We start from the raw sequence: 268,075 nt of genomic DNA, 5'->3' as shown, positions 1-268,075 counted from the left end.
AACTTAACCTCCTGTGTTGTTTCACCAGGGAAGCAATTGGAAGTGGCAGCTTGAGGCCCTCCCTGTGTGTGACCTCTTTGCTGAAACCCAGAGGGTGGTGACCGTAAACTACTATTTACTCTTCAGTTTTTGGAGAAATGCAAAATAAGTTCCAAGGAGTAGCCAGTTTCTCTCCTGAGTGTTTAGTCTCTCTGCACGCTCAGATATGTAGATTTTTGCATATGTATGTATGTCAGCTTGTTTCCCAGGCTCTGGCCACTTTATATTCTTATATGTTTTTCTCAATATTCTTTTTCTTTTAAAAATTAAAAACATTCTTACAATATTTAAAGCTTCTTGTATACTGTAAAATCTCCTAGGTGCTCTGCCAACTGGACAAATTAGGGGAACTCAGCTGTATTAATGCCTTATTTGGAACTTGTAATGGGTAATTTTTTATGTATTGGTTTATGATGATCCAAAGCTCATTAAATTGTGACAAACTAAGGAAAAGCAGATTACCTGCTATTTGTTTAGAGCTTTGCGGTCAGTCATCATTATTTCATTATTCTGTGTGCTCTTTTTAACTGAAGTGAAATTCACATGACATAAAATTCACCATTTTAAAGTGTACAGTCCAGTACACTCACAGTGCTGTGTGGTGATCACCGTTATCTGGTCCAAAACATTTTCATCACCTCCGAGGGAGCCCCCATCCTTACTAAGCAGTCACTCACTCCTCCTTCCAGTCCTCCAGCAACCACTCATCCACTTTCTAGCTCTGTGAATTTACCTATTCTGGACATTTGGTATAAATGGTATTATATAGTATGGGACCTTTTGTGTCTGGCCTCTTTCACTGAGCATATTATTTTTGACGTTAATCCACATTGTAGCATGTATCAGTGCTTCATTCATTTTTAATGGCTGAAAATACTCACTTGCATGGATACCACATTGTGTTTATCCATTTATCTCTTGATGGACATTTGTTTTTTTCCCACTTTTTGGCATTTGGAATAGTGCTGCTGCTAGCTCAGTTGGTAAAGAATCTGCCTGCAGTGCAGGAGACCTGGGTTCGATTCCTGGGTCGGGAAAATCCCCTGGAGAAGGAAATGGCAACCCACTCCAATATTCTTGTCTGGAGAATCCCATGGACAGAGGAGCCTGGCAGGCTACAGTCTGTGAGGTTGCAAGAGTTGGACACGACTTAGCAACTAAATTACTACTACTATGAACATTAATGCATAAGTATTTGTTTAAATACCTACTTTCACTTCTTTTGGGTATGTACCTAGGAACAGAACTGCTGTTTGGTTTTTTTTTTTAATTCGTAGCAATATTTCCCCTTCCCTTTCAGTAGTAGTAGGACAAGAAAAATTGGAAGTATTTTATATTTGAAAGGGGCCTAAATGAATCTGGAGTCCTTAAACTTTGGTTTCCCTTAAACTTTCTGTAAGACTAACCTAAGTGAAATGTTTTGTCATTAATCACAGTAATGTATTCATTTTGTAAGTAATGACTACTACTCAATTTAAAATTAATCTTTCTTTCAGAGTGGCCAGGTTTGCAGTGCCTAGCAAGACACTGTCAGTCAGGGCCATGTGACCTTTGGTAGGTTACTTAATCTTTTTGAGTGTCATTTTCTCTTCAGTTGAGTGGGAGCTACCCACTACATAGGATTACTGTGCATTGCCCTCTCTTTGTTAATATAGAAAGATATTTTACATTGGAGCTAATCTATCATTTAACAGTTTTTTCAAGGGCCATATGATATATTTTGTTTCACAAATTTGGTGTCAGTTTAGAATAATTTGAAAAGTGAATACTTTGAAAAGTCTCTGTAGTTATTAAATGACTTGTAAACTATATTTATATTCATATTTTGCTGTATTTAATCTTCTGGTTTTTTAGACCTCTTGGGAGGTCTCAGACTGCAATGACTAATGCTAGGGTGGCTGTTTGACATCTTTGGGTCAAGCTAATATTTTAATGAAAAGAATACGTGCATTTGTCAAAGAACTGGGGTTGCCACAGAAGTAAATCCCAGTGATCAAGTGTGCAACCTGGCTGTTTAAGGAAATATAATTTGAAACAATTTCTATTTCAATGTTTTGCTTTTTTTTAAACCAGTGAGTGGTTAAGTTAGGTATTCTAGGTGGGTGGTTGAAGAAGAAATCAAGCAGTAGAATGAGTTGTCCCCAGGAACGAGTTGGAGTTGGAACAGATGGATTTCTAACTTTGGTTGTTAGGCCTTTTATTGAAGACAGTCAGCCAAAGAACGATCATCTTAGGCAAAATAAAAGACTGAGTAAATCCACCATTAGAAGAGTGTCTTATTGCAGGGAATGGTGGATAGTTTGAAACTATTACAGCAAAAATAAACCTGGACCTTTTTGCCAGGAGCTTTTCAACGACATTCCTGTCCATTTTTTTCTTATTCTAGTCATTACCAAGACCAAAAAACACTCTTTGCTTCTCAAAATGTTTTTCAGCATTAATATGTAAATTTAAACTGTCAGCATTCCCACAGACCCCCATGAACAAGCTGTAATTGCTTCCAGTCTGTGTGGCCTTGGAATTAAACTGGGGAAGCTAGTATTTAGTATTTTCATTAAGTTGCAAAAAGCAGGTTAGAAATATGGCTCTACTAGGTAGGGCCTTTTGACACACCCTCACTCTCTTTTTGAAAGCCCCTCTCCCTGTTCACACTAACAGCGAAGCGGAGAGACTGAGCTGCTGAAGGGACCTGAAATACAAGGGGTCAGTGGCGTTCTTGAAGAGTTCGCAGTAGAAAGGTCATGCTGTACCAGGCAGGGGGACCACTGGAGGGGTTTGAGGCTGTCAGTTTGTAGCTTCCTAACGCTTGGTTGTTTTCCTCTGAGAACATCAGGTTCCTTACAGCCTCAGACAATGGACTACAATTAAAAATAAACAAGTAAAAATATTTCCCATAAGGGAGGTCAAGGAGAGCCACCGGTTTTCTTTTGAATTAAAAAAGAGGAAGGTAATGCTAGTAAGAGTTCTTATTAAGATTATGCATCAGTCACAGGTCCTCTGCCCCTAATGCTGGCAGCTGTGACTGTGAACTTCTGAAGCCTTCCAAGAAGAACCTCTGATTGTATGCTTCTGTCATAATTTCATTATATGGTTTAAGAGTTTGTAATCTTAATTGTCTGTTTACTCTAAATTGTCTTAGTAGTTCAAGTACTGTTTTTTTGTTACTGGTAAATTGTCATATATATATATACTTGGGACTTTTCTTTCCTATAAGAAAGAGTTCAATGATTTTTTTTTTTTTTTTTCCATTTTTGGCTTGTGTGGAAACTAGATTCTTTAGGCTTGGCCTTATTCCCACAGTATTCATAAACCAGGCCAGGTTGAAAACTGGGGCAGTGACCCTTGATGATAATCAAAGAGATAAGTAATTTAGGTAAAAGCAGATATTTGGCCTGGATTAGACTATATGTGATTGCCTTAATCCTGTGGTTGACCATGTTTTTAGAAAATGTGGTGAGTTTTTTTTTATTATTTCATCCTTTAAAAGGATTTTTTTTTTCTGGCTGCCCCACTCAGCATACAGGCTCTTAGTTCCCCAAACAGGGGTCGAACTCATGCCCCCTTCAGTAGATATGCAGAGTTGTAACCACTGGAGTGCCCAGGAATTCCCTTAATTTTTTTTTTTTAAACTTTGTTAACACCTCAAATTTTACACCAAGTTTATTCTAGGTGTTGGTAAATTATACCTTAGATTTGATTTATAAAGCTCTGAGCTTATAAATCAATTATACTTCAGTAAAAATAAATAAATTTTTTAAAGACAGCAGAACTGTAAGAAGCAGTAAATCTGGCATCCTATGTCAATGCTTGGAAGAGAGCCACCACCAATCAGAAAAGTTCACTTTAAACTCATGGAAGCAAGAAATAAATTTCCATTGTGTTTGAACCACCAAAACAAAAGCCTCTGAGCTTTTTCTTGTTTATTTAAATTTTTTTTTCATAGTTACCCAGGAGATGAGCATTTGTAATTTTGGAGCAAACAGGCAGAATCTCAGCCCCTTAGCCTCAGCCTCGTGGCATTTCTTTTCATCCTGTCTTCCAGAAGTGTGCATTGTTTATTCCTCTGCAAGAGAATATGAGCAAGTAAAAGAGTACATGCAGACAGAACCTAAATCTGCTTTCCACTCTCAGGAAGGAAAACGTAGACTCTTGTCTCTAACCTGTGAGCTTGGGGTGGAGATGAGGGATATGAGTGTGTACTCCTGCGTGTGCCTGCCTCCAGGGAGCCTGACTGCTCCCACAGTGCTGGCTCAGATGACCCCCCACGGTGCTGCTCTTGCCAGAGAGGGTGGTTGATTATGCCAGGTTAATTTTGTTACAAAGTATTGGACAAATTGTGGATACTAGGCCCTTTTGGTTTGAGAAACCCAAAATGTACTGTTTCCTGGTGAGGATTAGGTCTTGAAAGTGAAGAGAATGTGTTTTAGAGAAATCTTAACAATAATTCCTGTGTGGAAGCCAAGATATTCTTCTATCTGCTACCTCTTCTGATTGTGATGTTGTCTATTCTTCATCAGACATTTATTGAGTGCTGATACATGACAGGTATTACCTAGCTCTTTTTTGTTAAGTTTTCTAAAATGCATATTGGATAGAGTCTTTAAAAAAAAAATAAGACTCTTAAGTGTTTATATGGTAACAGAGGTTTAGATGTCAGACTGTATCACCAAGAGATTTATTTTATAATGGTAAAATCATGTTTTAAATAGACCTAAATCCCCACCCAATCTGTTACTCTATCTTAACTTAGATGGGTCCTTAGAATCATTATTTCAGATGTGTATTCACATATTGTAAGGAGGATTACTCTTGGAAATAATTCTGATCTGTAAATTTGAACTAAATGATCTCTTTCATCTATATTTACCTCATTTTAAAATCTATCTTGTAGGGAGTTCAGTGGTTTTCTAGTGACTTTCACTGCTGTGGGCCTGGGTTTAGTCCCTGGTGAGGGAATTAAGATCCTGCAAGCCGCCGCGCAGAGGGGGCAAAAAACTAAAATTATAAAATCAAATCATTAATATAAAGTGCATATTTCACTAAAAGACAATTGACCCTTGAACAATGTGGGGGTTGGGAGTGCCCACCCTCTGCACAGTTAAAAATCCATGTATAACTTGACAGTCAGGCCTTGGTAACCATGGTTCCACATCCATGCATTCAGCCAACCACAGACTGTGTAGTACTGTACTATGTATTTAGTAAAAGAAATCTGGGTATAAGTTGACTCGCACCATGTTGTTCAAAGGTTAAGTTGTTTTGGAGAATATTGAATGGAGAGAAAGTGAGAATACTCCTAAAGGGGAGGAAAAAATATCTTTCTTCTACTTTTTTTGTTTTCTTGACTGGTACCCCTATAACAAAGGCAGGTTAACAGGAGAAAAGCATACAGATTTATTTCCTGTAAGTGAAATGAAGACCCAGAGAAACCATTAAACCTGAGTGTTTTCATGCTAGATTTGATGACGAGTGAAAAGTCTTGGGAAAATGTGATAGAACAAAGGTGAGCTAAGTGTAATAAACTGAGAGAAACAGCCAGATCTGTTTGTTCCAGTTCTTCTGTGTCTCTTGTCTTCGAAGGTAAGGATGCTCCTTCCTTCCAGGTGTTGAGGAGGGTACATCTCATATGAGGGTTTTGTGATCTGCTTCACGGGAAGGTCAAAAGTACTATTCCTGCCATTTCTCAAGTTCCTTCAGCTTAGAATATTCGGTATGCCAAGGTGCCATATCGTAGGATGGTGTGTCCTCTGAACCCTGTCACTGCATTTCTAGTCCTAATTGTGCCACTGTTTCATATTTAACTTTGGCCCAGTTTGTTAGGTTACCTCTACATATTCATGTAGATATTTTGTGAAGGATGGTTATTAAATGTTTACATTGCTTTGAAGCTACAGTATAAGAAACTGTATGAAATTAAATAATGTGACTTGCATTAAAATTATGTAAAATCTTTAAATATACATTTTAAGAATACTAAGTAAAATGGAGTCGTTGTGTTTGCTTTGGGGCTTCCCTGGTGGCTCAGATGGTAAAGAATTTGCTTCTAATGCAGGTGACCAGGGTTTGATCCCTGGGTCGGGAAGATCCCCTGGAGAAGGAAATGGCTATCCACTGCAGTATTCTTGCATGGAGAATCCCATAGACAGAGGAGCCTGGTGGGCTACAGTTCATGTGTGTTTGGTTTGACTGAGGGAAGCTTGTATTTATATCTAGATATTTGAAGTAGTAGGAAGTTAAAATCATAAATTAACTAGGAGTATCTAATGTGGGAAAAGCCTACAGTTCTGTTTCTCCTGTCTTTTGCTTTTCCTGGATGTGAGGTAAATCACCTTTTCTGTTAAATTTCCTTTAATGATATAATTTGTGCTAAAGAGATCTTGTAATAACCCAAGACATCCTAGTGAAAGGATGTTACTGGATTTGCGGGAATTTGTGTGTTAATATGATAGTCTGTCTCAGTAGGGTGTCATTAGCAGCAGAAATGGAAGGCAAATTACAACCAACCCCTTTATCTTTTCCAGGCACTGCAGCCCCTTCAGCATGCTGTTTCTATATATCTTCTTTGAAAAGAAATTAAATAGAAATTGCCTACTCAAAGTTGTTCTAAAAAGTCACGCATGTCACCTGTATGCTAGCTTGAGAATTTTTGCCTCCTCTTCCCTATGAGCATGTCTTCTGCTCTTTTCTAAGAAAGCTTTTTCACTTATTAGTAAAAAATAAGCGTCCTTTTCTATTCTGTCTGTAGTTAGCCACCAGTTAGTAAAGATGAGCAGAAACACTCCCATGCTGAGCACTGTGCTAGGGGCATAGAAGAGGCTGACACCACTTCATGTTGCGAGCTCTGTGAGCGGCTTTTTATATCCCAGGAGGGATCCTCAATAGGTTTGGGCTGCCCCCTGGAGCCTGTAGCTATTTCTGTCTAACTCCTCATTAAAGTCAATCCAAGATACTGCTAAAGCCTTTGGATTCTTTAAGTGAATTGCCTCCACTTGAATTCAGCTAAAAATGCTTCACTTTCACTCCCCAGGGCTGCTTCCAAGCTGCATGAACTCTCCTCTCCTCAGCCTCACACCCCACCAAAAATATTGATGTCCACACAGCAAGACTAGCTTCTTATTAGAGATCCATACTGTTGCTGTGAATGTGTGCCTAACTGTAATAAGGGAAAAAAAGAATGAATCCTAGTTAAAGCTGAGCACAAGAATGTGACATAAATCAGGACTTTGCGAGGGGAAACAGATATGCTTTCCTCTCAAATAATAATTTTTTTTAACAAAGAAAAAATGCAAAAAAAAAAAAAACCCACCCCAAAACAATAAATTAGATCTAAAAATTGATGAGAGTACATAGCACTGTGCCAGACTTTGCCATTGTAAACTGAGTTTCTACTATGCCTTTATAAACTGATGATATTAGATAGTTTTATATTCTATCCTTTTTGCCTTTTCATACTGTCCATGGAGTTCTCCAAGCAAGAATACTGGAGGGATTGCCATTTCCTTTTCCAGTGACCACGTTTTATCAGAACCCTTCACTATGACCCATCCATCTGGAGTGGCCCTGCAAGGCATGGCTTATAGCTTCATTGAGTTATGCAAGCCCCTTCACAAGGTTGTGATCCATGACCATACCTGTCATTCCTAAAGGAAATCAACCCTGAATATTCACTGGAAGGACCAATGCTGGGAAAGATTGAGGGCAGGAGGAGAAAGGGGTGATAGAAGATGAGATGATTGGATGGCATCACCAACTCAATGGACATGAATTTGAGCAGACTTTGGGAGATGGTAGAGGACAGAGGAGGCTGGCGTGCTGCATCTGAGATGGACATGAGTTAGCAACAAACAACAATATATTCTATCCAGTAAAGGCTTTGGCAAAATGAAACCAATTATTTGGGGACTAAGGCAGGGTGGATTAGGATTTGGAAAGCAATAGATTGTACAATTTATTTTCCATTCTTGATGGAATGCTGCTTTGATATATTGGAGTATTACTCGACAAGTATTTATTCAGACCTTTTTCCCTTGAGGTGGCATACACTGCCTTATCCTGCAGTTTTGGGTCTAGCCATTAGACTGAATTTGACAAATGGGATGTTCATGGAGATGTCTTCAGCATGCTTACACAGTTTGGCTTCGGGCCCTTGCTCTTCTACTGTTCATTGTGAGTGGAAAGTGCCCTGTGTGGCCTCTGGTTCAAGGAGAATAAGCAGATATAGAGCAGACTTAATCCCAGTCTGCAGCTAAACCCTGTTGATTTCAGCCTCACCCAGCAGAGTCACAGTGAACCCACAGCCTGAAACACACCCACGCCAGGCAATTTGCTGGCCCCCGAACAAAAGCCACAAATGCTTGCTAAGTCACGGAGTTTCGAGGTGGGTTTTTATGCAGCACTCACTCACTAATATGTCATTCTTATTCCACTTTAGTCCATTCTCCTTGCAGAAACCATAGCTATCTATTTAAATACAAATCAAACCATGTCACATCATTGTTTAAACGTTTGGGAAATGAATTCTAAATGTTTAGCATGACCTATAAATTCCTGCATGACAGGGGCCTGACCTCATTCCCTGTCACTCTGCACTCTAGTCACCAGCCTTCTCTCTCAGTAATTTAATCTCACCACCCTCTCTTTCTTTCTGATGACCTTGTTATGGGCTGGTCCCACTGGGTGCTATCCTTTTACTCTTTGCTTAGTTAACTCCTTATACCTCAAGTGTAAGCTTAAATGTTATTTTCCAAAGGAAGCTCTCCCTGACCCTAATACAAGGTGGTTGTTGTGGTTTAGTGGCTAAGTCATGTCCGACTCTTTGCAACCCCATGGACTGTAGCCCACCAGGCACCTCTGTCCATGGGATTTCCTAGCAAGAATACTGGAAGTGGGTTGCCATTTCCTTCTCCAGGGGATCTTCCTGACGCAGGAATTGAACCCACGTCTCCTGAATTGGCTGGTGGATTCTTTACCCCCGAGCCACCGGTTCCCAATTATATGGCCTCAGAGCCCTTTGAATTTCAGCTTTTAGCACTTAACTATACTTGCAGTGAATTATTGAAGTGTGTAATTCATTGTTGTATGTCTTGCCCATCATGAAGGCAAGGATAACATGTGTCTAATTTACTGCTTTATCCCCTGCTTAGAACAGTGACCTGTAATTGGCTAAAGAGACTAGACTTGAACAAAAGTCAGGGGATACATAATAGCTCACAGGTGAAATGTTGATGAAGTTCTGAAACAGTTCAAATGAAACGTCCTGTGGGAACCTAGTGGAAGGTAATGTGAATATTGGAACAAGGTCAGAAAAAGACACCTTCAAGGAAAACACAGTCTCTCCTTAGTCACAGAGCCAGGTTAGCTACAGTAATAATGAGCATTAGAGCTCTAAATGTTACTGAATTAGAAATAAAAACTCTTGATTTTAAGAGGAAATGTCACTAACTGCCAGGAAATTGACAATTTGGAAAGGCTGCACTGCAGAACTACCAATGAGTTTCAAACAAATGGAGATCACCCAAGAATTTAAAAATAAGATCAAACTGTGCCTTTTAGGGCTCTTAACTTTTTAAAATAGTGTCACAGCTTATATAATAGGAAGAAACTGTTCTAGGTATCCTGATATATCCAAAGAAAAAGTAAAACCTACCAGAAATGACACAATATTTGGGGAAAAAAATTTTTATTTTTTAATTTTTGAGTTGTGCTTGGTGGCATGCAGGATCTTAATTCCCTAACCAGGGATCGAACCCATGCACCCTGCAGTGGAAGCACAGTGTCTTAACCATTGGACCACCAGGAAGGTCCCAACAATGTTTGAAATTTAAAGTGAAAATCTCATGAAGGTTTCAGTACAGAGAAAAGATGGATGGAGCTTCAGCTTTAGACAGTCAGTGTCCTTAGTGTGTATGAGCAAGAAAGATGTATTTCGAGGGGAGACTTGGGACTCACAGCTTCAGGATTCACTAGAACCTGTGAAGACCTGGCTGAGCCTCCTCATGTCACTCGCTGCCTGCGATGCCATCAGAGAGGACAGGCTGTGGCAGCCACTTCATATTCCAGTTTGTCAGCAATGTATACAAGTATAACCTAAGTTGTCTTTTCCTTTTTGTAAGGGAAGAAAGTGGTAGAGGATTTTTAAAGATTTCTTTAGCTATTAAGTATCTTGGTCTATCTCCCTTGGCTCTATAGCCTGTGCTAATTAAAATTATTTCAGCAGAAGCTCCTAGAAGGCAGCTTCCTCCTTTTCCCTTTTGCCGCCTGTGTTGGCTCTCATGTTCTTTGCTTAAATAATTAATAATCATTAGTATCTGTTATGCAGTGTGTGGGAGAAGAGTGGATAATCTTGGATCCCAGGACATTTGCACTCTGCCTGTCCCCTTTGCATAAGCTTTCATGTGAGGCTCTTCATTAGCTGGCACCACCAGGGTGTAGATTTGCTGCCCTCAGCCTTTTAGTGTTTATTAGCTAAAAAAAAAAAAAGCCCCATCCAATTCACCAGCTGGAGGCAAATACTGCTGATGGGAAGTAATTTCCCAGAAGAACAGTTATGAAGAAAGTGAGGGGAGCGGTGTGTGGAGAAAAGAAAACCACAAAGTTCATTTAGATTGAGCAACCTCTGCTGGACCCAAATGCAAAATCTAAGTGTCTGTCACATCACTGCAAATTCTGACCTCAGTCTGACAAATAGCAAATAGCTAAACATATGAGTATGTAACAGGAGGGTTTATACTCTCAGGTAGGTTTGAAAATTTCTACTCTCAGAGCAGTGAAGGGCAAGAGCAGAGCTAACAAATATTTGATAATAACAGGCCCCACTACTTGTTAGCAACAATAAGCTGGTGGTCCAAAGGGTGAGGAAAGAATTGCTTGTCAGGGACGATCTTTTAAGTGACACCTAAATACACTGATAATGTTGCAACATCTAAAACAAAACAAAACAAAACATTGCAACATCTACAGATATGAAATTCACTGATTTGTGCTGGGGGGAAAGATAGCTGTTTTGTCATTTATTCCCAAAGAGTAGAGACTCTTTGATTTTAGGGATGTTAATTTTTTATACTTACTTGGACAGTAACCAGCAAGGGGAATAAAAGGTGATAAATGAACTGGGAGAAGAGTCAATATTCTTGGATCCCAGGATCCAAGGCTAATAGGCTGAATATTTGGATCCAAACTGAGGACTTATGTTGGTTTGTCTTTACTAGATGATTAGAACCTGTGAGGTTACACAGACAAAATACTTTTACAAGACATGTTGGTCTGTCAAAACATTCAGCCAAAGAAATGAATGTAAGGAAATACATTTCTTTACATTGTTCCCAAGCACAGTACAAGCAAGGTCCAGTGATGTGGGAAACCTGTACTGTAGATATCAGATGCTGCAGGAACCAACACTCTGGGGATAGGTTGGCAGTGAGCCAGATGTTCCCAGCTGCACATACCCCACTCATGACACAAAATATGTGTATCCCCTGATATACAAAATGCTTTCATCATGGCCTTTAATAATTCCTTATTATCTGCAAAGTAAAATTAGATGACATGTTACTTGCCAAGGCAAAAAGGAGAGTGATGTGCAGCTGTGGCATGCTTTGTCTGTGCTGTGCGCTTAGCCTTGGTCACTCTCTGTCCGCAGAGAAGTTAGAGTTGTGTTACATGTAAACAGAATGACAAACTTTCTGTATAATTGGAAATTATTAGTGTTTAAAATTTGGTTTTCAAAACACAACGAGTTGGTTCTTATTTTTCCTTTACTAAAAAATCTCTTCTTTATTCAATACAAAGTCTTCTTTTCTCTCAAATTCTTACCTTGTACCTGCTCAACCTGTAGGCAGGAGGCCCCCTTATGAGGTATAATTTGAGGATCACTGTTGCCATAACTACTTCAAAACTGTTTTCTTCCCCTGTATCCTGTTGATGCTCCACTGTTGTTTCCTACTTGGCCTGAAAATTTTACTGTTAGAGTCGCCCCTTTGGCATCGAAGGGGCAACACAAAGCGTGTCGGCTGCCCTGGTGGCTCAGACGGTAAGAACCCACCTGCAATGAAGGAGACCTGGGTTCGATCCAAGGGTTGGGGGAATACCCCCCAGAGGAGGAAATGGCAACCTGCTCCAGGATTCTTCCCTGGATAATTCCATGGACAGAGGAGCCTGGCAGGTTACGGTCCATGAGGTCGCAAAGAGTCAGACATGCCTGAGTGACTGACACTTTGACTTTCATAGAGGACAGACTTTTTCCTCCAGAAAGCAACTGTTTAAAGATACACATAGGACTCCCCTGGTGGTCCAGTGGTTAAGAATCCATCTGCCAATGCAGGGGACATGGATTTGATCCCTGATCCAGAAATACTCCACATGCTGTAGGGCAACTGAGCCCACGCACCACAACTCCTGAGCTCAAGCTCTGGAACCCATGTTCTGAAACAGGAGAAATCACATAAATGAGCCTACGCATCACAACTAGAGAATAGCTCTTGCCCACTGCAGCTAGAGAACGCCCACAAACAGCAACGAAGACCAAGTGCAGCCAAAAACAAATAAATAATTAATTAATATACCATAAAAAGATACATATATGTCGAGGAATGCAGAGAGACTTTCCTGAAAGTTGAAAAAATAAAATATAGACTCATAAATGTACTGAGTGAAGAGTGAGAAGAGGGTTGGGAGCACTGGAGTCTCAGATGGAGATGGGGAAATAGGAGTGGCTGTCAGTGAAGGGAAAGTCCTGGGTGCAGTCTTTACATGTTTATTTACTCATGCAATAATATTTTTTGAGCATCTACACATGCTGTGCTAGGTAAGAGTGATTCACAGTGACTTCCTTATCCTCCTGGAATTTATGGCCCTGTTGGGACTGGGGCTGGCCTAGTATAGGTCAAGAAAAGTTTCCTTTTGTTTGGGATTAGCAGATACAAACTACTATATATGAAATAGATAAACAACAAGGTCCTACTCATAGCACGGGGAACTATATTCAGTATCCTGCAATAAACCATAATGGAAAAGAACATGAAAAATATGTGTTGTTGTTCAGTCGCTAAGTTGTACCTGACTGCAACCCCATGGGTGGCAGTATGCCAGGCTTCTCCTTCACTATCTTCCAGAGTTTCTTCAAATTCACGTCCACTGAGTCAGTGATGCTATCTAACCATTTCATCCTCTGCTGCCCTCTACTCCTTTTGCAGTCACTCTTTCGCAGCATCATTGTCTTTTCCAGTGAGTCAGCTCTTTGCATCAGGTGGCCAAAGTATATCCATATACATATTTTCCCTTTTCTTTTTCAGCAGTAAAAAAAACAGTGTGTGTGTATATATATACACACACATGTATATAAGTGTATCACTGTGCTGTACACTAGAAACTAACATAGCATTGTAAATCAGCTATACTTCAATAGAAAAGGTCTCCTTGAAAATGACCAAAGAAAACCAAATATTTTGTCAGGTGAAGGGGAGAGAAGTGGGGAAAAGCCATTGATGCAAAGGGAGCTGTACACTCAGATGTACCAAAGCAGAAGGAAGTGCTCTGTGATCAAGCAATAGGGAGAAGGCCTGTGTGTGGCAGAAGGCCAGCTGGCAAAGGTGGAACAAGGTCAGGTTGGAGCCAGGTCATGCATGGCCTGGTAGCCATGCTAAAGATTCTGAATTTCATCAGGAAAACAAAGAGAACTCATTGAATAGTGGAGATGTGACAAGATAGTGCATTTTAAGAAGATCCCTCTAGTTGCTGTGTGGGCAATGGATAGAGGATGGTAGGGGAAGTCTGAACTAGCACTTGGAAGTTAGTGCTGGAGTTAGGTGAGAGCTGATGATGGGTTACGCTGGAGCAGAGTAATGGAGATGGTGGGAATTGGGGAGAGTCAAGATGTGATCTGGAGGTGGAAACAACATGGACTGAGTGTGAGGGAAAAGGGAGACTGTGGTGTGGAGGATACACTTAAGTTTCCGGTATAAGCAACTCCAGTGGAGTGGGGCCAGCTATTGATGGGAGGAAAGACCTATTTGGGGACCTCTTAAGTGTGGGATGGTGTGTTCAGAATTGGTACAAGGTCTACTGAAACCATGGAACATACCATGATGGTTTCTCTCCTTTTCACTTTCCTTCCCTCCAAATCTTGGTCCCTTTGTCTGTCCAATTACACTGCCTCATTCTTTCAGAATTTTCCATGAGATGAGCAGATGATGGTGGTAAACATTTTTGAGGTCACATCCTTACAGCTCTTGATCCAATAGGAGAGAAAGAGCTTCCCTTCATTTCTAATTTAAAAAGTTTTAGGGACTTCCCTGGTGGTCCAGTGGTTAAGAGTCTGCACTTCCAATGTAGGGGGCATGGGTTCCATCCTTGGTCAGGAAACTAAGATCCCACATGCTATGTGGCCAAAAAAAAAAAAAAAAAAAAAAACCCCGAGTTTCAGTTGGCTCAGCTCAGGTCATATCCTCTTCTTAGTCAGTGGTCCAGAGAACACAGCACGTGACTGGTCCAGCTTGAGTTCATGTCTCCCTGTTTGTTTTTTTTGTAGAGGGGAAAGGCTAGGATGCTATAAATGGTCATCTCGTCAGCACCTTTGGTGGGTAGAGGGTGGCGAGGAGCAGTTCCCCAAGGGGCAGAGACAGGGCTGGGCTGTCAGGGCTAGCAGATGTTTCCTGCCTCCGAAGCCTTCAGTGTTTCTTTCTAAGACTACAGATGGGGAGAGGCTGAGTTAATCCTGAAGTAATCCTGCTATCTGGAGATGCAGAGTTTTCCAACTCTGAGCTGATGGGATGAATGCCTGACTATGTTGATGAACTTACTGTAATTTTGAACAATAAACACAATATATTTATGAAAATTTTGAAAAAACTTCCATTATTTCACAGTGACACATTTTAAAAATACATTCCTTTCCCACATTTATCCTTAAGCATGTACCTTTTCCTGAAATAGAATTTATACATTGTCTTGAATAACCAAGCAAGTTGTTTACTTTTAATTTGTTTTGTTTAAACATCAATATTTACATGAAAATAATTTGAATGTGTAAATTTGTTATATTGGTATGCTCTGTGAAACTTGAAGGATCAGCTAGTAACTGTATAAAGAAATACTGGTTGAGCTCTTGTTATGGGCATGGTAGTCTGGACGCTGAGGAAGATACAGACACTGTTGACCTATTTCTGGCCTTTAAAAGTTCATAATCTCATTATTTTGATAAAATTAAAATATTCCTCAATTGTAAGTAAAAAAAGTTATTAAATCAAAAGTAATATAGACATTAGAGAATATAACAGAAAAAAAATTATCTTGTATCCTTCTTGCATAGGGAAGGGGAAGAAAAATGAGGGAAGTGGAAGAGGATGGGACAGAAAAGGAGCAGAAAGGCTGGGGAAAGAGGCACAGTAAGGCCTCTAAAACTGTTAGTGTCGCACTATGCAATTGTTAAGTTAAATGTTGAAAGTGAGACCACACTTGAAGACACTCGCCCCTTTAAAAGGGAAGCTGGGTGTTCAGGGCAATTCGCATTTTGCCTAAAGGAGGCTCTTTATACTCTCTAGAGCAGATGAGTCAGACTTTCTATAGCAACATTTTAACCAAGGGCAACCTTCTCTACCCACCCCCTCCCCAAATGCATTCACTATCAATACGTATGATATTCTAAGTTTAACAGACCCACAGAGGCCCCATCCCTGGGCTCTCGGGGTTCGGTGGATCCAGGTTAGACAGGCCCCCAGTTCAAGAGTGGGCCCAACTGCTTCAAAGGTAGCAATATATCCAGTTCCAAGACCCAGGAAGACCACGCCTCTAAATGTTTTGCAACCTTGTCCATTTCAGATTTTTCAGGGGTCCTGAGTAAACGGGTCTTGCTAAGGATTCCGCCTCGTGTGGCCTCTCCCATTTTTAAACTCAGACTCGTGTGTGGGAGAGGCCATTATTTTTACGGGATCACTGTGCTTCTGGAGCAGCTAGGGACATGCAGAGCTGCTTTACCGCAACGCCCGCTCCATCCTTAGCCCGGGCTCCGCCCTTAGGCCACCTCCCCCTCGGAGCCCCCGCCCCTCCTCCCTTACCAACCCCCGACCCGCTCCACCCCTTTGCTCTGAGAGCCTCTAGGCCCTACCCGCAACCGGGTTCCACCCGCCCATCTCGTGGCTCCGCCCCAGGGCCGCTTGCCCCGCCCACTTCCGAAGGGCCCAATGAGCTTGCCCGAGAGCTCCGCAGCACCTACCTTTCAGCTGAGAGCTCCGCCCCATTGGCCCACTTAACCAATGAGAGCCACTGAGAATTCCAGGACACGCCCATTACATCGTCAGACCGCGCCCCTACGCCGGCCTTCTGCCATCCTCCACCCCGGGGCGTTGCCGTGACCGCGCCTCCGTCTCCCGCGCGGAGCCAGATGCCGCCCTCTCCGCCTGTCCCTCCCCCGGCGGCCTGGCGCCTCCTTCCCTCCGCGCCGCGGTGACTCACGGAGAGGGAGGCGGAGGCTGAGGCGGCCGCTCCCGCTGCTGCTGCTGCCGCTGCCGCTGGTGCCGTCGCGGCTGCTCGGGCTGTGCGCGTTCCGGAACAGGCCGCCGCGCGCCGCTCTCGGACCCGCAGCCCCCGCCCGCCTGGCCGGGTCGGGCGGCCCAGGTAAGCGCCGAGGCCGGCCCGCACCCGCAGCGCCCGGGCCCGCGCTGCTCCGCGGCTCTGGGAGCAGCCAGCCCTTTGTCTCCCGGGGAGGGGCCGTGGACTGCGCCCCCGACCCGGCTGGGACCCACCGGCACGGAGCCCTGGCCTGGGCCGGGTTTCCTGCCCCGCCTGGCAGCCGCTGCCTCCTGCCGCTCGCCGCCCCCGCCCCCGATCCCGCGGCAGACCGCCATCCAGCCGTCCTCAACCTCTCCTCCCCCGGGGGTCGCCTCCACAGGTGTCCGAGCCATCCACTCTTGCTCACCCCACCGCGTCGGCGTGGTTGTCGCCGCCTAACAGCCTCAGGTCCCGCGCGTTCTTGTCTCTTTCCTCACCTGCACCTCGCTCTAGCATCCTGACTGACCCTCTGTAAAGAGCCCCCCGGTATTTCCCCAAACTAAATGCTGTCAAGGTCTGGCCCCTGCGTCGCTCTTCCTCACTCTAGTCTGGCTGAACTGTCGTGTGCCCCGTGAATGTTCCTGGAAGGTGCACGTTGTAGGCACATGTCTCGCCTGTATGGCGGGCATGTATCTGTGAACCTGCAAGATTGACCACGGGGAGCCCCAAACAGCACTTCTTGCCTTCTCCTCATCATCCCCACCCCAGCCACCTTCCGGTGCACCAGGTAACCAAGACACCTCGGTCTGGATACCCAGCCTCTTTTAGGCCCCACATGTCTGCCTCTCTGGTGTGCAGAACGTGTCTGAACAGTCCCTGCTGTCAGGTTAGCCCCTGGGAAGGCCCAGGAGGCCTGTGTTGGCTGCAAATCAAGAGTTTTACAAATAACGCGATGTGAGGCTTGCGTCACCTCCTGTCCGAGGATCAAGTATGCTAGCACTGTTAATTACTTTGTCTCCTGTCACTCACACAACTTAGGAAAGTGTGCCTGGCCGACTGCTGGGTAAATTGAGGCATGGGTGTGTGGCTAAGGGACCTGGAGGCAAGTCAGAGTTAGTCCTTAGGTTCTGACTCTTAGCTCCCTGGTGCAACTACTGGACTCTAGTTCCTGGCTTTAGACTCTAAGTAATACTGATCTCTTGGGCTGGTAAAGTGTCCAGAGACCAAGTTTCCCCTGGTTTAAAGCAGGAATTCGAATTATAAAGTGCCAGTGTGTCATTCATGGTTTCCTGATGGAGTGAGTGGTCCTCGCATATACAAGTTGCCTCCCTGGGATGGAGATTAATCTATTCAGTTATGAGAGCTTCCTATGTGGTATTCCAGGCACTGGAGTCTGGAGACATAGCCCCTGCCCTCCTGTAGCTGACATTCTTAAGAGAAAGGGGTAATAAATAGGCGGACAAAGTAAGTTTAGTAGTGTTAAGTGCTGTGAAGGTGGGAAGAACCAGTTTGGTTTTTTTTTCCCCCAAGTGCAGTTAGAAATCATTTGAGGACTTAAGCAGAGAGGTGATAAAATCTAAGTGTTGAAAGATCATGCTGGCCTCCATATGGAGATTGCATTGTAAGGAGCAGGGATGATTGCCATCATCCCCACCCCAGCCACCTTCCTTTTTCTTGCACCTGGTAACCAAGACACTTAAGTCTGGATACCCAGCCTCTTTCAGACCTCACATGTCTGCCTCTCTGGTGTGCCAAACGTGTCTAAGCCGTCCCTGCTGTCAGGTTAGCAGGGACTAACCTGGCAGGTAGAGGCAAGGATGCTAGTTGGGAGACTGGCCATTGCAACTGCTGGGCAAAAGATGACGGTGGCTTGAACCAGGGTAGTGGTAGCAGAAGAAATGAAACCAGTCTGATCCCCCAGGGAGAGACTGAGAGCGAAACTTCAGGGGACACCGACTGAGACTTAGGTGTCTGGCAGAGAATTTCTAGACCTGGCTATGCTCTGGTTTAGCTCAGCAAACCCTACTTAACACCTGTTGTGAGCCAGATGCTGTTCTAGACTCTAGAGATCCTGACATGAACAGGGTGACTAGGTCTCCATGTTCTCACAAGGTGCTCACAGATGGATCACCCCTTTCTGAAGGGAAGAGGGTTTGTGGGCTTAAAAACCATTTTGAGGAGGAGGAGGGCAGCACGCATTGGACTTCATTCCCACATCCGGCTGCATTATTTAAATGAGAGCATGATTGCCCTCCCACTGCTGTACGATGTTCCCAAAGAGGTTGCGACTGATCTCGAGGTGGGTGGGAGAACTGCTCAGTGACCATGAACTTGAACCATTAATCGGAATAAAACTTGGGTCTCCATGCCGCTCCATATCTGTGCTGTCAGAACAGGTTCCGAGCTAGAGGACCATGAGGGTTATATAGGCCAGGCCCCTCTTAAGGTTGGGCACCCCTAGCCCCCAGAGACTGAATGAGTCACTGTTGTTGTTTTTAATATTGATTGTTTAAAATTATTTGTTTAGCTGTGCCAGGTCTTTGTTGTGGCAGTCAGGATCTTGGATCTTCTTTGCTGCACATGGGAATCTTTAGTTGCAGCATGCGAATTCTTAGTTGAAGCATGAGACCTCTTAGTTGCACCATGTGGGAACTAGTTCCTGACCAGGGGTTGAACCCGGACCCTCTGCATTGGGAGCGTGGAGTTTTAGCCTCTGGACCTAGTCCCCTGAGTAACTCTTTTGAAATCCCATACCAGTCTATACATTTGCTAATGGCACCTGTTACTTTCTACCTCTCTTTCAGCTTCATGTGCAGATGCATAACCCTAAGTTTTCTGAGGCCAGGGTTTCTATTGGACTCAGCTTTCCGTCTCTCACAGTGTCTAGATCCTGCCCCCAAAGTATACTCATCAAGTACTGGTTGACCTGCCTAGGTGTTTCACAGCACCTGAAACTAGAGCCCAGGAATGCTGACCTTATCTTTTTTTTTTTTTTAATTTAAAAAGAAAAATGTGTTTATTTATTTATGGCTGTGCTAAGTCTTCGTTGCTTCTCTGGCTTTTTCTCTAGTTGCAGTGAGCGGGGCTGCTGTCTAGCTGTGGTGCTTAGGCTTCTCTTCCAGTGGCTTTTCATGTTGCAGGGCACAGGTCTAGAGCACAGCCTCAATAGTAGGGGCATACGGGCTTTGTTGCTCTGCGGCAGGTGGGACCTTCCTGGATCAGGGATTGAACCTGGGTCTCCTGCATCATCAGGTGGATTCTTTACCACTGAGTCATCAGGGAAGCCCTGTCCATGTCCTTTCATCAGTTTCCTCTTCTTCCAGAGTCTAACACGGGGGTCAGCCCAGCAGTCTCCATGTCACCATGCTCACAGAGCAGGACAGCCCTTCCTTGACGGGTCGGCTCTCACTCCAGCCCTGCCTACAGGGAACAGCTGCTAAGGGTGCTGAGCAACTAGTTATTTGACATCCAGCAAATATGAAGCAGAGCTCTCAATCAGAGCCCGAGGTCTAAACACAAGACTAGTCCAAACACAGGACTAAACCTGGGTTTGAATCTTGGTTCTGCCATCATGAGCTTCATGACCTTCAGCAAGTAACTTAACTGCTCTGTGCCTCAGTTTCCCCATTGACAAAATATTAATACTTCCTTCATGGAGTTGTTGGGAAGATTAAATTAAGTAATACCTATTAGAGCCTTAGAACTACACTGAGCCCGTTGGTAAGGGCTTGGTTGAAGCAGTAGCTGTTATTTCACCATTATTTATTTATCTACTTCTTATCTCCCTTCAGAATTTAAACTCTTTTAGGGCAGAGATTTTTGTCTTTTTTTGGTCTACTGTTAAAGCTTGTAGGCACTCAATAAACATTTCTTAAATTGAATGGCTTATTGAGCATCTACTATGTGCCAGGCACTGTTGTAGATGCTGGGGACTGAGCCAAGAACAAGATCACCAAGATGCATGAAATCCATGTTCTAGTGGGAGAGCCAGATGGTAAACAAGTACACATGTGAATAAAACAGGATGGTGAAAAGAGATGCAGGGTAAAAGAGAGCAGTGAGATGGAGAATGCCTGGGTCATAACTATAGTGAGCTCTGAGGAGGTAACTTTGGTGTTTTTTTTAAAAAATGTGTTTTTATTTATTTATTTGGCTGTACCGCATCTTGGTTGCAGCATGCAGGATCTTTGGTTGTGGCATGCACACTCTTAGTTGTGGCCTGTGGGATCTAGTTCCCTGACCAGCCACCCTGCATTGGAAGCACAGAGTCTTAGCCACTGGATCATCAGGCAAGTCCCTAAGGAGGTAATTTTGAGTGGAGACCTAGCTGATGGGCAGAGGGCAGCAGAAGCAACAAGCACAAGGAAGCTGGAGTGGGCTGAGTGAGGAGCTGGTGGGAGTTAGATCTGTGGCCACGGTGAGGAGTTTGGATTTTACTCTTTAATTCTGAACAGGGGGACATCACTGCATGGGAACTTTTCCTGGGGGTCTATCCCAGGAGAGAGAGCCAGACACTACGAAGAGCAGTGAGCATGCTCTCCTTGCCCTGCTTTTGGAAGGCTTTCAGGTGTCTGTTCTCATCAAGTTTCTCATGTCTCTGGCCTAGATAGCTGGGAGGCGTGGGAGCCATCAGCTAGGTTAACAAAGGTCCAGGTGTGTGTGTCTGTGTGTCCTGCAGATTCCCTCCAGCCATCTTTTCCTTCGGAGTATGTAGGTAATGGGTAAACATTTCTTGAGTTGAGTGAATGAGCATTGCCAACTGTTAGCGTCTTGTCCTGTACAGTGGCATGTCCTATATTTTCTGCTTCTCTCTGCATCAGGAAAAGCTTCTTATGGTGGTTGTGACTCTGGTGTAAACTTGGAGTACTGCTGCTGCTCTTATGTGCATCAGGGACCCACACACACCTATTTGTCACAGTCTTTTTTTTTTCTTTTGTGGCTGTGCCACACAGCTTGTGGGATCTTAGTTCCCTGACCAGGGATTGAACCCAGGCCCTTGGCAGTGAGAATGTAGAGTCCTAACCACTGGACCACCAGGAAATTCCATGTCACAGTCTCTTTGTTGGAAGTGTATCAAGATTGACTGGGCAGCTTTCCTCCCTCACACCATCCCCCACTTCTCTTCCAGTCTCTTGCTGAGTACCACCAGGCCACACTGTCACCTCTGAACACCTCCTGTTTGGTTATTTGATCTACAGTCCTGTACATCACTTGATCCAGGAGTACAGTGGTACCTAGAAAGCAGTCTTCAGCCTGGGCTGAGCAGAATTGAGAAGCTCAGCAGAGCTCTCAGAAATAGTGTTTCAAAGCCAGGAGTTCAGCTCACCAGGAATCCAGAGTTGGCCTCTGGAGACTGGGGGCAGTTGGCCAGCCTTTCAGATCCTTACTCAGGCATCCACTTGTCTGTCAGTGTCCGAGATGCCATCTGCTCTGCTAACCTTGAGAGGCCGACATGAGTCAGAAGGAATCAAATAGGACTTCTGTGTTGCAAGTCCCTCTCAGGGACCTGGTATATTTCATTGGCAGGCTGAGACTTGCCTGTCAGTCACATGTCATCTGTGGCCTTGTAGAAACTAAACCTGGAGTGGGTGCCACCTTTTTCTCATGTAACTGGGTTTGTTTTTTTTTTTAATGAGAGTGATATGTACTCATTTAGAAAATGAGAAAATGAATGATAATGACATTTTATATACGTTTCCTCATTTAGTCCTCACTGTTAATTTCTGAGGTAAGTAGCATTATTACTGTTTTACACATTCAGAAGCTGAGGCCTGGAAAGGTTAGGTAAGTTGTCTTAGGTCATGTGGGTCAGAAAACAGAGTCAAAAAAAAAAAAGATAACAGAGTCAAGACTCAAGCCCAATTGATGGCACTCCTATGTGTGAGCTCTGGGCCTCCTATCAGATGCTATGTTTCAGCAGAAATAACAGAGAAGAAAAAACATCTCCCTTAAGCCCAGCGTGGGTGACATTGTGGGGAGGCCAGAGTTAGCACACTGGAGGCTACTGCAGAGTTTGAATCCTATGCCTTTTTCCCCCATTTCTTCTGACCTTGGGCAAGCTAATTAACCTCCGTTTGCCTTACTTTCCTCCATCATAAATGGAGATAATGATACTCATAGCTCCCAGGGCCATTATGATGTTTGAGCCAAAGTGCTTTTGAACTTCTTTTATGAAAGGGCACAGAGCCCCGACTGCTGTTATACTAGGTTGTTAGAGACTGATTATGCCCTGATCCTCCACAAAGCCTTTTCAGGATGAAGACAACAGTCCCTGGAGGGAAAGGTGTCCTTCCATGGTGGGTCCATGCTGGACCAAACATTGTTTTCCTCCTTCTGAAGTTTCTTGAGGGCTGAAGGTCATGAATGTTTCTCCATTTCTTGCTTTCTTATTTAAAAAAAAAATTTATTTACTTAATTATTTTTGGCTGTGCTGCTGTTTGGGCTTTCTCTAGCTGTAGTAGCCGGGGGCTATTCTTCGCTGTGGTACACGAGCTTTTCATTGTGGTGGTTTCTCTTGTTGCTGAGCTCAGGCTTTAGGATGAGCAGGCTTAGTAGTTGTGGCTCACAGGTTCCAGAGCACGGGCTCAGTAGTTGTAGTACATAGGCTTAGTTGCTCCAAGGCAAGTGGGATATTCCTGGGCCAGGGATTGGACCTGTGTCTTCTGCAGGCAGATTCCTAACCACTGGGCTACTAGGGAAGTCTGTGTTTCTCCATTTCTCATGTCCATGTTGTACTGTAGATGTTTCTGTAAGCAGGTGTGTAAACTGTGACTCATAATAGGATGGAAGACTGCTGATGGCAGAGCAGAGAAGGGGTTTACAGGGCTTGGTTTCTGATCCCCGCTGTGGTGTCTTTGTAATGTCAACCAAGAGCACCAAGAGATACCAAGACGTGATGACTGTCTTCCACTGGTCCTTCTTTTCCTCCTTCTAATGGCTCCTTTTTCAATTAATACATATTCACTAAACTCTTATTATGATCTGGGCCCCCTGGCAGGCACTGGGAGTACTGTGGAGAACAGGGTAAAAATAGTTCTTATCATACAGAGCTTATAGTCTGGGGCCAAGAGGTTTATTATCTAGTTGGAGCCGTGGGAATAAAGCAAGAACGTGTTGGTGAGAGTGTCTTGAACTCTCAGGGGTAGTGGTGGGAGGCAGTCAGGACATAATTTCCAGATGTTTCCATCGGTCCCAAGGGCACCTGCCCTGGGCGGATGTTAAGGTGGAGGTTGTACTTGGCTTCCCAGAAGAGCACGGGAAGAGTTAGGAGATTAGAGCCCTTGCGTGTTGCAGTTGACAAAAGCTGCACTCGTGTGGGCATCTGCAGAAACAATTAACACCTTGGCAGTCATGGTTAGTAAGAACTATGTTTTCTCTTAAAGCCTTAACCCTTTGTCACTTGGGTTCAAGTCAGGAGGAGTGATCATGGTGATGAGCTCTTTCCTGAGTTTTTGTTTTGAAGTGATACCATCAATCTGGTGCCTTTGTTTTCTTTTCTTTTTTTTTTTTTGCTGCACTGGGTCTTCATTGTTGAGTGCGGGCTTAGTTGCTCTGAAGCATGTGGGATCTTAGTTCCCCAACCAGGGATTGAACCCACGTCCCCTACATTGCCAGGCAGAGTCTCAACCACCGGCCAACCAGGGAAGTCCTCAGTGCCTCTTATGAAAAGTCCATCAGACCTTGGCTCTCCAGAATCTCTCCCTGCCTGCCAGGCCTCCCTCTGCCAACTTTGGAACACAAGTTTATGGCAGCAGGCAGACTGTGGGGCTGGCTGCATCGGTGCTCTCGGCATGAAGCCAGGGACACTTGTGTCTCTGCACCTTACTGAGGGCCAGTATATGTAGAGTGGGGTAGAGGAGGGTTGTTCTTCCCCATGTCTGCCCAGCCCCAGACCTCGTGTTTGCTCCAAAGAGCCCAGTCAAGGGAGGCCTGGCAGGTCCTAGAAAAGCACCCCGTGTTCGTCTACTCACCCTCGGGCAGGAGCTGGAGTAGAGAGGACTCAAGGCTGGCAGAGGCGCCTGCACACATTCAGAGAGCGAGGAAGGCGTCAGGATGGGGCTGCGCTCCTGGGCGATATTCATTCCTCCAGCCCCCTCGGTGTCACTGCCCTCCTGGTGCCAACCAGCTGCCCCTTCAGTCTGGAGAGCCTCAGAGCCATCCAGCATCTGAGCAGGAGGAAATGACCAACCTGGCGAGGAGACCAGGCCACTCTGTGGCCCCGGACTTGTTCACCTGTGGTCAGAGCCTACGGTGACGCCAGTTCAGCTGGGAGAATGTGACCCACTTCTATCTCCCCTCCCACATGGAGAGCTGGGTGGGAAGCTTTGGGAAACCAGTTCCAATTAAGGCTTTTTCAGGCCTGAGCATCTCCTGAGTATCCAGCCCACATGTTTCCTGCTGCTGGAATCCTGTGGTTCGTGTCCCTGAACTGAATAACAACTCCCAAACAGATGAAGTTACCGCCTTCGCGTTCTTCAGTTCTGGCTTCTGCAAGCTGGTAGGGGGCTGTGTGTGTGTGTGGGGTGCTTCCTTCAAGGGTCAGGTCCCTTTTGGATTCAGACACCTTTTGTAGTGTGGGCCCCACCCTTTTTCTTCCTGCTAAATCACCGGGGGAACCAGGGGCTCAGTTTCCAAGGAGATGGGTTAGCCTTGACCTCCCTGCCCAGACCAAGGCCTCCCAGCCCCCTGCCGCAGGCAGCCCAGGCTTCTGACAGATCCATCCTGACCCTTGTCCTTGCAGAATGTTCTTCTGCTATAGGAATGTGAACTAAAATGGGTTTTGGACCCTCTAGGTTTCTTCCATTCTCTCCAGGGAGAGGGTATTTGAATGATTTTCCATTTAAAATTCTGTGTTTCTCATGCAGAAGGGAGTAGGGGATGGAGGAATGTGTTTTTTTTTTTTTTTCATTTTTATAAAAATGTGTTTTATTTTAAAACAAGTCTATAAAAGTAGAAATCACATACAAAAATACAGATTACTCTGATGTGTTAGCAAAATAGCTTATGGCTGGACTTGAGTTTGGAAGTACTGTATGTGTGAGGGCATCCGGAAATCAGAGGCCAACCATATCCTCCCTCCAGCCCGTGGCACTAATCTGTAAACAGTAATTGCAAGTAGTATGTAGCACTTTTAAACTACTACAAAACTGAAATCTAATCATTTCCCATGTAACACTACTTTATAAAAATGTTCTTCCTTAGGTTTGAGCAGATAAGGGCACTCATACCATTGTTTCTAACATTTGAAAGATCTGATTTTTTAAAAAAGCAATGTTAATAGAAATGATGAGTTTGGGCTTTTTGCTCCATTTTGAATATATGGGAAGGTCATTGGTTTAAACAAGAAATTAGTGTTTTGTGTTTGTGTGTGTGTGTGTGTTTTAAGTAGAATTTAGTCCTTTTTCTTCTATGTATCATTAAAAAATAACTCACGGATGCTATCAAAAGGTTCAGCACCCAAGTCTTAACTTTTACACATGTGCCGGCTGTGCTTATTGCTCTGAAACTGCACAGAACATACACCTTCTTCTAGGGTATATTCCTAATTGAAAGGAACATGCAGTTCTTAGGGAACTCCAGGTCCAGAACTTTATAAAATGGGTTCTTAGAAACAATCATTGTGGGAGGCCATTAAAATAAAATAAAGACAATTTAAAATACTTGATTCCAGAGTAAAAATAGCTTTGAGAACCTTAGCGAAAAGGAAAATGGCAGGCATCTGCGGTTCAGGACTCCATCCAACATTTCAAGAATCAAAGAATGACTGGTTCCTACCTCTCTAAAACAAAGTAAGTCATTTTAAAAGCTAAAGAACCCATGTTAGCATAATTTGATCATAACGTCAGAAGTCCACAATTCAATTTCCTCTGCTAATTCAGAACACTGCAAACACAGTACATAAAGAAAATAAAAGTATTAGTCGCTCAGTCGTGTCTGACTTTTTGCGACCCCATGGACTGTAACCCACCAGGCTCCTCTGTCCATGGAATTCTCTAGGCAAAAATACTAGAGTGGGTTGCCATTTCCTCCTCCAGAGGAATGTGTTTTAAATACACAGAACCATAGGTTCTGTCAACATGATCCGGAGATTTTAAAGACGAGGTGATAGTTCTGAGCCCCTGATCCAGTCTTACTAAGGAAGGAACAGAAGATGATAGAGAAATCGCCATGCTCAGGCCCACTAGGCTATGATCTCAGACCTGTGGGAGCACCATTCCTGAGCATGTGCTCTATGGCCAATCTCCGAAGTGGCAGGAAGATGGGGTGCTGGTAATTTGTAGGGGCAACAGGGTGGGGCGTACAGGCTAGTAAGCTGGCTTGAGGTGGTGGTGGGGTTTCTCCAGGGCCCTGGCTCTACTTGCCTGAAGATTACAGTGGGACATGGTGGAGCAGAGTCCTTCATCCCTCCCTGGGGGAAGCTGTCCGCCGCCACCTGAGAAATGGTACATGCCCATCCCTTAACCCCTGCTCTGAGTGCTGGCTGGCCACCCTGGCTTCCTGTCTCCAAGGAAGAGAAAGAGGTCTCACAGCCTGTGAGCAGTGGTGGTGGCAGAGCTTAAATGCTCAACATCAGCCATGGCACTGGGCCGCCTGGGGGGAGATCTTTTGTTTATTCTCCTTTTCTGACCCTGTTTCACCTCCTTAAAAAGAACACCTTTTTTTTTTTCTTTTTTTTGAGTAGGTAATATATACATAGTACAGAACTCAAAAGGCTAATTGGTGAAAGAGATGCCTCAAAAAAGATGTCTGTTAGTGGCTGTCTTTTTAATCTTAACAAGAGGCTCCTACATGTACAAGTGCATAAGGTACACATTGGCCGCACACACGCCTGACTTACCCTGTTTTTTTTTTTCCCCACACTGTAATACTCACCTTATCTTTTTCATTTCACACTAAACATTGGAACCCAGCATTCCATTCCACTATCATCACCATTGCTTTCGTCTGGCTAATAACTCTTTACTTCTTGTGTGCTGGGTATTGTTAAAAGTGCTTTACTTATGTTGACACATTTATTTTTCACAACAACTCTATAAACTAAATACTGTTATTTGCCACAGTTTGCAGGTGAGTAAACTGAGGTGTAGAGAGGTTATGTTACTGTCTGAGGTCATTTACAACTACCTCACTCATTTTAATGGTTCCCTGTCATTCTTTTGATTGCTTATATTAATTTTTTTCAATGTCCCCTGTTGCTGAGTATTTAAATTTTCTCTCATTTATTTATTCATTTTGGCTGTACCATGTGGCTTACAGGATCTCAGTTCACAGGTACAATGGGCCACAGCAGTGAAACTGCATAATCTTAACCCCTAGAGCACCACAAAACTCCCTATCTTTTATTACCATTAAAAAAAGAAATACTCTTCTACATATATTTTTGTGCTTTTATATAAGTGTCTCTATAGGATAAATTCCTACAGTCTGTTAGAGCAAAGGGTTGTGTTATTGTTTAGTCGCTAAGTCGTGTCCGACTCTTTTGGGACCCCATGGACTGTAGACCACCAGGCTCCTCTGTCCGTGGGATTGTCCACACAGAATACTGGAGTGGGTAGCCATTCCTTTGTCCAAGGGATCTTCTCAACTCAGGGATGGAACCCATGTCTCCTTCACTGGCAGGCAGATTCTTACTACTGAGCCACATGGGAAGCCCCAGAGCAAAGGGTACATCTGTTTAAATTTTTACTTTGCCAAGTTGGCCTCCATGGTAACATTTTATATGCCCACCAAAATTATGCAGAAATAGCTCTTTCTTCCATGCTTTGTTGCTAATCTGATAGGAAGGAAGTGGTATATCATTATAATTTAAATTTAATTTCTTGATGAAGAAATAGAGTATCATTTCAGATCTTTAAGAGCAATCTGTTATGTTGTTGCCCATTATTTCTTGTCTTGGCAGTCTTTTTCTTATTGATCTGTAGGCGTTCTTTATATATTACAGCAGTTTGTCCTATGGCTGTGACATATGTCACATGTATTTCCACAGTCATTGTGCTTTTGATTATATTGTTTTTTCTATGCAGAGAGTTTTGATTTTTATGTAATCAGATTTTAAAATCTTTAATCTTATAACTTCTAGGTTTCATTTTGTGTTATTTCCTTCTACTGTTTTCTTTTAGTCTACTTACTCTCTCTTTTGTACATTTAAAACTTTGCTCTGTAACAGAGTGATCCACAAATCCGGCATCACCAGACACAGGGCAGATTGGCATTGTGTGCCTCCAGTGGGACGTGGGCAACATCAGCTACAGTTGTTTCTTGCCAAAATGTCTATCTTTACTCCAGTTCTAAGGAAAACTGGACAAAGAGACAATGGTCCTTGATTTTTAAAAATTGTTAACATCATGATAGACAAAGAAAAGCTGGTGAACATTCTAGGCTAAGGGAGAGGAATGAGCGTGGGAACCAAGGGAAGGTGAGATCTTCGATTGGATTCTAGATTAAAAACCGGTCCAGGCCAAAGTGAGGGGTGTGGTTGGGAGAGGTGGATGTGGGCCATACATCAGAGAACACCACTGGGTCAGTAGTAAATTGCTTGAGTAGGGGAAATGGTATTGGAGCAGCGTCAGAGCATGACCTTAGGAGGTGAGTGGTGAGATGTTTAGCAGAGTATCTGATATCTGCAACTTGCTTGCTTTATTTTCTAACTTTATTTATTTAATTTATTTGACTGTACCAGGTCTCAGTGGTAGCACTTGGAGTCTTGGATCTTCCTTGTGGCATGTGGGATCTTTAGCTGTGGCATGTGAACTCTTAGTTGCAACATGTGGGATCTAGTTCCCTGACCAGGGATCAAACCCAGGCCCCCTGCATTGGGAGTGTGGAGTCTTAGCCACTGGATCACCAGGGAAGTTCCTTTCCCCTTCTTTTATGGCATGCACAGTCCTTGATTTCCATTTCTCATAGGAACTTCTTTTGGGGGGTGAATTATTAATTTTGAACTTGGAAATCCTATGAGTTATCTGTCTGGCAGACTCACATGACTTTTCTAGATGCAGAACAAGTGTGCATTGGTGCCTGTAGTTTTTGTTGTTTTTAACATTATGTCATATGCTCCGAGTAAACCTGTGAGGAACTTTAGTTCTCTGAGACTTGAAGTCTTAATCCTCAGGAATACCATCCAACTAACTTGTAGTATAATGAAACTCTCTCTCTCCCTAACCTCCAGAGAAGCTTTTTCTCTCAGTTGAGAGTTTTTGCAAGAGGTCAGGTTCTGCTTGCGTTCTGTGGGCATGGGCTTGTGAAAGGCTCCCAGGTTTCGTTTCATGAAATGTGACAGTCTTGGATGAGTAGCTGGCCTGTAAAACCAGGAGTCTTTTTGCCCGGGGAAACACTCACAGGCCAGTTTTGCTAGAAGCTTCTTCCCCTTCTTTGCAACTTGGTGACTAATGGTTTCATGGCTTTGGGAATGGAAGATGTCATTACAAATGGCTGATGGGGACTTGGCTTCTGAACTGGATTGTCTGGGTGTGCCGAGTGCAGGGGAGCAGAATAAGCCAGCCCTATTACATATAACCACTTTAGCGTATTGATTATTTGGAGTTAAAGTTGCTTGAGAAATAGTCGGTGCAAGAAAGACACCCTGACCCTTCTTTATTCCTGTGAAAGCAGGAAATAAATCTCCCACTTGAAACGTACCTTCTCCATATAGGGAATGGAAGGTGTCCTTATCACCAGAGACAGGGAGTTCAAGGCTGAGAATGCTATTAGTTGTTAATTTTCTCACTTGTTTACTGCTCCAAGCCCAAACCTCTTGGTCTTGTCAATTCTGCACAAATTTATCGTTCCTTTGTCTAAAAGATACAAAAGGTGGCTGCTCTGGTCACTTCTTCAAGCCTTATATTGAGGCTCTCTACATAAGAAATTAAATTTTTTTCCCTTGATGTCTTGCCTGCCTGCTTGCATGTGCTCTGTCGTGTCCCACTCTTTGCGACCCCATGGACTGTAGCCAGGCCCCTTTGTCCATGGAATTTTCCAGGCAAGAATACTGAAGTGGGTTGCCATGCCCTTCTCCAGGGGATCTTCCCAACCTAGGAATCGAACTCACATCTCCTGCATTGCAGGCAGATTCTTTTCTTTTTTCAAATTCTTTCCTGCTGAGCCATCAGGGAAGCCTCTTTAATGTCTTATGTCAATATAATTATTAGGCCAGCCAAAGACTCTAGGAGGGAAGAAGGGAAAAGATTTCCTCCTCTCCTCTGGTCTGGTTGTTTGTGTCCATCCCACTGGGAAAGGGGATAGTTCTGAGCTTTTCTGCAGTGCCCTTGGCTCTGAGCAGGTGATTGTGGGTGGATTCCTGCTCTTTGGGGTGCTGTGTTTTCCCCAATTGTCTCCCTCTCCTCTCCAGCCTCCAGCCTCCCTGCCTCCCGACTGGACAAGTCTTGCTACACATCAGAAGTCCATCTTCACGCTACTTCCTCAGTGACTTAATGGAATAAACGCATGTAGATTCTGGAAGTTGCGTCTGTTTAAAATATTTTTTATTTTGATCAGCAGCTTGTTAAACATTTAGGGAGGAAGGAAACTGAGTCTTCAGCAGCCCCTTAGGGGGAGGTTTCCTCTTTCCTCCGATTAGTTTTTGTTCTGAAGTGGCTGGAGGGAAAGGAGAGGGAAGGTCACGGGCTGTGAAATGGAGCAGAAGCAGTTATCCAAATAAACAGTGCACTTCTGTGACATGAGGGTATGATGAAGGTTTGCAGCGTATTGTGGTAGTGTGGATATGTTTTCCAGGGAGACAAACATAGCTTTATTTTAATGCAAATTAGCACATACCTGTATGCTGAAAGTCTATAGGAAAGAAGAGGCAGTAATCCTAAAACTTCTATTCTAAGAGTCTTTAAGAAGTTTCACACAGGAGGCTGGGCATGGGGCCTCTCAGCTGGGTCCTGAGGACCCCCATTTCCAGAGTCGGACAGTGAGGAGGGGGCTGACCCTGGGCCGTGACAGGGCACCGAGCCCTCACCCTGCAAGCAGCCCAGTTGGTTTAATGACCTAATTCTCACAACAGGAAGCTGGAGGCCTTCCTGGCCCCCTTCTGAGGGGATGCAGTGAGCCTGGCCTGGGAAGCCTATTTATTTGAACCAATTATCGGAGACGTCAGTGGAGGGGAGGGATGGTGGGAGAGTAGGGGCAAAGGCAGAAGCAGCCAGCCTGCTGGCAGGCACTAGAAAAATTGGGCCACCTTGCCTGGGCTTGCCCCTGAGAACAAGGCTCGTTGCTTTCAGCAGGAGGTTGTATGAATGAGTCCATGTGGCTGAGTGAAGGGAATTTACCAGGTCCTGATAAACAGCACTGTGTCAGTTTTCCCCCTTCTTCTTAAGAACAAACAAGCAAGCAACACTGTTCAGTTTCCCAATTTAATTAATGTTTTAAATGGTGACCCTGCGAGAGTTGGCATAGCTGTGGGTAGTGGAGTTGTTGGAGCTTCGTGGGTTGAAATTTCCATTCTGGCTTCTTTCTCTGGAGGTGACCCAAGGTCTGTGAAACCTGGCCAGGCTCCTGCCCTGGGATTATTAGGCTTGGAGCTGGTCCTTCCGGCCCCAAGTTGACTTCAGCCCCATCCCTAAGAAGACTGACCAGCAATGTAAATTGACTTTTCCCTAGGGGGTGGGTAGTGGGTGGTCAGCCCCAAGTTGACTTCAGCCCCACCCCTAAGAAGACTGACCAGCAATGCAAATTGACTTTTCCCTAGGGGGTGGGTAGCAGGTTGTCAGCATGCTGGGATTATCACAGATGTCCGTCACAGGAGAGAAGTGTCCTTCTGCCGCCAACCTGCACAGGTGGGCTTTTGACATTGCCAGGTGCCCAGCCCTCAGTGAAGGTCATGCAGCCTGAGAGGTTCTGCCCAAAAGTGTGGGAGGAGGGGCGTGCACCCACTTGCGAGCTGAGGGTTCCTGCCCTGGCACCCATTCCTAAATAGACAAGGGCTCTGCAGTCTGTATTACCCACCCCCTGGGGACCTGTAAGAGGCCGAAGGTCAGACTGAATCAGGAAGACCTGGAGCTGGATTCCATAGGCACGCTGGTTCCTGACTTCAGGTCTCAGGCTCTGGCCTGGCCAGGTTCCAGGGCTCCAGCTGTTCTCTGGGAAGGAAGAAAGGACCTCTTTTTAAATTGGGTCAGAAGATGCCTCTCTTTCTTCCTGTCCTTGTCCCCCTACTGTGCAGGGATAAAGCCACCACCTGCACGTCCCTCAGTCAGAGCCTGAGGACTTTGCCCAGGATCGGAGTGTCCCAGTGCAGCCGCGGAAGCGTCCCCAGCTCTGAGGTTCCTTCCTGTTTGTGTTGTGCTGGCTGAACTGCAGAGGCTGTCAGAGCAGGCCTGCCAGGTAGCCTTGCTTAGCAGTAAAAAGGACTTGAAGAGACAGTGTGAGCTGGGCACTTTTCTACCAATCAGGCCAACTTTGCAGGAGAGACATTTTTTTTAAACCAGAAGCTTTTGACAGATGCCTTTTACCAATCCAGTCATGACAATTTTAAATAATCTATGCACGCAGTCTTCTTCAGTTCCTTGATGTCTTGTACTCTCTGAGGTGAGGGTTCTCTGGGCTTTGGGGCTTCCTTCCCACATGGTTCCCAAGTGAGTCTGAAATCTGTTCATTCCCTCCACCGTACATGGAGCTCCAGGTGTAACTGGCAGCATTGTTTCATTCACCAGGTCCTGCAGCACAGAGCCTACAGTCTCCAGGGTTTTCAGGGGTCCACAAAAATACTGGAGGCCTGAAAAAGAAAAAGGGTCATCCCCCTCTAAGGAGTTAGACGAGAATTCTGTTCAGTGGGAGATGAGGTTCCATTTTAGTATGTCTGAGAATAGAGGTGCCTGGGTCTCACGCAGGCCTGACCCCCACCCTGTGGCTGCCCTCAGGGAGCTTCCAGAGTGGAGGGTTAACCAGATGCACAGACACCTGGGTGCAGCCAGGGCCGTGCCATGAGTGGAGGAGATTCGGGTCAGTGTGCAAACACAGTCTTCAGAGGGTAATGCTACAACAGTGAGCAGTGAACAGGGAAGAATGTTCTAGGCTGAGGGACCAGCAGATGTGAAGGCCAGAGGTGTGGAAGCAGCCTGGTGCAAGTGGTAACCGAGGCGACCACCCGGCAGAGCTCCTCACCCTTGGCACTGTGGACGTGGTGGCCATCATGTGCATTCTAGGTTGTTCTACCCAGGAGCATCCTCCCGACTGTGATGATCGAAAATCTTCTTTCTCCAGACAGTGCCAGATGCCCCCTACTGAGAGCCAGCACTGGGCGGGGGACGTGGTTGACGGCCGGGGTCTGCCCAAGGGCGGTGGACGGAGCCCTTCCTATCTAGCGAGCAAGGTTGTGCCTGTCCCAGTGTCCTCTGGTGTGTGTGATATGCCACCTGCAAGAGTGGCCTGCAGACTCTCTGAGGGTCAGGCCACAGAAGAAGGGTGCCCGCTGAAGTCCCCTTCCCAGGCTCAATGTGGTTTTCAGTGTTGATGCCTTTGCTGGTGCTGTCTGGACAGCTGGGTAGGGCAGCCACACTAATGACATCATGATAATTTGATCCTGGTGTTTCAAGAAGCTTCCCTGAAGGGCCATCATCAGAGCAGCTCCCACCTGTAATATAAGGTGCCCTGTTGCTGGGGACGGGGCAGGTGGGAGCACTAATGACATCATCATGATTTGATCCTAGTGTTTCAAGAAGCTTCCCCTTCATCAGAGCAGCTCCCACCTGGAACAGAAGGTGCCCTGTTGCTGGGGAAGGGGCAGGTGGGAGCACCGAGGTTCGCGGTGTCAGGAGTCCCAGCCTCTCCAGTGCAGCACACCTGTGTCTGTCGCGGGAGTAGGACCCCATCAGGGTCCGGGTTTCAGAGATGCTTCCCCCATGCGAGGGGCCTCCAGAGTGACTGCAGCCTCTCCTGCTGTGACCCTGCTTCCCAGGGACTTTCTCATGTTTCCTGACGTTTCATTTGGATTTAGAATCTGCAGAAAGTTCTGGATAACGCAGTGAACACCCCCATGCCCTTTACTTGGATTCACCAATGTTAACCTTTGCTCACACACTCTTATCTCTGTTCACACTCACACACATCCCACACATATACACACATGCATATACATGCATGTTTACACACACATACATATACACACTCATACATACACAGTGAAGTGAAGTGAAGGTTGCTCAGTTGTGTCTGACTCTTTGAGACTCCATGGACTATACAGTCCATGAAATTCCCCAGGCCAGAATACTGAAATGGGTAACCTTTCTCTTCTCCAGGGGATCTTCCCAACCCAGGGATCCAACCCAGGTCTCCCTCATTGCAGGCAGATTCTTTTACCCATTGAAGTATCAGGGAAGCCCAAGCTTTGAGGTAAGTCCATAGATACACATTTACACATATATACCCACTCACATATACATATACTCACACACTCATACATTTACATATATAATACACACATATATACACATACACACCCACAGTATACACATACACACATATACATACATATATTCACACATGTACACACATACACAGTCACATATACACACACACTCATACACACACCTTTTCCCTGAAACGGAGAGTAAGTTGCAAGCATTGAGACATTTCACCCTTATACACTTCAGCCTGTATCTCTTAAGAACCAGGATATTTTACAATGTGACTACAATGTATTCATTGCACTCAACACATACAATGTTGATACAATACTAATATCTAATAAATATTCCATATTAACTTTTCTCCAGGCTTGTCATGTATTAATTCTGTAGCCCTGAGCAGGTTCCTTGCCTTCTCTGAGCCTTGGTTGTCTCATCTATAAAAAGGGAATAATTCCTACTATGCAGGCTTGTCCTGAGGACTCAGTGTGGTAAACAGGCTTTGACACTGCGCGGCCCCCGTGAACACTCTAGCAACCAGAGTAATTATCACTGTTGTTCTGCAAGCTTGCCTGGCCTGACACAGCAGGAAGGAGCTTGGGAGCAGGTTGGCATTTGGGTTGGTGACCTCAGGACTAATTCCTCATCCCGATCTCATCTCCTAAGGCTGCTGCTGCGTCCTGCAAACTCCCTGATCTGAGGAGCCATCCTCACCTGTCTTGTGCCTGCCGGTGGAGTGCAGTTCCAGGATGCCAAGCCTGGCTCCGGGTTGAGGAGGCGGAGGTGTGGAATTGATTAATTAAGGCAGCTGCTCACGAGGCCCTCAAGTCCGAGAGGCTGCAGTTTAATTACTGAGAGTGGAGTTTGCGGAAGTTCTCTCTGGTGCCCCAGTTTTAATGTCGCCGAGGGGCCAGAGGTGCCACCCTGACTGGGACTCACAGCCAAGGCTGAGGCCCAGGTCTGCTCCCTCTGCTGGCTCTGAGCGCACCTCTGTCCACTGACTTGTGTGCTGGAAAGCAGTGTAGCAGAGGGGTCGGGGCTTGGTTAGTCTGGGTTTGAATCCCGCCCCACAATAGACTAGGGCCTACTAGCTGGGTGAGGAGAGACTGGTATCCTCATTGATATAATAAAACCTCATAGGGATGTTTGACATGAGGGCTCAGAACAGTGCCCGGCCACAGGGAGTCAGAATGTGTGTCAGCTGTTCCTTTCAAGCAGTGTTCTCACCTGGGGGGTGTTGGTTACCCCTAGGAACACAGGGCAAAGTCTGGAGACACCCTGGGTTGTCACAGCCCAGGGACAGGTGCTTTGGGCGGACAGAGCACAGGATGCTGCTAAATACTCTGCCACGTGCAGGTCAGTCCCCAGAATGAAGAGTTATCCAGTTCAGCGTCTGCAGTGCTGAGGTTGAGAAACCAAGGATTCTGAGCAGCACGTGGAGCGCGGAAGGAGGTCCTATCTCCCCCAACCTCCAGTTTATCCTTCCTGTGATCCAGTCCCCTCCCCCTCCTCCCCGGGCTTTCATCCCTCCTGGACCGAAGGCCTGGTCCAGCTTAGGTCCAGCTTCCCTGAGCTTCCCTCAGCTCACCCCCTCACCCAACCATCCCACACTCCTGTTCCCCTCCTCCAGCTCAGTTTCTTTACGGTAGCACCCATCTCCTTCCTCCACACTAGGTTATTTACCCATTGATTCCTTTCTGTTTTGTTTTGTCTGTTCTTCCCCCTCCCTAGAATGTACATGGGGACTTTTGACTGTGTTTGCACTGCTGTAAGGTGGCTCAGACAGTAAAGAATCTGCCTGCAATGCAGGAGACCTGAGTTCAGTCCCTGGGTTGGGAAGATCCCCTGGAGGAGGACATGGCAACCCACTCCAGTATTCTTGCTTGGAGAATCCCCATGGACAGAGGAGCCTGGTGGGCTACAGTCCGTGGGATCACAAAGAGTCGGACGTGACTGAGTGACTAAGCACAGCACAGGCAACATCTCAGGACCCAGTAAGCGCTCAGTATGTTTGTTGATGATTTGACTGAATGAATGCATTCCCCAAGGCCACTTGACTGGCCAGGATGTCAGTTCTTTGTGGTTACTCGCATCATTCCTTCTTCCCAGAGTGCCGCCCACCCCCTACCCCATCCAGTACAGCGTCTCCCAGCAGTGCCCCAGATGTTTCCCAGATCTGGTCAGCTCCCACATTCTGACGCTCTCCAGAACACCTTGGAGATGTGCATGGTGGTACCAACTTCCTCTGAAGGGTGAGTCTGCTGTGCTTCCAGAATTTCTCCGTGAACCCTGGAGCCCAGCCCTGGCTGCTCAGCCTGTCCTCAGGGCCGTTGACAGCAGACTGGAAGCTGGCACGTCAGGCCTCCCCACATCCCCTCTTGCAGCTGCCCCAGGCTCTGATGCTGACACTGGTCCATAGTTCCACCTACCACAGCGTCCTGGGCCCTCCCATCCTCACACCGCAGCCTGAGGCCCGGCCCTCACCTGGCCCAACAGGGACCCCCCAGCCCCACCCCGTCTTTCCCCCACAGCTCGACCACAGGGGTCTCAGGCTTACCTGCCTCCCCTGCTTGAACCTCGCCTCCGCCCTCAGGTATGGTCCAGCACCCCCAAGCCCCTTCCCTCACCTCCCAGGCCTCAGCCACATCTTCTTCCTCAGCTTTCCCAAAGGCCTAGCCCCTTCCTGTTTTAAGACCTTTACTTGTGTGTGTGTGTGTGGGGTGGGGGGGGTATGACTCAAACACACAAGATAGCACATCTTCTCACCCTCAGTAATAGTTCAGAAGTCACCCGCGAGGGGTGCCTGCCCCCAGGGCAAGGTCAGATACCCAGCTGCATGTCCTTGCACTCCCCACGCCACTCCCCCCTCATTGATCAGAGTGTCTGCGAGCTGTGTTTACCTGGGTGTGACTTGATTCATGCCTATCTCCCCTGCTCACTAGACGCCATCATCACAAACAGACTATCACATGCTCACCTGTGTGTCCTCAATGCCCAACCCAGGGGGCCTGGCATATAATAAACAGATGCTCAATAATTGTTTGTTCAAAGAATGTCAGTTCCCCGTGCCTGCAATGCCCATCCCCATATTCTCTACCAGCAAACTCCTATTCATCCTTCAAGACACAGCTTCAGGGTCATCAGCTGGGAGCTGGTCCCTCCCTTCCTCTGTGTTGTCATTGAGCCTGGCACACCCCTTTGCTCTGCCACTTACTACAGTGGGTTAAGGCCCTGGGTTTTTTCCTCTCGCCTCTGAGCTGCTCAGTGGGAGGTGCTGGGCATGGCACCTTACATGTAGTTGGCACTCTTGGAAGTGTTCTGTTTTAACCTGACCTATCTTTTTGGTTCATTGTTACCTATGATTTGTGTTGTTTTATTTGACTTGTGCAGAGTGGTTTCCTCAGCCATTCAGGTACCTTCTGGAAGGAAGGCTTTAGTGTCCTTTGTATCTCCTGCTCCCTCACCTGACGTGAGGCTGTGGCCACCTAGAGAGGTTTTCCTTTAGTAAATCCTTCTGGAGTCCACATCATGTCTACTTAAGGTTACGGGGCCCTCGGCAGTTTAAGAGCACTTGACATCCTCTCCCTCATTGTGGACCAGCTAGATAGTTTGTGGGGCTTGGTAGAGGGTCCCTTGTTTAGAAAAATATTCAGAATTTCAAGACGGCGACAGGAGAGCATTAAACCAGGAGTGGGGCCCTTGTCAGTGCCCAGCCCTGTGCTGGTGCCGGCCTCTCACTCATGAAGCCTGCCCTAAGCTCCTTGCCTCCACCAAGGGAAGACATGGCAGAGGTCCTGATTTCCTCTTGACCAGTGGCAAAATGCAGGGCCCAGAAGGCAATGACTGACCTCAGGTTGCATGGTTCACCAGGGACAGAACAGAACTGGAAACAGATTCCAGCTCCAGGGCATGCTCACTGTCTCCACTGGCTCTGGGGCCCTGGCAGCCTTAAGCCTCAGTTTCCTCCTCTGTAAACTGGGGACATTGACCTGATCATCAGGTGGCAAATGGGTCAGCCAGGGTGAGTCCCTGCATGGTCCCACCAGGAGCCCCCGCATCCCTCAGATACCGTCTCCTTCAAGTCATGAATCCTAGGTTCCTCTCTGCACTTTAGACAGTCTGACCCTGGTAGACAGTAGGGGGCTAATTGGCTGTTGTGATAGCTGGAGAAATTAAAGCCCCTCAGAAGTGTAAGAAGGTTGTCTCTTTTCATCTTTTGAAAGAATGTGAGGACTTGGGTAGAAATTTCGCCAGGGAGCTTTGGTATTTCGGAACTTTGATGTCTAGAGGAATAAAAGAGCAATTAATTGCTATAAATGTCTTTCCCGAAGGGTAGGCTAAGGGTGGAGAAGGAAATGTCAACCTACTCCAATATTCTTGCCTGGAGAATCCTGTGGACAGAAGAGCCTGGTGGGCTGCCATCTATGGGGTTGCACAGAGTCGGACATGACTGAAGGGACTTGGCATGCATGCATGCATTGAAGAAGGAAGGGGCAACCCACTCCAATATTCTTGCCTGGAGAATCCCAGGGACAGAGGAGCCTGGTGGGCTGTCATCTATGGGGTCACACAGACTCGGACACGACTGAAGTGACTTAGCAGCAGCAGCAGGCTGAGGGTGGAAGAGGTGGCAGTGGCGGGTGACCGCTCTTCCCTCCCAGGGCCCTCTGCACTGGTTGAAGGGCTCTGCAGACCAGAGACCCAGGGTCAAAGCAGCGCCTACCTATAGTGGAGGCTTCTGAAATCTCACTTTCTCTGGAAAAACACGTATTCCTCAGCTTCTCGGGTACGTGAGTAGCTTTCTTTGCAGAGATAGCTGAAGACAGATGGGTTGCAGAGCTCCCCCGGTTTCTTAGAATAGGTTTCTCAATTATCCAGAGACATCTGTCCTTACCATGGGCTGAAAGCCTGAAGTCCAGGTGGAAGCCCACGCGCCACAGTGAAGAGGGGGCAGGCGGGCAAGACTTGGGTGCCCCTGCCAGCTTCACCCTGTGCTTCTGCCCGCCGTCCACAGCCTTGCTCCTGCCTGGTTAACCTGCAAAGGACCCAATCCATGAGGTTGTGTGTGGGAGGCAGAAGAAGAAAAGAAAATGTTCTCTGATTCCTGTTTAGGGCCAGCAGATGTGTGGCCAGGCTAACAGGCTCTAAATTATCTGTAACTGTAGAGTATGCGTGTGCATATCTATGTCTCTGTGTGTGAGAGAAGGAGAGAGAGAACTTATTTTTCCATATACAACTGTAGGTATTCCCCAAGCACAGAAACCCCACGCACATCTGAGCACAAAATGGGTGGGGCGCTGAGGTACCTGAGCCTGGCTGGTTGCATTGTTGGGTGGGTGGGACACCTTCTCGGGCAGGTGCAGGACTTGCCCATCAGCTGGCAGGAGTGATTCACTCAGGTCCCCACCGTCTCCCAGCATGTCTCCCAGTCAGCTGGGTGACTAACCCCAGGGGAGAAGGGTGTGTAGTGACCTGCTTTGGCCGGAAATGACAGGAGCGCATAGCTGCAGTCAGCACCTTATCCCAGAGGTGCTGGTGCAAGTTCCTGGGCTGGCCAGACACACAGGTATTTCTGGACCGCGGCGCAGGGCCCATCACAATGAGCTTCCCGCCAGCCAGTCTGGATCCCTCAGCACGGGGTGTGGACTCCTTCAGCCCCTCCCATGACCCGTTTTCTGTGTTTCCACAGGGCAGCATCTTCCTATTTCTCCCTGGCCACGACCCACCTGTCACAGTTGAGCATCTGTTTGCCTCAAGTTGATTTCCAGAAGCAGGTAAGAACCCCAGGGGCGGGACATCTGGTAACCTGCCCATAGATCAGTGCTGGGGAGGGTCCTGCCTTGGGTACCAGCTCCTGGGCTGACTGTGAAGTAGGCACGTCTCATGTCCTTTCTTCATTGTCCGTAATGATGCTCATGGCTTCAGCTGGGTGCAGTGCTTTTGTTGATGTCTTTTATGTTGTTAAGATGTGTGTAGTCTGAATTAATATTTTATATAAGCTCCATGAAGCACACCATTATATGGTGTTGTATTTTCATGCAACCTAGATACTGTACAGTTGTAAGAATAAATTTTGAAACATGAGCATGTAAAATATAGCAGAATTTTTTTAATGGACAAAACAAAAGGCAAGTGTCAGGATCCATGGGGCAGAGGTAGCTTGTGTATCTACAGGCCCCTACTGCTGTCTGGCCCAGTCTGCAGTTACTCAGTGTTTATAATACAAGCAGGTGCTAGACCACCCTCGGTATAAATGTATATTCCAGTTTATGTAAGTGTGGGTGTTAAACAGCATCAGCTTCAGGTTTATCGGTAAAAATGAGGGCAGGGGACTGTGTTTGTCATGGGGAAGCCACCTTTCGGAGCCATTGATCAATTGGGTCTGACGGCCACACATCCCCTTCCCCAGGTCTTTGCTGCACTGCCTCCTGAGTCTTCCACTCTAAGGGCAATTGCTTCCGAGCTGGGGCTCACGTGCACAGAGTGGGTCCCTCTAATCTCTGGGCAGGAGTGTGGTGTCTCACAGATGACCTCCATGGCTCCGAGAAGCAGCGCCTCCTCCCAGGCCATGAGCCACTTTTGTCGCTTTGTTTGTTGGGGAGGGAGATGTAACTGCTTTACAATGTCATATTAGTTTCTGCTATACAATGAAGTGAATCCTTCCCAGTGGTTGGGAACCCCTTCCTCGCTGTCTTTCACTGACCAGTCTTCCTTCAGCAGAGATGAGGGCTCAGAACCAACAGCAGTGTGCGTATGGCATGTTTTGGGGGCTTGTGGACATGTATGCATGTCTCAGTGAATGTACAGACCTCAGTTTCTCTGAATTGTGTGTGTCCCAAGCAGATGTGATTTTCTGGAACCATGCCCACTTTCCCCATGACCCCTGACATCAGTGGCATGTCATCCACTCAGCCACAACCTCTCCCCTTGCCTCACCTTTTGTTTGGGTACTTGAAAGCTGCCCGTTTCTATCCATTTTCTGTTATTTTGGCTCATGTATGCCTTTCCCTGGTGAACCTCCAGAATATTCTGTCTTCAGAGAGGGAGCAGGTCTCCCTCTCTGGGCAGTTAACACGCAAGGATTTTCTTAGGATGCAGGACAGATGCGCCCCCATGTCAAGCGGTGAAATGTTTCCGGCATCACCCGGAGAACACAATTGAGAAGCGGGTCTCACAGCTGAGGACCGAATAAATGATTAACGTGTCCAAATTCACTGTAGTTTGGGCTTATGTCATTTAAACACGCTTCAATGGAGACCACTTCTTGATCCCTGCAGGGAAAAGTAAGAATTCTCTAGCGAAGTTAATCTGATGTCTGTCAAAATTGTGATGAAAACTTAATAGCATGTTCACTTGGATAGGCACCAAACCCAAACACTCTGTAATGAGCTCATAGCATAGCAGCGGCTGAAAGGTTCGTGTCGTTTGGGTTAATTGTGATTTATTCTCTTCAGTTTTCTCCCACACATTGGTGCCCTGGATGCAGATTCTGTTTAGGATGGGATTGTAAATCAGTCCTGATGTTCTCGTCCGTCAGGATTGGAGTGTGGAGGGCGGGAAGGTGTGCTTATGCAACCATCTGCCCTGATCCAGCCCTGGGTGTTCCCTCTGTCTGGCAGCAGCACAGAGTCAGCTCTAGCTGGAGCTCAAAGAATCCTGGAAGACCAGAATTCTCAGGAATGGCAGGAGTCTTCCCCAAGGAAAGACAGTTTAAGAACCAGTCTCTGCCAGGAAAGCATTATGGGGATGTGACCTGGCCCCAACACCCCAGGCCCAGGGCTGGGTGTGTAAGGCCCCCTGGTAATCACAGCGTGAGTGTGTGGCACTCACTATCCTTGAGGGTAGTGAGTGTAGTGGGTAGTGAGTGTGGGGGTAGTGAGTGTAAGGAGATATTTGGGGGCAGTGAGTACAGAACACCAAGGGTAGGGTTATTGGAAGGAGCAAGATTCTGTGAAATAGACCCAATATAAAATGGTTTTCCAGGTGGCTCAGCACTGAGGAATCTGCCTGCCAATACAGGAGACTCTGGTTTCATTCCTTGGTTGGGGAAGGTCCCCTGGAGAGGGGAATGACAACCCACTCCAGTATTTTTGCCTGGAGAATTCCATGGACAGAGGAACCTGGTGAGCTACAGTCCATGGGATCTCAAGAGCTGGACAGGACTTAGTGACTAAACAGCAATAACAAAATGATTTTTCACACGTTTACACACACACACACACAGTCCTTTTGGTTCCGCGTTCTCACACCTCTGCTGGAGGGAGCCTGGTTGGTCAGGAAAGGACAACGAGGAAGGGACTCTGGACGTTTGTGAAGCCAGCATCCCAAGGTCCTGGGATGCTAAGCAAAACAGAGACGTGTCCTTAGCTGGATGGAGCTGGCCCCTAAACGGGGGGACAGAGCTTGCTCTGGGGGGACTGAGGGTGGTCTGTGACAGCAGGAAGTCACAGAGTTCAAGCCATCACTAGGGTGGCTTGAACCAGAAGGGCCCTTGGGGGCTTGTGTTGGGGATTGGGGGCGGACAGCACTGGAGCTCTGGTTGTGTATGGCGACACCTAGTGGCCATTCCCTTGTCTTCCGCAAGAAGACAGCCAACTGACCATCAACCCTTAGCCACAGGACAGAATCAGAAGGCTTTTATCCCCAGAAGCCCTCACTCCCAGTGCGGAGGCTTCATGGAGCATTTCAGTGTCCTTGGAGAGCACGACAGCCCAAGGCAGACAAGTTACTCGGGAACGAGAGTCTTTGGGAAAGCTGAGTTTGGTTATGGAGACTGGATTAGAGATTTGCATTTGACCCTAGGAAGATTGAAGGCAAAAGGAGAAGGGGTCATCAGAGGATGAGATGGTTGAATGGCATCTCACTAGATGGACATGAATCTGAGCTAACTCCAGGAGACAGTGAAGGACAGGGGAGCCTGATGTACTGCAGTCCATGGGGTCACAAAGAGTCAGACATGACTTAGCGACTGAACAACAAAAACAAATTTGACTCTAAGTGATGTGGATATTGTTGCATGGGGTGGAGGGGGGAGTCAGAGCCCAGACCCCACTGGCTGTCAGAACTGTCCCTTCAGCCACCCGGACTTGGGCTGTGGGAGGAATGGGTAAGTGAAGCACCTGTGGCCCCAGCCCCCCAGCGGGTGCAGAGACACAGTCATCGAGCACCCAGCAGGTGCCCTCAGAAAGTAGGACGAGACGGGGCAGCTGGACAGGAGGGCCTGGGCAGGGGTGCACCACCTGCTTGGATCACAGTCAGGAAAGGCTCCCCAGGAAGACCTCTAAGCGAGGCCTGGAGACCCTCGGGCAGAGGCTGGTGGGGGAAGAACCTTGAGGCAGGTCCTGGACATAGGCGGGGAGGCAGAGGGGAGGGGAGCAGGGGGAAGAGTGGGGGCAAGGAGGCAGGACTAGCCTGCGGGGTCCCAGCAAGGACATGAAATGTATCCTGGGGTAGGCTGAAGTGAGGAGAAATTTCATCTGTTCTGGTTTGTTAAAATGATCATTCTGGCTACTTGTGTGGGGTGGAGGAGTGGAAGGATGCACGAACGGGTCAGCAGGTAGAGGAGCCAAGCCCTCCCGCTCAGCTGTGCTGGGAAGTTAGGACTGTCCCTGCACTGTGCGCCTGGCCCCAGGGACGCCCTGGTGGAGGCCAGCTACCTCTCAGTCAAGGTCTTTCTGGAGGCCGCTCACCCCTCCTTCCCCATTATCAGTTGTGAATTGGGCCCTTTTCTGAGCCCGGAGGTGGCAGGGGGGCACACAATGGAAGAGAAGCGTGGGTTCTGGTGGTGGAAGGAAGGCCCTGTAAGGCACTGCATCGAGTGCAAGGCTGCCGCGAACACATTTTGCATTTTGCCCTGTTGTACGGGCTTCAGGGCAGGAGCCCCTGTTAGCTTTGACAGGCGCCTCCAGGGAGGCTGCTGCCCAGGGCTCTGGTGCATTTCTGAGCCCGCCTCTCATCCGGGAGAGCCGGCCTTTCCTGGGTTTGCTGGCCCCTGAGGGATGGACCGTGTGAGGAGTGTCCTTGGCCCCAACCCGGTCCTGCGAGCGCAGCTCCTTGGCACCAGGGCCGCGGAGGCTCCACCCCCACCAGCTGCTGCGTTATTTCTGACTCATCCAGGAGTTACAAGTGTGTAACCCAAACCCCTCCACGCCCGGCTTCCTCCCCACTGGCTCCTCCTGGAGGGAGGAAACCCCGGGACGTCTCTCCCGGGACCTCGCCGCTGCAGGTCGGGTCCCCACCGCACCTGGACACACTGCCGCTCACAGGAGCCACCCTGTGACAGGTGGGTGGGCTGGTGAGGGTGGCAACCGCGAGCCCAGGCGGGTGTCTGTGCCCGCAGCCCCGGGCTCGCCGTCCCCATCGAGGGATTCCTTGGAGCCCGGCCCGGGAGCCGGCCTCTCGAACGTCAGGGACTTGTGCAGAGGGAGCTGTCTTGGTGTCTGGGGGCTGGGTACTGATCCCACGGCTTCTCCAGCTACAGGCCCCAGTCAGCTGCCTCGATCGCGTCACGTTGCTCCTCATGGAAGCTGCCTGCTTTGAGAGCCGGGGATACTTGGGGTTTTGTGCAGCACATCCCCTAGGCTCGTCGTAGCAGGAGCCTAGCTGAGGGGGTGACTGGAAGGTGACGCTGGCCAGGAGTCTGGGTCAGCTCAGCCCCCGGGGGCCCAGCAGCTCCACGCACAGAAGGGACTGGCCACCAGCGCCTGCTGCGAGGAGTGGGGGGTGGGTAGCTGCTCGGGCTGCTTGTTGGGCCAGCAGGGGTGAGGGGGGGACCGGCAGCTCGCCTCCACGCCGGGCTCTCGGAAACGAGCCCCTAAGGCATGGTGGGCTGCCTGACACCTGCCCACGTGCGGTCTGTGTTGTCCTGACACTGTCCCCCGCCCCATGCTTCTCCTCACTCTGCAGCAGTCCCCAGAGCTGGCCAGGGGATGAACCGCGAGGGGGCCTCCGGGAAGAGTCCGGAGGAGATGTACATTCAGCAGAAGGTCCGAGTGCTGCTCATGCTGAGGAAGATGGGCTCCAACGTGAGTGCCTGCGGGGTGTCAGGCAGCAGGGCCCCCGGGGAGGGCGCCTGACGAAGGCAGCCGGAGGGCCACAGCCGCCCTCTGCAGCCATGGTCTGGGGAGGGGCTTGCGGGGGCTCTGGTTAGGCTGTGGCCGATTCAGGCTCCCGGACACAGACGCCAGCAAGTCCAGTCCTGCCGGCCCTGCAGGGCAGTCTTCCCACCCCCTGTGCTAAGCTTGGGCCAGGCGGGTGAGGATTTCTAAAGGCCCTGACCTTCCCTCCTTCCCCTCTCCCAAGAGCCTTCTTTTCCAGGGGGGCTCTCCGAGCCTGGCCTGCCCTACGCTGCAATCCCTGTGCCAGATCTAATCCACAGTGGCAAGCCCTGTGGCCCCCATGGGCCAAGCTTCAGGGGTGGGAGCAGAGGGGTCAGAGTCTCACCCTGGGATGGAAAGGTCACATCTCAAGAATGGAGGCCTGGGGAGCGGAGAAGGAGGCACCCTTTGGGGATGAAGCCGCTCTGAGCAGGTGCCTCCGGGGCGGGTGCGAGCCACCCCTCACCCAGCTCTCTCGTCCTTGCAGCTGACGGCCAGCGAGGAGGAGTTCCTTCGCACCTACGCGGGGGTGGTCAACAGCCAGCTCAGCCAGCTGCCCCAGCACTCCATCGACCAGGGTGAGTCCATCGACCAGGGTGCGTGCCAGCCACACCCTTCCCAGGGGCAGCAAGCGGTGGTTCCTTTAGAACGCATAGCTCCAGCCCTTGCAGACGGGCCATCCCCAAGAGAGAGGGAGCAATTTGAGGCAGACAAGGAGGGGCTGCAGCTCCGCCCACCCACACAGCTAACCCTGGGTGGCGGCAGCCTCTAAGCGTGGAGTCTGGGGTGCCTCCACGGCCTCCAGGCTGGTCCTTTCTTCCCCAGACGGGAGCCAAGGAGCCAATCAGGTAATGGGGGGGAAATCCCTTTTGGGCCTGGTGGAGGAAGCAGTGGCGGTGTCTGGGGGCCCTGTAACTGCAGAGGCTCTTGTTGCATGTCTTTAGCCCTTGCCTGACCCCTGTCCACCCTGTTCAGGACAAGAAAACCACCCTTGTGTGCAGGGGCCTGGCCTGGTCGCAGACTTTACAGTGGCTGCTGTGTTCCTGGCTGTGCCCCGGGGGGTGGCCGCAGCGGCCCTGCAGGTCTCTGTGTGCCCGAGGTAGTTACTTCTCTCTTGAGCGCCCTCAGCCAGTAAGGATAGTAGTGGGTAACACTGAGTGATTATTGTGTAGCAGGCTCAGGCTGAGTGCTTGATACACATCATTACATTTAACCTAGAGAGCTACCAGCTGTGTTACTTCTACTTAGCAGGCAAGGAAACTGGGGTTCAGAAGCAGTAAGCCACTGCAGCCAGTTCATGCTGCCAGTTACTGGGCAGGGGGTGGGGGGCAGAATGCAAACCTGCCGCTGGACTGCAGGGCTGGGTTCCACTCTTTTTGTCTTCTCTGGAGCCCAGAACCCTGCCCATCATCTTCATTCAGTCCTTTCCTTTTGTTCTCATTACACTGGCTTGGAATTATTGGCTATTAAATCGTGCAGCCAGGAGCCTGTCTGGTGTGAGCAGGCTCCCAGGAACTGGGCCCTGGTGGATGTGTTTGCTGACCCCCAAGGCCAGGGAGGAGAGCCACTCTGGCACACAGGCCAGCTTTTCTTGAGGCTGCCCTTGTTCTCCTGGATGTCACAGGCAGGGCTCTGCCCTGGCATGGGGCCCGGTTCCCGAGCTCTGACGCTGGGTGTGACCCGGCCTGTGCACCCAGCTCAGCAGAAATGTACAGGGTGTTCCGGCGGCTCCAACAGCTCCTGGGTCGGCCGCTCGCCCTGGCCACACTCATGCCACAGCCTGTTCCACACCAGCTGCGCTGTCAGCCACCGCTGGGAGAGGAGGAGATGAGGGGTGTGTCCCTGCCCCTGTCCTGGGATATCTCTTGTGGGAGAGGCCTTTTCTTTTCCAGGACTGATCTGGGTTTTAGTGTGAGTCCCTCTTCTCTGCTCCTGAAACCCTCCTGCTTTCTGAGTTCCTGGGGCATCACATTTTCTGCCAGCCTGGTCTTGGGTCACTGGGCTAACCTGATTTTGAGTTAAGACTACTACTAGAAGACTACTAAGACTACTTCTAGAAGAATGCTCTTAATGGGAAAAATCAAAAGAAGCTATAAAACTGTATGTCAGTGTAGAAAATGCTACCACATGTACTACCCTGCCCCCGCCCATATCCACATACTCATGCATAGAACAGAAAAAGCGGAAAGAATATTTAGCAGGTTGTTTATAGAAAATTTTGATAGAGGGTGGGACCATATAAGGCACCTTGAGTTTCTAAGTCACACACTTTTCTGCTAAAACTAATTTTTTAACATTGCACATACATTTTTTTTTTTTTTTGGACAATAAGGGGAAATTTTTTTTTTTTAGTCTGTGAACTTTTATTTTTGGTTTTCTAGTTTTCTTTCTTTTCTATCTTTCTTTTTCTTTTAAAAATTGAAGTATAGTTGATTTACAATGTTGAATTATTTCCTCCTATATAGCAAAGTGATTCAGTTATGCACATATATGCATTCTTTTTTTAATATACTTTTCCATTATGGTTTATCATAGGATACTGAATATAGCGCTCTGTGCTAAAGATTAGGACCTTGTTGTTTAAAAGGGAAGTTTTAAAAAGTACTTTTTATCTTGCTTGGCTAAACCAACAATTGAAAACAAACTCTGTTGAGTTATTTAAGGCAGTCATGGTGACCTCACCTGGCCTGAAACTGCTGAGCAGTCAGGAGTGAGCTGTGGGCGTGTGGCTGTGAATTTGTGGTGTTGGAATCTGGACCCTCCCTGGTTTGGGGCATCCACAGACAGCCAGGCTGGCCTTGGGTACTTCTCTCTCTTGGGAACAGACTCCTGGGACTAAACCTGGAGCCGGGGGGTGGGGGGGGGAATATCTGGGGAGACGGTTCTCTGCTGCTGGGGTGTCCTTCAGTCTGCCTCTCCTCCCACGGTCACCTCTGACCTGAACCACTGAGAAAACAGGCTTCAGAAAGGCCTGAAGGAGAATTCCCTGGGGTGTGAGTTGGAAGGGGGGAGGGGTCAGCAGTGCCTGAAAGAGCTTCCGGAGCACACTGTATTTCCTTTATCTCTTGCACTGTGGAGGTTCAAGCCTGAGAGCAGGACCCTACATTTCTGACCATGCCGTTGGGCCACGTGGGGCTCGAATAACATTCTAGCCTCTCCACTTTCTTCATCGGCAGAGCCGCCCGCAGCTGATGCCATAGAGCCTGTTGCTCTCAGAGGCTCAGGCACAGCCCAGGTGGCAAAAGCTCAAGATCGTTGCTTTCATTGCTCAGGACGCCAGCATGAAAAGCCCAGAAAGGCCTAGGAGCATTTGGGGTGGTGGGCAGGGCGGTCCCAGAGAAGCCTGGTGTGGGCGCCTCCTGCCACTAGGTGGCACTGTCTCTCAGCAGATGCCCTTGCTCTGCTCCTGGGAGCCCTTGCAGCTCTTACCTCTGCTGTACCAGCTGCCCTCGGTAGGGGGCCTGGGCCGCCCCTTCACCCGTCAGGGTGTGGCAGTCGGTCCTAGGGTCCTGCCCACCACCTTAGACCTGTCCATGCTTCTCCTCTGAGGCTGGAGGGGTCTGGTTCCAGGAGCACTGCTTGCCCTCCCCAGACCCAGGGAGGAGAGCAGGCTGTGCATTGCTTACCTGGGCATTGCTCCCCCCACCCCCACATCCCATCCTTCCCCCTCTGAACGTGTCTTCAGTACCTGCTGGCTGCAGACAGCTGCTGGAGACCCTAGTGCACAAGCCTGCACCTTACGGCCTCACTGACTGGTTCCAGCAGAGGGTGTCGGTTGCCCCCACTACCCTGTACTGAAGCCAGGATGTACTGAAGCCTGCCTGGCCTCTGTTAATCCAAGACCACACTCGAAGTCTCTCAGTGACTTCCTACTGCCTTGAGGATACAGTCCGAACCCCTTAGCCATGATATGTGGGACCCCCCGCCCCCACTACTCTCCCGCCCTCAGCTCGCCCCCCCCCCACAACTACCTCCCCCACCTCTGCCCCAGACACCAGGACCTCATACTCCATAAACAGCCACAGTGAGTGGCTTTCTGCTCCCATCTCAAGCCTTGTGTATTCATGCCTTCCTGTCCCCGCATTTGCCTCTCAACGACCAGGAGCCCAGCACTGATGCGCCCCCTCCCCTGCCTCCCGCAGGCTGGGCCAGGCCCTCCTCTCGTCTCCACCACACACGTGCACCTCAGCTGTGCTGCTCCGCATGCTGTTTCCTGGTCCATCTCTGGACCAACTCTGAGCTCCTGTGGCTTCCCTCTTCACATTTGTGGGGCTTGGCCCCCCAGGCCCCCAGCATGTTCTTGGGTGAATAAATAGACTGGGCTCTGGGTCTGGAAGCTCAGAGTCCCCAGAAAGGCAGGAACGTGAAGCGCTGTCTCTTGGTCCCCATGGTGGCCGAGCAGACCCAACAGCTGAGTTTGAACCAAAGGCAGCCAGTGCTTCTCTGGGAAGATCACTTTGCTGAGAAGGCCTAGCTGTAGGCTCGGGGACAGAGAGCTGTAGCTTCCAGAATCAGGTTCAACAGAATGCTGAGTTCGTTCCTTTCTTGTCAGTGCTGTTCAATCTGTACCATATATTGATAATTTTTCCTGGCTATGAAAGAATGCATAATCATCATTGAAAGTGGTTGGGAAAGATAGAAACAGCAGAAGCGCCTAAAGGATTGACTCTGCAAATAGCTGAACCCATTACCTTGCGTTAGTTGCCCAGCAGGCTTTTAAAAAAAAAATGCGTGAATTTCCATTACAAAGTTGTAATGGATTTCCATATAATGTAAATATTATGATATCCATTTTAGCTTCCATTTTTTAGTTAGGATAATTTTGTTTAGTCACTAACATGTTTGACTCTTTTGCAACCCCCTGGACTGTATGTAGCCTGCCAGGCTTCTCTTTCCATGAAATTCTCCAGGCAAGAATACTGGAGTGTGTGGCCATTTCCTTCTCCAGGGCATCTTACTAACCCAGGGATTGAACCCATGGCTCCTGCATGGCAGGCAGATTGTTTACTGCCAAGCCACCCCGGAAGCCCTATGGGAATTTTACCGCGTCCTTGATTTCTGAGAAAGTGATTCAGCAAAATCACAGGATATGAGGCCATGTGGCTGTTGGACGTGTGGTTCTCATCTTTGCTGTTAATTATAATTAATTTAATTTCTTGAGCTCCTACTGTATGTCAGGTTCTGTGTCAAGTAGCACATAAAGTTACCCCAGGGAGTCCTCCCAACAGGGCTGTGAGGCAGAGGTGATCACAGCCCCACCTTCCCAATGAAAAAACAGGCCCTGAGAGGTTGAGTGAGATGCTCAAGGCCATAGGATCAGCTGTGTGGTTCCTGTCATGTGGTTCTAGATATGGCTTACAGGCCATATGTGTTTCCAAGCATAACAGTGTTTTACCTGAGGGGCAGGTGTGATGGAGGCGGTTATCATGGTGTTTCAGGAGGGCATGAAAAAAGTTGAAAGGGTTTCCTGTTGCTGTTTTCTGGACTTTTCACCTCTGGGCCCCTTTAAACATGTTCGCTCTGAGCTCTGTGTCTCTCCCTGACCCAGCGCTGCTTCCAGGATGAACACCTGGCCAGTGCCAGTTCCAGGCCCCCAGTGCACTTGGCAGAATCCCGCTTGTGGCCATTCACCTGCAGACCTGCCGTCCTCCAGCCATGCTCTGTGTGGACCCTCATCTGGCTGTCTTGGAGCTGGAGGGACCCTGTCAAGATGTGGCCCCTTGTGTTAAGGAAGCCCGTGTCCTTTATCTTGCCCTCTTCTTGGCCCTGGAGCTGTTCTTGCCCTCTTCTTGGCCTTGGCATGCTGGCTCCCCCAGCCTGTTCCAGCCTCTGTCTGATCACACTCTTTCTCAAAGAGACTTTCCAGGGAAAGGTCCCCAGCTTGAGCCAGCTGGGCGGTCCTGGGGCGCTGCTGGCTTTTCCCCGCTGAAGCCAAGGCTGCAGGCTCTGAGTCTGCTGCCAGAGAGCCTAAAATAGGTCATTTGGTCTCAGGGTTACACTGAGAGCCTTGTTAAAATAGCTGTGGTTGTGGGCAAGCCAGCGGGGAGCCAGGGCCTCAGGGGAGGGGAGGGGAGGGCAGGGCTCACCCCACCCAGTGCATAACTCCTCCGGGGATCAAGCAGGATCACCCCTCTACACGTCACCCCTCTTGACCCTTTTCAGCAGCACATGGGTAGGGGTTCTAGCTCCATCTGCCTTTCACAGCCAGCGTCCTTCCTGGAATCCTCTCCTTCACCCTCCAGCCTCTGCTCTTGCGCTCCTCTGCTGCCCTGTCTGCCCTTCCGGGGTTGGCCCTGAGTTCCTCCTCTGGCTCCTGAACCACCCGCGCATCTTTGCTTCCACGGAGCCCTTGTCACATCTCATTGGGAGCCCGCGGTCCAGCTCTGGCCGGCAGCGGGCGCTCTCCTGTCCTCATGGAGACAGGCTCCCTCTCTGTGCAGACCAGGCGCCAGGACCCCCCTCTGCCCACATGTGGCTCCCAGGCTTCTCCCAGGGCCTCCAGGTAATAACCAAGTCTGGATGAAATTGCAGGCAGGCCCCAGGAGAATGCCAGTCAGTGGGGTGGGAAGCTAATCTTTTTAAAGTTTAATCAACACTTTCATGAGAATTACTTGTAACCTAATAATGATAAACGTGAACTAAAAAAATCTCATATACATTGAATTCAACTGAAAAAATCAACCAGGAAGACTTGGTAGGAGATAATTTGTATCACAGAAAAAGAAAAAGGCTTAAGACAGGGTGACGATCATGCTGAGGAGCAGGCTGGTTGCTCTGTTCAGCATCTGGCTCTGGCCTGTGAAGGGTTGCCTTGACCTTCCCTCCTTCACTGGCGTGACATCTGCTATTATGTGGAGCTGAGAGCAGGGACCTCCAAGCCCTGTGCACCTCTGTACCTTCCTCCTGACACCCCCGGAAGAGGCAGACCTCTGTCCTGGAGAAGAGCATCAAGGGCCCCTGGGGTCAGCAATGGCTCTTTGCTGCCCACAGTCACCCATTGATCTGGATGCCAGGCAACGGCTCCCAGCCTCAAGCTGCCAGCGCAGCCAGGTAGATGGAAACAGGAGTAAACACATAAAGACCTCGGTGCAGATCCCAGGATGACTGACCCCATCGGCAGGGAACCCACCTAGAAAGCCCCAGAGAAAAGGTGCTGTCTGCCGGGTCTTGAAGGATTCACTGGTGACTCAGATGGTAAAGAGTCTGCCTGCAATGCCAGAGACCTGGGTTTGATCCCTGGGTTGGAAAGATCCCCTGGAGAAGGAAAAGGCTACCTACTGCAGTATTCTTGCCTGTAGAGTTCCATGGACAGAGGAGTCTGTCAGGCTACAGTCCATGGGGTCCCAAAGAGTTGGACACAACTGAGTGACTAATGCTGAAGGGTGTGCAGGAGTGCATGTGGACAGACAAGGAGAAGGATGGCACAGACCGAGGGAGTCCTGGAGCCTGCGCAGCCTGGGGCAAGTGTCCCCCAAGGGGCGAGTGTGGGTGGTAAGTGACTGGAAAGGCAAACAGGCGCGGAACAGGGTAAATTCTGGAGATGAGGCCATGGGGGATACCAGGACCTGAGGGGTGGGATGGCCAGGCCAGTGGCTGTCCATCTAGGGTGAGCGATGGGGAAAGGTCACAGGGCAGATGCTGGGGCAGAGAGACACCCGGAAGGTCACAGCAGTGTCCTGTGAGCAAGTGGGGGCGGGCTTGGAGGCGAGGCTGTGTGGACGGGGCTCCTGGACTGAGCAGCTACAGTGGAGGGGCAGGCAGGGGCCCCCCAAGTGGGCAGTGTGTGGGATCCTCCAGGAGCAGGCAGGGGTTAGGTTAGAACTCAGGTGTAAGGAGGGAGCAGATTTGGGGATTAGGTGTGGGTGAGGCCCCCCAGGGAAAGCAGGCAGAGGGAGGGGATGTGGAACCCTGTGAGCATAGCACCATGGCCAGCAGGGGGCACAGGGGAGCGCAGAAAGGAGGAGAGGATCAGCTGGCTTACCATCAGGGTCCCCAGGGTTCCTAATTAATGTCAGTGGTGACTTTTCCCAAAACAGTATCTGTGGATCCTGGCTGAAGCAGGCAGATTGCTGAGGGCTGGGAGTACATGGCGTGGAAGCAGGACAGAAGGTTGGATGAGAAGGGACAGCAGCTCAGGCGTGGGGACCGTTTGTAGCGTTGAGTTCTCAGAATGTGGGCCACAGACCACTGCACCTGAATCATGGAGGGCACTTACTAAAAAAATGCAGATGCCTGGGCCCCACCCCAGCCCTGCTGGATTAGCGTATCTGCCAGGTGGGCCTGGACATCTGCATTTGAAGCAAGACCCCAGGTGGTTGTGATTCCCTCCAGAATTTGAGAATATGCTGGGACTCTGGGTGAAGACCTGGCCCTTCCCCTGGAGATTCTGTCCCTTCACACAACTCTCTGTAGTCTAGGAGACATTGCATCGTAGGAGCCAAGAGACTTGATAAGGGGCACCTCACCTTGGAAAAAAGACCCTGATGCTGGAAAGATTGAAGGCAGGAGAAGAAGGGGACGACAGAGGGCGAGATGGTTGGATGGCATCACCGACTCAATGGACATGAGTTTGAGTAAACTCTGGGAGTTGGTGATGGACAGGCAAGCCTGGCATGCTGCAGTCCATGGGGTTGCAAAGAGTAGGACACAACTGAGTGACTGAACAACAATACCTTGGAAAACAACCCCCAGAGGCAGGATGTATGTGTTGGGCTCAGTGGAGTGCGGGAGGGGTGGGTGGCCTGGGGTTCCTGGGTCTAGAGCAGAGCAGGTGTAATGGTACCCCCAGAGTGGGACCCCACCAGGTGCTGTTTGGGATGTTTCATGCTGCAGATGTTATCTGGGTCAGTCCAATGGGGGGACAGGATACGTGTGTTTTGCAGATGAGGAAACCGAGGTGGATATGCAGGGACTAGGCAGGGTTCAGACTCTGGCCCAGGTACCCCTATCCACCTGAGGAGCCTACGCCTGGGGAGGCCCGCGTTGGCCTATCGGGAGGCCCAGTGCCTCTTCAGGAGCCCCCTTGCACCTAAGCCCATGTGCCCCGCCTTTTGCAGCCAGGGAACCCAGTGACATGGTTGCCAGCTTAGAGCCCAGAAAGTGTCACCAAGCCTGGAGCCCTCTTGGCTGCTGAGACCGTGGAGGATCTGGGGTGCTATTCCCATGGCAACCAGTGTCGTGCTGTCTCTGGGGAAAAGTCATCCTCTGGGAACTTGGGCAGCAGAGCTGAGAGGCACAGAACCCTGGGCTCCAGGGCTGCAGCTACTCAGAGAAGCACATGACACCCAGCAGGTCTGGGTCTCTGTGCAGGGAAGTCTAGTCCAGGGTGGGGCCCTGCCTCAGCCTGGTGGACACCTTCGCCCTTGGACGAGTGTCTTGGACCTGTTTTTCCATGAGGGAGCCTTGCTGCTTGGCTGATCTCCCCAGAGCAGGTAGCTGAGCCGTGCTGCTTGGGGTAGCCAGGTAGCTGAGTAGCAGATGCTGGTTGCCATGGATGGCAAGATAGTGACCTCAGGGGACCGAGAGGGAATGCCACAACCCAAGTGACGTGGTCAGAGAAGGGGAAAACAGCAGAAACGGGGATCACCCTGGATGCTTTGGAGCCTGTGGCCGTGTGCATGGAAGGATGACCCAGACCTGGCAGTTGTGGTTCCCTGGACAGTTTTGAAGAACTTTTACCAGTTAGCTCCCTCTGCAAAGTTAACTTTGCCCAAGTTAACCTCCAGCTGGACTTGGGAGTCTGTGTATGTGCACTAAGTAGCTTCAGTCATGTCTGACTCTTAGCAGCCCCATGGACTGTAGCCCGCCAGGCTTCTCTGACAATGGCGATTCTCTAGGCAAGAATACTGGAGTGGGTTGCCATTTCCTCCTCCAGGGAGACTCTGGGGGTTGGGGTTTTATTTCTGAGTTTTCCAGGCCCCGGTCCTTTGCCCTCATTAGGAAGAAGTCAGGAGGTCACAAGATCCCCAGCTCAGAAAGAAGTCGTCCTGGGAGATTCCAGCCAGGGGTGGGTGTGCGGTTTCAGAGCAGCTGGGGGACAGACTTGGAGGTGCCCATGACCCTGGATCAGGGGGTGTGGGTGTCCCCACCCATAGCAGATACTGGTGCTGGGCATCCCCCCTTTTCTCTGGTGACATCTGCACAGGGCTCTGTCCTGCACTGGGGGCCCTGGGGCTGGCAGCCTTGGAAGCTAGCCCAGGCTCTTGCACCTTCTGTCAGTTTCTTGGGGAGGGTTTACCCTCAGGGTTCCCACCTCCTGTGAGCGCAGGCTCCTCCTCTGAGCTGGGCTTTAGGGGAGCCACAGCAGAGCAAGCGCTTTGCTGGATGGAGGCTGGAACTGCACGGTTAGCACATCCCAGGAGTCAGGAGGCTCTGTCTATTCCTTCCACCACCTGGTCTCTCTGTCTCCGCAGGATCCCTCTTGGAGAGGGTCAGGGGTGGTATCTGGAGCCGTCCTTGTGGGCCCTGGGACTAGGCCTGCTCCAGTGAGGGTCTGTGCCTCCTGGAAAGGGGTGGGTTTTCCACTAGGATGTCCCCTGCTGGGTCTGAGAAACAGGCCTTCCGTGCCCTTCCGGCATCCGTTGCTTCAGGGCTGCAGTCATCTCCCCTGTTCCTCTTTCCTGCTCTTTTTCACCCCTGGGCCTTTCTCCAGACCCGGCTGCTCCTTGCCGGTCTGCCCCACACCCTGCAGAGAACTGCTCCCCAATGGCAGCATGCTGGTTCCCTTCAGAGAGCCAGGCCGGGCTGGGGCCGCGGGTGGCGCTGGTGTGTGGAGCCTGTACTGGGCTTTTGATTCTGTTGGTGTGAATTCACCCTGAGCTTGCAAACAGACCAGTGACCCCATTGTCTGTCTCCCGCCCCCAGCTGGGGGCCGGCTTCCCTTTTCTAAGCTCCTGAATGTTTGTCATTTTTCTCTCCCCAGTCACTTGACTGGACTCCATTAAAGAGGCAGAGCTGAAGTGGAACATGGGACGGAAAGGCCCACTGGGTGCTCGGCTCTGGTTCAGAGAGCTACGTCCTCCCCAGCGCCTTGGCCCCGCTCTCCACAGCAGGCGAGCCATGGGACTAGGGGGGCATCTGGCAGAGCAGTGGGCCCAGGCAGGGGACAGGGTCTGGCCAGGCGCCTGCTGGGTGGGCCTTCTGGACTCCACGTTCAGTTTACTCTAGGGCATCCACCCCAGGCCTGCTTCTGTGTGCTTTGCGAGTCCTGGGTCTTGCTTCCATTCTTGTGGGGGCAGGTATATGGGTGCACACTCTGCCAGGAGCAGCCTCAGTGCTCAGGGTAACTGGGGCAGGACCGGTTATTTCCTTGTCCTCGTAGAAAACGACAGCACGTGTCGTGCCGCGTGCGTGGTCTTCCGAGTCTGTACCGGGTCTTCACTCTGTCTCTGATTCACCAGGTTGTTTCATCTCTCTGAGCTCCTCACCTCTAACGATTCATCCTGTGTCGCTGTTTTAGACATCGAGGTCAGGGAAAGCCAGGGGAGGTTACTGTGCACCGACTGGCGTGAAGTGTGAGAGCTGTGAGATGGACTTGGGAAGAGCACTGAGGCCAGGGAAGGAGCAGGTGCAAAGGCCTGAGGCTCAGGTTCCTGTGCCTGAAGGACAGGCAGGAGCGCCTGTGGCTGGAACTGGGTGAAGGTGGAGGAGGCGTATGGAAGGAGGGGAGGAGGCAGCCAGAGGCCTGATTGCACTGGATCTTGCAGCTACAGGGTGAGTTTGGAGTTTCCCTTGAGTGTGATGAGAAATCGTACAATAAGCCACCTTTGGAGAGTTTTGAACAGAGGAGCGGCAGGAGCTGACTCCTGGTTTTATCTTCCTTCTGACTGCAGTGTGGAGAATGGATTGTCAGGGGCTAGAGTGGAGAGATCCAGGGAAAGAGGGTGCAGGGGGCTAATGAGAGGGGTAGTGGTGGCCTGGACCAGGGTGGCAGTCGAGGAATGGTGATGAGTTCAGGATGCATTTTAAAAGTAGAGTCAGCAGGACTGGCTGATGTGTTGTATGTGGAGTGTGTGTGAGAGAGAAGGAATCAGGAAGACGCCGGAGTTGGAGGTGCCATCGCCTGAGGTGGCGGAGGCTGCAGGTACGCAGGCTTGGGGGCTGCACCGTTTGACCTTCCACCAGCAGTGTCTAAGGGTGCCAGTTTCTCCTGAATGCTTGCTATCATCTGTCTTTTGATTCCAGCTGGCCAGTGGCTATGAAGCGATATCTCCTGGTGGTTTTTATTTGCATTTCCATAACGAATGATGATATTGGGCATCTTTTCATGCACACGTTGACCATTCACATATCTTCGTTGGAAAAATATCTATTTGAATTCTTTGCCCATTTTAAACATTTGAGTCATTTAACTTTTTATTATTATTGAATTGTGTTATTTTTATATTCTTGATATGAATCCCTTACCAGATTTGCAAATATTTTCTCTCATTATGTAGGTTGTCTTCACTTTTTTTAATAGTATTTTTTGAAGCATAAAAGCTTTTAACCTTGATAAAGCCCAACTTATATATATATATATATTTTTTCCTTTTGTTAATGGTGCCTTGGGTGTCTTATCTAAGAAACCATTTTCTAACCCAAGACTATGAAGATTTACTCCTGTTTTCTTCTAAGAGTTTTATACTTCAGCTCTTAGAATATTTAGGTCACTGCTTCATTTTGAGTTAATTTTTGTGTATGGCACAAAACAAGGGTTCAGCTTCATCTTTTACATGTAAGTATATCCAATTGTCTCAGCACCATTTGTTCAGTTCTTTCAAATTGAACCCTTGGCACCTTTGTCAAAATTTAATTGACCACTAATGGAAGGGTTTATTTCTGGATTCCCAATTCTGTTCCCTTGATCTATGCCAGTTCTACCCAGACTTGTTTACTGTAGCTTTGTAGTAAGTTTTAAAATTCAAAAGTGTGGGTCCAACCTTGTTCTTTTTTTTCAAGATTATTTTGGCTATTCTGGATGCTTTGCATTCCCATATGAATTTTAGGAGTAGGTTGCCAATTTCTGTAAGAAAGGCAGCTGGGGTTTGATAGAAATTGTTGAATTTCGTCCAGCAGTGTTTTGTTGTGTTTTTTTTTTTTTTTAATTTATTTTTGGTTGCACTGGGTCTTGGTTGCTGTGTGCAAGTTTCTCTAGTTCTGATGAGCAGCAGTTTCTCCTGCTGGAGAGCACGAGCTCCAGGCACGCAGCCTTGAGTGGTTGCAGCCCTTGGGCTCAGTAGTCGCAGCTCTCGGGCTCTAGAGCTCGGGCTTGGTGGTTGAGATGCACGGACATATTTGCTGCACAGCATGTGGGATCTTCCCAGACCAGGGCTCGAACCCATGTTCCCGCATTGGCAGGCAGATTCTTATCCACTGTGCCTCCAGAGAAGTCCTTAGTAATGTTTTAGACATTGATGTTTTGTTCTTTTTAGAGTTCAAAGTTTGTACTCCATTTGTTAAATTTATTCCTAGGGATTTTATTATTTTTGCTGCTACTGTAAATGAAATTATTTTCTTAATTTCATTTTCAAACTATTCATTCCTAGTTTATAGAAATACAAATGGTTTTTGGTATATTGACCTTATATCCTGCGACTTTAACTTATTAGTTCTAGTAATCTTTCAGTAGATTCCTTGGATTTCCTATATGTGAGATCCATATCATCTACAAATACAGTTTTACTTCTTTCTTTCCAATTTGAATGGCTTTTATTTCTTTTTTTTGTCAAATTGCCCTGGATAGAACCTTAAACATAGTATTGAATAGAAGTGGTGAGAGTGGATTTTGTCTACTTGTTCCTAATCTTGAAGGGAGAGAGCTTTCAGTCTTTACCATTAAGTATGATAATAGCTGTGATTTTTTAGTAGATGCCCTTTATCTGGTTGAAGAAGTTCCCTTTTATTCCTAGTGTGTTGGGTGTTTTTTATCATGAAGGGGTATTGAATTTTGTCAGATGTGTTTTCTGTGTCTATTCGTATGATTATATAGTTATAGTTTTTGTTCTTTTTTCTATTGATAGGAGTTATTACATTAAGTGATTTTGGGGTATTGAGCCAACCTTGCATTCCTGGGATAATGTCACTTGGTCAGAGTATATAATCCTTTTTATATGTTGCTTGCTAGTATTTTGTGAGTGTTCTTGCATACCATAGATGTTGTGAATATATGTATTCATAAGAGATACTGGTCTGTAGTTCTCATTCCTTGTGATGTCTTCATCTGGTTTTGGCTTTCTTTATCTTTAATGGCTCAGAGAGTGTGGAACAGGAGAGACCGATCAGCTTTTCCCCTCCCATACTCACTGCATCTGGTGGGGAAGGACAAATAGAAGCTTTGAGCCCACGTCCAGACAGGGTCGGCAAAGGTACCAATGAGATATACCAGCCTCGTCTGTAAAATGAGATGGTAAACCTAGCTGATGGCCCAGAGGCGGTGAGCTGGGCCTGCTGGCTTCTCTGTAGTATCTTCTTGTTGTGAGCCCTGCATTTCCAGGACAGAGCCTCTAAGGAAGGCCCCATAGTCTGGCCTCAAAGGAGAAGGAGGGCTTATGAGGGTCAATTTTGGAGATCCCTCCTGGCTCTAAAGCTCGAAGAACTTGAATCATAATAATGAACTAAGCAGCTCACTCTCCACTGGGTGATGGGCCCCAATTCCGTGGAGAAGAGGAAGGGGAAGGGCCACATCCTCGCCTCACAGCCCGCAGGGTCAGGCCCTTGTCGAGTGATGAATGCCAGGCCAACCAGTGTAAGAAAGGTCAGAGGAGGCTCTGGAAGAGCCTGCCCTGCTCTGGGTCCCCAAAGGGAAGCAGGTCCCTGGTGGTGAGCCCTGGAAAACAATGAGTCCTTTAGGAACAGATCAGAGCTGGGGTGGGCAGTGGCCCTCTGGGCCCTTCATGCACCGGCTCCAGCAGCAGGGTGGGAGGCCCTGTAAACAGGAGCCGTGGGTCCCCGGCCCTCTCTGCCCCAGCCAGGGATGGGCCGACCAGCTGGCGGAGCAGCCCTGGCGCAGATGTCTTGTTAGGGAGTTGCTGGAGTCCCTCAATGACCTTGAGGAGGTGACTTCTTTCTCCATCTCTCAGAGTGCAGCCCAGGTACACTCATCCTGCAGCCCCTGCGTCTGGGCTCCTCCAAGGAACTGATGGCCATTCCCTCTGCAGACTCACTCTTCCCTCCTGGGATGGCTGGTGCTATTTTTGTGCCTGCAGCTCAGCACAGAGGCCCAAGGTCCCTGCAAGCAAGCCCACAGGACAGGACAGGAAAGCAGTGAGTGGGCTGCCACTGTGCATTGCCTCTTTTGCTGACAACTCCCCTTTACCAGTCTCCCTCCAGCCCCCTCCTGCTTAGCGAGCTGGAGAGTCGGCACTCGGGAAAAGCCAGCATCTGTTAGGTAACTGGCTCAGCTGCCATGCAGGGTATGATGTAATCTTGGATCCTGTGGTTGCTAGGAAAATTCTGCCCGCAGTGATATTGCGTGGTCCGAGGAGCGAGGCGAGTACAGAATGTTCCCGAGAAGACAGGGGAAGGATTGCTAGGGCTTCCCAAGCACAGGAGCCCAGAGAAGTTGGATGATCCGAGCTCCTTTCTAGAAGCTTGTTCCCCTTGGCGGGAATAGAGGTTGTGCTGGTAGCAGCAGAACATCAAGTCAGGTGGGGTTGTGCGGCACAGTGACTCCCCTTGGCAGCGGCACCTTGGTGCTCTGGTGCCAAACTGCAGACACTTGTCTGTCATGTGACATCCTTCTGGAGGGGCCCTCCTCCTGCAGAACCAGGGTTGGGTGCCTCCTCCTCCGCTCCTCCCGGCAGGACAGTTAAGGAAAGAGGCAGGAGGAAGCTGCCTTGGGAAGTGGCAACTCCCTGCAGCTTGGAAGGAGCTGACCCACGCCATGCCCTGGGGGGTGGATGGTGGTGGAGTCCTGCCCTCTCTCCAGTTTCCCATGCCAGCAGCTCCACCAGGCATCACTCCCCCTGCCCCCCACCGCCCGCTCAGTGGCCCCACACCCCCTGTGTTGCTGTTCCAACCCTCCCCTCCCAGGGAGAATTCCTCCAGCAGAACAGAAGTAGGTTTGAAGGGCTACAGGCAATTGACTGCTCTTTAACGTTCAGGGCATGACCAAGAACCTAGGTTTGGAAAAAAGGGGAGAGACTCCTGCCTGGGCAGGATCCAGGCACAGGAGGCAGAGCGGGACCTGCAGGTGACCTCACCTGCCCCACAGGGCCTGTGCTCAGTCCTTCCTCCCCAGCAGCTTCGGGGGAGGCAGGTCAGCATTCCAGGCTTTCCCCCACCTCCCTCCTGCCTTTTCTGGCTGCAAGTCAGAGCCTGTCTCAGGGAAAACAAGACAAAGGAAGTGGTTTCATGAGACCCTGGACCAGAATCCTCAAATCAACCATGAAAAATAGCAATAGAAAGATTATGGCCATTATTTGTCTCTGTAGGAGCCAGGCTGGAAATGGGCCTGGCTGTGCTGCTCTGAGCAGGTGATGGGGTTTGGACAAAGAGGAATGACTGCTAGAAATCAGGAGGGAGATCCTCCCAAAGGATGGAGGCCAGAGTCTTAAGGAAGAGGGCATTTCCCAAGGGCCCCTGGCTGTGGTGACCCTGGAGCAAGGGTCACCAGCAGAGAGAGCCCTGCTCAGAACAGCAGCCTGGGTTCTTGTCCTGCTCCCCGCTCTTGGAGGTGTAGCCTAGAGTGAGCCTCTAAGCTTCACTCTGACAACCTGCTGCCCAGGCCCTGCAGCTGGGTTGCTGGTGAATCCTGGCCAGGCTGTAGGGGAGGCTCAAGAGGGGCAGTGGGCTTCCCAAGAAGCACTTTGTTCTCAGAAAGCACCCCTCCTGGGAGGACTGACGCCTCATGGGGGCTGCAGCCCAGCACCAGAGGCCCATCCAGCAGCGGTTCTCTCCCCACGGTCTGCAGGTGCGGAGGACGTAGTGATGGCGTTTTCCAGGTCGGAGACGGAGGACCGGAGGCAGTAGCTGCAACCCCGGTGGAACACCCTGGAAGCTGGCCAAGGCCAGGAGATCTGTGTGGACCTCACCGCTGAGTGGCAGAGGGTCATCTCCCCTCCCCTTGGCTCCCCACCCCACCCCACCCTGCCCCACCCCACGGCCACTCAGCATCCTCGGGGGAGACACCAACGGTGTGGTCACGATTGGCTTAAAGGGACGGACTCATGATTGGCTGCAGGAAGAAACCTTTTTATTTTTAAATCTTGACCAATGGAAACCTTTTTATTTTTATTTTCTGACTATTATTTTAAAAAAAGGAAAAAAAATTCGCGCCTCGGGTGTATGGCTTCCCAAGAAGCTCTCCGAGCTCTGGTGCTTTATTTGGGTCACTCTTTAGGAACATGAGGAGGTCCGATTGGCGGCTTAAACTGGAAAAGGATTTGATTGGCTGGCTAATGGGAACCTTTTTTTTTTTTTCTTTTTTGATTGGCTGCAGGTGTTAGGCTGATCACACCAGCTCCTCTCTTTTGAGTGTCGAAAACAGGGTTTGGGACATTGGTTGTTATATTTGACTTGAAAAAAAGAAAGAAAGAAACCAAGTGCGCTTTGCAATATTTATTACACAAAGAGCCTGCTGCTGTTTTCATGTGTTTTGTGTTTGCCTTCTACTGGTTTAGGTGTGTTTCGTTTTCCATTGGCTCACCCATGACTTCTGCCACCATGGGCCACCCACCAGCCCTGTGGTGGGTAGGCCCTCTCCAGTGAGGTGGGGGGGGGAGTCCACCTGGAGAGTGCATTTGCATTAATGACCACACCTGGCTTCATCAGCAAGGGGACCTCCCCCTTCAGGACCCCAAGCAGGATCCACAGCTGGAAAACAGAGCCCCCAAGGTTGTCCTGAATGAGCAGCCCAGAGCCTAAAGGAGACCATTCATCAGGATCACTTCCACGAGTTGGCAACCAGCCAGCCTCCCTCAGTGAGGGTGGAATCGCTCACTTGCACCGTCCGGGCCTCTCCAGCCTGCCCTCATTGAGCAGGGAGCCTCTTTCCCTTCAGTCATCGTTCCCTCTGTAGCCAACTTCCTGAGATCTCATCTGGGCAGGAGCTGCTCTCAGCCCTAAGACCCCAAAACGTAGCAGAGGTCTCTGCCTGGGAGCCCAGAACCCACACCAAGGCCTCAGTTTGGCTTACAAGGCCCAGGAGGCCTTTGGCTTCATCCACCCCGCTCCCCCACCATCGCCCCCAGGCTCCTCCCTCAGTGTGTGCTGCCAGGGCAGTGGGTCCTGACCAGCCCCCAGAGGCCTCTCATCCGCGGCTGTGCCCTTCACTTCGGAAGGCTGTCTCCCCATGGCAGCTTGGAAGGAACAGTGTCATTGTTTATTTATAAAGTGCCCTTTGGGACAGCCGGCTGGGCCTTCACTGAACAAGTCCCACCACGCTGGCCCTCCACTCCGGCCCCCAGAAACACACTATAAAGCACTGAATGGTCTTTGAAGGGCTGCAGGAACCCCAGGTCTTCCCAGCTGCCATCCTTCTCCCCTGAAGGTGGCCGTCCTGCTTCCTGCATCTCTCACTGGAGGGGAGTGTGGGTGAGGAGTTGAGAAGGATGTGGGGCTGGGGAGGGGAAGTCTCCACCCCTACCCCCCACACCCCCACCCTTGGAGGGCAAAGACAGCTGAGTCCTGCTTCTTGCCCCAGGGACCCAGAGCCAGGAGAAGACACTCAGAGCCAGATTTCTCCTTCTCAGGGCTCAGGGCGGTCATGGAGCATGGGAGCCAAACGCCTGTATGTCCAGGGCCTGGGCCTGGGAGCCCCATGTCTATTCATGGTGCACTCTGAGCTTCCTCTGAGCCTCGCCCCAGAGGAAGACTCAAGTGTCACAACCTAGATACCCACGTCCTCCTGCACACACAGGCCCCCGGCACTGGCCAGCTGACCGTTAGCCTGAAAAGTCGATTGATCCCCCAGGGGACAAGGACTGTGGGCACCCTGACCGGGGCCCAAGAACATCTTCTTTCAGGAGGGGCAGTGTGTGGACACACATGTATGTGAATGTACACACACACATTCACACACATACTCTCTCACTCCCAGCTCTGTGGCCTGCAATTCGACTGACCACCTGGGGAAAGGTGAGTTTTTGTTCAGTCACCCCACCACCACCCAGGGTTGTAACATCTGTCATCAGGCATCAGTTCTGATGCTGCTGGCCACCCCCTCTTCTAGTACTTGCGGCTCCCATAAAGGTGTGTTCCTCTCCTTGTCAAGTTCACGGCCTCCCTCTTGTAATGACAGTGGCCCTGACCTATCTCATCTCCTGAAGAAGAGAAGTGAAAATGTTGCTGTGGGTTCATATCTCTACAATATTTCTGCTGGAGAAAACAATTAACAATAAAGATTTTTAATAGTTGGGAGTGTGAACTGATTTCCCCATGTCACATGGACTCTGCCGCTGGGGCCCATCCCCGCCAAGGGAGTGAAAGTACCATGTTTGCTGGTTGAATTGTCTATGGTCTTGAGTAGAGCTCGGGGTTTGAAAGAATTTCCAGATCTCCCCAGCCCAGCTGACACATCTATAGGAGGGTGAGCCCCCTTTCTGACCTGGCGGTTCCAAGTTTTTTCCTGGTTGGGCTGAGGTCACAGCCATCTTCAGACGTGAGCTCCCCATTCAGCAGACACTGAGCACCCCCTCCATTCTAGACACCCCAGCATCCTGTGTAATGGCAGTATTCTTAGAGATACTCGTAACAGGCTTCAGTCCTGGTCCTGGATGATCCCACATGCCTCCGAGCAGCTGAGCCCATGCGCCAACAACTACTGAGTCTGCGCTCTCGAGCCCTTGCTCTGCAGCAAGAGAAGCCACTGCAATGAGAAGCCCGAGCACCGCAACTGGAGAGTGGCCCCTGCTCACCACAACTGGAGAAAGCCTGCATGCAGCAACAAAGACCCAGTGCACACCCAAAAATAAAACAATTTAAGAAAAGAAAAAAGAATGCTTGTAGCATAAGTCCAAACAGATTATCTGTCCCTTCCATTATCCCAGAAACAGAAGATTTGTTGGTATTCAGCTGTATATTCAGCTTTGGAAGCTGAAATCATTTCTGCTTGAGCAATTTTTGCTTTGGAAGCATTTTCTAGGATTTTTCCTTTCCACCCTTCATCGTCCCATTTTAGGTCTTTTTTTTCCCTGCTTACATAGACTCAGTGCTTCTATTTCCTTTTTTCGAAGAGTTTCACTGGGTGATGAATTCTATGAAGTTTACAGAATATGGGGACTGATGGCACAGTCGACATCATTCAATCTTAGGGTTGGAAGAGATGGAGCTTGTTGAGCAGTCAATGTAATAGACAGCTGTGCGGGTTCCTCTGAAACATCTCTGGAAAGGGCTTCTGCGGCCTTTGCTTGAGTATCTGTGAAAGTGAAAGTGCTAATTGCTCAGTGGTGTCCAATTCTGTAACCGCATGGACTGTCGCCCGTCATGCTCCTCTGTCCATGCAATTCTCCAGGCAAGAATACTGGAGTGGGTTGCCATTTCCTCCTCCAGAGGATCTTCCCAACCCAGGGATCAAACCTGGGTCTCTGCATCGCAGGCTTTCCCATCTGATCTACCAGGGAAGCCCAGTCTAGGGCTGTGGAACTCACTGCCTCATAAGATAGCCCTTTCTGCCTTCAGGTAATTTATGCTCAGCCTTGTATTGAGTTGGTCTGCCCTTCTCTGTAACTTCCGTTTCCAGGAAGGAAATTATAGTTACTGAGAGACCAAAAAAAGATAGCTGTGTTAGCTAAAAACGGCAGAGAGACACATACCAAGGGGTTTTTGTCAGGTAAATTATGTACAGAACCTCCCCACCCCCAGCCTGCGTCCTGAGTGGCCCTGTCGGTAATTAACCTTGGACTTAATCGGCTCTTTTAAGCTCGGCCATTGTGCAGAGGGAGGGGTTGGCTGGCCCGGTCCCACCTGCCTGGAGTCTGCTGCTGAAGGTGGGGAGGGAGGAGTGTCTCATAACTGCTCAACAGGTGAAGGGGAAACATGGGCAGGACTGTCTCTCTCGGGGTCGCTCAGCCCCCATAGAAGGCAACCTTCTGGGTTCACCTTCCTCGTTCCAGGGGACTCTAACAGCGGGATTAGGGCTGCTGAGGCCAAGAGAGCTTGGGGCCACCTGAGCCTGAGAGAGGCCGGGTGGTGTGTGGGGGGGTGGCGGGATGGGGTGAGGAGGGAGGGCAGGGCACCTTGCCTTTTGTTGACGTTTCCCAGGACTGGGGAGAGGGTGGTGGAGAATGAATGAAGCCTTCCCCCTGGCCCCACAGTGAATAGCACCTATGAGAGTCCAGGCTGCTCTGGCTTTTGAACAGGCCCTTTGTGGCAGGGAAAATGATCCCTTTGTGACACCTGGTTCAGTGGTGGCGGCTTCCGGAGCAGGGGAACTCTGGGCCCCAGGGGACCACCCATCCATCACCCACCTGCCTGCTCACATGGCCTCCCTCCCTCTCTCTCTGTCTCTTGCTCACTCTCTGGCTCATGGCCACCCACTCCTTTCCTGGAGGATGAACTAGGTCTAGACTAACCTGGGGCCATGTTTGTTTGTTGTTTTTGGCCGTGCTGCACAGCATGTGGGATCTTAGTTCCCAGACCAGAAACGGAACCGTCCTCACCTCTGCAAGTGAGTCTTAGCCACTGGGGAGGTCTCTGAGGCCGTGTTTAGAAAAACACTTCTGGGAGTTCCCTGGAGGCTTACTGGTTAGGATTCTGGGCTTTCAGTGCAGTGGCCCCGGGTTAAATCCCTGGGCAGGGAATAAAACAAACAAAAACACTTCTCCAGCCAATGAAGCAGCTTTCTCTTCTAGGGCAACAGCTGGTGTTCAGTGGACTTGGGGAACCATGACTGCTGGTCCTGATTTAAAGAAAAGTTAAAGTGTTAGTTGCTCAGTCGTGTCCCAATCTTTGTGACCCCATGGACTATAGCCCACCAGGCTCCTCTGTCCATGGAATTCTCCAGACAAGAATACTGAATTGGGTTGCCATTTCCTTCTCCAGGGAATCTTCCTGAGCCAGGGATTGAACCCGGGTCTCCTGGATTGCTGGCAGATTCTTTACCATCTGCGGTACCATCTAGTGATTTAAAGAAAGTCCTCCTCAAAGGACAAGGGCAGAAAATACCCTTTGAATATCACCCAGAGCCTTGCCTAAGCTTGGAACTGGCCCTCGAGTATGGCTTCCGAGGGGTGGGGCCAGAAAGTTAGGAGCCCCACCCTGCTGGCCCTGCCTGGGCCTTCTGGACCCCCAGGGGAGGAGAGTGAGCAACAGGTGGCCACCCTGTTGGCACACCTGTGGGAGCCCCACCCACTTGCACAGTCCCTAAGCCTCTGACAGTTTCCTTCTCCAGGCCTTGACCTTGGCTGTGGAGGGCAGTGAAAGTGAAAATGTTAGTTGCTCAGGCCTGTCTGACTCTTTGCGACCCCATGAACTGTATCCCGCCAGGCTCCCCTGTCCATGGACTTCTCCAGGCAAGAATACTGGAGTGGGTTGCCACTCCTTCTCCAGGGAGTCTTCCTGACCCAGGGGCTGAACCCAGGTCTGCACTGCAGGCAGATTCTTTATCATCTGAGTCACCAGGAAGCCCAGGGCTGGGTTTTTGCAAATATCTTTTATGCAGGTATCTCGGTCTTTTTGTCTTTTTTTTTAATGTCTTGCCCTTGCGGCATATGTGATCCTAGTTTCCCGACCAGGGATTGAACCCTCACCCCCTACATTGGCAGTGTGAAGTCTTAACCACTAGACTGCTAGGGAAGTTCCCAGTTGTCCCAGTCTGAATAACACAGACTGTGTCTTGGGCAGGTGTTACGTGTATAAGGGTGTGTAGCACTTTACATGGAGAAGGCAATGGCACCCCACTCCAGTACTCTTGCCTGGGAAATCCCATGGACGGAGGAGCCTGGTAGGCTGTAGTCCATGGGGTCTCGAAGAGTCGGACATGACTGAGTGACTTCACTTTCACTTTTCACTTTCATGCATTGGAGAAGGAAATGGCAACCCACTCCAGTGTCCTTGCCTGGAGAATCCCAGGGACGGGAGCCTGGTGGGCTGCCGTCTATGGGGTCACACAGAGTCGGACACGACTGACGTGACTTAGCAGCAGCAGCACTTTATATACACCATCTTCAGTCACATGTGAGTTAAGTATGTTATTATCCCCTTTTTACAGATGAGGAAGTAGAGGGTTACTTAGTTTGCTAAAGGTCAGTGTGGTTCAGCCAGAACTTGGACCCAGGTTGTCTGACCCCAGAGCCCAGGCTTATAGTTACTGCTTCCAGCCTTGACAGGAGCGGGCAGATGGTCATAGGGAGTAATCCCTGCAGCCTGGTACCTTCTCCCTGGGCTTCCCCGATGGCTCAGCAGATAGAGAATTTGCCTGCAATGCAGGAGGTGCAGGTTCGATCCCTGGGTCAGGGAGATCCCCCAGAGGAGAAAATGGCAACTCACTCCAGTATACTTGCCTGGAAAATCCCATGGACAGAGGAGCCGGGTGGGCTACAGTCCAGGGGGGTCACAAAGAGTTAGAAACAACTGGGCAACTGAGCGTGAGCACCTTCTCCCTGCCAGCCAGCTCTGTGACCCCAGGGCCAGTCTGGCACTTGCCCTTGTTCTCCAAGTCCGGTTGTATGTGACTTTAGTAGGTTGTCAGGTGGGTTAACCCACTGCTGGGTCCTCCGTCCAGCTCTCCTCCCCAGGAAGAAGCTGCTGTCGCAGTCATCCATCCTGACTCTTGCTCCTCACCTGTCAGGTGCTCTGGGGCCTCTGCATGCAGACCTGGCAGTTCTCCAGGCTAAGCTGGTTTTTCTAGAATAAGTTCCTCTTCCACTTTGCCCTAACTCTTCCTGGTCACAGCACCCTGCCAGCACCTGGCAATCCCACCTTGAAGCCCAAGAGAGGGCAATGAGAGAGCTCTGGGTTTGGGGACAACAGGCCGGGTTTGTGAACTCCGTACATTTGGGCAGGTCTCAGTCTGATTTTTTTCTTACCTATAAAATGGGAAAAATAATAGAAACAATTGAACTTGTGACAAATTCTACATGAAGATGCTTTGAAGAGCTTCCTTGGTGGTTCAGTGGTTAAGAATTTGCCTTGCAATGCAGGCGACGTGGGTTCAGTCCCTTGTAGGGGAACGAAGATCCCACAGGCCTTGGAGCAACTAAGCCCATGTACAATTCCTGAACCCACATGCCACACTAGAGAGTCCATGCGACACAGCGAAAGATCCCGCACAACACAGTGAAGACCCGGAATGCTGCAACCAAGACCCCATGCAGCCAGATAAATAATTTATTAAAAAGAAAAAAAAAAGATAAAGGAAAATTCTTTGAACCCAATAAAGTCCTGGATAAACATTGTTCTCTCCAGACCTCACTTTATGCTGTTTTCTCTCACAGTGTAAATCTTTATGTCTTTGGGGGCTGGGAAGACATTACGGTTCAGAGCAAGAACTCTGAAGGCCACCTGGTGGGACTGAAGTCTGGATCTACCACTCAGCAGCTGTGTGACTTGGGGCAAATTAGCTACCATTGGAAAAATAGAGAAAACTGGAGCATCTATCCTATCATGTTGTTGCTGAGAATTAACGAGATAATGCACATGACAAACTTAGCCTGGTGACCCCCCCACAGTGGGTGGTCACCGCACATGGGCATCATTAAGTCACCATGATGGTGTCCTTCACCCCCACCCCCCACCCCCAAGCAAGGCCTTGTCTGCCTGCAGCTCCTGGAGATCCTGGGGGTGGTGGGGGGGTGAGGGGGAGAACAAGCCTCAGGTCCAATCAGGTGCTTGTTAAACACTGTTTTGATGAAGATGAAAGAGCTGAAAGGCTCCCCTGTTGTGGCCAAGCCTGCCTCCTGCTCCCATCTCCCACCCTAGGACCTCTCCCTCTGCTAAGCAGCTTTGTGGGGAGGAAGATCGGTAACTGGAATGGAAGCCCCCAGCCTTGCAGAGCCTGCCGAGCTGAGAGGCTCTCCCAGATGGACCCTGCCACGTCTGGACAGGCAGGGAGGGGCCTCGAGGAGCCTGCGGGTGGGCGGCTCCGCCAGGGCTCCAAGGACCCTCCTGCTCACTGGCTCGTGCTTCAGCTCCAAATAGAATCAGAGCCAGCCAGGGAAGGGGATAAAATTAAATCCTTGATCATGATCAAGTGGTTAAAAAAAACCCATCACAGCCAGAGGCTCCTTCAAGCTGCAGCCGGCTCTGCCTGGGAGCAAACAGGAGGAGGAGGGGGATGGGGCCGCTGGCTCTGAACGCCAGCACTCTCCCCCTCCATCATCAGAGGCCCCCAGCCCCACCTCCACCCGAGGGCCTGGGCTTGAGGGTTCCCCAACCAGAGCTGTGGAGTGGAACAAAGCCCCTGCCGGTCTCTGGGGGTGGGGGCTGCTGGACCTGGGAGCTGCACAGATCCAGGTTCAAACCAGGCTCTGCCAGTTACCAGCTGTGTAACCCAGGAAGCCACTGGAGGTTTCCAAGCCTCCGTTTTCTCATCTGGACCATGGGATGATACCTGCCCTGTGGGCTGTGGTCTGGAGGCAGTGTGTGGATACCAGCAGTGGCAGGACCAGAGTGGGCTGCCCTTGGGAGCAGCTAGCCTGGGGGTCAGGCAGGGAGTTGGCTGGAGGGAATTTCAAAAACTGTAAAACCGGCTAAAGATCTGGCCTGCTTTTTTTTTTTTTTTTTGGTCTCCATGCACCAGCAACGCAAACCCTGGGGCTATGGGGCCTGCCCCCAAACCTTGATCCCCCTTAGGTGGCTTCTGAGCAGCTCGTGGGTCTGGGTGGGCTGCGAGTCCACCCAGAGGAGCGGAGGAGACTGCAGCCCCCCACTGAGGCGATGGTCCTGCACGCCTGGCTCTGGGGTCATCTGTGCACTTCTCCAGCCTCAAGGCCACCACCTGCAGCCCAGGGACGGCCTCCTGTCCTCCGCCTGCAATCTAGCCTGCTGTGAGCTGGCCAAGGGAGAGGCGATGGCTGAGCCGCCGGCACCTGGCAGCCTTTGTGAGGAGGGAGGTGTGAGGTGTACCTTGGCCGGGAGCTGAGGGAGGAAACAATGAGGCAGTAAAAATAGCCCTTTGTTTACCCAAGGCTGCACATCCTCCTGTGTCCTTGTTCACAAGAGAAACAAGGACCACCCTAGGGAGCTAGACCCAGTGCAGCTCAGGCCCAGGCATGGGGCTGGGAGGAGCCGGCCTGTGAATGGGGAAGAACCCAGATGAGGGGGAGGCTAGACAGGGCCCCGGTGGGGCCAGTCTCACCCTCAGCTGTTTCCACAGACCCACCTAACTCCACACAGCACCCCAAGCTGCCCCCACTGGGTCTCCCTGATCTGGCTTGGCCACTCCTGGCCAGACCTACCATGCAGGCCCTGCTGTGACCCTCAGAGATGCCCTGCCCCCAGACTGCAGCCCACAGGAGGCCTGGGGCTGGTCCAGAGGTGAGGCCTGGCTGTCCCTGCCCACCCACCCCCTTCCCACCAGACTGCCCCTTCCCACTTGCCCCCTTGGAGATTTCTCCTGGCTGTGGTCCAGTATCCCAGAGGAAGGTGATCTCTGGGCTTTCTCTGGCCGAGTCACTCCCCCCCACCATACCGCTCCTGAAACTGCTGGGGCTGCAGAAGGCCGTGCCCGGGGAGGGGCAGCCTGGACTCTGGCCCCTCAAGGTTTCCATCCGGAAGGAACCTTGCTTGGTGCCCTGCACGGGTCCTCCCGGCTCGGGTGGCCGGCTTCAGAGGGGGCACCCTGAGTCCTCTGGCTGGCCCCCAGGACCTCTCCAGATTCTGGCAGAGTTAACCCAGCCCAGCTGCCCCAGCTGGGCCCCTAGAACGCTGAAACTGAGGAGCTCTTGCATGGGAGCTGAAGGCGGCATACAGGGACTCAGCCCAGCAGAGGCCACTGGGGCGACTGGTCTGGAAACAAACTACAGGGCAGTGTCCTGGGGAAAACAGAACCCTACCCTTGTTACAGAGAAGGCGGAAATGGAGCCAGCAGACTCAGGCCTGTCTCCCAGAGCCCAGGCAGCCAGGAGGGTCCCTTGGAGCTCCGGCACCTGCCCACAGGGCTGTCCTTCTCCTTGCCTGTCCTGTGGCACATGGGGGTCAGGGCAGGGCGGTGGCAGAAGCCTGTGAGTCCACCGGGGCTGCTGGTCCCTGGCTCCTCCCCAGCACCCAGACCCAGAGAGGGAGGCCAGAGGAGCCCAGGAAACTGCTTCTGAAGGAGAAAACAGTGACGTGTGGGGTGATGCGTCAGGGCAGGCCTGGGAGTTCAGGCTGGATTCTGGAGCTTTCAGAACAGCCATCTGTGTGGCCTGACCCGCCCGGCCCCGCGGATTCCTGCTGCTGGACTGGCAGCTGCCAGCACGAGCCCGGGCCTGCTCTGGCCACCCCTTCTCCAGGCTGTGTGATCTCTTCAGGGCCCAAACATTTGCCCCAGGAGAGAAGGGCGAGAGGGGGTGTCCTGGGACCCTGTCCCTCCTCTGAGAGGTTGGGAGGATGAACTCATGCTTATAGGTGGAGGGTGCAAGCAGCTTATGAGATAAAGCTCTTACCGGTCATTAGGATGAACCTAGAGCCTATTATACAGAGTGAAGTAAGTCAGAAAGAAAAGCAAATATCGTATATTAGCGCATATATATGAAATCTAGAAAGGTGGTACTGATGAACCTATTTGCAGGGCAGCAATTGGAGACGTAGACACAGAGAACAAACTTGGACATGGGCTGGGGAAGGAAAAAGAGGGTGGGATGCGTGGAGAGAGTAACATAGAAACAGTTACACTACCATGTGTAGAATAGATAACCAATGGAAACTCAAACCAGGACTCTGCGACAACCTAGAGGGGTAGGGAGGGGTGGAAGGTAGGAGGGAGGTTCAGGAGGGAGGGGACATGTGTACACCTATGGCTGATTCATGCTGATGTATGGCAGGAATGAACACAATGTGGTAAAGCAATTATCTTTCAATTAAAAATAAATAAATTTATTTTCAAAAAGGTCATTAGGCAGAAGAGGAGGCTGGGGCAGGGTGGGGAAGGGTGGGGTAGCACAGAGAGAGCACTGGATCACCCCCAGGGTCTGGTTGCCTAGCCTCCTCCGCCACTGACCTTGGGGGATTCCATCCCTTGTGTCTAAGATTCAGTTTCCCACCATGAAGCAGAGGGTTGTGAGAGTTATTGGTGCTGCTCCCCAAACACTCCTGAGCTGTCTCCCTTCCAGGTATACAGAAGGATTGTGTACCCCTTATCCCCTCGTTCTTTCCGGTTAAGCATGGCCCTGACTTGCTTTGGCCAGTGGAACATGGCCAGAAATGCTGGGCTATCTCAGGTAGAGGCTTTCCCCCCACCCCCACCCCGGTTTTAAATATTTATTTATTTAGTTGCAGCATGTGGAATCTTTTAGTTGTGGCACACGGGATCTAGTTCCCCAACCAGGGATGAAACCTAGGCCCCCTGCATTGGGAGCACAGAGTCTTAAGCCACTGGACCTCCAAGGAAGTCCCTCAGATGGAACCTTTAGGAACTGCTTGGGGACTTGCCTTGTGGTACAGTGGATAGGAAACCACCTGCCAATGCAAAGGACATGGGTTTGATTCCTGGTCCAGAAGGATTCCGGGCTTCCCTTGTGGCTCAACTGGTAAAGAATCCACCCTCAGTGCAGGAGACCTGGGTTTGATCCCTGGGTTGGGAAGATCCCCTGGAGAAGGGAAAGGCCAACCCACTTCAGTATTCTGGCCTGGAGAATTTCATCAACTGTATAATCCATGGGGTTGCAAAGAGTCGGACACGACTGAGCAACTTTCACTTCACTTCACTTCACCTCCAGAAGGATTCCACCTGCCTGGGTGTGACTAAGCCCATGAGTCACAGTTACTGAGCCTGACTTCTAGGGTTCATGAACTGCAACTACTGAGCCCCTGTGCCACGACTACTGAAGCCAGTGTGTCTAGAGCCTGTGCTGTGCAAAGAGAAGCCTCCACAATGAGAAGCTGGTGCATCACAACTAGAGAGTAGCCCCCGCTGTCCACAACTTGAGATAGCCCATGGGCAGCAATGAAGGCTGAGCGCAACCAAAAATAATATTAAAAAAAAAAAAGAACTGCTTGGTAATGTTCCAGAGGCATCTGGTCTACCAGCCTGGGTCCTGGCAGCGCCCTTATTAGTCCACCAGTGAGGAAGTGTGTTGTTGTTTTGTGCCCTGAGGGTCTTGGGCCTGTTTGCTTCTGCAGCGTCACCCAACTTCTCTGGATCACTAGATAGCACCAGAGATCTCAAGCCTTTGAGGGCAAGGGGCATTCTGACTCTTGCTTTGTCAGAGAAGGCTCTGCTCCACTCTGTTTCACTTACACTTGGGCTCCCCCGAAAGCTTATGTCTGGAGCCGTTTGCTTTTCTGGGACCTGGGGAAACACATGTTTCCACCCAGGACCCTGCAAGGATGGCTGCCGTTTGCATACAGGATAAAATCTCTGCTCCCTGTCAGGGGCAGCCCAAGAACCTGGTGACCTGGCTCCTGCTAACCTCTGACCCCATCTCCTGCCCCTCTCCCCTGCCCTCTGAAACCAGCCCCTGGCTCAGTTCATCCCTCAGCCAGCCTGAGCCTGCCCCCAGCTCAGAGCTCTTCCTTCTGCCTACAATTCTCTTCCACATGGCTGATCCTCAATTTTCAGATGTCAGCTCAAATGTCACCCCCTGTCTTAGTCTGTTCAGGCTGCTATAACAAAATATCACAGACTGGGTGACTTATAAACAACAGAAATTTATTCCTCACAGTTCTGGAGGCTGGCAGTCCAAGATCAGGGTGCTAGCCTGATCAGGTTCTGGTGACAGCCTTTTCCTAGGGTGCAGACTGCCAGCTTCTTACTGTGCAGTGGAAGGAGCCAGGGAGTTCTATGGGATCTCTTTTATAAGAGCACTAATCCCATTCATAAGGGCTCTACCTTCATGAGCTAATCACCTCCCTAAGGCCCCACCTCCTAACACCTTCATATTGAGGGTTAGGATTGTACCGTATGAATTTGGGAAGGGGGAGGCATAAACATTCAGACCATAACATGGGGTCTTCACTGACTACCTTAAAATTAAGGCATGACATGCTGTATCCCAGGCCTTCCCTAATAGCTCAATTGGTAAAGAATCTACTTGCAATGCAGGAGACCCTGGTTCAATACCTGGGTCAGGAAGATCCTCTGGAGAAGGGATAGGCTACCCACTCCAGTATTCTTGGGCTTCCCTTGTGACTCAGCTGGTAAAGAATCCACCTGCAATGTGGGAGACCTGGGTTTGATCCCTGGGTTGGGAAGATCCCCTGGAGAAGGGAAAGGCTACCCACTCCAGTATTCAGACCTGGAGAATTCCATGGATTGTTATAGACCATGGGGTAGCAAAGAGTCAGACAGGACTGAGTGACTTTCACTTCCACGTTCACATGTTTTATCCCATTTATTTATTTGGCTGTACCAGGTCTTAGTTGTGGCACTCAAATTCCTAGTTGCAGCATGTGGGATCTAGTTCCCTGACCAGGAATGGAACCCAAGCCCCTTGCATTGGGAACATGGAGTCTTAGCTGCTGGACCTTCAGGGAAGTCCCTCTATCCCTTTTTTCTGTTTATTTTCCTTATTTGAAATAACCTTATTTATCATTTCTTCCTTTTTTCAAGCTCTTACTCCTCCCATTAGAAGGTAAGCTTGTGGGAACAAGATCCTCGTCTGGCTTCTGCACAGCTATGTCCCCAGTACCTGACACATTGTGGCTGTCAATAAAGGTTTGTTAAATGAATGAATAACCTTGATCTTGAAATGGCTCCTCTTGCTGAGCCCTCTGTGACCCCCAGCTACAGTGACCCTATTTTCTGAACTAAAATAAGGAAGTGTGGGACCTACAGACAGAAGGGCATTGTCTGTTTCTCTGGCTGAGGCCTCCGGGCACATTTCAGGGAGGCTGGGCCTTGGCACCTGTGTGGCACCCACACTCACAGCCCTGTTGGGCCTGTCTGGGCTGGTAAAACAATTCCAGGCTCAGGGATGTGCAGTGGCCATGACCTTCTGACTTGCAGGCAGCAGAAACCCATCTCTGGCCAGATCTCATCACTGGGGAATCTCTGGGGCAGCTTATAGGCTGAAGGTGATTGCTGTCAGAACCAGGGCCTCAGGGGCTAAAACTGGAGACTTGGTGCTTTTGAGGGGATTCTCCTCTTTTAGGTTCATTTCTTCTGGTTTCTTCTTGACCTTGCCCTTTGATCTCATCATCTCCTTTGAGACTGTCTCCTCTACAATATCCTCAGTGCTCCAAACAATCCCAGGGCAGTCTCTGATTGGCCCTGCTTGGGTCACATGACACCTTTGGACCAATCACAGTTACTAAAGCCTTAGCCACATTCCCTTCCTGTGATCAAGATAGGACAGGCTACTGAGGGCCAACAGAGTGACACGTAGGACAGCTGTGGTACCTAAAGGGAATGATGTTATATGATCGGGAACAAGCCATCCACCCCTGGGCTCTGGTGCTGGCTGAACCCCAGAGGGTGAGAAATCCCATGGTGACATCAACCCTGGGTGCTCAGCCAACCTGCCACGGGGGAAGAAAGGGGACCTGCCCCTTGAGATCAGAGTTTTCTTCTTCCCTGTGGGGACCTGGTTTTGCCATCCTAGAGCAGCACTGTGGTATCACATAGCCCCTACCTAGAATAGCAGGTGTCCCACAAGAGTACAAGACTGGAAAATGTTATGTGCTGTAGGCACTCATTTAGAGAACTGCAGCATGCTAAAGGTCTTGAGAAGTCCTGCAATAAAGACACCCATTTCATTTAGCCTTTCATTTAGATCTTCCCTCACCTATCTAAACACAGAACTCTTTTTTTTTAGATATACAATTTTATTTATTTGTGGCTCTGCTGGGTCTTCATTGCTGTGTGGGCTTTTCTCTAGTTGTGGGGAGCAGAGGCTACTCTCTAGTTGTGGTGCACGGGCTTTTCTTTGTAGAGGCTTCTTGTGGAGCATGGGCTCTACGGCCTCTGGGTTTCAGTAGTTGCAGTTCTTGGACTTTAGAGCACAGGCTCAAAGTTGTGATGCAGGGGCTTAGTTGCTCTGTGGCATGTGGGATCTTCATGGGCCAGGGATCAAACCTGTGTTTCCTGCATTGGCAGGCCAATTCTTTACTACTGAGCCACTAGGAAAGTCGCTGAACACAGAACTCTTAAATTCTGAGCCCTGCTGCTCATGGGTTGTGTGTGACTTCTCCAAGCCTCTGTTTCCCCACCTGTGAAAGTACAAGTGTGAAAGTGTTAGCTGACCAGTTGTGTCCGACTCTTTGCAACTTCATGGACTGAAGCCAACCAGACTCCTCTGTCCATGGAATTCTCCAGGCAAGAATATTGGAGTGGGTTTCCATTCCTTTCTCCAGGAGATTGTCCTGACCCAGGGATGAAACCCCAGTCTCTTGCATTGCAGGCAGATTTTTTACCATCTGACCCACCAGGGAAACCTATGAAATTAGTGATAATACCAACCCCCCCTACGGTGGCTGCAAATATGGAATGGAAGCAGGTTTTTGATAAGTGTCTTGTAAGCTTGAAAGTACTGTGCAGATACCTGACCATTCCTTGGTTTAACCTGGGAAATGACATATACTGTTTACCTTACAAGGGAAGTAACCTTGTGTCATCAAGATTAGGGGATGGCAAATGGAGAAGAAGTGATGCGTTCAGGACATGGCAGACAGGTGACTAATTAAAGGTGGGTGCAGAGAAATTCCAACAGCAGTGCTGTGGAGACTAAGGGCTCAGGGGCCAGGACAACAGAAGCCACACTGATGGACAACCCTGGGAAGAGGTGCCGGGTGGCAGCGCAGTACTGATTCTTACTACTGATTCTTTCTCAAGACTTCAGAACAGATAGCATCATTGGTATTCCCTCCTTGAGCCTTTCTTTTCTCCCATGGAGGACTCTGCCTGGAACAGAGACGGGTCTATGAGTTTGCTTGGGTTGCCTTAACAAACACTGTAAGTGACAATAGAAATTCATTTTCTCACAGTTCTGGAAGCTAGAAGTCCAGAATCAAGGTGTTGGGGGACTTCTCTGGTGGTCCGGTGGCTAAGATTCTGTACTCAAATGTAGAGGCCCCAGGTTTGATCCCTGGTCAAGGAACTAGATGCCACATGCTGCAACTAAGTTCATATGGTACTACTAAAGATCCTGCATGCTGCAACAAAGACTGGATACAGCCAAATAAATAAAAATTAAAACACACACACACATGAAACCAATAAAAATGTAACCAAGGTGTTGGCAGGGCTGCTCCTTCTGAGGGCTGCTCCAGGCCTCTCTCCTTGGCCATCTTCTCCCAGGTGTCTTCATATCCTCTTCATTCTGTGTGGCTAAATTTCCCCTTTTTATGAGGATAGCAGTCATATTGGATTAGCGCCCACCCCAATGACTTCATTTTAAGTTGGTTCCTTCTGTTGGGACCCCATCTTCACATATGATCACATTCCAAGGTACTGGGGGTTAAGACTTCAACATACAAATTTTGGGGAGGCACATTCAACCCATAATGGTGGGCCTTCTCCCAAGCAGGAATCTCCCACCATTGCACCAGCCCAACTCCTTGGCCAAAAAGCACGTGGATTGTGGCCTCCCGGAAGAGAGACCGAGCCCATAATTGTGTTAATTGCTACAATACCACATCTGCAATTAATATGCCATGGGAACAAAGAGCAAATGCACTAATAGCACATAATTGGACCTAAACTACACCCTCAGCAGAGCCGTGTGTCTGAGCTCCGCTGTTTATGCTCCTTTTCAAATTAGCAAAGACGAGCAAATTAACATCCGTTTCCCCTTCACCCTGCTCCGAGGGGAGCTGTGGGGGAACCTTGGGGAAGGGGGATGCTTGGCGGGCACACTGGTTGGAGTCTGTCCAGAACCAGGCTTGCCTTTGGAGTGTGGGCAAGATGAGCGTGCTGAAGGAGTGAGGAGTCCAGAGCTTTCCACAAGTCCTGACACTGGGGCCTTGGCAGACACCCACCCATCACCCTCACCCCTTCCTCCTCTGCACCCCACCCTCCCCAGCCAGGATGGCTGTTGACTGGAGCATGTGCAAGTGGTGAGTATTCTGGGCTCAGGGCAGCACTGGTTCAGATTTGGAAACTGAGGCTCAGTGCTGGTGTTAGGGGACAGGCTGACTGAAACTGCCCACCCTGGCCTGGCACCACAGTAACCATTTGCATGAGTTATTTTGTACCAGGAGGTCCTGGTAAGGAACATGGAACTAACAAGGCACCACCAAGTGGAAGAATTCTGGAATGGTCAGAAGGAGACAGGAGACCCCAGTCCACAGGTCCTCCCAGAATCCTCCTCGCTGGACTCCATCTTGTCTGAGCAGTGCAGCACCACCAGGAAGGACCCTGAGTCATGGTGATTAGCCAGAGACAACCCGGAAACTAATCCCTTCACCATAAAACCCGAGCCTGCGAGTTGCATGGCAGAGCAGTTCTCCGGGTTTCCCTTACCCTCCTGATCTCTGCCCTGGCATCCCTCTCCAATGAAGTCTCTTCCTTTGTCAGCAAGTGTGTCTCCTCAGACAATTTGCTTCCAAGTGTTACGCAAGAGCCTACTCTCAGGCCCCGAAAGGGTCCCCCTTTCTTCAACACTGGGACCTCTTTTCCTCCGTTCTTGAGGCAGTGGTCAAGTCCAGAGATAGATGGAAAACCCCCTCAGAAGAGCAGACTGAAGCCTCTCTGCCCTATTGGCATTCAGGCCTGACTGCCTTGTGTCTCTGCCGCCCCAGGGACAGCCGTCTGGAGCCTGCTCTGTCTGCACCTGCCTCCTTCAGCTGCAAAGCATCCTGCTCAGGCCTGGAGGTGGCTGACCCAAGCTTCAGTGCTGACTCGTAGCATCCCCAGACCAGCAAGCGTCCGGCAGAGCCTCTCCTCCTGCACCACCTTCCTGCCCTATGTCTGGGGCTCCTCATCCTTGGCTACCCCATCTGCCCTTCCCTCTTCCTCCAGCTCCCAGGTCTTGCCCCAGGGCCCCAGGAACAGACTAAGCCCGTGTCCTGCAGTTTGGGTGGTACCCCTGTCACCCGCATCCTCCTCGCACCCCCCATCCATCTGGGCTCCTAGCTGGACCTGTGCAGCCAGAGAGAGAGCAGGATTAACAGACTCCTCTGCTGGCCCCTGCCATCCCCTCCAGGCCACCAGGGTGCCCCTGCCTCCCAGGGCCTGGGCAGAGGGCAAGGGAGGCCCTTCTCGCTCCAGCGCTTTCCTGAAATTTGCTTGCCAGCCTTTCCCAGGCTATGCTGGGCCTCCCGCCCGGCTCCTGCTAAGCCGGCCACAGCATGGTTCACGGAGAATTCTTGGGTCCTCTCTGTGGTCGGCCCATGGGTCAGTGGGGGCAGACTGTCTGCCTCTGACAGGTCACCTCCTCATTTGCAACCTCTAAGTCGATGCCTCAGATGATGGAAGCCCAGCATGTCAACTTCAATGAAGCTGCAGCAGATGAGAGGAGAAAGGCCTTCCTGCTGTCCCTTGCAGCCCAAGGGGAACTGGAAACCAGAAGCCCTGGGGAGGGCACAGAGGCACAGGAGTAGAAGTCCCTCAAAAGGTAAGTGTTCTTACCTTGTCCTTCCTGCCTGCTGGACTAGGAAGTGGGCAGCACCAGGCCTGTGGCCACAAGGCTTGCTGTGATCTTCTGGGCCCTGAAGATGTCTAGGCTAATGTCCTAGACATTAGCCTGAAGATGTCCAGGCCTAATTCTGACCATCCATCTGCCATACCAGGAGCTCCCAGAGCTGGCAGAGGTATTGGCCAGGACAGAGACCAGCCAGGCAGTTCTCCCATCTGGGTGCCCTCCTAACTTTTCCCAGCCTTGCAGTCACTCACCATCAGAGCAATTTCTGGGAGCTAGTCATGTTGTGGGTAAGAGCTTCAGCTTTGGGGCCAGACAGATCTAGGTGTGAATCCTGGCTCTGTCACTGACCTTGGGCAAATGACTTTACCTTTCTAAGCCCCAGCATCCTCCTCTGAAAAAGCAGGATAATCATGGTCTTCATTGCTGCCAGTAATGAAATCAGATAATGCCCAGAATGCTCCATGCACAGCAAACACTCACTATGTGAGTTGAGCTTGTTATTTCTTGATCTCTGGGGGGTGATTAATCCCTGCTACACAGATGAGGAAGGAGGGAAAAAAGGTATCCCTGAGCAATTAAATGAGCTGGAGACTTGAAAGAACCAGGATTTCTGAAATCTGACTCATGATATTTTATTGGAGTTTGCTGGTCCAGGGAGCTTCCGGGCCAAGGAAGAAACACAAAAAGGCCAGAGGAACTTTTGGCTCTGTTATTTCTGTGCTGCACGGTCTTGGCAAGTCACTTAAGCCTCTGAACCCTGCTTCCCATCAGTTAGATAAAAACCCCTATGAGGGAGATTGTTGTGAGTCCCATATGCATCAGATGCCCTTGAGAAAGAAAGTATACTAAATAAATGCAAAGTGTAAACAGCTGCAGAAAAGTCATTATTATAACCATCATCAACTCCTTAGACATGTCAAGTCCATCCATGTACATCCTCAACATTACCATCACCAGCACTGTTATGTTGAGAACAGAGACCAGTAACTGAGCATCTATGCTGATGACACCACCCTAATGGCAGAAAACGAAAAGAAACTAAAGAGCCTTTTGATAAAGGTGAAAGAGAAGAGTGAAAAAGCTGGCTTAAAACTCAACATTCAAAAAACTAAAATCAAGGCATCCAGTCCTATTAGTTAATAGCAAATAGATGGGGAAACAATGGAAACAGTGACAGACTTTATTTTCTTGGGCTCCAAAATCACTGGGGATGGTGACTGCAGCCACAAAATTAAAAGGCACTTGCTCCTTGGAAAAAAAGCTATGACAAACCTAGACAGTGTACTCAAAAGCAGAAACATCACTTTGTCAACAAAGGTCTATATAGTCAAAGCTACGGTTTTTCCAGTAGTCATGTAGGGATGTGAGAGTTGGACCATGAAGAAGGCTGAGTGCCAAACAACTGATGCTTTCAAACTGTGGTGCTGGAGAAGACTCCCAGGAGTCCCTTGGACAGCAAGGAGATCAGTCAATCCTAAGGGAAATCAATCCTGAATATTCATTGGAAGGACTGATCCTGAAGCTGAAGTTCTAATATTTTGGCCACCTGATGCGAAGAGCTGACTCATTGGAAAAGACCCTGATGCTGGGAAAAATTGAAAGCAGAAGGAGAAGGGGGCAACAGAGGCTGAAATGGTTGGATGGCATCACCGACTCAATGGACATGAGTTTGAACAAACTCCAGGAGATGGTGAAGGACAGGGAAGTCTGGCATACGCAGCCCATGGAATCACAAAGAGTCGGACACGACTTTGCAACTGAACAGCAACAACTGTGTGTCTCAGACTGGGCTAAACCCTTTATACATATCCTCTCACTTGATCGCCACAGTAATCTAAAGGAGATATGATGATGACAATAATTGTGATGATGATGGTGACAATGACCATTTTCTTTCTTTCTTTCTTTTTATCCTCATTATTTGGCATGCAGAATTTTAATTCCCCAACCAGGCATGTCCCTGCCCTGGGAGCACAGAGTCTTAACCAGTGGACTGCCAGAGAAGTCCAATGATGGCCATTTTATAAATGAGGAACTGAAGCACACAGTATCTAGGTTGTCTGGTCTTTTCTGCTAGTTAACTTGAAGCCAGCTATGTTTGAAGTAAGACCACGTGAGTAAGATAATCTTCCTATTTTTTTAAACTACTTTATCCTACAACCTCCCCAGCCTCCCCCTTAATTCTAGGAAATATGATGGCACTACAGACAAAACCCAGGTTTGGGGGCTGTTTCCTCTGGGCCTAAACAGCAGCTGTGTTTCCTCTGTGTAGTTTCTGCCCTCACCTTTCCCTCCTCCCTGGAAATCCAGTCTAGTCCTTTCCATCAGTGTGTTGTATGCAGAGAGGGCACACCATTTTTGGCTTGTGTGCCCTCAGAGAGATCATGTTTGTCCATATGTTGTCTGTGTGTGTGTGTGTGTGTGTGTGTGTGTGTGTGTGTAGTGCATTGGGTGTATAGTTGGTGCTCCAGAATCAAACAGCCATCCCCTCCCCGCCATGGTGTGCAGAAGTTGAGCAGCTCTAGCACATCCCCTGGAAGCTCAAAAAGAGGAGAAAATGCTGTATGTTGCCTTTGGGTGAGAGGATAAACAGGAAACCTCAACCCTTGTCCATTTTGGGGGCACAAAACTGAGCTGCCTGGCTTCTGCATCAAGGTGAGGTTTTCTCTTCCTGGAAAATTTCACCAGCCAGAGGTACCTGGTGCTTCATATATGGGAATTCCCAGTTCCTTTGCAAATGGTGAGAGTCTGAAACAAGCCCATAGGTACCAATCCAACTCGCTGGAGACCACGGGAATGACCTTTCCTGAGTCAGGATTTCTGCCACTGCCAGAGAGGCTTAAAGCTCTGTTGTTGTTGTTGTTGTTGTTGGGTAGCTAAGTCATGTTTTACACTGCAACCTCATGGACTGCAGCACACCAGGCTTCCCTGTCCTTTACTATCTTCTGGAGTTTGCCCAGATTCATGTCCATTGTGTTGGTAATGCTATCTAACCATCTCATCCTCTGCTGCCTCCTTCTCCTTTTGCCTTCAATCTTTCCCAGCATCAGGGTCTTTTCTAATGAGTTGGCTCTTTGCATCAGGTTGCCAAAGTATTGGAGCTTCAGCTTTAGCCACAGTCCTTTCAGTGAATATTCAGGACTGATCTCCTTTAAGATTGACTGGTTTGATCTCCTTGCTGTCCAAGGGACTCTCAAGAGTCTTCTCCAACATCACAGTTCAAAATCATCAATTCTTCAGTGCTCAGCCTTCTTTGTGGTCCAACTCTCACATTTGTACATGACTACTAAAGCTCTGAGCTGTGGACAGAAATGAATAATAAGAACAGCTGATGTCATGCTTTGGTTCTTCTAACTCCTCAGCGAGGTGGGCATGGACGTATCTCTGTTTTACAGATGGAGATACATAGATTGCAGAGGTGGAAACCTTATCCAGAGCCACAGAGATGGCTAACCCTAACCCTAAACCAGCACAAGTGACAAAAAATACAAAAAGGCTTACTGCAGGAAGGAAAACTCCCTACTCACAACACTTTTGACACCATATGTGTTGGTTTTCCACACCAAGCAACTCTGATTCTCCGTGGATATCAACTGGGTGTCCTATGAATTAATCTCATACTAACCAACTAGAATTAGTATAGACTCCACAGGCTAGCACTCAGCCCCACACTGCTCCCACTTCTTTTGCAGATTCCAAGTAGTGGGTCCCCAGGTTATTCATGCTTCTGTCTGACTTGGCTGTGACCCCCTTCTTCAGTTTCAATAATTTATTATAATGGCTCACAGAACTCAAGGAAACACCTCGCTTACCTTTCCCAGTTTATTGACTGTAGCCCACCAGGCTCCTCCATCCACAGAATTCTCCAGGCAATAACACTTGAGTGGGTTGCCACGCCCTTCTCCAGGGGATCTTCCCAACTCAGGGATCAAACCTGGGTCTCCCTCATTGCAGGCAGATTCTTTACCATCTGAGCCCCAGGGAAGCCCCAAAGGATATTATGAAGGATCCAAATGATCAGCTAGAGAAAGGGGTGTCTATATCAAGGTCTGGAAGGGTCCCAAGTGCCAGAGCTTCTTTCTGTCCCCAGGCATTTGGGGCACTACCTTCTCAGCAAGTGGGTGTGGACACCAGCACAGAAACTCACTGAATCTTACAGTTCAGGGATTTTTATAGAGGCTTCATTTTGGAGGCATGATTGCCCCTTTCTCCTCCCTGAGGTTAGGGGCAGAGTGGGGCTGAAATTTCCAAGCTTCTGGTCATGCATGGTCTTTCTGGTGACAGGCCCTCATCCTGAAACTATCTGAAAGCCCACCAAGAGTCACCTCATTAGAATAAAAGATGCCCCTATCACCCAGGAAATTTCAAGGAATTCCCAGGAATCCTAGGATTCAGGGACAAAGGCCAAGTATGAATTTCTGATTATATCACATTATGTGAGGGAATATTATGCAACTATTAAAAGGAATGGAAACTCTGTTTGTATACTGAGATGGAACCATTTCCAGGATATTTTACCCAGAAAAAAAAAATGCAGAGCATCTGGTATGATTTGCTGCTCCTTTTTTTGGCTGCACCAGTGAGGCACTTGGGATCTTAGTTCCCTGAGCAGGGATCCAACCCATGCCCCCTGCAATGGAATCACTGGACCAGTGAATCACCTCCAGTCTTAATCACTGGACCACTAGAAAAGTCCTGTGATAGGCTGTTTTTTTTATCTAAGAGAGACATATATTTAAATATTCACTTGTAAAAAAAAAAGTAATGAAGGATAAGCCAAAGACAAAATGGTCATCTTTAAGGGGAGGAAGGGGCAGGAAGGAAGAGACAGGAACGGGACTAAACTTGTCTGAGCCTCTTGCTTCCTAGTTTTGACTTTGTACCTATGCAAATATTTACTATAACCATACAAGATTAAAGGGAAATTTTACAAAAGGGAAGGAAGTGGATAGATATAGGTTTTGCCCAGATCTGTCCCACCAGAGTCCCTGCTCTAAGCACAAGTCATCTTGTCCCTCATTAATTATCCCTTCTAACAGTGAAGGGGGCTTCCTCAGTGGCTCAGTGGTTAAGAATCTGCCTGCGAATGCAGGAGACAGTGGCTTGATCCGTGGGTCGGAAAGATCCCCTGGTGAAGGGAATAGCTACCCACTCCAGTATTCTTGCCTGGGAAATCCCATGGACAGAGGAGCCTGATAGGTTACAGTCCATGGGGTTGCAAAAGAGTCAGATACGACTTAGAGACTAAACAACAACAGTAACAACAACAGTGATGGAGTGACCTGGCCAGGCACCAAAAGTCAGAGATGTGGCCAGACCTTGCATCTTCTGGGGTCTCAAGGGACCCTGGTGATGGTGCTGGGGGCTGTGGTTTTAGTACTTTTGGGAATTTACAATCTGTAGCTCTCATCAAGAGTCTCACAACCTTCTCCTGAGCAACCCCAAAGTAGGTTTCCTCCTAAGCACATCATTAGGAGAGGAACCTCAATGACGGCTTACCTGCCTCCAGCTGGGTTCCACAAACACTGGCCGAGCAGCACATGCTGCGTTAGCAGGAATGATGCGATCACTGGAGAAGAAAGAGCTTGGCTTCCTGGCAAAGAACATTCCCGCTTGAGACCTCAGTCCATCCGTTTCAACTATAGACCTGGGAATGAACAACTCAGTGAGAAACCCCAGCCTGAATGAGGACAGTCTCCCAGGGCCTTTGCATACCTGGAGGGGTTGACATGGTGGAGTAGGCTGGCTCTGAGCTGTGAGAACCTATGCAGGGCTTTATTTATTTGTATCTGGGGTGTAATTTCGTTTTTTTTGAAAGTTTTATTTATTTATTTAGTTTTGGTCATGCTAGGTCTTCATTGCCGTACACAGGTCTTCCTTAGTTGCAGCGAGTGGGGGTTACTCTCAAGTTGTGGAGTGCAGGTTTCTCAATGCAGTGGCTTCACTTGTTGCGAGCACAGGTTCTGGGATTCACAGGCTCAGAAGTTTTGGCTCCCAGGCTCCAGAGCATAGGCTCAGGAGTTGTGGCGCACGGGCTTAGGTGCTCTTTGGCACGTGGGATCTTCCCAGATCAAGGATCGAGCCCATCTTTCCTGCACTGGCAGCTGGATTCCTTACCACTGAGCCAGCAGAGAAGCTGCCATCTGAGGTGTCATTTCAAGTAGCGGCAAAGGTACTGTGCAGGCTGAGACATGAAACTGAATCCTGGATATCCTTTCTAGCAATTAGCTCTTGAGCACATTTTCCATTTTTCTCATCTAGAAACATAAAAGTACCTTCTGGAAAGGGTTGCTTGAGGCAGAAGTGATACGGCACTTTCAGGAAAAGAGTTCAGTACAGGCTGTTGTTATTATTAATAGTAAAAGCCATTTCAAAGGATGCATCCCCATGAACATTTTGTGTCCTCTCTACTTACTGCACAGACAGGCTGACTATACATTCAAAAGACAAAGGGACCGGCTCATCCTCCCAGTCTGCCCCTAAGGATGGACCTGGGTGGTGCCTCATTTCTCCCTGCTCCAGGACTACTACTAGGACTGCTGCTGGGTCAGCAGCTGGCTCAGCTCACCAAGGACCATCTCTGCTACCCACAGCCTAAGTCTGGATCGATCCCCATCACAGGGCCATTTTGAGGATTAACTAGTCCATCACATGGAGTCCTGTGAAAAGTGCCAATATGGCCGAGGCTATTGTCAGGCCAACCAGAGGCTGAGTTCACTGGATTCCCTGGCTTCCAACATGCTCAAGCTGAGTCCTGCAGCTGCAGGAACTCTCTTGTGGGCAAAATCTCGGCATATGCAGGCTTCACTGAGCTGCATATGCAGGGGCTGCCTGCCTGCCCACCTGCCGATGGACCTGCTTAGATCTATTGCTCTGTTTCTCTAAGGGACAGAGAGGGAGAGAAGATAAAGGGATCAAGATTGCAGACACCAAAGAGCTTCTGTTTGTGTTTCTTACAGAACTGAATACATTACATTTTCCCTCTTGGCATCAGCTTATTGACTCAAAACATAGTTCTGAGATTATACCTTTCTGATTTTATGTTTTGCAAGTCTCCAAGGTCCCTGGAAACCTATAGGGTATGTTTTTACTCTCTGAGATGTGATCTCCATAATAATAATAATTAAAAAAACTAACACAATTCATTTATTTCATCAAGGAGTGTTTATTGAGTACCTACTGTGCGTTCAGCAGTACATTAGGAGCTCAGAAGCCTCCTGAAGGAAAAGAAGACACTACCATAGTTTTGTTGTTGTTTAGGCATCACTGACTCGATGGACATGAGTTTGAGTAAACTCCGGGAGTTGGTGATGGACAGGGAGGCCTGGCATGCTGCGATTCATGGGGTCGCAAAGAGTCGGACACGACTGAGAACTGAACTGAACTGAGTTGCTAAGCTGTGTCTGACTCTTTGTGACCCCATGGTCTGTAACCCACCAGGTTCTTCTGTCCTGGGGTTTCCCAGGCAAGAATACTGGAGTGGGTTGCCATCTCCTTCTCCAAGGGATCTTCCTGACCCAAGGATTGAACCTGTGTCTCCTGCATTGGCAGGCATATTCATTACCGCTGAGCTACCAGGGAATCCCCTATGCCATACTTTTAGATCTAATATATATTAGGTATATATAGTGTATATATATATGTATATATATATATATATATATGTATCAGCTCAGTTCAGTTTAGTCGCTCAGTCGTGTCCTTATATACAGTCTCTGTGAGGCACTTTAATTGCCTCATCTCATTAATTTTAAAAAATATTTATTTATCTGGCTGCACCGGGTCTTAGTTATGGCATGTGGGATCTTTAGTTGCAGCACATGAACTCTCAGCTGTGGCATGTGGGATCTAGTTCCCTGACCAGGAATCGAACCCTGGCCCCCTGCATTGGGAGCTTGGAGTCTTAGCCACTGAACCACTAGGGAAGTTCAGTATCATCTCAGTTAATTCTCATAACTCTAGGAAAGAGGTATCATTATCCCATTTCACAAGTGAGCAGAGACTCAGAAGGTTTGTAACTTGTCCAAGGTCATTTGAAGTAGCAGGAGCCAGAATTCTCAGCCAGTGTTGTCTGACTGAACCAGCACTGGTTCTTCCCACTAGAATAGCATGGAGGAGAAAAGGACACACAGGGAGTAGTCAATCAACTGCAAAAAAAGGCAGATTATTAAGCCTGGGTGATCAAGTTCAGAGCGTGTGGGTTTATGGAGGGAGGGCCTGAGAGTCCGGAGGGCTTCCTGGAGGAGGCAGCTCAGAAGCGCACTAGTAGCACTGGAGGCTCAGGGCACAGGTTTTGGATGGTGTGCCACGTGATGCTGGCATGCCACGTGATGCTGGCATGCCACGTGATGCTGGCATGCCACGTGATGCTGGCTCTGGGAAGGAATGAACTTGAGCTCCGTTAGTGTCGAGACAGTGGATCCTGAACTCAGCTGGGTGGGGCCTAGGCTTGAGGGGTGGGAAGCCCAGCAGAGCTGTCCGGACCTGATGAGGTGGCAGCAGGGAGTATCTGGGAACCAGGGAGGCAACAGCCACGCCCGGAGAGTATGACTCTGCAGTGCTGGCTGGAAGGAGAGGATGGGCGTGGCTTAGAGACCGCAAGGGCCAGGCAGGTGTCTTGGGAAGGGTCCACCCAAGGGAGTCTGGTCCTCTTGGGTTCAGGGGCCAGGTGGGCGGGGGAGCAGAGGTGGAGTCTTTAGGCTTTGGAGGAGGATGACTTTGAGGCACAAAGACAAGAAGGAGCATATTCCATCACAGATGGCTTTGAAACTCCCTCCAAGGTCACATCACGCCTTTGCTCATTGCTCTTCAAGGCTTCCTGTGGCTTGTAGGATTCGGTCCAAATCCCTCTTTCTGACATTTCAGGCACTTCCCTCTGGCCACAGTCTACCTTTTTTGGGCTCTTCGCCCACTACTCTCCTAAATAAGTCCTCTGCTCTTCACAATCTGAGTGACTCATTCTCCTCCCAGCCTCCCGGGCTGCCCACCCTCCTTCACCCCACCCCCACCCCAAGCTGGTCCCCACAAAGCCCACCAGCCAGCCAGACCTTCTCAGCAAACATGGCAGGACAATCACTGTGCCAATCACTGTGCTATAAATTACCTCTGATAGCTTTTTCAGCAGAGTCTTCAATAATTAACATTTTATTGCTGTTTAACTTTGGCTGTGGGTGTCTCCCTCATGCCAGCCCTGTCCTTGAGGGCTGATCTTTTTACAGAAGTGGTCTCAACCGGGAAAGTCATTTCGCCTTAGTTTGTCTCTCTGCAAAGTGGAGCCAGTAAAGTACGGTGGCTCTATGGCTTGCAGGAGACCATCCATGACTGTTCTGGTCCTTTCCTCTGGTGTGAAGCAGCCCCAGGGGTGGGGGCAGGAGAAGGTAGGGTCCCCAGGACAGGAGGAGCAGAGAAGGACCTGAGAGAGCCGTAAAGCGATCCTTTTTTTATCCATTTCTATCTCTGCATTTTCAAGGGACCGTTAGCATCACACTAAGATCTAGAACCGCACCACCTGGCTTTAAAAAGCCACATACGGATTTCTTCAGCAAATGGAGGGACCCCTAACTTACAAATTCACTATGGGCTTGGGACACGCATGCCCTTTCCCAGAGGTGGAACCACCGCAGCACGTGCTGCGTAGCCTTGACTGTTTACAAAGCGCGTTTCGCTGACCTCGTCTCCTTGAACACCTTTTGCGACCCCGCAAGCTCCCTCAGCACCTCCACTTGGCAGAAGAGGACGCCGAGGTTCTAGGAGGCGACGTGACTTGCTCGAAGTGGCACAGGGTGCTGTCGCTCAGCGGTCCTGGGCTGCACCGTCCAAACGGGGTCTGCATCCTTGGGGGTGGGGGTGAGAAGGGGAGAAAGGGGAGGCACGTGCCCCAGGGTACCGCTAGGTTGGCTCGGGAGCCTCGGAGCGCGCGTGGGAAGGAGGCGTTGATGCCCTCGGCTGCAGCAGCCGACCGGGGCGGGGGATGCAGCCCCCTCCCTAGCCCGGGCCTTTCCCAACCTCTCGGGAGCCTGTCTCCCGGCGCGATCCCGCGGGCGCACTCGGAGGCGCGCGCGCCCCGCCCCCACCCCACGCCCCGCGCGCTCCCCGGGCCGCCGCGCGCGCGCCTCGCCGTCGCTCCCCTCCCCGCCCCTCCCGCCACCACCCCGCCCCCGGCCGGTACCCTCGTCGGACCCGAGAGAGAGCGCCGCCGCCATCTTAGTTGCTGCCGCTGCCTCAAGCGAAGCGCTGCCTCCGCCGAGGGGAGGGCGCCCGCGGCCCAGCGTCACGGCGGCGGCTCCTCCTCGGACCCTGGTGCTCGCCGCGGAAGCAAGCAGCCGGCTCCGGGTCGCGAGAGCCTCGCTCGGCGCCCCACGAGCGTCCCTGCCGCTCCCGCCTCGGGCCGGCCGCGGCGCCGGGAGCCGGAGCGATGCTGCGCCGCCCTGCGCCCGCGCTGGCCCCGGCCGCCTGGCTGCTGCTGGCCGGGCTGCTGTGCAGCGGCGGGGTCTGGGCCTCGCGAGGTAAGCCCCCGGGTCGGGTCAGGGCGCGGGGGCCGAGCGCCGGGAGCCGGGTCGGGAAGCGGGGGGTCGGGGCCAGGCGAGCGGCTCTGGGTCGGGGCGCAGGAGGCCGTGCGCGCGCGTTGCAGGCGCCGGGAGGGGGGGGCGGGGGGGGGAACCAGGTTACGTTTCGGGCGCCGCACCGGGGCCCTGGCCGCCCGCATTGCACCCTCGTCCGGGTGGTGGCTGCACGGGTCTGGGGGAACGTGCGGACGGGCCGAAGGATCGGTCCGCCTTTTTCGGCAGCGCCCGCATGCTGGGGCTGCATTCTCGGGGAGGGATGCCGTGTGCCTGTGTTGTGTGATCAGATGTGCATCAAGCCGGGGGTGCATGCACAATTTTTGGTGTGTGCTTACATAAGAGCCCACTCCCCCGCATCCCTTCCCAGATCCCGATTATCTGCGGCTGCAACCGCGGACGCGGCGTCTGCGCCTCTTTCCATCTCCTTCCAGGGTCTTTTCAACGTCTATTTTCAAAGGAGCAGAGGCTGAAACTTTTGACTCCCCTCCCACCTTTTCACCCAAAGGTGAAATTGTGATGAGGTTTACGACCGTGGTCTCACCCGGTGTTAGAAATCTTCTCTTCCGCCCCCAACACATTGGTGCGGTTTTTCTGACAATTTACACCATACAAATAGGAGAAACCCCTGTTTGATTCCTTAGGGTCGAAATTATTTTATGGTAACTTGACAAAAAAATATTTTTTAGTGAATCGATTGTTTTGTTGTTATTTTTTAACCTTCAACCACTTAACCTTTTAAACGTTGCACGCCTCTTGATATTGACTGATCTTGCCAACGAAAAGCTTACGCATTGCAGATATATGCTTCGGAGTGAATCTTGGAATGGTAAACATTTTTCTCGGCCTTGAAGCAAAGTAATCTAGGTGTAGTCTATAGAGAGTACTTAGATCTGTGCTTATGGTTTTTTTAAATAAAAATTGGAGGGAGGGAGGATTAATGGAAGGCCAGATGGAATGGTCATATTTCAATTTAGCAAGGCTTTAAAAAAAAATCTAATTTTCTCTTTCTGGGCATGACATATCAAGAGAAGTATGGTGTTCACAAATTAAAGGGCAGGAGAGGCAAATGCATCTTTTGTTCTATGTTCCTTTCTTCACATTGAGGATGATAAACTTTGAATACTTCTTTCATTTATTTCATTTCTAACATTCTGTTGACTCTGTCAAATTCAAATCTCAGTCACTATGTATCTAATTGCTCTCAGTTTGATTTTTAAAAGTTACATCAAACAGAGTTTGGAATGTTCTTTCCAGATGTGGGATGGGGGTCTGTAAGTTTAATATATCCAAGAAAAAACGTCAAAATTTGCTTCTCTTCGGGAAAACCCACACAGCTTAAAAATATGTGCTGGGATTGGATATTTGGGGAACAAGTGTATTTAGTTTAGTCAGTGATAATATTTCTTATTAAAACTCCACATTTTTCTTAAGTGTGTCCACTCATCTACATTTACTGTTCATTATTGAATTAGCAATGGGCTAATTAGCCTATTAGCATTGCTGAAGATCTCAGCTATTAAGTATGGTTTTTATGGCAGACTAACAGAAATCTCACATGAAAGACACGTTGAGGACTCGAGTCCTTTGTCATTTGCTAACTTTCTGTAAGATTTCTTGGTGCATTTTTAGTATTTAAGAATTTTTAGTCTTCAAAATAAAAGCATTTTAAACCTCAGTTATTCTGTTGTGTTGTTGGTTTTGTTTTGTTTTTTCTTTTTCTAGCTTACAAGTTAGAAAATGTGTTCCATGAAATGCAAATAAAACGGTTTTCTTTTGAGCTGTTACAAACATATCTTGTACATAAACAGGCAATTTGTGGAGACTCCTTCTGTGGGCTCTTTTTAAAAGATGATCTTTTCAGCTAATATGTGAATTCTTAATCCTGCCAGACAGTGTGACACTATGATCTTCTGTTGGTTCATACTCTAGCTGCCTTTAAAAACAATAGGAGGAAGATAACCTAAGCTGCTGTAAGGTTTATAATATGAATTCCATTTTGACTATTCATTGTTTTATGGAGAACCCTAAATTTCACTTTAATTGTAGCTAAAGTTCTCTTAAAAAAAAAAATTTCAAGTAAACCAGAAAACTAGGAGAAATTTCTGAGGCTGCTTGCCTTCTCCAGTCTGTCAATGATCAGGAAATAGAAAACTGAAATAGAGAAAATGGAAAGTTTATATGGCTACTAAATAAGAACAAATGCAATCTTGGAATGCATTTCGAAGCTAAATAAATAACGTGCACTGTTATTTTCCCGTTTGCACACAGGCTTCTTGGTAGAGCCTCTGCTCACCTTCCTGGTTGAAATTTCATCTCTCTGAACCCCTGAATCCTCCCTCCTCTGCTTCACTTTCTGCTTCTCCATGGCACTTACCCCATCCTGACACGCTCTGTTATTTACTTGCTCTGTTCAGTGCCTGCCTCCCCTCACTGGAACACACGCCCCAGAGCAGTCTGTGGTGTTCGCGTGTGTATCCTGTCACCTGCACTTGGTGGACTCTTTGCTGTGTGAACGAATAAAATGTATAATTGTGTTCAGTTTAGATACCAGTGTGTTTTTACATCCTGATTTTCACCTGAGATAGACGTTTCATGCTGAGAAAAGCATTACAGACATAGAATCCAAAGGAACTTGAATTCTACAACATGGATGTGAGAAGTCACTGTTAGATAATTTTTCAAGGATTCATTCTATTCATTGCAGTGTTGGGACATTAGATCATTAAACGGCTTTGTAGACTGTAACTCTGTGGTTACCACGTTGAGGTCATGTTTCAAAAATAGTGTAATTCTCACCTCATGGGAAAGTTTCTTACTTTGTTACCTTGCTTTTCAGAAGCAATTTTGAGGGAAAATAAGTTTATCATAGACTTAAATATTATACTTAATTTAATATTTTTATTGCTGAAAGTAAATGTATTTATTTCACATGAGACCTATAACTACTAAAGAAATAATATTAATGATTCTGAATGTGTTGCAATTAAAGAGCTATGACTTGGTTAACTGGAACCCTCAGTTGACTGGAACCTAGCTTTTGGCTGCATGCTACTTTCAGGAAAAGAAGCAGAAAACCTAGCAGTTTCCTAGAAATTCTGTTTCAAAAGAAAATTTTAAGCATTCATATCACATATTATGTGGATCAGTACTATTTGATTTTTGAGCCAAAAAGAAAACAATGAATTAAGTCTTAGGTGTGAGGAATATACTCTAATAATTGGAATTTTTGTGAAATATAACTATTTTCTAATGAAATTGGAAAATGCTATAGTTCCACGACACTAGTTTCAGGACTTGGTTAAGCTTACTAAACCCATTTTTTGTCTTTTTTGATGTGGACCACCTTCAAAGTCTTCACTGAATTTGTTGTAGTATTGTTTCTGTTCCATGCTTTGGCCGCAATGCATGTGGGATTTTTGCTCCCTGACCAGGGATCGAACCTGCACCCTGCTGTGTTGGAAGGCAAAGTCCCAACCACTGGACCGCCAGGGAAGTCCCACTAAGCCATTTCTTGATGTTTAAAATGAGGAACCTGAGGGATGTTAAATTTCTAAGAAATGAAATAAGCGATTGAATTATTGTTTTCTAAGACAATAAAATGTAATGTTTTGTATAAAGTTTTCATTTGTAAGGTTTGAAACAAAGTATATTTGGTTATTCTGAAAATCATGAGTTATTTCTCACTTGTTCTGATTAATTGAGGTTTTAGATCATTAGGGTTTTAAAAATGTACCTTGCTTTTTCTGTGGTTATGAGTTGGTGACAGCAGAGGTACTTAAGCAATGTATCTTGAAATTTAAGATACTGATTCATGATAAAATACAGATTTTAGTAGAGCCTCAGGAATGTAAATAGGTTCAGAGTTGGTGGAAATGATTTATGCAGTGTCATGTTCTTGCACTGTTAAAAAACAACAAAAACCAAACCCTCAGGAGCGACATCTTGACACCAGTAAAGGCTATCAAAGGCCAGAGTTAGGAGCCTTTAGGCTGTGATGGTTCTCCTGCCAATGCATCAGCCTGATTCGAGGGGTTGGTTTTTCCATGGAGCCTCCATCACCTAGGATTTGAGCACAGCATCCAGTTGTCCCCTATATGATAGGTCCATTCTTCCCTATGTTTTAGGGCTATTTTTGTTCATTTTCTCCTTTAGCTATAGGGTGATATTATTATTAGATTAGAATTTTCCACAAGATTTGTTGCTAAGGGTTTTTTTTTTTTACTTTTAAAGTTCTCTGGGAAGATTCAGTTGCTTCAAAGTAACTGAATTTAGAACATCTTAAAAACCTGTAAGACACATCTGAAAGTTAACGTCCATTCCAGAACCCCAGTGAGAGGTATGCAGTAGCACAATAGAGGAAGAATTGTGTTTCTCTTTTTTCATCTTTGGTCAGACGTGAATATGTTTTGGACCATAATTCTCTCGGGACAAGAACTTCTGTCAAGTCTGCTAATCTTCAAGTCTACTTTGATCTGTACTTTCTGGAACTTATTGTTTTAGGGCAAAAGAAGACTCTTCCTGCATCTCTCTTCATTTTAAAAACAGGTTTATTTCCAATGAAGGGGCTGCAGGTTTGGTCCCTGGTCGGAGAACTTGGATCCCATGTTCCTTGTGGCCAAAAAACCAAAAACTTAACACAGAAACAATACTGTAACAACTTCAATAAAAACTTGGGGGGAAAAGCAGGTTTATTGAAATGTAATTCACATTCTGTAATATTCACCCTTTTGAAGTATACAGTTTGATGATTTTAGTATATTTACCAGTTGTGCAACCATCACCAGTATCTACTTTCAGCACATTTTCATCACTCTAAAAAGAAGTGATGAAAGCCCTTAGCAGTCACTCCAAATTCCCCCTTCCCCATTCCTCCCCAGCAACCAGTAATCTACTGTCTCTATTCTGGACATTTCATGTCAGTGGAATCATACAACATGTGGCCTTAGCTTCTTTCAATTAGCATGATGTTTTCAGGGTTTATCCACATCATAGCAGGGATCAGTGCCCCATTCCATCTTAAGACTGAACAATATTTACTATAGACTGGGTGTATGTGTCCCTCCAAAATTCATACTATTGAAACCTAATCCTCAATGTGATGGTATTTTGAGGTGGGGTCTCTGGGGAAGTGATTTGGTCATGAGGGTGGGGCTCTCATGAATGGGGTCAGTGCCCTTGCACAAGAGACCCAGAAAGCTCCCTGGCCCCTTCTGCCACCGGCAGATACAACAAGAAATGGCTGTGAATCAGGAGGTGGGCACTCCCCAGACCCTGAATCTGCTGGCACTTTAATCTTGGGTTTCCCAGTCTCCGGGACTGTGAGAAATAAATTACTGTTGTTTATAAGCCACTCAGTCTATGGTATTTTGTTATAGGGCCCAGACAAGGACAGTATTCCATACTGTAGGGACAGATTACATTTTGTATATTCATTCCTCAGTTGACCAACATTGAGTTATTTTCCACATTGTGGCTACTGTGAATATTGCTGCTGTGAACATACATGTGCAGGTTTCTGTGTGGACATATATTTTCACTTCTCTTGGGTATATAACTGGAGTGGAGTTACTGAATCTTTTAACTCTGTGTTTAGCATTTTGAGGAACTACTAAACTGTTTTCCAGAGTTGCCACACCATTCTACATTCAGTCCTGACCCCTGTAATCACTCCTAGGAGTGTCTTTCTAATGAGATACATATCTCACAATTGTCTAACGGTTTTCTTAACGACAGTTTTAAGTTGCTGAATTTTTTTTGCTCCACTCAGGATAAATATTTCATCCAACCAGCTCCTTCCTTCTCTCCCTCCATCTCCCATATCATTCTGGTCCTCTACACTCAAGTAGAAAAAAAGTGAAAGTATCAGTTGCTCAGTCTTGTCCGACTCTTTGCGACCCCATGGACTTGTAGTCTGCCAGGCTTCTCTGTCCATGGATTCTCCAGGCAGGAATACAGGAGTGGGCAGCCATTTCCTTCTCCAAGGGATCTTCCCAGTCCCAGGGATCAAACCCAGGTCTCCCACATTGCAGGCAGATTGTTTACCGTCTGAGCTACCAGCACACAGGAACTCAAGTAGCCGTCTCTGTAAGACAGATGATTCTTCACACGTCCCTGAAAATTGATCATCCAGCCTGGGCATTCACTGGCTCACAAAGCACCCCTTTTCTTCAAAGCATTGTTTGGTACTTCAGTTAACTTTCCTTAGGACAAAATCTTACCAGTCCTTGAAGACTCTGTAGACACCCAGACTGACAGCAAATGTAACCTAGTATCCACGCCCCAGCTCCCCAAGGCACCCACCCCCCGCCATTTCTGCCTGTGGTCTGAGAGATGAGCTAGTACAATACAATGCCACTGACCCAGTGATGGGGTTCACCCCGGTCACAAAGCAGAGTAGATAGCTAGGGCTGGGCTTTATGAAAGGTATTCTAAGAAACAACTAGAATTCTTAAACTGTGACTAGTTTAGAATATGAGATTTCTTCATTCGTTACCTTTTCATTGCCTAGATTTAATTACCTAGAAAGTACTGTTAAAGTAAATTAGTTTGGTCCTTTGATTTATTCTTTTTTTTTTTTAACTATTAAATGTTTTATTGCTCTTATCCAAAGTTGCAAACATTTCTAAACAAATAAAAGTTATCAAGGAAAACGTACAATTCTTACACACATGTGTAATATGTATTCACATTATGCCTAGAAGACTGATTCTTTCTGTAACTCAATAATAAAATTATCATATAAAATATATCTCAAAGTTGTTTTGGGAATGTATATTACTTGCTTTACTGAGTGCTGGCTGTAGTGGAGAAGGGGTATAATGTCTTTTTCAACTGAAGTCTCATAAGGAAGTGATTCTGTAGTCCTTTGCGTATTGCTCTTTAAACTATTCATGATTTACCTAGTCTTCAATTATAGTATAAAACACTTAGAAATATGTCTTTAGATTGAAAGTGAATTTTAAAACAGTAAAAATGAATGTCATCTTTCTCTAATACCTACTTAATGTATAGTGAAGATGTGTTTATTCTGAGCACTTCCTAAATCTTAAAAGTATTAATAGAGTGCTTTCATTTTAAGAAATGCCAAGAAAAAAAAATTGAAGGTCATAAACTTAAATTGTAGATAGTGTAGAACTTGAGAGTGATTTGCATGAGGTTGTCTATTAAGTGGCTCTTAAAGAGCAAAATGTATTCCATTTGAAAAGTAGAATCCAGTCACATTTAATCTTGCATATTTAAGATGTAGTTAATGATGAATATTGATGGGACCAGCTGCATAATCGAAGTGTGGGGCTCCTTTGTTCAAACACTATTAGGAGTTTCAAGATGGCAGCAGAGCATTAAACCAAATGTGGGGCCCAGCACGCCCAGGAAACCTGGGAAACTGGCCCTGAGTATTGGTAGACTTAATATGGCCAGGGTATTCATTGAATATGGTCCTGAGACTGAGATTTTAGCCAGAGCCCTAGGTCCTCTGGGCACCCTCTCAGATGAAGCCCCAGCCCTCCCGGCTGACACCTCCCCACTGATCCCCCTGCCCCGCCGGCGAAGACTTTTATTCCCTGGTGGCCTCGGGGTGGAGGCTGCACACTGCTGTGTCCCCTAGCACCTGGCGAAGGGCAGACTGTGCTCGGTTCACAGAGCTCATCGGAGGTAGACACTAATTGAGGAATAGGGCTGCTTTTGATTTGCAGGATTAAAGCCCTTTGCGTCAAGCAGATTATGTTTACCTTGAAAAAGCCATGACTAATTCATGTCAGTTTCCTATTACTCATGGAATTAGTAGCAAGGATAGCAGAAATAATTAAAATTCTTGGATAATCCCTAATCTTTTTCTTTTTTGCCTCTTGTTTCAAACGTTTATCAGAGTGGCTGGTAAAGAGCAGAATGCACTGGCTTGAATTTAATTTTCTCCCTGAGCCGCTGTCACTTTGACCACCATCACAGAGGATGGTGGGGAGGCTGAGAGGTGGGCAGTGGCCATTCTCAGCCTTTAAGCACCTCCTCTGCTAGTACTGGGTTAATGGGAGGGTCCCTTGATAATCCCTCAGCCTGAATTATTAAGCCCCGAACTGGCAGTGTTCTGATCTTGCTTCTGAGTTGCTTGTAAATATCCATTAATATCTACCCCTGATTCCTGAATATAGCACTTGCATTTGGCAGGGATTTTCAAAAGTCCATGCCCAAGTGTATGAAGCCTCCTCCTGCCTAATTAAGAGAGGCGGCTTACAAGTATCTTAGAAACATTCAAAGCCTAGAATGGAAAACGAGTTAAATGCTTTTTCATATGAAATCTGACATTTTAAAGACCTTTTCTATTTGGAGGAAGATGTACCAGTGGAATAATTTAATAACATTGTCTCGCCTTTCCCCTAATGGTGACTTCAATTAATAATAGCTGCAGTATTAATACTTGTTTGATGAAATGTTTTAGAAAGGTCATAAATGCCAGTAATTAACATATATTTATTTATCATTTGATAGAGTTTATTAACCCCATTTTTTCTAGAATTAGTCCTTTCTGAGTATTGAAAGGTTTGCTGTGTTTATTACTACTTTAAAAAAGCAATGCATAAGGCAAGTATGTCTTCATTGCATTCTTTTTCTTTTCTATTAAAATGGTGTTTGCTTACGTGGTTTTCAGTGCTGATGAACAGTGTGAAGCCAGGGGCAATGAGAAAGCAAACATGGGCCGCTCAGGCCAGGTTTTGGTTGTTTAAGCCTGAAGGGAGAAGGCTAAAAGTGTTTCCTGAAGTTTCTGTTTTGTCTGGAAACTCAACTCGGGTGTAGGCGAGCCGACAGGTATTTGGGGCCAAAGCTTTGCCTTGGAGCAGAGCAGTCCTGACTGTACTTGCTCATCTTTGGAAACCCAAGTACAGACAGGGTAACGGAGGCAGGCCAGTGCAGCGGGAAGTGGTGGAACCCCGACATCTGAGGAAACCCCCATTGGTGGCTAACGAAAGTTAACCCGTGTCTAACTGGTCAGATTTAGGTCTTGTCTGCCCAAACTCTCAGGCACGTTTTACTTCTCAGATTGCCTGGGTGGGCTGAACGCAGCCCGGGTGAGGCTCCTTGTCTACCTACCCCCACACCCAGCTCCGTGCTGTCTTCTCCTGCCTGCTTTTCAGCTGCCTTCAACCAGCTTTGTCTTGATGTATTGTTTCCTGGGATCCATTTCTGATTCCCAGATAACCTGAAAAAGCAATTCATACTGCTTTATTAGGAATACAAATTGGAATTCAGATTATGTTTTTCCATGGATACATTGTTACAAACTGCTTAAAACTCCAAAAGTGATGGTCAGAAACCGGTTTAATCCGGAACAAGTGAAAATCAAGCAAATTTGCAGTTAACACACATCACACACAATCACCATTATACTGTGCTATGTATTTTAATATTATTCATTAATCAACAGTGAAGTGCTGGTTCACGTTTTGTGGTACACAGGTCTGAAGTTGTAGCGTGGCTTCAGAGAACGTGAGGCGTGTTGGCTCAGGCCTGGATGGAAGAGCCCAGAAGGAAGAGGAAGGCTGAGAGGGACAGAGCAGCCTGAGGGTCTGAGTGGGAGGAAAGGGAGGGGGTGTGGCCTGTTCACCGTGGTCCTGGAAAGGAAGAGAGGCAGCGGAAGGGAGGAGGTGCAGGCTGCCAGCGGCCCGGGCCCAGGCGGCAGCCCTGCCTCGGTGGCTGGGGCGCAGGACCCCCGGGTGGTGTGTCAGCCACGCGGGGAATGCCTGCTTGTGCAGGTCATCCTCTCAGGAGAGTACTCACTGGTGTGTGTCGTTTGCTCCAATGTACTGAATGTTTTCATCAAAGAAAATTTTACTGAAGAATTGGTATTCAAGGAACTTGCCTGGTGGTTCAGTGTGGTAAAGATGCCACACTTCCGAGGCATGGTGTGTGGATTCCATCCCTGGTCAGGGAACTAAGATCCCACATGCTGTGGCATGGTCAAAAAAAAAGAAAGGGAAAAAAGTGCTATTGAAAACTTTTCTTGAATTTCCAGGTTCCTGAATCTATGAATTAAATTTACTCCTTCATAAAATTATTTTACTAAAGGAAATGTAAAAAAAAAAAAAAGTGCTTGCCATAACCCCCCAAATTCTCAATTGGAGTTTTTAGGTGTCGTTTCTGGAGGTCATCCTTTCTAAGTAATGGTGACTTCTGACAGTAAATACTAAAGGATGGGCTTCCTCCTTGAACTGTTATATAGGATAGGTTGATCTCTGAGGCAGCTTTTCCATAAGGATGGTATATGGATAGGTGTTAAGTGAGTGTTAGTTGCTCAGTCATGACCGACTCTTTTTGACCCCATGAACTAGCCAGCCAGGCTCTTCTGTCCATGGAATTCTCCGGGCAAGAATACTAGAGCGGGTTGCCATTTCCTTCTTTCTCCAGGGGATCTTCCCGACTCAGGTATCAAATCTGGATCTCCCACATTGTGGGCAGATTCTTTACCTTCTGAGCAACCAGGGAAGCCAAAGGGTCTGTTGGTCACCTAAGTTTGGGACATGCAGTTAAACACGTTTCATTACTGTATGACTTCTTGGAACTTTTAGTATCATCATGTGTGTTGAAGGTTACTGAGCCCGGGTATAATCAACATTTATCCAACTAAGTTGAACACGAGCTCTTCCGGAGCCTCTTGTGGCGCTGGTGTTACATGGTACACACTTTGGGAAATGCTGCTCCAAATTCCGCAACCCCCCCCCCCCCAACACTGTAATACAATTTAGTACAAAAAAGAAAAAGATAAAATGACCTAAAATACTACCTTTGTAAGATCCTCAGTCTTAACACTTTTGTATCTATCTCTAGATTTTTTTCTTTCTCTTAGAGAAAATTATCTACATAAGTCAAAATTGTAAAGAAATGAGTTGATTTTATACAGTGTATTTTATAACTTTCTCAGTGTCATTCATTAAACAATTGTCTCAGGTATGGTGGGTGTAATAGTCCATTAGCAGGCTGGGGTAGGATCTATTTAAATAGTCCTTTAGGATTTCCAGACTGTTTGGGCTCAGGAACCCCATGCTCTTAAGAATTATTGAGGACTTCCAGGAACTTGTGTTTATGTGGGTTTTATCTCTTAATATTCACTCTATCAGAAATTAAACTGAGAACCTATTAATTTAAAATAGTTGTTAATTTATTTAAAATAGCAGTAATAGCCCATTAGATGGTAACAACATATTTTTGATAAAAAATAACTGCATATTCCGTGATAGTCCAGTGGTTAGGACTCTGGTGCCACTGCAGGGGCCACGGGTTCCATCCCTGGTTGGGGAAATAATAAAAATCCCCATATGCTGCATAGAGTGGCCCAAAGAAAAAAACAAAAGACAAAAACAAACAAAAACCCTCCATATTTCAAAACAAAAAGCAGTTTACTAGGAAGACTGGCATTGCTTTATATTTTTGTTAATCCCTTTCATTGAATTTAAGAGGAGGCAGGGGGATTCTGCATTCCACATTTTGCTGTCTGTTGTTTGGTTGAAGTAGGTGAAGAAAATTTGGCCTCACGAGACATGTAACTGGAAAAGGGAGACTTTGTGAGGAGACCTTTAGAGGGTCTTGACCCCCTCCCTCCACAGGAGTCTTCCCACCAACTTCTGACAGCTGGTGCCCTGGGGCAGTGGTTGATGTCGAAATGCAGCTGGAGACTGTGTCACCAGAACTCTGCTTCTAAGTAATAGTTGAAGCAGGAAAGCAAAGCTTGCAAGTGATTTACTTAAAAGGGGAGAGAAATTAGGGTTAATTCACTTATTCCTGTAATCATTTGTTGTTGTTTAGTTGGTAAGTCGTGTCTGACTCTCTTGGGACCCCGTAGACTATAGGCCGCCAAGCTCCTCTGTCCGTGGGATTTCCTAAGCAAGAATACTGGAGTGGGTTGTCATTTCCTTCTCCATCCTGTATCATGACTTCCTCTTATTTACATTGTCACTTGCTTTCTTGACTGTGGAAGATGGGACTTAATGGCCCTCATTATAGACTGGCTTTGCCTATTGTTGCAGCATGTTCTGCTGCCAAAGAGGGACCCTTACAAGTGGGCAGTCAGTGCTCTCAGTTTATCAGTCCAGCTCTTGTGTGTTTACGGATTATTCCTTTGGTTTTCTTTCTAAGTTCACTATGGGACACGTTTTTAATGAGGGAGAAGGCAAGAATAGGTGACAAAGTATGAGAACATGTTAAAAATCAGATTTATTGGATTTTTCTTTGGTAGTATATAATTACTCATTAGTGTTTTCTAGATGAAATCTGGGGAAAATTTGTCTTTTTTAAAAAAAATTTTCAATACTTAAACAGAAAGATTAATGTCTTTGTTTTTCCTTACAATATGGGCCTTTTGAGACTTTTAAATGACTGATACCATTGTAAAAATGTTTTTGTAACTACCACAATAAAAGAAGTCTGTTTGCTTTACTTTCCTGAAAAATCTTTTGGGGTGTTCTCAGAATCTGAAGTAGTGCATGGGTGTGTACGTGTTCTGTTTGTCTAGGTGGGGAATGACTGTTTGTTTCTTTGGGCATTTCCCTCGGATGGCCAGTGAGCTAGTTCTCAGCTAGTCTACATTCCATAAATCCGATTTCCTCTTGAGAGGTCATCTAATCCTTTCTCCCCGTTTATGATAAAGTCCTTTACTTTTGAAATCTCACAATTTGTATTCCCACTTAAATAACTGGTTATCTGAATATCATTGCATTAGAACATAAAGTATTTGTACTTTTGAACCACTATAGGAGATAAGTCCTGGGTGTTCATTGGAAGGACTGATGCTGAAGCTGAAACTCCAATACTTTGGCCACCTCATGTGAAGAGTTGACTCATTGGAAAAGACCCTGATGCTGGGAGGGATTGGGGGCAGGAGGAGAACGGGATGACAGAGGATGAGATGGCTGGATGGCATCACCGACTCGATGGGCATGAGTTTAAGTAAACTCTGGGAGTTTGTGATGGACAGGGAGGCCTGGCGTGCTGCGATTCATGGGGTCACAAAGAGTCGGACACGACTGAGTGACTGAACTGAACTGAAACCACTAAACTAAAAAGAAAAAAAAACCTCCTTATCTATCTAAAAAATCACTTTCTGAATTAATATGGCTAGAATTCTAGAAAGGAAGTGGTTTTAGAAATCATTTTAGTTCAGTCAGCCCATTTTCCCATAGAGGAAACAAGTGAAGTTGTTATTGTTGTCAGTATAATCTTTTTATAGCTCAGAATGTGAAAAGTAGGAAACATAGTGGAGACCAGTCAAGAGTATCTTTAACCCCGTTCCTTTCTTAATAAATAATATTCAGGAAGCATACATTTGGGTGACTTGTTATGAACATTTTCATGTGCGGTTGAGTCAGGAAAGATGATGAAATTGGATTATTAAAAATTCTGAAGGAAGGTACATTGTATTGACATAAAGTTACACTCTTAAATTCTATAGTGCTTGTTTTTATGTGAATATCTCAGAAGTCTTCACACTGTGCTCAAATCACAGTTTTGGAGTTGAGAAGAGCTTTAGAAACGGTATTGTGAAACTTTGGATGTAATGCTCTCTGAGTACTGGTGTTAGTTGGCCAGTCCACACTGGAAGTCATCCAATCAGGCAGCATCTTCCATTTTGGAGGGAGCTTTCACTGTCACAAAGTCCTTGGTCTTAGGGCTTCCCTGGTGGCTCAGTGATGAAGAACCCACCTGCCAATGCAGGAGACATGGGTTCAATCCCTGAGTCAGGAAGATCCCCTGGAAAAGGAAATTGCAATCCACTCCAGTATTCTTGCCTGGGAGATCCCGTGGACAGAGGAACCTGGCAAGCTACAGTCCAAAGGGTTGAAAAAGAGTTGAACACGACTTAGCTACTGGGGCTTCCCTGGTAGCTCAGCTGGTAAAGAATCTGCTGCAATGCAGGAAACCCAAGTTTGATTCCTGGGTTGGAAAGATCCACTGGAGAAGGGATAGGCTACCCACTCCAGTATTCTTGGGCTTTCCTGGTGGCTCGGCTGGTAAAGAATCCACCTGCAATGTGGGAGACCTGGGTTCAGTCCCTGGGTTGGGAAGATCCCCTGGAGAAGGGAATAATTACCCACGCCAGTATTACGCTGGCCTAGAGAATTCCATGGTGTTGCAAAGTGTCAGACGTGACTGCGCGACTTTCACTTTCTTTCACTAGCAGCTGAACAACAACCTTAATCTTAGCTCTGCCTCTTCCTCCCCGGAGAAGTGCTGGCCCTCTATAAGGGCCATGGAATGGAGAAGAACATGGACTCTGTAGCCAAGTTCCTGGGTTCACCTCCCAGCTCTGCTGCTTGCTTTCTGGGTGCTCGCCAACAGCCTCCATAACCTCTCTGTGCCTCAGTTTTTCCCCTCCGTAAAAGGGAGTAATAGTACCTACCTTACAGGGTTGTTAGGATTAAGCAGGTTTTGTGAGTGAGTGGAACTCTAGAGTATACATTGTGTGTTTGCTGTTTTATTAACTCAGTTCCATATAAGTCCCCGCCCCCTTTAAAAATTGAGGTGAAATTCACATAGCACAGAATAAACATAGCATTTTTAAAAATTAATAAACTTTTGGGGTTATGTTTTAATGGACTTAGAATGTATAGTAAGTATGCTGTGTGGAGAGTTAACAGTAGCCTTGCGGAGAAGCCTAGAAGTTTTTGTCAGCCTGAACTCCAACCTAAATAGCAATTTGTTGTAAAATAAATGAAGTCAGCCTTCTTCAGTACTGACCCAACCTAACTGATTATGATTACTGCATATCATTAGCCTTCGACTTAGGGAGAAAGTCTCCTCTGTCCAAATGTTTGGGGTCTGGAATCCTTCCCTTTTAGCCTTAACACGCGTCTTGAGTGTATCTGTGTTGATTGTCTGCTCCAGAGCCCCTCCAGCCCATCTCTGCCCACAGTACCTTGATGCCTCAGTGATCTTTTCACAGAGCTGAAAGAAATGCCCAACAATTCTGTTTAATTAGCTTGGGTCCAAACAGCTTAATATTTATATCCCAGCATCTTAATATTTGTATCCTAACAGCATAGTAGCAGTTTGAAAAAATACAGAGAAATTGAAAGAAAAAAATAATATAATAATACTTTTAATGCATCTTGAAATAATTCCAAGAACTTACTAATGGGCTATGTGCTCCTGTTGAGCAGGGCGCAGCTTCTCAAAGCTGTAGTGTTATCAGACACCGATGCCCTCTTCTCTGTTCCATATTGATTTTTCCAGGACACTTCTTTGGATCACAGCAACTGCTAAAAACTCAGCCTTGCAAAGCTGCGAGACACCAAGAGGAATGCAGTGCAGTCTGCTGTTGAGCTATGAACTACCCCAAACTAGCAGCTGGTCTAGGCTTTCCTGGTGGCTCAAACAGTAAAAAAAAATCTACCCGAAATGCGGGAGACCTAGGTTTGATCCCTGGGTTGGGAAGATCCCCTGGAGGAGGACATGGCAACCCACTCCAGTATTCTTGCCTGGAGAACCCCATGGACAGAGGAGCCTGGCGGGCTGCATTCATGGGATTGCAAAGAGTTGGACACAGCGAGCAGCTAAGCACAGCACAGTAGCAGCTTGTCTCTACCTGATGGACTTGAAGTGTCACTCATTTCCCTCAAATTTAAAATATCCTGCATCTCCCCTGTAGTTTACAGGGACTCTTTGGTGCGTATATTTAGGAAACATGGATCTACTTAGAAGGGTAGAATCAAATAAATGTTAAGATGCTTTGAGAATCCATTGCTTTCAAAAAATAATAGAAATTAATAAACTTTTTTAGATCAGTTTTAAGTTCCCAGCAAAATTGAATGCAAAGTATAGAGAGAATTTTCATATACCCCCACCCCACACATGCACACTTTCCCCTAATATGACTGTTCAGTAATAACTTTGATACATCCGCAGCAGTGTCCAGTTTCAGGTTCACACATGTGCGTTCCATGGTTTTGACAAATGTATAGTGACAGGTCCCTACCACTGTAGCATCATACAGAGTACTTTCATTGTCTTCAATCTGTATGCTCATCTGTTCATTCCTCCTGCCTCCCTGAACTCCTAGCAACCAACTACTCATCCTTTTACTTCTCTATAGTTTTGCTTTTATAAAATTAAAAAAATTTTTTAATTTTAAAAATTATTTATTTGGCTGTGCTGGGTCTTAGTTGCGGCTCGTGGGATCTATTGAAAATCCCTTTTCCATGGATCAAACCCAAGCCCCCTGCATTAGGAGCTCGCAGTCTTAGCCACTGGACTGCCAAGGAAGTCGCTCAACATAATGTTTTAAAGTGTGTAGTTCAGTGGCATTTAGTATATTCACAGTGGTGTTCAGACACTGCCTCTGGGTAGTTCCAAAATTTCACTGCCCAAAAGGAAACCGCATACCCTTTAAACAGTGACTCCCTCCCCCTCCCCCACTTCTGTGCAGCCACTTCTGTGCTTCCTGTGGATTTAATTATTCTGAATATTTCATGTAAATGGAGTCATACAGTATGAGATCTTTTATGTATGACTTCTTTCACTTAATGTTTTTGACATTTGTTCCCATCGCAGCATATATCAGTACTGCATTCCTTTTTTTGGCTGAATAATATTCCACCATATGTATATAACATTTTATTTATCCACTCATCTGTTGATGGACATTTTCGGTTCATGCAGCTGTCGGCTGTCATGAATAGTGTTGCTATGAATATTCACATATGGGTAATTGTTAGAGTGTGTATTTGAGTTTTAAATTCTTCGGGGTATATACCTAGGAGTGGGATTATTAGGTCATACAGTAATCCTATGTTTAATTTATTGAGGAACTGCCAAACCAGTGGCTGAACCATTCTGCATCCCCACCCACAAAGGGAGTTACCATCCCTTCTTTCCTTCCCTCCCCACACCGGCTTTTTAGGTACGAGCTTGTTTCTGCCAGCCTGCCTGGTTACTTTCTTTTTGGGTGCTCCCTGGTGTAGACACCAGCTTTCAGATGGGGCAGAAGGTTCAGTAGAGTTCCCCACGACAGGAGTGGAGTTGGAGTGGCATGTGGCCCCTACCCCTCGTCTCAGCTTCTTGGCTGTCCCTTCATACCTACTTTATTAACCCCACATTGAGCTCTAGCCAGGGGCTGTGCACTGGTGCCGGGGCTCACATTCGTGTCCTTTGTATTTCTTCTTGTTGCACACGACCTGCCTCCACACTGGCAGGTAGTTTTGAATCCTGACTCCACGTTTCTGAGTGTCTGTTCTAGCTTCGTGTGATCTCCACTTTGATATGGAAGATGAAGAGCACTAACTGAGAATGAGCCTTCGAAGGGTTACCAGAGTCTGATCCTGGGGTTTCTGGGGTGCGTTTCTTCAGTGACCTTTTGGGATGGTCACTATAAGTCCACCCACCTTTATTTCTGTCCAGTTTCCACCTTGCCATCTTGTTCTCCGTCATGAGGAAATGAGGAAAGGCTGAGTTAAATACTTTTCAAGGTTTAATATACTATTTTTAGAGCTTCAAATGCCTCGTAGTTAAGTAAAATTTTTATCAAGGCACTTCATAACTTGAAACTGATGTCACTTTTCCAGCTTTCTTGTGGCTTTCCTAATAACTCTCAAAAGAGAAAATGTTTATTTAATACCTGTTCTTGTGAATAATGTCATCAGCTGTTTGTGATTTTCTTTTCTTCTCTAAAGGCATAGAAACCAGTCTAGAATTTGCTCAGGGTCAGTGCAGACTTACTGAAATAGAGCTGAAAATGTTCATTTTCTTCCAGTCCTTGAACCAGATACCATATTCTTCACAGATCCCTTAAATATTGGCCATAGCATATGTTCACAACTTTTTATTTTCTCTGGAATTCTGTGTTTTCAGTGTCCTGGGGTTTGAAACACCTAGAATAACTTAGGGGAAACTACGTCCTTGTTTTCTTCCTTCATGTCTTCCCCAGTCTTGGACTTTCTCTCATCATTATGTTGAGTCCGCTTTTCTTAACATAAATGTGCTTCTTAAGAGACTCATTGGCAAAATAAGATTGAGCTGTTTCATATTCTGTGTTGATCACAAAACTTTTACGTTTATTTTATTTTTCTGGCCATGTTGCGTGGTATGTGGGATCTTAGTTTTTAGACCAGAGATTGAACTTGTGCTCCCTGCAGTGGAAGCCTTGAGTCTTAACCATTGGACTGCCAGGGAAGTCCCTATATTTTAAATAATGTTAAAATTCTATGTAAAAACATTTATCCCCACCAATCAGCTGTATCAGGTTTATTAGACAATTCCAGTCAAGTTACGACAGAACTTTGTGTAATAGCTGTTAAGAACATTGCATTGATAGTGAATGTCACAAAGTCTTGAACATTCTGTGGCCTTTTCTGAACTATATATGATAAAGTTTTCCATTGTATATGAAGGTCAGGAGACTAAAAAAATACACAAAACTTGGAAACTACCACTGGACTATTATGTTATGTTTCAGGACAGCGCCCTATCCTATTTTAATTCAAGACAAGTGTGATGATGATAAAAAAGAAAGAAAAGGGCAAACCCAGCCTGTATTTCCTGATAACATTGCAGAATAGGAAATTTAAGGAATTCATGGCAGGTGCTTTTTTGCATAACTAGATTCCTGATTGACTTGCATTGTAAGAGTAAACTGAGAGATGGATGTGTACATATCAACGACTTGAAATGCTCTAAGAGTGGTTTGGTGGTAGATTTGTTCCTGTCATTCTATCTATCTAATTCTGTAGGAAACTGCATAAAAATGCATGTACTCTGAATAATTCCCATGCACATAAGATATGAACTGAGAGGCGTTCAAGGGCTCTGTTCCAAAAATGTTTTCTTCCACCACCTGGCAGGGTGCCTGCGTTTCTTACCTTCGTTTCTACTTTTACGTTAAATCATTGAAATAAATACGTTGCAAAATGCAGTTGTGGGTCATTATTCTTCATTTGTACCCAGCTCAAATTAGTTTGTCAGACTAGTCCTAGAAGGGTTGTGAAAGGTGAAAGTTAGAGCAGGTAAGTGTGGATTTGGTACAAATGAAGAGGAAAATCTGGAAACACTCTGATGGGGTGGGGATGGGGTGAGGCAGATGAGTGTGTTGGCAGCACTGCATGTACAGAAAGGCGGTGGGGTGACCTGAAAAATCAATGCATGGCCTTGCTGTACATCTCATTTCAGGGAATAGTCATGCATGACATGCTTTTGCTAAAGGGCTTGTGCTGAAACAAAAGCAGGGGCTGTAGTTGGTACCAGTTACGAGTATCCTAGAAGAGTGAAGCCAAAGACAGGTGTCTCGCAAAATGGCTTTCTGGGGATAGTGGTGAGGTGGGGGTGGGGGGGTTGGTGTGTACAGAGAGCAAGAAAGCATTTAAGAGAGCACAAGTGAGAATTGCTGTTTCCCTTAAAGAGAACACTCCAAATGCCTCTTCATGAACTTCGCTTGATATGTCTATTCATTGTTGGGGAGCACAGCAGAACTTTTGGGCATATGTCCTGTTCCAACCTGCCTGGCTCCTGGTCAGCCTGATTGGCTCAGACTCCAGGGCATGGCCCAGGAGATCAGGTCTAGAAGGTTCTGCCCCACACCCCAGTTACAGAGCACTGCTGTGGTATGTGAATTCAGTGTATTCTTTGCCCTCTGTGGTTTGGGCTCCCCTCTTCTGGTAGGATACTAATTTTAATAAGCCCCTCCAGTTTCCCACCTCTTCTGTGCCTCACAAGGCTGCACTCAGAGATATCTCAGTGTTCATGCACAAACAGCCACTACTAGAGGAAGCAGAGCACAAGGAAGGCTCATCGGGCCCGCTCAGCCTAACCTGAGTGCCCACCATGCTGGTCAGAGAAGACCCCTAGGGTTCCCTGGGGATGTCAGCCTGCAAACCACCCTCGTGCATCACTGTGGGGTCTTGTGGGACTGGGGCCAGGTGCCTTCTCCATTCCCATGAAGGCTATAGCTGCGGGGAGGGCTCCCAGCACAGGGGCAGGTGGTTGTGGAGTTTTCATGACCAGGTCTCTAGAGGAATCCTGTGAGCCTGGAGCACTTCTGCCTGGTCCCTTCCCAAAGGAAACCCTGAGGGAGACACCCCTCCCCACCCCCCAGCCTTCCCAGAAGTTTAAGGACTGTCTGCCCTGTGCTCCTCGCCCATCACCTAGAACTTCTGGAGGAGTTGGGCAACGCCTTTTGCTGTTGGAAGCCATGTTGCAACTGGACGTGAGGCTCCCACACTGGAGTGGCTGCCGCATCACAGTTGTGACATTCACAAGAGGTTCTCAGTTACCACGTGAGAGAGCATCCATGGAGCTCAGGAGACTAACCTTGGAACACAGGCATTACAGTTAGACTTGCTAATTATTACTTTGAAGAGTTAAATACAAGTTACTGTGGAAATTTGAGTGCTAAAAAAATGAGATAATGGATAACTGAAGGGTATGTAGCCTCTTTATTTAAAAATTTTTTTAAGGATTTTTGTTTGTTTTTAAAAAATATTTATTTTGCTGCACTGGGTCTTCGTTGCAGCATGTGGGATCGATAGTTGCAGCATGCAAACTGTTAGTGGCAGCCTGCAGGATCTAGTTCCCTCACCAGGGATTGAACCTGGGCCCGTTGCATTGGGAGTGTGGAGTCCTAGCCACTGGACTACCAGGAAAGTCCCTCAGTAAGCCTCCTTAAATGTTAAAAAAAATTTATTAGAGGCTACTTTAAAATGTCTGCATTTTCCTGATAATAGTGAATGAAGTATGCTAAATAACTCCTTGGATGACTTTGGATCAGTAATTATACTGTGCTGTGGATGGTACAAGTAGATTGTCACAGACTTATCTGTAGAGCAGACCTGGAACTTGTTTGAAGAAGGAAATCCTTATTCTATTGCTTGTGGATCCATCTGCCCACCCACCCACTCAATTTCCTTTGCATCTTTTTGCTAACAGTGAAGTTAAGAATGTTTACTTAAGTAACCTCTTGACTAATGTAACAAAGATGCCCTTCTATAAAGTTAATTGGGGGACAAGATGGAAGCAGTCCTCTTGGAAGTTATTTTTAAAATTATTCTCAATAAATGTGTAAGGCTTCTGTCTTTATCAGCTGGACTCCTCACCATTATTCAAAGCAAACTATCTTTTCAGCTTCAAATTAACTTCTTTGTTGCCTTCAGCCTTTCTGTGTCATTAACCTTTACATACTTTAAAAATGCAGCAACAGTATCTTTCCTCATTCGTTATTTCTTTCCTGGCTTTCTCCCAGGGTCAGTGGGGAAGTCTCCATGAACTGGTAAGATGTTGCTTTGGAAGACCATGAAATACTAGTACAATTTGAGAACCACATGCATATAAGAAACATAATTTTACAGTTCGATTTTCAGTTACATTGAGGTGCAAGGGGAAGATGCCAGGTTTCTGAGGGTCAGCTAATAGAGATTTTACTCTGTTTGGGAATAGATTCTTACCTGGACTGGTGTCAACGGGCATTTGACGCCCCTAAAACCTCCTGCTGTGTGTCGTGTTTTCACATTTGACAATCTCAGCATGTGTGCTGTGTGCTTACTTGCTCAGTCGTGGCCAACTCTTTGCGACCGCATGGACTGTAGCCTGCCAGGCTCCTCTGTGTGTGGGGATTCTCCAGGCAAGAATACTGGAGTGCATTGCCATGCCCTCCTCCATGGGATCTTCCCAACCCAGGGATCAAATGCTGATTTCCCGCATTGCAGATGGATTCTTTACCATCTGAGCCACCAGGGAAGCCCTAAATAAATACCAACAGATACAAAATAAAAGTCGTCAATACAGCATCAGCAAATCAAATCCAGTGATATACAAAAAGAATTTTATACCGTGACCAAATGGGATTTATTCTACATGTACAAGGCTGTTTCATCACTAAGAAAATCAGTAACCGTCATATTAGCAGGTTAAAGAAAATTCATAAAATCACATGGTCATATCAGTTAATGCAGAAATAGCATTTGACAGAATTCCACACCTGTTCATGATAGAAACTCCAGCAAGTTAGGAAGAGAGGGGAGCTCTCTCAACCTGATAAAGAACATCTACAAAAAGCTTACTTTTTTTTTTTTTAAAAAAAGCTTACTTATTAAACATGCTCGATGGTGAAACAAAAATTGGGACGTTGTGGAAACCATTAAGGCATTATTGTTTAAGGGTGATCAAAGTACAATTCATGATGACACATCACAGAGAGATGTACCAAGTCAAATTATCTGATACACCAAAACAGATAAGTTTGAATCCTAACTGGATATTTGACATTAATTACTGTGAATTTTTAGATGATAGTGCCATTATGGTTAGTTTCCAAAAGAGTCATTATCTTTTAGAGATGTATGTTGAAGTATTGAAGGGTGGAATTAATATGATATCTGGGATTCATTTCAGAATATTTGAAATTTGTGGTAGGAATGGGAATGTATAAATCAAACAAGATTGGCACTGTGTTGGTAATTGTAGTGGTTGAATTGTGGGACCATGGGACTCATTATTCTAGTCTTTCTTTTATATCTTACATAAAAAGATTAAGTTACCTGATGTAGAACTTGTTTGATCTCACCCATTACGATGGCTACTGTCAAAAACCAGAAAGTAACAAGGGTCGGTGAGGATGTGGAGAAATTGGAACCTTGTGCACTGTCGATGGGGATCTAAAATGGTGCAGCTGCTATGGAAAACAGTATGTCACTTCCTCAGAAAATTAAAAATAGAATTACTCTATGACCCACTTCATGGTATATAGCCGAAAGAATTGAAAGCAGAGTCTTGAGAAGGTATGTGTACATGTTTATGACAGCATTCTTCATAGTAGCTGAAAGATAGCAGCAGCCCAAGTGTCCATTGATGGAAGAATGGATAAACAGAGTAGTGTACACATGGGCTTCCCAGCTGTCTCAGTAGTAAAAGAATTGCCTGCCATTGCAAGAAACACAAGAGACATGGGTTCAATCCCTGAGTTGGGAAGATCCCCTGGAGGAAGAAATGGCAGCCCACTCCAGTATTCTTGCCCGGAGAATCCATGGACAGAGGAGCCTGGCGGGCTACAGTCTTATGGGGTTACAAAGAGTCAGACGTGAGTTAGCGACTGAGCACATATGCAGTATATACATACAGTGGAATACTATTCAGCCTTGAAAAGGGAGGGAGTTCTGACACATGCTGTAACATCAGTGATCCTTGAGGACATTATGTCAATGAAAGCAAATCAGTCATAAAGGTACAAATATCTGCTTTTCTGAGGTGCCTGGTGTAGTCATAAGAGGCAGAAGGTAAAGTGATAGTTTCTGGGGGCTGGCATGAGGGGATGGAGAATCTGTTTAATGGGGACAGAATTTCAGTTTTGCAGGCTGAAAAGTGTCCTGAGTTTGAATGTACTTAATGCCATTGAGTGGTACAGTTAAAACTGGTTGAGATGGTAAATGCATATTATATAACAATTAAAAACCCTGTTTGAAGTTTGAAGGGATAATTAGAAGGGCCTCTTGCTTGGAAAAGTTGTAATAGTAGAAAGTGTGATTTTGTTCCCTAAGAATTCCTTTGCAGAATGTGCTTAAAATTAATATTTTAATCAACCATAACATAAGCTCTACAAGGGCAGGAGATGTTCTATTCACCACTGTTTCCTTAGCACTTAGAAGACTACCTGTGGCTCAATAAAGATGAATGGATGGCCTGTGGATCAGTGGACGATGTATGTATGTATGGGTAGATGAATGATGAGTGGATGGGCAGTGGAAATGGATGATGGATTGATGAAGGATGATGGATGGATGGACTGTGGATGGATGGAGTGTGAATGGATGGATTGTGGATGGATAGATGATGGATGTTGGGCAGTAGATAGGTTGATGATGGATGGACTGTGGAGAGGTGGACAGATGGATCAGTGGATGGACGATGGATGGATGGACAATGGAAAGAAGGAAGAGAATCTGAGAAGCCCCTTTCCTTGTATTCTCCCCAGCCGTCGTCCCTCCTTAACTCTCAGTCCAGGAGGGGAACAGCTGTCCCATCTACCATGTGCTGTGGAAGCTGAGACACCAGACCACAGTCTTGGGTCAGCCCCTTGTTTTTTCTTACCTTGTCCCTGCTGCCAGCGTCTTTAACTGGTTTTCCCGATTGTATTCTTGCCCCTTCCTGTCCCCTCATCCTGAGGCTGTTAGTCTTCCCTCACCATCTCTTTCCCTTGCTTGTGTCTCTATTGCTCCCCCCATTGGTGTTTTGAACTTGGGAGAAGGGCATCCATGCTCCTCCCCTTCAACTCTTGCTTACTGTCTGGTCTCACCTCGTGACACGCATCCTGATCCCCGACACACAGAACCACAGGTGCGGCCGGCAGGTTGCCATCCTCTCCTCTTATAAGATGGCACCACCTCACATGTAGGGCTGCATGTTCACAATAGGTGAACATGAAATGTGAATAAACACAAGCAGTGTTTCACTGTACCATTGAAAAGATTAATTGCTTGTTTTCTCAAAGATTTATTTCACACTGAAAGGTGATTTTGTTTTAGAAATGAACTTCACCATTGATGGTGTACACACAGTTTATGAAGTTGACTGTTTTTGAACCCCTTAAATGATTTTAACGTGGAAAAACTTGGCTTTCCTTAAGGTGGTAGGTCTAAGTGGCTCTCTGGCAGCTGGGAGGGCATTTGCCCCCAGAGGAGTCTTGGCAGAGGCTAGAGATGTTTTTGGTTTTCACAGCTGCAGAGATTGTGCCAGCGTCTAGTGGATGGAGGCCACGGATGCTGCTGAACATCCTGCAGTGCATGGGATGAGTCACACCTGGGCATAGCTTGCTCAGAATGGCAGCCGTGCTGAGGTTGAAAACCCTCATCTAAACAATATCTAACATACAGACTTTTCAGACACTTTATTTAACATTAAGTTTATTTGGGAATTGTGATGAAGAGGCCCTTAGACCTGCCTACACAGTTTGTCTAGTGATTCTTTGAGCATGTTCAGTTTTAGAAAAAAAAATTTTTTTAAACACATTTTACAAAGTCAGAGGAAACCCATGTTGTATTAGCCAGAACTGTTACCAGGAATAACCTCAGCTGAAAAGGAGAGCTCTTGTTTGTAAATTCCATGCACTGTTACTTTGGTTGATTAAAAAGTTACCTCTTACGGTAAAAAGTCAGCTGCTTTTTCACTATTGTTTCACACTTACCAGTTTCACTCTGTATAATATTCCTCTCTCTCCTTTTGCTGAGTAGAGGGGATGAAATACACCTGGGTCTGGGGCTGCAGGTCGTGTTCAGGGAGATGGTGCAGGAAGGTTGTCATGGAAACACCTCCTGAGCCTCTTAAGCTCTGGTCCTTTGGTACCCGCTGTTACTTCTAAAGTATACTCTTTGCTTATGATTAATTTAGCAACAAGTATCTGTTGGATACCAATGTGTCAGGCATAGAGTGGACCCTTCATTCACCTCACTTGTAATCTTCAACACAAGGTTGTGAAAGGTGATCTCATTCCTTACTTAGGATGCAGAATCAGATACAGAATAGTTCCAACAATCTGTCCCTAGTTACAGAATGAGTAAGAAACAGAACTCACTTATTAAGTTCTGTCTGATCCCAAAATCTCAGCTTCTTACTGTCTAAAGGGAGCTTCCCTGGTGGCTCAGTGGTGAAGAATCTGCCTGCAATGCAGGAGACCCAGGTTTGATCCCTGGGTTGGGAAGATTTCCTGAAAAGGAAATGGCAACCCACTCTACTGGTTGCCTGGGAAATCCCATGGTCAAAGGAACCTGGCAGGCTACAGTCCATGGGGTTGCCACACAGAGTCAGACACAACTAAGTGACCAAACAACTGTTTAAAAAACTGAGAGAACTCATGGGTGAAGCAGAAGAGGAATGCTCACTGTTAGGATGCAGAAACAGGTACAGAATCGTTCAACAACCTGCCCCTAAGTCGCAGCCCAGCCTCTCACTCAGAGCCACATGTTCATGACTGTGTTGCTGGTCCTAGAATGAGCCATATGTTTTTCTACCTTTCTACCTTATATGTGTTTTTAAAACTATTTTAATTGAAGTATAGTTAAGTACGATTTTGTGTTTTAGGTGCAAAACAAAGTGATTCAGTTACACACATATATTTTCAGATTCTATTATAGGTTGTTACAAGATACTGAATATAGTACCCTGTGCTAAATGGTAGGTCCTTGTTGTTTATTTTATATATAGTAGCACGTACCTGTTAATCCCCAAGCTCCTGATTTAACCCCCACTTCCCCTTTGACTTCCCTGATGACTCAGATGGTTAAGAATCTGTTTGTAATGTAGGAGACCCAGGTTCAATCCCTGGATCGGGAAAATCCCCTGGAGAAGGGAATGGCTCCCCACTCCAGTATGTTTGCCTGGAGAATTCCATGGACAGAGAAGCCTGATGGGCTACAGTCCATGGGGTTGCAAGGAGCTGGACACGACTGAGCCACTGACACTTTCCCCTGTGGCAGCCATGAGTTTGTCTTCTATGTCTGCGAGTCTGTTACTGTTTTATAAATAACATTCATTTGTATAAATCTTTTGGATTCTACACATAAGTGATGTCATATGATATTTGTCTTTGTCTGATTTACTTCACTTAATATGATAATGTCTATGTTCATCCATGCTGCTGCAAATGACATTATTTCTTGCTTTTATGGCTGAGTAATATTCCATTGTGTATATGTAGCACAGCTTTATCCATTTACATAGCCTTGGACATTTAGGTTGCTTCCCTGTCTTGGCTGTTGTAAACAGTGTTTCTGTGGACATTGGGGTGCATGCATCTTTTCAAATTATAGTTTTGTCCAGATACATGCTGAGGGAGTGGGATTGCTCAATCATAGAGCAACTTTGTTTTGAGTTCTTAAAGGAACCTTTATATGTATCTTTATTCTGATAAAATGCCCTCACTCCAGAGAAATCTGTTGTCTTGTTAGGGCTATTCCTGGGGATGAGGGTCTCCCCTGGTACTTCCAGTGGGAATACTCAACTTCCTAGAGTTGACCTCTGGTATTCCCAGCTCTCTCACCAGACACAGGGTAGAATGGCACCTCCCTACCCCCGGGAGCTTTCATGGGGCTGTGTGGCTGGTTCTGGCCATGAGTTAGGAGCTGCTTGTGTCCCTTCTGGGCAGAAGGTTCAGCTCCACTGCAAGACCCTCCAGAGCCCTGTCCTTCCTCTCACAGGGGGCATTGCCACGCTGTTGGTGGTGGCTCCTCAGTCATCTTGGCTCCTGCTGACTGATGAAGTTCCTGGTACACCGCATAACCCCTTCACTGTAGCCACATCGTCTAGAATGTAGAATGTTATTGACATGTTTGTGTGCTCCCAAGCGTGTGACTTGATTTCCTGAGAGCCCAGCTCCTTGCAATGTGCACATGCATAGTAGGTGTTCAAGGAAGATGTCTTAGAGTAAACTGCCAGTCAGTGATGATGGGAAGCCAAGGGGACCTTTGATGTTAAGCTGCTTTGAAGAATCAGGGATGGTTTAATTTAAATAAGAGTTTATGACTGAGGCAGTATATTTTGATTAGGGGACTATGAATATTTCAGAATATTTAATATTCTCAATATTTTTGAGAAAAAAAATCAGGTGGATATTTTATATTTATATTATTTATGATATCTATCTGGGCATATCATCTTTAACAACTCCAGGCAAGAATACTGGAGTAAGTTGCCATTTCCTTTTCCAGGGGATCTTCCCCACCCCGGGAGCGAACTTGGGTCTTCTGCATTGCGGGCCAATTCTTTATCAGCTGAACTGCACGGGAAGCTCCCATGTTTAACAAAGGGCCTGCTAACTCAGATTACATCCCCATTCCTTGGTAAAAGCTGGATTTTTTTTTTAATCAAAGCCTGTCCTGTGCACAGCTGCTTAATCGTGTCCAACTCTTTGCGACCCCACGGACTGTAGCCCACCAGGTTCCTCTGTCCATGGAATTTTCCAGGCAAGAATACTAGAGTGGGTTGCCATTTTCTACTCCAGGGGATCTTCCTGACCCTGGGATCAAACCCGCCTCTTCTGAGTCTCCTGCCTTGACAGGTGGATTCTTTACCACTGAGCCATGTTGCCACCTAGTGGCAGTGTTCATTAATTGCAGATTTTTTTTTTTTGATGAATTGCGGTTAAACATTGAATCTGCGAACAAAACATGTAACATCATCTAGGATTTATGGGAGATGCCTACAGACTCTTAAAACTAAGTCACCTGTCATTATATGTTATGATGTCAGTATCTTCCCTGTGTGACCAAGCGAGGTATTCTGGAGTGAGGAGGGTCACACCTCAAACAGTGATTTCTGAAAAACAATAGATTTCTCTTTGTAACCAAAGAAGTCAGAAGGCAATTGTTTGTGGTGCTGGGTTGATGTCAAGGCCACTGCATGCAGGCTTTGAAACCACCTTGCCTGGGTCTGTGACTTGTGTGACCTGGATAAGGGGCCATTCTTTTTATCTCAGAGAGTTGGGATATGTTGGGAATCGAAAACCCAAATGAAATTTTGGCCAACCCAATGCTAGGGAGACATAAGTTTTATATGTCAGGTTACCCTGGAGTTGACTGCTGTATTCTTTGCATTTTAATTTTTCAATTAGTGGCAGTCTCTAATGATTAAAGTCTACCACAACCATAAAAACTAGCCATGTCCTAAAATGATAGGTACCTACCCCAGGGACACCCTACACTTGGAGGTTTGATCAGGCTTCCCAGGTGGCTTAGTGGTAAAGAACCTGCCTGCAGTCTGGGTCAGGAAGATCCCTTGGAGGAGGGTATGGCAACCCAACCCAGTATTGCCTGGAGAATCCCATGGACAGAGGAGCCTGGCGGGCTACAGTCCATGGGGTTGCAAAAAGTGGGACATGACTGCAGCCGCTGAACACACATGCAGAGGCTTGATTGCTAGCCTTGCTGTTCTGTGATTTTGGTTAATGCCATGCCATTCAAACTTTAGTTGGCTTTCTTTTTATGATCTAGAACGCAATGAAATGACTTGGGTAAAGACCCTGAATATGGTGACCTGCTCCTGGACTTATGGCCAGTAGTCTAATGTCTTTATTTGTGATCTTTTTTTGGATGATGACAGAAACATCAATCACTTGTTTCCATCAATATTTTATAATGCACTTGAATGTGATGAAATATTAAAAATATCATTTATTAAATATTTAAAAGCTCAGTCAGTGGAACTGGCCAAATCTCTTCATTCTACTGCCAGCTTAAGTAGCAATTTAGAAATTTGAGCTATAAAATTAGAATAGTGGGGAAAAATAAAAGAGCTGGGACTGTAGCTGTTCAATTATTATTCCCCTTGAACCATTAGCCATTTTCAGCTGCAGGCATTTACACTTAGGGTAGCCAGAAATTCATCAGATTTTCTGCAGTTTGCTTGGCCTGATATTTTTTTTTAACTTTCTTACTAGACCAAGTAAATCCACTTAGTTTTAGTCACAGGAGTTTTATCGACTCACATATTGGAATAGTGTTCTTCAGTCTTATTTACTGTGCTTGTAACTTTATTAGTAAAATCTTAAATGTGAAAACAAATTGAATATTGTTTTTAGTAATATATTGTCAATAGTGAATTGAACTGATAGCCTCTGAGTTTTTTTTCCTTTTAGTATTTATTTATTTGGTTGAGCTGGGTTTTAGTTGCAGCATGCAGGATCTAGTTCCTTGACCAGGGATCAAACCCAGGTCCCCTACATTGGGAGCGTGGAGTCTAAGCCACTGGACCACCAGGGAAGTTCCTAGCCTTCTGTGTTTTAAAATGAGGGATTAGTGAAAAACAGCGGAGGTTTTGGGAGTGCTTTCTTTAAAATGGCCTGTTTATCTGTGTTAGATCTGAAACTCCAGCCAGTGTTCCAGCCTATCCTGTAGGACAGTTTAACAAGACTTGGAGAGGATGAGGAGTTTCAGCAGTTAGAGAAAGCATTCAACCTGGTTGCAAAGTGAGGCTCTTTTCGTGCTCTCCGGAATCCTCTCCTCTCAAAGGCTGCAACCAACTGTGGGACCCATGCAGAGCACCAAGCCACTTAACTCACCACTGTCCTGGGAGTGACTTCTTGTTTTTTCTTTTAACTTTTATTTTATACTTCAGTAGAGCTTGTTAACAATGTTGTGATAGTTTCAGGTGAACAGCCAAGCCAGTCAACCATACATGTGCATGTATCCATTCCCCTTCCAGACTCCCCTCCCATTCAGGCTGCCACATACCGTTGAACAGAGTTCCCTGTGCTGTACAGTAGGTCCTTGTTGGTTATCCATTTAAAATATAGCAGTGCGTACATGTCTATTCCAAACTCCCTAACTATCCCTTCCTCCCACCCTTCCCCTGGTGGGGCATTTCTGGAGGAGAAGGGGAGGTTGTACCACAACCAGCTGAACTGTCTTCTTTACTAGGTCTCTTGTTTCAGGAGGAAGGGACATTTTCCAGAGGCACTGTAAGTTTTTGGTCTTTGTGGTCTAGGTTTGCTTTCATACTATTAACAGTTCCCTTCATAATCTAGTGAGAACTTACCTGTCGAGGCAGATCCCTCAATATTTTGATTTCTCCAAAATTTTTGTCTCCTTTTCCTGAAACATCCAACTGCCAGAAACAAAAAATAAACATCTTCCCAATATCTAAAACACCAGTACATTTTTTTTAATCCCAGTTCTCTGCATGAAAACTTTCTTCTCTATGAAAGAATTTGTAAACCAGGGCACTGACTCTGTTTGTACTGTCCATGGGTATGTTCTTTCTCACTTACTAGATAGTTCCTGAGGAATGAGATCCTAAGTCCTGGGAATAAGTAGAGAAAAAGGGTCACGCCCTCCCGGAAACCCTGGTTTTGTGTGTGTATGTTTGCAGGAGAAGTAACAACTCAGCCCCTTATGGCATCTCCCGAGTGCCTGACCCCGTCCTGAGCATTTTACATGGGATGGGTTAGATCACATGGGAACCTCAGAGGTGGGTGCTGTTGCTGTCCCCATTTTACAGATGAGGAAACTGAGGCCCAGGGAAGCCAGGTAGCCTACCCCAGGTCCCAGGCTGACTGCTCGTGGTTAGGAGGAGTAGCAGAGGAAAGAAAGAGGAAGTGGGACTGGGGGGCAGAGCAGCGGGTTCTGTCTTAATTGGAGGGGGGAATCTCTTTATTTTATTTTATTTTTTTTAATTTGACTGCCCCCAGTCTTAGTTTTGGCATTCCCTGTCTTCAGTCTTTGTTATGGGGATTCTTTAGTTCCAGCACGCAGTCTCTTTGGCGCTGAAGGAGGGAACGCTTCAACAGAGGCCTGAGGCGAGAGACCTTGTCAGGGCATCCGAGAGGTCAAAGCTGTTTTAATTATATTAAGACATCACTTGCTTTTTCCTCATTTTTTCATGAATGCACATTGGAGTTTCCTAGAGGCTGCATGAGGCATCGTAATGCAGCCTGTTGGCTGCAGGAGTGGCAGTGAGAACCCAGCTTGCTTCTGCCACGCTGGGCCGGGAAAGGATTTGCAGAATGTAAAGCATTGCCAGTCTTCCTAGTAAACTCTATTTTAAAATATATATTTATTTTCATTAACATGTTAATTCACAATGGGTTTGTTTTTGAAAATGAATTAATAATAAATAACAGTATAACGCTTTTCTTTGGTTTTAACTTTCAGCACTGATTATTATTACTGATAGATAGATGGACCCTCCTAAGGCAGAGTTGTTCGGGGTCCTCAGGACCTTTGGTGTAGATGGGTTCTGAGAGCTCAGGCTCTGAGCCACCCCCATGTTCACAGCGGTACCCCAGCCACTGTGGGACGAGTCAGTGCAGGAGATAGGGAGGAGGCCATTACTTGGCTTTTGTAATAGCTCTCAGTGGACAGCAGAGGGGATGAGAAATGGCTCCATCTGAGTTTATTTTGTGGGTGTGGAATGTTTTTTTTTAATGTGGTAAAATACCCATAACATAAAATTTTCCGTCTTCACCATTTTTAAGTGTTGGAGTCAGTGGTATTGGGTTCATTCATTCATACTGTTGTGCAATCAACCGCTGGAACTCTTTCCGTCTTGCAAAACCGAAACCCTCTATACCCTTTAGCCAGCTCCCTGTTGGTCTGTGTTTGCTTTGAAAGTGAAGGCAGGGAACTTGCTGTTGGTTTGGGTGCAGCCTGTATAAAATGTCTGGTGGAGGCGTCATTAAGAAGAGATTGGGTCGCTCATCTTCCCCCTCACAGACACAGGCCTGCTCCTTTGGAATTTCACATGTGAGCACTCTGCTTCTTCAGTAGGTCGCGTGGGAGTTAGTGCAGGTGGGGCTCAGGTGCTTCTGATCATCACTGTCTCCGCTCGTCCCATCATCATTAAAGCAAAGAAAAGTAGGACTACATCACGGTCACACGGCACGAAAGACAGTTAAACATTTAAATTTAGTTTCAGTCACTTCTGGTTGACTGCCCGAAGAGAATCTGGGTAGTTCATTCAAGAAATAGGCCCCAACTATGTGGAAATAAAGTTTCATAACCAGTGAATCCTAAAGGAAATCAAACCTGAATATTCATTGGAAGGACCGATGCTGAAGCTGACACTCCAGTACTTTGGCCACCTGATGTGAAGAGCTGACTCACTAGAAAAGACCCTAATGCTGGGAAAGATTGAAAGCAGGAGGAGAAGGGGATGACAGAGGATGAGATGGTTGGATGGCACCACTGACTCAGTTCAGTTGAGTTGCTCAGTCGTGTCCAACTCTTTGCACCCCCATGGACTGCAGCATGCCAGGCTTCCCTATCCATCACCACCTCCCAAAGATTGTTCAAACTCATGTCCATTGAGTCAGTGATGCTATCCAACCATCTCATTCTCTGTTGTCCCCTTCTCTTCCCGCCTTCAATCTTTCCCAGCATCAGGGCCTTTTCCAGTGAGTCAGTTCTTTGCATCAGGTGGCCAAAGTATTGGAGTTTCAGCTTCAGCATCAGTCCTTCCAATGAATATTCAGAACTAATTTCTTTTTGGATTGACTGGTTTGATATTCTTGCAGTCCAAGGGACTCTTGAGTCTTCTCCAATACTATGGTTCAAAAGCATAAATTCTTCAACGCTCAGCTTTCTTTGTAGTCTCAACTCTCACATCCACACATGACTTCTGGAAAAACTGTAGCTTTGACTAGATGGACCTTTGTTGGCAAAGTAATTAATGTCTCTGCTTTTTGATATGCTGTCTAGGTTGGTCATAACTTTTCTTCCGAGGAGCAAGTGTCTTTTAATTTCGTGGCTGCAGTCACCATCTGCAGTGATTTTAGAGCCCCCCAGAAAATAAAGTCTCTCACTGTTTCCATTGTTCCCCCATCACTGACTCAATGGACATGAATTTGAGATAGTGAAGAACAGGAAAGCCTGGCAGGCTGTGGTCCACGGGGTGGCAAAGAGTCAGACGTGACTTAGTGACTGAACAACAACATTCCTTTTAATCAGATCAGCTTCATGAGTCATTCCATGGTTAATCTATATCCTGAGGTTATAATGTGAATACTCAGAAGGTGAAAATAAGAGGAAAATGGAAAGGTTCCAACTGTGGGAGGAGCTCAAAATAGGCTGGTGGAGAGAGGAACCCAGGGAGGGGCTTTCCTCAACCACAGGAAAGTCTCAGCACAGACCCTCTGGGGGCCACAGCTGGGGAAAAATGAAATGGACAGAAACCACAAATTCATCTTCTCAGGTCAGCAGCCTGTCAGAGCAGATGTTCTTACCCTAAACACGAAAGGAGCAGTGCTAGTGCCAACTGAGAAGGAAAAACGTCACTTCTCCAGTTGTCCACCCCAGCCCTGTGGGTGGTTGGGGATGGGGGTCCCGGCTTCACTGAAGAGGAAATTGAGGACTTCCCTGGTGGTGCAGTGGATGAGAAGCCACCTACCAATGCAGGGGAGATGGGTTTGACCCTCGGTCTAGGAGGATTCCACGTGCTTCGGAGCAGCTCAGCCCGTGGGCCACAACCGCTGAGCCGTTGTGCTGCACGTACTGAAGCTCCTGTGCCGAGAGCCCCTGCTCTGCCACAGGAGAAGCCACTGCAGTAAGTTCAAGTGCCACAACTACGAAAGTCCACGCGGAGCAGTGAAGACCCAGGGCCACCGAAAGAAAATGTTTTAAAAAGGAGATTGAGATCAGGAAATCAGTTACGTGTTCCAGGTCACACAGCACATTATAGAGGGGTGCTGGACTCTGGGTCCAGGCCATCCTGATCCCAGAGCAGATTATTATTAGTATTTTTTAAAGCAGGTTTTTCGTGATCACGGTTTTCAGTCAGATTTTTCAGGAATTTTGCATATCATTTTCTTTTAATTCATTATGTTTGTAATTTTATATTCATAAATCTTGTTTCACCCATTCGTTTTACATTTCTTTTTGTAATGCTAATTTTAAATAAATAATACCATTATTATCATAAAGAAATAGCATTTAAAAAATTGAAGTATAGTTGATTTACAGTATTATGTTAGTTTCAGATGTAAGATAGAGTGATTCAGTATATTTATAGATTATATTCCATTTAAAGTTATTTTAAAATAAGGGCTATATTTTTCTGTGCTGTACAGTCTACCCTTGTTGCTTATGTATTTTATATGTAGTGGTTTGTATCTCTTTAAAAAAAGTTGGTTTTTTTTGGAGTTATAGTTGATTTATAATGTGTTTCTGGTATACAGCAGTGATTCTGTCTTTAAAAATATATGTATATATTTAAGAATATACCTTAAATGTGGGCTTCCCTGGTGGCTCAGATGGTAAAGAATCTGCCTGACTTAGCATGCATGCAATTTGAGAGACCTGAGTTTAATCCCTAGGTCGGGAAGATCCCCTGGAGAAGGGAATGGCTACCCATCCCAGTATTCCTATCTGAAGAATTCCATGAACAGAGGAGCCTGGTGGATTGCTGTCTTTGGGGTCTTATATATACATTCTCTCTCTCTCATACACACATAATCTTTATTCTTTATATCTTTATCATATCTGTATATTCTTTTTCATATTCTTTTCCATCACTGACTCAGTAGACAGGAATTTGAGCAAATTTCAGGAGATAGTGAAGGACAGGAAAGCTTGGTAGGCTAATATAGTTCATGGGGTTGCATGACTTAGCAACTGATCAGCAAACCCATGGTTTATTACAAGATTTTGAGTTCAGTTCCCTGTGCTATACAGTAGGGCCATGTTGTTTATTTTATATCATTTAATCCAAGAAATAACATATTTCTATTTGTAACTCTTCTAGGATCGGCTGAAAACAGAGGTGGTATGAGTTGGTCTGTCACACTGTCCATATAACCATCAGTCTTTTTTCTTTCAGTTTCTAGAGCAGTTCATTTCTTATTTTTGGTTGCTTCGGGGGTTGGCCTCAGATAATGTCTGCATTTCTTTAGGAGTTCATCCCACTTGGGTCTTGTTACCAGACTGGGCCACAAAAAATAGCAGCTGGCCTTTCAGACTCATGAGGGTTTTTTTGTTAATGATAACAGATGTATATTTTCAAAAGTGGTGGTGTTGAAAATAATGATTCTAACCTGGCCTATGTCCTTTCTCCTCCTCCTGTTTTTAAACACAGTCAACAAGCACAAGCCATGGCTGGAGCCCACGTATCATGGCTTAGTTACGGAGAGCGACAGCACCGTGCTCCTCGACCCCCCTCTCATCGCCCTGGACAAAGACGCTCCTCTGCGCTTTGCAGGTACCAGCCTGTCCTTGCTCACTCCCTGTCGTGAGTCTGGGAAGCATTTCACATGTCCCATTTGGGTTGTTTCTGAGCCTTTCTGAGAATGTCTTGATAGCTAAGGGTTGTGTGTGGCCCCCATGTACCACAGGGGTACCTGACTGCCCTTGCAAAGCCTGTACTTGTTGAAAGGCAAAACATTTAATTGCCTCACTGTGTTCCTTGTCTTGGTGTAACCAGCGAGAGAGGATCCAGACCAGTGCGTCTCAAGCTTTTGTGTCTGTGCAGAGCACAGGATCGTGCTTAGAATGCAGGCTTGCATACAGTGGTTCTGGGGGCATCTGCAGCCTTGCCTTTCTAACCTATTTCCTGGTGCTCCTGATCTCTGAGCGACAAGGATCTGGGGCAGCGGTCCCTAAGCCTTTTGCACCAGGGACCAGTTTCCATGGAAGACAATTTTTCCACGGACTGTGGCAGGAGGTAAGGGGTGGTTTGGGGATGATTCAAGCACATTATATTTATAGAACATTGTATTTTTATTATTACATCGGCTCCACCTCAGATCATCAGGCTTCAGAGTCCAGAAGTTGGGGGCCCCTGATATAAGTGATTACAGCTCAAGATTTTCCTTGCACCACCTGGGTTTCAGTTACCTGAAGAGACTTGGTTGAGAATATTGAGCAGTCTTTTATAAGTGATTTCATTTGGCTTAGATGTCACTTTCAGTAAATCTTTAGCTTGAGTTACTTTATAAGATTGTAAGCTCAGTGTTCACTGGGACAGATCGAGGGTTGCTGTGAAGATCTGCTGCCTCGATGGCTTCCAGCAGCACTTTGCAAATCAGAACTGTTCCTGCTTTACGTCAAGGCCGTGGTCATGTCCTTAATAGGCAGAGAGGAACAGGCTGCTTCTCCCTTTCTTTGCCTCAGAGTCAAAAGGGACATTGTGAAGTTAATTTTTAAAGAGTGGTTTTTGCCTGTTGTTTTTCCAGAACAAAATCTGTTTGTTCTGTTTGCCTCGAAACAAATGAGAAAAATTCAGGTAGCTCATATAGATCATTCCATACATTGAATTTACTATGGTAAATGGGGGACATGAATGCAAGGGTGTCTCTGAAGAGCTGTTTAAAAGCTGAATTTCTCTTCTTTCTGTTCAAGTGCCACATCCCATTTCCAGGGGAGTAACCTGAGAAGCAGCTTGTGCTCTTGAGTCAGTGGTAGAGACGGACCTTCTTGATTCGTTTTACTCGTTTATTGGGTTTTAGAGAGAAATCCAATTAGATGTGTGGTAGGGGAAGTGCTCTGTGTTAGAAGACACACACAGTCTCTGTCTGGTAGCCAAGGTGATTTTTTTTTTTTTTTTTGGTTGTTCCTTCCTCCTCTGATTTAAAATCATTTTTAGCATTGCCTATGGTTTCCCCTGTGCATCAGTAAATTTTTTGAGTATTTGCATAGACATATTTACACACACTTTGCATGCAACACCTTTGTTTATTATATACAGTTCCTCCTTGCGGGTGTGACGTTTCAGGGCCTTGTCAGTAACCTTACTAGGGTCATCTAGCTTATGTTCCTGAGGGTACTTGCATGTCTCTGACATCTGATTCATTTCAAGAAGCAGTTGCAGTCAGGAGTTCTGGCATCTGCTCCCCCAGACCTCTCTTACGAATTTTCAGCTGTGCCCAGTCCTGTTGTTGGTGGAGCTCTGTCCCGTTATATCACTCATGATGCATAACCCTTATAAAGCATTCAGTGTCCCGGGCACTGTTGTAAGTACTGTACAAATATGCATTTGTGTTTAATCCTCAAGCCTTTTGAGGTAAGTATACTTCTTGTCACCCCTTTTTAAAGAGAGGAAGCTGAAGTACAGGGCTGCTAACTTACCAGCTCTGGGTCACACGGCTTAGATGTGTTAGAGGCCAGATTCCAAGTCAGGCAGGATGGCTCTTAACTGTGATGCTGTGTTAAGCAGCACAGAAAGTTACAGAGGACAGGAAGTAGGGAATGAAATGTACATTGAGTACTAACTTTGAAGTCATTTTACGTGTCACTGTTTTCTTGTTGAATTTAATTTTATTGTGTCATTTATTAAAACAATGTATTAAGCAACACCTAGAAAACCTACAAAAATAAGTGTTTTGTGGTGTATGTAGGAATAATACAGAAAATATTGCTTTTATTTTTGGTGAAGAAAATCAATTTTGTATAGTTTGAAAGTGAAAGTCGCTCAGTTCTATCCGACTCTTTGTGACCCCCATGGACTATACAGTCCATGGAATTCTCCAGGCCAGAATACTAGAGTGGGTAGCCTTTCCTTTCTCCAGGGGATATAGTTTATTTCAACCTGAATAAAATGTGAATTTGAAGTTCAGATACATTATTTTTGGTGGGCACAAAATAGATTCTTATGGTAAATTCTCTTTTCAAAAATATTTATTACCCTCACAATTGAAGATAGGTTCTTTTTTCTTTATTATTTTTTGGTTTTGGTATATGGGTTTACTACTGGGGGAATAAAAATACCATTTTAATTGTGAAATTATTAAATGTAAGATTTATCTAAGTTTTTAGCTATTACATGCTGTGAGGCCCCTGATATAAGTTGTTAGTGTTTGCGTAATTGTCTCTGGCTAAAATATAAATGAGTATTGCCAAAAAAAAAAAAAAATCCTTGATGTATAATCTTGAATGAAATAGTACTTACAAAGTTTTATGTTTTTAGAGATTCTCAGGTATTTTTTATTGATGTGCCAAAGTTATATATTGGGATTTTAAAAAACTATATGGAGAAGCAGTGTAGAACCAAGTATAGTGGTAACTTGATTGCATTTGCCATAGTGGACAGAAAAAATAAATATTTTCCTTCTGGAGATTTTCAGAGGGGAGCACAGTTGGTCTTATAGTCTTATTTTAAAAATGCAGTTCATATACCATAATGTATACAGTTTTTAAAGTATACAGTTCACTGGTTTTTAGTGTATTCATAAGATTGTTCTACCATCAGCCACTGTCTAATTCTATATTTCATCTCCCAAAAAGAAACCCTTGCCTCTGTTAGCAGTCACTCCCCTTGGCAGCCACTAGTCTATTACGTGTCTGGATTTGCCTGTATTCTGGATATTTCACACAAGAACAACAGGTGGCTTTTTGTGACTAGTGTCTTTCACTTAGCATGATGATCTGGAGGTTCACCCACGTTGTGGCATGTCCCTTGTTCCTTCTTATTGCCAAATAATATTTCAGTGTATGGATGGACCACATTTTGTTTATTCATCCATCGGTAATGGGCATCAGAATCGTTTGCACTTTGTGGCCACTGTGAGTAGTGATACTGTGAACATCCGTGTACAAGTCTCTGTGTGGATGTTCAGTGCTCTCGATTATACACCGAGGGGTAGAAATGGTGCTCATCTACTCCTGAAGCATAGTCCTCTTCCTACCGAAGTGAGTAGCTGCACAAGCCAGGGAAGGGACCTCCTCTCTCCCTCCCCCTTCTGTTACCATGGTACCCATCCAACTCCCATCCAGCTGCTACGCAGAACACTGCCCCCACCGGGCTGTAGCAGACAGGCGCATAAGGAACACAAATCCTGGAGCCTATTGTTTGAATCCTGGATGTGAGACTCGTTGGCTGTGTGGCTTTGGGCAAATTACTTAACATCTCTGAGCCTCAGTCTCATCATTTGTAACATGAAGATAATATCATATACCTTACAGGGTTTGGAGAATATTATTTATTTATAAATATGAAGAGCTTAAAACAATGCCTGGTATGTAGTAAGTGCTATTTTCAGTGTTCGCTGCTGCTGTTGGGAATCTTTTAAAAAAAGTTTTTTTCACATAACATTACATGTGAACTGTTTTTCATCTTTCTCTAGTAGTCTTAGTAGTATTCCATTTTCTCACTGAGTTTCTTAAATGGGTAAAGCAGAGGACAGGTCTGGAGCCTTATTTTGATCTTAGGTTGCAGTTGGTGGTGAGTTGAGTTTAATTTAGCATCACGATGCTGGTGGCAGGAGCCACAGATGACATTTATTGAGCTCTTTAGTGTGGCACAGGGTGTTCTCTGGTTCTGCATGGTTCCTTTGATTCCTTCCAGCAGTCTCATGTGCTAGAGACTGTCATGCCCCCATTTTCCAGTTGAGGAAACAGAGGCTTAGAGCACATCTGTCAGCGGCATGACTACCAGGTTCTCCATTTAATCCCCGGTCCCTTAACAAGCCCCTGGGACTAATTGGTGTTTGGGTTTTTGTTTAGATTTGTTTTATTTTTAATTTTTGGTCATGCTTCGCAGAATGCAGGATCTTAGTTCCCTGACCAGGGATAGAACCCGTGCCTCCTGCAGTGGAAGCGACAGTCTTAATCACTGGACCACCAAAGAAGTCCCTGGGACTAGTCAATGATCTGTAAATTCTGGTAGAAGGACCGAATGAGTTTGCCTGAGATCACACAGCCCACAGATGACAGCTCAGCCTTTGAACCAGGCAGCCTGACCCCATTGTGATTCTTAGCTTTACCAGGTCGGCTCTCACGACACTGACTTTACGGCACGGTGAACATTCTGGTCCACGGTCTTAATCCCATCACAGGGCCTGTGTGTGGGTAACCACCAGAGATGACTTGTCTAAGCTCCTAAATACCTGTGAAATGTGGGAAGCCTGGTCACCGAAGTGTGTTGTAATTTGTCACTCATCAGACGATCATGTGAAATGCACAGTTTGGCCCACATTGTTTTCTTGGGGTAAGACTAGGCAAATAAAGTCTTGGTTATTGGTCAAGCATTTTAGAAGATGAAAACCACGCCATTCAGTTCAGCCCCTTTTCTTTAATCTGCTAAAAGCCCAAGTAGAGTTGGGGATAAAACATGTGGTGTGCGTTGCATGTATTTAATGGGCAGTTACAGGCTGGAGCCACTTTATCAGCCACTTTAACAGCCATTCTTGCTGTTTTTACGGTGACACCTTTGACCCCAGTGAGTTGCCTGAATTGGGAGCTGAACACTCTGTGTGCATGCATAGTTGTGTCCAACTCTTTGTGATCCCATAGACTGTAGCCCACCAGGCTCCTCTGTCCGTGGGATTTCTCAGGTAAGAATACTGAAGTGGGTTGCCATTTCCTCCTCCAGGGGATCTTCCCAACCCAGAGATCCAACCTGAATTTTTTGCATCTCCTGCATTGACCAATGGATTCTTTACACCCTGCCACCTCGGAAGTCCTGCATCCACTCTCCCTCCACCTTTTTTGAAGCTCTTCCCTTTCATACGTGGTTACAGAAGCATTCTTTTTCCTGCCTTCCTAGTCTGAGTACAGATATTTTACAAGATTAAACAATAATGAATGGAGTCCAAAAGAAATTTCAGGGCAAGAACAGGAGCTTTACTTTCATTGACATTTAATTAGAACTGGCTCACATCTGTGCTACTTGTCTTCATATTCTGTGTAATTCTCATGACTCACATGCCCTGAGGGTGGCCCACGGGCTTCACCACCACACACCTCCACCCAGTTTTGCTTTGTCAGCACATGCAGCTGGGCTGGGACTATGTTTGCAACCGTGAGTTGGATATATTATGTTAAGCCACATGAAAATGCCATTTTTGTCTGAAAATGTCAAAATATGTGAAAAATTGGAATGTCAGAAACCTTGTGTAACTCAGCCTCGTGCAAGGCGGTAATCGGTTGAGTAGCAGTTTTAAATAAACAAGGAATGGTTTGAGATCAATAATCATTAAATATTAGGTAGCTTTGCTAGGCCTCCCAGAGAATGCAAAAAAGCATTTTTCAGATCACTGATCTGGGAAGGTGAGACCAGCATCGTCCAAGAGTTAAGCAGGGGTGCCTGGACATCTGTAGGTCATTGTCAAGTGAGAGAGGCAGCACTGGGTGGACTGGAGTTCATGAAAAGATAAGGATGTGATTTCCGAAGGCAGACTCGAGCTCCTGCTAAGGATGGGAAGGATGTACATGGTTGGGCAGTGACGGGCAGTGGAGAGGATGGAACAGAGGTGGGACATGGCAGGGGTCCCAAAGAGATGGGTTAAGAGTCAGCCCATTTGGTGTGTCGGAGGAGCAGAGGGTTGTAAATGAGCCCAGAGCTGCATGGTTTCTGTTGCCAGGCTGAGTAGACAGGATGTCACCTCGCCCGTGGTTTCTAGTACTGCATCCAGATCGTCCTGGGGCACATCCGTCAGGTTCCCCTGTCTGCTCTTGCCCAGTTGAGTCTGTACTTGTAGGAGCACAGCTTAGAAATTTATAACCAGCTGGTGAGGTTCGGAAACCACCGATGGGCCAATCTCTCAAGTGCGGATTGCAGCTTGTCAGCATTGGAGCCTCCTGGCAGCACTTGTTAGAAATGCAGATGACAGGGCTTTGCCCCAGAGCTGCTGAATCTGACTTTCTGGGAAGGGGGCTTGGCAAAGGACATGTTCAGCAAGTTTCTCAGGCTGTTTCTGGCGCACTGGAATGTGAGAGCCACCACAGTCGTCTGGGGAAGGCATCGCCCTCGGCTTGCTGTGCCTGGGCCATTAGGGCATAACCCTTGGGTGTGTGCTCTTCTTTACTGTTCATCTGAGGTACCTCGAAAAACTGTTTTGATTAGAGCCACATGTGGGCTGGTTCCAGGAACTAGCCTGGACCAGTAAGCAAGGAATTCAAAAGTCGCCGTAAGAGTCAGCTGGACATCTAGCTGGTGAGCAAGGGTTCCAAGGCCAGGGAGAGAGAAGTGGGTCAGGGAGGAGAGGTGGATTAGCAGGGACGTTGCAGTAGACACTTGGTGCTCAGAAAATGTCAGTTTTCCCTCAGCAGCCCCTGGTCTCCTTCCCATCGGGTCCAGGTTGGTAGGTCTACAATCTGTTACCCTGCTTCCCCAGCCAAGCACAGGCATGACCCAGGCCGGGCCGACAGACACTCTCTCTTGGAATGTGACTGTCCAGCAGAGGGACGGGTACTGATACCAGCTGTGGGCACGGCCCTTCTGTCCAGGCCTTCTTGCTGTGGGACTGTGGGGCTCCTCTTCGCTGGTCTCGAGCCGCCTTGGTTTCTGACCGTCTCCAAGTCCCTGTCTCTGGCTTGCAGTCAATTCTATGAGCTCCCGGTGGCTCTTCAGTGAAGGCCCTGTCACTGAGTTGGCTGGAGTGGATTTCTGCCACACCAGAGAACCGAAAGTATCCGAGCCGGTACTGGCGACCTCCACTGGGGCTGCAGCAGGAGGGCAGGACCGCGCCAGACCTGGAGGGGCTGCAGGAACAGCTCCAGAGACACCCTCTCTTCTCTGGGGAAGAGCTTGAACTAAGATTTGGAAGAAGACTGAGAAGGAATGCAGGCCAACTGGAAGCCAAAAGGACCGATGCGGAAAGTGAGGGCTCAGCACTGTCAGATGAGAGCTGGACACGGTCAGAGAGAGAGAAGTGAGAGCTCTGCTCTGCTGGGTTCATCCATTGTTATATCTTTCTGTTTTGCTTTTTAAAAATTCTTTACTATAGTTCTTTTTTACTATTTTAGACGATCTTAGCGGAATGAAGAGTGGAGAGAGACGGGAGGTTTTGTCCATTCTGAGGCCAGCAGGGCTAGAGGGGTCGGTTGTCCAGGGACCCCAGCGGGGGATTTCAGACATGATGAGAGCAGAGCTGTAGATTTACCTAGCGGAGCAGTGGTTGCTCCGTCGTGTCCCACTCTTTGCAGCTTCACGGACTGTAGCCAATCAGGTTCCTCCTCTGTCCATGGAATTTTCCAGGCAAGAGTAGTGGAGCGAGTTGGAATTTCCTTCTCCAGGGGATCTTCCTAACCTGGGGATCGAACCTACACCTCTTACATCCTGCATTGGCAATTGGATTCTTTACCACTCGCACCACCTGCGAAGCCCAGAACAGTAGTACCTGGTCTGGATTGAGTGGGAAGGAGCAGGACAGAAAGGAAGTAGAATATGAGAGCTGATTTTGAGATGTCCTTCTTTGGCAAGGCTGAGAGTTGCCTAAGTCTGTCCTCTCCTTCCAGCCTGGTAGCATGAAGCAGGCAGTTTATAGCTTCTAGCAGACAGTTCCATTCCTCCTCGTGGTCCCATGGTCCGAAGCAGGCTCAAGGACGGTGCTTGACTCATTGTCTTTATTTTTTTAAGCTGTTTCAGCTCTTGGCTGTGGGAGGTGGGATCTTGTTTGCAGCATGTGAGATCTAGTACTCTGACCAAGGATGGAACCCAGGCTCCCTGCACTGTGAGTGCAGAGTCTTAGCCAGTAGACCACCAGGGAGGTCCCTGGTTATTGTCTTTGAACTCTTACTCAGCATTGCACTGTATAGGCAGCATCACCCAGGTCAGAGGCTTCATCTGAGCTTTTAAAGCTTCCCTATGCAGTGGACTTGCTGGGAAAGCCTTGTCACTCACTGTGAGTGATGTAGGATGCCTCACTGTTTTCTCTTTAGAACAGCAGATTCCCAAGTCAAAAAAAAAAAAACGAGATGTTATTATACCACTGAATTAAAGCTGGGCAACTTGACATGTCTTAATATATATCCCACTCTATTAGTTACACCCCAAAAGTGCAAACGTAGTCAAGCGAATTACCACATTCTGGAAAACAGTTGGACACAGCTGGTACCCAGCAGTTTCTGCTCATGGTGCATTAAAGAGCAGTGATCAGCCAGTCTTTCTCTAAAAGGCTGGCAGTGAGGATTTGAGCGTTTGCAGTCCATGGGGGGGATGGTCTCTTTGGCAGTGACCCAGCTGTGCCACTGTCGGGGAGAGGCAGGGGGAAGAAGCCCGAGACAAGACATTAGCAGGTCTATGTTTTATGCATCCTGATAAAACATTGCTATGGACACTGACATTTGAATTTCCTATGATTATCTTGTGTCATGAAATAACACACAGAAACCATCTTCAGCTCGCAGGCCACTCAGAAGTACGCACTGGCTGGACTTGGCCTGCTGGTTTGCCTGCCCCCTGCTCTGAGCAGCGCTGTCCAGTAGAGCTTGCCGTGTGATGGAATGTTCATGTCTACATCTCTATTGAATAGTTGCTATTCATGTGTGGCTCTTGAGCACTTGAAATGCAGCCAGTGCAGCTGAGGAACTGAGTCTTTATTATTGTGCACTTAAAAAAATTTTTTTTGAATTTATTTTTGAAAGTATTTATTTATTTGACTGTGCTGGGTCTTCATTGCTCCTCAGGCTTTTCTCTAGTTTTAGCAAGCTGGGACAACTCTCTGGCTGTGGTGTGTGGCTTTCTCATTGCCAGGGACTCCTCTTGTTTCAGAGCATGGGCTCTGAGGTACGCAGGCTTCAGTGGTTGTGGTTTCTGGGCTCTGCACAGGCTCAGTAGTTCTGGCTCCTGGGCTAGGTTGTTCCGAGGCATGTGAGGTCTTCCTGGTTCAGGGATCGAACCGGCGTCTCCTGCACTCGCAGGCAGATTCTTATCCACTGAGCTACCAGGGAAGCCCAATATTATGCACTTTTATTTTTTTATTTATTTTTTTTACACATGTATTGATTTTATTTTTTATTTTTTATTTTTTCCATTTATTTTTATTAGTTGGAGGCTAATTACTTTACAACATTGCAGTGGTTTTTGTCATACATTGAAATGAATTAGCCATGGATTTACATGTATTCCCCATCCCGGTCCCCCCTCCCACCTCCCTCTCCACCCCATCCCTCTGGGTCTTCCCAGTGCACCAGGCCCGAGCACTTGTCTCATGCATCCAACCTGGGCTGGTGATCTGTTTCACCCTAGATATACATGTTTCGATGCTGTTCTCTTGAAACATCCCACCCTCGCTTTCTCCCACAGAGTCCACAAGTCTGTTCTATACATCTGAGTCTCTTTTTCTTTTTTTGCATATAGGGTTATTGTTACCATCTTTCTAAATTCCATATATATGTGTTAGTATACTGTAATGGTCTTTATCTTTCTGGCTTACTTCACTCTGTATAATGGGCTCCAGTTTCATCCATCTCATTAGAACTGAATTCTTTTTAATGGCTGAGTAATATTCCATGGTGTATATGTACCACAGCTTCCTCATCCATTCGTCTGCTGATGGGCATCTAGGTTGCTTCCATGTCCTGGCTATTATAAACAGTGCTGCAATGAACATTGGGGTGCATGTGTCTCTTTCAGATCTAGTTTCCTCAGTGTGTATGCCTAGAAGTGGTATTGCTGGGTCATATGGCAGTTCTATTTCCAGCTTTTTAAGGAATCTCCACACTGTTTTCCATAATGGCTGTACTAATTTGCATTCCCACCAACAGTGTAAGAGGGTTCCCTTTTCTCCACACCCTCTCCAGCATTTATTGCTTGTAGACTTTTGGATAGCAGCCATCCTGACTAGCGTGTAATGGTACCTCATTGTGGTTTTGATTTGCATTTAAAAATATGGAACGCTTCACAAATTTGCGTGTCATCCATGCGCAGGGGCCATGCTAATCTTCTCTGTATCGTTCCAATTTTAGTATATATGCTGCCGAAGTGAGCACTATTATGCACTTTTAATATCAGTTCCATTTTAAGCAGCCCCACGTGGCTAGTGGCTTGAGCCTTGTTCACACAGCAGAGCACTGGAATTCTAGTGTGTTCACACAATGGGAAATCATTACAGCGACAACCAGTGTTTGTGGAGGGCTTTCTTTATGCTGGGCAATGTTTTAAGCCCTTAGGTTTTAACTTACTAGCTTCTAACTGTGTGTGCCAGTGAGAGTGAATGAACTCTGTAACTGCAGGTGCCAGCAAAGATAAATACATCTCAGATGCACACGGCTGGAAAAGGTGGAGTGAAAAATCAAGTCACAAGAATCGCACGTCACAGACACAATGAAACAATACTGTTCAGGGATATACATTAAGAAATAAAGGAAACTGAGGCTGGGTGACCTTCTGGTTTCTCCAGCAAGGCCTCACCGAGTCTGGGGCAAGGTACCTCTGACCCCCTCGTTTCTGCTCTCTAGTGGGTTGTAGGGAGAGGTGAGCAGGATTTATACTGACCCGGAAGAACAGGTGTTTCAGGAAGTGAAAACCATGATCACGGTAGCATCGCTACAGTTAGCACTGAATCTGGTTTCAGTTCACATTTAAGCAGATGTTCCATGAGAAAGTCTCTGTATGGATATAGGTTGCCTTGGTTGGGTTCCTTAGATGAGAAAACATTGTTATTTATTCAGGCCAAGAGCAAAGGGGTTGAAATAAAACCCTTCCCTCCCACTGTTTCCTTAAGTCCAGTTGAATGTTACCAGTATCCAGCCACCAAGAACTTGGCTTCAAAATGAAAATCTGAAAACTAGAAAACAGCAGGTAGACTGACTTAGACACTGTTATCATCCAAGTATTCCTGAAAAGAGAGAGCCCCATGGTACCTGTTGGTGTGAGGAGACTTTACAGCAGTATTTCCTCCCTAGGCTAGTCCTCTGTGGTAAGTGGGATGCAAAGAGACATTTTGTTCTTGAAGGTTCAGTGTTGCTCTAACAATTTTAGCCACTGGCTACTGAGTGTATTGTTAAATGATGTCAAGCTTTTCTATGTAATATGTGCATCTTTGACTTTTTTTTTTTTTCTTATTGTTTCGAGTTCGTTCTTTCCTGTATTACTGACATGGGTTTATCTTTTCTCCCTTTAGAGAGTTTTGAGGTGACAGTCACCAAAGAAGGTGATAAAGGGTTCTTTCTATCCCTTTTATAAACATTAACCCACTAACTATGTTTATGAAATTGGGAATCAGCCCTCAAACAGAAGAAGCTGTCATGCTCTTTTCCCCCTATTTATTCTCCTACTTTGTTTCTATTTTTTAAGTCTATTGATGGAAATTGTATGTAACCAAACCCTTGGTTAGAAATATCTGGAAATCAGACATCCATTTGAACTATATGGATAATCCTATTTTTTTTTGAAAAATTGGATCTGAGAGATTCACTGTGTAACCATTTTCTGCTTGTTGTAATTTTGGAAGTTTTGTTTTTATGTGAAATATATTCCACACGCATCATAATGTTTATGTGTGTTCTCCCCTGGGCCAGAATGGAGACCTACGCTTTAACTCCCAGTGAAGCTCATAAACGAACTTGGGTGCACTTCCACTCCCAGGCAGGCTTTTTCTTCAGGTCTGATAGGACACAGTCCAAAACCAAGGGCAGTCTAGCACATCCCTCCCCAGAATGGAGACAATATCTCAATCATAGATGATAGCTGTTGAAATGGATGCCTGAAAAGTTGGTATTTCTACCTTTTTCTCATTTAGTAGTTTGTTTTGATTCCCTAATTTTAGCCAGGCTCATTGCACAGGAAGACTTGTTTCTTAGATTGTTTTTTTTTTTTGGACAGACCTTCTGTAATTCTGGTGCTGAACCTATGCCTCACGCTTCTTCCTTTCTCAACACTTAACTGTGCCTTTTAGCCTCCTCTCTGGTCCAAATCAAAACCACTGCCCAGCCCTCCCAGGTCCCTGGGCAGCTCCTCTGTGTTACCAGGCCTTGGCTGTTTGCTAATGAAACTACTTTACCCCGGAGCTCTCCTAAGTACTCCTGTGAAATGCCTGTCTATATTTTCTCTTTCTCTCTTTTGTATTCCTGCATGAATGGATGCAAAGTTAAACAAGTTGCTTGGAAAGCCAGAACATGCTTCTTTTTACTAAAGCCCCCAGAACTTACCCCCTCATAAAAGCACAAGCGCCCTCGCTTTGTCCACAGACCCTCCCCCCCAACCCCTGGCTGCCGAATTGTTGTTGTTTATTTTCTTTAGGGGAGGAGGGGAGCTCACCCTGGGTTTGTGTGACAGAAATCCTAACCCATGCCTCTTTGACTCCCCAGGTGAGATTTGTGGATTTAAGATTCACGGACAGAATGTGCCCTTTGACGCCGTGGTGGTGGATAAATCCACTGGCGAGGGGGTCATTCGCTCCACGGAGAAGCTGGACTGTGAGCTGCAGAAGGACTACACGTTCACCATCCAGGCCTATGACTGCGGGAAGGGGCCAGACGGGGCCAACGTGAAAAAATCTCACAAGTGAGTGAGTGGGACAAAGAGTGTGTGTGTGTGTGTAAGGAAAACGGTGACTGTTGCCACTGTCCCAAAACTTACTGCTTTTGTTTGTTTGCTTTTAAAATATTTATTTATTTGGCTTTGCCAGGTCTTAGCTGTGGCATGCTAACCCTTAGTGTGGCATGTAGGATCTGGTTCCCTGACCAGGGATCGAACCCCAGCTCCCTGCATTGTGAGCGCAGAGTCTTAGCCACTGTACTGCCAAGGAAGTCCCACGACTTCCAGTTTTGAAACACAAGGCAGAGGATAGTTTCTGATAGTCCACATTGAGATTGTCAGCTCTTTGAGGGCAGGAATCCTACCCTTGTGTATGGCTCCCAGCAAGTGTTCGATACTTGTTAGATGTTGAGTAAATGAATGAGTAATTTTATTTTACCAGGTACTCTTGTAAAAATACTAGGGCCTTCCATTGAAAATTCAATGATCCCACTTTTCCTGGAGGAAGATACTCTTTTGTTATGTTTATATATTTTTTTTCCATAAATTTTAATTTCCATAAATTTCAAATGCATCAAATGCATTTGAGCCGGTGAAAGAAAGCTTACTTCTGCCCCCAATCCTGGGTGTATTCACAGGCTTCATACCAGTTGAGAACTACTGGTGTCATGGAGACGATTGGACAAGACCTAGATTTAGTCTTTTTCTAGGGTCTTTTCTCCACCATTTACTAGTCCCTCAGCATTAGGCAAATTTAATTTTTCCAAGTATCAGTTTCTACTTACTGTATTGGTTAAGGAAGGAAGCTCCGTGGGTGAGGTGATGTCACATATCCCATTGTGAGGGTCAGGCTGGACAGGTACCATTGGGGTGGGGAGGGTCTTGGTGAATAGTTGGAGTGCTACATGCCAGTGAATCATGCCTCATCCTTTTTATGAAGTGCGATGTTACTGTTTTCCTTGACAAAGACCTTTTTTCAGTCAGGGACCTTGTCTGTCAGAAACATGCCCTGGTCAAGTAGCACTTGAGACTGATGGTTTTCAGTAGCTTGGTCTGATGATGCCTTAGTTTTCTTGTGCCCACACTGGGGAGATGGAATGTGGTTGATCAGGGAGGGCAAGTTGAAGTCTTTCATTTGTTGGTCAGTAGTGGATGATATCCCAGCAGTGGCTTACTGATGCTCTCTATTCCTTATAAGCAGGATAAAACTTCTTTTAATGCTCATAATTTCCCATTTTCTATCTCTGCTTTTTACCTCTACTTCCTAATTTTTTTTTTCCGGATTTTGTAACAAAATATTTTTAACTTCCTGGGTTGAGCACAAACAGATATCTGGTATATAGTTACCTCCCTTGTACGTGCCCTGCCCTACATTGTCAAGAAAATCCCAAGTCTCTCTGTTTTGTGTTTTTTGACTGCTCCATGCAGTGTACGGGATCTTAGTTCCCCAACCAGGGATTGAACCTGTGCTGCCTGCATTGAAAGCACAGAGTCTTAACCACTGAACCACCAGAGAAGTCTCTCAAGTCTCTTATTTACCAGCTGTCTTACTCGGTAGGACTTTGTAGCATCAACCCAAATTCCTGTTTTAACTTTCTGTTGTCTCCACGCTAAATTAAAAACAGTGAGCAGTTTAATTTTCATCTCCATCATAGAATTTAACAAAACAAGATATTGGAAAAAAAGGAAATTAAACCATAGGGCAGAAGTTTATTCTTGGGGTAAGAATACAAAAAAGCAAAACTGACAGCTTTTTTCCTCCCCCTTCTTCCAGAGCAACTGTCCATATTCAGGTGAACGACGTCAATGAATATGCGCCCGTGTTCAAGGAGAAGTCCTACAAAGCCACAGTGGTGGAGGGGAAGCAGTACGACAGCATCTTGAGGGTGGAGGCAGTGGACGCAGACTGCTCCCCCCAGTTCAGCCAAATCTGCAGCTATGAGATTGTCACCCCGGATGTGCCATTCACCGTCGACAAAGATGGTGAGAACCCAGAAGCGGGCGCATTCCTCCCCGAGGGGGAGATGAGGCAGGCAGCCCCCTCTACACCAGTTGGCTTCAAGCCCAAACTTTGTCTGCACTTTAGTGAAACTCACAGTCGGTCCATTCAGGCTGCTCTCACCAAACACCACAAACACAAAGTAACGGACACTTGCTTCTCACAGTTCTGGAGGCTGGGAAGTCCAGGACAGAGCGCACGGCAGTTCAGTGTTGGTGAGGACCTGCTTCTCGTGCGTCCCCACATGGCAGGGAGAAAGCTGTAGTTTCTTTTGTAAGGACACTGATCCCATCTTGAGGGCTCCACCCTTGTGAGCTCACCCTAAAGCTCATCACCTCCCAACGGCCCCACCTCCTAATACAGCACCATGAGAGTCACAATTGCAAGTGTAAGAATTTGGGAGGACACACACATTCAGTCCGTAGCAAGACCTAACTTGGTGTGTCTGTTTTACGCTTTAGTTTTTTTAATTGAAGTATAGTTGGTTTACATGTTGTGTTAGTTTCAGGCGTACAGCACAGTTGTGTGTGTGTGTGGTGGGGGGGGGGGGGCGATCCATGCCAAGTGGCTTGTGGGGTCTTAGTTGCCTGACCAGGAACTGAACTCTTGCTCCGTGCAGAGAAGCTCAGAGTCCTAACCACTGGAACAACTGAGAATTCCCTACTTCATTGTAATTTTGATTTATATTTCTCTAATAGTTAGCCTTGTTGAGCATCTTTTCATACAGGTGCCTTTTGGCCATCTGTATGTCTTTGGAGAAATAACTGTTTAGATTACATTTAAATTTTTACTCTGTTCCCTGAAAGCCCGTTTTCTGACAACAAAGTTTTGTGTTCTCTTTTAGGATGATCCTTTTTCTCCTTTCCCACCAAAATCTAATAAAAATCCAGTGCCTAAGATGATTTTATCATCTCCCTACCTTTCAGCCAGCTTGCATCTGAACAAGACTGCTTTTCAATCCGCCTCATTTTGTGTTCTCCATCAGATTGGAATCTTCTGCCTCATCTTGAAAATGAAGTTGATACCTTATTGCCAGCCCCGCCTTAGTAATTGAACAGTATTAACTTAGTCTGGAGCTCAGCTTCTTTATTAAGTTATGGCTTCTTGATGATGCTGTGGTGTCTCCATTGTTAACACACAGTCCAGAATCTTCGATGAAATGATGGACATGATGCAAACACTTTGCAGATATCTGCACTCATGTTCAGAAAGCAGGCTTCTCTCCTGCTTGGCGAGGGTAGGAAGTCTCTCTAACAAAGTAAATCTTTTAGTGAAAAGTATTTAATGCAGCTCCATCTCGTATTTAATATATGAAATACTTGGATTATTTTGTCTATTTATGCTTTTACACGTTATCTTGTTGTTGTTTAGTCACTGAGTCGTGTCCGATCTGACCCCATGGACTGTAGCCTGCCAGGCTCCTCTGTCTGTGGGATTTCCCAGGCAGGAACACTGGAGTGGGTTGCCATTCCCTTCTCCAGGGCATCTTCCCAACCCAGGGATCAAGCCTGTGTCTCCTTTACCACTGAGCCACCAGGGAAGCCCTTACATATTAAATCTTAAATATAAAATCAAATGCAGCTGTAAGAATAAATGGAGGCTGAATTCTGTAAACTCATTCTTCTGCTTAAACAGTCTTTCAAGGTGGATTTAGTGTGTGTTCAAGCTCAGGAAAGCCAAACAGTGTTAATTATCTGAAGCATCAGTTTATTTCTGTGTTAGTACTTCCAGGGCTGAAAGCATGTGCATTTTGTGTTTCAGCATAGGACAACAGAAGTAAAACACAACATGGGTTTGAAAATAATCTGGAAAAAAATGTATATATACGTGACTCACTTTGCTGTACACCGGAAACTGACACAGTATTGTACATCAGCTGTACTTCAATTTAAAAAAAGTCAAGAGGAGGGAAACAGAATGGGTTTGGATTCTCACTGTTGTTTTTCCCTTTGGAAGGTTACATAAAAAACACAGAGAAGCTGAACTATGCTAAAGAGCACCAGTACAAGCTGACTGTCACGGCCTATGACTGCGGGAAGAAAAGAGCGGCAGAAGATGTGTTGGTGAAGATCAGCATCAAGCCCACCTGCACCCCTGGGTGGCAAGGTGAGCCTCCCTCTCTCTGCTGCTCTCGCACCTGCTCTGAAAGTCTGTCCACCATGGAGACCTAACAGGAGTGTTCCTCCTCTCCCCTCCACCCCACCCTCCCTGTGGGCCTGCACAGGATGGAACAACAGGGTGGAATACGAGCCTGGCACCGGCGCTCTGACACTCTTTCCGAATGTCCACCTGGAAACGTGTGACGAGTCAGTGGCCTCGGTGCAGGTGGTGGTGGAGCTGGAGACCAGCCATATCGGGAAGGGCTGTGACCGTGACACCTACTCCGAGAAGTCACTTCACCGGCTCTGCGGTAAGGAGGCGAGAGAGGAACCCCAGACCCCAGAAACCCGTTCAGAAGGGTGTGTGTGTGTGCTGCCTTAAGACCCACTGATTTCAAGCATGTCTTTCTCTAACATACGTTGGGAATCATCCAAATAAGGGTTCTGTAAGGAGTGTGCTTTAAATGAAATGAAATTATTAAGGACTAAAGAAAAAAAACTAGGTAATGTGATAGCTTTTGGCAAACATGAAGTAGGAAATGAAAACTAAACCTGCATTGAATATATAGTCTTTGTGTCCCACAAACAAGGTGAGGAGCAGGTGGAACACAGAATGGTCACGAATTTGACCCAAGGCTTTTTCTCCATCTTCACCATCAGTCTGGATATTTTTTGGGTTTATCTAAGTCAGGTAGAGGAGAGGTATGGATACCTCTCAGGGAAAATGCTGAGGAAGAATCTTTCATGCAGCTAGTGGTAGAACACCAGTAACTTGTCTATGTTATGTTCTGGCCATGCTGCTCAGCACAGGGGATCTTAGTTCCTGGACCAGGGACTGAACCTGTGCCCCCTGCAGTGGAAGCATGGTATGTTAACCACTGAATCACCAGGGAAGTCCCAGAACACCACTAACTTAAATTGCTTCTTGATGATCAGAAGGGCCTCTTGTGTTCCAGGAGCTGCTCAGTAAGAGCTTTGGAGGTAGTGTTTTCTGATGCTCACCTGTCTCTTCACTAAGTGATAATGGACTTGAGCAACCAGTTTTCTTACATCATTGGAAATTGTCATACAAAGAAGAAGCAACAGGGAAAAAGTATATTCTCTGCTGGCTCATCCCAGTGCTGAATATACTTGGGTGTCTGACCATGAGTCCAAATTCTCATAATCAGGTACCTAAAAATGTGTAAGTGAAGAGGTTTGGAGTACTTTCTATTTTAAATTATGTAAGTATAATGTAAAAACCATGCTTTCTCATAATGCCATTCTTCTTTTTTTGCTTTTTATTTTTTAAAACTTTTTATTTTGTACTAGGGTATAACCAGTTAACAAACAATGTTGTGATAGTTTCAGGTGAACAACAAAGGGACTCAGCCATACATATATCTGTATCCATTCTTCCCCAAACTCCCCTGCCCTCCAGGTCACCACATAGCATTGAGTAGTTCTCTGGGCTGTACAGTAGGTCCTTGTTGGTTATCCACTTTAAAAATAGCATTGTTGACCCCAAACTTCCTGACTATCCCCCCCCACCTGCCCACCCAATTCATCACCCCTGGCAACCATAGGTTCCTGCTCTTAAGTCTTTGAGTCTGTATCTGTTTTGCAAGTACGTTCATTTGTATCATTTCTTTTAAGATTCCCTATATAAGGGGTGTCATAGGATAGTTCTCCTTCTCTCCTAACTTAACTTCACTCAGTACATTGGTCTCTTGCTTCATCCATATTGCTGCTGCCATTATTTGTATGATATCAAATAAGCATTTTCTCAGCAGAACAGTTCAAAAGGTAGAAAGAATTTCCTGTCCGAGTGCTTCCTATATACTAGGTACTTGCACATGTGTTATTTTATTTATCGTCCCGTGAGGGCCACAAAGGCAGTGGAGTTATTCCTCATCTTTCCAGAGGAACTAGTTGAGACTGAGGGAGGCTGAGTCACTTCAGACTTTTAGGAAGAGCCTGAACTTGGATTTGGACTGAGATCGGATGATACTTGAAAGACCAGTCTATTCCAGCCTAGTCCTGCTGCTCCTAGGAATAGGAAAATCAAGGGCCCAGCAGCTGGGAGAGGTTGCAGAATTCTCTGTGGATGAATTAAAAAAAAATTGAGCCTGGCAATGTTTAACAACACTTGTGAAAATATCTCATGTTCTCTGGCTTAGTATCCTGTTTCTAGGAATTTATCCTAGGGGAATAATCATGGAGACACACAGAGGTCCTCGTTGAGGCAAGGTTTATCACAGAAAGGAATTAGAGGCGACTCTGCGCACAGGAACAGATCAGTTAAATGTACAAATTCTATACAATAAAGTGCTGTTCAGACATTTTAAATTGTGCTCTAGACTATGAATGGTCATATATGTAAGTACATAGTAGGACCCATTTTTTATAATATATTTTCATACACGTTATACATATTTTAATAATACATATATATTCATAAAGAAAGGACTGGAAGTGTTTATACCCAATGTTAGCAGTGTATACAGTGGGGTGAAATCACAAGTAATGCTTCTTCTTTTTTTTTTTTTATTAAAGTATAGTTGCTGTACAACATAGTGATTCACAGGTTTTAAAAGTTAAAACTCCTCTTTTCCTTCTTTTTTTTTTTTTGAAGATAATAACCATGGTTGTTATTTTTTAATCTTTTTAGTAATAAAAACCCTTAGACTTGAGGAAAAGAAAACTGAATTAGCAAACTATTTAACCATTAAGATAAATACAGTACCTTAATACATGTGCCCCAGTGTTCACAGCAACACTGTTTACAATAGTCAAGACATGGAAGCAACCTATGTGTCCATCAACTGATGAATGGATAAAGAGTGTGTGTGTGTGTGTGTGATATTACTTAGCCATGAAAAAGAATGAGATAATGCCATTTGCAGCAATATGGATGGACCTAGAGATTATCAAACTAAGTGAAGTAAGCCAGACAGAGAAAGATGAATGTCATATGATATCACTTATATGTGGAACCTAAGAAGAAAAAAAAAAAGATACAAATGAATTTCTTTACAAAATAGATGCATAAACGTAGAAAACAAACTTATACTTTTCAAAGGGGAAGGGGCAGAGGATTGACATATACACACTCCTATTTATGAAAAAGAAACAACAAGGACCTACTATGTAGCACAGGGAACTCTACTTAATATCTTATACCAACCTATAGTGAAAAAGAATGTAAAAAAAGAATATGTATAACTGAATCACTTTGCTGTGTACCTCAAATTAGCACAACATTGTAAGTTAACTATGTTTCAATAGTAATTTTAAAATAAAGACTGTACCTCGTGGGACTTGAAATGCTTATCCCATTTGAGTTCATCACACAGTGCACAATAAGCATCACTGTGTTGCTTCAGGTGCTGCGTCTGGCACGGCTGAGCTGCTGCCTTCCCCAGGAGGCTCCTGGAACTGGACCATCGGCCTTCCCACGGACAACGGCCATGACAGCGACCAGGTCTTCGAGTTCAATGGCACTCAGGCAGTGAGGGTCCCAGACGGCATCGTCTCTGTCAACCCCAAGGAGCCCTTTACGATCTCTGTGTGGATGAGGCATGGGCCATTTGGCAAGAAGAAGGAGACGATTCTTTGCAGCTCAGACAAAACAGGTAGGTGAGCTTCGCTGTGAGGGACATCCTTGCAGTGGAGCCTGGAGCTGGCACCTTATTCTAACCCTAAAGGCTCCCACAGGCTGTTGGTGACACTCATGGTTCTCTGCTCAAGATCTGGCACTGGTATCTAGGCATTTGTTAGTTTTACTCAGTGGATCAGGCCCCACTTCTCAGTAAAGCCCAAGTGTGCGTGTTTGCATGCATGTGTGCATGCTAAGTCACTTCAGTCATGTCAACGCTGTGTGACCCTATGGACTGCAGCCCTCCAGGCTCCTTTGTCCGTGGGATTCTCCAGATACGAATACTGAAGTGGGTTGTGATGTCCTCATCCAGGGGATCTTCCCAACCCAGGGATTGAACCTGCAGCTCTTACATCTCCTGCATTTCCAGGCAAGTTCTTGACTGCTAGTGCCACCTGGGAAGCCCCAAACCCAAGTGTATCTGTTCCTAACACTGCCTTGGCCCACCCTGAAGAGTTCATTTATGCTGGTAAAACTGTCTTCAAAATCCATTGAAGAAATAACAGCTTTGATTTCTCCTTTGGGTCTTAACACATTATTGACTGGAGACCCACGTTTTCAGAGAGTGATATGATTAACATCACTGTGTTAAGTTGTTAGAACTTAAAATTGATCAGGGATTCACTGCACAACTTAACGATTGTTGTTATTCACATTTTGCTGTTAGGTTTTTGTTCCAACCTTGTGTATATTGTAAACACAAGTTTATTACCCTAAAATTTTTTAAAAATGATGCACAATGAAATTTTGAGTGAAAAAGAATTCTTTGGTGAATTTTATGCAGATACTTTCTCTAACTGTCCAAGTGACATGTATACTGGAGCTCATAAGATGGTAGTTCTTCAGAATATAGTTATACTTCAGATGATGTGAATATTCAACTAACAAAAAGACAAAAAACCTTAGTGATTAATTCTCATGCAGAAAGTGAAAATGAAACTCATGGTGCTGGAGAAGATTTACAGATGTGTCAGGTGTAACTATTGAATGTAATAACCCACAAAGTGTTAGTGAATAACAGAATTAATTTTTGGCCGGCCAGAATAAAAATGGCTGGGCCATAGAGGATCCTGATGTTGGAGAGTGTTTTGCCTATGTTCTCCTCTAGGAGTTTTATAGTTTCTGGTCTTACATTTAGATCTTTAATCCATTTTGAGTTTATTTTTGTGCATGGTGTTAGAAAGTGTTCTAGTTTCATTCTTTTACAGGTGGTTGACCAGTTTTCCCAGCACCACTTGTTAAAGAGGTTGTCTTTTTTCCATTGTATATCCTTGCCTCCTTTGTCGAAGATAAGGTGACCGTAGGTTCATGGATTTATCTCTGGGCTTTCTATTCTGTTCCATTGATCTATATTTCTGTCTTTGTGCCAGTACCATACTGTCTTGATGACTGTGGCTTTGTAGTATAGTCTGAAGTCAGGCAGATTGATTCCTCCAGTTCCATTCTTCTTTCTCAGGATTACTTTGGCTATTCAAGGTTTTTTGTATTTCCATACAAATTGTGAAATTATTTGTTCTAGTTCTGTGAAAAATACCGTTGGTAGTTTGATAGGGATTGCATTGAATCTATAGTTTGCTTTGGGTAGTATAGCCATTTTGACAATATTAATTCTTCCAATCCATGAACACGGTATATTTCTCCATCTGTTTGTGTCCTCTTTGATTTCTTTCATCAGTGTTTTATAGTTTTCTATGTATAGGTCTTTTGTTTCTTTAGGTAGATATACTCCTAAGTATTTTATTCTTTTTGTTGCAATGGTGAATGGTATTGTTTCCTTAATTTCTCTTTCTGTTTTCTCATTGTTAGTGTATAGGAATGCAAGAGATTTCTGTGTGTTAATTTTATATCCTGCAACTTTACTGTATTCATTGATTAGCTCTAGTAATTTTCTGGTAGAGTCTTTAGGGTTTTCTATGTAGAGGATCATGTCATCTGCAAACAGAGAGAGTTTCACTTCTTCTTTTCCTATCTGGATTCCTTTTACTTCTTTTTCTGCCCTGATTGCTGTGGCCAAAACTTCCAAAACTATGTTGAATAGTAGTGGTGAGAGTGGGCACCCTTGTCTTGTTCCTGATTTCAGGGGAAATGCTTTCAGTTTTTCACCATTGAGGGTGATGCTTGCTGTGGGTTTGTCATATATAGCTTTTATTATGTTGAGGTATGTTCCTTCTATTCCTGCTTTCTGGAGAGTTTTAATCATAAATGGATGTTGAATTTTGTCAAAGGCTTTTTCTGCATCTATTGAGATAATCATATGGTTTTTATCTTTCAATTTGTTAATGTGGTGTATTACATTGATTTGCGGATATTAAAGAATCCTTGCATTCCTGGGATAAAGCCCACTTGGTCATGGTGTATGATTTTTTTAATATGTTGTTGGATTCTGTTTGCTAGGATTTTGTTAAGGATTTTTGCATCTATGTTCATCAGTGATATTGGCCTGGATCCTCTATGACCCACATCCCAGAATTTAGAAATAAAAGCAAATATAAACAAATGGGACCTAATGAAACTTAAAAGCTTTTGCACAACAAAGGAAACTATAAGCAAGGTGAAAAGACAGCGCTCAGATTGGGAGAAAATAATAGCAAACGAAACAACAGACAAAGGATTAATCTCAAAAATATACAAGCAACTCCTCCAGCTCAACTCCGGAAAAATAAATGACCCAATCAAAAAATGGGCCAAAGAACTAAACAGACATTTCTCCAAGGAAGACATACAGATGGCACAAAAACACATGAAAAGATGCTCAACGTCACTCATTATCAGAGAAATGCAAATCAAAACCACAATGAGGTACCATTATACGCCAGTCAGGATGGCTGCTATCCAAAAGTCTACAAGCAATAAATGCTGGAGAGGGTGTGGAGAAAAGGGAACCCTCTTACACTGTTGGTGGGAATGCAAATTAGTACAGCCACTATGGAAAACAGTGTGGAGATTTCTTAAAAAGCTGGAAATAGAACTGCCATATGACCCAGCAATCCCACTTCTGGGCATACACACCGAGGAAACCAGATCTGAAAGAGACACGTGCACCCCAATGTTCATTGCAGCACTGTTTATAATAGCCAGGACATGGAAGCAACCTAGATGCCCATCAGCAGACGAAGCTGTGGTACATATACACCATGGAATATTATTCATCCATTAAAAAGAATTCATTTGAATCAGTTCTAATGAGATGGATGAAACTGGAGCCCATTATACAGAGCGAAGTAAGCCAGAAAGATAAAGACCATTACAGTATACTAACACATATATATGGAATTTAGAAAGATGGTAATGATAACCCTATATGCAAAACAGAAAAAGAGACTCAGATGTATAGAACAGACTTGTGGACTCTGGGAGAAGGCGAGGGTGGGATGTTTCAAGAGAACAGCATCGAAACATGTATATTATCTAGGGTGAAACAGATCACCAGCCCAGGTTGGGTGCATGAGACAAGTGCTTGGGCCTGGTGCACTGGGAAGACCCAGAGGGATCGGGTGGAGAGGGAGGTGGGAGGGGGGACCGGGATGGGGAATACATGTAAATCCATGGCTAATTCATTTCAATGTATGACAAAAACCACTGCAATGATGTAAAGTAATTAGCCTCCAACTAATAAAAATAAATGGAAAAAAAAACACACACACACACACAAAAAATGGCTGGGCACAGGTGTTAGTGTCTGCAAAAGCTGCCTGGTGAGTAGTGAGTTAAGTTGATGGTTTACCAGTAGAATTTCTCTCTGCAGAGATGAACCGACACCATTACTCACTCTATGTCCACGGCTGCCGGCTGGTTTTCCTCCTCCGTCAGGATCCTTCAGAAGAGAAGAAATACAAACCTGCAGAGTTCCACTGGAAGCTGAGTCAGGTGAGGGAATGGAAAACTCACTGATACTATTTTTTTTCAGAGAGAGTAGATGGGGCAATGAAACCTTGCACGGGACCAACTATTTATGGGCAGGGTGTATTGAAGGTTTTACAGTTTCTGTGTCTGTGGGTGATAGGATAGCACATTAAATCCATTGAACTCCTTCATGTTGAAAGACTTTGTTTTTTTACATGTGTGTATTTTGTACATAAAATATTAATACAGGCATACCTTATTTTATTGTACTTCTCAGATACTGGGTTTTTTTGGGGGGCGCATACTCTGCAGCATGCAGGATCTTCGTTCCCCAACCAGGAACCAAACCCGTGCCCCCCTACCCCGGCACCTGCACTAAGAGCATGGAGTCTTAACCACTGGACTGCCCTGGAAGTCCTAAGCATTTCCAGATGATGGTTACAGTTTTTAGTAAAGTATTTTTAAATTGGGCTTCCCTGGTGGCTCAGATAGTAAAGAATCTGCCTGAAATACAGGAGACCTCGCTTTGATCCCAGGGTCAGGCAAGATCCCCTGGAGGAGGGCATGGCAACCCATTCCAGTATTTTTACCTGGAGAATTCCATCCTGGCAGTCTATAGTCCACGTGGTTGCAAAGAGTTGGACACGAGTAAGCAACTAACATACACACAGACACAGTTATTTTTTAGACATAATGCAGTTGTGCACTCAATAGACTATAGTATAGTGTAAACATAACTTTTTATACTTTGGGAAACCAAAAAAATTGATGTGACTCACTTTCTTGTGATATTTGATTCATTGCTGTGGTCTGGAGCCAAACCTGTGATATCTCCAAGGTGTGCCTATATAAAGAAATAGTATGTTTCAAATACAAAATGCTGTGTTATAATTTATTGAAATAAGCAGCACTTACTTAAAAATTGAGCTCCTTGTATTTGTTTATTCATTGACTAAGTGTTTGGCTCCCAAATTGTGCCCAGGACTCTTTATGCCTCAACAAATTTAGGGATACAATATTTTGAATTTTCAAGGAACCAGCAGTCTTGACATCTTTCAGACATCACATGAATTGCTAGGTCTTGGGAATTTACAGTTTTGGCATTAGATCCTATTATACTTCTTGTGATGATGTCATATCTTTGCAAGGCTAATTTTCTAGAAGTCGCAGTGGTAAAAAAGCAAGTGTCATGTGCAAAGAATCAATGCATTATAAGAAACGAGGAGATGCTGTGAACTGAGAAAGCCTTTCCATTACAATCACAGCAGGTTGTTTTGTCTCATGATTTAGAGTTGGTACAAGAAGGAAACCTTTGGCCTGGGCTTAAATTATCTGTCTCCTGGAGTTAGTAGATACGAGCAGATATAGTGTTACATGTGCTTATAGTTGGTGAAATATAACATTGTCTGAAACTATTACAAGACAGATACATAAGAGCCCATATGAGAGGAAAAAAATGTGTGGTGGTAGAAAGATGAGGTCACTGTCCAGATAACAGCATTCATCTCTTACTGTTATCATTTTTATTTACCTAGATCATTTCTTTCTCGGACACCATTGTCATAAATTTTTTCGAGATACTAAGGTATCCAGAAAAAATTTTTTGCAGCGTAGGTAGACATTTTAGGTATAGTTCTGTTTTCGTAACCATAGTCTGCATTTATATATTTAGTTTCTTCCTTTCTTTTAAATAAAAATTTTGACTGCACCCCACGGCATGGGGGGATCTTAGTTCCCCAACCAGGGATCATACCCATGCCCCCTGCAGTGGAAGAGCAGAGTCCTAACCACTGGACTGCCAAGGGTGTCCCAAGGTTTCGTTTCTTCTGTTTACATGTTTTTGAAACTTTATCATGGAATATTTTAGACATAGGTAAAAGTGGACAGATTAGTATAAGGAACAACTGCACACACCCTTCAGTTGGGTTCAGCAATTATCAGCTCTTGGTCAGTCTTATTTCATTGTCACCTCCACTGTTAATAATTTTTCAATATCCATCCAGTATTCAAATTGTTTCATAGATGTTTTTGTGTTTACAGTTTTGTTTGTTTGCATCAGGATCCAGTAAGAGGCCATACATTGGGATTTTCTGATAGACTTTTTGAGTTTATTTTAATCTATAGACTCTCCTCTTCTCCCTTGAAATTTGTTTGGTAATAAAATCAGGCTTTAGTTCAATAGGTTTCAAGAGTTTAGATTTGACTGGTTGCTTCCCTGTGGTGTAATGTAACACACTCCTCTGTTGTCTCCTCCTTTTAAAGATGTTTATTTATCTATCCATCTGTCTACCTCCTTACAGCTGTGTTAGGTCTTAGTTGCAGCCCCTGTGCTCTTTGTTGAGTGTGCGGGCTTCTCTCTAGTTGAGGCACGTGGGCTTAGTTGCTCCACTGCATGTGGGATCTTAGTTCCCTGACCAGGGATCGAACTTTCATCCCCTGCATTGGAAGGCAGATTCTTAACCGCTGGACCACCAAGGAAGTCCCACCTCTCTTTTCTTTATACCCTGTACATTGGGAGTGGGCTCTAAAGACTTGATTAGAATGGGGTTTATTGTTTCTGATCTGTTTAAGCCCTGGGTCTGTTTTTTTCTCTTCATGATGTAAGCAGCCATCAGTGGTCAGTGTCACCATCCTTGTGGCATTTGTTTTCTGGTCACTTGGATGGTAGGAAGTGTGTTCCCAGGAAGGGCTCATGGGAACAGTTAATTCCTAACTTCTTACATGTTGTTTTAATAGTTTGTCTGTGGCCTTTATACTGAAGGTCACTTTGACTGGATATCTCATCTCTGGCTCAGATGTAAGATTTCTAAGAACAATCTCTCTCTCCATTGAGTTCTAACATAAAATGTTACTGTTAAACTGTGACAACAACTTGATTTTCTTTCATTTATAAAATATTTAGTCTTTTTGTTTGGATGATTATAGGATGTATTTCTTTCTCTTCCTCTTCTTTTAATTTTATGAATACGTCTTAGTGGTTTTAGGTGTGTTTTCCCAAATATGTGGTATTCCCTTTTAGTATCTAGTTTCAAATGTTTGGGTATTTCATGCGGGTTTTTTGATATTCTTTTTCATTGCTTTGGTTTTCCTCCCTGGGGACTCCTTTTATCTTTTGTTGATTTTCTTCACCTTTTTTACTGTAACTGTCCCTTTCCTTTAAATCATTTCTGTATCCTGGCACCTCGTTTCTGAGTTACTTTAATTATGAACTTGTTTTTTACTGTTTTATGTCATTCTCCTAATGTCTTTTAGCATGTTTTAAAATACTAGATCATCGTTCTCATCTCTTTTGTTAGGTATGACTTTCAGGTATGGTTTCATTAGCTGAAGAGATATTATTCCCTTTGGTTTTCTTTTCTTTTCCTTTTAAAAACTTCATGTGGAATTGAGTCATGATCATTTCCACTCCCCCACCCTCAGTTTTACATGAAATTAGCTTTCTTACACTTTGAAAAGAGAGAGTTGATCAGCATGACTTTTTTTCCGCCTAGCTTTAAATTTTGAACTCTCCCTTCTGTTGTCTTCATAAAGTTTTTTTTTTTTTTAATGTGGCTTCACACCCTCTGGTATCTCCTGGATCAGAAACCCTGTTGCTTTTCTCCACCTGGCTTGTTTCAGCATTCATGTAGTCACCTCATCAGCAGTATTGTCGTGGGTGTTGTCTGTGGCTTGGGGTTTTACTCTCCTCATCTCCCTGTTTTCAAGGAAATTAAAAAATTACACTAATTCTACTGCTATCTTCACTTCCTGTGTAGCTCAGTTGATAAAGAATCTGCCTGCAATGCAGAAGACCTGGGTTCAACTCCTGAGTCGGGAAGATCCCCTGGCTACCTACTCTAGTTTTCTTGCCTGGGAAATTCCATGGACAGGGAAGCCTGGTGGGCTGCAGTGCATGGGGTTTCAAAGGATCGAGCACAACTGAGTGACTGAGCACACACTCAAAGGGAGCGAGGCTATTGTTGATGTAAAGTGAGTAGTTGGAGTGGTCCCAGGTGGCACTAGTGGTAAAGAACCCGCCTGCCAGTGCAGGAAACATAAGAGACATGGGTTCGATCCCTGGGTCAGGAAGATCCCCTGGAGGAGGCCATGGCAACCCACTCCAGTATTCTTGCCTGGAGAATCCCGTGGACAGAGGACCCTGGTGGGCAGCAGTCCATGGGGTCGCAAGAGTCGGACACGACTTAGTGACGCACTTGAACTTGACTACTATCTTCTCAGGATATGCTCATGGACTTTGACCAAATATTACTGATATTTAAGTACAGTGTTATTCTACTAATCCCCTAGAAACCTGTAATATTTGTAAAACTAGGAATGTAATATAAATTACTTTCTGAAGAAGCTTCTATTATAGAACTTGTTTGAAATAAAGACTTAAACTAAAATTAAGATCTTACCCATCTCAAAAGTGAATTACTGTGTAATTCCTTTATATAGAAATATGTGATGACACATTTATATACACATATATCATGAGTATATAGTAAACATACATACAGTGTTAATAGGTTTGAATTTTTCCTCAGGCTCAAAAGCAGTTGCTTTTCTTTTGGGAGTAATCTTTGGTAATGTCTTCATTTATTTGATGTTGCTGGCCTGTTTAAGCTCTCAATTTCTCCTTGGTTCAGTTTTTTAGAACTAAAAGGTAAATTGGGCAAACTTAAAAAAAAAATTATTTAATTTTTGGCTTCATTGCTGCTTGGGCTTTTCTGTAGTTGTGGCAAGCAGGGGCTACCCTCCTGTTGGGGTGCGCGGGCTTCTCACTGCAGTGGCCTTTCTTGTTGAAGGGCGTGGGCTCTAGGATGTGTGGGCTCAGGAGCTGTGGCACACAGGCCTAGTTGCTCTGCCACATGTGGGAGCTTCTCACATCAGGGATTGAACCCGTGTCTCCAGCATTGGTTGGCAGATTCTTTATCACTGGGCCACCAGGGAAGCTTTGGGCAAACTTTTTGAAAGGCATGTTTAGAAATTTCATCCCAGAGTATCTCCTTTTCTGCTTGTCCCTGTTCTTGCATAAGATATAAGCCAGAAATTAGGCCAGTGCCAGACCAGCTGGGGCCTCGGAGACTGCAGACCAGCACTCTCCGTGTGACAGCAAGGGAGATACTCAGTGATGGGAGAGGAACTCAGGTGAGTTTGGCCACCTGAGCTTTATGTTCATACTTGTATAGACCATCACTTTTGAACCGAGAAAGAAAAGTACATGATGCACAGTGGGCCTCATTCTGAGACGAGAGGTATTTTTCATTTTGATCCAGAAAAGGAACTGCCAGCCCCCTGAGTGGTGTCCATCCTGCTGATGCTAGAATTCCCTGGTATCGTGCTCCTGGCAGAAGAGGGTTGGGCAGCTCACCATTTGAAGCCCTGTCTCATGATGGGCAAGTAGCACCCCTCCCATCCCCCAGTCTGACATGTCCTTGAGGTGGTTGTCACCTGGGCCCTTTGGGTGAGACATGGTGGGAAGAGACATATTTTGTTGCTTTTTTATTTATTTATTGATGACGTGGACCATTTTTTAAGTCTTTATTGAATTTGTTAACAATATTGCTTCTGTTTTATGTTTTGGTATTTTGGCCACAAGGCATGTGGGATCTTGGTTCCCTGACGAGGGATGGAACCCACACCCCTTGCATTGGAAGGCGAAGTCTTAATCACTGGACCACCAGGGAAGTCCCTGTTGTTGCTTTAAATCTTTTCCTTTCTAGGAAAACAGAAATTGGTTCTCATGTCCAGCTGTGTGAGAGGGTGAGAAGGAAGGAGGGTGTTACACACCTAACACTTCCCTTGGCCCCTCAGGTCTGTGACGAGGAATGGCATCACTACGTCCTCAACGTGGAAATCCCCAGTGTGACCCTCTACGTGGACGGTGTCCCTCACGAGCCCTTCTCTGTCACTGAAGATTACCCACTTCATCCATCCAAGATCGAAACCCAGCTCGTGGTTGGGGCTTGCTGGCAAGGTAACGGTCACGGGTACTCCCTTTTCCCCTCAATCGCAGGGAGCAATGCTTTTTCTCTGCTGTGTTGATATTAATAGAAGCAGGCTCTTCTCAGTATTCTCATTCCTTGCTGTCCTGTCCTTTATCTTTTCATTCCTTTGCCTTTCCGGGGGCATTGCTGTGCAAGGCTCTGGGGCGCAGCTCTGTGATGCTCGAGGCAGTGAAGGATGGGAACACCTTTCCTGAGGGCCTGGGAGGGAGTGTTGTGCAGAGAGAGAGTGTGTTGAGAAACTTGTTTATAAATTAATCTGTTCATTGGAAAGTTTACAGAAACACAGAAACAGCAGTCAGGCACAGATGTTTGAGTTGCTCTGGCCCAGAGGGCACATCAGAGTGTTTGTGGTTGGTAACTTGGTAGAAGCACTTCAGTGAGGACTAGAGAAGAGTCTGTGGGCGTCTCTGCCAAAAGACTGAGATGGGATGTGATGACAATCACCAGCAAGATGATACTGCTTATTCTTGTTTTCTAAGTGGCAGGCTGTGTGCTGATGGCTTAACATACATTATCTCATTAATTCTAAGTGATACATCTGTGGGGCAGAAGCTCTTTTTATCCCTATTTCACAGCTGAAAAACTGAGGTGAAGAAAAGAAGCAAGCCGTGTTAATCAGCTGATCACATGGCGCTAGGGTTTGAACCCCTGGGGCTGGGGCACTCAGGCCAGGGTCTCTGATCCACCGAACGAGGAGTGTTAACCTTTTCTGTGCCATGGATTCCTCTGGTAGTCTGGGAAGCCTGAGGATCCCTTCTCAGAAGGATACATTTCTTATGAATCTATAAAATAAAACACATAGGATTTCAAAGGTGACCAATTAGATTGAAGTACATACAATTATGAAAGTGCTAAAAAGCCGTAATTTGTGAAATAGTAACATCTGTGTTGCTATTTACATGTGAAGATCAGGCACATCTGTTAACTGCTGTGAGTCAGAATAGCAAGGGGCTTTGTAACAATGCTTGTTGGTGTGATGGGACATGATTTCTATTTGCAAAGTCACAGTTTCTTCCAATATTCCTGTTTGTAGCTGACATTTACAAGGAAAAGGAAAACTAAATATTAGAAGTTAGTGAAAATAAGCTTGTGATTTTTCCCACCCAAGTTCATAGGTCCCCTGGTCTGCCACTGAGGTTCATGGGGCCCCACCTCCAACCCTTGCCCTTGACTCTCTTGTGTGACTGCAGGGTGTCATAATCATCGCATGTACCTGCTAAATCAGCCTGCCTTTTCCTTCTCTGTGGAAGTGTTGTATCTGGAGTTAGATTAGAAATTTATGAAAGAGCCTAATTTCCAAGACATCATTTGAGCAAACTCTGGGAGATGGTGAAGGACAGGGAAACCTGGCATGCTGCAGTCCATGGGGTTGCAGAGTCCAACACAACTGAGCAACTGAACAGCAGTTTCCAAGACACTGTTGCTGCTTTTCAGAGGATTGAATTCCATAATTTTCCTTTAGATCCTTTCAAATGAAAAGGAATATGACAGTATTCACAGTGAACTTCTTCAGTGAATTCCCAGATTTAATTCTGGTGACAGTTGGTTTGTAAGAAATGAGAACATGAGACCAAGGAGTGAGGAATAAATTATTAGGCATATCAGAAGTTTTTGTTATTCTTAAAATTTCAGTTCACATTAGCTTCCCCAATTTCTCAGTGAAGACTTGAATAAGAATACAAGGGCCAACCTAAGTGTTACTTTGTATTCTGAGAACTTTGTTGCATTTGTTGCCCTCACATTCCACTCTGCCTTCCTGTTCATGTCCTGGTGCCTCTGCTGTCAGAGGGCAGTCACTTTCACCCTCTCTCATCTCTTTCTACCTCAGCCCTCTCCACATCCTCAGCCAGAAAAATCTCCCTAAATCTCCAAACCAGACACAAGTTTTTAAAAATCGTAGTTAACAGGAAAAAAGATCTCCTTTCTTCCTTTCAGGGGATTCGAGATCCCTTTTCAGATTCACCATGGGGAACTCAGGCTGGAGGTCCCCTCATGGCATCAACAGAAACATCAGTTCTAACTATAGGTTGTGAAGACAGAGGAGCTGTGTGGGCCCCGGGGCTCACCTGTGTGTTCAGACAGAGGAGCTGTGTGGACCCCAGGGCTCACCTGTGCACACCTGGCCTGGAGCCCACTCAGCTGCAGCTAAAGCTAAAGGGGGAGAGGCCTGTTCTGTAAGGTGGGGTGGACACAGGGAAGCAGTCTTGAAAGTGGAGACTCTGTCCTCTTATCGGGTGGGTGGGTGCCTAGACCCAGAATGCTGGTGGGTAGCCGCAGCTGCTGTCCCTGAGCCCTGAGCCTGTCACCGATTGAGTATGTTTCTCTGGGTTAAGTTCCCTAATCTCTGACTCCCTTCCTGTTCAGAAAAACTGGTTAAAAATGCCTTCCTTCCTCTGTCCCTTGCAAGTTAAAGTCTCAACCAATTATGTACTCCTTTTGAGCCTTCAAAAAAGTCATACCACGTTCGCTACGTTCCAGCCTCTGGATGCTGACGCATGTGTTCCCCATCAGGAAGGCCGGTGCTGTGGTCCAGGTGGGCTGCCATTTGCATCGGGTCCGTCTCTGCCATTGACGTCAGCACCATTTGGCTGGGTCCTGCCTGGGCAGGTTGAGGAGATCAGTGAACTGAGCACACGGCTTTCAGTCAGTCTTATTTTGAATCCAACTTGTGTTTTGGCAAGGAGGCTGTAGGAAGGTGAAATAAAAGACTGGAAAAAGATGAACAACATGGTCCTACTGTATAGCCCAGAGAACTATATTCAGTATCCTCTGATCAACCATAATGGAAAAGAATATGAAAGAGGGTGTGTGTTTGTGTGTGTGTAACTGAACCACTTTGCTATACCGCAGATTAACTTCGTAAATCAACTACACTTAAACTTTTTTTTTAAAGGATGGGAGGAAGCATTGGGGTAAAAGGTGACGAGGTACAAGCTTCATCCACGTGGAATGTGTCAGGAGGGATGAGAGGCGAAGTGTTCTCTTTGTGTTTGTGTTTGGTAACTTTTCAAAACTAATTTTCAAGGTCCAGTTCTGAAGAGCCTAACCTCTTGGTCCTTTTATATTGTCTGTCTTGCTTTTCTACAGAGTATTCAGGAGTTGAAAATGACAATGAAACTGAGCCTGTGCCTCTGGCCTCCGCAGGTCCCTGGACTCTTGCCTACGGTTTCACTCTTGTGTTTCATTTAAAGACGAGACCTCCATTCATTGCCCATTCCGCATGCGACACCCCGGTTGCATTTGGGTCCTAGACACTGTCTTGAGCTGCTGCTTTGCCTTATGCTGCCCCATTGCATCATGGGATTTCCCTTTTCTGCCCGTGCTGATCCCAGCTGAAGTGAGAGCAAATGACTCATTCATGCGAGGCACTAATGAGAGTTTCTTTTACCCCCTTCATCAAATCTTACCCCATCCCACTGCCTGAGACGCCCTGCTGAAATCTCAGGCCAGGATTGGGAGGCTGCCTCCTGCTTCTTGTGTGTCTGAACTACCAGATAGGAAAAGACTCGTGTCTAGATATTCTGTCCCGCCCGATAATAAATTCTAAATAATGTTTCTTAGAGATCTCGATCCCTAGCAGTGATGTTGCATGTAATGTCCTTGTCAGGATTGAGACATGCTGCTGACAGTCGGGCTCTTCTCCTTCAGTGTAAGAACAGGGTTTACTACCTCCTGGTTTTGGCTCTTTGTGACAACCTGTCAGGGGCCACTTTCTGGCTTTTTCTTACAACATTTTCATTCTCCTCAGCTGTCCTCAGTAGTTGGAGACAGGAATGCTGCGCGTCAATGAAACAGCCATCTGAGTGGCCTTGATAATAGGCTTCTAAGTGCAGGGTGGGGTTTTAACATTCATTTTATCTTTCTACTCCTGCTTGTGTGTATTCATCCCTGAGTTTGTATGTATTCTGGGAATATGCTCAGTTAGAAAAAAAGCAACCCAAGGGGAATTCCCTTTTTGTCCAGTGGTCAGGACCCCGTGCTTTCACTGCAGGGGCCCAGTGTGATTCCTGGTCAGGGAACTAAGATCTTGCATCCACATGGTGCAGCCAAAAATAAATAAATTTTTAAAAGGCAGCCCAGCATCTGATCCAGCTGATTGAGAAGGCAGTGGTTGAAGAGACTGGCACCAGGAAGATGTCACTCATGTGCCATGGTGACCAGCGCAGCATGGGCCACCCTTACTGGGGAGTGGCCACATGAGTGGCGACAGTCATGGGACCTCTGGGCTTTTGGTGAGGGACACACCCCCCCCCCCCATCACCACCAGCTCCTCTCTTCTCCGGGCCACATGCATGATCATAAACCATTTAATTCCTCATTGTGCTTCCATGTCAGCTGCAAGGCTAACAGGATCTGATAGGAACTAACCTGCATGTCCACCCATCAAGCCAGCACCACCGGTAACACCACGTCGGAGGTGAGACGGGAGGCCCCCGGCCGCCCCCGCAATTTCTGCTTTCCCTCCCTCGTGTTCCACAGGTGGTGACCTGCGCATGGCCCAGTTTTTCCGAGGTAATCTGGCTGGCTTGACCATCCGTTCTGGGAAGCTCACAGATAAGAAGGTGATTGACTGTCTGTATACCTGCAAAGAGGGGCTAGACCTGCACACCCCCGAAGACAGTGGCAGAGGTGTCAAGGTAACACAGGGACCCCCCCCTGCCTGGCACCCCACTCCCCTGCACCCACAGCTTCCTTGACCTCAAGTGCAGGGGCCGCTGGCACAAGGTTTGATCTGTTTTTACTCTTAGCACCTCCAGCACCACACCCTAACTCTCCAGCTCTTTGGGCCCCCGTTCCCCAGTCATCCCGTAGTCCACTTCCGTCCTGACACTGACTGGGCACCAGGCCCCCCTGCCTACCAGACACCTGCTCCTCAGCTGCTAGTTACAAGCTTCCAGGCCTCTGGTATCTACACTTCCATCCAGCTTGGCTGCAAGTCCAGGATTCCCACAACCCCTCCCCCTTTTCAGTTTCAATAATTTGTAGAACTCAGAAAATCCCACAGAACACTTTGCTTACGGTTACTGGTTTATTGTAAGGGATGCAACTCACGAACAAGCAGGTGGAAGAGATACTCAGGGCCTGGGGTGAGGGGAGTGCACAGGGCTTCCACCCCCACCCCCCAGCACCTTGCTATGTCTGCAAACCCAGAAGTTCGCCAGACCCTGTGGTTCAGGGGGTTTGTAGAGATTCCATTATATAGGCGTGATGGATCAAATCATTAACCACTGGTGATCAATTAACACAGTCTCCAACCTTTCTCCCTTCAAGGGTAGGACTGAAGGTCCACTCTCACCACATGGTTTGTTTCTCTAGCAACCAGTCCCCATCCAGAAACTATCTAGGGCTCCACCAAGAGTCACCTCATTAAGGGAAACTCTGGGGTGGTTGAAAGGGGCTTAATCAGGAATAACAAAAGATGCTTCTATCCCTCAGGAAATTCCAAGAGTTTTAGGAGGTCTGTGCTAGGGACAAAGACCAAACATTTTTTTTCTTCTTATATCACAGATCTGTTTTGCACCTTCAATATTTACTTCACGTTGTGGGGTCATGGTCACTGGAATTCTACACGCTTTTCTTCTCCTAAGTCACCAGTTCACATCAGTCCCAAGCTAATTCTCTTTGTCAGCGCGTTCATGGTTTTACCTCCTTGCAGACAGAACCTTACTCCTCTTCTGTCTGTTTTGGTGCCATTTCAGATCCAGGCCAACCCTAGTCAGTCGATGTTGACCTTGGAGGGAGAGGACGTGGGGGAGCTTGATAAGGCCATGCAGCACATTTCCTACCTTAATTCACGACAGTTCCCCACCCCAGGGATCCGAAGACTCAAAATCACCAGCACAGTCAAGTAGGTGCTGATTTGTTAGCAGTAAATCTTGTTTTTCTTTGCTCAGTGACCCTTGAGAAGAAAATGTGTGCATTTAAGTTTTTTAGGACAAACCAGCCTCCCTTCTGTAAGCTTATGGTCACTCATTACCAGAAACTTTGAGTGATGTTTGGAAGCACATTCTGGGAGTGGCCAGCGTCTTGTCCCCCACGTGGTTGTGGAATCCTGCCTGCGCACCTCCGAGCACTCTCGTGTGGCCTGAGGTGTGTGTGTGTGTGTGTGTGTGTGTGTGTGTGTGTGTGTGTTGTGCTCAGTCACGTCCAACTCTTTGCCACCCCATGGACTGTGGCCCGCCAGGCTCCTCTGTCCATGGGATTCTCCAGGCAAGAATACTGGAGTGACCCTGTGACAGTTCCTCCTCCTGGAGTGTGGCCTGAGAAGCCGTCTCTTCGAGCCCTGACCCTCCCCTCCCCTTCCTTGTTGACAGGTGTTCTAACGAGGCCACCTGCATCTCCGTCCCCCCGGTGGACGGCTACGTGATGGTTTTGCAGCCAGAAGAGCCCAAGATCAGTCTGAGCGGCATCCACCATTTTGCTCGAGCGGCTTCTGAGTTTGAAAGCTCAGAGGGGGTCTTCCTCTTCCCCGAGCTTCGGATCATCAGCACCATCACGAGAGAAGTGGAGCCCGAAGGGGAAGGGGATGAGGACCCGACAGGTGATATTCCAGAACGGTTGGCCCTGCCTCAGCTCGAAACTGTGCAGCTGAAACCCCACTGCGGCTGCCAGGAGAAAGTCACGGCCCTTTTCCTTTGTGATTTTGGAAACTTGAATGTTTCTGTGCTGTTTTGGGTTTGCTTCTAGAATCTGACTGTGGGCTGGAGCTCCTTCTGATGTTTGGAAACCCACTTATTGGGGGGGGTGGTTCTTTGATCTTTTTCCAGCTTGATGTCAGAGTCTGGGATAGATCTTGGGGGTTGAGAGGATGGAGACCAGGGCAGGGGATGCAGTTGGGGGATGCTCCTGCTGGCTGGCAGTCCCAGCAGGACAGACCGCTCCCTATTCTCAGGCCTTCTGACTGTTCTTTCAGTCCTCTTTAGATGCATAAAACACCCCCAATTCTTGAAAGTGACTTTCCCATACCTCCATCCATGGTCCCTAAAAGGGCTCTGTGAGTTTGAGGATGAGCAGGCGGGCCGTTGCTGTGACCCCCCTCCCCAGGCTCCGCGGCCTCTGATATTTCCAGTTGGGCTATTTTTGCAGTTCAAGAGTCACTGGTGTCGGAGGAGATTGTACATGACTTGGACACCTGTGAGGTCACAGTGGAGGGAGAAGAACTGAATGGAGAGCAGGAGAGCTTGGAGGTGGATGCAGCCCGCCTGCAGCAGAAGGGCATCGAAATGAGCAGCTCTGACGTGGGTGTGGTCTTCACAGGTGGGAAGAGTGACATCTAGGAGCTGTCCTCCCAGCTCAAAACCTGGAGGGAGCCCTGGAGGGGGCGGGAAGGGAGAGTGTTGACTGGGCCGATGGCACACGCCCTTCTGTAGGGGGAAATACCCCGCAGTTGGACAGCCAGGCATGGCTGAGTGCCTTGGGAACCGCCTGCGTTTGCCTGTGGCCTGTGTTCCTGACCTCTGTACTGCCGTCTCCTCCTCACCCACAGGTGTTGACACCATGGCCAACTACGAGGAGATCTTACACCTCCTGCGCTATCGGAACTGGCACACCAGGTCCTTGCTTGACCGCAAGTTCAAGCTTGTCTGCTCTGAGCTGAATGGTCGCTATGTCAGCAACGAGTTCCAGGTGGAGGTGAGAGCCGGGCTCTACAGAGAAAGGCCAGTGGCGTGGTGACTGAGCACTCCACTCACGACCCTGATGTTTGCAAATGCTGATTTCCAGAGCATTTGTAGGGATCACTGTTGGGGTTCTTTGGGGGGCTGGGTCACCTTTTCCAGTCGGGGGGGCTGCTCCAGGCTAGACCTGCACAGGTTTGGGGATGACAGGTTGTGTGTGAGGTGAGCTGGGATCCAGCATGGTGCCCCCTTCACAGTCCCGCTCAGCCCGAGACTTGGAGGGGCCTTGGAGGGCGGTGGTCAGGATCAAGTGGTGTTTGATACCTTGGCCTGAGGAGCAAGGGTGTGTCTTGAGATTTGACACTGCTTTCGAAGGAGCAGTGCCCAGGAGCCAGAGGTTTTCTGCAGAGGCCTGGCCCTGCTGGGAGTGAATGCTCTGCCCAGGGCAGGACCACCTTTCGAGGAACGTGGTCGTCGTGACTCTGGCCCAGGTGGCCAGGGGGCATGTGGCCCCTCTGACCTGTCTAGTGTCAGTCAGAGCTTCTGTGCCCCAGAGGAATGAACCAGAAGTTATTCTCAGCAGTTGAACACTTGCACTGTGACCCCACAGCCCCAGAATTAGACTCACGAGGCTGAGGAGTCCATGAGGGTATTCTTTGAGCTGAGGGTAGTGGATTTGAAAGATAAGAGAGCCTGTGATTTGTGTTCTTCCATGTGGCTGTGATTTTAAGAAAAGAGGGACATGGTCTGTGCCCAGGCTTCTCAGATGACATGGGGTAAAGGGCCATTGGTGGTGCTGGGCCTTTTCCTCCAGCCTGTTGTGGATGAATTATTTTATCAGGCACAATAAAAATGAGTTATTAAAGAGCAGGCCTTTTCTTGGCTGTGTGACAACATCAGGTCATTACAACACCCTCCTTGGCTTCTTCTGTCCTTTTCTCCACCCGCCAGCACCCATCCAGGGCCCACTTTGGTGGTGCTGGTCAAGTGCATGTCCATTCCCCAGACACATCCAGGCTGCCTTTCCATTTCTGCAGGTGAATGTCATCCACACGGCCAACCCAATGGAACACGCCAGCCACATAGCTGCCCAGCCACAGTTCGTCCACCCCGAGCACCGCTCCTTCATTGACCTCTCGGGTCACAACCTGGCCAACCCCCACCCGTTTGCAGGTAGGACTGTGCTGCCCTGCCCTGACTCCTGCTGTAAGCTTGGCGCCCGCTTCCCCCCTGGCTCAGAACAGTCACTAGCCAGCCCAGCTTTTAGTCCCCAAAACATAAGGAAACTGGAGCACAGACAAGGCAGCAAGGGACCAAACCCCTGCACTGAGCCTTTTCTCAGAGGTCTGTCTGTTCCCGAGGGGCTGATGGAGCCAGCAGTAGGGAGGCCCAGGGCACACGGGCCCAGGACGGGTCCTGTCATCACAGCCGTCCTGTCTCCTCTCACCCCAGTCGTGCCCAGCACTGCCACCGTCGTCATCGTGGTGTGCGTCAGCTTCCTGGTTTTCATGATCATCCTGGGGGTGTTCCGGATCCGGGCCGCACACCAGAGAACCATGCGGGACCAGGACACCGGGAAAGAGAACGAGATGGACTGGGACGACTCCGCCCTGACCATCACCGTGAACCCCATGGAGGTAGGTGTGGGGCCCCGGGGAGGCTCATCCACCCCCCCACCCCCACCGCCGACGTTCCTGTGCTCTGTGTGGTCCTTACCACGACCCTGCCGTTAAAGTGAGGCCTGTGGGTCCTGATATGGGTCCTGTTCACACTGTGGGTGGTGACCAGAGCTTTGTTTCCCTTTGTCTGCGGTGAGGCTCCTTCCAGCCTAGTCCAGCCCCTCTGGCCGGGTTGTGGGATGTGACTCCCAGCAGGGGTGGGGGCTGGATTCAGCACCCGGTCTGTTGGGTCGTCCCTTTGTCAGACGTACGAGGACCAGCATAGCAGTGAGGAGGAAGGGGAGGAGGAGGAAGAGGAGAGCGAGGACGGGGACGAGGAGGACGACATCACCAGCGCCGAGTCGGAGAGCAGTGAGGAGGACGAGGGGGAGCATGGGGACCCGCAGACCGCGAACCGGCAGCAGCAGCTGGAGTGGGATGACTCCACCCTCAGCTACTGAGCACCCCGTCCCCCACCACCCCGTCTTCCTTCCTGCTTCCGGAGACTCTGCTGCCATCGCTGCCCACCCCCAGGGTCCATGATGTACAAAGTCATTCTGGCCAGTAGGTCTGCAGACCCTCCCCGCCGCCAATCTCCACCCTGCTTGGTGTGTAGGCCCGTAGGCTCCCTCCCCGCCACCTGCCTTCCTCCCGCTCGCCGGATCGCTCTTAAGTTATGTGAGGAGCTGACGCTTGCTCAACTCCAGAAAAGCTGCAGTGACTGGACTCCTTGACAAAGGGTTAGAATTGCTCACTCCCACCTGGTAATCCTTCTTTTTTTTAAAGTTTTTATTTTTCCACACTAGTGCATGTATAAAATGGCAGAATGGGGCTAATATGTAGATGATAAACTGACTTTTTAATATTTTGTAAATAAATTGGGATTCCTCGTGTCTTTTGTGCTAGTGTAACCCAGGGCTGGGTGCAAAGTGAAGTGGAGACACTGAGCGTGGGAGGGACTGAGGCCCCCCGACCCGCACCCCCCACCCCCACCCAGGACCAGGAGAGACGGGCACAGAACTGTGCTTGCTGCCTGGCAGGAGGGGACTGGGCAGGGACCCCTCTTCAGAGGCTGGAAAAGGTCAGGTCTTTTCTTTGGGATGCTACCCATTTCTGATTTGGCAGAGGGCTGAGGGGAGCTGGGGTCCTGGCTGTGTGTACTCGCTTCTCTGAGGACCAGCAGCTCACACAGGTGCAGCTTGGGGTCCATACTGAATAGATGTAGTTTTCCTTGCTGGTGAGAGTGCATGTTGACCATCCAGATGGTGCAGACCCTCTAACCACTTGGTTTGGAGACAGCAACAGGCCTGGGGGAATCCATACTCAGAACCTTGCTGAAATGATGCCCAGTGGCCGGAGGGCAGCACTCCATTCCCAAGCAGCTGCTGTGCCCCCTCCTCCCAGAGCCCGCCCCGGGGATACAACCCACGCCCAGTAGGTGGTGAAAGGAGAACACAGCAGTCAGGAGCTAAAACCCCTACAGCACTTGGTTTTTAATGTACATGTAAAATTTTAGATTTCTAAAACCGGGGGAAAATAATTTTGAACACTACGCTGTGATCATAACCGCTAGTCTCGAGGACACTGCCAGCTGTCCCGTGTCACATGTGGCCACCCCTCCATGTACTGTCACTGTAGCTGCTCTGTTTAGACCGTGGGTAGACGCTAATGCGGAGACAGGACCGTTCTCGCGCTGTCTGTAGCGGCCGTGGTACCACTTTTCAGATGTGTATATTGACAATAGGTCAGAAAGTGTATACATACAATAAAGTCTGGTTCTAACTCCAGCAGGCTAGCGGCTTTTTGTTGGTCTCATTTTCATTTGAATCGTACATTCCCTTGGTTTCTTTCTGAGCCAAGAACATAACATACAAAGGCTTTTATTTCTTTTAATCTGTTTTTACCTCTCACTTCAAGGTTTCAGACTACTGGTCTGAACCTTCATCAGTTATGTCAAACTCACCTTCCACATACAGAAACATCAAATGGTTTTTAAAAAAAAAAAAAACATAGAAAATAGTCTTTTCGCTGGGCACACAGGCCATGTACCCAAACCAAACATTGCTGTGTATACACAGTGTGCTGTCCATGCCAGGAAGCACAGACTTGTTTAAATAAATAAACAGAAAGATGTACACTCAGCTTTTCCTATTCCCAGATAGGTGAGGTGGGTCTGATGAATTCAGCACTTAGTTGGGAACCAGGGTCTGGTCAGCGGAGCTCTGTGGGTGGCATGGATTGCTACGGCTGGTGCCACTCAGCCACTTCTAATGAACAGAGAAACAAACTAGTACCCCAGGCTCTTCTGGAGGCTGTGCGCTTGGGCTGTTGAGAGGGCAGTTACCTCTGGCACTGCTGAGCCTTGGAAGGCCTTTGAGAGGTAAGTGGTGTCACCCTGTGGGTCCCCAGTAGGCTGCTGATTCCATTACCCCCACCCGTGGGCTGCTGGAAACCCAGATTCTCAGCCCTGTCTTCAGAGTTGGCTCCAGAAGGCTGACAGAGGCCCAGAGACCTGCATTCCTGGAGCTCCTCAGATGTACCCAAGGCTGAGCCTGAGTCGTTCTCTGGCTAACTACTGTCTGAGGAAAAGATGCCCCCACACCCCTGACTCATGCCTCTGCTACCTAGGTCCTCAGAGCCGAGTCTCAACAGTGAGTGTTTCGGAGAGGAGATAGGTCTTTCACTACCTAAAACCTGCTTCAGGTGGAGGGAGTTTACACAAATTGCACAATTGCACCAGCTTGCCTCTTGATCCATGACCAGGGTGAGCTCAGGGAAGCTCCCGTCTTTCTGACGTGGCTTGAGAACCAGTGTGCACTCTACCTGATGGGGGTTGGGGCCATCCCCCCACCCTCACCCCGAGCTATAGAGGTCAGTAAGTAGTTGGGCTACTTTTTTTTTCTTACCCGCAAACAAAATCGCTTTACAGCAGAGATGAGAATTCCCGTAACCAGAAGTACCCTCCCTGAATGTGGAGGGCACCCAGGCTGCCTCTGGGAGCTGCCCAGAACTCAGTCTAATGGAGAGCACGCAGGTGGAGGTGGTGAGCAGGCATGGGCGCCTTGTCTGGACCGCCAGGCACGGACACATGTGCAGTGCACTGGGAGCCTGGGGAGGAGGCAGCCCCCGTGCGGGAGAGAGGAGTCTTGGCTGGCTCCAGATCCACCAGCTGGAAGACTTGAGGTTACAGACCGTCGGCAAGATGCAGCCTGAGGTGTGCGGCTCACAGTGTCTTCCCATCAAAGCCCAAGGCTCTGACGGACACAAGGAGGACAGCGCCCGCCCCCATTCTAGGGTGCATTTCTATGTATGGCTGTTCAGTTCCTGAAACATTTCAAGTCATAAATAAATAACCAGTGTAAACAAAAGGCAGTCGTGTAGGTTCTTTCCCAAGGATGCAGTCCAGCCTTTTGGCCCTGGAGGGTGGCTGAGGGTGCTCGGCTCCCAAGACTGACAGTTTGCTCGTCTCCGGGCGCAGGGCTGGGAGGGGTTATTATTGCCTGTTATCTTTGGACACGTTGTGGGCCAGCCAGTTCACTTTGGTTTTCCAGCTCTCCCGGAGGGCTTCATTAAACTTCACTCGGAAGTGCTTCAGAGCCTCCTCCTCTGTTTTCCCCAGTGCCAGAGAATCCTGGGGCAAAACCGAAGGAGTGGGTATCCCCCTGAGGGGCTGGGCCCTGCTCAACAGGAACCCCTGCCCCCCTTCACCTCTGCCCTCTCTGGGCAGGTAACACCCCCTCCTCACAGAGGAGTCAGGAGAGCACCCCCCAACATCTCCCCGGGGAAGAGGTTCTTCCTTCTGACCCCAAACCAAGGCAGCCCCCTGACCATCCTCAAAATAAGATGTCAGCTTGTGCCAGGAGGTCTTGGCCCCAAAGCCCCATGTGGACAGAGGACCTGGCCTTCTCCACTGGAAGCTGGCCGGGGGAGGAAGCAGGGGAGCAGCTTTGCCCCGGGAACTGGGCACCAAAGAGAACAACAGGAGCTTTGGCCCCACCGCCCTTCACTCCCCACCCCAGAGTCACAAACTGAAAAGACACAGGAAGGAAAAATATCTTTTAACCACAGAGGGAACCCTCCCGTGCAAGTGGAAACACCCTCAGCCTGCGGAGGACAGGCAGGTGGGCCAAAGGAGGTACCGGCAGAACACAGGCTAATGCCGTCTGCTTCCTGCCAGATCTGGGTCCCAGATCAATGGGCCTTGTGGGTCCATCACACCTGGGGGTTGGGGGGGCCTCAGGAAGTCTGGGGCTCCCTGGTCTCCTGACCGCTGGGGCCCTGCCCTGGCCTTTACCTTGAGATACTGGATGTCTTTGGAGCAGCTGAGCTCAGGCAGGCCCGCCGCCCGCATCAGGGCAAAGAGGTGGAGGAAAAGGAGCCCATGGCGCCGCAGGATGGTGTAGGCCCGCTCACAGTAGCCCCGGAACCTGCAGGGAGAGGCCGGGGAGGGGGCTTTGGGTCCTTCTGGCCACTTCCACTCCAGCCAGCCAGCCAGCCAGCCGGCTGGCCCACCCTGGCCCCAGAAAGAGCCATGCACACAAAGCCCCAGCTTCCTCTAACCCACTCCCAGCACTGTCCCCTCCAGGGGTGATCTGAGAGCTGAGGCCCATCATCCCTGCACTCGGCCTGGGGCCCCTAGCACCACGGGGCATCTAGGGGGTCTGAGGCACTCCCACCTTTCAAACTTCTCACTATTATTTGTCTTCCCCTGCTGGATCACGTGGACAAAGTCATAGGTGAGGATGAATGGGACCCGCTCACGGTTGATTCCAAACTTGGTCTTGAAATTCCCCAGAAAGTGGCCGAAATCAATGTGGAACAGCTGAGGGGAGGGGAAAGCAAAGACTGAAAAGGAGTCAGAAAGCAGGGTGCCTGGCCCAGAGGAGCTGGGAGGGCTTGGAGGAGGTTCTGCCAGTAGCTCCGTGCAGAGCAGAAAGGCCAGGGCTTGGGGCCGGCCAACAGGCACCCACCTGCCCGTTCTCTCGGATCATGATGTTGTCGCTGTGGCGATCGCCAATGCCCAGCACATAGGTGGCCACACAGTAGCCAGCACAGGAGAGGGTGAACTCCTCAATGGCTCGATCCAGGGCCTCCCTGGGGGGTGGGGAAGGAAAGCATGGCCATGCCACTTTGCAGCTTCTTCTAAGTCCTTGTCCCCTTCCCTCTACTCTGGCCTTGTGACTTGCTTGCACTAATGGAACATGGAGGAAGTGATGCTGGGCTCATTCTGGAGCCGGGTCCTTAAGGCACCTTACAGCTCCCGAACCTTCCTCACTGCCACAGAGGGCAGCTAAGACAAGAGCGAGAGGCCATGTGGAGAGAGGCCCCAGATGCGCCCTGCTCCAGGCAGATCAAGCTACCTGATGAGCTCAGCTGCCTGAGTGATTCCAGCAGAAGAACCACTCAGCCGAACCAGCTCAAGTTGCAGATCTGTGATTTAAAGGCTCCTAAAGTTTGGAGGGGGCAACGCTTCCCAGGTGGTGCTAGAGGTAAAAAAACTGCCTGCCAATGCAGGAGACATAAGATCCCCAGGTCGGGAAGATCCCTGGAGAAGAGTATGGCAATCCACTCCAGTATTCTCGCCTGGAGAATCCCATGGACAGAGGAGCCTGGTGCAGACATGACTGAAGTGACTTAGCAGCGGCAGCTGCAAAGTTCAGAGAGGTTCTTACATGGCAGTAACTAACCTATACCTGTGAGAACAGGGACCTGCCCCACCCCTCAACAGTTTCTATGGGATGGTCCTCGGCTGAGCAAGAAGCTCCAGAGACTGTCACAGGCCCTTCTCCTTGCCTTTGATTCCCAAACTCCACTCCTTGGGAAGGAGAGGCTGTCTGTTCTGAGGGCCCAAAACCTACCCAGGGTTCTTGGACTTGAGCCAGTTGAGCAGAGCATCCTTATTGAAGGCAGCCGTGGCCGCCATGTTGCTCTTGTTCAGCTGGATGTTGGCAATGGTGTCCGAGTGAAGCACCACCTCGATGAGGCCTGTGCGGTCCCCAGTGGAGAGGCAGCCGTAGGGGGTCATCCTAGCCGGGTGGGAGGAGGGGCAGGCAGACATAGTGGTCAAGGGCTGTCCCAAGGGCTGCTTGACCCTGAGGAGCTTAACCCACAAAAACCAAAGGAGATACTACTCAAGTTGCTGAAAAAGAGAAGGTGCTGTGGAGGAGCCCTTGACTCCCAGTGCTCCAGGGAAAGTTCCTTAGAGAGGTCATACCAGAACCCAAGATGCAGAGAGGAAAAGTCAGCACTTTGGCCAAGTCCATGTTTGTTCAAAAAGAAAAATCCCAGTGACTGGATGGAGAAGATGGAGCAAAAAGCCAGGGATGCTGGGGGCAAAGGAAACCATAGAGAGAGACAGGTGCCAAGGGCCAGGGTTGGCATTCTCTATCCTCATCCTACAGCCCTATTGCCTCCCTGACCCCGAGTTTTAAACTGGTCCTTCTGGGTGGTTCAGTGGTAAAGAATCCGCCTATCAATACAGGAGACAGGGGTTCGATCCCTGGGTCGGGAAGATCCCTTAAAGGGGGAAATGGCAACCCATTCCAGTATTCTTGCCTGGAAATCCCATGGACAGAGGAGCCTGGTGGGCTACGGGGTCACAAAAGAGTTGAACATGACTTAGTGACTAAACAAAAACAGCAAAATTCTTCTTAGACCAGCCAGTCTTATTTCAGGTTGAGGCAATCATGTCAGCTTTGACAGGGGACCCCGGCAACGGGATACAGTCCTAGGCCTGGCACAGGCACACGTGGATGACCGGAAGGCCTCTCACCTCAGGTCCAAGCCCTCCTGCTTCCACAGAATGTCCATGAGCTGGATCATCTGCAGGGTCAGCATGTCCTGGCGGAGGTCTGCACAGTTGCCCCGGGGAGGAACAGCATGAGTTTTCAGTGGGTTCACCAATCCCAGCCACGTCCAGGCCCCCGAGTCCCAGGACTCTGTCTTTTCCTCAGCTCACCTTCCAGGAGTCCTCCGCCCCCAGCAGGGTCCCCCTCCCCACCCAGGGCAGTATGGCAGGGTGTGTGGAAGCCTTGGCCTCCCAGGTCCTCCCTGGGGCCCGCCTGCTCACCATCCCCATTCTTAAAGATGATGCCCACAGCGCCATCGCTGCCCGCCTCCTCGTTGCTGTACATGACCCACAGGGGCTTCATCTTGGAGTCCATGAAGGTGCACTGCTCCACGCTGCGGGGCAGACAGCAGTGAGCAGCGGGCCCTCCCCAAGGCCTGGGGCTGGGGGACGGGAGGCCCTGGCTGGGGCCTGGGACTTACCAGACTTCAGCCAGCAGGGTGCTGGGGTCGAGTGGGGACTGCAAGTGGGACAGAGCCTCCAGGTAGGTCTCCTGGCGCATGCACAGGTGCATCAGCTCCTTGGTCTGGGGCTTGGTGGTCTTCTGGGAGCTCACTTTGACAACGTCGTTCAGGGCCTTCAGTTTGCTCAGTGCTTCCCCCTGGCCGGGAGGATGGGAGGGTGTCGTGGGTGGACTGGGAGGAGCAGGCTCCGAGCCCCTGCCTGGCCCACCGGGTTCTACAGCGATGGGGCGTGGAGCTACTCTGCCTGGAGGCGGAGCCCAGGCGAGGTCGTGGAGTGCAGTCAGGGTTGTGAGGTGCCGCGCCTCACCTGCTTCATCAGCACCTTCATGTGGTGGGTGCTGCCCCGGCAGTAGGCTTCCATGATGAGGCCGAAGCGCAGGGACACCGACGGCACGTGCATCTCAGAGCTGGGGGGAGGAACCCAGGGCTGAGCCTCTCCTGGCGCGGCCACACAGCCCCTCCCAGCCCCATAGGACCCGGCTGCCAAGGACACCCGGGCCGGCCAGCTGGTGGGAAACGCGAGGCCAGCAGGCAAGAGGCCCCTCCTCCCCGTGGCCTTGCAGGTGAGTCCAGCTACCGGAGGTGCCAGAAGAGGAAGTGGCCGATCCTGCGATTGGCCAGGGCCCGGTCCAGCAGGAATTTGGTCAGCTCGCAGTCGAGGTAGGACTCGTACTTGAGCACCTGCACCAGCTGCAGCAGGTACTGGAAAAGCTCGTCGTCCCTGCAGAGAAGGGAGGCCGGCTGGGGCCCGGAGCTCCGCGGCTTGGGAGAGGGTCTGCGGCTGGCGAGGGGGCAGGGCTGGGACGGGAGGCCGGCCTCACCGAAGCAGGCCCCTAGGAAAGGTCCCCACCCGGTGCCTAGGCCCCGGGGGGTGGGAGCACAGCTGCCCTCTGAGGATGAGGAATTCCGCGGGACTCACGTCAGTTTCCGCAGGGACTTGATGGCAAAGGAGCCCACGTGGCGGTCGGGGAAGCTGAAGTCTAGCAACTCCAGGGCGCTCAGGACTGGCAGTTCAGGCCAGGAGCAGAGCAGGTAGAGCATCTGGAGGAGGATGCGACCGGTCAGGGGGCAGGGACGCGGGCTACGTCTGGCTCCAGGCTCCGCCCCGCCCCCTGCCAGCCCCGCCCTACCCGCCTCCGCCCCGTCCCGCCCCTGCCAACCCCGCCCTTCCCGGGTTCCGCCCCTCCCATCCCGGGCGCTGCCCCATTCCGGCCCCGCCCCCGTCGCCCACCTGGGCCACGTCCTCGTGTTTGTTCCACTTAGTGACCAGCAGCAGCCGGGCTAGGGCCTCGGGAAAGTGCTCCTGGATCTCGTGCCGCATCTTCCACACCAGGTCCTTCTCATGCTCATACAGTTCCCCGGAGCCCCGGCGCTCCAGGATCTCCCGCAGCTGTAGCTGCTGAGGGGCACAGCGGAGTGGGGGGGCAGTGGTGAGGGCTGCAGCCAGGTCCACACCTCACCGCCCACGGCCCCCAGCTCACCTCCTCCTCCGTGAAGCGTCCGTGCTCTCCGAGCCGCCCCAGCTCCAGGATCTGCAAGAGTGACCCTGGTATCAGCAGCGCCCCTGGGGCCTGGGAGAGCCTGTGGGGGGGCCCTGGGAGTCGGTGTCAACCCCTTGGCACTGCTGACTTTGTGGCGAGTGACCCTCAATGGTGGGGATCATCCCGCGCACTACAGGGCATTTAGCGACATCCCTGGCCTCCACCCATGACATGCCAGGAGCATCTTCCCAGCTAGGTGCAATAACCAAAATTGTCTCTGGACATTGCCAGAAGTCCCATGGGAAGCCAAGTGGCCCCGGTTAAGAACCACCACTCTAGGGCACATGAGGACTCCAGACAGTCAAGGAAGCCCTCAAAAGTGTGTGGGGACACAGTCCCCAGCCCTGGGCAATTCACAGGGTGCGGGGGATCATGACCTGGGTGCCCCAGAGGCAGGGTGGGGACAGCTCATCTTTAGCCTTGAGGTTTCTAGGCAGGGTGAGTCCTGGACCCCAAATGGCGAGGACCCCCTCACTGACCTTGTCCAGGGAAGGGTAGTATACAGGGTGAGGGGCCACCTCGGGGAGAAAGATGACCAGGGCGGCCGCACTCTCAGTGTTGGGGTTACTCCGCACGGTGCCACAGGGGTTCAGTAGCTCCCCTTTCTCATCTGGACACAGGGACAGACAGAGTTGCAAGGGGAATGCCGCCATGTCTGGGTGCACCCCACCCCCCCCACCGCCCCCTCCTGGCCTGGGCCCACCTGGGACAGAGGGCCACATGTAGAGACAGCGCTCGCCCGTCTTCAGCTGGTCCTTGTAGTCAAACAGCATGAGGTTGGCCCAGGCAATGGGGCAGTCCTGGGAAAGAAGCCAGGTGGGTCAGGGCCAGCCGCCCCAAAGGCCTCCGTTTGCTCAACAGCAGGATGGTTCCAGTCAGGCCATGCTGCCCTGCCCTCACCCAGACTCCCTATGCAGCAGCCAGCAGGGTCAGCCACACTGGTTTCCTACTGCTCCAGGACACATCCCACCCTCGGTTTCTTGAGAAAGCCTCACACAGAACATAGCAGCTCCGGAGAGCCGGCCCGGGTCAACTACCAGTGAGTCAGAGCAGCTCGGTGGCCAGTCACAGCCTGGTCCTGCTGACTCAGTGCTCAACCACCCCTCCATCCCCAGCTGGCTGCTGACGCAGGCTCCCTGCTCCCTGGGAGGACACTGCGATTTTCCTTCCACCCCAGGGAGAGGCCTCCGGGTTCCCTCAAGGATCAAAGGCCCAGGTCTAGATATCCCAAGCACTCCTGCTCATAAGCCCAGGATTCCAGCACCATCACACAGCAGGGGGGCAGGGGGTGGCCAGTGGGGCGATGGGGAGGAGGAGGACGGGGTCAGCAGGCCCACCCAGACCCCATTCCCAGGATGTGTGCGTGCCAGCTGGGATGCTGGGGACAGATGGGCAGCAGCCCCAGGGGGCTGCAGGACAAGGCCGGACCAGCAGGGAGTGACTCCCACACGCTCCACCCACCGCCTTCTTGGACTTCTTCTTGGTGGAGCGGGCCTTCTTGGCCTTCTCGATCACGGCGTAAAGTGCGAAGCAGAGCCGGGCCATGCGGGGCAGGTCACAGACGTTGATGTCAAACTCCAGCCGCTGCTTCCACACGGGCTCTGAGCACACGCTCACCTCCGAGCTGGACACCGTCTTGCATAGCGTCTCGTTGCCGTGGAAGAGCCCAGCCTGCACCACCAGCTGGGGAAAGGGCACACAGGTGACTGGTGGTAGAGGCCAGGCCCCTTCTCCCCCTGTGTGCTCCTTTCCCCCTAAGGCTGGAATCTCCTCCTCATTTCAAGTGGGCCTGAACCTCCCCCACCAGGTGCTTGAAGGTGGGCCAGATAAGGGATGACTGGCTGCCTCAGGGGGAATGAGTGATGGGGAGGGGAGGGTGGCATGGGCGACTCCCCACTGACTGTGAGACCCCGGGGCAGGTTGCTGCTCTGCTTTGGGCCTCAGTTTCCCTATGGGGGCTCAGGGACCAGGGGCACCTCTTGGTCAAGCGCCCAAGAATTGTATGAGTCCCTCTAGACAGGGAAGGATTTAATGCCCCAGCACACCCTGCCCTGTGTCCTCCAGCTCTGCCCTCACCCCCCAGTCAGAAAGCTGCCTCCACGCACCCTTCTGTGATTCGTCTACAGGAAACCAGACCTGCCTTGTGTGTGAAACTACCCCAGCCAGAAAGTGCTCCCCAAAGAGCCCTGGCTTCGTTGAGCCTGGGTTTCCCATTCTGCAAATGGGATGAGAAAACCTGCACCTCACAGACCATCTTGAGGCCAGAGGAGGCGGGCGTGTGAATGACTCAGAAATGGGCCTGGCCCCCTGGCTCACCGGAGCGGCTCCTCTTCTGTGTCCATCACCTCCCAGGCTCCACATCCCTGGGCTGGGCCAGGCCCCACCACCTCCACTAAAGTCAATACCCAGAACTCACTGGGCCTGGTTTCTGCGAATCGGCCTCTCTGGCCAGCCGGCCCGCCCCCCTCCCCCTTTCCTGTTTTGAAGCTGCTCACAACCACCCCAGGCAGGGATGCTGGGTAATGTGGTCAGGTGGCTTTCGTGTGACCCCCCTCCCTTCTTCCTCTGCCACCCCTTCAGGCCACAGCCACCGTGTTTTTGCAAAAAACACACACTGCCTGTGCCCTTCCCGGCCAGGAGCCCGCCCTTACCTTCATCCGCTCGTCAGCATTCACTTTGCTGCCCTGGATCAGCTCGATGTAGAAAGGCTGCTCCAGGGACCAGAGGGACATGGAGGAGGGCTGGGCAGGGTTGGGGGGAGAATCGGGGAGTTAAGGCAGAGGAATTCAGAGAAGGCTGATGAGGCCTGTGGCCGCTGGGGATGGGGTGAGGGTGTTGCAGGTTTACAGCCATGTTCGGTACCTGCCCACAGCGCCATCCTTTACCAGAAAACCTGCCGCAGGGACACCCCCACGGCCCCAAGGCCCCCGAACACTGCAGGGCACACAGTCCTGCCTACAGGGCAGGAAGCAGGAGCAGCAGGAAGAGAGGGCAGCTGGAGAGCCAGGCCTGAAGGCTGCCCTGGGACATCCAGACAGGCCCCCAACCCAGCTCAAAGGCCCAATTCTCAATCCTGAGCAATCAAAAGCCATGGGACCGGGCAGGAGACCGCTGGCCCACAGTGTTGCCCAATAGGCTTCAGGGTTGGACCACAGGTGGGAGGAAGGGCTGGCGGGGAGGGTAAGAGCAGGGTGCCGCTCACCTTCTTCATGGGGATGGGGGGCGGTTTGGTGCGTGGCTTCTGGACTTGGGGGGCAGGGTTGCTCTGCTCGTCCCGCATGGCGAGGATGGAGGAGGAGTGCACCATAGTCAGGTGGGGGGTCAGTCCGCTGTGCAGGCAGCTGCAGATGTACTGAGATGGGGGCACAGGGTGAGCGGCTCCAACTGTTCCCTGGCCCACTGGCTACCTGGGGACCTGCCCCCCCCCCCCCACGCTGACCACTCATGCCAGGCCTCCTGGGGTGGGATCTCTCCTCTGGCCCTTCCTGTCTCTGCCTACCTCCCTTGCTCATGAGGAGAGCCAGTCCAGCGTGGGGACACTCTCACTGTGACCCCCAAGGTCTGCCTTGCTGGGCTCAAGAGGGGCTGAGGAGCAGCTCCCCCACCCCACCCTCCACTCTGGCAAGGGCTGCGGGAGCCCAGGAATCCCTCCCGGCGCCCAGCCCTCACCTGGAACTGGCAGAGGGGGTAGCTGCCGTACAGGTACTCGTGTTTGCCGTTCACCTGCAGCGTGTAGTCCTCAGGCTGCTCCACCAGCGGCTGCCGGAACACCGTGGCCTTCTTTCGGAGGGCGCAGGCCATCAGTGCCAGGGGCACATCCTTGGTGGACACCTGGAAGGTGAAGCTCTCCTAGGAGGAGGAGGGAGGGTCAGCCATCCACACCTGCAGGGAGCTCACGGGGCACAGGGGCGCACGTGGGGTGGGGGGCGGTGTGTGTGGCCCATCTGCATGTATTAGGCACACCCTACCCCCCAACTGTAAGCTCTGTGAGGGCAGCCTCTGATGACGGCACGTGGCCAACATCAGGAAATATCTGTTGGATACATGAGCGGACCGAGGACCAAAGCCATCTGGTCACTCTGCCTCTTGCAATTCGCCTGGTGGGACGTTTGGCTGACCCCTCCAGTGCAATAGATACCCCACAAATACCACGCAATGTTGTTGGAAAGAGGGTGGATCTGGAAGGCTGGTGGGGGACTGGGAGTCTCGTAGGGGGACTGGGCAGCCTGCCTGCAGCACACCGGGCAGGCAGGAGCCTCAGCTCACCTCGCTGCCCTCAAACTTGACATTGACCAGGAGGGCCCGATTGGGGACGCGCAGGGTGCCCGGCCCCCAGCTCCGCGCTGAGGGCTCCAACTGCAGAGGGAAGCTGTACTGCAGCCAGGCCTCCCAGCCCAGCTGCTGCCTGCGGGCAGCCGCCTCCTCGCAGAACTGGCGCATCTTGCCTCGGAAGTCATTCACCTCCGGGTCTTGCAAAGAGTCAAACTCGTGGAGGCCTGAGAGGTGAGGGAGCCAGGTCAGCGCCAGGATGAGGGGCGGGGCGGGGCCGGGGGGACAGGGGCAGGCCCGGCCGAGGGAGGACCGCCCGGCCCCAACAGGGCCCCAACAGGGCACCTTTGCCGATGAGCAGGCTGATCTGCGAGTTGATGAGCTTCTTCACGCGGTCACCCTCGCGGGCCACCAGCCTCAGGACGGGCAGGAAGGGCTGGATGTCACAGAGCCGCCGCTGCTCGTCCTCCAGCTCCTGCTGCTCTGCCGTTTGGTTGACGCAGGTGAACACGTAGGCCTCAGGGTCACTGAGCATGTGGAAGAGCGGCTCATACTGGGCGCGGTGCCATAACACCTGGGAGGACAGTGGCCCGTCAGCCCCGTCCCTAAGGTGGGCGGGGCCGTGGGCGGGGCCACAGGGAGCCCAGGGCTGGTGGGCTGACAAGTGGGGGCAAAGGCAAGGTCCCAGGACCACTACCCTCTCCACGCCTCGATCACTGACCACAGGGTTAGGGTCCACTGGGTCATTAGGAGTCGCCGATCCTGCCCTTCTATGAAGGGGGCCAGGTAGGTGCTAACATCTGGAGCTGAGAGCGGGTCCTCTGGTCTCCCCTAGGCTACGCTGAGAGATGGCCAGCCCGACATGACCTCCAGGCACCCAGCTAATCGCTCTGGAGCTCATCACCCTCATCTTTCAACTCCGGCCACTAATTCAGAAAAGTTTAACACAATGAGGGGACCCTAAACGCCTCTGCGTGGAGGTGTCCCCAGGGCGTCATTTTAGTGCAAAGGCGCTCACCGCTGAGTTACAGAAAAGACGGAAAAGGGGAAAACGGCCCTATTTTTCTTCCAGGGGGTTTGGATAATTATGTTCCATCAATGTAAAGGGACAGGTGTAAATGGAACATAAGGATACCTGTACCAAGGGCAAACAGGACTCCAAGATACAGCATTCAGTGGGGAGAAACCCCAAGCTGTAGAACAGTGAATGTCATTCAACCCCATTCCCATAAAAACAATAAAAAATGTAATTATTACTACTAAAATAATAATTTTATTATTAAAATAAAATAAATAATAATTTTATTATTCCCATAAAAACAATAAATGAGTGTATTAGAGTAATTAATAATTACTGTAGACCAGGACTTGGCAAGCTACTGTTTGCCAGCTTATTGGAAGACAGCCACTCTGGTTCACTCACACGCCATCTATGGCTGCTGCCACCCCAGACAGAAGAACTGAGTAGTCGAGACAAACACCATATGGCCAGCAAAGCCCAGGATATTTACTATCTGGTCCCTGGTATAAATAAAAATATTAAGAAACTGAAATTGAATTGGGATATGAGGTGAGACTGCAGGGACTGATATGTTTTAGATTTCTGTGGTGCTGGAATTTTACTAATGTGTCTGCAGTACTGGAATTTTAATAATACGCATGTATAGCTCTGTAAGCAGAAAAATATGATTCACTTTAAAATGATATTTACATAAGGTTAATAACATGAAAAAGATGTTATAATGTTAACGCAGAAAAAGAATATAAAAATTCATAAAGAGAATATGAATCACAAATCACAAAAAAACACTATATAGAAAAGAAAACAGGAAATAGCTTAAGTGTTAACTGTGGTTGTCTCATATGGTTGGATCATGGGTAATTCTTTTCCTTCTAACTTTTTCTTATTCTCCTAAATTTCAGTATGTCCATATACTTTTGAAAAGGAAAAAAAGAAATTTATTTTTTAAAGAAACACCCAGAGGGACTTCCTTGGTGGTCCAGGGGCTAAGACTCCATGCTCCCAATGCAGGGGGCCCAGGTTCCATCCCTGGTCAGGGAACTAGAACCTGCATGCCACAACTAAGAGCCAGTATTAAAAAAAAGAAAGAAAGAAACACCCAGGAAGGGAAGGTTTAAAAAAATAAAACAAAACTCAAGGATGGTTCATTGCATCTCTCCTTTTTTTTTTTTTGCTCCCCAGTGTTTTCAAATCCGGGGCTAAGGCCTTGTCCTCTGACATGACCCGTGAAGTCCCACCCTTTGAAAGTGGGATAAGCCCTTGAAAAGGTCACAAGACACTATCTACCAAATACCATCCAGATGTTTTATCCTTTGACTCAGCAATCCACCATGAAAATGATTCAATAAAGCCAAAAACTATTTCCAAAGATGCTGTTGACTATGACAACAGCTCTGAAGACAAAAGACCAGTGAAACTCTTAAGTGGCCATGGATGGGCTGTGGTTTCAAACATGAGGGCAGAGTCATGGAGAGAATGAAAGGCCCCCCTGGGAACCAGCACCCTGGAGCTTTCACGAGAATCTAGGGAGGGACAACATGGCAGCCCACTGTGGTATTCTTGCCTGAGAAATCCCAGGGACAGAGGAGCCTGTTGGCCCCCAGTCCTTGGGGGCCATTAAGAGTCAGATACGACTGAGCACCCATGCACGCAACATGCAATGATAAGGGCAGGGGCTGAATTTGGAAACAGGTAGATTCTAACTGCAGGTTTTAAAGAATTCTTGCACATTATTTTTATCTTTTAATTTTTTTTTCGGCCACACTTTGAGGATTGCAGGATCTGAGCCCAGGCCCCAGACAGAGAAAGCTCGGAGTCCTAACCACTGGACCTCAAGGGAATTCCCATGTCTTTTAAAATTCATAGCAGAGGATCTCAAATCTCAAACTGCGAGACTTTTTCTGTCTCTCTGAGTTCCAAGCTCTGAGGACTAGTTTTAAGGTCAAGATCGTACCTTCTTGATAGTGCTGAGGTTGGCATTTCGGGACACAGGGAAGTTCAGATAGACCCCTGTGGGCAGCAAGAAATCAACTGCCACGTTCTGATTCTCCTCCTTGGTCCAGAATTCCATGGGGCAGTCAACCCCGGGGGGCATCCTGCTTTTTCACTTCTCAGATACCAGTCGTCCTGCAAAGGAAGCGAAGCATTGTGAGGCTCTCAGGTGTGCTGAGTGAGTCCTTTAAAAGGACCCTTTGAAAACATGAAGTCAGGACCTCTGCCAGCAGGAAGCTCTGGATGGAGTCCCAGCCAGGAGGTGGCCTGTGGCTCCTGCGGCCCCAGGTCACTGTCTAGGCTGAGTGGCCTCTCATCACAGGCAGGCACTGTGTCTGCCTCCCTCACGGCAGTGCCTCCAGTTTAAGACACCAACAGGACTTCCTGGAGTAGGAAATGGAAACCCAGTCCAGTATTCTTGCCTGGAGAATCCCATGAACAGAGGAGCCTGGTAGGCTACAGTCCATAGGGTTTCGAAGAGTCAGACACAACTGAGCAGGTACACAGGACTTCCCTGGTGGCCCAGAGGTTAAGAACTGCCTACCAGTAGAGGGGACATGGGTTCGATCCCTGGTCTGGGAAAATCGCATATGCTGCATGGCAGCTGAGCCCATGTGCAACTACTGAGCCCATGCACGCTAGAGCCTGTGCTCTCCAATAAGAGAAGCCACTGTGATGAGAAGCCTGTGCACTGCCCCCGCTCTCTGCAACAAATTGAGAAAACCTGTGTGCAGCAACGAAAACCCAGCACAGCCCAAAACAAACAAATAAATAAAAATTATGAAAAGACACCAACAAACCCATGCCAAATCATTTTTCTCAAGAACACATACATGGGAGACCTCACCATGGCTGCTAGCTGGCAAAGATGGAAAATGGCAGGATCACTGGGCAGACAACCCTGGATTTGAGAAGGACCGAAGACTAAAGTTCTTTGAAATTTTACGACCAGAAACCAGACCAGAAACCAAGCAGCTTTGACCATCAAACAAGTTGTTGCAATATCTTGAAGTGAAGTGAAAATTGCTCAGTTACGGTTGATTCTTTGCGACCCCATGGACCGTAGCCCACCAGACTCCTCTGTCCATGGAATTCTCCAGGCAAGAATACTGGAGTGGGTTGCCATGCCCTTCTCCAGGGATCTTCCTGATCCAGGGATCAAATCCAGGTCTCCCGCTTTGCAGGCAGATTCTTTACTATTTGAGCTACTGGGGAAACCATACCAAACTCCCTCTCCAGCAAGTAACAAAATGTTACAGACACAATTAGAGGTCTCTGAGTCTCTACCCTGATCTGGTTACCACCACCTGGATTCTGGTTGTTTACAGTTTCCATGCATGTTTTTATCCTTTTATTAGACTAAAATGTATCCACAAATGAGTCCTAATATTTTCCATGCTTTCCAAGCATTGTATGATTAGTGAGCCTTCTGCACCTTGCTTTTGCCACCCAGCATTGCAACCTAGATTTCTGCATGCTGATACAAGTAACTCTAGTTCATTCATTTTAACTCCTGGGTGATTTTTCACTGTGTAAATAAACCACAATTTATTTCCTCCCCTCTTCTTTTGTTAAGGAACTTCAAGGTTTGTGTCTATTTATTTGGTTATTACATATTATGCTACACTGTATATTCTTGCACACATCTCCTTGTGTACAAGTGAGAGTCTTGGTGAATGTTCTCTAAGAAAAATATAATTTGAGCTACATGTGTAATGTAAAAGTTAACTTTTTAAAAAAGTAAAAAGACACAAATAAACTTAAGTTAGTAATCTATTTTATTTAACCCACTATATCAAAACTATGGGGCTTCCCAGGTGGCACCATTGGTAAAGAATCCACTTGCCAATATAGGAGACACAAGAGACATGGGTTCCATCCCTGGGTTGGGAAGAGCCCCTGGAGGAGGAAATGGCAACCTGCTCCAGTATTCTTGCCTGGAAAATTCCATGGACAGAGGAGTCCATGGGGTTGCAAAGGGTCAGACACGATTGAGTGACTGATTATGCATGCATCCAAACTACGGTCATTTCAATGTTATCAGTATAGAAAAATTACTAAGATAGTTTACCTTTCTTTGGTATTAAGTGTTTGAAATCTGAAGTGTATTTTACACTCACAGCACAATTTGGACAGTAGGTTTTCATAAGAAATATTTCATCTGTATGCAGATTTCATGCAACTTACAGGTTAAAACCCCACCTGCAATGCGGGAGACCTGGGTTTGATCCCTGGGTTGGGAAGATCTCCTGGAGAAGGGAATAGCTACCCACTCCAGTATTCTGGCCTGGAGAATTCCATGGACTATATAGTCCATGGGGTTGCAAAGAGTTGGACACGACTGAGCAACTTTCACTTTCACAGGTTAAAAAAGTAGGCTCATTGACTCAAGTTGTTCCAAGTATACTTAAGTTTTTCAATAACTGAATCAAGTATGAATTCTTACATTTAAATGAATTAAATAAAATGTTTAAAAATTCCATTCCTGACTTACACTCTCCACATTTCAAATGTTCAAGAAAGACACGTGGCTGGTGGCTGCCATATTGTATAGCACAGGTAATGGGTAGAAGCCCAAGAGGGGAATTGTCAGATCATAAGTATAATCTGTGACAAGGGGTAACCACATCTTTAACTTTGTAATCTCCATATCTTAGTTAGCACTTGGCATTGTTCAATTTTCTCATTTCTGACAAGCTGGTGGGCACAAAATGCTCTCGTTTTAATTTGCATTTCTCTAATTATCCATAAAATGTTTACCTTCTGCAAATAACAGGCTTATAAACGTTTCCCTTTTTTGTCTGTTGCTATTGTTGTTCATTAGAAAAGACCCTGATGCTGGGAAATATTGAGGGCAAGAGGAGAAGGGGACGACAGAGGATGAGATGGTTAGATAGCATCACTGACTCAATGGACATGAGTTTGAGCAAACTCCAGGAGATAGTGAAGGACAGGGAAGCCTGGAGTGCTGCAGTTCATGGGATTGGACACGACTTAGCAACTGAGCAACAAATTGTTGTTTAGTACCTAAGTTGTATCTGACTCTTTTGTGACCCTATGGACTGTAACCTGCCAGGATCCTCTGTCCAGCGGTTTCACAGGCAAGAACAGTGGAGGGGGTTGCCATTTCCCTCTTCAGGGGATCTTCCTGACCCAGGGATCGAACCCACGTCTCCTGCATTGGCAGGTGGATTCTTTACAGTCTGAACCACCAGGGAAGCCCTGGGGTTGTCTTCTGCTTACTGGTTTGTAGGGTTTCTTTCTATTCTTTAGATTCCGTTCTTTAATTGCTTGAATGAGTTGAGAATATCTTCTAATTTGAGTCATCTTTTCATTTTACTTATGTGTCTTTTTAAGGAGTAGAAGTTTTGAATGTTGATGTAGTCAAATCTTTTTCCTTCATGTTTTATAAATTTTATCCTTTAAACAAATACTTCCTTACCCTAAGGTCACATCCGCTGAGATTGAAATGACTTTAAAAATAGCTGCAAGGAAATGCTTAGTTTGAGAGAGATGTTCTTCTGGGGGCTCTGCCACTGGGGCCCAGGCCTCACTCTTGGTTAGATGTAGAAGCTGCCCTGAGCAGCAGGACCAAGCGTGCGCTACCATGTCACCACTGTTGGGATCCACTTCCTCTGATTGTAAAACCACATCCTACTCTGGGTTCCTCTTTCTGAGAATGGCCAGGCCAAAGGCATTTTTTTTTTGTTTTTTTTAATTATTCAAAATGTGGAGGATCATCAGAAATTCTGGAAAAATCCATTTACAATGGTTTGGCTGAGCTTCGGAAGTCAGGAGCATTTTTGACCACTCGATCCTGAGGTTGAGATGAGCACCTGGGGCTGGAGCTCCCCAGGACTCTAGCCAGAGAGATGGATGGGGCTCTGGGACACAGGTATCCCTCGCTCCTCTGCCCTCAGCGACGTGGGAAGCCTTCAACGACCCTCATCCCTGCGGGATTCAGGGAAACCCTTTGATATTAAAAATCTAGTTTCTGGGCTTCCCTGATGGCCCAGGGGCTGAGAATCCACCCTGCAGTGCAGGGGATACAGGTTCGATCCCTGGTCCGGGAAGATCCCACACGCCTCGGGGCAACGGAGCCTGTGCGCCGCAACTGCTGAGCCTGTGCTCTAGAGCCTGGGGGCCACAACAGCTGAGGCTGTGCGCTGCAACGGCTGGAGCCTGCGTGCCCGAGAGCACACGCTCTGCCACAAGAGAAGCCATCGCAGTGAAAAACCCGTGCAACGCAACTAGAGAAAGCCCTCGCACAGCAACAAAGACCCAGCACAACCAAAAATCAGTCAGTCAATATTTAAAAACAGAACGACTCACTCCTAGAAGAGGAAGACTCGTGATGGTGCGGGCAGGACAGAATCAAATGCCAGAGGGGACAGGAGAAAGATGGGGATTCTCTCCTCTTCTGTGGGCCCAGGACCCAGGGTGAGGTTACTAACAAGCCCCATTCTTTGTGAAGCCCAGACCCATCACTCTCAGTATAGATATGGGATTCAGATGCCAGCTAATTCAGAGATTCTAGAACTGCTCCAAGAATGTGGATTGGCACAACCACTTTGGAAAACTGTTTCGCAGTATCTATTAAAGCTGAACACATATGCCCTGTGTGTGTGTGTGTGTGTGTGTGTGTGTGTGTGTGTGTGTGTAGTTGCTCTGTCGTATCCAACTCTTTGCGACCCCATGGACTGTAGCCCGCCAGGCTCCTCTGTCCATAGGATTTTCCAGGCAAGGATACAGGAGTGGGTTGCCATTTCCTTCTCCAGGGCATCTCCTGGACCCAGAGATCGAACTGGGGTCTCCTGTATTTTTGGCGGATGCTTTACTATCTGAGCTTCTAGAGAAGCCCAAACACATATGCCCTATGACCCAGCAATTAATTCCATGCCAAGGTACACGCTCACCAGAAATGCTAGCACATGTGTGCCAGAAGACGCCCCAAAGAGTATATATAGCACTGCTACTCATAACAGTCCCCAAACGGAAACATGCCACATGCTCATCAGTAGTAGAATGGAAAATACTACTTCTTCTCCCCATGAAATTCATATAGCGGTTTCTTCTCCCCATGGAATTTGTATAGCAATGAGAGTGGATGATCTATAAATTCAACATATAAATGAATCTCACAAATGTGAGGCTGAGTGAAAGACGTCAGGTACAAAAGACTGTGTGCTCAAGAGCCCATTTATAAGGGGAACAAGCACCAGCAGAACTAGTCTGTGTAGGCAGATGAAGAGACAGGGGTTACGGGGAGTAAGGAGGGCAGTTACCCCAGGGAAAAGGGGCACAGGGGTGCTGGTAATTTTTCATTTTTTTTTTTTTTTTCCCTGGGAGCCAGGGACCTTTCACAAACTCATTCCACTCTCAGTCCAAGTGACTCAGATGGGTTGACTTCACTCCTGGGTCCCCAAGTGGCCTGAGACCCAGGTCCAGCCAATCAGAGCCCTGTGTTTTCTCTGGCCTTGGGGACTGGACAGGAAGCAGGAATGGGATTGGCCCAGCCAATCATTTCTCTCTGGCTACACTGATTCCAAGATGGGCATGTGACTATCAAGTCAATCCAATTGGTTTTGACATCTGGGCTTTTTTGGGGACTTTCTCCTGGGGGAGGAGAAAAGACAGAATATCTACCTAGAGTTGGGCTTCCCAGGTGGCCGAGTGGTAAAAAACCTGCCTGCCAGTGCAGGAGACCTAAGAGATGCAGATTGGGTCCCTGTGTCAGGAAGATCCCCTGGAGGAGGGTATGGCAACTCACTCCCGTATTCTTGCCTGGAGAGTCCCATGGACAGAGGAGCCTGACGGGCTACAGTCCATGGGGTCACAGAGAGTCGTACGTGACTGAAGTGACTTAGGACACACACACACCCTAGAGCTGCTGGTGACCACCTGCTGCCCTGGGGACTGGGACCTGGGAAAGAACCAAAGTGGAGGAAAGCAGAACTCTGTATGGAATGTAAAGCAGAGTCCTGAGGACAGCCTTTGATTCCCTGGATCCAGCCATGCCTGAAACTACACTTTACCTTGGACTTTTCAGTTCTGTCTGCCAAACTCCCTCCCCTGCCTTTTTTTGTTGTTGTTAACTTAAGAGTAGTTTGAGGTGGGTTTTCTGTCATTTGTAGCTGAAAGTATCTATTTCCATGACTAAAGTAGCACATTCCTTTTGGGAAACTTCTAGTGTTTGGAGAGTTCTTTCCTTGGAAACGGCCCACCTCTAAGAGCCAACCCCTGTCCTTTGTGCTGCCACCCAGAGGCACATGGAGCTGTTATCTATCTGCTGGCCCTCCTGGAGGATGATAGTTCCAGCGTGTCTGTTCTCCCCACAATGCAGATTTAGACCTTTTTGCCAAAATTTGGTATTCCAAGAAAACAAGATGCTCCAGATGGGGCCTGGCAGGCCAATTGTAGAAGAATGTTCTGAACTCCCATTTGTTTGGCCTAAAAGTATATCAGGTTTCCCGCCCCCGCTCCCCCAGCCTACCCACAGAGTGTTCGGTCGCCACATCACCAAGCTTGGGGGCTGCCAACCCTCCAGATATTTCTCACAGTAAGCCAGGGTCTCCCAGCCTATGTGTGCATGCAAGCATGGCGCTTCAGTCGTGTCCAACTTTTTGTGACCCCATGGACCATAGCCCACCAGACTCCTCTGTCCCTGGGATTCTCCAGGCAAGAAAACTGGAGCAGGTTGCTATGCCCTCCTCCAGGGGATCTTCCCAACCCAGGGATCAAAGCTATGTCTCTTACATCTATCTGCATTGGCAGATGGGTTCTTTACCACTAGCGCCACCCTGGGAAGCCCCTCCCATCCTGTACAGGAACACTAATGTCCTGAATCTGAATGCAGAAATTCACAACTATTCTCATGGAGTAATTTGCGCTTGTGAATGGAATTTCATCTCACAGAAATAATCTGCACTCATGTATTACCAGATCTGACACTTTGTATATATCACTAAGGCTGAGATGTATTAGTTTATTCAACTAGTATTTATCAGGAATCACGAGAGGTGCTGGGAACACACAGGTGAATGAGACAAAGGGTCCCTCTCCAGAAAGACCTTACATACCAGTAGGGAAGACACAGTAGACAAGATGGATGTTTCTGCAATGATGGATCAAGGTGGCAAATGGCAGATTGTCAAGTGATGATGCGAAGAAGGACAGCAGGAGGGGCTACCACATACAGAAGGCTGAGAAAGACCACTGTGAGGGGAGGACACTGGGGCAGAGGACCAGGGTGAGCCATCATGTTCAGAACCGACAGCAGGCGGTCCCTTGCCTCTGGAGCATGTGGGACAGTGGGATGAGATGGGCTGAGGAGGTCGGTGGGGACCAGTCTCATTGAGCCTTCACAGGGAAGCACCTGGTTTTCACTCCAGGAGAGATGCACAGTCCTGGAAGGTTTTAGGCCAGGGAGCCACCGGATCTGATTGGCATCTGAAATGATGCTGTTGGCTGTGGCTAGGAAGGGCTGGACAGTTGCAAGCAGGCAAGGAGGAGAGTGTGGGGCAGCCCATGCTACAGATGACGGTGGCTTGATCTAGGAGGAGGAGATGGAACTGGCGAGAGGAAGGGAATCACGTACATCTAGGAGCTGGTGGGAGGCAGGGGTCATCAGATGGGGGCCAGTGAGGGAAGGAGCAGGGATAACAGGCAGGTTGGGCTTGGGAGACTGGCTGGATAGTGGATATTTACTGAGATGGGAAAGTATACTGGAGAAACAGATTTGGAGGGGCTTGAAATAGCAAAAGCTCCATTTCAGACACACCGAATCAGAGTTGTGTACTGAGCACCCCAGTGGAGACATCCAAGGGTCAAAGTCACAGTAGAGCTCAGAAGAGACATCTTTGGGGTCATAGAGACATCACTTGGGGTCAGTAGGCAGCCATGGAGCCATGGGACAAGAGGGTGAGGGAAGGCCAGGACCACCCTCCGGGGACCAAAATGGGATGGACCTAAGAAGAACAATGAGCCATCCTTCTCACTCCAAGTCATCCAGAATTTTGAGATAGGGCTTTTCTATTTATCTGCATCTGAATCATTCATAAAAGATCAAAGAAAACTGGACCAGAGGAAGCTCGCTTCCTCTCACCTTCCCACTTCCGGCCAGCATCATCCATAGAACAGCTATGCGGCAACAGAGCCATCCCAGCTGGGGGACTGCTGTCCCCATCCTCTTTGCAAGCTGTTACAAGACATTCCTGGATAGATGCACTTTCTTTGGCCTGAGGATGAAAAACAGTTTCTCAGCTGTGAAGGTTTGAGGGTCTGACCTGAGTCCTAAGCGGTTGGCAGAGGAATTTATCCAAAGGTTTCGCTAAAAGGACATTCGCCAGCCCCATCCTTCCTCGGACCTCAGGAATGTTTCAGGGGGCCCTAAGTTATTTCTAAGTGTGCTAGTTGCTCAGTCGTATCCGACTCTTTGCGACCCCATGGACTGTAGCCTGCCAGGCTCCTCTGTCCATGGAATTCTCCGGGCAAGAATTATTGTGTGGGTAGCCATTTCTTTCTCGAGGGGATCTTCCTGACCCAGGGATTGAACCTGGGTCTCTCACATTGCAAGCAGATTCTTTACCATCTGAGCCACCAACCAGGGGAGTAAGTTATTTCTAAGAGAAAAGGGCAAATAAGGGATGTAGGATCCCAGAGTCACAAACAGGATGGGGAGTCAGCCTGTAGAACACACAGCCCCTGAGCTGGCAGACCAGCTGCTTGTCTTAAGCTCGGGACAGCTGAAGGATCCCTTCATTTCTGCTGAAACTCCACTGTGTGTGTGTTTGGGGGGGGGTCAGGGTTGGGGGGCACAGAGCCAGCATCTCCCGAGTTGGCTAGACTTCTACCTTGTCCCAGTGGCCATCTCAGATGTAGCCGACATGCTCACCAGGAACTGCTGCTCAGCCTTTGTCAATGTAAAAACTGTCTTTTTTGTGTTACAGTCACATGTCCTGGGAAACAGCTTCCCAGGGGAACACATGAGTCACTCTCAGCAGGCTCTGTGCAAGGGATAGGCAGCAGGAGAAGGGAAGTTGTGTCCTACTTGTCTGAGTGATAAACAGCCTTCTCCCTAAGGGATGCCCTGGGCAAAATATGCCCTGTACCTTCGGATGTTACTCTAAAGCAAGAGTCTAGCGGTCCCCCTGCACCACTCCTATGAACCTGCATAGAGAGAGATGTTCATGTCCTTAACTAGAGGACAAAACCCCTGCCCAATGTCTGGATTTCTGAGCCTAAAGTTACAATCCAATTAGCCCAAGGGAAGGAGCCTCAGTCACAGAAAGTTGAAGAAGATGGTTACACCCACAGTCAAGGATCTACAATAAAGTGGAAGCAGTGAGATTTTATTTTCTTGGGCTCCAAAATCACTGCAGATGGTGACTGCAGCCATGAAATGAAAAGATACTTGCTCCTTGGAAGAAAAGCGATGACAAAACTAGGCAGCATATTAAAAAGCAGACGCATCACTTTGTTGACAAAGGTCTGTACAGTCAATACTGTGGTATCCAGTAGTCATGTACGGATGTGAGAGTTGGACCATAAAGAAGGCTGAATGCTGAAGAACTGATGCTTTCGAACTGTGGTGTTGGAGAAGACTCTTGAGAGTCCCTTGGACAGAAGGAGATCAAACCAGTCAATCCTAAAGGAAATCAACCCTGAATAATCACTGGAAGGACTGATGCTAAAGCTGAAGCTCCAACACTTCGGCTGCCTGATGTGAAGAGCCAAATCATTGGAAAAGACTTTGATGCTGGGAAAGACTGATGGCAAAAGGAGAAGGGGGTGACAGGATGAGATGGTTAGATAGTATCACTGACTCAATGAACGTGAATTTGAGCAAACTCTGGGAGATAGTGAAGGACAGAGGAGCCTGCCGTGCTGCGGTCCATGGAGTCACAAAGAGTATGCTACAACTTAGCAACTGAACAAGTATCTGCCACCCACCCAAGATGGGAGAGGAGGTGAGCCAGCAGTCATGTGACAAGGGGCTGTGGACCTCAGGACTGGCCTTCCATGTCACACTGAACAAGCAGAGTCCACACTGGGCCGCTTGACCTGGGTTTATTTTCAGGACTTCTCAGCCTCAAAAAGTCCTTATAATCAAGTGTTGCTCCAGGCAGCCTCCCACGGAGAAAGAAATGAACACTTTTCCTGTTGCCCACCTTAGACAGAAAGTGCCAGCAAATGAGTACATGAGAAGTGGAGTGGAAGTTGCTTGACCCAGAGGGCCCACCTCCTGGAGAACCTCCTGTATGTTTACTCCAAAGGAGTTTCCAGGAACCACCACCCTGCTCTGGCTGCTAAGAGGTCCTCCAACCACCACATCCTCCCAGAGACTCTCAGGAAAAAGAAGGTGGGGCCCTCCTCAACCCAGAAGGCTGTAGATCCCAAGTCCTTATTCATTCCTTCACTAGCCTGTTCATTCACTCAAAAATGTTTATTTGAGCACCTTCCATGTGCCCATCAGGGAATGGGACAGACACCACTCCTGCTCTCATGGAATTTTAGTCTAACAGGAAAAAAAAATGAAAAGAAACATTTGAATAATCACAATGATTTCAGAGAGTATAGGCTTGGAAAGTGATAAAATGATGGTTTGCTAGGAGGGTCTCCTTTGGATGACAGGTCAGGGAAGGGTCCTCAGATGAGATTATATTGCAGGTGAGGCTCAAATGATGAGAAGGATCTGGCAAAGCTCTATGAAATAGGGTTCCAGGCAGATGGAAGGGGAAGTGCAAAGGCCCTGAGGCAGGAGATCAGGAAATGAAAGTCATGGATGAAGGGAAGTCTGGGCAAGATGATGAGGCTGATCCTGCGGGGCCTTCTAGCCTTGATGAGGAGTAGGCTTTGTTACCGTTGCAGCGGGAAGTCACCAGGGGATGGAGATGGCCTGATTTTACACTTAACAAAGAAGACTGCTTCAGCTGCTGTGAGCAAGATGGAAGGATGAGAAGCAAGGATGGAGATGGGAAAGCAATGGGGCTAGGGACCCAGGTCAGAGCTGGCAGGGCAGATGAATGAGGGAAGGTGTTGGGCCTTGCAGGCCACAAAGCGCCCCGATCCTCTGTTCATAAGGAGCTGGCAGACAGGCAGTCCAGCAGCCCAGCCTTGAAGCCTGCATCTTCCTCCTTCTTGAAAAGAATGAGGCCACAGGCCAGAGGGAAACTGCATGGCCCAGGACCCTCATCAAGCACACTTTTAGGATAGATGTGCTATTCTCCCAAACTACAAATACTTTCTTTTTTTTTTTTTTTTGGTCCAAGCAAGTTGGACATCCCAAAGACCATCCCATGATGAGGAAGGATGGGTTTGTCTGGAGGGATGTCTAACTCCCCAGCTCCTGCCATGAGAAAAAAAAAGGGGTTAGAGGAGTGAAGGATGGGACAAAATAACAAAGTAATGGCACGTTGTGCAGAAGGCATTTCGATACCTGCTTGGAAGGTAAGCTGAGGACATGCACTGCCTTACTCCCTGGTCTCCTTGTCTACCCACTTCTGCCTCCTTCACTTTAAAAAAAAAATACATTTTATTTAATTATTTACTTTTGGCTGTGCTGGGTCTTAGTTGTGGCACCTGCGATCTTTGCTGTGGCAAGCAGGCTCCTCACTGTGGTGCCCAGGCTCAGTAGTTGTGGCTCAGGCTTAGCTGTCCCACAACAGGTGGGATCTTAGTTCCTCGACCAGGGATCGAACCCTCATCCCCTGCATCTGAAGGCAGATTCTTAACCACCGAACCACCAGGGAAGTCCTCTTTCTCACTTTTTTTGTTTTTCATTCTCTCCCATTTTAAATGTATCTCCTTTGACTCCACATTATTCAAAAGGGCAGTAACTTCTAATTTGAATATTTTAGAAAGGAAAAATTCTCTCAGTGGGGGGAAACCAAAACAGACATCAGAGAAGGAGAGGGGTAGGGCTTTAGAAATTCTGTTCTATGTGGAAAGAAAAGAAAGACTTCTGACTTCTCCTGCTGCCATCAGAAAAAACAAGTCAATTGTCCTGCAGAAAATTCTATCTCAACAATCTCCCAGGATGCTCAGTTCATGGTGCACCTAGGGGGCTCAGCATTATATAGAGAAATCGAAGAGAAAGATCCAAGTTCTCATATCTGGTCAATTTGGGGAACTGTCCTAGGAAGCAATTCAAAAGCAAAAAAGAAAAAGTTTTATGCACAAAGGGCTTCCCTGGTGGTTCAGCTGGTAAAGAATCTGCCTGCAATGCAGAAGACTCCGGTTCAATTCCTAGGTTGGGAAGATCCCCAGGAGAAGGGAATGGCTACCCACTCCAGTACTCTTGGTCTTCCCTGGTGGCTCAGAGAGTAAACAATCTGCCTGCAATGTGGGAGACCTGGGTTAGGTCCCTGGGTCGGGAAGATTCCCTGGAGAGGGGAACGGTAACCCACTCCACTATTCTTGCCTGGAGAATTCCATGGACAGAGGAGTCTGGTGGGCTATAGTCCATGGGGTTGCAAAGAGTTGGACACGACTGAGAAACTTTCACTTCACCTATATGCACAAAGATATTCATTGTGGTATTATCTGTGAAAGTTATAAATCAACAACAGTAGAGAGACTTCCCTGGTGGTCCAGTGTTTGAGACGCTAAGCTTCCAATGTGGGGGGCCCAAGTGCGATCCCTGGTCAGGAAACTAGACCCCACACGGCACAACTAAAGTGTCCTGCATGCTGCAGTGAGGATCCTGAGTTGCAGCACAGCCAAACAAATAAATATCTAAAATAATAATCATAAAGAAATGGCTAAATAAATTATCATATATACAACAAGAGTGAATACAGTCACTAGAACAACACCTGTGCATACTACATGACACTGCAAATAGACCCCACATTAAATGAAACCAATATGGCACATATAGTTATCATGGTAACATACGTCTGTGGACAAAACATTTCAGTAAGCATAGAGAAAATGAAAACAGCTGTATTATCGGTGGAAGTGGCTATTATAACAATGACTTTAAAACTTTCATACCTATGAAAGTTATGAAAGCACATGATTTTAAAGATTAATTAAACCTAAAATGTTTGCAGCAAAAAATTAGCAGTCTCTTGACCTCCACATCCAAACATACCATCCCCATTTTCAGTTGTTTCTCTAGGTATTCATCTCTGCATTTCTAAATAATATGTTTATATTGATATTTCTTGATCTTCAACTTGTAACTTCTTTTCTTAACATTTACTTATTTGTTGCTGCTTGTGGGCTTGCACTAGTTGAGGCAAGCAGGGTCTGCTCTCTAGTTGCATCACACAGGCTCACTGCAGTGGCTTCTCCGTGCTGAGCATGGGCTTTAGAGCATGCAGGCTCAGTAGGTGCAATGCATGGACTTAGTTGACTTGCAGCATGTGGACTCTTCCCCAACTATGGATTGAACCCGTGCCCCCTGCATTGAAAGGCAGATTCTTAACCACTGGACCCCCAGGGAAGTCCCAAATTTTAATTTCTTACCTTAGAAGATAAGTTAGTGCTTTCCTGCAGCTACACACATGCACGGATCCTCTCTCCCATCTTCTGGATATAGCAATGTGATCATTTTTTGTTAATCAAACTTTAGTGTTTCCATTACTATAACAATGTAAATATTGTTCAAAGCTAAGCCACATACTATACTATGATTTCCTTTCTTTTTTAAAAATATATTTATTTATATGGCTGCTTCAGGTCTTAGTTGCAACATGCATGATCTTCTTGTGATGCACAGGCTTGGAAGCATGTGGGCTCAGGAGCGCTGAGGTATGTGGGACCGTAGTTCCCTGACCAGAGATTGAACCTGCGTCCCCTGCACTGCAAAGCAGAGTCAACCTCTGGACCACCAGGGAAGTCTCATGATATCCTTTCTTGTTCCAACTTTTTGTTACTCCTATAGTTGATTGTTGCCTTGTTTTTCATTTTCTTTGCATTCTATGTATGAACGAGTAACTATTCCCTAAACTCTCTAACAGAACTATGAAACCCTCATACTATAACAAATATATCAAATAATCCATCAACTCCATTTTTTTCTTACAGATATTCCTCCTGGGCCCTCAGCCATCTTGCTCTAAATTGGGCTGGTTGCTCTCTAGTGCAGATGCAGAACTGGGACTTCTCTTCGCTATTATTATGGGCATTCCCTTCACCTTCTCTCCATCAATAATGGCTCTTGATTGCAAGTAAAGAAGTGATGATCTCTCAGTGATTAAGCAGGGAAGGAGATGATGGGTTATCTGACATATTTGTTGCATTGTGAGAAGTTTGATAGTTCTATTGGAGAGTTTGAGAAAGAATTAGTGACTACCCCAAGCCAGGCTTCAGCAATACATGAACCGTGAGCTTCCAGATGTTCAAGCTGGTTTTAGAAAAGGCAGAGGAACCAGAGATCAAATTGCCAACATCTGCTGGATCACCGAAAAACCAAGAGAGTTCCAGGAAAACATCTACTTCTACTTTATTGACTATGCCAAAGCCTTTGACTGTGTGGATCACAATAAACTGTGGAAAATTCTGAAACAGAAGGGAATACTAGACCACCTGACCTGCCTCTTGAGAAATCTGTATGCAGGTTAGGAAGAAATAGTTAGAACTGGACATGGAACCACAGACTGGTTCCAAATAGGAAAAGGAGTACGTCAAGACTGTATATTGTCACCCTGCTTATTTAACTTATATGCAGAGTACATCATGAGAAATGCTGGGCTGGATGAAACACAAGCTGGAATCAAGATTGCCGGGAGAAATATCAATAACCTCCCACATGCAGGTGACACCATCCTTATGCCAGAAAGTGAAGAAGAACTAAAGAGCCTCTTGATGAAAGTGAAAGAGGAGAGTGAAAAAGCTGGCTTAAAGCTCAACATTCAGAAAACTAAGATCATGACATCCAGTCCCATCACTTCATGGCAAATAGATAGGGAAACAGTGGAAACAGTGGCTGACTTTATTTTTTGGGGCTCCAAAACCACTGCAGATGGAGACTGTAGCCATGAAATTAAAAGATGCTTACTCCTTGGAAGGAAAGTTATGACCAACCTAGACAGCATATTAAAAAGCAGAGACATTACTTTGTCAACAAAGGCCCATCTAGTCAAAGCTATGGTTTTTCCAGTAGTCATGTATGGATGTGAGATTTGGACTATAAAGAAAGCTGAGCACCGAAGAATTGATGCTTTTGAACTGTGGTGTTGGAGAAGACTCTTAAGAGTCCCTTGGACTACAAGGAGATCCAACCAGTCCATCCTAAAGGAGATCAGTCCTGAGTGTTCATTGGAAGGACTGATGTTGAAACTGAAACTCCAATACTTTGGCTACCTGATGTGAAGAGCTGACTCATTTGAAAAGACCCTGATGCTGGGAAAGATTGAAGACAGGAGGAGAAGGAGATGACAGAGAATGAGATGGTTGGATGGCATCAGCAATTCAATGGACATGAGTTTGGGTAAACTCCAGGAGTTGGTGATGGACAGGGAGGCCTGGTGTGCTGCAGTGTATGGGGTCACAAAGAGTTGGACATGACTGAGTGGCTGAACTGAACTGAACATTGAAAACAGGGCTTCCAGGGTGGCTCAGATGGCAAAGAATCTGCCCGTGATGCAGGAGACCCAGGTTCAATCCCTGTGTCAGGAAGAAACCCAGAAGAAGGGAATGGCTACCCACTCCAGTATTCTTGCCTAGAAAATTTCATGGACAGAGGAGACTGGTGGGTTACAGTCCGTGGGGCCCCAAAGAGTTGGACATGACTGAGTGACTAACACATTTGCTTTCATGTTGAAAAAAAAGCAAATAAAAATATGAGGCAACTATCAACTCCAGCGAAAACACAAAAGTTGAACAAGAAAAGAAATATAGTTTCAGTACACTATGTGCAGAATCATTTCTGATGGCAAAACTGCTGGTATTGCCACTGAGTACTGGGTGCTGGGCTTCCCAGGCACAGTGGTAAGGAATGTGCTTGGCAATGGAGGAGATGCAGGAGACCCAAGTTCAATCCCTGGGTCGGGAAGATCCCCTGGAGGAGGAAATGGCAACCCACTCCAGTATTCTTGCCTGGAAAATTCCATGGACAGAGGCACCTGGTGAGCTACAGTCCATGGGGTTGCAAAGAGCTGGACACAACTGAGTGACTGAGAACACACTGGGAGCTATTTTGTATCCCTGCCACTTATGTGCCAAGAACTCAAACTTGCAGTCCATCCCTGCTGTCACCATCATAACCATGGATAAAAGAAACATTTCATCCCTCTCTTCTCTGTCAAAATGTAACATAGATACATCTCATTAGTGGTGCCCACATCACAGGTCCAGTCTTGGAAGTGAGTACTTTTCAGTTCCCATGGTGGGGTAGGTTTTTTTCTCCCCACTCTCAAGACTCAAAGACAACAACGAAATACAGAAGGTCATTTGGTGGCTGAGCCAAAGGAGAAACAAGACAACTGCACGTTGTACCACTTGTTCCTCTTTGTTGGTTTCCTCTCTCATTTTAGTGGAGCACATCCTCCAGTAGCTTCCTTGAAAAGGAATACAAAGGGTATGTGTGTGTAAAGGTTTTGAAAATTCACATGTCTGAAAATGTTTTGCTTGAATGGTGATTACAACATTCTGGATTGAGAATTAATTTTCCCTGGAAACTTGAAAGAGTTGCTCCATATAACTTCTGATGTTGCTTTCCACCCCACCCCACCCCACTTTTCTGGTGTTACTTTTGTGAAGTCCAATGCCATTCTGTTCTCTGATCTTCTGTTTGTGGCTCCTTTTCCCTGTGCTGGCTTTTAGTAACTTCTCTCTATCTCTGGAGTTTTGAAAGTTCATGATGCTGTCCCTTAGAACATTTTTTACTTTGATGTAGTGTATCTTATTATCATTGTGCTCAGTGCTACAGAGACTCAACGCAGAAACTCTTTCATGTCTAGATTTTTTTTCCTGGTGTTTATTTAATAACTTTTCCTTCTCCATTTCTTTCCCTTGAGCTTCTATGAGATGGATACTGGGCCTCCTAAACTTACTCTCATTTTCTTATCTTTTCTTTCTTCTTTCCCATCTCTCAAGCCTTTTTGTCCTACTTTCCAGAATTTCCTTGTTCTATCATCCAACTCTATTCTACTGAAATTTCCACTCCTAGTTTTGATATCCAAGAGCTTATTATTTTATGAATACACCTTTTTATGTTTTAAATATTTATTTATTTACTTTGACAGTATCACATCTTAGTTGCAGCATGTGGGATCTTCCCTGGTGGCACATGGACTCTCTTAGCTGTGGCACGTGGGCTTAGCTGCTTCTCGGAATATGAGATCTTAGTTCCCTGACAGGGATCGAACCCACATCCCCTGCATTGCAAGGCAGATTCCTTTTTTCAAATTTAATAAATTATCTATTGGCTGGGTCTTTGTTGCTTTGCGTGGGCTTTCTCTAGCAGTGGTGAGCAGGGACTACTCTGCTAGGGTGCCTGGGCCTCTCACTGCGGTGGCCTCTCTTGGTGTGGAGCAGAGGCTCTAGGCACGTGGGCTTCAGTATCTGCAGCACTCAGGCTCAGTACTTATGGGGCACAGGCTTAGCTGCTCCACGGCACGTGGCATCTTCCCGGACCAGGGACTGAATCCATATCCCCTGCATTGGCAGGTGGATTCTTAACCACTGTGTCACCAGGGAAGTCCCCTAAATATGCCTTTTTAAAGACAACCATGTTTATGGCTTCGAAATCTCTTTTTCCTATCGGTTTGGGTCTCTGTCTTTCATGCTAGAGGACTCATTCGACATGCGATGTACCAGATCTGCCCATTCCAATTTAAGAGCGAGGTACTGAGAGCTGTTTGTACAGGCCTAGCTGCTTGGTTAGTATTGCTGTGAAGGGACAAAGGAGGGTTTTTTCATGTGAGGTCCATTTCCTCAGAGAGAAGTTCTTCAAAACGCTGCCTGGAGGGTGGGTAGAAGCCAGACAGCCACGCTGTGGAAGTAGCAAGACAGGGTCTCTCTGTTCAGCACGCAAACTTTCACTGACTCCTCCTGTTCTCAGCACAGTGCCTCCCTTACCCTCGGCTGCCCTGGTTCAACACTGCCTGTAGGAACCAGCTGGTGGGGGAGGAAGCTGCCTGGTGGCCTGAGAGAGGGGTCTGTGGCTCTAACACATACTTCCAACTCATATTCCTGCTTCCACCTGCCCCCCGCACCCCATCGTCAGGATCATTCTGTAGCCCTCATTTTTTAGCCTTTAGTGGGAACTGTATACATGTCAGCTCCCCTTCCTCGCAGCTGGGATATTCAACCTTCTAAGCTTTGCTTCTCTCTCACCCCGCTGATCCCCACCTTTCAAAAGTTTTGCTCACATCCGTCCTCCTCTATCATCTACTTTTCTGTTTTTCTTAAGGATTTATACCTTTACTCTCCTTTTTGCATTCAGTTCTTTTTGTGGAAGTTCATGATCATATTTAACAGTAAATCAAAATCAAGCTTCCAAAGATACACGCAAAGAAATCTCTCTGGGCGTGGGGTGGGGGGAGGATACTCCAATAAGAAAACATGGTTCTTTCAGGAAGGGGGGTATAATTATAGCCAAGAGATGCTTGTAATTTTTTTGTATTTTGTACACTTTCAACAGTAAATAGGTATCTTACAAATCAAAAAGTCAGAGGGTTAAAAATCATTATTAAAAGTCATTTTCTGAAACACAGATCAAGACAGTATAAACAGGTGTGTAGAAGATACTCCAACTCAACAGTCTACACAACCCACGGTTTTTGCCTCTGTGCCAGGGAGTCCTGCGGCTCCACAGAAACACCCTGAGGTTTTCAGGGGGTGGCAGGAGTGGGACAGGGCGCTGAGTGGAAGGGGTTCTGGGCCAGTCTCTAATTGCACCACAGTGGCACTCTTCCATTCTGCTTTATAGGTAAAAATTCTACTTAATAATTTGATCTTTTTAGAGAGAGCCACACTAATAAAGATGCTTGGAAATTCCCAATGAAGATCTAGAAATGAAGGGGGGGGGAAGCCCCCAAGGATGACATCATGCTATAACCCTGTGCCCTACTTGAACCATCAGAAATGACAGTGGCTGCTTGAACATCCATATAAGGAGCTTGGTGCTTATAGCGTACAAACTTGGTGTACATGAATACACAAGTACACACACAGCTGGCAAATGGGACCAATCTGCGAGCTTGCCAACCACACACAGCCACTCCCAGACACCAAAGGCGGGGCTCAGCCAAGGCTTGGCCCAATGTCAGTCTCTGACCTCAGTTTCTTCATTCACACAATGACAGGACTAATGTCCCAGAAGTTCCAAGGAGTATCCTCTTATTGATACAGCGACTGCCAACTCCCTAGAGAAACAGAATGTCCCCACCTAAGGACTCCTTGAGAAGCAGTATCAAGTTATGAAAATCCAATCCACTTCCTCCGGAAGAAGGTTTTAATTCTTCTCTGGCCAAATAGGCTTGCCTGGCTCTACCATGAACGAAGAAAGTCAAATACCAAATGCTGCAGCTTAAAAATGAGCTCTAGGGCTCCTCGGAGCAAAGCCATCCCTTTCTTCCTGGGCAGCAGCAGACCTTTGCTGGGAAGCTGGTAGGGATCTAAGTTCACATCCCCCTTTGTTGGCTCGGAGCACAGATTTGGGTCACTCTCTTCCTGTTAGCATTCGAGTCCTACAGAGAAGTTCTCCTTTGGCTAGATAGTCAGGGAGGGTGGATTCCATTCACGTTCTTAACCGATCTACAAAATAACATCTCTTCTTCCCCCCCACACTTGTTTCCTTTGCCTGATCTACCTTTCTGGAATGGTCCAAAAAACCAGCAGCAAAGGTCCCTCTGCCTGGCAGGTTAAAGATGCTTTGGAATCAGTGAGCATCAATGCACTCTTGCCTGACTCTGAGCTCCTTATCTGTCTGGAAAAGGAAAGAGAGCAGAAAGAGAGAAAGAGAGGAAGGAAGAAAGAAAGAAAGAGAGAGGGGAGAGAAAGAAGGAAGGAAGGAAAGAAAGTAGAGAAAGAAAGCAAGAAATCTTTAAAAAGAGAAAGTCTCAGAAACCTTCTGCACATTCCCTTAGAGGACTTCAGCTCAAAAGCAACTTTCACCAAGGTTCCCTTTTTGCAAACCAGTCACATTGTGCTTGACGGGCCTTTTTCACCATCTGTGTCAATGCCACCCCCAGCTCTCTTTGGTGGTACTGAAGCAAACCACAGGAACATTTCCAGTGCCTGAAGCAGGAATTTATATACATACAGATGACTCAGATCATTTCTAGAGTTGTTTGTTGGTTTTGTTTGGTATTTGAAAGCAAAGTAAGTGATCTGAGTCAAGCCTGGGTTCGAGTTCCATTCAATGGCTGCAAAAAACATGTATGTGAACTTGAGGTCTCTATTCAACACCCAGATCACATCATAAAGGAAGATTAATCCTTGCTTGGTGGAGATGAAAGGGAAGGGTGTGTGGGGAGGGGTTCGCCCACTCACTGCATCTGTGGTACTTCTTTACCCACTGTGGGTGGCTCCTGGAAATAATCTGACCCCAGAGAGCAAAAGCTACCTGAGTTCCGAAAGCCTATGCAGCTGGATTCCAGCAGCAGGACATGACGCTTACCCGCCACTCCCCAGCTGGTTTCTCCTGCCTGGAACCCACTGGGCTCCTGAAGAGCAAGAAACCTAAACCATTGGCTGCTTCTCCATGAGACAAAACGCCCAGTTCTAGGAAGCTGTTGGAAAAGATGCCGCCCCAAGGTCCAAGCTGGAATTCTCCCTGCTGCCAGCCTAACCCCTGGAAGGATACCCCGTGGACCCTGCTGCAGGGTTCGGATAGTCCCTCCACTCAGCATCCAGGGTAGGATGGTAAGGACTTCCCAGAGCAAAGCTACCAGAGAAAGGTGAGATAAGCGACAAGAACTAAGAAATAACTTGCATCGCTGACCAAGGAAGCTAATTAAGAAGAGGACAAAAACAGCAGCTCAGTGACAGGGAAATGAGACTCGATCAAAGCAAAAGCACTTTCAAAACGAGAAAGGACGAAGCTGAAAGCGCGATGGAGCCGAGAGAATGGAGGGTTAGAGAAAGCAAGGAAGGAACTGGTCCTTAGGAATTCAGGTCAGGGAACAGAGAGCCGGGACAGAATTCACAGGAGGGCGGTCAGGGAGGAGGTGCGTCTTTCGCTCTGGCCCTCAGCACCTTCCGGGACCTCAGGAGCCGGGTTTGCTGCCCTCTAGCCCTCTGGGTTCAAGGGCAAAGCTTTGGGAGGCATCACTGGGAACGGACCGAGCGCAGGATGCTCCGTCCCGAATCGGGGGCAGGGGGAGGGGAAGGCGCGCGCGGCAACTGCTCGGTCCCTGACAAGTAAACATCTTGCCCTGAACAGGCGCGCGTCCCCGTCCGGAGCCCGGCGGAGGGCCCTGCTCATTCCCACCAAGGGCGGCAGCGGGACACCCCGTATTCCCGGCCCCCCGGAGGCATAAAAGGGAGGCAATAAAACGGGAAAAGGAGACTATGAACCAGTCCACGCCAGAGAAGGACAACGCGAGCGCGGCCCGCTGCCTCGGCCTCCGCAGCGGGGTCGGGTGCGCCCCGGAACGCGCCCTCCTCCCCAGCCCCCGCACCCCCGGGCCGGGATCGCCCCTCGCGGACAAAGCCCGGCGCTGGGCGGGGTGGGGCGTGAGCGGGGGGCACTGGGACCCCGCAGACGCCCGCACAGGTGGGCTCCGTACCGGGTGTTGGTGCCGGGGGCGGAGCCCGGTCTCCCTGGAGACTGTTGCCCAGGGGACGCGGCGGGCGGGTCCCGGAGCGATGGGAGGGCGCGAGCCTCCGGGCGGCGGCGCGGAGCCCGCGGGGGCCTGAGGGCAGGCCCGCGGCGCGGAGCCGGTGAGTGGGGCATCCGCGAGGGGCGCGGCCCTGGGCGGGGCCCGGACAACGGGCCGGCGCTGGCAGGGCCAGGGGGCGGGGCGTCCCGGGGTCGGGGCGGGGCCAATCGAGGTGCGGGCACCGTCGGCAAATTCTCACTGCCCCAGCTGGGCGAAGCTCTGGAGAGCAGGCGTGCGCTCTGCGCCTCGCGGACGCCGCCGCAAATCCTCCCCGAGCCCCGCTGCTACCCGCGGGCGGGTGGGGCTGCGCCTGGAGCCAGGGGACCCCGGACAGCTTGCGCGCGCTGGCCCCGGCCCCCCTTTCTGCCGGTAACCAGAGGATAGAAAATGTCACCTGCAAAGTGAGCGAGGGAGGGCCGTTGGCCAGACTGCTCGGGTTCCCAGGGAATCACCAGAAAGGGCGGGGCACGGGGCCAGTGTCACCTGTCAGGAGCCCGGGTCACCAGAGTACCTGGCTCAAATCCAGCGCGCGGACTGTTGCCCAGCCTCTGGGACCCCCTTTCCATCGGAGTCCCTCTCTCAGTTCCGATTTAGAAAACAAATAGGTTAACTCGGGACTGTCACGATACATCTATTCATTAAGATGAACTATGCGTGCAGGCACAGAGTGTTGAGACAGCGCGGTAATCCCCATGCACTTCGTTCCAGATGCTATCCAGGCGTCACCTTGTAAGATGGGCATTGTTCTCCCTCGAGTTGTAAATAAAGCAGAAGCTCGGAGGGCAGGGAACCTCACTACCACCCCGCACCACACACACACACACACACACACACACACACACACACACACACACACACTTCCGCACCCAATCCCACAGCCTCTTAGAGCTTTAGGACCACTTTGGATTGGTACCAAGTTCATACGGTTCGTGCCCTGCAACGTCCCAGATCCCCTCGAATGCTCTTCGGAGTTCACCGCCCGGAACTTCAACCTCCGCCACAGTGGAGGGCAAACGGCTGAGGAGAGTGTGAGGTTCGGAGTGACCCCAGGGTGTCCCACCCCTGGGGCGGAAGAAAGCTAGCCTGAGAGGCTTTCCACCTCCACCAAGCGTTCCAGGTGAGGCGCCCAAGGCAGGCCCGCCTGTCCGAGCCCAAGGAGCCTCCCTCCATCCCAGCTTCGCCCAGAGCCTGGGAAAAGGGCAAGAGAAACACTCCAACAGAAGTTCCCGGGAATGTTGAAGAAGCCTGGGATGTGCGGACCAGGCAGACCGGTCCTGGGAAGTCCCGGAGCCCTCGGCGATCTCTGCGTACTATCCCCAGCACCCCTGTCAGGGCCGGGGGTGCCGGGCGCCCCCGGCTTCTCGAGAAGAGAAGAGAGGGGGTTCAGGATAGGAGGATCCCCCTCGGTATCCCGTCAGCGGATGTCACACACAAGTACACTCGCATGCACGTTCACACACATACACACACACTTGGGCACAGTTACATAAACTGACACACACAATGATGCGCAAAGTCACATGGTGGTGGTGGTTTAGTGGCTAAGTCGTGTGCGACTCTCTGCGACCCCATGGACTGTAACTCGCCAGGCTCCTCTCTCCATGGGACTCTCCAGGCAAGAATACTGGAGTGGGTTGCCATTTCCTTCTCCTTCTTCTACATAAAATGATACACACAATGATGCTCAAAGTCACATACACCCGTACAAATACTCAGAGACCAAAAATACACACACAAACACACACTCTGTCAACCCACAATCAGCCGTGGACACCACAGACACACACGCACTAGTGCGCATTCACTCTGAACCGCACTATTTACCCACACAGCGCTGCGAGCTATGCACTTGGCCGACAATCTCTGGAGAAGGCGGAGCCTGGCCGCTGGGTGGGAACAACCCGGCACCCAACCCAGGGCGCCACTGGCAAGCTTCCACCTCCACTCCTGCTCCTCCTTGCAGCAGCAGACAGTACACTCGTGGATGGGACCCGGACTCAGCCCTAGGAGGGAGGGGTACCCAGTGGGGGTGGGGGCGGAGGTCGGTAGGGCCGCCCTTAATGCACAGAATCGGGGTTTCCCAGGATGAAGTATAAGCCTCAGGATCACACCTGGACTTTGGATGGGCAAACATGCAGGGAGGGGTTCTCTGACAGGCATCCTGACTGGGGAGGGGTAGTATCCCTAACAAGCCTCAACCAGGAAAGGATAATGACCCCCTAAGGCCAGGCAACAGAAGAGATTTTCCAAGTAGCTGACAGGTTTTGGCTGGTCCCATCTCCACCTGTGGGTGCCCTTCTCCCTAGGAGCCCCGTGGTGCAGACTTCCTTTCTCTCCAGCCTGGGTTTGACTGAAAGTCAACCTCAAAGCAAGGTCCCATTAACAATATTCAAATGAGGGTATTATTTTCCTCTGGACCAAGAGAAAAACCCAGGATTCTTTGAAATGGCAAAAGTCACAGAAGTCATCCTGCCTGTATTCACGAATGTCCTGGAACTGCACTGACAAACTCTAGAAAGAGGCAGCATGCAATCAGCTGTTTGGGAGATAGTTAAGTGAATTAATACAGACATGTGGAAAGTCTCTAGGACAGTGCCTGGTGTGTGGTATATGAAATGCTCAGACATGTTTTCTCTAACAGAGATGCTGTGACCCACTAGTTAGTGGCAGAGAGGGAAGAAAAAATCAAACTGTCCGATCTGGTTCCAAGTTCGGATATATTAACTCCTTTCTGAAATACAAGTGAGGATATAAAGAAATTAGTTAGGTGGATAAATAAATTAGTTTCACCATTGTTGTAAAGCATAAGCAAATCAAAGTCCCACTTCTCTACTAGCTGCTGCCAAAAGCTCTGGTTGTTCAGTCGCTCAGTCGAGTCCAACTCTTTGCGACCCCATGGACTGCAGCACACCAGGCTTCCTTGTCCTTCACTAACTCCTGGAGTCTGCCCAAACTCATGTCCATTGAGTCAGTGATGCCATCCAACCATCTTCTCTTTATAAGTTCCTGAGCTTGCAGCAAGAGATCAGATAAGCCTCTGCTCCCACCTGCAAGAGCCCCTTGTCACATTCAGCAGGCCTGTAAGAGGGAAGCGGATTTGCTCCATGAGTCTCTCCTTCTGCACGCTGTCCTGACATTTTTATGTAAGCTCACTGTGATGAAATGTCAGCTTCTCTCTGCTGTCCACACATATCCCAACCTCCAACCTTCCTGGAATTCTGCTTGTCTCTCCCTTTTCAAACCTGGCCCTCAGCATTGCACAGGGTCAGAGTACGTCAACCCCAGATACGCCACTTTGGTATATTGATTATTTGAAATTAAAAGGAGTTGAGAAACAGCCAGTGCAAAAAGGACACTCTGAACCTTCCTTGTCCCCTAAAACCAGGAAGTAAATCTTCCACCTGAAAGGTACCTTCCCTGCACCAAGAGGAAAAAGACATCCCTAATCACCAGAGGCAGGGAATTTAGGGGCAAGGGGTTTCCTTGACAGCTCAAAGAGTGAAGAATCCACACAGGAGACATGGGTTTGATCCCTGGGTCAGGAAGATCCCCTGGAGAAGGAAATGGCAACCCACTCCAGTATTCTTGCCTGGGAAATCCCATGGACAGAAGAGCCTGGTGGGCTACAGTCCAGAGTCAGACATGACTGAGCACGAGCATGGACAGATGGAGGCTGTATAAACAAACCTTGTTAATTTCTTCACCATCTTACCGCCCCTAGCCCAAACCCCTTTTCTTGTCAATTCATAAACTGTCTCTTTGTCTTAAAGGTATAGACAAAGAAGTCTGGTGACTTCTGTGAGTCTCATATCTTTGGGGGGGGGCTTTCGTACATATGTATGTATTTAAATTTGTTTTTCTCCTATTACTCTTTTTATTACAGGGCAGGTAGGAGGGGTCTCAGCCAGGAACTTAGAAGGCTAGAAGGAAAATTATTTTTCTTTTTCTATAGCGTTTTTAGATGTGGTCAGATAAGAAAGCTGAGTAGGAGTACTTCCCTGGTGGCTCAGTGGTAAAGAATCCGCCTGCCAATGCAGGAAACACAGGTTCAATCCCTGATCCCAGAAGATCCCACATGCTATGGAGCAACTAAGCCTGTGAACCACAGGTACTGAGTCCACATGCCCTAGAGTCCATGCTCTGCAACAAGAGAAACCACTGCAATGTGAAGCCCAAGCGCCGCAACTAGAGAGGAGCCCCCAATCACCATAACTAGAGCAACAAAGATCCAGCACAGCCACAAACAAATAAATAAATAATTTTTGTTTAAAGGGACACAACTGTCTTATATATAAAAAAGAAAGTTGACTAGGGCTAAGACGAGAAAGGCTATACTAAAAAAAAAAAAAAAGATGAAACTAACAACCAAAAAAAAAAAGTTAAATGCTTGTTTTAAGTTCTATTAGGAAAAACAAGATGATTCTGGAAAATAATCCTCCTCAAAATGAGGAGACAGTTTCCACAGTTGTTGTTGTTGTTTTTTTAAATTTGTTTATTTATTTATTTTTGGCCACACTGTGAAGCAGGTGGGATCTTAGTTTCCCAACTAGGGACTGAACTCAAGCCCCCTGCAATGGAAGCACCATGTCTTAACCACCAGACTGCCAGGGAAGTCCCTCCATGATTATTCACGTAATTCCCCCATCCTTTTGTTCCCTTGATTTCTTTACTCTCTAAGCAGGAGGAATGAAGGAACTTAATTACAGGAGTGTCTGCCTCCTGCTCTCCTGCCACTTTTGCATATTTTCATTAATCTTTGAGACTCTCACCCCCAGATCACTCAAAAAGTGGCTCATCTGTAGTTAAAAAGCAAAGTTAATTAGAATCTTGAAGCTTGTTTCTTTCTTTTGCCAATTCCCCAAGCTTAGACCAAAAAAGTCTGCCTGAGCTGAGGCTTCCAGAGTCTGTGATCTTGAGGGGAGGGGCATTAAGGGAGGGGAGGAACAGATTTTTTAAAATGATGCTCATGTCTGCAGTGCTCATTCTGTCAAGTGTCAACCTGAAAGTGGGCTTTCCAGGTGGCACTAGTGGTAAAGAACCCACCTGTCAATGCAGGAGACATTAGAGACAAAGGTTCAATTCCTGGGTTGGGAAGATCCGTCGAAGGCGGGCATGGCAACCCACTCCAGTACTCTTTCCTGGAGAAGCCCATGGACAGAGGAGCCTGGCAGCCTACAGCCCATAGGCTCACAAAGTCAGACATGACTGAAGTGACTGAGCACACACTCAACCCAAAAGCATTCTTGGTTGCAGGGTCTCCTGGTGAGAGGTGGGAGCAGCAGCCCCGGAATTAGACCAGGATGTGGATGAGTTTCCTGATCTCCCCAGAGCTGTTTCTTTGGTAAAAAGGAGATCCTGCAGGACTTCCCTGGGGGTGCAGTGGATAAGAATCTGCTTGCCAATGCAAGGGACACAAGTTCGATCCCTGGTCTGGGAGAATTCCACTTACCACAGAGCAACTAAGCCCATGTGCCACAATTACTGAGCTGGAGCTCTAGAGCCTGTGCTCCACAACAAAAGAAGCCACCGCAATGAAAGGCCTGCAGGTTGCAACCAAGAGATACCCCCACTCGCCGCATCTAGAGAAAGCCTGTGCAAGGCAACAGAGACCCTGTGCAGCCGAAAACAAAAATAAGTAAAAAATAAGAAGATGTAGCAGACAGTGTCAATGTGGCAAGTGGAGGTAAGGAGCAATGGGACAGCACACGTTGGGGGCTTCTAGCCGGGCCTCGCGGTGGGCACCTGGTTATACCCTGTTTTCCACCGTGATTTCCTGTGAGTCTTAGATTTCCAATTCTAGCATGTGATTCTTGTGGAAGGACAGGATGTCGCAGATTTTTTAATACACTTTAGAGCAGAAAAACTATTCCTCTGTTTGTCGAAAGGTCAATTGTGAATTTTTATTCCGAGAAAATTAGAGTAAGGGGATAAACAGGGTGCCTGGAACAACAGCGGATTGTGTGAATCACACATCAAAGAACATGAAAGACACCCTGGGGACTCAGGAAACTGACCTTCTCGAAGCTTCTTGTGAAAACTCTAGATGCATTTAAGAAGCCTCGAGGATAAGAAAATTCACCCAAGAGCTAGGGAATTTTTAAAAGTTGGGTCCAAACTTGAAGATGGTAAAATGAATGAATCTGGCAATATTAGACTTAACATATCTGCAGGGCTGCAGCTTGAAATTGTTTCTTTAGGACAGAGGGCAGAGGACTTGTGCAAGTCACACGATAAGATCCACAGCAGTCAGTACTGAGAGATACCAAAATGAACAACAGCAGCAGAGGGAATGGCTGCTAATATTTTCTGGCCCATATAACATGCCAGTCATTGTGCTAAATGTCTTTACATTTACCATGAAGCTTTTAAAATATGGCGGCCAGTCCTCATTGGTATGGCATTGGAAAGGCATCTATTGGTATGTCTCCTTCCCTTAAATCTGGGTGGGGGGACTTCCCTAGCGGTCCAATGGTTAAGACTCCATGCTTTCATTGCAGGGGACACAGGTTTGATCCCTGATCAGGGAACTAAGTTCCCACATGCCATGTGGTGCGGAAAAAAAAATCTAGGTGGCCTTTTGACTTCCATGAGCAAGAGTATATAGTAGGAGTGATGCTGAATGACTTGAGAGCTGAGCCCATAAATGGCCATACAGCTTACAGCTAGGTTTGGAGTCAACCAGCAATGCTTGTTCTCGGAGTTCTGACCATCAGGAAAGTGTGGCCCAGAGCCACCGTGCTGTAAGGAAGCCCAAGCTAGAAAGAGAAGCCAGTATAGGCACTGGGGTTGGCAGTCCTATATGAGCCCAGCCTCTGAGTCAGCCCCATCCAGGCAACCGGAGGAGTGAAGAAACTTCCAGGTGGAACTTTCCTGTTGGTCCAGTGGTTGAGAATCTGCCTTGCAATGCAGGGGATGTGGGTTTGATCCCTGGTTGGGGAATTGAGATCCCACATACCAAGAAGCAACTAAGGTGTGCACTACAACTGCTGAGGCTGTGCACCCCAAGTGTAGAGTCCAAGCGCTGCAGTGAAAGATCCTGCACAACAAAGGTCTTATGTGCTGCAACTAAGAGCCAACACAGCCAAAAAAATAAATAACATTAAAAAAAATTTTTTTAAAGGAAGAAACTTCCAGGTGAGTCCAGCCTCTAGGTGTTCAAGTAATCAGCAGTCCTTTGAGAGCCTTCCCCACTGACCCCAGACATCACAAAACACAGCCAAGCTGGCCTGTCAAGCCCTATCTGAGTTCCTGGCCCATAGAATCCATGCTTATAATAAAACAGTTGCTGCTTTATAGCTCTAAATCCAGTGTGATTCGTGCAGCAATGCATACCTGGAACTTTATCTCATTAAGTCCTAAAAACAACCCCACAAGGTAGTTGTTATCATCATCTCCTTAAGGAAACTGGGGCCCAAGACTTACCCAAACCTACACAGTAAATGGCAGAGCAGGAAGCTGAAACCACAAGACCAACAACTAAAGCTGCTTCTTACAGCAAATCATCTACCTCTTATAGGGCACCGGGCTAGATTTTTTTTTTTTTTTTTGACCACCCCTTGGAGCATATAGGATCTCACTTCCCCTAACAGGGATGGAACATATGCCCCCTGCATTGCAAGCCCGGAGTCTTAACCACTGAACTGTCTCAATCTTTTAATGCATGATATGTGCCCATTTTGGGCTTCCCTGGTAGCTCAGACGGTCAAGAGTCTACCTACAACGCAGGAGACATGGGTTTGATCCCTGGGTCGGGAAGATCTCCTGGAGAAGGAAATGGCAACCCACTCCAGTATTCTTTCCTGGAGAACTCCATGGATGGAGGAGCCTGGTGGACTACAGTCCATGGGGTTTCAGAGTTGGACACGACTGAGTGATAGGACACACACTTTGTGTCCATTTTATTGTGACCCAATCCCACCCCTCAAGATCATCTTATGGGGGACTTCCCTGGTAATCTAGGGGCTAAGACTCCATGATCCCAATGCTGGGAACCCAGCATCAATCCCTGGTCAGGGAACTAGATCCCATATGCTGCAACTAAGAGTTCACATGGAGCAACTAAAAGATGCTGCATACTGAAACTAGACCTGGCACAGCCAGGTAAGTAAGTGAAATTTTTTTAAAACAGAAAATCTTATAGGCCCCCTGGACAATGAGGTGTCTCTGCAACTGTTAGATGGTATGACCCACTGCCCTGGTGGGAGGTGGTCAAAACTAATGGGGTGGGTCCTTGGCTTGTTCTATTGAACACCTCTTTTTGATGACAAGAATGAAAGGAGATTCAAGAACTGGCTCACTCATTGACAGAAATGCAAACAGAATTTACAAATACCTGGAGAAAGAAGTCTGTAAAACTTATTCTAACAGAAGTGGGTAACTCTGGTAGAAACAAGTACAATGTAATTACATGTCAAGCTCCCTAATCAGAAATACAGAGTAGGGAAGAAGGGAAGAGGCCTCAAGAGAGAACGGCATCCAGGGAACTCAGGGTTGACCCAACACTCATTCAGAGGCAGCACTGTAAGCCCTTCATGAAGGAGCCAACTGGGTCCTGAATTTCCTAAGGACCACTCTCTATTTGAAACTATATCCAGATACTTGCTCCTCCTGGTATTCAAATCTTTGTGGAGCCCCCAGTCATATTTGATGCTTTTGAACTGTGGTGCTGGAGAAGATTCTTGAGAGTCCCTTGGACAGCAAGGAGATCAAACCAGTCAATCCTAAAGGAAATCAACCCTGATTCATTGGAAGACTGATACTGAAGCTGAAGCTCCAATACTTTGGCCATGATGCAAAGAGCCGACTCATTAGGAAAGACCCTAATTCTGAGAAAGACTGAAGGCAGAAGGAGAAGGGGGTGACAGAGGATGAGACGGTTGGATGGCATCATCGATTCAATGGACATGAGTTTGAGCAAACTCCGGGGCATAGTGAAGGACAGGAAGATCTGGCATGCCGCAGTCCATGGGTCACGAAGAGTCAGACACGGCTGAGCGACTGAACAACAACACCCATATTACAGCACGGTTGGTCTACAGAATATGGCAGAGTGATGCCAGGTTGCCTTGGAGATTGGGTCATAAAAGAACATGGGGCTTCAATCCTGGGCAATCTTTGCCTTTTTTTTTTTAATCTTTTATCTTTCTCTCATCTTTATCTCTTGGCTAAGCCAGCAACCAAGTTATACGGACACTTAAGCTACCCTGTGAAGAAGCCCGCATGGCAAGGAACTGAGATACCAAAACCTTGGCAGATATCTCCAGCCACACACACCTGTGGCCCCAGCTGCTCCCTGATTCTGACCTACAGAAACTGTGAGATGGTGTTTGTTGCTTAAGCTGCTAATTTTTTTCATTTTGTTTCATTTTAAAAAATAATTTTATTTATTAATTTCTGGCTGTGCTGGGTCTTCATTGCTGCTGGTGCTTTTCTCTAGTTGTGGCAAGTGGGAGCTACTCTCTAGTTGCAGTGCACAGGCTTCTCATTGAAGTGGCTTTTCTTGTTGTGGAACACAGGCTCTAGGGCAAGAAGGCTTCAGTAGTTGCAATGCGTGTGCTCAGTAGTTGCAGTTCCTAGGCTCTAGAGCACAGGCTCAGTAGTTGTGGAGCAATGGATTAGTTGCCCCACAGCATGTGGGATCTTCCCAGACCAGGGATCGAACCCATGTCTCCTGCACTGGCAGGTGGATTCTTTAGCACTGAGCCACGAGGGAAGCCCTAAGCTGCCAAGTTTTGGGGTAACTTGTTACACAGCAGTAGGTAACGAATACACTCATGGCTGCAGGGTTCACTATGTGGCCTAGCACCTGCTCCAGGCTTAGTATAGCAGAGGCTCCATCAATACCTGTGACTGAACAGTCCGTACAAACAACTCCTCCACTGTAATAATGAGTCAGAGACATTCCTAAAGAAGTGGCAACAGGCCGAGTGAAAGAAGCCAGCCACAGAAGACCACATCCTGTGTGATTCCATGTGTACAAAATGTCCAGAATAGGCAAGTCCATAGAAACAGAAAGTAGAGCAGTGGTTGCCAGGGCTGGGAGGGGTTGGGGAGAAATGGAGAGTGATTGCTAGTGAATACGAGGTTTCATTTTTGAATGATTAAAACGAAGCTCCAATACTTTGGCCACCTGATGAGAAGAGCCGACTCATCGGAAAAGACCCTGGTGCTGGGAAAGATCAAGGGCAGGAGAAGGGGGTGACAGAGAAGGAGATGGTTAGATGGCATCACCAATTCAATGGACATGGGTTTGGGTGGACTCCGGGAGATAGTGAAGGACAGGGAAGCCTGGCGTGCTGCAGTCCATGGGGTTTCAAAGAGTCAGACATGAGTTAGCAACTGAACAACAGCTACAAGATTTCTTTTAGAGTGATGAAAATGTTCTGTAACAGGATAAAGTGACAGTTGACAATTCTGTGACTATATTAAAAAATACTGAATTGTGTACATTAAGAGAATTTTATGGCATGTGAATTATATCTCAATAAAGCTTGTTATGTTCTAGAAGGGGGAGAGGAAGCCAGGAGAGGTCACTGTCCCAAGTCAGAAGTGGCACAAGGGAGGCTGGCCCCCCATAGGACTGGGGAAAGCATTGGGGTGCTTCAAGTGGAGGGGCCCCCTTCATACTTGGAGCAGAGAACATGGGAAGGTCTCAGGAAGGCTAACTGATGCCAGTCAGTGAAAGGGTGTCGGTGTGCTCATCCTACAGGGTCTCAGGCCGCCTGGAGCCCAATATCTGGGGCCTGGACGTGGCCCTGACTTCCTGTTCCCTACAGACCATCCAGCCCACGCATGGCTGACACCCAGCTCTACCAGGAAGGCTACACCTGCCCTTCATGCAGAAGAGGGGGCCACAAAGCCACAGGCTGCAACTTCTTAAAGGACACAGTGGCCTCCGCAAATGAGGTAATCCTACAGCAGAGTCACCCAGTGATGCAGGAAAGCCAGTCCTGGATGAAAGGCAAAAGGAGCCGTGAATTTAGAGCAAAGAAAAAGACTTAAACAGAGTACAGAGTACACTGGTACATCGTATCTAAGAGGTGGTCGATTTACTGGAAATAGAAACAGCTTCAAAGTGAACTTTGAACACGTGGTGGGGCAAGTGTGTCTCACTGAGGCCACAGGGAGGTCGGAATCTTTCGTCTGTCTCTGGCTTCTGAGGTTAGTTTCAGAGTCAGAAGCTGGTGGTCGGACCCAAACAGCTCTTCGCTACACCCTCCCAGAATCTAGGATGAACCTGGGGACCTCTGGGGGCCTGATGAAAGTATACACACAAATGGTCTCCTAGGAGCTTTTTTCTGGGGAGAAGGTCTGTGATTTTTCAACAGATTTGCAAAAAGATTTAAAATCTGGGACTTCCCTAGTGGTCCAGGGGAAAGAAACCAGGCTTCCACTGCAGGGGCACAGGTTCAGTCCCTAGTTGGGGAACCTAAGATCCCACATGCAAAAAAAAAAAAGGATTTAAAAATCTGAAAAAGGTTAGAAACCATTGAGCAGTGGAGCTGTAGGGCAGGTTTTATTTTTCTTCCTTTGGCAAATCTGTATTTTTTTACGAACTTTTCATAACTAGCTTGTATGGATTCTATGCAATTAAATATATATAGTATACACACACACTTATAAAACATATAGCACATATATAAAAGATGTGCACATGCATAATCTAGGAAAATCACAGCCTATAATACCCAGAAAATGTAGACCACCCCAATCTCAAGACCCCCAAGAAATTAATATCTTTTAAAACTGCAGGGCTTCCCTGGTGGCTCAGTGGTAAAGAATCCATCTGCCAATGCCGGAGACACAGATTCCATCCCTCCAGGAAGATCCCGTATGCCTCGGACCAAGCAACTAAGGTAACGCACCACAACAACTGAGGCTGTGCTCTAGTGCCCAGGAACTGCAACTCCTGAGCTCATATGCCACAACTACTAAAGCCCGAGCACCCAGAGCCTGTGCCCTGCAACAAGCGAAACCACCGCAATGAGAAACCTGCACATCGCAACTAGAGAGTAGCCCCTGCTTGCTGCAACTGGAGAAAAACCCACGCAGCAACGAAGATCCAGTACAGACAGAAACAAATTAATTTTTAAAAAATCTCTGCAAACTTGACTTCATCTCTTCTGTCCTGACCCCAAACAAATCACACACACACACACACATTCAGGGTGGCAGTGGAGATGGCTTCCCCTCCTAAGGGTCTCAGCCACTTGGCAGTTTACTTCATTCTCCTAGGTACCCCCTTGTTAGGCTCAGCCTCCAACCTCCTCCTTCCCCACTCAGCTATGGGTTTGCATGTCCTTTTCTCCTGTTGTCAGGAAACCCCAGATCCGAGGACAACCTGTAAGCCTCGGGAAACACAGAGAACTCTGAACATCTCATTCCATCACCCATCTCATTCCATCTCTCCTTGGCAGATGCCCTCTGTGTCTCCTTCCACTTCCAGGTCTCCAGGCTGTTTCTACCCCAGGAACCTTCCAGATAAGTTGAAAACAATAGCTTCAGGTCTTCCCTGGTGGTCCAGTGGCTAAGCCGCCATGCTGTCAATGCAGGGGGCCCGGGTTTAATCCCTGGTCAGGGAACTAGATTCCACGTGCTGCAACTAAGAGTTCACACGTTGCAACTAAAGACAACGTGTGCCTCAACTAAGACCTGGAACAGTCAAATAAATAAATAAACATTAAAACAACAACAACAGCCTCTTCATCAGTTGTTAAGCCCATCTCTGGGGCTACAGCAAGGAGCCCCCATCACTAAGCACCTGTCATAAGCCAGCACGTTTTAGGCGTCTTACATCAATTTTTGCATTTAATCATCACAAGAAGCCCCTACTGCAGGCCTTCTGTTTCACAAAGGAGGAGGGTGAGGTTCAAGGAGGTGACGCTGCACAGCTAGTGATGGGAGGGGCAGATGTGAACCGGGTTGACGCCAGAGCCCTGCTCTCACCACTGAACCATACTCCCTTTCCTGGGTCAGTGCAGAAGAACCAGATTTGGGCCACGGGTCAAGAAGACACTTGAGTCCTGTTGCCCTGACTGTGTCACCCATTAGGTTGAGGACCCTTGGGTGGACTTCCCACGGAAGGCTCAAGAGTTGGGCAAGGAGGCAGTTGAGATTGCAGAGGTCAGGCTCTGCTTCCGCTGGACAGAGGGGGAGAATGGGCACTACCTGGACAGACTGGGGTGGGCTGGGTACCAGAAGCCGCATCCTCCTGGCACCTCTCTCTGTAGAGGAGCAGAACCCAGGAGGCCAGCTCCACCAAGACGAAGGACTGCAAGAACAGAAAGGCTGTCTGGACCCCAAGTTAGCCTGGAGACGAGGGAACTGGTGAGAACAGGGCGAGGAAGACCCCCTGCACAGCTGATGGGCTCCCAGAGGCTTGAGCCCTCCTCCCACCTGGGATCCAGATTCCCCTCCTGGGCAACAAGGTGGCGCACTTGGAGACAGCACAGGGCAGGGGTGAGGAACAGGCTCTGCCACTTCCTTTCTGAGTAATACCTAGATAAGTTACTAAACCTCTTTGTGCCTCAGTTCCCCCTTCTGTAAAACACAGATCATGATAGTGCTTCAAAGAAGAAATTAGTATTTGGGGGACTTCCCTGGTGTTGTTGAAGCTGAAGCTCCAGTGCTTTGGCCACCTGATGAGAAGAGCTGACTCATTGGAAAAGACCTTAATACTGGCAAAGATGGAAGGCAAAAGGAGAAGGGGGCGGCAGAGGATGAGATGGTTAGATAGCATCACAGATTCAGTGAACATGAGTTTGCGCAAACTCCGGGAGATAGTGAAGGACAGAGGAGCCCGGCAGGCTACAGTCCATGGGTTCATAAAGAGTAGGACACGACTTAGCAGTTGAACAACAGCAACTGGTGGTCCAGTGACTAAGACTCTGTACCTCAGTGCAGAGGGGTTCAATCCCTGTTCGGGGAACAAGATCCTACATGCACAACTAAAGACCTGGCACAGCCAAATAAATAAATAAGAATAAGTGAGTATTTTCAAAGTGCCCAGAGTACTACCTAGCACAGAGTAGGTGCTACAAAAATGTTTGTTTTTATTGTTATTAAAGACGTGGCAAGCTAGACTAAGGTGGCAATTCAGAGCTGGCCAATAGCAAGGCTCACTGGTATAAATACTGCTAATGGGATCTGCAGAAAAGAAACTAGTGCGAAAGATCCCTTTTCTGGAGCTTGTTGTGCTCATCTCGGGGTGAGGGGCTGGTGTCTTTGAGATGGGAGTTCTAGGTCAAACTCCGCCTCTCACCCAGGCTCTGTGATTCGATACCTCTCTGTAGCAGAACTGGGGCAATTGTGCCCACCATTCCCTCTTCAAGACACCTTGACTGATGGTCTCAACATGCTGACCACTCAGGGCATCAGGCTGCAGGTTTTGTTCTCTGAAAGACTTAGCTGTTCTTGTGCCCAAGCACACCCATGCCAGCTGTTCACCTTGGTAATTACACAGTGTGGTCAGAGGATAAGTGGATGAAATACGGGTGTGACCAGAAAGAGCTGTTTCCATGAAAACGGAATTGAATGCTTTAGAAAACAGTCAAGACAAGTCACTAAAAGTTTCCATTGAAGGAGACTGGGCAAAGAAACTGTAACAGGTGGGGGAGAAGAATGAGAACTGACCAGGACTCTGTGCCTTATTTAAGAAGGACGAACCAACCAAACAAAAGCTCTTGGCTTCACATCAGTACATCTATGTACTTTTTTGCGGGGGGGGAGGGGGGCATGCTGCATGACAAGTGGGGCCTTAGTTCTCTGACCAGATCCTCTGGCATCGGGAGCTTGGGTTCTTAACCACTGAACTGCCAGGCAAGTCCCACATCAGTACGTGGGGATATGTTTTAAGTTAAGATGCTTAGATTTGAGATGCAGTATTTTCATAATTATCTACCTAAACCAAAGTTCCAGTTAATCAATCAATGAATCACATAGGATAAAAGGGCTCCTATGGGACTTCCCTGGTGGTCTAGCGGCCAAGACTCTGTACTCCCAATGCAGGGGGCCTGGGTTCGATCCCTGGTCAGGGAACTATATCCTGCATGCTGCAACTAAGATCCAGTGCAGCTAAATAAAGTAATAAATATTAAAAAAAAAAAGTGCTCCTAAGAAGCTAGGTATCTCATCACAGTTGCATCTAATCTAATCGCTGTTTTGCCTTAATCTGTTTTTCAAACTGTAGTTGGAGACATTGGGGTGGGAATAACGGAAGCCACAGCAAGAACATAAATATCTTCCCAGAGCATCCATCTGACTCAAAAGTAAGGGAGAATAGCAAAATAAACATGGATTATCGAGGAATAGAATGTAAAATTACTGTTAGGGTTTAAAATAAAATTTGAAGCTTCAAAGCAAGGTCATGGTTGGGGTGGGCTGCAGCAGGCTAGGGTCACAATCCCATCTCTCTGGTGGGAGGAGTGGGTGGGAAAGTTGGAGAAGCAAGGTCCATGAGGGTCAAGGTCACGGCCAGCTGCCTAGACATCTCCCAACCACTTTCCCACAAACCTGCAGCAGAAAACCATCCTGGGGTGGTTGCCTTCAGAGCAGCCTGCCCACTTGGACACCCCCATCTCGCTGCTGCAGCTTGCAGGTGATGGGGCCAAGATCACTTGATGGCAGACCTCACTAGAAGCCTCACCTCCACCCTCCCCAGCCTCTGTCCCCCGAGCTCCTCCAGACCTTGAACAGTTAGAAAAAGCTGAGGGAAAAAAACAAAAAAGAACCTCCTGGCTTTGGCACATCTAAGAGGAACAGACTGATAACAAAGGGCAAAGTGATTCCAACCTTTATCTGTAAAATGGGGGTATTTACTGACACACACCCTGTGCCTTCCAAAAGGATCATTTGTGGGAGAATCAAATAAGATAGTGGTGGGGGAGTTTCCTGATGGTCCAGTTGTTAAGATTCCACACTTTTTTTTTTAAATGCAGGGGGTGAGAGTTGAACCCTGGTTAGGGAACTAAGATCCCACATGCGAAGCAGCATGGCCAAAATTAAAAAAAAAAAAAAAGAAAAAAGGATAGTGGTTGAATAAACCTTAGCACAGAAGCAAACCTCAACAACTTATGACAAAGATACCTGTCACTTAAAATTTATTCAGTACTACTGTGTGGGCTGCAAAGATTCATTCATCCAGTGGCAAACACAGCAACTTTTGAAGTGCCCATTCCAAACTAATACAAATTTTTCCTTACTTCTAATCCTCACGACAATCCAATAAAAGAGGTAGGGTTATGTCAATTTTCAGATGAAAATCCGGAGGCTCAGAGAGGTCAAGGTCATTAAGTGTTTAGGATCAAAGCCAAGATCTCAGCTGCCATCTAGTTCCTAAGTTCTTGCTTTTGACATGAACATTAGACTTTCTCTCTACTCATTCTCAAACACTGTGCCTCCCACTGGAAATACGAAGCCTCACGCATTTTATGAAGCTCCCTCATATAAGACACAGGGCTGCACTTAATTTAAAAATAGAGCACGCTTCATCACTGGCTTCCCAATGACAGTAGGTGAATATTTATTCAAATATTTGTCACACCACACAATAGGGAAAAAAGATTCATAACCCAGTGAGCTGGCTTTTGGACCCACGAACCATCAGAAACAAGAGTGTGGTTTTGCTCATCTTTTCATTGGCTCTGAACATGAGAAAGGTTTTTCAATGGAGTTTTTTAAGAGGAACAGGTGAGAGGGAAAGTTGGGGGGGTTTTTGGTGGTTTTTCCACTAGAAGAAATTTCTCATGAAGCTATTTGAGATCAAGACTCTGGTTTTATTGATTTCCTCCTCAGACACAGGTCGGCAGCAAAGAGGAAAATGCATGCTTAAACAATCTGTGTGTTGGATGGACTACCCTCACCTGAGGCTACCTGACACCTGCTTGAGAGGAGCTTAGAAGCCATTTTACTCTGAGCTGTGTTCAGTCGTGTCCGACTCTTTGTGACCGCATGGGCTATAGCCCACTAGGTTCCTCTGTCCATGGAATTTTCCAGGCCAAAATACTGAAATGGGCTGCCATTTCCTACTCCAGGGGATCTTCCCCACCCAGGGATCGAACTCATGTCTCTTGCGTCTCCTACATTGGCAGGATTCTTTACCACTGAGCCACTAGGGAAGCTTTACTTTTTACTCTAAGGGGCTGCAAAAGTCTGCTTCATGGTCAGCAACCCACGCTGGTGCCACCCCAGGGTCCTGCGCCTGCGGGACCAAACCGCATGAAGGAGCAACTGGATATGTACAGAAACAATCACCAAGATGAATTCTGGACTCCACCATTCATAAGTCTTTATTTTCATTTCCATGCTCCAGGGGTGATGGGACCCCAGAGCACAGGGTCCTGCAGCCCCTCAGTCCCACCATACCTCTTAGCAAGCATCGGTTCATGCATTTGCCCCAGGGAGGCTCACACCCAGATCCAGGCAGACAGCTGGGGACTAGTTCTATTTTGACAGAAGGGCTGATCATCTACCTTTATAGCAGAAAAATGGATCCCCATGCTTAACTCAAATCCCTTTGGCGTAAGTGTAAACCATCTCTCCTTGTAGTAACAAGATTAATCTTGAGGGGAAATGGAGACTTGTTAAGTAAAATAATGATAATAATAATAATAGTGGAGTGGGTTGCCTTGCCCTTCTCCAGGGGATTTTCCCAACCCAAGGATCAAACCCACATCTCTTACCTCTCCTGCATTGGCAAGTGGGCTCTTTACCATTTGTACCACCTGAGAAGCCCATTCCTATGGCCATACCACCCTAAATGCACCTGATCTTGTCTGATCTTAGAAGCTAAGCAGGATTGGGCCTGATTAGTACTTGGGATGGGAGACTGCCTGGGAATATCAGGTGCTGTAGGCTTGAGCTTCCCTGGTGGCTCAGAGAGTAAACAATCTGCCTGAAATAGACCAGAAGAGCAGCAGAAGACCTGCAGAAGACCAGGCTTGATCCCTGGGTAGGGAAGATTCCCTGGAGAAGGGAATGGCAACCCAATCTAATATTCTTGCCTGGAGAATTCCTTGGACAGAGGAGCCTGGCGGGCTGAGTATCAACTATATGATAGGCAATGTTCATTTTCTAGTTTATCTCATTTAATCCTTAAGACAACACTAAGAACAGGTCCCATTAGCTTCACTTAACAGAAGAGGAAACTGAGGATCAGAGGAGGTAAGAAATCTCAAGGTCACACAGCAGGAATGTAGGGAAACTACAGTTTAAATTCCAGAGTTCCATCCAGTTCTAGAAGTCAAGGGTTTAATTACTATGTTATACTGCAGCAAACCTCATGCTATGTCTACAGCTAACAACCAAAAAGAAAGCTATTTAGCCTCATTAGCAAAATAAATAAATAAAACAAAAAAAATTTAAGATGACTACTTTTTAAGCCTATTAGTAAAACATATTTTACCAATATTATTAAATACTGTCATGAAACTGTTTTATATCACTGGGATAAACTCATTCAATATTTCCTGGAAAAATATTTAGCTCCAGGAGCCATAAAAATGGTCAATACCTTTGATGATAATTCTTGAATATGGGAAAATTCAGATGTCTGAAAATAACTGTTACAGTGCTTTAAAAGTGGTGTGTGTGTGTGTGTGTGTGTGTGTGTGTGCCTGGAAGCAAGATAAATGTACCACAGTGGAGGATGCCTGAGAAAGTAATGGTGTCCCTGCATTAGGACATTTATACTGTCAATAAAGGGATAACCAGGTGATGAAGTGATGTGGAATGCTAACGTGCCCCTTTAAGTGAAAAAAGCAAATTACAAAAGGACATGATTTGCCCCTCACACAATTAGGTATAGAATTATCATATGATCCAGCAATTACATTTCTGGGTATATAGGCAAAAGAATTCAAAGCAAGGACCCAAACAGTTATCTAAGGACATCCACATTCATAGCAGCATTATTCACAATAGCCCCAAAGTGGAAGCAACCTAGTTTCCACTGACAGATGACTGGATAAGCAAAATGCAGTCCATCTGTACAATAGAATATTATTCAGTCCTTAAAAAGGGAGGGGAGGTTCTGACACATGCTGCAACGCAGATGAATCCAGAAGTCATGATGCTGGGTGAAATGAGCTAGTCACAAAAGGACAAATACTGTGTGATTCCATTTATATCAGGTACCGAGAGTAGTCAAATTCTGAGACAGAAAGTTGAATGGTGGTTGCCAGGGGCTGAGGTGGGGAGAGGCATACAGAGCATTAGGGTTTAATGGGTAAAGAGTTTCAATTTTGCAAGACAAAAAATTCTGGAGATGGACAGTAGTGAAAGTTCGTGACAATGTGAATGTACTAAGTGCTACAGAATGAAATACACTTGAAAAAATGATCTAAATGGTAAATTTTATGTATATTTTACCACAATTAAAACAAAAAAATTAAGATAGAAAAAGATATGCCTAATGCAGAGTTCGATCCCTGGGTTGGGAAGATCCCCTGGAGGAGGGCAAGGCAACCCACTCTAGTATCCTTGCTGGAGAATCCACATGGATAGAGGAGTCTGGCAGGCTACAGTCCATGGGGTTGCAAAGAATCGAGCACAACTGAGAGAATAAGCATGCAGCACACTGGTCACAATTAAAAATGCACATTAAAAAACGGAAAAGTGGGAATTCCCTGGCGATCCAGTGGTTAGGACTCCACACTTTCACTTCTGAGGGCCCAGGTTCCGTCCTTGGTCGTGGAACTGAAGTCCCACAAGAAGTTCTACACACCCTGTACACATCAGCTCTTTTACAGACATAAAAATGTGCCTGGCACTTTGCACATGACTATATATGAAATGTTCAAGACTGGTGATAAAATTGCTGCTGCTGCTGCTGCTAAGTTGCATCAGTCATGTCCAACTCTGTGCGACCCCATAGATGGCAGCCCACCAGGCTCCCCCATCCCTGGGATTCTCCAGGCAAGAACACTGGAGTGGGTTGCCATTTCCTTCTCCAATGCATGAAAGTGAAAAGTGAAAGTGAAGTCGCTCAGTCGTGTCTGACTCATAGCGACCCCATGGACTGCGGCCTACCAGGCTCCTCCGTCCATGGGATTTTCCAGGCAAGAGGACTGGAGTGGGGTGCCATTGCCTTCTCTGGATAAAATTGCTATTCCAGTGTTAAAACTGGGGACTCTAAGGCTTGAGAGGGTTCCATGATTTGCCTAGTGGTTGGAAGGGACTTCCCTGGTGGTCCAGGGGTTGGGACTTTGCCTTCTAATGCAGGGGGTGTGGGTTTGATCCTTGGTAGCAGACTTAAGATCCCACATGCTTCTAGGTCCCAAAACCAAAACATAAAACTGAAGCAACACTGTAACAGATTCAATAAGGGCTTTAAAAATGGTCCACATAAAAAAAAAAAAAATTTTTTTTTAAGTGGTTGGGATTAAAATCAAGTCTGGTTGACTCCAATGACAGTACTTTTTCTTCCATGTGGCAATTCCTCCATCATCACCTCTGCACCCCACCCCACCTATATATAAAGGACTTAAAGTTTCAGTATCACAGCTATGAACCTGCTTCCCTACTGAGAAGACAATATGTCTCCAAGATTTCACAACCAACACACAAAATGGCAATGCCCCCCTGTAATTCTAGATGGGGAGGTGGAATAGGAGCCCTGCCCCTCCAGAGAGCCTCCACCCTCACAAGCTTCAGTAATAGGAGTGGGGCTCCCCAAATCCCTCCCCACACCACCAGCCCCATCCCACCAGCCCCACCTCACAATGGTGGCTGCCCAGGAGGAGGACATGAGGACACAGCAGCAAAACTGAGTCAGCCCTACTTCTCAAGAGACTTCTCAAGAGAGGAAACTCCAAAATGGGAGGGGCTGTGTGTCCCCCGACAGAGGTGGGGAGCCCTGAGCTGAGAAAGCGCTGTCCTAGGTCGGGTAGGACCAGAGAAGACTAAGGGGGCTGAAACAATTCCCTGCAGGTGAAGAGCTTGGTCTCTTGGCAATTCCTTTGAATTCCAGGAATTTTCTTTTCTGCCTTTGGGACCCTGATTGTGGAGGGTGCTACTAACAGCAGAGCTAACTTCTAAGGTGGCTGCCAGTTCACAAAGCTGGGGAGAGGGCAGCAGGAGGGAGGAAGGAAGGCTGGTGACAACAGGACCTCTGGTGACTCTGAAATCCTTGCCTGATGTCACCCACAGGAAAGCAGAGGGCCCAGACGTAGGGAGCGTTCCATTTCCTGCAAAGATGACTGTGCTCAAACCTTCCCCAGAAAATACCAAAGAAACACACTCCCATCCTTCTGTAGTAGGCTGAACGGTGGTCCCCTAAAGATATGTCTGCCTGCATCCCCAGAACCTATGAATTATTTGGAAAATTAACTTTGTGCAGAAAGAGTCTTTGCTGATTTAATTAAGTACCCTGAGATGAATTCATCCTGCACTGTCCAGGTGGAGCCCAAATCCAATGACAGCTGTCCCTCTAAGAGACACAAGAGGAGAAGACAGACAGAGAGGAGGAGCCGTGTGAACATAGAGGCAGAGATCAGATGATGCTGCCACAAGCCAAAAACAGCTGGAGCCCTCAGAAGATGGAAGAGGCAGGGGGGAGTTTTCCCTAGGTCCCTGGAGAGAGGGAGGCCATACAGACACCTTAATTTTGAACTTCTAGGAATACATTTGTGCTGTTTTAGGCCACAAAAACTAAGAATTTGTTATTGATAGCCACAGGAAACGAATACGGCATCCCTCCAAGACAGTAAAATCCAACTCAGGCAGCTCACTCCCTTTCTGCAGCTCTCCCATCGCCCATCCCCCCATCCCCACCCACTGTCATGTTCCTGGCATTTCCTCTAAGTGGAAAAAGTAATTTCCCCCAAAGTGAGTGAAACACAAGTGAACTGCAATACCACTTTAGGAACAGACACGCCCATCACTCTGAGGACTCTCCTTCTCAGCTCAGAAAGTAAGCGGCCTTGGAAAGCACCCATTTCCAGGAGAAGCCCTGAGAGCCCTTCTCTGAGGGGGGTCAGGTCACCATCTCTGATGGGGAGGAGTGGAGAGTTCTACAAGCCACACCAGTGCAGCACCAACCTCAGGCCCCAGGGGCTGTGCTGGCCTCCAGGAAAGGGAGAGGGAGCCAGATTTTGGAATGACCCAAAGCAAGTCAATATTTTTCTGCAAGGAAAAGAGTGAAGAGAGAGGCTCCCCAGTTTTTTTAATTGTTTTTTTTTTTCCCCACCTTGAAACTGGCAGCATTTCTGATATGATTGCAGGGGATTTCCACCAACCAAGTTGAAGAAAATTCAGTTTTAGCATTAACTGGAGGGAGAGAGGAGGAGTTTTGCAACCTTTGTCATTTATGAAACACCAGCAGTGGCCCCAAAATGAAGATGCTTTCCTTTCTCCCAAATCAGTCAGGCTCCCACCACCCTCCATGGGCTGGCGGCTAATTACCACACGCGTCTTGACTCTGACCCGGGGGCAGCGGGGCACTAACCCTCCCTGACTCTCCTGGGAGCCTTGCCCTCCAGTCCTGCCCCTCCAACTGCTCAGCTGGGAAAAGTGTTTGTCCCCTGGAGAGTGGCGGAAAGAGCTCTTCTGAGGTCCCACAGTAAGGAAACACTTGGTGGGGCCCTAAGCCCCACTGTCAGACCCACAGAAGCAGCTGGAGGGAGGGAGGTGTTCTCTAAACAAAAATGGTTTTGAAAAATAAGCTAGCCAAAGGGGAATTGCTTCATAAGTTGCACATTCACTTCTCCCTTTAACTGTGCAATTGAAGAAAAACAAGGTGAAGCAGGAACTGACCCCTCATACTCCCTCATTCTCCCCCCACCCCACAATCTCGCTTGATATAGGCACAAAAGCAAAGCTAACCAGGTCTGAGGCTGGTCTCTATTTATGGATTGTCTTGCCTTGTAAGCACCCCCAGGGGCTGATACTCTCCCTGCCAGCCTGCCTTGTTTTTAGCCTTGGCCCCCAGGGGGATCCGTAATAAAGCAAGAGAAAGAATGGAGCCCCAAGCATCATTCAAAGATGCACTTTACCCGTCCTTCCTGGGCAAGGACCAAAGCAGCAAAAATGCAACTTGTCCCACCAGAAAGGGACATCAGCGTGGCCAGAAGGACCTCTGGGGCAGTTGCCCTAATTCCAGAAACATCTGGATTGGCAGTGTTGTTTCTAAAGGTGGGTGGAGAGGTGAGGGGAAGTAAGCTTGGCTTGTCTTTAGAGCTGGCAACTGCCAACTAGGTTTTAAGAGTATACTCATCCTCCCACCCCACCCCCACACCCTGGGTGTTTTCCACTACTTTGCTGAAAGTACCAGAAGAGAATGAACCTCAGCATGTGCTAGTCAGCGCTCTCCTGAGCCAGGATGGACAGAATCCCACCATCAAGACATTAAGCCACAGCAGGGCATGAGAATGTGAAGGGGTTGGTGATTTCTGCTCTAGGGAGACCCGAAGAGAAAGCTCTATTCTGCTCTCCTTGTGTTTGCTGGCAGCCTCCTAAATCAGAAGAATCTTCACCCCCACTTATCATGCCCCTCAGACCTGGTGGGTAAGGGTAGTAGGGTTTCACAAGAGAGCATCCAGGTGGGTACTTTAGACTCTATAGCTCTGAAAGGACACTCCACGTCCCAGGTCCGAACACCAAGCAAACTGTTAGGCGACATACATTCTTCTTCATCTGCAAGCAGCAACACTATCAGATGACTAAATGCTTTGGCGTCTAAAGGAACCAGGATTCTGGATCAGCTAATTGTAAACGTGTGGGTCAGCAAGTTTGGTTTCCTCCAGTGCAAACAGAGCCCTCATTCAGTGCCTATGGTTAACTGAAGATACATGTGAAAAACCCTATGGCACCATTCACTTGAGAACACTGAGGCACTCAGGCACGCAGGGGCGGGTGTGCAGACCCTCTGCAAGTGAGCAGTGGGATTAGTCCTCGGTTTCAAAGTCTCTGGAGCAGTGGACTTTTCCCGGGGAGATGCCTGGGAACGGAAGCCGTTCCCTGCCCCAAGGCACACACCTCACACACGCGTGACCGTGCATGCAGGACATTTCTGGGGGTGGCGTCTGTTGGGGCTTCTGCAGGAGCCCCGGGGGAAAGAAGCCCCACTCGATGGTCCGGCAGGGTTCGAAACCCACTGCGCCCTCCTTCCTGGGGACACCCGAACGAAATGAAAGCTGCCCAATCACCCGACGGCTCCAGAGCGCTCCATATGCAAACTGGGCAGATCCCAAGGGTGCTGAACTTGAACTTGGTACATGGGCCGCCGGCACGGGCTGCCCCACGGCGTCCCCCACTCCGACCCCGGAAATCCCATCCCCACTCGCTTCCCCTCCCGAAGCGCCTCCTATCAGTCCGCTCTTGGCTCTCCATCTCCCCACCCGAGCAGGGCTCAGGGCGCAGACGGCAAAGCAGTGCCCCCGCCCCCACGTCCTGGTCCCCAAAAATGTTCCCCCGGTTCCTCTCTCCTCGATCTCAGAGAAGCGGTGCACAGGACTGACCCTAAATAAAAACAGGAAACGCGATTAAAAAAAAAAAAGCAGCAGCAGCAGCAGCCTCATTCAGGCTGAATTACGGGTACGAGTATTAAAAAGAAGAAAGAAAGGAAAAAAAAAAAAAAAAGAGTCCGGAAATGCAAAGCTGAAGGCGGTTTTGCCGCCGTAACCCGGACCCAGCCGCAGATCCGGGGGCTGGTCTCGCCGCGCCGCTGCAGTAAACACGCGGTGAGCGGCGCCGGCGGCCGGAGCCCAGCCGGGGAGGGCGGGAGAGGGACCCGCAGCACATCCACGCGCCCGGCCACGCCTTCCCCGGCCTCTCTCCAGCCCCGGGTCCCGCTCTCCCGGGTTGGGGAGGGCGCCCAGGGTCAGGGAGCGGGGGAGATGTGTGCATCCCTCTCCCCATGGCTCGACGGGAGCTCAGGGCGGGCAGGGGGGATGCGGCACCGCAGTAGGTAATGTAGCCTGCACCCCGCGGCATAGCCCGGGCGCCCCGGGTCCCGCTCGCCAGCCCCCGGGGCAGGGCGCACTCGGCTAAGCGCTGTCCTTCTCCCCTGGGCTCGGCTGGTGCAGAAGAGGCTGCCCCGCCGAAGGAGCGCACCTCGTACACCGCCTCCGGCCCGGGAGCTCCCGAGTCCCACTCCGCGGGGCATGCAGTCCCCGCGCACGGGGGTTCTGTGCACCCCTCTCTCGGCGGACGCTCCGGGGGGCGCCCCGACCCCGCGCACAGCCTTGGCCCAAGTTCCGGGGGGCGCCCCCTAGCCCGGCTCGCTAGACGCGGGCGGGTGCACAGGACCCGGGTGCACCGGCTGTTCGCGCCGGGAGACGTCCGCAAGCCGGTCCCCGTCTCCTCGAGGTTCCCCTAAGTCCCCCGAAGTCCCTGGCCCCGGTCCTCTCCCCCACCTCCCAGACGCAGCCGGAGGTGAGCGCTTACCCGTCCGGGCGCAGCTGGCAGCCGCTGGGAGCTCCGGCGCTGGGCGCGAGTGAGCCTCGAGGGAGGGAGGCGGGGCGCGCGGTGGGGGCGCCCCGCCTGCTGACAGTCCGCACACTCCACTTCCCACTTTGTTTCCTTTTTACTTGCAACAGGAAAAACAGCAGGTCCTCCTGCCACTTCTTCTAACCCTCCGCCGCCTCGCCTGCCCCCCTCCGTCTCGGGCTGGAGGGGCGTCAGCCCAGGTGCTTCTGGAAGCTACACCTTGCCCTTCTTCAAAACAAGTTTATATCTGTATCCAGAAATGGAGTGTTTCCTGCCGTGTCAACACACAAAGATGTCACAGCCATCAGCGATTCCGGCCCTCCAAATGTGAATTTCTGAGCCCGGAGGGCGCCCAGGAAGAAGGTTGAAGCTCCCATAGACCAGCGCTGAGGAGCTGGGGGTGTTGGGGGTGGGGGGTGGGGGGGACGCGGGCATGTGAAAAAACGCAGGATTCTGGCCCCCCTAGCTGAGATGCATATGAAAGGAATGATTTCAGCGAGCCCAGGCTCTTGCATATTTCCATACACAGAAAAGCGCTAAATTCCTTGAGATATCTGGTTTTAAATAATTAATAATAATCTTTTGATGTTCAGACTACTTGTCCCTTGTTGCACACTTCTATATAATCTGAGTCCTCCGCCCCGCCCCCCACCTCCACTTTGTCTGTAGCAGTTCTCTCAGGGTTACTTGCGATGCTGTCTCCCAGGCTTGACATCTTAAAAATTTGCACCAAATAAAACATAACTCTTGACTTTTAGGTTGTGACTATTTTTTTAAGTTGACAGTTTTTATTTATTAAAGAAAACAATCAAATCAAAGTCCTAAGAGCTCATAAAAGTTCCACACCTTCCACATGCACACACCAAAGGATTTCAGCACTGGAGGGAAGAAAGCTGGAGGCTCCCGGGGCGGGGGCGGAGGGGGGGGCGGATAAGCGGGGTGGACTTGGAGCTCAGAGTCCCACTGTGCTCAGTCCTGGAGGGAAAGCAGTGGCCTGTGGGCTAGGATGGGCCGAGAGCGTGGGTCGGTGCCCCCAAGATTACTACAGTGGCTTCAGACAACCCAGCCTGGGAAAGAAAGCACCTGTTTGCTTTCTTTGAACAGAAAACACTGAGGCTTGGAGAGGCGTTCCTTCCACCCAGGAGATCCCCTGGCTACCTCCAGGGCCGGTTTGGGCCCAGCACTGGCTACAACATTGGAAGGACAGGCAGTTCTGTGTTCAGCCAGGAAATGGGAGAGAATTTGGGCAAGATGATTGGGTTACTAAGTCATCCCTGTTTTCTAACAATTGGGCTGCAGGCTCTGGTCTCTCAGCTGGATACCTGTGAAGGAGCCAGGAGAGACCATGGGTCCCTAGGGGTGAGAATGCTGGGTCTGTTCCCAGGAGTATACATCTTTCCCAATGAAACATCTGAGGTTCACAACCTCACTCTTACCAGGCCAGGACCACTCCAGGGCTGTCCAAAGCCAGAAAAAAAATGGACATTTCAGAGAGAAATATCTGATGGCAGATTCTGATGTTTCCAAACACCTGTCCCAACCTTGATTTTGCCTGTGTGTAATTTAAACACTACTTGATAACCTCCAGAGCTGGTTGTAAGAAAGAGTCAGGTGAAGAATGGTTTTGCATCATCCAAAAGAACTCTTCGTTGAATACGTATTTTCTGTGCATGCATGCTAAGTTGCTTCAGTCATGTCTGACTCTTTACAACCCCATGGACTGTAGCCCACCAGGCTTCTCTGTCCATGGGATTTTTCACGGCAAGAATACAGGAGTGGGTTGCCATGCCCTTCTCCAGGGAATCTTCCCCACCTAGGGACCAAATCTGCTTCTCTGGCTTCTGCATTGCAGGCAGATTCTTTATGACTTGAACTGCCCTCAGGAAAGCCCTATGTATTTGCTGACAACCAATCAAATCATGCTTTGTAATATGCAAGACAGGAGGCCTACCAAGTGTTCAGATGCACTTCACACATTGTTATCTCTGATCTCAACAACAGCATCCCAAGAAAAATCTTATCATGCCCACTTAACTGATAAGAAAACTGAGACTCAGGAAGGTTGAATCATTTTGAGGGGCCACACACTCAGTGTCTGCTTTCAGATCCTCGATTCTTTGCCCATGCCACACTGTTTATGTCCCAGTCTGAGACCAAGTTTCACTTTCCTGTAACCCAGTGCACTTCATTTTAGAGACAAAACTATAGGGCTTATCCCTCCTCTTTTGCCTGGAGTGCCAGGAAGCTCAGGCTAACTGTAGCATCAAGTACACGGCCCCTCAAGTTCCCAGTAGACTTCTGCCTTCCTCTCTACAGTTTCTGATCTCTCTTTCTCACTTTATTTTTAACTGTTGTCATGTGTGTTTTGGAGGAAGCTACTTCAAGTTCCTTTTGAATCGTAAGTGAAATGGACCAGCTATGGTGGAGCATTTATTTATAACAGTCCTAGAAGAAAAGTGGCACCTGGGCTGTGAGGAAGGCAACACGTGTTACTCATGTGACCTCCTGACTGGGAAATCCTCTGGCCCCATTTTATGGAAGGGAAGGGAGATCTTTATGGTATTGAAGGGAGCTGGTCAGTGGAGAACATGGACCGGAGGCCCCCTGGGGGGCACTCAGAAGAGCACGCACAGCTCTCCAGACCCGTTTCCTTCTGCGCCTGCTACCCTCTTCCTGCAGAACTTCCCCTGCAGCAGCCATCCAGCCTCCGTGGTTTCTCACGGATGCAGTGAGCATCTTTGCTCTGTTCAACCTTGAGTGCTTACCACCGCCACCCACACATGCCCACAAGTAGGGTTAACTCAGGGTAGCCAGAGCCAAGTTGAATACCTAACTGCAGGGGTACAAGTAAGGAGACCACTTCCTCGGCGCCTCCACGAGGGGGTCCAGACACTCACCTCCATGACCTGTCTTGACACAAAGCTCGGTTTGCTGAGAGGCCTTTCTTTCCAGGCAGAGCAAAATTATCCAACTCAAACCCTTGCCCATTTGCCCAGGTGCGGTAAAGGAAAGTGTGGTGAAGATTCGCAATTAAGAGCACCTTCCCTGCAGCCAAAGTGCCTGGCATTGCCCCTGTGGAGCTGTGTGGTCTCAGATGAGTGACTTAACCTCTCTGTGCCTCCATTTCCTCATCTGAAAAACAAGGACGCTGATAATGGCTTCCAACATTGAGAACTGTTGTGAGGTTAAAAACACATAAAATGCTATGAGTACCCGACAGAGTGAATCCCAAGAAAATGTTAGTTATTGAGTTATTCCAAAATAGAATCTTTGTGCTTTGTGGGACTGGATATTTCTTCTCTAGGGCAGTATTTTCCAAAAGCAGCAACCACAGGTTGTGACATACTAGCGTGGTAATGTAGTGGGAATCCATTCAGCAGGTCGAAATGAAACAGAATAGGGCTTCCCTGGTGACTCAATGGTAAAGAATCTGCCCACCATTGCAGGAAGATCTCACATGCCGGCCTTGGAGCACCTAAGCCACAACTACTGAGCCCATGTGCTGCCACTACTGAAGCCCTTTCGCCCTAGAGCCCGTGCTCCGCAACAAGAGAAGCCACCACAATGAGAAGCCCATGCACTGCAACTAGAGAGTAGGCCCTGCTCGCCGCAGCTAGAGAAAAGCCCAGACAGTAATGAAGACCCAGCACAATAGAAAATAAATAAATAAATACAATCTATCTGATTATATTCCACGCAGTAAGGGTGATATCCCTGCCTGAGGCTTTGTGTCTCATTGATTGGTGTGTGCGAGCGTACATTAAGTCAAGATGTGAGATGTATTCTCACTGCAGGTCCCAGTCAACACAACTGGAAAGGTGCTACTTTCTACAGACAACAACATAATGGTGGCAGTGATAAAAGGACACCACAAATGAGTAGAAAATTAGGCCAAGGTCAGACTTGATTCTTGGAAAATCTGAGTTCTTTAAAAATATGTTTATTTATTTGGCTGTGCTGGGTCTTAGTTGAAGCAAGTGGGATCTAGGGTTAGGATTAGGCCTAGGGATTGAACCCAGGCCCCCAGCCTTGGGAATGCCAAGTCTTAGCCAATGGATCACCAAGGAGGCCCCTGCAAAGTCTGACTTTTGAGGACACAGGCTCCAGCCAGTGCAGGGAGGCAGTCAGGTGGGAAGGAGAAGAGAAGTCTGGGCTCCAGGCTATGCCTGCGGTCCGGGGAATGACACGGAGGTCACCCCCAAAGGTGGATGGTCTGTGCCCTTGAACTTCATCTCATTGTGCTCATGGGGTTCTCAAGGTAAGAATACTGAAATGGTTTGCCATTCCCTCCTACAGTGGACCACGTTTTGTCACGCTCTGACTAGCCGGGACCTGCCCTTCAGTCGCTCCACATATCCTGATGACATGCCTGGTGCCTTTGTTGTCTCTTGAGAGTCCCTTGGACTGCAAAGAGATCAAACCAGTCCATTCTAAAGGAAATCAACCCTGAACATTCATTGGAAAGACTGATGCTGAAGCTGAAGCTCCTTGGCCACCTGATACGAAGAGCTGACTCATTGGAATAGACCCTGATGCTTGGAAAGATTGAAGGCAGCAGAAGGGGGCTGCAGAAGATGAGGTGGTTGGTTGGCATCACCAACACAATGAACATGAGTTTGAGCAAACTCAGGGAGATAGTGAACGATAGGGAAGCCTGGCGTGCTGCAGTTCATGGGGTTGCAAAAAGTTGGACATGACTTAGCGACTGAACAATAACTTTATCTGAGGTCAAAGTAGACTGGAGGGTCCAGAAAGTGAAAGTTGTTCAGTTGTGTCTGACTCTTTGCGACCCCATGGACTGTATAGTCCATGGAATTCTCTAGGATAGAATACTGGGGTGGGTAGCCTTTCCCTTCTCCAGGGGATCTTCCTAACCCAGGGATCGAACCCAGGTCTCCCACATTGCAGGTGGATTCTTTACCAGCTGAGCCACCAGGGAAGCCCAAGAATACTGGAGTGGGTAGCCTATCCCTGCTCCAGCGGATCTTCCTGACCCAGAAATTGAACCAGGGTCTCCTGCACTGCAGATGGATTCTTCACCAACTGAGTTGTCAGGGAAGCCAGAAAGACCCAGATTAAAAAAACTCAGGGGTGTCCTGGGTGAACCTGTGGGGCCAAGGCTTAATTGATGGAGAATGAGTTTTTGTGCCCACCTGGATGGGATCTCCAAACAGAAATCAAGTTATCTTTTTTTGTAAAATACACTCAAAACCCAGATTGCCTGGGTTCAAATCCCAGCCATGCAACTTTGGGGTAGTCAATTTTGTTCCTCCTGACCCCATGCTGGGGAGGGTTCCCTGAGTGGGTGGTTCTGCCCTGGCACAGTCAATCTTTCAAAACAGCAGTTGGCTTTATTTCTTTATTTAGCTGCATTGGGTCTTAGTTGCAGCGTGCAGCATCTTTGATGCACCATGCAGGAGTTTTCCTGGTGGCATACAGGACTCTTTAGCTGTGGTGCTCGGGCTTAGCTTCTCTGCAGCGTGTGGGATCTTTGTTCCCCAACCAGGGATTGAACCTGCATTCCCTGTGTTGCAAGGCAGATTCCTAACCACTGGACCACCAAGGAAGTCCCATAAACAGCAGGTGAGTTTAAAAAAAATCCTCTAAGTGTTAGTTGCTCAGTCGTGTCCAACTCTTTGCAACCCCATGGACGTCGATGAACTGTAGCCCTCCAGGCTCCTCTATGCATGGGATTTCCCAGTCAAGAATATTGGAGTGGGTTGTCACTCCCTTCTCCAGGGGATCTTCCAGACCCAGGGATGGAACCCAAGTCTCCTGTGTCTCCTGCATTGCAGACAGATTTTTTACCATTTGAGCCACCAGCTTTTCCTATTCCAAGGTCGGGGGAAATGTGGAAAGGGGATGGTGGGGAGCAGCAGGGTCTGGGGTCATGAGGCTAGATCCAAGCCTGATTCTCCATACACTGAGGGTGACCCAGGCTTTGCAACACTGATTCATTTGGCAAGTTCTGGGCTCTGGGAGACAGCACAGTATGGGCCAGAGACCCGCCCTTCTGGGGTTTACATGCTAGTGAGAAGAGAAACTATAAAGACTGAAAATAGGATACAGTGTCCTGAAGTAGTAAGTGGTGAAAAGAAATATTCAGCGGGTTAGGAGGGGAGAGGGGTTGGGGAGGGGATACTGGAGGTCAGGACCTTCCAGCAGAGGGAGGATCTGAATGAGGTGAGGGGAGAGCCCTGCTCAGCCTGTGCGCAGCTGTGTCCAACTCTCTGCAACCCCATGGACTGTAGCCCACCAGGCTCCTCTGTCCTTGGGATTTTCCAGGCAAGGATACTGGAGTGGGTTGCCATGCCCTCTTCCAGGGGATCTTCCTGACCCAGGGATAAAACGCAGGTCTCCTGTGTCTCCTACATCGGAAGCCGATTCTTTACTGGCTGAGCCACCAGGGAAACTCCATCTGAAGGAAGAGCATTCCCAGCAGAGGGAATGGCCAGGGGGAGCAATAGCAAGCTGGAAGACCAGGAAGGAGGCCAGGGAGGCTGGAGGTGGGGTGGGTGCGAACAGCAGAGTGGGGATCTGGGAGGGGCAGCGGGTTTTGGGGGCTTTGGCTGAAAGAGTGATGAGAAGCAGAGGGAGGGCTCTAAGCTGGGCTGGGAGGAGTGGGTTGTGATTTACATGTGATTTACACGTTTACAATATGTACTTATACACGTTCTTGGTCTGCCAGCTCTTTAATTGTAGAAACTTTAACCCCCAGGAAGCAATGAGCACACACCCAGCACCCAGATCTGGGTCTCTAATCCCACAGTCCTTGATAAAAGGAACCAACGCTCTTTGGAGAAATGGCTGATTCTTTGATGGGGGCAGGAAATAGACAAGATGAGCCTGGAGGTCTTACAGTGCTGGAAAAAAAAAGAACACCACAAAACAACAAAACAAAATACCACAGTGATGGGGCCAGTCCATGGTACACGATAGTGAACTGAACAGGTTTCTAGTGGCCAATGAGGGGACAGTTTGAGCAACCAAATAAAGTAGTATTGGATTAGAGCCAAAGGTACAAAATCTGTACCCAACTTTTCCTCTATGGACATATTATAGGATGCTAATAGTCAGCCATGAGACCATTGCCCTCAAGGAACTCTCCTACAGGGCTACAGTCATTTGCCTGGAGGGTTGCCACCTTAAAATTTTAATTCATTTCTCCCATGCTGCTGATATAGCCATAAACTTCTAAGAAAAAAATGAATACATCTATAAAAATAAATCTGGGAAGAGAAATTAGCAAATTAATTTCAAAACTAATTGCAATAAGCAGGAAAGATTGAGAATTTGATTTTTTTGAGAATTTAAATTTTTTGAAGGCAGAGATCTTTTTAAAAAAATTTTTATTTGTTTGTTTTGTTACACTGGGTCTTAGTTGTGGTATCTGGGATCTAGTTCACTGACCAGGGATCCAACCCAGGCCCCCTGCATTGGGAGCATGGAGAATTAGCCCCTGGACCACCAGGGAAGTCCCCAGAGAATTTTTATTCATCTTTACTATCATAAGAGTTGTCATTATATTTGACGTAATAAATTATTTTTAAGTGAATGACCAAAAACAAAAAACAAAAAAACCCAAGGTATAAAGTAAATATCCATGAGTCCAGACTGATATAAATCAATGATTGAATAAATAAATAAACAAGGGAGACTCTACCAGTCTTCTGCACAGATGAGATAATTTAGGAAGAAACTTCACCAGCCCTCCTGGAGGAGGAGCTTAAGTCATCACCCCTTTAGTGTAGGCTTGTCGGCTTTTCCCAAAGAGGACACAGTGGAAGGGGGACAAAGAGGGACTTCCCAGTGGACACACCTGGCAGCCACCACCGCGGCTGGGTGACCAAGGTCCCCATCGTCAGTGGTAAGTATGCTGACAGCAGGCGCCCTTGGTGTGATATGGTGAGAATGACACTTTGTTCTGTGGTCTTCCTATGAAGAGCTGATAAATACCAGTCTAGTCATGAGGGAAACATACACACAAACACACACACACTCACACACACAAAAAAACCAACCATGCAAACCCAAACAAGGAAACAGTCTAAAAAGTACCTGGCCAGTCCTCTTCAAAACCATCAAGATTATCCAAGACAAAGAAAATCGGAGAAACTGTCCCAGCCAAGAGCAGCCTAAGGTGACCTGACAACAAAACGTCATGTGATGTGCTGGATGGGATCTTGGAAGAGAAAAAGGACATTAGGTAAAAACTAAGGTAGTCTGAATGAAGTATGAACTTCAGTTAATAACTATGTACTTGTGACAAATATACTGTAGTAATGTAAGATGTTGAAAGTTGGACCACAAAGAAGGCTGAGTGCTGAAGAATTAATGCTTTTGTACTGTGGTATTGGAGAAGACTTCTGAGAGTCCCCTGGACTGCAAGGAGATCAAACCACTAAATCCTAAAGAAAATCAGTCCTGAGTATTCATTGGAAGAACTGATGCTAACGCTGAAGTTTCAGTACTTTGACCACTTGATTAAAAAGCCTGACTCATTGGGAAAGACTTTGATGATTGAAAAGACTGAGGGCAGGAGGAGAAGGGGACAGCAGAGGATGACGTGGTTGGATGGCATCACCGACTCAGTGGACATGAGTTTGAACAAACTCCAGGAGATGGTGAAGGACAGGGCAGTCTGGTGTGCTGCAGTCCATGGGGGTCACAAAGAGTCAGACACAACTTAGCAGCTGAACAACAACAATGTAAGATGTTAGCAACAGAGAAACCAGTATGGGGTGTGTGAGAACACCCTATACTATCTTTGCAACTTCTCTGTAAATCTGACACTATTCTAAAATTAAGACTTTTTTAAAGAAAAATTTTAGAATGATGTTGGGGGGATGTGGAGAAGGGCCAAGCTGAATCCCTTGAGACTATGAAGGATGTGCAACCAGGGGCATTGTGTTAAAAGCTTGGCATACAGGGACTTCCCTTGTTGTCCAGTGGTTAAGACTCCACACTTCCAATGCAGGAGGTACAAATTCAAGCCCTAGTTGGGAAACTAAGATCCCACAAGCTGTGAGGCACAGCAAAAAAAAAAAAAGAAACCACACACAAAAACCTGGCACACAGTGGTTTGGGAGGTGAGGCAAAGCCACAGAAAGAGAGGGGTCGAAGTGCAGAAAGTTCAAAGGCAAGGCTTTTATTCTCTGGCCCTGGAGATCTGCTGGAGTTGGGAGGATGGATATTTTTGAACCTTCTCTTCTGGGAAGCCTGAGATTCATTCTTACTCCCACATCCTCCAGTCTGTCCCTTCCTCTGTAAAATGATAATAAAAAGTTGTGAGGCCAACTTCAGAGAGCTTGTGAGACTAAAAAGACATGCTTCATTGAAAGTGACCTGGAGCCAGTCAACACTTTGCAAATATAATGCAGAAGAGGTAGTGCTAAATGGAGCTGATCGTTGTTTCCCACCCCATAACCCAGCACACATCTTACCCCTGCTCTAAAAGCACCTGTCTACCTAGAAACGGCCCCTCTAGATAGCTATCTGTCTTTAAAAGTGCCCATTCTGAGGAGCACCCTCATGTGAAACCTTTACAACCTCAATGAGAAGGCATACCGCTGGTTACTCTCCCTGCCACAGACAGAAAAATCATCAGCAAGAGAAAGACAGGGCCTTCTCCGTGATCCAGTGGCTAAGACTCTGAGCTCCCAATGCAGGGGGTTTGGGTTCAATCTCTGGTCAGGGAACTAGGTCCCACATGCCATAGCTAAGTATTCACATGCCCCAACTAAATATCCTGAGTGCTACAACTAAGACTCAGTGCAGCCCAATAAATAGGTAAATTTTTAAAGAGAGAAAGACACAGGAAAATTCAAGACAGACTAAGAGAAGGACACAGAGATAGGAATGAGAGAGGGGCATGTGAAGACAGAGGCAGAGACTAAAAGAATGTGGCCACCAGCCAAGGACCTCCTGCAGCTACTAGGTGCTGAAGAGGCCAGGCAGGAATCTCCCGTAGAGTCTATGGAGGGGGAAGTCCTGTTGACACCTTGATTTTGAATTTCTGGCCCCCTGAAGTGTGAGAGAACAGATTTCTGTTGTTTTAAGTCACATGGCATGTGGCAATTTGCTACAGCAGCCACAGGAAACTGACAAACACCCATTCCTTCTCTGGAACATTACACAACCAGTAAAGTGATAATTGCAAGATGTGGCCTTATGGTGAGGGTCTGTTGTTCAGTTGCTAAGTTGTGTCTGACTCTTTGCGATCTCATGGGCTGCAGCACGCCAGCCTTCACTGTCTCCTGGAGTTTGCTCAAACTCATGTCCACTGAGTCGGTGATGCCATCCAATCATCTCATCCCAGATGATGGTCTGGGTTACATAAACATGAAAAAAGGCAGGATTATTGTTGAGCAGTCAGCCTGCACCCTTTTTGTGCATTATCCTGTCTTAACCTTTAGTAACCATGTGTATTGGGTGTTTTTATTCCCCATTTTATGAAGGAAGAAAGTGAGGCAGTGCCTTGGGTAGCTGGCCAAGGTCACCCAGTTGGCAGGTGAGAGGTAGCAGACCCCATGTGCCTAGATCAATAGCTAGATGCCATCTATTGATGCCATCAATAGATGCCATCAATAGATGGCAGCCTTCCTATGACTCAGAGGTCAGGTGACAAGGAGGGTGAGGGGTCTACTGGACAAGCTGCAGCAGTAAGTTGGCCCATGAACCAAAAATGGGAGGAAGAAGATGTGTCACCTTGCATTGTGGAGGGTCTTCCCCTGGCCAGAACTGTCCAGAGGAAGGCATGGTCCATCCACCGAATGGAGTAGTATCCAGCCATTGAAAATAGTGATTGTGAAGACCTGTAGCATCACAGAAAGTGATCCTGTCATCAAGAGACAAGGGCTCCAGGCAGAACTGCCTCTGTGCTGGGTACCACTACATAAGTGCCCTACACCCACATGTGTGTAGTAGGAGGCGGCTTAGCACAGTGAAAGCAGTGTGGGAGGAAGGTGACATGTTTTTCTTTACATTTCATTTTCTAGTCACACTTTGCCAAATGTGTAATAAAAATGCAAAAAAAATATAAAACTTGATTTCCACTCCCCAAGTTAGAGCCAATCTCTCTAACCCCTCTTTATATCAATACTTTACATGAGCCATCTTTCCATCCTGCCTGGGCTCCAGTCATAGTGTACTGCAGCCAAGTGTCAGGTTAAGTGTCTTGGTCAAGATGATCAAGCATCTGCAAATCAAGGACAGGGCGACCCTGTGCAGGGATGAGAACCCAGGAGAAGGACTTCTTTGGGAATGCAGGTGGCATCTGGGAGGTCTGTCAGTGGAGAGCAGGTCCTCAGCCAATGGGAATTCCAAATGAGAAAGGCATCAGTTGGTGAGAGCACAGTGCTCTTGCCGGGGGCAAGGGGGAGGGTACTGTGTTCAACTCCTTTCTCTAGACACACTCCCCCCAGTGCATGCCTGTGGCTACACTGCTGTCTCAGTCAGATGTGCTTGTCTTTGAGCCTGCCTGAGTTGATGGGGCCAAGAGAGGTCACCTGGTGCCACTTTTGCCAAGCAGTGATCTCGATGGGAATATGGAGTTAGAACCAGGGGAATAATGTTTCTTCAGGTCCCTGGAGCTTGGGTGCTATGACATGTAAGCTGGGGAGCTGTAGGACCTCTTATGCCCATCAAAAGGACTAAAGGGACTTCCCTGGAGGTCCAGCGGTCAAGACTCCACCTTCCAATGCAGGGTACCTGGATTCGATCCGTGTTTGGGGAACTAAGATTTCACATGCTGCAGGGCAACTAAGCTTTTGCACTGCTCAACTACTGAGCCCACATGTCACAACTAGAGAGAAGCCCTGATGGCACAATCTGACACAGCCAAAATAAAATAAATATATTTTAAAAAGACTCCACACTTCCAATGCAGGGGACACAAGTTCAATCTCTGGTTGGGGCACTAAGATCCCACGTGCCAGGCAGCATGGCCAGAAAAAAAGTGTAAAAAAAAAAAAAAAGACTAAAGAAATCAGAGAGGCTGCTGAGCAAGAGAGATTGAGAGATGACCCCCAAAGCAGGTGCGTGGAGAGGAAGTGAGGATCACAAACGAGAGTGAAGATTCGGGCAACTTTTCAGCTCTCATCTTTTTGAGGCCCCGATGTGTCCTTGCCCTTGGGTTCTTCTGAAAACCCACTACACCCTCAAGCCTGTCTTTCACACGCTGCTTAAAATCTGGACCCACTTCCGAGAGTTGCTGTGACAAATCACCACAATCTGGATGGTTCAAAACAACAGAAATTTATTCCTTCACAGTTCTGGAGGCTAGAAGTTTGAAACTGAGGTGTTGGCAGGGTGGGTTCCCTCCAGAGGTTCTGAGGGGGAATCTCCTCCATGCCTCTCTCTTATGTTTATCAACCGAATCTCTGCCCATCTCCAAAGGGCATTCTCCCTATGCCTCTGTCTCTTTGTCTGAATTTCCCTCTTCTTATAAAGACACCCTCATCTAGCCCAACCTCATCTTGACTCATTAGATCTGTAAAAATCTATTTCCTGTTAAGGTCGTATTTCTAGGTTGCAGTGGGCATGAATTTTGGAAGGACAATAGTTCACCTAGTACAAACTCTCTTGAGTTGGGTTCTGTTATTTGAAACAATCAAACATTAATAAATCCCAGTTAAAACAGACATTGGTATCAGAAGGAGACTGTTGAAAGAAACAGCTTTTCAAAGAAACTAGGTATCTCTTTCAAAAATGTCACAGAAGGATAGTTGATTTACACTGTGGTGTTAATTTCTTCTGTACAGCAAGGTATATCAGTTGTATATATACATTCTTTTTCATATTCTTCTCCATTATGGTTTGTTACAGGATATTGAATATTGAAACTATATGACTTGAAGCAGAATGAAAGGCAGTGAGGAATCCCTGTCCTGGGAGAGGACACCAGCAGGTCTTGCTATGTGGTAACAGATCAGTTCAATTATTTTCAATGGTCTCATGAGGCCCAGAACTTCTGCTCATCAAGGCTGAAACTTTAGGCAACTTGGTAGCAAAATGTCCAGGCTATCAGTCTGTCTGTTACTTCTAGCTATCTTTAGAAGGTGCTACAAGGTGAGTTCAGTTCTGTTCCATTCTGCTAAAGATCAGGAAAAAAAAGTGGGGCAAATATTGAGCTCTGTTAAGGGAGATTCTTTTTTCCCTATAGCAGGTGATTATCCAGGATCCGCTAATCATGCCCATGCTATGAGCTGCAGCCTCAGTGTCTGCCTCACCTGTTTCTAACACGCATGTTGGCACACATGCGTGTTAACAGAAGAAGAACAGAAAGTCTGCAAGCTCAGCAGTTGGAATGGGGATAACTGGGAAAGGCCTAGGAGTGAACAGTCCTCAATGTCTGGTCCCTCTGAAGCCTCCCATTGCCAAGTGACCTGAGGGCAGGCAGGGGTAACATTCCCAGAATATTTATTTATTTATTATTTTTTAAAAATTTTATTTCCTTGTTTATTTTTGGCTGTGCTGGGTCTTCATTGCTGCTCAGGCTTCTCTCTCGTTGCAGCGAGTGGGAGCTGCCCTCCAGCTGCGGCTTCTCTCGTTGTGGAGCACGGGCTCTGGGCGCTCGGGCCCCAGTAGTTGTGGCGCAGGTGCTTAGTTGCCCTGCAGCATGTGGGATCTTCTCGTATCAGGGCTTGAAACTGTGTCTCCTGCATTGGCAGGTGGATTCTTTATCACTGAGCCCTCAGGGAAGCCGGCAAGAATATTTAGAGAAAGACATCTTCCTTCCATCCTAAGTCGGATGATGATTCCCCTTCTCATCTTTAGGTTGAAAGAAGAAACTGGCCACTGGGCTTGCTGCTGAGAAAGCCCAGCCCTGGGGCACAGTTTAGCTTAAGACCCAGTATTGAACTGGACAGGATTTCATGGAATTGGATGTTGGTAGGTGACACAACCCAAAATAAAATTGACAGGCCACCAACTCAGGTTTCATGAAGGTTGAAACTCCAGGAAATCCTGAAGCCTGGAAGTTGGGGCTTGTGATGTCTTAAACTCTGGGCAATTCCTAGGCTCAAGTACTGGTACCAACAAGAAGCTGCCTGATGGGGCAGCTGCATCATTTTCTAATTTTCTTTTCTTCTTCTTCTTTTTTTTTTTTTTTTCTGTGTAGCATGCAGGATCTTAGTTTCCCAACCAGGGATTGAACCCACGCCCCCTGCAGTGGAAGCACAGAATCTTAACTACTGAACCACTGGGTTGTCCATGCATCTTCCTAGAAAAAACCTTCCCTGGTGGTCCCGTGGTTAAGACTGTGTTTCCAGTGCTGGAGTTGAGGGTTCAATCTCTGGTCAGGGAACTAAGAGTCTATGTGCTGCATTGCATGGCAAAAATTAAAAAAAGAAAGAAAGAAAAGAAAAAGTCTTCCCAAGAACCTCATAAGGTCAGGCCTAAAAAAATCTAGACGAGGGATCTCCTCCCAGTGGACAGAACCTGGGGCAGCCACCTTTGCCAACAAGGGGGCCAAGGAAGATAACCAGCCGAGCAAATCCCACGTGATAGCTTGTTCCTAAAGCTTCATTTACTCTGCCTATCTAGAGGGCTGTTTTGTGTGCTCTGCATGGTGCTGTGGTTTTTTTTTTGTCTGTAGATCAAGCACAGTTGTTGTTCAGTAACCAAGTCATGTTACTCTTTGAGACCCCATGGACTGCAGCCCGCCAGGCCTCTCTCAGCCTCACCATCTCCCAGAGTTTGCCCAAGTTCATGTCCACTGAATCAGTGATGCCATCCAACCATCTCATCCTCTGTTGCCCCCTTCTCCTTCTGCCTTCAGTCTTTCCCAGCATCAGGATCTTTTCCAACAAGTCAGCTATTTGCATCAGGTGGCCAAAGTGTTGGAGCTTCAGCTTCAGCATCAGTCCTTCCAATGAATATTCAGGGTTGATTTCCTTTAGAATGGACTGATTTGATCTTCTTGCTGTCCAAGGGACTCTCAAGAGTCTTCTCCAGCACCACAGTTTGAAAGCATTAGGTCTTCGGCAATCAGCCTTCTTTAGATCAAGTATGGTAGGGTAGGTTAAATTGATCATTTAGTCTATCTAATGAGGAGGATCCTGAGGAGCCACCATAGAGGAGAGTCAACAGAAATAGAGGGGGTGGGGGACTTCCCTGGTTGTCCAGGGGTTAAGACTGTGCTTCCAGTGCAGGGGACACGGGTTAGATCCCTGGTGGGAGAACTAAGAGTCCACATGCTGTGTGGCTCAGGCAAAAGCTTAAAAAGAAAGAAAGAAGAAAACAGAGAGGGTGGGGATCAGCTGGGGATGAAGCCCAGGGCACAGTGGTTTGAAAGATTTGGGTTGCTTCATAAGGGGTGAGGCATCTGTGGTTAAGTTTGTGGTGTCAGGTTAAGCAAGTGCAACTGGAACGGAGATGCCTTGGGAAAGCCACTGGAGAACAGTAAAGGGTGTGGGGACAGGGCAGGAAAGCCAGTCCATCCGTTCCCCTTTTCTGGTCACCCTCCCTCATGTGGTCATGGGGACAGGCAACTCGGCATAGGAGCCTGACTGCTAGCCATAGTCCTCTGGGCCAGAAGGGAAGCCCTGATTCAAGAGTGAACAGTCAACTCCTTCCTGGGAAGATGGGCTTGGGATCTGGAAACAGTTCTATTTGGGGCAAGGGATCCAGGATCCCACACTGGGGGGAACCAACAGGACCTCTGTCATTTCTCTCTATTGCCTGCAGGCCCCTGACCATTCTCCTGGGTAAAGCCTGACTTGTTCAGCTGTGACTGTGTCGTTCATTCATCCGATTCATTCAGCGCTGCAGGTGGGTCAGTGGGGACCGGCCAACAGTGCTGAGAGAGTGTCCAGGGGTGTCTGGTTCTGGGACCCCAAAGCTGGGCTGTGTCTCTGGGTTCCATGTGTATACACTATACCCTTGTCATGGAGTCCTCGTTCTTTCTTCAGCTAACAGGGCTGATGCTGATTCTCGGAAACATTTGTGTGGTGGGAGAGTGACCTATATACTGGGTATCAGGTGAGGTTGAGGTTCAAGAACAAGATTGTTGTTCAGTTGCTAAGTCATGTCTGACTCTTTGTGACCCCATGGACTGCAGCATCAGATCCATGGACTGCTGCATCACCGGGCATCCCTGTCTTTCACTGTCTCCCGGGGTTTACTCAGATTCGTGTTCATTGAGTCGGTGATGCTATCTAACCATCACATCCTCTGCTGCCCTCTTCTCCTTTTGCCTTCTATCAAGAGCAAGGAAGTCATCAGATAATCATAGGAGTCAACCCAGCTGATCCCCCAGGGTTGTGGGCCGTCCTCCTCGTGGCACCCTGGACTGCGACTTGAAGCTCCAGGATACCCTGGGCTTGCTCTCTGACTCTGGGCCTTTGCTCATGCTTTTCCTTCTGCCTGGAGTGCCCTTGCCCACTCCTCTTTCTGTCCCTCCCCACTTTTTTGCTTGACTACTCAGCACAGGTGTTACCTGCCTGGCTCCCTCGCCCAGAGGGAACCCCCACTCTATTCCAGGCTATGCCATCCCCACTGCAGACTTGGGTGACCACCTGCACGCTCGGCCGCTCCTTGGGAGCAGGGACTTTGCACGGATGTGGCTTGACTCCCTGGCTGCGAACTCTGCATCAAGCACCCAGAATGTAACAAGTGAGTCTGTAGAAATGCTGAACGAATGAATGACACACTCATGGCTGGACAAGTCAGGCTTTGCCCAGGCTTTGCAGGTCAGGGGCCTGCGGGCAAGGGAGAGCAAGGACAGAGGTCCTCCTGGTTTCCACCAGTGTGGGAACAGCTCTTTCATTTCCTTCCAGCAGGATCGTCAAACCCAATGACACTGAAACCGGATGCTCAGAGAGCATCAGGGAGGCAGGGAGGCTGGGCCACCTTTCAGAGTGGCCCCTCCGCCCCTCATATCAGCAGAGGTGTGGCTGCAGCCTGGATCAGTCCATCCCTCAGTCCTGTCCCAAGCATAGGAACGAACGCTGCTTCCTGATTGAGAGTGATAACATATTACCCCCTCCTCTTTATATCAGGCAGCCTCCTAGCTTCCCCCCAACCAGCCTCCCAGCCCCTAGCATCCTAGTTTACTCTGAGTGGGAGCCCACAGAGTCCAGAGCTGGCAGCTGGGAGGCAGGGCACACAGCACACTCCTCTTTCCGGCTTCCCCAGTTCGCCTTCCCAGCAGGCCTCCGCCTTCACCCCACCACCCCCCAGCTCGGCCTGATGAAAGAGCAATGGTGCAAAATTCGTTGGGGAGAAAAACAGGAAGTGGAGCCGGAGAGCTCGGCTGCAGAAGCTCTACCCCAGCAGACTGTGGCAGCCCCCTGCCACCCGCGGCCTTACAGGAAAGTGTTGAGGGGGCAGCCCCAGCCCATCGGGGGAGGTGGGGGTGAGGGAGAATCCGGTAAGGACCCTTTGTCCGTGAGGGGCTTCATTCCTAGATCAAACACCACACCTGCAGCCCGTATTTCACATCTTTTCTCACCTACTCAGGACAGCTCCTCAAGGTTGGTACCTTTACCCCATCTTACAGATGAGGAAATAAACCCAGAGAAGTTAAATGACTTGGCCGAGGCCACACAGCCTTTCCCACGGCTGGGTCATGGCTCCTCGATTCTTTCTCAGGCTTTGATTTCTATTTGTGGTGTGTTTTTGTTCTGGGCCTGTGAGTGCTCAGTGGGTGAGGGGAGGGTGTGTGTGTGGTGGGGGAGGGCTGCTTCTGGCTCCTGCATCTGAGCACATCTGGGCTGGCGGGAAGACCGGGAGCAGGGCCGGCAGCAGAGGGCCTGGTTCCTGGGATGTGTGAGATGGAAGGAGCAGGAGAAGAGAAGAGGAGAGCCCGGGACGGGACGGAGGGAGCGGGGCGGGGGTGGGGAAGGCACTGGAATGACGGCCTCGCGATGAGGCTCCCCAAATACTAAATCAGGTGTTTACAACCTCAGCTGGCCGACCGTCCGAAGGACTCAGAACTCCAGTTGAGTTCAGAAGCCACTTTCCCTCCCAGGCCTGGAACTTGGGGAGCTCCGATTCTCTCTGTATGTATACATGTCTGAGAAACAACATCCAAATGGGGCCCCAGGGAAAAGAAGCAGGACTTGAGGTGGCCTGAGTACGGCAAAGTGATGGGGTGGGGAGGTTTACCCCCCAAAGGCTGCTCCCCAGCCGAGCCCAAGCCCTCACCCGGACCCCAGCTCTGCCCCACCTGGGGATCATGAAGCTTGCCTCACTCTGTCTGCTGCATCCCAGGACAGACCCTGGACTGCAACCTGGGGCTTCTGGGGACTTCCCCACGGAGTTCCTACCCCAAGCCTCTCCCCTGCCCAGGTCCGCCCCCAGATCTTGACCCACGGGCTTCAGCCCCACTTGCCACACGCACCTGCTTTCTGGTCACCCCCTCTACCTCCAGCTGTCGGTGGGCACCCCCTCTCCCCAACATTCCCCAGAGCTGTCCCGCCCCTGTGCAAGGTGCTGCAGCCCCGCGGTCCCCTGAGGTGGAAACCACGGCGCCGTGCTGTGACCTTTGTGTGCCGCCACCGCCACCGGGCGACCTCCCCGAGATAGGGCGCCCTTCCCAGAAACGTCTGGGCTGCGAGACCACAGGGCCCAGAGCTTTCCCCATGGGCTGCAGGTGAGAGGGGCTCCTGCCTCAGCCTCAAGGCGTCCCTCCTCTCTCTGACCCCTGCGGGTAGCAGCATCCCCCCTCCTTTCCTCTGTGCAGGAGCCCGGGCCTCTGGTCCCCAGCCCCTCCCGTCCAAGAGCGCGCTGTGGGGACCTGCTGGTACAAGAAAATGCTTAGAACAACGCCGGCCCTTAGGGAGAGCTCAGAAGACGTGTATACCGTCATCCTCTTTAATCCTCACAACAACCCCCTAAGTGAGCATTATGCTCCTGTTTTACAAGTGAGAAAACTGAGGCAGAGAGATGGGCGCTGCGGGCAGCACAAAGGGGCTGATGAGGGATTTGAACCTAGGTCTCTTGGAAGCTGTGCTCTCAGACCGTGCGGAGGGCTTGCCCATCTCCCCTGGTTTAGGGCCAGATTTGGATGCACACACATGCATGCGCACACACACACACACACACACACCAGCTTTGGATGTACATACACTGCACACATACACACACAGCATCGCACACTGCATACACACCAGCACATCCTGCACACACTGCATACACACCAGCACACACACGCACACACACCTAGTGCCTCTCCCACCCCCGCAGAAGGGCTCGATGGGATGCGAGGCTGCACCTTTACAAAGAAGTTGAAGTGGAGCCCGGGGCGGAGCCTTCCGGCCGCCGGGCCACCTTCTCCCACGCGGCCTCTCGTTTGAACTCCAGGAGATCACGGGCGCCACCTGGTGGTAATATGAGGTAAAGGCACCGCTGTCCCAGCCGTGCTCCAAGGCGCTCATCGCGCTCCCTGCGGCCCGAAGGAAATCGGCCAAGCCAGTGGGTTCCACGACTCGGCATTCACTCTCCTTTCCGCCTAGTTCCCTCCAGGGATGGGGAAATGAGCAACTCTTGTATTGCTTTGTTTGGGCTGCTGGTGGTTTGGGGTAGATGTGTCAAGAAGATTATTTTACTGAAAATATTTGTATATTATATGCAACAAACTTCCTATTCTTTTCTTAATTCCTGTGTGCAGGTTATTCCAGAGGTGCTTTTTCTGCTTAGGTTGGCACTGGCAGCTCAGCTCTTCCCTCCTCCCACCCCCTTCTCCCAGCTCAGCTCCTGGGCCTGGAGGTGCCGGCTGCTCCTTGCTGCCAGACTTTGCTCCCAGGCTCCCGGCTGGGTCCCCAGCAGCCTGGTGGCCTCTCCATTTGGGCCTGTGGGAGTCCCCTCCAAGGAATCTGCCCCCAACCTGACTTCCCACCAACCCGCTCTCATCCTGCATTTCCTTTCTGCTTCAGTGAAACTTGCCTCTTCTCCCCGCCCCCAGTAGCCTAAGCCAAAACGGGCCTCACTGTTTCCTTCTCTTTCTTTTGTGCCTCATTCAGGCATCACCAAACCTCACCATCCATGTGACCGTCAAGGGATGGGGGCTACAGGTTTCACTCATTCATTAACACACATTGTCAAATGCCAGCAAACATGGCCCGGAGAACGCAGGGTGGCCAATGTCCCTGACCTTGAGGACATTCTAAAGCGGGGGAGGGGTGGTTTGGAGGGGATGGGAGGCAGACGATACAGGAAAAGGCAAGGAACAAACAGGCACATTCATAATGCGTCACAGGCAGTATGCGCTGTGCAGAAAGCAGGTAAGGGCCCCCATTGCCAGACCCCCCAGGTGCCCTCCTCACCCTGCCTGGTGTCCACATCCCACACCAGGAGGCTGCCCTCTGCCCACAGCTGCCTTCCTCACTGTCGGGGCGACTGGCCCCATGAGGACCCGCCCCCTCTCCCCTTCCCCCTTGCCTCACCCTAAGGCTCTGATGCTTCCCACCGGGCCACACTCCTGTGTGGATGCCTCCTCACCTGGCTGGGACTCCAACATCCACACCTGGCCACCCAGGGCTGCATGGCCTGTCTCCCCCCTCCCAGTGCCCTTTGGACAGAATTCATAAAGGAGAGGAAGGAACGGAAGGGGAGGAGAGAGAGAAAGCCGCCTCTCAACCTGATATTGTGAAAAATTTCAAACTCTCCAAAAACCTGAAAGAGTAGTATAGTGAGTGCCATATACCCTAAAGATACCTAAGATGGGAAGAACGGCCTGGAGGGAAGCAGGTGGAGGGGATGGTCCAGAAGGAGGGAAGACAGTAAGGAAGCCGAAGTGGGAGGGGCTGGCCTGGCTGGGAGCATGGACAGTCCCTGGTGACAGGCAGGCGGGACGAAGACAGAGGACAGCTGTCCATAGACTGGTAGATACATTGTGGGAATACAGGGACTTCTGGGATTTTGGTTTTTTTTCCTTGTTAATTAGGAAGCAAGCTCATCAGCTGAGAGAGAAGAGGGGAGGAGGTGCTGAGAATGGAGGCGTGAAGTGAGAGTGTGAAAGTCCTTCTGGGATCCTGTGAAGACAGCCCCTGGAGAGGTGTGGCTGTGTGTTCTCCGGATGCTTTGGGCTTTGGTCCGAGTGAGTCTGCACCTCCGTCTTCTCTCCCCAGTCCCTGCCCGGCCTCGCTCCCTGCCTCACCGTGGAGTTCCCCAGCTCTGAGGTCAGGGAGGGGAGGAGAGTGAAGCTCCTGCCTCTCCCTGGCCTGAGTCTCTCTGCTGAAGTTGGTTTGAGCCGGTTTCTCTCACTCTATCTCCTTGAACACGTTGCTCGAAACTTCTAACTTCAGTTCCTCTCCTCTTATCCATCTGCCCTTCTGTCCCAGCCAGATCCTATTTCCAGAAGAGTTCATTGCTCTATAGGCATTAGCTAGGCAAAGACAAAGTTCTGGAAAGTTCCAGAGTCCTGAGTGGGAGTGATCACGACCAGTGCTTACCAAGCACCAGGCATTGTTGTAAGCAATCTTTACCCAGTTAACTTACCCAGGTCTCACAGTGGTCCTCCACGAAGCCTCTGCTATGATTTCCACAGCACGCAGGAAAGGTGGGGCTGAGCTGGGATTCACACCCCTGGGGCCTGACTTGGTTTGGAACCTGCCGGGTCCCATGCAGCTGGGTGGTACAGGAGGATGGGTTCTGGAAGGATTGGTGTGTGTTGTTGTCGTTGTTCAGTCAGTCATGTCTGACTCTTTGAGACCCTGTGGACTGCAGCACGCCAGGCTTCTCTGTCCTTCGCCATCTCCTGGAGTTTGCTCAAACTCATGTCCATTGAGTCAGTGATGCCGTCCAACTACCTCATTCTCTGTTGCCCACTTCTCCTCTTGCCCTCAATCTTTCCCAGCATCAGAATCTTTCCCAGTGAGTTGCCTCTTTGCATCAGGTGCAAAAGTATTGGAGAATTGGTATATAACAAGAAAAGGGGAGTTAAAATTTTCCAGATGAAGATTTCCCTAGTGGTCTTATGATTAAGAATCTACTTTCCAATTAAGGGGACGTGGGTTTGATCCCTGGTGGGGAACTAAGATCCCACATGCTGTGGGGCAAGTAAGCCTGCTTGTGGCAATGAAGATCCAGCACAGCCAAAAAAAGAAAAAGAATTTCCAGATGGCTTTTCAAGCAGGTTATTAAACCGAGAGACAAGCCTCTTTGATCACATGGCTCAGACACCCAGAAACTGGGCATGTGGTGGAAAGAGACAGGAGGACCATGACTCAGGGCCTCTTAAGGGAGGTCCAGGGTGAGTTGTCATGTACAGACATGAGAGTTGGACCATAAAGAAGGCTGAGAGCCAAAGAATTGATGCTTTCGAACTGTGGTGCTTAAGAAGACTCTTGAGAGTCCCTCCTAAAGGAAAGTCCATCCTAAAGGAAATCAACCCTGAATACTCATTGGAAAGACTGATGCTGAAGCTGAAGCTCCAACACTTTGGCCACTTGATGTGAAGAGCTGACTCATTGGAAAAGACCCTGATGCTGGGAAAGATTGAAGACAGAAGGAGAAGCGGGTGACAGAGGCTGTGATGGTTGGATGGCATCCCTGACTCAATGGACATGAACTTGGTAAACTCTGGGAGATGGTGAGGGACAGGGAGGCCTGGCGTGCTGCAGTCCATGGGGTTGCAAAGTGTCCGACACAACTTGGCAACTGAACAGCAACAACAGGGAGGGTTGTAGTAGGTGACGCTGATGCTGCTTTTGCCTTCCCACAAGGGGCCCCCTTCCCAACCTTCCAGAGGCCCTTTGTTAACAGTAAAAAGGTCCCCAGGTCCTGAGACCCAGGAAGCAAGGGGCAGGGCAACAACCCACATCAGAGGGGGTCATTAAGTCTTTCCTGCCAAGTTTGATGTGATCCCTCCTCCCTGTCCAAGTTCCCTTCTCTGAACTCAGAATCCCCAGAACCCAAAGGGATTCTGGCCTTAGGACTAGCAGCTGCTTCCCACCCCCTTCTTCTCCCCACCTTCTCCCGAGGTCACTGGGGCAGAAACATTTTAAAATGTGTGGGAGATATGTTCTGAGCATTGCTTACAGAGGACTCATTCTAACTCATCTTCTATCCAGGGAGCCCAGCGCCGCTCACTTTAATGAAACCTGATTCTCAACAGCAGGGGATTGCTTAGGAAAAGCTTATGGTACCAAAGATGAAAAAGTGTGCCATCATCAGGATCGTGTAGAAGAATATTTAATGGAAAGGGAAAATGCTCGAGAGATGAGACATTTTTTTAAAAAACTGCCTTAAAAAAACAAAACCAGCATGCCCCAACATCATCCCAATTTTGCTAAACAAATTGCACATTTTCACTCATTTATTCCTTCAGCTGACATCTATCGAAAGAGGAGCCTCCTGAGAGTCAAGCCTCACCCTGCAGGCAGCAGGGTAGGAGTGGGTGGGGGAAGGCTGTGAGGAAACCCACCTGCTCCAGCCTCTCAGGTGAGCCACAGACAGTCTAGGCCACCGGAGGAACGTGCCAGGGGCTATGGGAAGGCTTGGAGTCTTCCTGGAGGGAGCGGCACTGGAAGGAAAAGCTGCAGGAGTGAGTTACTTGGGCAGAGAGAGTGAGGGAGACCCAGAGACTTTGGAGACCTCACCAGTTTGGGTACTGGCCAGATAAAGCCCAGGCAATGCTCAGGCTGAACTGGAATGGGGATTGGCTCGGTGGGGGGGGCGGGGGGAGGTGCTCCTGACCAAAACAGATGGGGCCCTGTGAGCTACCAGAACGGGAGCCGCCCAAGAGTCTGAGTTCATCCATCTCCCATGCCTCATACGCAGTCTTACAAAGGAAATTAAAATGGGTGGGAAAAATGGGGGTAGTCAGGGAAGGCTCCTCTGAGGAGGTGAGATCTAAGCAGAGACCCTTGGGAAGAGTATGCGGGGGGTCATCCAGGCAGGAAGGGTCACATGTCTGCAGTTGCCAAGGCTTGGAAGCGGAAGGGGCCTGAGATATTCCAGGAGCTGCAGAAGGATCACTGCCTTGGAAGAGGCTACTCTGCCATGTGCAAGGACCCCGGAGGGCATTTGCAGGGCTTCTGTGGTGTCTCAGATCATAAAGAATCCGCCTGCAAGGCGGGAGACCTGGGTTTGATCCCTGGGTAGGGAAGATCCCCTGGAAAAGGGAATGGCTACCCACTCCTGTATTCTTGCCTGGAGAATGCCATGGACAGAGGAGCCTGGCGGGCTGCAGTCCATGGGGTCACAAAGAGTCAGACACGACTGAATGGCTAACACTTTCATGTTTGTCTGTATGAACAGTCCTAAAGAATGCAGAACCAGCGTGGCATCACCGTCTGTGCAGCCCAATCTCATGTGATTCCCCGAAGTAATGCCCTGCTGACCAGTGGGAGGCACCCTATTTACCAGGCTCTCTCCTGGGCTGGCTGCATAGGTGTGAGGACCTGAACTTCTCGAAGCATCTGGGTGGTTAAGTGCCCCAGCTAAATGACAATTCTGGTCTCTGTTGGTCCCAGGCATCAAGGAAGATGCTCTTTGAGGAAGGGGATCCAAAGTGTGGGGGACCCTGAGGTGTGGGGCCTGCAGTTACTGTACCCCCTTGTCTGGGTCTAAGGGTGGCACTGGGTTGGTGGGTGGGTGGTGAGCCAGGGATGAGGGAGGGAGGGGAAGGCAGGGTTGAAGGGGCTGGGGCCCCCAGGGACTTGGCTGGCTGCTAAGAACCCAGGGAAGCTATAACTAAGTGTTGGCAGCACTGGTCTCCTTTGGGTCCCAGGCAATGGGAAGCCATGAATAAGCCCCTCGCCTCCCAGAGCCAGGGGCAAGCCCCTAGTTGTACAGGCAGGACCAGTGAAGGCAATGAAGCTCTGCCTCTGGATTGCTGGGGTCCCCAGCATGGCTGTGACCAGCTTGAGGCGTGTGGGGTTTTCTCAGGGCAGGATGGGAGCAGGGAGCCCCTCCCCACCTCTTCCCTTGTACTCCTGGAATTAGATGAGCTGGTCTCTCCCTGAACCTCTCCCTGGTGCAGGCCCCGCTTAAGACAGAAGGCCCAGGTGCCCTCTCTGCCGCCTGGCTTTCCAGTGCGCTCAGCACCCAGTTAACAGGTGAGCAAATGTGACCACCATGACGGAGCAACTGCTCTTCCCTCCCGCCCTGGGCTCTTCACAAACCTGGTAAAATGCCATGATGTGGCATCAACGCCCACACTTTAGGAGACCCAGAGACCTTGTGCACATTGTCCAAGACCACCCAGATGATGAGGGGCAGAAAGGAGATTTAAGCCCAAATTTATCTGGTGACACCAAGTAGCAACATCCTTGTGGGTCAGTCCCATGGACCAAGCACTGATTGGCGTCATACTGACTGCAAGGCATCTAAGCCTCACCACAGCTTTGGGAGGATCCAGCTCTACCATGTCACAGCCACAGGGGCGTCCAGAGAGTCCCCCATTATGAAACCCATGAATCATTCTGCAGCAAAATGTACGGCTTGCATGCAAAGTGTGAGGGAACAGGGAGTGGGTGGATAATTGAGATTGTAGCCTCACCTCAGTGGTCAGAGATTTAACCAAGTAAGTCTGTGCCAAATTCAAACACATTGTTTTCAGAGCTTTGGGGGCTTAGGGATTGACAATAATGGATTGTGTGTCTAGATTGCTCCCATTTTATAGATTACAAAACTGAGGCACAGAAACGATGTAACTTTACATGGGAATTGGTTGAGTTTGGGATTTATATACTTTTTTTGTTTGATTTTTGGCCATGTTGCATGTCCTGCAGGATCTTAATTCTCTGACCAGTGATTGAACCCGAGCCCTGGCAGTGAAAGCACCAAGTCCTAACCACTGGACTGTCAGAGAATTCCTTGAGTTGAGATTTAAATCAGGCCATGTTATCAGCTTCTGTGTTCCCCTGCCCCTGTATCCCCAGCCCAGTAACTATGTAACAAGCACCTTTATACTACAGACTCAGTCTTACACCAGCCCCAAGAGATAGAAAACAAGCCCCTAGTTTTTTTTTCCAGGAGGAAACTTAGTCTCAGGAGAATAATTTACTGAAGGTGAGCAAGCCAGTAACTGACTGGTAGAGGAAGAATTTCACCCAGTTCTGCCCACTCCAAGCACACGTTCTTTCCACTGGGCAGCTAGACTGTGTCCTGGGTATACATGTAAAAATTAGAAAAGAGTAAATGCTTGTAAATACATGCAGTGTACAGAAGGATACAAGAAATCCTGGTGTTTACACGCCCTCCAGTCCTATTCTGCAGAGGTTATCAGGGCTGACAATCGGATATGAGTTCCTTCCTGGTAGGAGGGGCTACATAATAGCAGGGCCCAGTGCAAAATAAAAATATGGGGCCCTTTGTTCAAAAAAGATGAGGAATTTCAAGATGATAATAGTAAACCAAGTGGATCACAGAGCTCTTCTGGATGGGTGGAGGGGTCTGTGCCACATCTGGGTCTCACACCCATGAACCCAGCTCTGCTGCATGACCAGGGATTGAACCTAGCCTCCCCCCCCCACCCCCACCCCCCCCACCCCCGTGCATTGGGAGGGTGGAGTCTTAGCCACTGGACTGCCAGGGAAGTCCCCTCTCTCTCTTCTTAAAAGGACTCCAGTACTGTTGGGCTCAGGACTCCACTTTTATGACCTCATTTAACCTTTTTTTTAAAAAAAGTTTTAATTTATTTATTTTAACTGGAGGCTAATTACTTTACAATATTGTAGTGGTTTTTGCCATACATTGATAAGAATCAGTCATGGGTGTACATGTGTCCCCCATCCTGAACCCCCCTCCCACCTCCGTCCCCATCCCTTCCCTCTGGGTTGTCCTAGTAAACCGGCTTTGAGTGCGCTGCTTCATGCATCGAACCTGGACTGGTGATCTGTTTCACATATGGTAACATACATGTTTCAGTGCTATTCTCTCAAAGCGTCCCACCCTCGCCTTCTCCCACAGAGTCCAAAAGCCTGTTCTTTACATCTGTGTCTCTTTTGCTGTCTTGCATGTAGAGTCGTCGTTACCATCTTTTAAATTCCATATATGTATTCATTAATATACAGTATTGGTGTTTTTCTTTCTGACTTACTTCACTCTGAATAATAGGCTCCCGTTTCATCCACCTCATTAGAACTGACTAAAATGCATTCTTTTTTATAGCTGAGTAATATTCTATTGTGTACACATACCACAAATTTCTTATCCATCTGTCTGCTGATGGATATCTAGGTTGCTTCCATGTCCTAGCTATTGTAAACAGTGCTGCAGTGAACACTGGGATACATGTGTCTCTTTCAATTCTGGTTTCCTTGGGGTGTATGCCCAGCAGTGGGATTGCTGGGTTGTATGGCAGTTTTATTCCCAGTTTTTTCAAGGAATCTCCATACTGTTTTCCAAGAAGGCAATGGCACTTCAGTACTCTTCTACTCCAGTCCTCTTGCCTGGAAAATCCCATGGACAGAGGAGCCTGGTAGGCTGCAGTCCACGGGGTCGCTACAAGTCAGACACGACTGAGTGACTTCACTTTCACTTTTCACTTTCATGCATTGGAGAAGGAAATGGCAACCCACTCCAGTGTTCTTGCCTGGAGAATCCCAGGGACAGGGGAGCCTGGTGGGCTGTCATCTGTGGGGTCACACAGAGTAGGACACGACTGAAGCAACTTAGCAGCAGAAGCAGCAGCATACTGTTCTCCATAGTGGCTTCACTAGTTTGCATTCCCACCAGCAGTGTAAGAGGGTTCCCTTTTCTCCACATCCTCTCCAGCATTTATTGTTTGTAGACTTTTTGATGGCAGTCCTTCTGACCCATGTGAGATGGTATCTCATTGTGATTTTGGTTTGCATTTCTCTGATAATGAGTGATGTTTAGCATCTTTTCATATGTTTGTTAGCCATCTGTATGTCTTCTTAGGAGAAATGTCTGTTTAGTTCTTTGGCTCATTTTTTGATTGATGACCTCATTTAATCTTAATGACCTCCTTAAAGAGTCTGTTTCCAAATACAGTCACATGGAGGGTTAGAGCTCAACATATGAATTTTAGGGGAGCACAGTTCAGTCCATAACATCATCTAGACAGGAAAGCGTACGAATCCTAATTGTACAGCTTGATGAGTTTTCACAAGCCACACCAGCCGCATCCAGCTCAGGAAAGAGGACATGATAAGGGCCTAGAACACCGCCTCTCCCGGTTCTCTTCTAGGCACTTTCCATCCCCTCAAAGACTAACTGATACCAATCAGACTCGGCTGGGCTCACCCGACAATGCGTAGGAAGCCAATCTACCTACACTGGGCTGTGGTGAAGGAAAGGACAGAGTTTAGTGCAGGTGCCTGATGTGGGGCCAAGCACGGAGAATGGGCAGCTTGTGCTCAGAAGACCTGAACTCCCCAGTGGCTTTCTGGGAAGGGTTTTTGTTTTTGTTTTTGTTTTTTACTACTTATTTATTAATTTGGCTGCATCGGTTCTTAGCTGCAGCACACAGGATCTTTGTTTCGGCACACGGACTCCCTAGTTGTGGTTCATGGGCTTCAGAATGCAAGGGCTCAGTAGTTTGTGGCAAGTGGGCTTAGTTGCTTTGCGGCGTGTGGGATCCTCAGTCCCTGACCAGGGATTGAACCTGTGTCCCCCACATTGCACGGTGGGTTCTTAACCACTGGATCACCAGGGAAGCCCCCGGGGAAGAATTTTTAAAGGCAAGGTGAGGGAAAAGGTCTCAGGGTGCCTGATCAGCTTGTGGACAGTCTTCTGATTGGTTGGGAGGTGAGGCAACTGGGTGGTATTTCGGGAGTCAGCATCATCAACCTTCTGGCTCCAACTGGTCTGGGGTCTAGGTACTGGTGGTCAGCAAGCAGTAAACTTCTTCCACCTGGTAGGGGTTTTAGCATCTGCAAAACAGCTCAAAGATATGGCTCTGTATATTATCTACAGTCCTTGAGGAGGAACTAAAGGTCCTTGACTTTGTTTTAACCATAAAACAAAGTCAAGGACCTTTAGTATTAGTATTTAACTATTTAGTATTTAGTATTAGTATTTAACTATTTAAATATTTAGTATTAGTATATAACTATTAGTATTTTGTCTTGCTTGACTGTTTTCCTTTGTTTCTGCATTTTCTCATTTCTCTGATTATATTTGCTCTTTGAAACTCAGAGAAGACCTAAGAGGTTAAAACTATGGTACAAATAAGAGGTGGGAGGGAGACCCTGGAATCTGCTCCCAGGAAGGCCCCATGGGGTCCTTCTTGATTTTACAACCACTATTGTGATTCTAACCTTATAGATTATTATCTGATTTTAAACTTTTATTTTAGCAAATGTATTTATTTTTAATTATTACCCTTAAAAACTTTTTTTTTTTGGCTGTGGTGGGTCTTTGTTGCTGCGTGTTGTCTTTATTTAGCTACAGTGAGCAGGGGCTACCCTCCTGTTGCAGTGTGCAGGCTTCTCCTGTTGCGGTGGTTTTTCCTGTGGCAGAGCACAGGTTCTAGGTGCGAGGGCTTCAGTAGTTGCGGTTCCCAGGCTCTAAAGCTCAGGTTCAGCAGTCGTGGTGCACGGGCTTGGTTGCTCAGAGGCCTGTGGGGTCTTCCTGGATCAGGATCAAACCCTCGTCCCCTGCACTGTAAGGAGGACTCTCAACCACTGGACCGCCGGGGAAACTCTGTTTTAAATTATTTTTTAATGTATCTTTTTATTTATTCGATGTTTTGGACACTCCTTTTGGCATGTGGGATCTTCGTTTCCTGGACTAGTGACTGAACCCGTGCCCCCTGCATTGGCAGGGTGGAGTCTTAACCTGGGACTATCAGAGGAGTCCCTGGTTTTGAAATTTTTGTATATTTATGTGTTCAATGCTGTGTTATGAGTTCATCTGTTAAAAAAATCATTTTATTTATCTAGTTAGTTTTTGGTCGTGCTGGGTCTTTGCTGCTGTGTGGGCTTTTCCCTAGTTGCGGTGAGCAGGGGCTCCTCATTGTGGGGGCTTCTCTTGTTGTGGAGCATAGGCTCTCAAGTGCAGGAGCTTCAGTGGTTGCAGTTCCCGGGCTCTAGAGCACAGGCTCAATAGCTATTGCATAGGGGTTTAGTTGCTCTGAGGCTTGTGGGATCTTCCAGGATCAGGGATTGAACCTGTCTTCTGCACGGGCAGGTGGACTCTTTACCACTGAGTCACCAGGGAAGCCCATGAGTTCATCCATTTTGTTGCACATAGAAAAAAAATCTGTTCATTTCCTAGAGGTGTCAGTGTCTACATGTGTAAAAGTCCACTTTTACTGTGATTTTTTATTCATTCCCTTGTGGATGGACATTTAGTTTGTTTCCTATTTTGGGTCCTGCAGCAACTGCAGGAGAGCAAACAGGGATGAAGGTCAGCCTCTGAGAATCTAACAGGTGGAGGAAGCAGAGTTTTTTTTTAAATTATTTATTTGGCTGTATCAGGTCTTAGTTGCGGCACGAGGATCTTTCGTTGGCAGCACACAGACTCTCCAGTTGCAGTGTTCGAGCTTACTTGCTCTGCAGTGCATGGGGTCTTAGTTCCCTGATCAGGGATCGAACCCGAGTCCTCTGCACTGCAAGGCAGATCCTCAACCACTGGACCACCAGGGAAGTCACCCCAAAAGTGCTTTGCTTGATCTCTTGTGTTTATATGCCTCCCTATTTTCCCCCTTCCCTAGCTTATTTAGCTCATCTGGATCTGCTGGGGAACCAGCATCAGCACTTTTTAAAAAGTTCCCCAGGCTTCCCAGTTGGCTCAGTGGTAAAGAATCTGCCTGCCAATGCAGGAGATGCGGGTTCGATCCTTGGGTTGGGAAGATCCCCTGGAGGAGGAAATGGAAACCCAGTCCAGTATTCTTGTCTGGGAAATCGTGGGCTACAGTCCATGGGGTCTGGAAAGAGTTGGACACAACTTAGTGATTAAACAGCAGGTGATTCCAGTATCCTGCCAAGGCTGAGAATCAGTGATTCAGGCTTAGAATTTTAGAGCTGTGTGTTGGTGAGGCAAGGAGTTCCAGCTGGTGTGTGGGTATTGCTTGGGGGATCTTGGTGGGCCCTGCATCAGGAAGTGGGCTCTAAATGCCAGCCTGGGATCAGAAGGAAGATTGGAGGTGGTGGAGAGCAGGTGCTGCCTCCTGGAAACACCCTCAGGGTTCCTTCATCTGGCAACACACTGTGAGCACCGTCTCTGGAACTTGTTAGAAATGCAGATACCTGGGTTCTTTCTCAGATCGAAGATTCAGACTTTTAAGGAGTCCTGTGCACACGAAAGTTTGAAAACCACTGATTTTAAAAGTTGGCAAGTTCAGGATCCGAATCCAGAGCATGCATAAGATTCCTGCTGATGTTGTGTATTATCACGGGGAAAGGCAGTGCCTCAGTTTCCTCATCTGTAAAATGTGTCCCGTGGTCTCTCATGTTGTTTCCAACAAGAGGTGCTGGTCCAGTTTGAACTAAGTCTGAGTTAGTTGCAAGTTGAAAGCTTTTAAGTTGCCATCATGTACAATGTTAATACCTTTAAAAAGACACTACAAAAATTTAGCTGGTGTGTTTCTTTATGGTTTATTTCTTTATTTAATTAATGCATCGATTGATTTTTGCCTATGCTGAGTCTTCGTTGTGGTGAGTGGGCTTCTCATTGTGATGGCCTCTCTTGTTGTTGAGCATAGGCTCTAGGCTCATAGACTTCAGTAATTGCAGTATCCGGGCTCAGGAATTGTGGTGCTTGGGCTTAGTTGCTTCGAGGCATGTGGAATTTTCCCAGACCAGGGACTGAACTCATGTCATCTGCACTGGCAGGCAAATTTTTATCCACAGAGCCACCAGGGAAGTCCCTGGTGTGTTTCTAATAATGAGTTAGTGATCAAGTAGAAGATTAGGGATATTTTTTAGGAGGGAAATGCATAAGAAAAATAATTAAAGTAATCATCCCAGTAAGCAGTGTTATTGTAATGACCAGATCCCCCAAGTTCTGGAAATAAACTTTTTTAAATAAACATTTTACTTTGAAACAATTTTAGATTTACAGAAAAGAAGGCACAGAGAATTTCTCTTTACCCTACATCTAGCGTCCACTATTGCTAGCATCTGATACAATCTTCGCAATGAATAAACTGATATTACTACTAGAAAAAACTCTGTATTTTATTTCTACATAGATTAATGTTTTGGAAATCCATAGCAATTCCATGTGTTCTAGTGATTTTGTGGGGGAAATATACAAGGTCAACAAAATGTGTTGAGAAAAAACTTCAGTCTGGTTACTGCTTGCTCAGCACGGAAGCAGAAAAAGAGACCTGCTGATGTGGCCTCTTCCTATACTGCTTGGCTGTGCCAGGGGTCACTTGGGGCCATTTATACCAGCCCTTCTATAAAGTCATCAACTAATGCAGTTGGTAATTTGGCAGATTGGAGTGAAGGAGCCAAATAAAAATGAAATATTGTACCCAACTCTCCTGCCCACTTTGCTATTTTTAAGGTCAAAAAGAGGTCCATGTTCCTTGGGCTCCACTGCAGTGAATTTGGAAGCTGCAAGTTCATGATAAACTGTTGATGTCTCTGCAAACAGAAAATCAAATCTCCAGACACAATCCCAGCTCAGCAAACCTCTCAGAAGCTGCAGGCAGGCCTCAAGGTTATAAAAGGCCCTAACCGGTGATGGATGGCTACCCTGGACTAGATCTAGTCATCAAGTCAATCCCAGAAAACCACGAGCTTTCCCTTAACCCCATTATTCTTCCAGCATCATGTCTAAATAAGTTGAAAGGGGGGCAATCACATATCCCCTGGTGGCATCTGGCAATTCTCAGGGGATGTTCTGGCAATTTGGTGGGCAAGCGAGGGCTATGCCACATGGATTTATGCTGACACATGTGATTTAGATGGATGAACTTGGAAGGTTCCATTGGTATTAAAATGGAAGAGTTCAAGTCGTTTAAAGAAATTCTTTCTGCTGAAGGCAACGAGCAGCCCCAGTAGTGCACCCTGATACACAGGCTGCATGACTCTGGCTGAGGTGCCGCAAGCAGTCAGGAAGCCCCTTCATACGTATTAAGTTGTTAATTGCCACACTGGATTCAAGCTTGTTGCTGTTGTTCAGTCACTAAGTCGGGTCCAGCTCTTTGAGACCCGATAGACTGCAGCAAGGGCCTCCCTGTCCCTCACTGTCTCCAGGAGTTTGCCCAAGTTCATGGCCATTGAGTTGGTGATGTTATTCAAAGCTATCTAGCAAATAATTCAGTTAAGTAAAGGAAAACACCGAACACAGAAATGCTGTTATGCTCATAAATTTTGGGCTCAGATCTGACTTGGTTCTCCAAAAATTGAACAATTTTTATTTTTTATAATTTTATTTACTTATTTACTTTTGGCTCTTCTGGGTCTTTGTTGCTGCGTCGACTTTTTTTTCCCTCTAGTTGTGACGATCAAGGGGCTACTCTGTAGTTGAGGCGCCAGGGCTTTTCCTGGTGGTGGCTTCTCTTGTTGCCGAGCACGGTCTCTAGGGAGCCAGGGCTTCAGTAGTTGGGGCTCATGGGCTAAACTGCCCCTTGGCATGTGGAGTCTTCACTGGCCATGGGGTCAAACCCATGTCCGCTGCTTTGGCAGGCAGATTCTTAACCACTGGACCATCAGGGAAGTCGCGATAAGTCATCTTTTAGAAACACTCGTTTGCTCCTGTCTCTTCCTTGCTTGCACTCTACACCGGCTTTCCCTTTGCTCTTAGGATGAAGTCTAAAATTCCTAATGTGCCCTTTGTGGGTGACAACTGCCCTCCTTTGTGGGTGGCTTCTGCTCTCCTGGGTTCAGCTGGAGCTACTCACACCCTCCATCCCAGGGTTTTTGTTCACAGTAGCCTTCCGATTCCTTAGGCCACCATGGGGCCTTTGCATAAGCACTTACTCCTACTTACAGTGACCTGGCTCATCTTGCCTTAAAGTTTCATCTCCAACCTCAAGGGACTATGACCTCAGGTGTGCCATCGTGTGCTCACTGGGTGCTTACCTAAGGCCACCCTCCTGCTCCGTGTAGCCCCCGGGGAGCAGGGGCACCTCTCTTCTGTCCAACATTGTAGCCCCAGTGCCTGGCACAGCCTGGCGCACTCTAGGGACACCACAATGCTTATTGTGAAAAATCTAGTTATGGATGAAGAAGACGCACAGGAATCCTGGTTCTCTCCCCTCCTTCACCGTGATCTAGCCCACTCGCTGTCACCTGCCAGATGCTTTGGGGGCTGAGAGCAGCTTCCCCCACTTCTACCCTCTGTAACAAAATGCCCTCAGAGCTGCCACCACAAAAAGCATTTTTGCAGGACTTCTCTGGTGGTCCAGTGGTTAAGAATCTGCCTGCCAATGCAGGGGATATGGGTTCGATCCCTGGCACGGGAAGATTCCCTATGGCTCCAGGCAACTAAGCCCTCAAGCCCCAACTTACTGACTGCGCTCTAAAGCCTGTGTTCTGCCAGAGAAACCACTACAATGAGAAGCCCCCACATTGAAACTAGAGAATAACCCCTGCTCACTGCAACGAAGATCCAGTGCAGCACACCCCCTGCCCCGCCAAAAAAAAAGCATTTTTCAGTTGTGGATCCACTCCAGACCCCCCAAACATCCTCTAACTGTCTCTGATTGCCCCTCAGGAGGGACAGGAGGTCCACTAGGTCCTTCTGCTTATGTTGCATGGAGTGGTCCGAGTGTCACACAACTAGTAGGCAAGGTGGCTGGTATGCTGTCGGTGATTTTTCTTTTCAATCAGCACACCTCTTTTCTGACATACAACCTCACGTGTGGCCCAGACTATGAAAACCGAGCTTCTCTGCTGGACTTGGTTCTGAGCATCTGCTCACCTCCCTTTTCCCCCCACCCACCCCCAGTCCCTCCCTGGAGGCCAAATTGGGGTGGGGACCATCTCTTTACCAACATGACCAGGGAACTTGGACCCTCTGACTGTCTTTCTATCACACCACATAAGCTGTCTGGGAACCAGGTGCAGGTATCCAAAGCTAAAGTCGGATCAAGAATTTTTGAAGGAAAAATAACTCCCAACACAAAAAACCAAACTCTAGATCACTTTCTTTTTCTTTCTAGAATGCAACCAGGCAATGCATATAAAATTCTTTCGTTCCTGATAAATCTGTGATAGAACAAAACCTCCCAAACCTATCCTAAGAACAGTCTTTAGGTACAGAAGATGCTGGTTCCCACAAGATGCTTACCCCTGTCCCAATGATAAAAAGCAGAAACTGACAAGCCTTCTAGATGCTTGGCAGTAAGGGAAGATCAGGTTATATGCTTGTGCAATCCGGGAAGGCACCCTTTAAGAGGGATGAGAAAGCACACTTGATACCGAAATAGGCCCATGATAGTGTAAAGTGAGAAATAAAGTGACAAAATGCAGCAGGCAGAAAGATGAAGACACGTATGTAGAAAAAAAAAAGTAGACACCAATATTTTAATTGTGATTATGGGTCATTTTCTTTTTTGCTCACTTGTATTTGTAGATTTTCTACAATAAACTTATTTCCCTTTCACAAGGAGACAACAGATGACATTAGTGAGGTGATAATAGACACATCTAAATCCCTTTCAGAAACCAGGGGGGGTCTCCTTGTCCCAGCGCACGGCTGGGTGGAAGCTCTGAGCAGGGGTAGGGGGTGGGTGTGACTTTTGAGGGAGCCTTGGGTTCTTCCTGGGGCTTCTCTGGTGACTCAGAGGTTAAAGCATCTGCCCCTAATGTGGGAGACCTGGGTTCAATCCCTGGGTCGGGAAGATCCCCTGGAGAAGGAAATGGCAACCCACTCCAGTATTCTTGCCTGGAGAATCCCATGGATGGAGGAGCCTGGTAGGCTACAGTCTGCAAGGTCACAAAGAGTCAGACACGACTGAGTGACTTCACTTTCACTTTTTCTTTGGGTTCTTCCTGGGCATGCACTCACAGGCTCCCTGGAGGAGAGGGCTGCTAAGAACTGGGCCCTTTGGCCTCTCGAGGTCACAGCCTCAGAGGACATCAAGATCTGTGAACTCAGACCTGTTGGTGGCTCCATCTTCAGGGCTTCCCAGATGGCGCTAGTGGTAAAGAACCCGCCTGCCAATGCAGGAGGTCCTGCGGAGGAAGGCACGGCAACCCACTGCAGTATCCTTGCTTGGAGACTCCTGTGGACAGAGGAGCCTGGAGGGCTACATACAGTCCTCAGGTCGCAGAGTCAGGCATGACTGAAGTGGCACTGCACACTGGCGCACACACTTGGGGCAGCTTGACCCTGCCGCCACGCATGGTCGGCTGTTATCTGTGCGTGGTCAGGGAGCGGCCCTGCCCCATCCCTTCCCATCTGCCCTCAGGGCTGGTCAGACAGCCTGTCCTGCCATCCTCAGGGAGACAAGGACCCACTGACCACCCTCCCGACAGGTGCTGGGCCTGAGTGAGTCCTTTGACATAGTGTGGTGCTTCAGTCACCCCCAGATCAGCCCTGGATGGTGGGCCTGCTTCATAGAGTCAAACTGAAGCCAACAGAAATGTAGACTCTGGTCACTGGGCAGCCTGGGGGTGCCAGAACCTGTGCTGGGACACTCAGGAGGCCAGCCCCTGGGGTTCCCACCCAGGCTCCCAGCTCACTGGGGTATCTCCCAGGGCTACATCAGTGTCCACCGGGGCTGGCGTGTGGGCTGGGGGTCCACTGGTGCACCTGGGGCCCAAGTCCACTTGCTGGGAGGATGGCTGGGCCATTCCAAGTGGGCTTGGGGGGAAAACAAGGTCTCAGCCATGTGGGTGATCCAGGGCCAGGTCAGGGGCCGCTGGCTGGGAGCGGTGAAGAGCCAGCTGAGCCCCTGCTCTCGCTGCTTACCCAGGACTTCCTATCTCTGTTCCAGTTCACCTTCCTGCTGCGTAGCTGATTGCTGTTCAGTCGCTCAGTTGTGTCCGACACTCTGTGACCCATGGACTGCAGCACGCCACACTTCCCCGTCCTTTACCATCTCTCAGAGTTTGCTCAAACTCATGTCCGTTGTCCATCCAGCCATCTCATCCTCTGTCTACTCCTTCTCCCCCAGACATCTGCCCTCAATCTTTTCCAGCATCAGGGTTTTTTCCAGAGTCAGCTCTTCGAATCAGATTGCCAAAGTATTGGAGCTTCAGCTTCAGTCCTTCCAATGAATGTTCAGGGCTGATTTCCTTTAGGATTGACTGGTTTGATCTTCTTGCAGTCCAAGGGAGTCTCAAGAGTCTTCTCTTTCAAACCACAGTTCAAAAGCATTAATTCTTTGGTGCTCAGCCTTATTTATGGTCCAACTCTCACATCCATACATGACTACTGGAAAGACCACAGCTTTGACTAGATGG

At 48.0% G+C, this 268,075-nt stretch overlaps 3 protein-coding genes, 3 long non-coding RNA genes, 2 other non-coding genes and 1 pseudogene across 21 annotated transcripts; 7 read left to right on the top strand and 2 right to left on the bottom strand.

Annotated features, from left to right (window-relative positions):
• The first annotated feature begins 16,354 nt into the window (after positions 1-16,354).
• On the top strand, positions 16,355-63,514 carry CTNNBIP1 (catenin beta interacting protein 1). 7 transcript variants are annotated; one of them, XM_070474259.1, is made up of 7 exons: positions 16,355-16,647; positions 34,761-34,854; positions 40,558-40,642; positions 45,774-45,892; positions 46,452-46,542; positions 61,024-61,207; positions 62,856-63,514. In XM_070474259.1, exons 4-7 carry the CDS (start codon positions 45,797-45,799, stop codon positions 62,980-62,982), a joined length of 498 nt encoding a protein of 165 aa, XP_070330360.1. In that variant the 5' UTR covers positions 16,355-16,647; positions 34,761-34,854; positions 40,558-40,642; positions 45,774-45,796; the 3' UTR covers positions 62,983-63,514. The 7 variants fall into 7 exon arrangements, with proteins under 7 accessions (XP_070330360.1, XP_070330359.1, XP_020743371.2 ...); XM_070474258.1 differs by lacking the exon at positions 34,761-34,854; XM_020887712.2 differs by lacking the exon at positions 34,761-34,854 and having other exon boundaries at positions 16,359-16,647; positions 61,102-61,207.
• Positions 63,515-91,711: 28,197 nt separating this feature from the next.
• Positions 91,712-169,304, top strand: CLSTN1 (calsyntenin 1). 4 transcript variants are annotated; one of them, XM_070474253.1, is made up of 19 exons: positions 91,712-92,045; positions 127,617-127,739; positions 139,321-139,350; positions 140,507-140,702; positions 142,450-142,658; positions 144,631-144,780; positions 144,899-145,084; positions 148,139-148,387; positions 152,156-152,277; positions 158,050-158,212; positions 161,331-161,387; positions 162,723-162,880; positions 163,943-164,091; positions 164,558-164,784; positions 165,330-165,500; positions 165,730-165,875; positions 166,897-167,032; positions 167,312-167,496; positions 167,784-169,304. In XM_070474253.1, exons 1-19 carry the CDS (start codon positions 91,955-91,957, stop codon positions 167,976-167,978), a joined length of 2,943 nt encoding a protein of 980 aa, XP_070330354.1. In that variant the 5' UTR covers positions 91,712-91,954; the 3' UTR covers positions 167,979-169,304. The 4 variants fall into 4 exon arrangements, with proteins under 4 accessions (XP_070330354.1, XP_070330355.1, XP_070330356.1 ...); XM_070474254.1 differs by lacking the exon at positions 139,321-139,350; XM_070474255.1 differs by lacking the exon at positions 161,331-161,387.
• On the bottom strand, positions 138,081-138,187 carry LOC139037626 (U6 spliceosomal RNA). Its single transcript, XR_011490501.1, has one exon. It is a non-coding gene; the product is annotated as a U6 spliceosomal RNA (small nuclear RNA).
• Positions 169,305-169,392: 88 nt separating the features above from the next.
• Positions 169,393-230,903, bottom strand: PIK3CD (phosphatidylinositol-4,5-bisphosphate 3-kinase catalytic subunit delta). Of its 4 annotated transcripts, none has more exons than XM_020887321.2 (23): positions 230,811-230,903; positions 183,614-183,786; positions 180,984-181,212; positions 180,636-180,865; positions 180,039-180,218; positions 179,572-179,721; positions 179,021-179,110; positions 177,831-178,052; positions 177,073-177,169; positions 176,849-176,979; positions 176,310-176,360; positions 176,060-176,227; positions 175,748-175,869; positions 175,406-175,549; positions 175,136-175,235; positions 174,787-174,965; positions 174,587-174,699; positions 174,290-174,368; positions 173,376-173,543; positions 172,488-172,611; positions 172,194-172,339; positions 171,812-171,944; positions 169,393-171,148 (listed from the first exon to the last, which is right to left on the bottom strand). In XM_020887321.2, the coding sequence occupies exons 2-23, from the start codon at positions 183,752-183,754 to the stop codon at positions 171,011-171,013; spliced, it is 3,135 nt and encodes a 1,044-aa protein (XP_020742980.1). In that variant the 5' UTR covers positions 183,755-183,786; positions 230,811-230,903; the 3' UTR covers positions 169,393-171,010. The 4 variants fall into 4 exon arrangements, with proteins under 4 accessions (XP_020742980.1, XP_020743073.1, XP_020743224.1 ...); XM_020887414.2 differs by lacking the exon at positions 230,811-230,903 and adding an exon at positions 205,338-205,509; XM_020887565.2 differs by lacking the exon at positions 175,406-175,549.
• On the top strand, positions 204,089-205,411 carry LOC139037489 (uncharacterized). Its single transcript, XR_011490348.1, has 2 exons — positions 204,089-204,723; positions 204,992-205,411. It is a non-coding gene; the product is annotated as an uncharacterized lncRNA (long non-coding RNA).
• On the top strand, positions 220,394-220,466 carry TRNAG-CCC (transfer RNA glycine (anticodon CCC)). Its single transcript has one exon. It is a non-coding gene; the product is annotated as a tRNA-Gly (tRNA).
• On the top strand, positions 223,164-223,283 carry LOC139037562 (5S ribosomal RNA; annotated as a pseudogene).
• LOC139037488 (uncharacterized) lies at positions 230,338-231,607 on the top strand. The gene is made up of 2 exons (XR_011490347.1): positions 230,338-230,798; positions 230,963-231,607. It is a non-coding gene; the product is annotated as an uncharacterized lncRNA (long non-coding RNA).
• A 16,466-nt stretch (positions 231,608-248,073) lies between these two features.
• On the top strand, positions 248,074-252,094 carry LOC139037487 (uncharacterized). 2 transcript variants are annotated; one of them, XR_011490345.1, is made up of 3 exons: positions 248,074-248,326; positions 248,762-248,854; positions 251,740-252,094. It is a non-coding gene; the product is annotated as an uncharacterized lncRNA (long non-coding RNA). The 2 variants fall into 2 exon arrangements; XR_011490346.1 differs by lacking the exon at positions 251,740-252,094 and adding an exon at positions 249,538-250,451.
• The last annotated feature ends 15,981 nt before the right edge of the window (positions 252,095-268,075 follow it).

Source organism: Odocoileus virginianus, chromosome 11 (assembly GCF_023699985.2).
Source record: "Odocoileus virginianus isolate 20LAN1187 ecotype Illinois chromosome 11, Ovbor_1.2, whole genome shotgun sequence".
NCBI lineage: Eukaryota > Metazoa > Chordata > Mammalia > Artiodactyla > Cervidae > Odocoileus > Odocoileus virginianus.
The sequence above is the reverse complement of the archived record's forward strand: the minus strand, read 5'-3'. Positions and strand labels throughout refer to the sequence as shown.

Excerpts from the sequence above, each read along its gene's own strand:
- CLSTN1 (XM_070474253.1), top strand. The coding sequence starts at position 91,955 with ATGCTGCGCCGCCCTGCGCCCGCGCTGGCCCCGGCCGCCTGGCTGCTG. Across the intron at positions 139,351-140,506 it reads GGTGACAGTCACCAAAGAAG|GTGAGATTTGTGGATTTAAG; the intron begins GTGATAAAGGGT and ends TTGACTCCCCAG. Across the intron at positions 162,881-163,942 it reads ACAGTGGCAGAGGTGTCAAG|ATCCAGGCCAACCCTAGTCA; the intron begins GTAACACAGGGA and ends GTGCCATTTCAG.
- CTNNBIP1 (XM_070474258.1), top strand. The coding sequence starts at position 45,797 with ATGAACCGCGAGGGGGCCTCCGGGAAGAGTCCGGAGGAGATGTACATT. Across the intron at positions 45,893-46,451 it reads TGAGGAAGATGGGCTCCAAC|CTGACGGCCAGCGAGGAGGA; the intron begins GTGAGTGCCTGC and ends TCGTCCTTGCAG. Across the intron at positions 61,208-62,855 it reads CAGGACAGGACAGGAAAGCA|GTGCGGAGGACGTAGTGATG; the intron begins GTGAGTGGGCTG and ends CACGGTCTGCAG.
- PIK3CD (XM_020887321.2), bottom strand. The coding sequence starts at position 183,754 with ATGCCCCCCGGGGTTGACTGCCCCATGGAATTCTGGACCAAGGAGGAG. Across the intron at positions 176,228-176,309 it reads GACGCTTCACGGAGGAGGAG|CAGCTACAGCTGCGGGAGAT; the intron begins GTGAGCTGGGGG and ends TGTGCCCCTCAG. Across the intron at positions 172,612-173,375 it reads CTCAAGTCCAAGAACCCTGG|GGAGGCCCTGGATCGAGCCA; the intron begins GTAGGTTTTGGG and ends CCCACCCCCCAG.